Genomic DNA, 288,358 nt, shown 5'->3' with positions numbered 1-288,358 from the left:
ATGGAGAAGAGGACAGAGGAGAGCCATGGTTGTGTGGAGGGCACATTGGTAGAAATAGAACAGGAGAAAGGGGAAGGGAAAGGGTCACTGAAGGTATGCTTAGCTGACAAGAAAGGGGAGGAGCTGGATTTGATTGTGTGGAAGGAGGGTATAAAAGGGGAGGAAAGCGCGCGGAGTTTTAGAATTCTAACAGGCGAACCACCTCCCACGAGAGACCAGGCAGTACAAACAGAGTGGAGCGCTGGACAAGGATTTCCCATGCTTATGAAGGAGTTTCCAAACCTCCAACTGGGAGGAGGTCTGCTGCCTGACCCAAAGGACACGAGCACGAAATGAGAAGATTTAGAGCCACTAGAATGGACGGTGGTAGTATACCTTCGCAACCAGTGTGGGGGGACGAGGGTGATCCGTCCCAGTCCCTCTTTACTCCAGCCACAACGTGAGGGGGACTGGGTGAGACACCCTTGTTGTGGGACAGTCTGCGCTGTGAGGAGCACCCCACTGAGGCCCATGACCGATCGGGAGCGGTTTGGACCGGCCCCTCAGTGAGGAGGGATATTAAAACACCGGACGTTAGAGTACGAAGTTATCGCCTTTTGCCTGAGTTAAGTCTGATGAATCCTTTTGAACCTGTTGAATTGAGTTTGTTTAGTAATAAATTAAGTCGTGTTAAGAATATGGAGCAGCCCCCGTCTCTTCTTCCCGTGCCAACACAGGGGTCGCACACGGTTGACAACGAACCTAATTATACATGAGTACAGGAGATGCCTGTCCTACTTTTGCAAAAAAAGGTGGGGAAAGGAGAGTAAAAGGCCTGGTATTTTTGGGAAAAGGATACCAAGTGTGTTACATCCTAAGCATTTCTAGAGGCTCCACCCATCAAGGTTCCTGCCAAGTGATTTCCAAGTTTCCTGGTGAGGTTGCTGCTTAAGGCAAAAGCATTCTTCCTTCCTCAACAAGTGCTGATTGGTCTGACTTTTTACCTTGCTTGCCTTTGCCTCTTCTCCCCCCCCCCCCCTCCAGCTGGAAGTCTTCTCATGCATCTGTGACTGCAGGAGCTAGTGAATGGCCCTTTGGGTTGAGAGTGAAGGAGTACTCTCTCAGTAGGAAAGCTTGTGGGATTCCCCTTCCCACATCTGCTTCCAACCAAGTTCCCTTCTCCATGGCTGCCATTTTGCTTCTCATGATTGAGGCTTGGCTGCCAAGCCATGATGTATATGTGCATCTGTGAGAACCTGACACTGACAGAGAGTGAGCCGTCCGCTCACGAACATAAAATAGATCTAATGAGTGGAGCAACGAAAGCAGGAAGGGAAATAAAAGCAGAGCACGGGAGAGGAAAAGTGACAGAGGCATGTGAAGAAAGAAAAGGAATTGACAGCCACGTGGTGGAGCGAGCAGCGTCTGGAGGGGAAGGAGACCGCGAGAGAGGGGGACAGTTAAGTCCGTTAGAGGAAAGCAAGGGAGGAGATAGGAGGAATACCGGAGTTGTGTGAGAGAGAGTCGATGTATTCCTTACCACCGAGGAAGATACTGAATCTAAAGAGACAGAAAGAGTGATGGTGTTCAAAGAAGAGTTAATTGACAAGGTAGATAAGAGTGTGCAAGTTTTCTCCATCCCGAGGAAAAGAAGTGCCATCCATGCTGTGGGATGTCCGCAGCGGGTGTTTGAGGTCTCCAACAGACAAGGAGAAGGAGGCAAAAACCTATTATTAAAAGATCTTGATAAAGAAAAGTCATTGTTATGGTTTTGGGAGAGTTCCCCTCGCCAGTTATCTGTTTGTGGTTCTAATGAGTTGAATAAAGAAGAAACCACTGGTTATATAAATAAAAATTCGTTTATTAATACCTCAGACTCATATTTAGTGTTACCAGAAGAGGAACAGGTAAAGACAATCCCCAAACCTTCTCACAGCATCTTACATGTAAAATGAAGCCAATTTAATGGCATATCCACTGCTCCAGGTGGGAGGCTGCCCTTTCTACCTGCCCTTTTTTGGAGGGCTCCCAATATTTAAAGTATTAGCATGTGTAGATTTAAACCTCAAAGCAATATAGTTATTAAGAAATAAACTTAATAGTAGTTTTTATTTAATATTTAATATTTAGGATTGCAACTCTGCCATCTGGCTGGTCAGATTCATAATCCATTTTTTAAACATTCTTCCTAGACTGTGCACATGGCCCCAATATTCCTAAGAACTGTAAGGTCTTTTTTCTTCTTTGCCATAACCAAAATGAAAATCTTCAGCTAAAAGAAGCCCAAGTGGGGTGGATTTGATGGGAAGGGGAAGAGTTAGCCCCCTAAATCTAAACTTCTAATTATTTTATTCATTCAAGGATGATCTTGAAACTTCGCAACTGCTGCTCTGCTAACAATACTGTAAGATGTCTGCAAAAGAGTTGTTTCAAAGAAATGAAAAATTGCAGATGAGCACCAAGTCTTTAATGACAAATGAATTACTGAGTACTTCCATTTTAAACAAGGATAAAGCAGTTTGGCTGATTTGTCTTGAAACTGTCTCAGCGTTAAAGGAGCTAAATGTTAAAAGGTACTTAGAATCCTGTCACAAGAGTTATATTGAGCTATATCAAGGAAAGGTGAGAATGAATGGGATAAATTCTCTCTTTAAAAAAAATCAATGTTTTTGCAGTAAATTAGTTTTAGAAAGCACCTTGAGGAGAACATGTCAATTGTGAGGGACAGCTGTTAAATATACTTTTGAGAGCGATAGGCCATTCACTGATGTTCAATTTGTTAAAAGTGCATGGTTAAAGTAATGGAGAAAATGTGCCCTGTTAATATACTGTACACTGAAGAATTTGAAAGGCACTACAACTGCAGAAAACATATTGAATGTGTGTGAATCAGTAGAAAATCTTGGTCTGAGCTGGGATAAATTGAAAAGTATCCCAACTGAATTAGGGTGAGAAATAAAACTGGTGCAGTTACAAAAATCAATGAAGAGACATTGAAATTAAGCTGTACACTTCCCATACAAATTCACTGCCATCAACAAGACTTGTGTAGATTCTTCAGTGGGAAAGTGATGTGTATTGTTGTATCTAGCATCAATTACATTAAGCATCATAGCCTTACTCACTGTCCATTTCAAAGTTTTATCTGAGATAGATGCAGAATAGGGACATGTACTGGTGCTGCGGATTAAACCACAGAAGCCTCTGTGCTGCCAAGTCAGAAGACCTGCAGTCGTAAAATCGAATCCATGCGACAGAGCCCCCATTGCTTGTTCTAGCTTCCGCCAACCTAGCTGTTCAAAAGCATGCAAAATGCTTATTATGTTAAGTAGTTATGAATATTCATGCTGTAGGCTAATGTTGCTAGGAGTCGGAGCTGAAAGGTAATAAAGAGGCGGAGTCAGAGAATGAGTCCGTAAGAGTCAGAGAGTCAGTGAGAGAGAGAGTCAGAGAGTCAGTGAGAGAGAGAGATAGTGATATTTGGGAGATCTGAGGTGATTAGAGTGAAATGGCGTATTCACTGCTCCAGAGGAGGGAGCAGTGGATAAGCCATAAGAATTGTAAAAACAAATAGAAGGTTGTGATTGATGACAATAGAAGTTACCTATGATTAATAATAACATATGTAATCAATAAAAACATGTTATTTAAAAGACATAGAAGTTTGGACCTGCATCTTCATCCTTCCAGGAGCAATGTTGATTGAGTGATCAACTGGTTGCAGTGGGGTAAAAAAGGAGTAGTAGTTTACCTTCGTGTGCTCTGTGTTTGAACGGTCAGGCAAGGGGCACGAGGGCGAACACCATACCCCCATTACTTGTCCCAGCTCCCGCCAACCTAACAGTTCAAAAGTATGCAACGGCGTTTTGTGTCTAGTTGCGCTGGCCATGTGACCACAGAAGATTGTCTTCGGACAAATGCTAGCTCTATGGGTTGAAAATGGAGATGAGCACCACCCCCAAGAGTTGGACATGACTGGACAAAATTGTCAAGGGGAACCTTTACCTTACTGTACCATGCAGAAGTCTGGTGTCTTATCAAAGCCTACAAATGTTTTTCTGTCTTCATCATTATTTATTTAAAATATTTCATCCCACCTTTCTTCTTAAAAAGAACCCAAGGTAGCTTACATCATTAAAATGACAATATGTAGAAGCTAAAATAATAGGTATACAAATATTAAAAAAGAATTAAACAAGTATTACATGAGAACAGTAAATCAATACCAAAACACATTTAAAACAACAGGGCACAACCATTCATTTAAAAAGCCCTCTCAACCCATCAGTTATTAAGGGAAAGCTACGTAAACAGAAAGGCCTTGGGAGTTGATGACTTTCTGAAGAACTTTCTGATCCTGAATGGATTTTTGATTTGTCAAATTTCTTAACTCGTATCACAGAGCACTTGAACACAGGATCTGTTCCCAATCATTTGAGAATGCAGAACACGTAATAATGGACTCAAGTTACAGGAAGCCAGATTTTGTCTAAATATAAGCAAAAACATCTGCTGATACACCAGTATAATAGAACTACCGGTAATTACTTCAGGAGGTTGTGAGCTTTCTAACACTGGGGGCATTCCAGAGGAAGCCAGATAGCCATCTGTCATATATATTTTGATTTGGATTCTTGCATTGAGAAGGGGGTTGGACTCAATGGCCTTATAGGTCCATTTAACTCCATCATTCTATGATCCATATGGTACCACTTGATATCTGTAAACAGCTCTTCAGCTGAATTAAAAATTTGTGTGTTGCTGTTAGTATCTTTTGGTGAAGGATTTAATATTTCTGTTCATGAATGATTTCAGGCAAACTTCACAAAGCTGTGTACAATTATTTTAAAAACAGGTATGAATATAATTACTACACTAGAAAAGGACACATTTTAAATAAAAGCTTACTTTTTAAAAAGCTGCATTTTAAATATACTCTCTTCTTCTAGACCCATGATGTCAGTTTGGGTAAGGAGTTAACCATCTCATTTTGGACCCAAATGCTGGCAGCTCACCGGGTACAGTAGTTTCTTTTTCATTTTTGCTTAGGGACATATCCTGTATAGTTTTGCACTAGACTAGACCACTTCGGAACCCTCAACTTCTAGACGCGACTTGACTTGGTATTAACAAACAAGCTTCTGTTAAGACAGACTCTGCCCAGTTTTCACAGAAAGATTTCAGTGCGTCTGCCTGCAACTGCTTTAACTGAAACTAATAGTAGTTAAGAATGCAAGGCCATGGTTTAAGGCAGAAACCCCCAGTTCGCAGAAGCTTGCAACCCCGCAACTCTCGTACTCGAAGGCAGGTGTTCCCACGTTACAGCGGTGGCCGAGTCTGAGACTTCTCATCTTCCCGCCAAGAATCCCTTCCACTGGGTTCGTTCTGGGACAGGTAAGGAACCTCCATATTTGGATGTTTTATTTAAAAGGCTCCTCCCGCTCCTGGGGCAGCCGTTTGCGTCCCGCTGGTAAACGGCCGCGGAGACCGGCGCCAAGGCGGCGGCGGCGGCGGCGGCGGGGGGGGGGGGCTTCTCTCTCTCCTCAAGACAGGTCGCATAGGCAGCGCCCCGCCCGCCCTCCTTCCCAGATCGCACGGGAGGAAAGAAAGTGCGGCAGCGGCCCCTCATCCGGCGGCGAGCCCGAAAGGAGGGCGACAAGAGAAAGGCCCCCATTGCCCCAACCGCTGGCGAAAGGGCTCCCTCCCTCAGAAACCCCCCCGCCTCCGAGAAGCGTCGCGACCTCGGGAACCATGACGTGAGGAGAAAAGGGGCGGCGCGGAGGAGGAAGAAGAAGGAGGGAGGGGGGGCGGGGAACTCTCGCGAGAGGTGGGACCGCCGCCGCGGCGAACGCGAACGCGGAAGTAGCGTCGCCGCCGCCGCGGCTTCGGAAGACGGGCCGGTTGGAAGAAGGAGGAGGAGGAGGAGGAGGAAAGGCGGGGCGGCTGCTTCTTCCTCGCCCGGAGGTGTGTGTGTTTCGGCGCTTGGCTGAGTGTGATGATGGGGAGGTGACCTCGCTAACGCCCGCCGCCCGTGAAGGGGGCACCGCACCTGTTCCTAGAGCTGAGGCCGGCGGAGGGCACCGATTTCTGGGGAGGCTGCCTCCCCTCTCCTCTCCCCTCCCGATTCCTCCTCCTCGCGCCTTTCAGGCCGCCCTGAGCTCCCCTCAGGGACTCCTCAGCGGAGAAGGGAATCGTGGCCTCCCGAGGCACGGCCTACCCTATAGGGTTCCTGTCCACCAAGGCCAGAGACGGTTGCAAGCACCTCGGATTGACCCCCCCCTCCGCAAAGCCATGGCTGCGGCGCTTTGTCCTGGCGGTGAGGTGCCGGGCTCGACCCCGTCCTGTGTGGCTCAGGCCCGGCGACTTCAGGCCCCGCTGCGGAATTCGGGTGCTGCAGAGAGACCGATGCGCCTTTTTGTTTTTCTCCTCCAACTTGCTTCTCTTTCTCGTTCTCCCATCCTTTGTTCTCTGGCGCCTTTGCATACCGGTCTTACATAGAGGCAAAATTTGGTCTTTTCGCTTTCAATTTTGTTTTGCCTTATCCTCAAGTGTACTTTTTTTTTCTTTGTTTAACATTTCTGGTCTGCTAAACAGCTCTTGCCTGCAGGCTGCAGGCTGGTTTAGTCTACTAAATTCACTCTTCTGGCAAAAAAACGGTAGTTAAAATATACTTCAAGGATCGAGGTTGAAAATAAACCCAAGATTCTTATTTTACAAATACATTTCAAATTAGAGTGGCAGCATAAACTGGTTTTGGATTTTTTTTTCATATCTTCAAGTGGCATTACATTCATTTGCCTTTATATGACCGTATCATACATTTTTGTTTTCTTTTACAGATAGCAACATGCTGATATTCTCAAAAACACCTTATTTCCAATTTATTCCACAGACATGTTAACATCTTTGTAATTTCTGTCCTACCAGGTGCAGTGAGAAACTGAGGTGCCTCCTTTCCCAGCCTCCCCCATGGTGGGGTTTGGGGCCAATCGAAGGGGTGGCCGTCTCCCTTCATTTCTTTTTGTGGCATTGCTGCTAGTTATCGCCATTCTTGCCTTCAATTACTGGAGCACCTCAACTCGCCAGTCTGTGCTGCAGGAGGAGGTGGCTGAGTTGCAGGGCCAGGCCAAGCGCAGTGATGTTGCTCGTGGACGACTGGAGAAAAGAAATTCGGAGCTCTTGCTTCAGGTGGAGTCACACAAGAAATACTTGGAGCAGAAAGAAGCAGACCAAAGTCACTTGAATAGCCTGCTACAAGCCAAGGATGGTCAGATCAGAAAATGTGAGGATAGCAAGGTGAGGGATCCTGTAACATAGTTGATGTTTGTCTATGCTATCTGGTAAGTGATTCTGGTATGTGATCTGCATTCATGTATATGTTTATGAATATGTGACATGCCCCTGACATTTGAATCAATACTGAAAGTGAACTTATCCTGGTGAGATGAAAGGCTTTGGAATATGTGAAAGTAAAATGTCCTGACATTTTTGGTGGGATGACTAATTTTATGTGCTCTGTTTCAGTTGTATGGTATCCATTCAGATTTCCATCATTTGCATGGCAGAGGAACCTGCTGCAGTCTTTGGCCTCTTCTAGAAAGAGAAGGCCTATCAATCATAATTAAATGGCATTGTGCAAGTATCAAGTATTCCATTTTTAAAAAATCTAATTGTATTTAGCAAAAAAAAAGGAGGAAAATAAACGCAGCACAATAGGACTGTGAACTGAAATGTTTGTATTGCTGCAGAATTCCACAAATAAGGCAGTATGATAATTTAGTTAAAGTCTCATCTGGAAGTACAGCTTCTTTTGTATGTGATAGAAAGAAGTTCAGGCTAATAGATCTGTGTTCTCTGAGCGTAGGCAGCTGGAGTTTAAACTCTGTATGTCAGACAGTTCATCTTCTTGTTTGTTCATAATCTGGAAAAGAAGAACAAGCTTTCCTGATTTTTTGAGCCCCAAATGATTTCTCAATTTAGAATGAATGTGTCCAAAGGAAGATAATATTCTTTCTATGCCAGCAGAAGCTACTGCTGTTAAAACTGAAATTGTTACTTCAACAGTCTCTTAAGTGCTTAAGTAATTTTTACCAATTCACTGGTGTGACTTTCTTTAAAACACCATCAGAAAACATATTTCTTGAATAGTTTCCCTTTAGCTCTGAAGTTTATTATAGTTGGTATTGCAGATGGATGACTGCTGGATACACATGTCATAGCTAACTCCTCTTCCTTAACACTTAAGCTTTGACTTTAGTACGAGATATTGACATTTTTTTTTTGAGAAAATTAACTGGAGACAGTGTTTGTCTCATTTTTTCCAAATACTTGTCATTTAATTCTCTCAGTGTATAATTCTGTTTTCAAGTGCACACTCATTCCTTCCAAATTTCAACAGTATCAGCAATAAAACTGCTATTTTTCTATATTTTGTTTAAACCTCAAAAATAGGTTTCAAGATGCTCAGCATATGTCCAACTATTCTCTTAAGCGCAGTGTTGAGGACTTTAGCCATGACAGCACCATCTATTTTCTCTTGATTTTGTTCACAAACTATCAGAATAGAACAGTTGTCAATATACTCTAAACAGTCCACTGCAGAATTGCATCCAACATCTTGTGGTTCCACCCATTTTTTTCCAGAGCTGCTATATCAAAATGATTGTTATGGAAGTATTTAGCAATTTCAACAACATTAATCTTTATTTCTGGAACACTGAAGTCTTTGACTAGGAGATGCAGCACACGAGAACTGGAACCATATGTTATTAGCATTGTATTCCCTACCTGCTCTTCTAAATTTCTTCTCATCTTAGATACATTTGCAGCTTTGTCTCTGACCAACTACATACTAGACATCTGAATTTTTGTTCACATGTTATTGTAGCTTTTGTAAGTATGACACTTCTTGTAAGTATTCTGCTGTGTGTGCACTTCCTGACATATTAATAGTTTCTGCAAAAAAGTCATTCCTGTATTTTGTTGTTACATATACAAGAGGATCATTGTGGACATTATTCCATCCATCAAGACTTGGGTTAATAATTTTACTCTCTAGATCTGCTTCACATTGCTCCATTTCTGTCGTACATTTTGTCCAGTAGTTTCCCTGCAACATCTGCTGGACTGTATCCTGTATCCAGTGACTGAATCATATTAATGAAATGTGGGTTTTCAATCAGACAGAAGAGTTTGTTGCATAAACAAACTGGACAATTTTTTTTCATAAATTAACTGTTTTTCTAATTTAGTTTTTATCACAAACATACCTATGGTAGTTGTGGATGGTTGGCTTTTTTCTTTCTTTTACGTGATATACTGTGGATGTGTGTTGTGTATAATGTGACTAAAACACTATCCTGGACAGATAAATCTGGAACTTTAGAATAGGAGAATGGTGATCTTGAAGGTGGATCGTTTCCAGAAACCTTTATGTTGATATTTCTGATTATTTTGTGAAGTGAATACAACATACAAAATTATAAACAGGTGGCTATTAGCTCTAAATTGGGACGTGGTGGCGCTGCGGGTTAAACCGCAGAAGCCTCTGTGCTGTAAGATGTGTAGATCTTCAGCTGTAAGTTCGAATCCATGTGACGGAGTGAGCGCCCATTGCTTGTCCCAGCTCCTGCCAACCTAGCAGTTTGAAAGCATGCAAAGTAGATAAATAGGGACCACCTTGGTGGGAAGGTAACAGTGTTCGTGTCTAAGTCGCACTGGCCATGTGACCACAGAAGATTGTCTTCGGACAAATGCTGGCTCTATGGCTTGGAAACGGGGATGAGCACCGCCCCCTAGAGTCGAACACGACTGGACAAAAAATTGTCAAGGGGAACCTTTACCTTTTTATTAGCTCTAAATGAGCTAAACAGGTATGCTTTGACTCCTCACCTAGTTTGCTTTTGGGCATTCCTGAGGCCCCTTCAGAGTCCACTGAAACTAGTTGTAATTGCTTCTAGCTCTTCGAAGATGAGATAGATATATCGAGAGGATGTTACTTTCTGATTAGATGGTCCATTACGCCAATTAGAAGAAATACTTTAATGTCATGTATCAAGCTAACATAGTGCAGACCCCTTCATGAACACTAAAAAAACCTCTCAACAAATAGAAAAGATGGATTCTCAAAGGCTTTCACAGCCGGGATCTGATGGTTGTTTTAGGTTTTTCAGGCTGTTTGGCCGTGTTCTTAAGGTTTTTCTTCGTAATGTTTCGCCAGTCTCTGTGGCCGGCATCTTCAGAGAACAGGATTCAGAACTCCGTCTGTGCTCTGGTGCAGTTTCTGGGATAGTTGAGTATTTATAGGTGTTGTGGTGGTTTAGTCGTTTAGTTGTGTCTGACTCTTCGTGACCCCATGGACCAGAGCACACCAGACCATCCTGACATCCACGTTCTCCCGGAGTTGGGTAAAACTCATGTTGGTAGCTTCAATGACGCTGTCCAACCATCTTGTCCTCTGTCGTTCCCTTCTCTTGCCTTCACACTTTCCCAACATCAGGGCATTTTCCAGGGGGTCTTCTCTTCTCATGAGATGGCCAAAGTATTGGAGCCTCAGCTTCAGGATCTGTCCTTCCAGTGAGCACTCAGGGTTGATTTCCTGTAAGATGGATAGGTTTGTTCTCCTTGCAGTCCAATGGACTCTCAAGAGTCTCTTCCAGCACCACATTTCAAAAGCATCAATTCTTCGGCGGTCAGCCTTCTTGATGGTCCAGCTCTAACTTCCGTAAATCACTACTAGAAAAACCATAGCTTTGACTCTGCGGTCCTTTGTCGGCAAGGTGATACAGTGGTGCCTCTCTTAACAAGCGTCCCGTTTAATGACGAATCCGCATACCGTCTGTAAGTCAAGCCGTCTGTAAGTCGAGGGTCCACTGTAATGCGGGGCAATTGTAAAGCGAGGCACCACTGTAATTTAAAAACTAAACATACAAGTTTCAGAGCTCTAAATTCAGCAGCGTTTCTGTTTACAAGTAGTGCATTTTTCTCTTATTGACTAGTTCTTTTTTCTCATCTAATGATTCTTTAATATGAACACTTTCATATAGAATATTTAATATAGAATAGACAATTATCTTTTTATATTCCCAAGGCTTTGTGAACCTATCATCTCAAAGCGAAAAAACCCTATTTAGACCATCGTTTTGGGATCGCAAAAGATCATTGTACAGCGATTTCGTTGTAATGCGGGGCAATTGTTAAGCGAGGCACCACTGTACAAGTTTGCTCAAACATGACAATTCCTCAAGGCAGTTTTTAAGAAATATGAAATCAAAATGTTTACCAACCTGAAGTTGCTGCCTGTTCAAACATGTTCCTTTTACCGTTGTCATCACAGCACTTTTCATTACGTTGTTTCATTTGGGCCACTTGAATTTCGTTTGCATTTTGTACTCATGCCTTCCTTACATGTAGGTAGAGTAACTTCATAAAAATATTCCAAAGGTGGGTCTGTTTTACAGCCTCCTGCCATTATAGGTTTTCTCCTCCAGGGAAATAATATGATAAACAATGGGTGTTGTGGGTTTTTTTGGGGGGGGGCTGTTTGGCCATGATCTGGAGGTTTTTTTTTCTAATGTTTCACCAGTCTTTGTAACCGGCATCATCAGAGGACAGGAGCTAGAACTCTGTGTTTAAATCCACAAACACCAGCACAGCTTCAACAAAAAAGAAGGAAGTCTAAAAACCAGCAAAGCCTGGCTCCCAGCACTGAAAAACACAGCCTGCAAAAGCTCAACGAACTCTACCCAGCCACAAGGACTGGTGATCACTGCATACAAAAGACTAGCTGATGACACCCATGAGTCACAGTGACAGATCATCTCCCCCTTATCACAACAATACACCCCTAACAAAAAACACCCTGATCACAGGCATGACCCAATCTGAAAAGAACAAAACCTGATCCCACAGCTATAAATACTCAACAGTCCCACACACTACACCAAAACAAAGACAGAATTCTAGCTCCTGTCCTCTGAAGATGCTCGCCACAGAGACTGGCAAAACGTTAGGAAGAAAAACCACCTGCCTGAAAAAACCACAACAAGCATTGGATCCTGGCTGTGAGAACACAGTATGATAAACCTCAGGCGATACTCAAAAAGATCCAAGGACTTGTCAAATATTCTGCTGAAAAGGTTTCACTTCCATTTTTGCTGCTTGCCTTTGTTCTCATGTTTAGTTTCTTGTGTAGATCTATTCCACTCCTAAAAATTCATTCATTGAATTTTTTGAAACTAGCACTTAAAAAGGAGGTAGTACATTTATGTGTACATAAATTTGCAATTGGATTAAGGTATTTTTCTCAACTCTGTATCTTTCTTTTATAACATTTTTGCTGTGAAAAAGAGGCATGTGATCTCTGCAGACATAAATTCAGTTTTGAGAACTGTAGAACCAAGCATCTGTGATGAAATCCTCTAGATCGAAAAAAATGCCTAATAATCTTACATAAATCTCTGAAAGAGCATGACGTTGTGAATAGATTAATGGAATTCATTTACCAAAAATTTAAACGTTGGATGAATACACAGCCTCATGCTACATTAAAAACTAATCCATATTTCATGATGAATAACCATTGGAGTATAATGTTTCTTAAACAGAAAACTATCTTTAGATAATTTTTCCTCAAAAAGCATTTTATTTTTTAAAAAATCTTATTGAAATTAAAGAAGCAATTCAAATTTTTAAAATCTGATTTTTTGATTTAAAAAAATCATTGATTTTTATCTACCCTAATTTCAGTTCCAGATATAGAAAGCAGGCATTCCACAGGTTATGCTCCTTTTCTTGAGCAAGGAATGGAAGAGTAAATGGTGACGGGAGCTTAGAGTCAAATTGTTATGTAAACTTTAATTACATAATAGTGTGACCATTAACATATTTTTCAGGTCAAGCTTCAGAACAACATATCGTACCAAATGGCAGATATACACCGTTTAAAGGGTAAGAAGATCTGATAGGTCCAATAAACTAAGTGATATGCAGCAATTAGCTCTAGAAATCCTAGGGGTTGTTTAACGAACAAAGGAATCTTGGCAGGGGCTAGAATCTTTTTATATGTTTATCTGACTTGGAAAGTAACTACCTTATTATCCACTTATTGTTGCTTCAACTGCACACTGGTTTGTTACAGAATCTAGAAATATGTTTGTTTCACAAAGTAGTATTTTAATATCTTTTTAATAGCTTTATAAACCGGATAAATGTAACATTGTTTTCTTAAAACTATGTTAAGAGGGAAGGAAAGTTTTGAATTAAAGTCCTGTCAGTATGCTCGCCACCATTAAGAATTATACCAGCAATCACTGTAGCACTTGAATAATTAAAGCTCATAGAAACAGTGGTATGGAATTTTGAATCATGATCAGGAAAAGAGTGTGAAGCCATACGTCTTTGTAATAACTCTATTAGCTCTAATAATGAATAGTGTTAGCAAATAAATGTAGCAATTTACTTCCACTGGCATTCTTACTATATTATTTCAAGAAGTTATAGTACCCCACGTTTAAGCAAAAGAATATAAGCCATATGAAAGAAATAATAAAGTTGTATGACTTCTGTTAGTAGTTTTTTCTGGTACAAGGGGGTGCTGATAAGTATTGAGCCTTTCCCAGAAAAAATTGAGCTAGGAAGCTGTAACTGCCACACTATTCTACATATTCCCCCAGGAAGTCAATGCACCTGTGACATCTGTCCTGCAGCTTCTTAAGTCCCTGCAAATAAAATTCTTCCGGCTGCTGGTGTAACCACTCATTTGCAGCATTAGTTGCCTCCAGAACACTCCCAAATTGTTGTTCCTTTAGGTGTTTTTTTGAGTTTGGGAAACAGATAATAGTCAGAATAGGGTGGATGGGGCAACCCTTGAAAGCCGAAAGAGGTCAGTTTTGCCATTGTTTTACCTGCAGTGTGTGATGAGGCATTGTCATGCAACAGGATGACACCTTTGGAGAGCTGTCGTCTATGTTTTTCCTTGATGTTTTTCCTCAACTTTGTCAATAAAGCACAGTAATATTTTGCATTGATGGTTGAACCCTGTTGGAGGTAGTCCACCAGCAGAACTCCCTTCTTATCCCAAAAAACTGTTGCCATTTGCTTCTGCACCGACCTTTGCATCGGAACTTCTTTGGCCTGGGGGAACCACTGTGCCTCCATTCCTTAGACTGTTCCTTTGTCTCAGGATCATAACAGTAGATCCATGTCTCATCACCAGTTACCAGTGTGCCCAGGAAATCAGATGCATTTCTTGCAAAATGTTCCAAAACAGCCACCGATGACTCCACACATTTCCCCTCTTGTTCGGTTGTCAAAAGTTTGGGGATCCATTTTGCTGCTAGCTTTCTCATTTCCAAGTTGTTGTGGATAATGGCACATGATATTCTCTCACATGATATTCTCAGATATATAGCAATACTTTTGGCTGATATTCAGCGGTCCTCCATGATCATGTCATGGATGGCTTTCACATTTGCAGGCACAGAGACAGAAGCAGGCCTTCCACTGGGTTTCTCACTTTCAACACCAAAATGGCCAATTTTAAAATTGACAACCCAGTACTTAACTGTTGCATATGAAGGGCCGCTGTCACCCATAGTTTGTGGCATTTCATCATGGATCTGCTTTGCACCTTTCCCTTGGAGAAACAGGAACTTGCTTATGGTCCTGTGCTCTTCCACATTGGAACTTTTCTGGAGGTGCTACCATGTTCACTTTGGACCTGAACATGAAAGATAAGTTAAAATCATAGGTAATTGATTTTTGCACCATTGGATACAAACAAATTGGCCAATTTGGCCAATACACCCTGCAATTTATAGCTTCCTAGCTCAATTTTTTTCTGGCAAAGTGTCAATACTTATCAGCACCCCCTCGTATATAGAGGTATTAAAGGGGCTTCTTAGTGTGGAGTGATGGATTGTATTCTCACGAACAGGGTTCAAATCCCCACTCAATCACGGAAACCCATTGGGGGAGTGGAGCTGGTAAAAACCACTCCTTAAATATCTCACTTCTGGTCAATGACCGTAATAAACATTTATTATTATTATTATTATTATTATTATTATTATTATTATTATTATTATTATTATTATTATTATTATTATTATTAATAATAATAATAATAATAATAATAATAATAATAATAATAATAATAATAATAATAATAATAATAATAATAATAATAATAATAATATCTCACTTACTTTGAAAGCCATATTACGGTTATTATACGTTGGTTCTGATTTGATGGCATAGAACACACACACTTATACACACAAAGGTATTAGAAGATAAATGATACAGTTGCATAGAAGATTCCAGCGGTGAGACATCTAGGGGCAGCTCTCTGTGAGATTTATTTTTGATATCTATCTCACCGGTTTATAAATACAAATAAGGAGAGAGAAATCATATCAGGGCTGAACAGCACATAGTACTACTTCTTCACCCCACCTCCAACTATATCTTTGGTGTCTTGCCACTGCCACCAGATTTGTTACTAAAGAGGCAGTAGCAATGGAGGAAAGCAATTTTTCATTAAAAACAAGGTGTTCCCATTCATCCTGTTTACAAGTGGAGTTGTGTTCGTAAAGGCTTGATTCTACTTGTAAACCAGGCACACAGAGATCATTCACTATACAGTGGTGCCTCGCTTGACGAGGATAATTCGTTCTGTTCAAATCGCTGTTAAGTGAAATCCCCATCAAGCAAAATGAAAAAGCCCATTGAAATGCATTGAAAACCACTTCAATGCGTTCCAATAGGCGAAATACCTCAGCGTCCAGCGAAGATCCTCCATAGGGCGGCCATTTTCCGGTGCCTGTAATGCGAGGAATCCGTCCTAAAGCACAGCGGGGAGCCATTTTGCACAGCCTGTGGCCATTTTGAAATCTGATGATCAGCTTCTTTTGATCGTCATTAAGCGAAAAATTGGTTCCCGAAGCAGGGAATCGATCGTTGTCAAATGGAAAAACCCCATTGAAACATCATTTTGCGATCGCAATAGCGATCGCAAAAAAGAACATCGTAAAGCAGATTCGTCATTAAACGGGGTAATCGTCAAGCAGGGCGCCACTGTATTTTTTAAAGGAAAGCTGTCATTTACTATAAGAACCAAAGCAGATTCATTATCAAGAGGTTAGATGTAGTCCCCCAGTTCCTAGAACCTGTTTAACCTTTAGGTGTGCTACATTGAACTTACTGTGGGAAGAATGGATTATAAGTATAATTTATAAAATAAAAGTGGTACAGAGAAATATCTTTGAAAGAATTATCAAGTTTATTAAGGTATGAAATATTAAAATTGGACACACAACATCAGTTAGAGAAAATCGATTGATGTCCTATACAAATGTTCACTGATTGATGGAGAAGATGCATTTAAAGAAATATATGATCTCCTGTTATCACTTAACAAGGTAGAAATCGTTTCATAAAGCTACCCTGCCATCACTGTCAACACCATGAAGGAGTCCCGTTCGCCTGCCCCAACTACTTTAAATATTTTGCTTTTGCTTAGAACAACTCGCAGAGTTGCGGCAAGAGTTCATACGTCAAGAGGATCAGCTTCATGAATACAAGAAGAACAATACACAGCTTCTTAAAAGGTTAGAGTATGAAAGGTGAGTGTAGAAATGGCAATCTTAATTAATGCTATAGATTTACACTGAGTCTCTTACTGGTAAACTGTTCAGATGTGAGCTGAACTAAGATTTCAGATCAAATTTATGTCTTTAAAATCCATATAGTTTTGGGGCTTCATATAAAAAGAGTAAGAAGCTTGTTTAGCACAACTAAGAGAGTTTTGATAAGTTGACTTTCTTATCCTTAAAGAAGAAGGGATATGTATATTCTTAAACTCATTTGATAGCATCAGCAAGACAAATAGTGATTGACACATGATCTTAATGCAGATAACTGGAGGCTTACAATGTAAAGATGAGGTGGTTTAATTTATGATGTTTGACTGTGTAGTAGAGACTTGTGAAGCAGAGTGAATATAAAACATCTGTATAGCAAATTGCTTTTGTTTACCATTCCTCAAGATTTCCAAGGAGAGAAATTTCTGGGGAAAAACAGAATGGTACCAAAATATCTATTTTCTACTGCAGAACCATTGGTCAGTTAATATGTAGTTATTTGTGTTCTATAGAGGGAGAACTAAGTCCATCTTGGTTCCACTACCTGGGATAAACAACAAGTGGACTAGACAGAGAGAAGTGTATGTGACACCTATTTCTGAATTTTTCTTATTTCCACAAAAGAAAAGGACATGTTTAGAATGAATTGGATAGGTATGTTATTTTCTTTTTCTTTTTGTCCAATCATTATTATTATTTTTATTTAAAATATTTTGACTCTGCCTTTGTCCTTCAAAAGGTTCCAGGGCTACTTACATCATTGAAAGACAATATTTAAAGCTGAAAACAATGAGCGTACAAAGGTGGTTTACATCATTACAAGACAGTATTTGAAGACAACATGCTTTATGTTGGAAAGACAAGCCAAAGCTCCAGTCTATTCCCTTACTCTACTATGTTAGCTAACTAGCTTGTCTCGCTATTTCTTACCATTATTTCTCCATATTTGTATGTTTTCATCCTTGCTGCCCAAAACATTTTTTCACCAACACCCATGAGTATTGTCTTATGTTGTGCCACAGAGAAGAATGCAAATGCCATTATTCCCATTGAGAGGTGGCATTCCCTCATGCTGGCCTTTTTACCTTTTCTGAGCATTGAGGGTGAAATGGAAATGCATTGTCCGCTAGAAGAGAGTACAGGAAAGGTAAAACTCCCTCCTCCCATTGTAGACAGCCTTTCCCTTCAGACCCAGTTTTGTTCTTGATAAACCTGATTTAGGAGATGAAGACAACTCTTTCAGATGTCATGCCCTGTGAAAATGTTCAGGATTTGCAGAGGGATAGTGTAGGACATGGGAATGGAAAAGAGGCTCCCCTCTGGTTTTTTTGCATTATGCCAGTGTCAGTCAGGGTGGGGAAACTGCTAAAGAGTGACAACTCATACTTTCCCTCTTCTTTACCAAGCTTTGAGTCCCTCCTCAAAGGTCTGGGAGGGGACAGAGACAGAGCTGGGCACCAGCAGATGCTCTCTTGCTCAGGTGCCCAAGATCTCCATAGGAAAATCATTTTGAAAAAGAAGGGAACACCATATCTTCCCACCTCATCATCTTAAGGCCTCTGCTAAATTAAAGCACATAGAAACAGATTTCTGAGTAGATGCCTCCCTTAGAGGAGAGAGAAGACTTGGTTCTGATAATATTCTCTACCCTTTTGTAAAAGAAACGCATTACAGCAAATTCCAGCATACCTACCTATCAAAATGAATGGGAGAGACAACCAATTCCAAGGATGTCTCTTTACAACCATATGAAAGGAATATTTTACAGTAAGTTCCAGTGTTACTTAAGTCTTGGGAATAATAGATAAGAAGCTTCAAACTGTAAAAAGTGCCCATGTCTTTGCAGTGGAATACATCTTTTCCATGCAGAAGATCTCTGCTTCAGTCTCAGATTTTTTTTTAAAGGAGCAGAGCTGGGTAAAGAATCCTCTTTGCCTGAAACTCTGGAGAGATGTGACCAGTTAGCGTAGCTGGACTGGAAGCTGAATTCTGTATAAGACCACATCTTCTGTTTAGTGCCTTATGAGGTAAAAGAGAGCAACTCATAATTTATGAGTGCCGCCTAGAGTGGTCGCAACGACCAGATAGGCGGGGTATGTATTAAATAAATAAACAAATAAACAAATAAACAAATAAATAAATCTGAATGGTACTTAGGATGTGGGCCTAGTAAATATGTCATTCTTGAACTAGTTTTTCGATCTGTAATATGTGTTTATACTACCAGTTTTCAGTGTGGACAACAGATAAAAGAATTGAAAATGCAACATGAAGAAGATTTGAAAACGTTAGATGGCCAAATTAAACAAGAACAAAAGGTATGTCTTGTGTAAAATTTTAGTTGAAGTAAAAAAAAAAACATAGGCTACTTAGTAGTAGTTTGAAAAACATTTTCTTTTGTGAACACTTTTCACTTAACACATGGATTAGAGTATAGTAAGATTGAGGACCAAATTGTGTCTTTCCCATTTACTATATTATTCTGTAGTAAATATTTGAGAAATAAATTGGCATTGCCTTTTGTGATCAGAATACTGTATTTTTCTGTGTATAAGATGCTACTTTTTCCTAATATCATGACACTAAAAATTCAAGGGCATCTTATACACGAAAGTAAGCTGAGACCACAGAGAGAATAAAGCTGCCCATACCTTGCCTCTGTAAACAGGCTTCCTTCAATCATGAGGCTTAGCTTTCTTTAATCACGAGCCTTATGGAACTGATGTCAGCTGATGTTGAACAAACCAATTGGAACGCACCTCCTTGGAGGTGGAGCCTGTAGGTTCAGATGCGACAGGGACTCGTAATGTCCGATGTTCTGAGCCCAGAGGCTGAATACTCAAAGCTAGGTTTTCTTAATTTGGGGGCTAAAAAAAGGGGGGTGTCTTATAAATGGAAAAATATGGTAATTATTCTCACACCTTATAGGTAAGTTATTGGTGATTGGCAAGGATATCTCTAAGGTGTGCAGCTGTTGAGCGTGCATGACTCCGCCTCCCTCTACACAGGGCTGTTCCTCTCTGTGAGCCCACAGAGTGATCGTTTCCAGCCCCTTTGGTTCCAGTCACAATGGAATCCTGTTGGGGGGGAATTGTGTATATGGGGGGAGTAGAGTCCCACACTTGTGGGGCAGAGCCCCACTCAGCAGTGCTGAAAACGAGAGAGAGCATTGGTGACTGGTTTTAGTTTTGACCCCCATAGAAGTAAATGATGAAAACCATTCTTTGAACATTTTAGGCAACGTTTTTCAACTTTTGCTCACTGATTCTATCATTGTTTCTTAGGCCTGTCACATACTGAAAGCTGGTTACTCACTGGACAGTGTTGATTATGGGGTGAAAACTGGTTTGCTGGTTCCCCTCCCCCATGAGCCTGACTGAAATTTATCTCTTCCTGGAATGTGTTTCCTACTGGAAAAATTTGAGCAGCGCACTGATACAGTGTGGGGACTGATTTTGTGTGAAACACCTTGTGGAGAGTTTGTCTCTTCAAGAGACAATTAAATGCAGCCTCCTTTGAGATCCAGCTAGAGATCTAGGCTTAGAGATAATTGTTTTGTTTAATGAGCCTGACTTTTTAGGTTGCTCTGTTCATATACAGAATAGCTTTAAAAAAAGTCTTTTTGTCTTAAGTTGTTCAGCTGGCCCGTATTGATATCTGTGTATTCCTATGTTTCAAAGAGCAGGAAAATTTGCAAAAGAGGGGAAATGTTTTACTTAAATTTAAAGTAAATCCTTATAATAGAAGCTGTTCTTCCAAAAACAAAGAACTCGAGACCACAGATCAGTCCCCATTGCTCAAAATATAAACATATTGTTGAATCCTTTTTTGTACATTAAATTTTACCAAAAGAAAATGAAAGAACTGAATGTCAATCTTTGATTTTCTTTTGACAGATCCTAAATAGGGAGAAACTCTTTTTACCTAAAATTAAGTCCACTAAACACAGACAAGTTTCCTTCCTCCAAACACAGAATGATTGGACTGATTAGTAATGGTTAAGTAACTGTGGGTATGATTATGATGAAAATCAGTTCCTTGTAGATCTTAGCACTATCAAGGTTCAGTTATTTCATTTTAGCTCTTCCACACTGCTTGTAATGTACAATATAGGGAGTGAGAAGGCTAGTATAATATGTTGTAGAGTTTACTTGGAGTAGAAATTAAGATATCAGAAGATCACACTGATATGCTTGTGTTTTGAGTGAGCATGGTTGGGATTGATTTCAGTTCTGGATTTATTTATTTTTCTTTAACTTTTTACCTGTTGAAATATCAACAGTATTGTTGTTAAAAGTATATGGACTAAATACATATACCCTGTTTCCCCAAAAATAAGACCTAACCTGATAATAATCCCTGGTAGATTTTTCAGGATGCTTGTAATATAAGGCCTACCCCAAAAATAAGCTCCAGTTAAGTGAAACCCCGCCCTCCACCATTAAAACCCAAAACAATCTTGTTTTCCTGTAGTGGAGGAGGACATGCTAGGAAGATTTGCTCCTCATTCTGATAAGCAGGAATTATTAATCAATCAGGACATGCCATGATGCCTCCTGTCAAGGAAGAGTGTCATCTTTTGCCAAGCCCTAGAGGCTGGGTAATTTTGCTTCTACTGAAGCATCTTTTGGAAACAGGATGTGGAGCAAGTGGTGCAGTTGTGACTGTGAGTCATTATGAAGTGTTTTTTTTCTTTGAGTTAGGAACATTATATCCTATCTGAGGATCAGCTGAACCTTCGATATATTTCAAGGCAAGGATAGCCTCCACCATTGTAGGAGCAAGATATGGCAGTACTTACCAGCTCATTCCATATACAGTGGTGCATTGCATAGCGATCGCTACGTTTTACGACGAAATCGCTTTGCGATGCATTTTTTGCAATTGCAAAAGCGATCGCTTTGCGATGTTCCCTATGGGGGAATTTCACTTTGCGATGATCGGTTCCCTGCTTGGGGAACCGTGCATCGCAAAGCAACGATTTTAGAACAGCTGATCGGCGGTTTCAGAATGGCTGCCGGGTAAACAAAATGGCCACCCGCTGTTTTCTGGGATAGATTCCTCGCTTAAGAGGCACCAGAAATGGCCGCGCTATGGAGGCTCTTCACTGAACAGTGAGTTTTAAGCCCATAGGAACGCATTAATCGCGTTTTAATGCGTTTCTATGGGCTTTTTATTTTCGCATTGCGACGTTTTCATTCTGCAGCGATTTTTGCGGAACGAATTAACATCGCAATGCAAGGCACCACTGTAATGGTATGAGAACATCCTTTCCCTAATTTTTATTGCTTCTTTGAGTACAAAGAATCATGTTGGAACTGACCGGCTGGCGATCGGCCAGGAGGGCGGGGGAAGGCTCCCGCGCCCTCCTCCCGAGTGCACGCCGGCTTTTTCGGCCAGCTGACTGGCTGGCGATCGGGCAGGAGGGTGGGGGAAGGCTCCCCCGCCCTCCTTCCGAAGCGCCCACCGGCATTTTTCCCCAGGTCAGCTGGGGGAAAATGGGGCCTATGGGGAAAAATCGCAAAGCATCCGCATCACTATGCGGATTCGTCGTTAAACGGGGCGCCCGTTAAGCGAGGCACCACTGTATACATTTAGAGAGGGAGAAAGGGAGTCAGGAGTGGGGGAGACCCTATTGAAAATGGCCACTGTTCCCAGTGAAAGAAACACCAGAACTGATTATATGTGGGGAGATGGTGAGATCCGGAAGGAAGAGAAGGACTGAGTCCAGAGAGGTTTGGGCTTGACACCCCTATTGTGGCAGCCTATCCTCAGTCACATGTCAACCCTCTCACTTGGAATTAGAGGAAGAGAAGCATGGGAGCGAACATTACCCTTGGACGCCAAATTGTGAACTATTTAAGGGGCTAGACTGATGTTGAGCCATTTGAAGTAACTGAAGTTACTGGTTGTGTTAAATAAAACTTACATTTAAAGCAGAGAAGTCTGGTGGCTTTACCTACAGGTAAAGTGTTTCTAGAGGTTCAGAAGGTTAATGTCACAAGAGATGCCAGTTCCACAGGGCAGGGAAATCACTGTAAGTTCAAATCATATGGCTCAAGGCAGATTGTCCAGAAGAAGCTAGTCTCTTTCATTTGGCTCAGCCTTGTGCGGTTATTGTATGGGAGGGGAGTCCTGATTCAGGTGGACATTATACCGTATTTTTCCGTCTATAATACACCCCCACATATAAGATCCCCCCCCCTTTTCAAAACCAGAATTTCTTTCTTCGCAAGAAAGTGGAGGGGGAAGGCAAAGATCAAAGTGCTTTGATTCCTCCCCTTCCTTGCTTCCATGTATAAGACAACCTTAAATTTTTAATCTAAGTATTTTAGAGAAAAGTATCGCCTTACATATGGAAAATATGGTAGTTGCAAATGCTTGTGGCAGTTCTCAGGAGGGCACAAGGTCCCAGTTTTATGGCAGAAGAAGGACTTGGATAGAGTCCTACCATTTTCTAGAAGCTGACTCATAAGTGGAGTCTTGAATCCCAGGACTAAGTAGCTGAGTCAGATGGATTTAAGTCAAGAGGAAAAGAGTCTGTCTCCAGATATTTTGGAAGGGGGCAGTATATGGTACTTGATCTCCACCTTTGCTAGACTTCACAAACGAGAGAAGTCTGCCAGAGAGCCTTTTATATATAGGTGGCTCTGGAACATCACAGGATGTCCAGGCCACTCTCTTTCACTAGGGGCATTGTGGCATATCCTCAGTTGGTTAATAATTCCTTCTTATCAGAATGAGAAAGGAGGAGCATCCTAGGATATTATCCTACCATTATATAAAATTATTGTCTTGCGGTAAATGGCAAGCATTCCACTTCTTTATACAATGTATTTTGACAGAAGGCTAATTACCTTGACAATTAAGAGTGAAAAGAACAGTTGGTGACTGACTAAAAGATAAATGAATTTGTTCCTTTCTAAGATGGTTCTTCATGTTTTCACAGGAGACTGGACAGATAAGCCAGTCTAATAAAGATGTTGGTGCAGGTCTGAACAGTAATCCAGCAACAGTGAAGGCAACTCAGGAATTGGATGAAAGGAATGTAATTACAAATGAAGTACCTTCAGTCAACAATATCTCAGATGGCAAAGGTCTGTCTAGTACAACCGTGGTAAGGCACGGGTCTTTCAAGAGTATAGAATCGTTAGCTGGCTAAGAACTTCCTAGTTATGAAACATGGAGCTGTATACCTTGATCAAGAGATTTTGGAGAGTGACCTACTTTTGCAGCAGATCCATGTAGTGAGATGAAGAAATTTTGTATTGCCTTGATCCAGCACCACTAGCTCTTGCCATGTAACTATTCTGAATGCACTTTAAACTTGAATGTAAGGTGCAGTAAGGAGAAATATCATATTGTTTTGACAGAGAAAATTAAACCAGGAGATGATGCAGGAATGCCTGGGATAGAAGAGAATGATCCTGCTAAAGCTGAAGATATACTCACTGGTTAGCAATATTCATTATTTTCTATAGCTTCTAAAATCCTTCTGACTAATCTTCTAGTATTTATTATATATCAGGTCTGGGAAACCTTGTTCCCACCAGTGAAACTAGTTGTGAGGGATGAGAAGAGGAATGGTTCGTTCATATCGAAGGGCCACAGGTTCCCCAGTCCGGTATTATATCCCATGCCCCTTGGTGGTATGGGAGAAGTATTCCAAGATGGGTTACTTCTCTTATTTGTTCTGTGGACAAACTGTTAGTTGTAAGTTTGTTACGAACATAAACCTGGGCACGTAAAAGACAGTTTTCTGGGAAATTAATGACAGGTATGATTGGCTGAACTGATATGCAATGAAAAGATTTGTGCTGCCAGAATTTCTGGATTCCATGTCGCTTTGCTTGTCAGTATAAGCTTACTTAATTTAGTTGCCATTAGGCTTTTTTTCTTCTTCTTTATAGAAGTATAAAAGTGTGTGAAAGAGCTTCCCACCAGCCTTTAGAACTGTGTAATGCATCACACCATATGAACTAGTAGACTTTTCAAGACACCTGGGCTAGTTAGTAATTGGCATAATTAAAGCTGTTACGGCAAAGGTAGGAAAACTTTGACCTGCCAGATGTTTTAGATTGCAATTCCCACAGTTATTTACCCTTTTATCTTGTTAGTTTAAATCAAAAACTTTTATTGACATATACAAAACACCTAGTCAAAATCTACTTTCAGTAAAACTTGTTTGCAACTTTCTGGAACAATACCAAAGTTTGTTCAGATTCAATGTAGTTTTACTATTTATGCTGCAAGACACACACTCCATCCTATCCTATGTACCTTATAATAATAATAATTAATTTTTTTATTGTTGTAATTTGCCCAGTGATTATGTCAGAAGATCCTTAAACCTGGCTCAAGGATCTTCTGATGTAATCACTGGGCTAATTACGACAATAAAAATTTTGTTAGTTGAAGCTTCTGTTTACAGAGTTCAAAGCATCTGGAGGGCCAATGGTTCCTTATATGTATATTAAGAGCATACTGAAATCTCCCTTCAGTAGGGAAGTCTGTTTTCTATAGCCTTATGGTGTAAAGGCAGAGAATGTTTATCACAACCACCGTATTTTTATCAGTTTTGGTTCAGCTGAAAGAAATAATCTCTTAGTAGAGCTATTAGATCATTCCCTTTTCAAACTGGGTGTTAAATTGTCTTGCAAGATGTTTAATTAGTATTAGTCGTAATGTTAACATGTTTTGTTTAGCTTTGAAGAAGCCACTGGTTTCAGCTTTTCAAGATAACCATCACCTCAATGGAAACTTTCCCATAGAAAATGCACATGCTTCACATCTAGGTCAAGGTAAGCTGCTCAGAATTAGATATTCCTGTTCAGCTGAAAAAAACATCCTAAAGTAGATTTCTTCCTGTATTTGTTAATTTGGAAAATTTAAAAATCCTTTCCTTGGTCCTTCTGATAGAAGGAAGCTTCCCAGTTCCTCTTTTGCATGTTCAGAGTCAATAGGGTGAGATTGGACGTGACAAATGCCACAACTGTATCTTTCAGTGGTCACTTATATAAGATTAACATATCTGCGGAGAAAGGTTCAGAATCCTCCAGTTAAGTGAAATGTGTCAGGAGTAACCAGCTATATCAATTAGCATGATTTTCCCTGAGTGACTTTCTCTGTATACTGTTGTTGTTTTGTTTTGTTATTTGGTCAGTTAGCATAGCAACAGTACCAAGAGCCACATGAGTCTTTCTGACTTGTTTTCAAAATGTAACTATGCACTATTTTTCTCATAATTTTTACTTTTATTTGTCCTTTTATAATTATTTCCTTCTCCTTAATTTTATTTTTATCTGTATTTTATTTTTTCCCCTTTTATGGGATGTTTCCTTTTATGGGGCATTTCAGGACTAATAACCCCAAATTTCTTCTTCAAGAAATGTACTGTTTGTGGTAGTAAAATCCTGCTGAAAGATGTGCATACCCAGCCTGTCTGTCTGTCTATCTATCTATCTGATGTATATATCGACTATGTGTCTTACGCTTCTCTTCGTAACATATACTGCACATACCTCTTCCATAAGCTGCCTAAGGCCAGCTCCATCTATATTTATGTCGAATTCTCAGGTCTGCCCTGCCTTGGTTTCCTTATCAACTCTTTGGAATCCTCTACAGAAGTCTTGATTTCCTGATTTGATCTAGTTTCAGATTTAGTACCAGCCTTGGTGTACATAGTCCATGGCTGCATCTTTTATGGCTGCTCACCTCTTTGGAATAGTCTACCTCTAGAAGTGCCTGCAGAGGGGAGATTTAAATGATTGAGTTTGTCTGCCTTTGATTTACAGATGGATAAGAAAAAGCATGAAGCCTCCCAGAATCTTGCAGTTTAGGAAACTCGATCACAGTCTTTCAACACTACAAGCTTGATTTCAATCATTTTTGCCTTGTGGTCATTACCAGTTGTTCAGCTAACCATCTCCATTGTTAAAATCTCCTGTTCTTGCCTCAGAGAGGATACATACTGCACTGTAGCAGCATTTTTCTGATTAAGTACAGCACAGCGGTTCATTCTGTGATGAAAAGAACAGATGTGGGTAATTGGAGGACCTGTTTCTCACCCTCCTGATGGAGAAGTTTTCAATAGAAAACGGCCTGAGCTAGCCCGCACCCTGCCACTGCTGAAGAAAAAAATGAGCCAGCTGCCAGGACTACAACAAGTGATTGGAATGCCTGCCAGAGAGAGGACATCTCAGGGAGTGAGAGAAAATCTCAGGCTGGGTGTTCTCCTAAGGAGACCATGGGAGGCTCTGAGTTGTTCCCCCCCCCCACCTGACAGCACTGCCATCACCAGCACCTAGAAAATTGTGGAAACCGTGTGATATATCCCTAGTGGGCAGATTAACTTCTCAGGACCTGGCCAGTCTTCAAACAGCAAGTACATATAGGGCACTCTCAGCTAGTATCCTACTTGAATCTCCAACTCCAGTTTTGGACTAGGTTCCCACAACATTATGGTGATACTGTCATCACATGTAGAAAATGGCGCTGGCTCAGAAGACATCAGGTCGAAAGTCATAATGCTGATCTCATCTGTACATCAGAATACAATCTAGGGCATTTTACAAGCAATGGGACCTTAAAACCTAACAGGATGCCAAAGACTTTTCCATCAGGATTCATCATTTCATTAGTTATCACGGAGAGGGACTGAGAGTGATTATGGTTTTGATGGAGCTGAAATGTTGCCTGGAGGTGAAAGAGCAACTGTTTCAAGATGTCGAGGAATGAGGAATATGGAAGTCTCGATACTCTTGGTCATCCCTGCCCTACACTACCACCCGTGACATATCTGGAGCTTTAAACTGACCATCATATCACTAAAATTTCAATCTTGTTAGTGAATCTCCATTAATAGGGAAAGATATTGACAGAATCGTGGTACTTGAAGGGGGTGGTGGTGAAATTAATTAAGCGCCGGATCTTGTCGATCTTGGCATGACAGAAAACCACAGAAAACAACTAGCGCCTATACTGGGACTTGAGATGGACTGTTAATGACAGCTATAGAAAGTGTCGGATGGTGAGCGTAAGGTGTTGCAGAGGGGGGCACAGTTTGCCCACAAAATGGTTGAAATGGATAATTAAGTGTTAATTTAAGCTTTGACGAATTAGCCTCTCACTAATAAATTGTTAATTCATTTCTCACTTCAATACATCACCTTGCCGACAAAGGTCAGCATAGTCAAAGCTATGGTTTTTCCAGTAACGATGTATGGAAGTTAGAGCTTGGGTTGGACTCCACCGTTACTGCAAAATCGGAGGATGTGTCCAGTGTGCCATGCTTAGGTCAAATATTAATGGATGAGTTTCAGTTGTTGAGACCTGAGGATGTGGACAGGGTGCTTGGATCTGTCCGTTCTACTACCACTCCTCTCGACCCTTGCCCATCCTGGCTAATTGAAAGATCTGCCAGGGGGGTTCGCACCTGGGTCCAGGAGGCTGTGAACGGCTCTTTGAGAGACATAGTGGTCCCTACCACCTTGAAAGAGGCGCTAATTCGTTCACTCTTTAAAAGCCTAACCTGGACCCAAGGCTAGTGGTTAACTACCGACCAGTAGCGAACCTCCCTTATTTGGGCAAAGTGATGGAGCGGGTTGTGGCTGGGAAACTCCAGGCGCTGCAGGATGAAACGGATTTTCAATCGGGTTTCAGGCCTGGTTTTGGTACAGAGACTGCCTTGGTTGCCCTGTATGATGACCTTTGCCAGGAGAGAGACATGGGGAGTGTGATCCTGTTGATACTCCTGGACCTCTCAGCGGCTTTCGACACCATCGACCATGGTGTCCTTCTGGATAGGCTGGCTGGGTCGGGAGTTGGGGACACCACTTTATGGTGGTTCCGCTCCTTCCTAGCTGGCCGTGTCCAGAGGGTGGTGCTGGGGAAACAGTTGCTCTGTCCTATGTTTCCCTTAATATCTGTCTTTGTGCTTTCAGTTAGGAAATGGTAATGCAGGTGATAGAAGGGTATGATTACGAAGTACTGAGGTAACAGATTCCTAATAAAATCTTAATTACAAATATGCATTCAGATTCTCTGCATAGCTTGAGGACAGTGACCCTGTGTTTCAGAAGGAACTTCATACATGCCTTTTCCTTCTACATGAACAGTACAAACTGCTAGTATTGTATTGTTTTTGTATGCTGTAGGTGTCAACAGCGATGATGGAAATGCTGATTTGATGAAGCAGATACCTCCAAACACTCTTCAGCAGCTAATGCCTGTTCACATCCTTGATAATCATAAAGCTGAAAGGGAATTTGTAAAACAGACCTCAAAAGACAGAGTCAGCGACTTCCAGAGGATGAAACAAAGTAAGTTTACCAAGCTATCAATCATTAATAATTGCAATCTATGTGTGTGATGCTATCTAAGATGAAGAGTTGCTTTCAATGAAATACCAATAATATGAGAATAAAACTAGAACACAGAAATTCAGCCCCTCCAAAATCATACAGCTAAATTCATTATTACATCATACCATTGCAGTTCAGTTGCAACTGAAGAAAATCTCATGTAAAGCAAGAAGTTCATACTGTGGTCCTGGGAATGGGTTGGAAGCAAAGTGTGGAGTGTGAAATGAGGCTGGTGTTGAAAGCAGCCACATGCAAGTTTGCACTAGTTTAGCTCATTGGTTTTCTTCCTTATATGCAGGTATTTTTGAAAGTTAATTAATGCTACATTTCAGTAGATTTTTGGTAAGCAATTTTGAGTGGTTGAGAAATATGTTGTCAAGAAAGCTTTTTACACTTGAACTAAAATACACATTTTAACTGATTTACTGGCCAGAATTAGACCAGGAAGTTAAAGTGTTGTAAGCATAACTGTGTAAATCATGGTAGCGTATTGTCACTAACTGAATTGCTACTTTCATTCCTAGACATCAGCCAAGAGGCTGTTCACCAGGATTTACATAATTACACTTACACTGGTATAAGTTGCCAGTAGGTTTCTGGGCATTGTTTAGATCAAGATTTCAAGACATTTATTATGAAATATGATCTGTAAATACTGATTCATCTAAAACAATTGGGTAACATACAGCCTGAGGACACGACTTAACAACTAAACAACAACAATGGTATGACATCTCTGGGAAAAATAAGTTGTCTTTTCAGCATAATGTTCTGATGTCTAGCAGTGATTTAAATGTCCAGCAGATAACTTTTGTGATTTTAACAAATCTTAATAACTTCTATTAAGCTGTCTTAATCAGTCTGATTAGTCAGAAATCTTGGAAACCAGCAGTCTTGTAGAGCCTGAAAGAGTAATAAACATTATTCTGTGAAAGATTTTATGAAATAGTATACAAGTAAAGGTTATGTTTGGTCTTTAAGATTACCTAGTATCTTACCTGAGACGGACAGGTCATAGTGGAGAGTTCTGACTAAATGTGATCCACCTGGAGCAGGAACTGACAAGCCACTCCAGTATCTTTCCCAAGAAAATTCCATGAACAGAAACAGAGACAAGTAGCTCCAGAGTTAATGAAGTGGCTGGGCCAAAGCCGAAAGGATGCTTAGCTGCAGATGTGCCTGGAAGTGAAAGGAAAGTCTGATGCTGCAAAGAAAAATACTGCATAGGAACCTGGAATGTAAGATCTATGAACCTTGGTAAGCTGGATGTGGTCAAAGAGGAGATGGCAAGAATGAATATTGACATCCTGGGTGTCAGTGAACTAAAATAGGACGGGAATGGGCAAATTCAATTCAGACAATTATCATATTTACTATTGTGGGCAAGAATCCTGTAGAAGAAATGGAGTAGCCCTGATAGTCAACAAAAGAGTGAGAAAAGTTGTATTGGGATACAATCTCAAAAATGACAGAATGATTTCAATATGAATCCAAGGCAGACCTTTCAACATCACAGTCATCCAAGTTTATGTACCAATCACCGATGCTGAAGAGGCTGAAAATGACCAGTGCTATGAAGACTGAGAACACCTTCTAGAACTGACACCTAAGAAAGATGTTCTTGTCATCATAGGGAACTGGAATGCTAAAGTAGGAAGTCAAGAGATAAAAAGAACAACAGGTAAGTTTGGCCTTGGAGTTCAAAACGAAGCAGGGCAAAGCCTAGTAAGGTTTTGTCAAGAGAACAAGGTGGTCATCACAAACACTCTTTTCCAACATCACAAGAGGCGACTCTACACATGGACATCACCAGATGGGCAATACCGAAATCAGATTGATTTATCTTCTCTGCAGCTAAAGATGGAGAAGCTCTATACAGTCAGCAAAAACAAGACCTGGAGCTGATTGTGGCTCTGATCATCAGCTTCTTATAGCAAAACCAAGCTTAAACTGAAGAAAGTAGGAAAAACCACTCAGCTAGTCAGGTATAATCTAAACCAAATCCCTCATGAATACACAGTGGAAGTGAAGAACAGTTTTAAGGAACTCGATTTGGTGGACAGAGTGCCTGAAGAAATGGATGGAGGCTCGCAACATTGAACAGGAGGCAGCAACAAAAACCATCCCAAAGAAAAGGAAATGCAAGAAAGCAAAGTGGCTGTACAACGAGGCCTTACAAATAGCAGAGAAGAGAAGGGAAACAAAATGTAAGGGAGACAGGAAAAGTTACAGAAAATGGAATGCAGAATTCCAAAGAATAGCAAGGAGAGACAAGAGGGCCCTTTTAAATGAACACTGCAAAGAAATAGAGGAAAATAATAGAACAGGAAAAACCAGAGATCTGTTCAAGAAAATTGGATCTATTAAAGGAACCTTTTGTGCAAAGATGGACAGGATAAAGGACAAAAATGGTAGATGCCTAACAGAAGCAGAAGACATCAAGAAGTGGCAAGAATATAGAAAGGAATTATACCAGAAAGATCTGGATGTCCTGCACAACCTAGACAGTGTGGTTGCTGATCTTGAGCCAGACATCCTGGAGAGTGAAGTCAAGTGGGCCTTAGAAAGCATGGCTAATAACAAGGCCAGTGGAGGTGATGGCATTGCAGTTGAACTATTCAATATCCTGAAAGATGATGCTGTTAAGGTGCTACACTCAATACGTCAGCAAGTTTGGAAAACTCAGCCGAGGCCAGAGGATTGGAAAAGATCAGTCTACATCCCAATCCCAAAGAATGCTCCAACTACTGTACAATTGCACTCATTTGACACGCTAGCAAGGTTATGCTCAAAATCCTCCAAGGTAGGCTTCAGCAGTATGTGGACTGTGAACTCCCAGAAGTACAAGCTGGATTTCAAAGGGGCAGAGGAAGTAGAGACCAAATTGCTAATATGCGCTGGATTATGGTGAAAGCCAGAGAGTTCCAGAAAAATATCTACTTCTGCTTCATTGATTATGCAAAAGCCTTAGACTGTGTGGACCACAGCAAACTATGGTAAGTCCTTAAAGAAATGGGAGTGCCTGACCACCTTATCTATCTCCTGAGAAATCTATATGTGGGCCTGGAAGCAACAGTTAGAACTGGATGTGGAACAACTAATTGGTTCAAAATTAGGAAAGGAGTACGACAGGGCTGTATATTGTCTCCCTGCTTATTTAACTTATATGCAGAATACATTATGCAAAAGACTGGACTGGAGGAATCATAAGCCAGAAGTAAGATTGCGGGAAGAAATCTCAGCAACCTCCGATATGCAGATGATACCACTCTGATGGCAGAAAATGAGGAGGAATTAAAGAACCTCTTAATGAGGATGAAAGAGGAGAGTGCAAAAATGGTCTTAAGCTGAACATCAAAAAAACCAAGATCATGGCCAGTGGTCCCACCATCTCCTGGCAAATACAAAAAGCAGAGACATCACCTTGCCGACAAAGGTCCGCATAGTCATTGAAGCTACCAACATGAATTTGAGTAATCTCCGGGAGGCAGTGGAAGGCAGGAGGGCCTGGCATGCTCTGGTCCATGGGGTCACGAAGAGTCGGACATGACTTAACAACTAAACAACAGAAGTATTTTACTCTTAAATCCATCTTGAGTGATACTGTAATCCCTTTGCTTAAATAAGGAATACTTGAGCAAGTTGCTTGAATTATTAAGCAATTTACTGTACATTTGGGAAATAAAATTTAAATTACATAATGTAGGAAGACTAGTTTTCATGTTCCTAAAAGGTTTGGATTATCCAGATTTTGCTTTTCTGAAGAGTGGTGCTATTGGAACTTTTGAAAATATCTTCAGAGCTGATGAAAAGTACTTATTTTTTTAAACACATTATGATCTCTATGCATTTACATTAATGGGTTTGTGCCTGTGTAGAGCTATACCCTTTGGAACCTTGTTGACTAAGAACTTTTGACTGTGGCTCCTTCCTCACTTCAATATAACACATACTCCAGCATGACCTTTCCTCCCTACTGTTTCATCTGCCAAAGTAGTAGACTGAAATAGAATCCTTCTGAAAGCTTGAGAGAATCTTAAGCACTTTTTGTTTTTAATAGGTTCCTTTGCTTTCTCAGTGTTTAACCAAAAAACAAACAAACAAACAAAAAACCCAAGATAAGTTTATTTAGCCTTTATTTTTCTCTCAGGGCTTAGGTCCGATATTTTTCAAATATTGTTGCATAAATATATGCCCCTCCAAACTGTTGATGTAATCAGCCATGGGCTTTTATCTCATCTCCTAATGTCCATTTTTGCTGCCAGTTTGTACCTACATTTCTCAGGAAGCTGTTGGCCATACATTATCATGCCTCACTGTGACACCGAGCTTCTCAAGCGATTTCGAGGTGGGGTAGGATTGCTGCTTTTTGGCACATAATGGTAAACAACAGTTTCATCAATATATCGTGGCGCAATGGTTAAACCGCTGGACTGCAGCCAAAACTGTGTTCACGACCTGGGGTTCAATCCCAGCCTTCTATCCTTCCGAGGCTGGTAAAATGAGTACGTAGCTCGCTGGGGGTGGGGGGGCAATGTGTAGCCTGCATAATTAACTTGTAAACCGCCCAGAGAGTGCTTGAAGCATTATGGGGTGGTGTATAAGCAGCATGCTTTTTGCTTTTTAAATCCTTATTTTCACTGACAAAGGAAACTATGTAAGAGGTTTACAAAAACATGTAGGCCTGTTGAATCACGAAACTTCTGTAGGTGTTGACCCATTGAATCTGCAGTTAGTCAATGTTGCTTGTTCTGCTTGTAACTTACTACTGATTTTACCCTGCATTTAGAATTTATTTCCAAGATGAATTGCCTTTGGGATAATCAACTCTCATGTGTACGAGATATCCTTTTTTGGTCACAGGAACATCACAAAAAATATTTTTCAATAAATTTTGTTAATGCTATCAATGTTTAAGTGCATATTCACACATAGATGCAGAAGTGGATTGGTGTGGGGGTATTTTATGGGTTTTAGAATCTCCATGTTCATGTATGTTAATGTTAGTTATTGCTAGTTAGTGTTTTATCTGTCTGGGGAAGGCCAATAAGACCTCCATTTGTTAAATTTGTTTGCATTTTTTAATGTGTGCTCTAAACAGAAGGAATTTGGAACATGAAACTAAACTCTTTTCTGTTAAAAAGGTTCCTTTCAACAGCATTTGGTGCTGAGGTACTAATTATCAGTACCTAAGTATAAGGTGGGCAAAGCTAAAGGGACTCAGTCATCTTACCAACCTAAGGGGAAAAAAAGTTAAAAAGTTAAAATGTCAGTGGGCATCAGCTAGAGACCAAGGAGATGCAGATAAATTTTTAGAGCCACCAGAGGAAATCCTACAGCCACTAACACAGCAGCATCCTTTAGCCACTATCACTGCCTCTCTCAAAGCACTAGATCAGTATCGGGGGGGAAGATACAGGAGGAGTGTCCAGTTGCTGTAGTGACCCAGCAGTAACAACCTAACCATACTCACTTGGTCTCAGCAAGACCTTTGGTAAGATATTACATGTATCCCATTTAACTCAAACAAAGATGCAGAGGAGACCCTACAGGCGGACATGAGTAGGGCTGAAGTGCAGCAGAATACAGTCGCTGAACCCACACCCTACAAAAAGAACAAGAGGAGAGTAGTTGTAGTAGGGGACTCCCTACTACGTGGAATTGAGACCGAAATATGCTGGGAGTATCCATGGAGTCGGCAGGTATGCCATCTCCCTGGAGGACAGATAAGGGATGTGAGGGAAGGATTGCATCACTCATAGATCCTGCAGATACATATCCCTTTCTTCTTGTCCACGTGGGAGCAAATGACACAGCCAAGAGGAGCTAACAAGAAATCACATCTGACTTTGAAACTCTGGGAAGGAAACAAGGACTTTGGGGCCCAGATAGTTTTTTTCTTCCATCCTTGGAATTGAAAGAGAAAGGAAGATCCTCTGGGTGAATGACTGGCTACGAAAGTGGTGTCAACGAGAGGGATTTCGTTTTTGGGACCACGGGCTAAGCTTCCTGGAAGAAGGACTGCTAGCAAGAGACAGCTTGCATCTAACAAGGACTGGGAAGAAAGTGTTTGGCCACAGTATGAAGAACTTCATCAGTAGGGCTTTAAACTGAATTGGAAGCCCATTTTTGGGCTGTTTGGGCATGTTCCAAAGGTTTTTCTTCCTAACATTTCGCCAGTTTCTGGCTGGCGTCTTCAGAGGACAGGAGTTAGAACAGAACACAGAGTTCTAACTCCTGTTCTCTGAAGCTGCCAGCCACAGAGACTGGTGAAACGTTAGGAAGAATAACCTTTGGAACACGGCCAAACAGCCTGAAAAATCTACAATAACTAGTCAAGGAATACCTTACCACCTTGAACAAGTTCAAATCTCCAGGGCCAGATGAGCTGCATCCGAGTGTACTGAAACAACTGGCTGAAGAACTCTCAGAACCACTATCCATTATTTTCTTGAAATCATGGGAAACGGGTGAGGTGCCAGAGGATTGGTAGAGGGCTAATGTCGTCCCTGTCTTCAAAAAGGGCAAAAAAGGAGGAACCTGGGAACTACAGGCCAGTCAGCCTGACATTCTGCAAGCACCTAGAAAACAATGCAGTAATAACTAGAAGCCAACACGAATTTGTCAATAACAAATTCTGCCAAACTAATTGGATCTTGTTTTTTGATCAGGTCACCTCCCTGATAGTCAGAGGGAATGCTTTAGACGTAGTCGATATTGACTTCAGCAAAGCTTTTGACAAAGTGCCCCATGATATCCTGCTTAGCAAGCTAACTAGGTGTGGGCTGGATAGATCAAGTGTTGGGTAGATATACAATTGGCTACAGAATTGTACTCAAGGGTGATGATTAATGAGTCCTTAATGGGTCCTTCTCTAACTGGGAGGAGATAACAAGTGGGGTACCCAAGGCTCAGTCCTGACCCTGGTGCTGTTCAATATTTTTACTAAAGACTTGGATAAGGGAGTGCAGGGAATGCTTGTCGAATTTGCTGATGATACCAAATTGGGTGGAATAGCTAATACCCTAGAAGACAGAAACAAAATTCAAAATGACCTTGATAGGATGGAGCACTGGGCTGAAAAATGGAAATTCAGCAGAGATAAGTGCATAGTACTGCACCTCAGAAAAAAGCCAATTGCAGAGTTACAAGATGGGGGATATCTGGCTCAGCAAAACTACAAGCGAGAATGCTCTTGGAATTGTTGTAGATTTCAAGCTAAATATGAGCTGACAGTGTGATGTGGCTACAAAAAAGCTAATGCTATTTTAGGATGCATTAACAGAAGTATAGTTTCCAAATCCCGTGAGGTGCTAGTCCCCCTCTATTCAGCACTGATTAGGCCAGTTCTGGACACCACACTTCAAGAAGGATGCTAACAAATTGGAACAAGTTCAGAGGATGCCAACAAGCATGATCAAGGGGCTGGAAACCAAGCCTTATGAGGAAAGGCTGAAAGAATTGGGCATGTTTAGCCTTGAGAAAAGAAGACTGGGGGGTGGTGGTGGTGATACGATAGCACTTTTCAAATATTTGAAAAGCTGTCATACAGAGGAGGGGCAAGATCTGTTCTCAGTCATCCCAGAGTTCAGGACACTCAACCATGGGCTCAAGTTAAAGGAAGCCAGATTTCAATTGAATATCAGGAAAAACTTCCTAACTGTTAGAGCAGTACGACACTGGAACCAGTTACCTCGGGAGTTGGAGAGTGCTCCAACACTGGAGGCATTCAAGAAAAACTTAGATAATCACCTGGCAGATGTGCTTTGATTGTATTCCTGCATTGATCAGGGGGTTGAACTTGATGGCCTTGTAGGCCCCTTCCAACTTCACTTTTCTATGATACCAAGGATGCCATCTTCCTGCTGTTTCAAAGACTGATGGACAGAGAATACTACAATTGGCTACAGTACAGCATCTTTGGTACTGTTCAGTATCTTTCTAATAGCACCATGGCATCACCTTTCTATTCCTAAATTGTGTTGTTATTAGTTCCTGTGTCGTGAGCTTTACTGTCACTCACTGAGTTAATCTTTGCATATCCATTTTTCTGGGACAAGAGAGGTCTGCTTGCTATCCTGTGCTGGTACTGTCTTCAATCACCATCAAGTGTAGTTGCATTGGCCTTTTCTGTTTTTGTACTCCTAACAGACCACAGCAGAAAAATAAAGCTCAGACAGACCCAATGGAGGTGAGCCATCAGAGCGAATGAACAGGGAGAGATAACAGGCGTTTAATGGGAGAGAAGTAGTAAGGAAAGATTGTACTGGAGGAAGAGACAAATAAAAGGGGAGATCAAGAAGACAAAGAGAGTTACTTTCTGGGCTAGCCTTTAAGCCTGAATCACGAGATCCAAGCTGTTCTAATTTTGAAATAAATAATAAAATAGTTTATTTATAAAGCATAATGGTTACATGGCAGAATTCTTAGATTTGCAGTTTCATGTGTTTTAATTCAAACTATAACAAGCTGTAACTACAATAAACAACTCCCTTTCGAAACCCACACTGTTGTCTTAACATACAAAGTAACAACCTCCCTCTTTCCTTCTTGTCTGTTAACCCTCTCCCTTAACTCCCTCACTCTCCCTCAACCAGCTGTTGTTCTGTCATTTGGAAAGCAAGAGATTTTCTGACCAACCAACTTCTGGCTGATGATTGATAGGTTTGAGTGGGGCAGATATGCCACATCCCTCCGCCCATATTTTCCTTTGTTGGAGTAGAGAACTTAATACTGTTCTCTGTCTTCAGCAAAGGATAATACAATAATAGCACAAGGCACTCATATAGGTGTTATATACATCTTGCAAAGCTTTCACCAATACATTCTCAGCACATTATGCATACCTGACATCTTCTATACAGTGATGCCTTGCTTGACGATGTTAATTCGTTCCAGCGAAATCGCTGTAGAGAGAAAACATCGTCAACCGAAATAAAAAAGCCCACTGAAATGCATTAAAACCCGGTTAATGCGTTCCAATGGGCTGAAAACTCACCATCCAGCAAAGATCCTCCATAGGGGCGGCCATTTTCCATGCCTGTGCAGCAAGGAATCTGTCCCTAAGCACAGCAGGGGGCCATTTTGAAACCCGCCGATCAGCTGTTTTTGATCGTTGTAAAGCGAAAATCGGTTCCCAAAGCAGGGAACTGACGATTGCTAAGCAAAATTCCCCCATTTAGACCATCGTTTTGTGATCGCAATTAAAACCTCATCGTAAAGCAATTTCCTCATTAAGCGAGGCAATCATTAAGCGGGGCACAACTGTATTTGTTCCACTTTCCACTTATTTCATCAAACTTTATTAAATAAGCTTTAACATGTTAACTTGCTTATTCTTGCCCACATTTTACATTAAGGATTTATTTGCATGACATGTTACACATTTTTCTCATTTACAATATTATCTAACATTTATTTCATTTATTTACATTTCAGTCTCCTGTTCATCTTCCTGTTCCTCCTTGGGTTGTCTTGACAATGCATTTGTGACTACATTCTCTTTTCATTTGAGAGTCTTAATCTCAAAGTCAAAGTCCTGTAATAACATGTTTCCCCAAAAATAAGACAAGAGTCTTATATTAATTTTTGCTCCAAAAATACATTAGGGCTTATTTTCAGGGGATGTTTTATTTTTTCATGTACAATCTACATTTCTTCAAATGCAGTCATGTCATTATTTTCTGGTTGCACCACAATGTTGCACAATGGTGGAGGGCAAGGTTTTACTTAACTGGGGCTTATTTTTGGGGTAGGGCTTTTATTACGAGCATCCTGAAAAATCATAGTAGGGGTTATTTTCATGTTAGGTTTTCTTTTCAGGGAAACAGGGTAGCACACTCCATCTCAGCAATCTGCGACTGTCCGTTTCAGTGGTTTAACAAATGAATGGCATGGAACATTCACTACTAAGATGGTTAAATTCCAGCATCCATAAGTACTTGCTTAGAGCTGACACGATGACTAAGCACTCTTTCACAACAGTAGCTACAACCTGTGATTGTAGTTTTTTGCTGATGAGTGCAACTGGATGCAAAAAACTTGTCTGGTGCTGATTGACTCAGGACAGTTCCTAGACCCACATTCAATGTATCATGGGTTAGGGTGAACTCTTTATCAAAATCTGGAGATATTAAGATTGGTGCTGAAGTTATCACTCTTTTCCTGAAAAGCCTCTTGACATGCCAGGGTCCAATTTATTTTATCTGGGTATTTCTAGGTAAGTTCAGATATAGGTGCTTCCAACGAACTGAAATTTGGGATGAACCTATTATAATAGCCATTTAGTCTTAAGAAGGCTCTTATTTTCTTCTTGGAAGTAGGGACTGGCTGGTGAACTATAGCTTCTACTTTAGATTCTACCAGTTTAATGTGACCTCTTCCTACAATGTGGCCTAAAAGTTTAATTTCATTTTTCCCTGTATGACACTTCTGAGCTTTTATAATCATGCCAGCCTTGCTAATCCGTCCAACACTTACTCTAGATGTACTATGTGCTCTTCCCATGATTTGCTAAACACCCTGATAATGTCTATAGAAGCCACTGTAAATTCATTCAATCCCATTTTTCTATATGTAACATTAAACAGCCTAACATTACTACACCTAATAAAAAAGAAAAGAAAAACCTCACTTGCATCCCCCACCTACACTTAGTTGTCCTTGACTCCCCTCTATTGAATTAAATTCTACTAACCTCTTAGCCTCCAGCGGGGGGAAATGTGCTCTAGACCCTCAGTTCCCTCACCTAGCCCTGCCATATCTTGATTTGTTTAAAAGCCTAATCCCTTTCCTTTCATATCTATTCTACAACTAATATAATTCTGTCATTAATTCTAATAACACCCTTTCTCAGCCTAGTTCCCTTTTCCAAATAATATTAGTCAAGCTATATAAAATATTATCTGCCATATCCATTGAAAGCTCTAAATTATATTTTTAAAGCCTTAACAGAATATTACTCACCTTTTACACCAGAGTTTCTGTGTTTCGATACCCTCATTACCTTCATATTTTTTTCTTTTTCCCTTGCTAGTCCTTCTCTTTACTGTTTGGGTACCTCCCATCTACTCACGCCCCCCCTTTATCTAGATTCCCCCATATTAACCATTGTTATATCCTTTCCCAGACATTCCCATTTAATTAAAATTTTCCCCTTTCATCTGGATTTCCCCATATTAAACATTGTTATAACCATTCCCAGACCTCCCCCATTTAGTGATGTTGTTTATTTTGCTTTCTGTGTAGCTTTTCCTCCACTTCATGTTTTTACTCTGACCGCCTGCTCTTCCTTTGCAGTCTCCTCTTCTTCCTCCATCTGTTGTTCTTGCTCCTGCTCCTAGCCATCCAGCTTAGTTATTTGTGCACTCCATTCTTTAGTTATACATCGAGCATTTATCAGAAAATCTGAAGTTGGTCTCTCCAAAGTAACACTGTAATATTTCCCGTTTTGATAGATTTTCATTTGAACTGGACGACCACATATATGCTTGATACCCTTTGCAATTAAAATGGGTGTGATAACTCACATTTTTCTTCTATATGCCATCATTTTATTGCAATAATCATTGAAAACCATGATGTCATCTTTTTCAATTTTAAGATACTCTGGTTTTTCTCTTAACACTTCCATAAGTTCCTCTTTTTTCCTGTAGTTTGCAAATCTGACCAACAGATGACGTGGTTGACCTCTCAACTTTCCTTGATGTTCTCTGAGCCTTCTCCACATCAAACTTGGACCATTTCAATTAAGGAGATATTTCATTTAACCGTTCTAATATTAATTTTGGTAATTCTTTTACACTTTGAGCATTTTCTGATAATCCTTTAATTCTTATATTTGATCTTCGTGAAAAATCATGCCCCGTGATTAACTGGGGTTTTTTAATCTGCATTGTCTCATCCTTGGTCCATAAGTCTGGAGGTGTTCCGTTCCACCAATGCTTTTACTCCCACAAACTGTTCATCCATACGTTGCACATGAGTCTGGAGTTTTTCACCTAATTTTTATGATCTTGCATTTTGGCAACTTTCTTACCAAGGTTCTGTATTCTTTGATCTGAAGCTATGATACTTTCATTAACTTTTGTTATAGCTTCTATTTACACCTTTGTATTGATATGTTCTGGGTTGACCCTAGGACCTCCCTCTTGTGTTTTTTGCAAATTCTGTGCCATTTTTTTCTGTTAAAGCTTCTTCAGCAGAACCTCTCTAAGTTGTAGTCAGAGGGTTTAGAAACTTTGGAATCAGATCTGGAAACTGATCTTAATTAAGTTTTCTCTTTTCCAAACAACTCTACTTTCTCTTATATTTTTCACTATAACTTGCTTATTTAATTAGCCTCAATATTAGCACTTCATCACCAGGTGCATATTCTCTTTCCCTAGCTTTCCTGTCATGCAAAACCTTTTGCTTTTGCTGGGCTTGCTTTAAGTTCTCACCAGCAATTTTTAACACTGACTTCAACATGTTTATTAGGTTATCCATATAAAGTACAAGTGATTCTGGGTCATGCTCTGGATCTTACTCCTACTTTTGCCTTAACAAATCAAGAGGACCTTGCATCTTTCTCCCGTAAAGTAATTTGAAAGAGCTGAAACCTAGGCTCTCCTGTGGCACATCCCAGTAGGCTTATAGTAATGACTGTAACTTCGAATCCCAATCATTCACATTTTCTGTTACTTATGCCTTTATTATTCTGTCTAAAGTTCCATTGACTTTCCACCAACCCATTAACTTACAGATGATAAGGGGTTGATGTACTTGATTCCACATGCCTGGAATAATTTTTGCATTAGGTTGGCTGTGAAATGAATCCCTGAATCTGACACTATTTCAGACATGAATCTTGTCCTACACATAACATTTACCAGCACCTTTGCTACAGGGCCTGCCTCTATATTCCCCAATAGGACAGCTTCTGGATATCTTAAAGCATGATCAATGATGGTAAGGACGTATTTATTTCCTGTTTTAATTGCTCTGGGTAAGAGACCTATTATATCAGTGCCAGTTCGTTTAAGTGGTCTGTCAGTAATTGACATGGGAAATAATTAGCCTTTGTTTTGTCCCCTATTGTTCTCCATTCTTTGACATGTGTTGCATGTTTGGCAGAACTCTTTCACTTATTTTCCCATTCTGGGCCAAAATAAATTCTGTGTCACTCTCTGTGTAGTTCTAGCAATTCCCAGGTGTCCACCATATGCACTGTTATGGGCTAATTCTAATATCTTTCCTCTGTATATTATTGGGACAACTAATTGTTTGTGTTTCCCTCTTTGTCTATTCAGAGGTTGTCTTAATGTCTCTCTGTATAATCTGTCTTGCACTAAAATTCATCTCTCATGGTTATCTGGTGACAGTTCTTCTGGATGTGACTGCACTAACTTAGGGACCTAAGACTTTCATCTGATTTCTCTTCCTTTATAATTACCATTGGGTTTTGATTTTTAAAGGCATACAACGTGCTTTCTGTAACTTCTTGAACTGATAGTGACTCGGCATTCTCTAGAGGGATCTCCCCACACTGCTGTGTTTCAGTTTTCTCTTCTGAAAGTATTAAGTCTCACTTGAGTTCTGAGTTTGAGTAGTGACATAAATGTTTTTAACATGTCTAGCCAAGTCGTTTCCACAGAGATAGACTATCTGATACCATGGCTACTTTTCAAGACTCTTCTCAGTTCTTGTACTGAACGTGTACCTCAGCTAAAGGGACTTGAATTGGAGGTTCTCCCAGATCTTTTCCTTAGGCAATGTATTCTGTTGGGGAATTACATCAGGACGACATACACAGAGGTGTGAACATGTATCCCTTAAATCCCATACAACTTTGTCCCCAACATTAATCCTTTGACCACACTCCTGTGCTAATTCTGGATCCACAGTAATGAATAAGCAGTGTTTTGCCTCTGGTTCTGCCTGGCTTCAATCTTGTCCACCAGTCCTGTTTCTATGGCAACCAGCCTAACTGACTCACTACTTCATATTAAACGTCCTTCTGAGTTCAATAATTTTGACACACAACAGACAGCTTTTTCTGAGCAAGATTTCCATTTTTTCGTTCTCCTCTGGCCAAGGAAGTCACTGGAAGTGGAAGATGAGCAAAACAAAGCAGAGGAGGAGAAGACTGAAGAGAGAAGAAACATAGTGGAGGAAGCATTATGGGAAAAAGGCACAGTTAGGAGTAAAAGAAGAAGACATTCTTCACAAGTGGAACTATAAAACTGCTTTCAGATTCTTGAAGAGGACTCTGACAGACCGCACAGCAACCCTGTAGAAGGATACAAGAGAGTCTGAAGCTCAGCCAAACAGAATCCCTGAACCCACACCTTGAAAAATAAGAAGCAAAGAGTTCAGGATGTTTGGGAAACCCTGAGAGGTGAGATAATAAAGGCCCAACCAAAACAATACCACAGAGAAAGAAAAACAAGAGGCGTCTGACAAGACCAGTGTGGATGCACACAGTTCCTATACAAGTACCAATGTCTACGATTGCTCAATTATCTCTGAGGTCATTCATTGCACGTCGCTGCTAAGACCCTAGTTAGGCCCAAGCGCCTGGTTACCTTCACCAAAAATTCCATTTTGAAGGAATAGAACTTAGTTGACTAACTTATATCACTGTACAAATAATTCTACACTGAATCAGCAGACAGCTTGGCCCACTCTGTTTCAACTGAAATTCAGCAACTATCATTATCACGGGGTCCATTAGTCCCTGAGAATGATCTTTCTTCCCCATTGGATGACCTCTTGGTATAGTTGGAAGTGTTGAATAGGCTGGCAAAATGTTTGGCATACATTTTTGTTGCCAGAACCTCCTGCACAAAGCTTTTTTTAAAAAGAGCTGCTTGTCCAGAAGAAGTGCCATGCCTGTATCTTCTTTTCTAATAAAACCTGAAAAGGACATTTCTCAAAAGCCATCATCAGTATGGTGTCAAATCACTGCCTTGATAAGCCCATATAGAGTTACTGTATCAAGAAAGCTGTGAGCAGTTCTTGCAGTATGTAATAATACATTCAGTGATAGTGGCATCATCAGTGGGGAAGAAAACAGTTGTTTCCCTGTGATGAGGGAAAGTGATTCTATCTACTCTAAACACATTATCTACTCTGGGCCAATGGTTGCATTGAAAATCTCAAATCAGCAAGCTTATTTGGGGCAATATCAGATCTTCCTGTGGGACAAGGTCTTTACTCTCGTTCATAAACTGCCAGATGATGAAAGAGGTGGAAGCATTATTTATTATAGAAGCCACAAATGTATCTCAGCAGCAGATGAATGCTGTTTGATGTGCAGCTGACTGTTTATAGCTATAAATATCTGTCAGTGCCTGGCTCAAATCCACAATTTTATCACTGGGTGATAGAGACATGGCAGCAGACATGCCTTTTGATTGCCAGGATCTCTTCATCGAAAACGGATTATAAATTAGATGTAGACCATAGCCAGATAAATAGGAATCCTTCCATCCACCTCTCACCATAATTTAGAGTAAACACCACAATTACCATCACCGTTTTTATAGCAGTACCATCTCCTCCAGAGTCCAACAGCCATCAGCAGAATGTTCTCCTTCCACACATCATCCCAGTCTTCCTGTTCAGGCACCAGATATAGATGTGCAGAGGAAAATAGTATGTTTTGACCATCATGCCTATGTTAAAGTTTCATATTTTGTATGAATAAAATGTTAAAATGATTAAAGGAGTAATAGTAAGTCAATGAGGTTTGAACAGCAACATATTGAATGTCTGTCTGAGGTTACTGCAAGGCAAGCAGCCAGATTCACCAGTTAAGCAGTATTCAGTGTAAAAGCATTGGCTCTGCAAGAGCAGCAGCAGACTTTGTAATTCAATAGGATTATGAATGAGAGCAACTCTGGCGGAATTCGCTGTATATGGCCATCTGCTTGAAAAGAAAAACTATGTGTCATCAAGTTAATTCTGACTTATGGCAACCTTTTTCAGGGTTTTCTAGTTAGAGAGTACTGTACTCAGAAGCAGTTTGCTGTTCCCATCTTCTGGGGGCAACCTGGGACTGTGTAGCTTGGCCAAGGCAATACAAACTGGCTCTTCTCCCTGGAAGTACAGTGGGGAATTGTAGTCCCAACCTCTGGCTCTGCAGCCAGATGCCTGACTCCTTGAACTTTACAGCCAGCTCTAGAAGAGCCCATATTAAAATACCGTAGCTCCAGTTCAATAGCAAAACTAGCCTTGTATTCCCGAAGGGTTTCATGGCCAGGATCCAATGGTTGTTGTAGGTTTTTCAGGCTGTTTGGCCGTGTTCTGGAGGTTGTTCTTCCTAATGTTTCACCAGTCTTTGTGGCTGGCATCTTCAGAGGACAGGAGTCAGACAGAGTTCAACAACCAAAATTAGCCTTCTTTACAAAACAACCTTATCAACATTCTCTGCACTGCAACAGCATTCCATATTTTTAATTTTATTTTAACTGCTGTCAGCCGAGTGTGTACATGTAAATATTTACTTTAAGTGTACCAAAACAATCAGTTTAAATAACATAGCAGCAGTGGACCTCATTACCAGAAATAGATCACACACAGAGGCAAGATTGAACAACATCTAACATGGATTTCTCTCCATAGATTCAAATTGGAAAATAGCAATGGCTATTTTATATTTTATTATATTCCTTCTTCATTGTGGTGTCTAGGGGTTCTGTGCCTGTGCGGACCTTGCTTCAGAAAGTTCCAGAGCCTCAAAAATGAAAGTGCCTCTCTGTCTATACTGCACATGTGTGGCCCTGCTTTCCTCAGGTTTTTTATCTGCTGCTGCGACAGCACACAAAGGATTGCCTCCATCTCACTTACTGTTATTTCGATAAAAGTTCTGTCCTTCCTTCTTCTTCCTTCCTTTTACCAAAAAAAGGAAGGGGAGAGAGATAGTTATTTAGGTTGAGTTAGAGGGGATCCCACCACTGCAGCTCTCCCACTCCCTTTCCCCCAATGATTTATGGCCACTGCTTTGATGAAGAGTGTGCCACTTGTGACAAGAAGATCCCACAATCAAATGAACGATTCCTGGAAAAGGCAGAAGCATGTCTGCAAAGAGAACATAGCAAGGAAGAAACAACTGTTAGTTTGACTACTGGGGAAAATGGAGCCCATGAAGAGGAACAATGGCAGCATATCACTCTGAGGACAAAGAAAACAAGAAGACTATCCCTGCCATTAGAACTGAACAACCAGATTCATGCTCCCCCTGGAAGAAGATGTGCAGACATCCAAAGGTGAATCTTCATCAAGTGTTCCAGTGACAGGACAAAAAGCAGCTCAGATTGCTACAGGGAAGAGAAGCCTGCCGGGTATCCCAAAGAAGAAAAGATATGTGGTGGCAACTGGTGATTCACTTCTTAGAGGAACAGAATCAGCAATGTGCAGACCAGGCAAGCTTTCTAGGGAAGTATGTTCCAGCAGCAAAGATTAAAGATGTGACAGAGAGACTTACCCAAATTATCAAGCCTGCTGATTATTATCCCCTCCTGCTCTTTCATGTCGGGACCAATGATACAACAAAGAAGATCCTAAAAACATATCAAGGGACTATGAGCAACTGGGCAGGAAGGCAAAAGAACTGGGAGCTCAGATGGTATTTTCATCTATACTTCCGACAGAGGGTCAGAATTCCGATGAGGGAATGGAGGATTGCAGAGGTAAAACGCTGGCTCAAGGGATGGTTCCATCAAGAAAACTTTGGATTTCTGGACCATGGGCTACACTACCTACATGAAGGGCTCCTGGCAAGAGATGGACTACACCTCACAAGGACTGGGAAGAACATGTTTGGCAGACATATTGCTCAACTCATGCGAAGAGCTTTAAATTTAATCTGCAGAGGGAAGGAGGACAATCTCTAGGACCAAACCCAAAGCACAAACCCCTAGACACTGAACTTGACAATGAGGAAGGAAGTGGTGAGAAGGAAGGGACACTCAAGTATAAAACACGAGGCACAGCAAGAAAACAAAATGTCAGCCATAAAGGGCTCAGATGTGTATACACTAATGATCAGTATGGGTAACAAACAAGGAGAACTTGAAGTCCAGTACATAAGGACAGATATGACATTGTTGCTATTACCAAAACTTGGTGGGATGAAACCCATGATCGGAATATGCTGCTAGGATATACAGTGGTGCCTTGCTTGACGATGTTAATCTGTTCCAGCAAAATCGCTGTAGAGCAAAATCGTCATCAAGCGGGGAGGAAAAAACCATTGAAACGCATTGAAAACCGCTCAATGCATTCCAATGGGCTAAATACCTAATCATCCAGTGAAGATCCTCCACAGGGCGGCCATTTTCCGGTGCCTCTCTTGCGAAAAATCCATCCTAAAAACAGCGGGTGGCCATTTTGAGAGCCGCCAATCAGCTGTTTTCAGACCATCGTTAAGTGAAAAATCAGTTCCCGAAGCAGGGGCCCGATAATCGTTAAGCGAATTTTACCCATTAAAACATCATTTTGCGATCGCAAAAGCAATCGCAAAAACCTCATCGTCAAGTGGATTCATCGTTTAACGAGGTAATCGTTAAGCGAGGCACCACTGTAATTTGTTCAGAAGAAACAGACCCAACAAAAGAGAAGGAGTTGCACTGTATGTAAAGAATTACTACTCCTGTACTGTAATACAGGAGACCAAGAATGAAAGCCTTCTTGTAGCTCTTTGGGTGAATATTAGAGGGGAAATGAATGACATAGCTGTAGGTGTGTACTACGGGCCACCTAACTGAGTAGAGGAAATAGATGAACATTTTGCAAATCAATTAGCTGAGATGTGTAGGAAACACACCACTGTAGTAATGGAGGAATTTAACTACCCGGATATTAACTGGGAAACCAACTCTGCAGGAAGTGGGAGATCCAACAGGTTCCTGACATGGCTGGCTGACAACTTCATCATCTGAAAGGTGAAGGAGGGAAGTTAGAGGGTCAGCCATACTGGACTTAATACTTACTAATAGGGAGGAAATAGTTGAGGGAGTGGAAATCGTAGGAACTTTAGGAGAAAGCGACCATGTCATATTAGAATTCACTGTCATGCAAGCAAGGGTAACTGTACCAAGTCAGACTAATGTTCTAGATTTTAAGAGAGCTGACTTTAACAGACTAAGAGATGTAATAGGAAGGGTTTCATGGATGGAAATCCTAAAGTGAAAAACAGTTCAGGATGTTTGGGAAACCCTGAGAGGTGAGATAATAAAGGCCCAAACCAAAACAATACCAAAGAGAAAAACATGAGGCGTCTGATAAGATCGGTGTGGATGCACACAGAGCTCTCTGACAAGCTAAGGGGCAAAAAAGGAAAAGTATAAAAAACTGAAAAAGGGGCTTATAACTAGAACAAAATACCAGCAAATAGTTCGAATCTGCAAGGATGGAGTCAGGAAGGTTAAGGATCAGAATGAGCTATGACTTGCAACAAATGCCAAAAATAATAACAACCAAAGTTTCTTTCAACACATAAGAAGCAAGAAAGCCAAGGAAATGACTAATCCACCAGTGGGAGAAGATGACAAGAAGGTGACAGGCAACAGGGAGAAAGTGGAACTGCTTTTTTTTTTTTTTTTTTTTTTTTTTGCATCTGTATCTACGCAAAAGGAAAAAATTGGTCCACCCTGTCAAAAGCAGCACTGTGGGAGACAGGAGAGGGAAGTAGGTCAAAATCAGTAAGGAAGCGGTAAAAGAATACCCAGCTGCTTTGAATGAGTCCCAAGTCTCCTGGGCCAGATGGTTTATATCCCAGGGTACTTAAAGAACTAGGGATGTGGTGGTGCTGTGGGTTAAACTGCAGAGCCTCAGGGCTGCAAGGTCGAAAGATCAGCAGTTCAAATCCATGTGGTGGAGTGAGGTCCCGTCGCTTGTCCCAGCTCCTACCAACCTAGCAGTTCAAAGGTATGTAAAAGTGAGTAGATAAATAGGTACCACTACAGTGGGAAGGTAACGGCGTTCCGTGTCTAGTCACACAGGCCACGTGACCACGGAAATTGTCTACAGACAAATGCTTGCTCTATGGCTTGGAAACAGGGATGAGCACCGCCCCCTAGATTCAGACATGACTGGACAGATTGTCAAGGGGAACCTTTACCTTACTTAAAGAACTGGCAGATGTAATCTCGGAACCACTGAATGAAATCTTTGTGAGATCATGGAGCACAGTCAAACTGCCAGAGAACTGGAAAAGAGCTGATGTGGTTCCAGTCTTCAAAAAGGGGGGAAAAGTGGATCCAGGAAACTACAGACCAACCAGCTTGACATCAATACCTTGGGAAATATTGGAAAAAACAGTCAAGCAACAGATTTGTGAGCACCTTGAAAATAACAAGGTGATTACTAGAAGCCAGGATGGGCTTGTTAAGAACATGTTATGCCAAACAAATCTTATGGCCTACTTTGATAAAGTGACTAAATTAGTGGACCAAGGAAAAACAGTGGATATAGTATACTTAGACTTCAGTAAGGCTTTTGATAAGGTAGACCACAACCTACTTAGCGTAAGATAGAACAAAGTGGGATAGACAGTGCAACTATCAGATGGATTTGCAGCTGGCTGACCAGCCGCACTCAACGCGTGGTCCTCAGTGGAACCAAATCTATGTGGAGGGAATTTTGCAGTGGGGTCCCTCAGGGTTCTGTCTTGGGCCCAATGCTCTTCAGCATCTTCATAAATGACCTGGATGAGGGGACTGAAGGAGCACTCATGAGATTTGCTGATGACATAAAGCTGGTGGTAACTGCTAATACTTTGGAAGATAGATTCAACATTCAGAAGAATCTACAGACTTGAACATTGGGCCCTATCCAATAAGATGCAGTTCAATGGTGTGAAAAGTAAGGTCCTGCACTTAGGCAGGAAAAATCAGATGCATAGGTACAGGATAGGTGGTACCTGGCTTGACAGTAGTACCTGTGAGAGGGATTTAGGTGTCCTGGCGTGCTACTGCCTGAGAATGAGTCAGCAGTGTGCTGCAGCTGCCAAGAAGGCCAACACAGGCTGCATCAACAGGGGGATAGCATGAAGATCGTGGGAAGTGATAGTCTCTATACTGTACTGGTGAGGCCGCACTTGAAGTGCTGTGTCCAATTCTGGTCACCACAATACAAAAAAGATGCTGAGCCCCTGGAAGGGGTGCAGAGAAGAGCAACAAAGATGATAAGGGAACTGGAGGCTAAATTCTATGAAGAATGACTAAAAGAACTAGGTATGTTTATCTTAACAAAGAAAAGACTGAGAGGAGACATGAGAGCAGTCTTCCAATATCTGAAGGGTTGCCACAGGGAAGAGGTATTGATTCATTTTCCATTGCGCCTGAGTGTAGGACAAGAACCAATGGGTGGAAACTCGTCAGAGGGAGATCTAACCTGGAAATAAGGAGGAATTTCTGGATGGCAAGAATCATTAAAGAGTGGAACAGCTTGCCTCCTGATGTTGTGGGTGCCACATCACTGGAGGTTTTCAAGAAAAGATTGGACAGCCGTCTGTCTGAGATGGTATGAAGTCTGCCTTGGGCAGGGGGTTGGACTAGAAGACCTCCACGGTCCCTTCCAACCCTATGATGATTCTATGATTTTATGATACTCAAACTACAAATCTCCATTGGAGCATTCCAGGGCATCTAACCAATCCAACCAACAATGCTTTATTCCTGCCTCTTCTACTAAATGCAAGCAGACCACTCACCCCAAAAAGACAGACAGGAAACCCAGACAACGGTTTTGACGTGTCCCAGCCTGAGCTCAACACCCATGGTTTCCTTCATCATCAACAAAAAACATACTGTACAGTTGGCACCCTTTACCCATGCCTGGGATTCCCTGACCTCAGACATATAGGTTCTAAACATCATAGCCCATGGATATGCCATGGAATTTCATCCCTCACACCAACGAGTCATATCTGACATACCACCAGCTCCCTCATCCTTCAGGTGGAAATTCACACACTCTTGAGGAAAAAAGCTATCTCAATAGTGCCTCTCCATTACACACATACCACCTTCTGGTACTTTGCTGTGCTGAAAAAGGATGGAGGACTATTGCCCATATTGAACCTGCATGCCCTGATCAGATTCATCAATCCGAAATGTTTCTGGATGATATTGTTACAGTCCATTCTCCCTCTCTTCCAACAAGAAGACTAGTCCATGTTCATAGACCTTCACAACAGATACAATGGTGTCTTGACTTATGATCGCCCTGACCTACGAACGTTTTGAGTTACGAATAGCTCCGGATGCGGAATATTGCTTTGAGTTACGAGCCGTGCTTTGACTTACGAATGAAAAAAAAACACCTTTCCTGCCCTTTTTTTGACCTAAGTTCATCTTAGGTCAAAAGAAGAAAACAAAAAAATTTCTCCCCCTACTGGTAGAGTACAGATTAACTGGCTTTGCATTAGTTCCTATGGGAACTAATGCTTTGACTTACGAACAGTGCCTTGACATAAGGACAAAAAACAGCCAGAACAGATTAATCGGTTTTCAATGCATTCCTATGGGAAATGCTGCTTTGGCTTAAGAACGTTTTGAATTTACAGCCACCGTTCCAATACGGATTAAGTTCTTAAGTCAAGGCACCACTGTATTTCCATATCTCAATTCAGCCACAACATCATTGCTTCCTCAGATTCTTTATCAGCCAAGAAACCTCCCACTTCCATGAATTTCCTTCTGGACTCTCCATAACCCCAAGGGTATTCCCAAAGTGCATGGCACCAATTGCTGCCTTCCTCAGAACCTGTGGTATTGCCATATTTCTCTATATCGACAGTTGGCTTCTGATGGTGCATAACTGGGCTACGCTACATGCCAAGATTGCATTTACCCCACATCTCATCTTGTCCCATCCCAGACTAACCAATACATAGGAGCTCTCCTAGGTGCCAGAAGTGCCCGAGCTCTTCTACCTCAATCATCTGTGGACACCATTATCCACTGCACACAGAAACTAACTCAGATTCACCATACCTCAGTCCACTCCAAGAAGTGTTGGGGTTTATGCCATCCACCACGTCCGTCCTGCCCCACTCTCAGCTGAGGATGTGATTGCTACAATCCTTGTACTTTCTCGCCTACAACAACAAGAGAGACCCTCCAAACAAAAGACTATGTTTTTCACCATACCTCAAGAGACAACTTCTATGGTGGGCCATCATCTCCAATTCTGTGTCCTGTTCCAACAACTGCATCCCTTCCGTTTCATACTTACAGACATGGGCATGATGGGTTGGGGTGCCCACTGCAGTCACAGACAAGTCCAGGCAATGTGATCCAGACACAAGAAGATTCATTATATCAACTTAATCAAGCTTCTAACCATCTCCAAGGCCTTCCATGGTTTTAAAAATCCAGTTCAAGGTCACACGGTTCACATCGCCACCGACAATACAACAGTGATGTATTATTTCAACAAAGAAGGAGGAACCAAATCCCAGAGTCTCCTATACCTTTCAGGCCTCCTCTAGGAATGATGCATCTCCCACCAAATTGTCCCTGTAGCAACCCATGTCTCCAACATGGACAACACGACTGCAGACTAACTCAGCTGGTAAAATGACACACACACATGAACGGGTATTTTCTCACAAAATATACACCCAACTTACTTCTTGCTGGGGCAAGCCTGCTGTAGACATGTTTGCCGCCACCACCAACTCCAAATGTGCCTGCTCCTGTGTAGGCAATGGACCAGACTCCTTGGGCGACACCTTCATCATGACTTGGACCGGGGGGGGGGGGGAATCTCCTCTACATGTTCCATCCCTTTTCCACTAATTCAGCCCAAAATTGTGAAGATCATACACAGTCGTTCAGATGTATTTCTTCTCAACCTCATGGTGGCCATGAGAACAGCCATCTGCCAAGCATTGGACTTCTACCTAGACAGAACAAAAGACTTTAGACACTAAACTACCAAGCTTTTTGTCTCCTACCAAGGCCTTAAAAAGGGAATGTGACCCACAATACCTGGACTGTTTGTTGCCATCATACCTGAATTCACATTCTTCCAATATATTTGTTCAACATCTTCGTCTACAGTAACACTACCAATCAGTGGAACCCCACTAAAGTATGATGGGACTTTCAAATAGAGTTTAATCACCTATTACCAGCGGTCATGTTCAGTTTAATACAATCATCAGAAGCTCTGCTGAAGTTGTTACATTTAGCAAAGGAAATGTTGAGATTGCCCCTCAAAATCTCAGTCATATCAGTTATTACTCCCTAAGTAATTATACTGAAGATAAATGAAGCTCTCCAGACTATCAGTGATTCTCAGTTGGGGCCATATTTTTCCCTAGGTGCCCTGACACACTTTAAAGGGGCCAAAGACTGGAAACAATTTTTCACACATTACCTTATAAGGTTTGTTATGCAACTTATAACATCCTAATTCGGACTGTATTTCTTTTTTTCTTTTTTTCCCCTTTTTCTTTTTTTAATAAACATTTTTATTAATTTTATCAACTACAAACAAATATGCAATATAAAATAAAATAGAAAAAAGAAAAAGAAATGAGAACAAAAAGGGGAAAAAACCCAATCCCCCGCCCTTCGAGGACAGAGATTGAGACCTCATTGCATCTCAAATTTCCCGGGTTTCCAGAGAGCATTGAAAGTGAGAGAGGAAAAACAAAGCCCATCAATCATTTTGCCCTATCCTCAGATCAGTCCCTGGGCCCAAACATATATTAAATTACAACTTTGTTTTGCATAGTCTCTTGGTTGTTCTCGTAGTGCTTCTGAAAGTGTGTCTAATTCTGTAATGTCCAACAGCTTCTTCAGGAACTCCTCCATTGTAGGTATGTCTTTACTTTTCCATTTTTGGGCCCAGAGTAACCTAGCTGCTATGAATATATACATCAAACAATATTTAATTTTCTTGTCAGTAATTTCTGGCATAATATTTAATAGCGCTATTTCAGGTTTGAAATTTAATTTCTTTTGAGTGATTCCTTTTATTATTTCCCGTAACTGTAACCAATAACCCTGGCTTTTTCACATGTCCACCACATATGGTAATAAGTTCCTACTTTTTTTTTTTACATTTCCAACAGATATTGCTGCTACCTTCTAACATTTTTGCCAGATCTGCAGGAGTGTAGTGCCATCTGTAAAACATTTTGAGGATATTTTCTCTTAGATTTACTCGCTTAATCATTTTATAACAATCTTTCCACATCATTGTCCAGTAATCAATATCAATATTATAACTGAAATTACTTGCCCATTTTATCATTGTCTCCTTTACCCTCTCATCCTCCAGTTCGTATTCCAGTAAGTATGTATACATTTTCTTTATTATTTTCTCATCAGTGTGAATCCACAGTTTGTCTACCTGGACTTCACCCTCAAAAAAGCCCATATTTTTATCTTTTCTATATCTTGATTCTAGTTTATTCAATGCCCACCAATCTGTTGCCACCCCTAGTTCCTCTAATTCTTTATTTATTTATTATTTATTTATTCAATTTATATGCCGCCCACACTACCCAGAGGTCTCTGGGCGGCTTACAATAATTAAAATTCAATACAGTAAAAGATAAAATAATTAAAATACAATTAAAATACAATTAAAATTGCCATCAGACCCACAGCTAATATTATTTCAATTAAAAGCCTTCTTGCTTACTTTTTATATTTTGTTCTCTGTTAAGTAAGTCTTTACAAGTTAACAACATCCCTTTCTGATTCAGCACTTTCAACATAAAGGCTTCTATAGGAGCTACCCATAATGGAATTTTCTTGTAGGTTTGTGCTTGAAATTTATGCCATACTAGACCCAATGCTTTCCTTACAATCTGTTCTGTCAAATGTGATTGTTCCTTGTATTTCCCATACCAGCCCATACTTAAGTCATGCCCTTCTAGTTTTAGTAATCTTTAGTTTACCAGAGTTATCCATTCTTTTATCCATGTCATAGCACATGCCTTATAATAGTAGTCCTGCACACACACCCCTCTTTCAAATCCTGTAATAGCTTAAGTTTTATTCTTGGCTTCTTAGTCTTCCATACAAATTTTGTTGCCAGGCGATCCAATTCTTTGAAATATTTAAAATTTAATAATATTGGTAGATTTTGAAAGAGAAATAAAAGTTTAGGCAAGATCATCATTTTTATTGTTGCAATTCTTCCCATCAATGACAGTTGTAGCTTACTCCATTCTTCCAGGTTTTTCTGAGTTTCCTTCTGTATTCTAAGATAGTTCTCTTTCATTAAGTTGCTGGGGTTTTTTTTGGTGATGATGACTCCTAAATATTTGATTTTTTTGTACTACTTCAAAATTATTTTCCCTCACCAGTTTTCCAACTTCTTTCTTTATGTTTTTAAGCATAACTTTTGTTTTTTGATAATTAATTTTGAGACCTGCCACTTGTCCATAATCTTCTATGATTCTCAATGCTTCCTCTAGGTCTCCCTGAGGATTTTCAAGTGTTGTCACCAGATCGTCTGCATAAGCTTGTACCTTAAATTCTTTACCTCTAATTTTTAGTCCTTTAACTCTTTCATTAGCTCTTATCTGCCTATTTAGGATTTCCAAAGTTAGTATAAATAAAAGAGGGGATAACGGACAACCCTGTCTTGTGCCTTGTTCAATTGATATGCTCTCTCTTTTCGGTCCTCTCTTTATGTATTAATGAGATATGTGCCTCTTTCCATGTATTTGATATTACCCCCTTAGACTCAATATTTTCGGTTTTCTTAAATTGAGGACTTAAGATTTCTTCAAACACCTTGTAATATTCAGCTGGTAGTACATCTGGTCCAGGGGATTTCCCACTTTTCTGTTTTTTCCAGGTCTCTTGAATCTCCTCCATTGTAATTGATTTGTTTAATTTCTCAAGTTGTTGGGAGTCAAGCTTCCATTTTGGAGATTTGTTCAAATACTCCATTTGCTTCTCCTTCTCTCCTTCTCTTTTCTTATAGAGGCCAGCATAGAATTTTACTATTCCTTTTTCAATCTCCTTTTGTGTGTAGATTTCCTTCTCTTGCTTATCCAGTATTTCCGTAATTCTTGTTTTCTCTCTCTCTCTTTTTTATTCTATATGCTAACCATCTTCCCGGCTTGTTTGCATTCTCAAAGAAGTTCTGTCTCGCAAATTTTATTTTTTCTCCATCTCTTCTTGTTCTAACAGATTAATTTTATGCTGTAAAATAGTTATCTTGTTCAACAAACTCTTGTTAGTTGGGGACTTCTTTAGTTCCGTTTCCTCCCTTTTTAAGGACATTATCAAGGTATGATATTGTTTGTTCCCCTCCTTTTTCCTTTGTATATTATATTCTATTGCCCAACCACGAAAAAATGCTTTTGCAGCGTCCCATATCACTGTCATCTCTATGTCCTGGGGTTTATTCGTTTGGAAGAAGAAATTTAATTCCTTTCTAATTTTATTCAGGAATGGTTCTTCTCTCAATAGATAGCTGTTCAACTTCCATGAGCCTCTTCTTGGTGTTTGTCCTAAGCTCAGCCATATTGGATTGTGGTCTGCATATGTGTTTGGTAGTATATCGATTTCATTCACTTGATAAATGAATTCCGCTGAGATCCAGCAGTTATCTATTCTTGACCAAGAGTTGTGTCAATTTGAATAAAATGTGTAGTCTTTTCTTTTTGGATATCTGGTTCTCCATATATCAATTAGATTTAATTCTTCTGCCATTTGCAAAAATACTTTGGGTATCACATTCCTTGTTCTTTTCCTCCCATTTCCATTTCCCACAGATGTATCCTTTTCTTTATTCACTATTGCATTAAAGTCACCCATGATGCATATTTTCTGTTCTGCCTTTGGAATTAATTGATTCTTTAGTTAAAGATAAAATTTATGCTGAAATTCATTTGATGCATATATATTCACCAATAGTATCTTTTCTCCCTCATAAGAGATTTCCACCATCAATAGTCTCCCATCTTCTGAGGTGAAGACCAGTTTTGGATTTAGATCTTTTTAAATATACATTGCTATTCCTTTCTTCTTCTGTTGATTTGAAGCTATGAAAGTTTCCCCTAGTCTAGGCATTACTAACAATTTTTGTCCTTTTCTTTTATGTGAGTTTCTTGAATAAAAATGATGTCCGCCTTCGCTTTCACAAGTTTATTAAATATTTTCTTTCTCTTCTGGGGCGAATTTAGCCCTTTAACATTCATTGAGAGAGACTTAATTTGTTCCGCCATCTGCACGTTTCTTACTACAGTACCCATTTTATCTCTCTGTTCTTTACTTCTAGATCTCCTTGCTGGTGGAGACATATTTGGTCTTTCTTCCTCCTCTGCTTGTTTTCCCTCTTCTCCTTGTTCTTCTTCTGATTCTTCGCTCATCCACTGTAATTCTTCTTCAGTCAGCTTCAATTTTTGTTTCATTTCTATTAAGAGGTTTCTGGCTTTCATTTTACTATTCATGTTGTATCTTCTGGTCTCCCAGGTCAAGTATACTCCTTCTGGTACCTGCCATGAAAAGGGAATTTTCCTGTCGATTAATATTTTAGTGAGAAACTGGTGTTCTTGTCTTTTTTTCCGCATGCTCCAAGGCACCTGTTTCAAAACATTTATTTTTGTTCCTTTTATCATCAAGTATTTTTCTCTGTTAACGTTAAGAATCTTTTCTTTTACTGTTCTTCTCACAAATTTTATGTGGATTTCCTTTGGCAGTTTATTTTGCCTCGTATAAGTATTTCCTTGGCGAAAAAGTCTTTTGATCGAATCTTCTATCTCCTGTTTGGTCATTCCGATTTGTTCAGCCAGTTCTCCAGAAATTAATGTTATTAGTTCCTGCGGGATCTCTCCCAGCATCTGTTCCACATTCTGAATACTCAAAAAATAAGAGGCTTTCTCCATCTCTAATGTAAGAAGACGTGACTGCATCTCATCTTTTTCTGTTTTGATGTCCTGTAAGTCCTGTTCGGCCTTATCTAATCTGTGTTCGACTTTCCCTACTGTCTGGTTAAATTAGACTAACTTTTCATCAACGCTTTTGATCTTTTGATCAATGCTTTCAATTGCCGCTGTTACATCCTGGATTTGACCCGAAAATTGTTTGATGATATTAGTTTGCAACTCCTGCATTGCACGTTTTAAAAGATCTTGATTCATTAATTTAGCTGCCCCTGAAGTGGCATAGCCTGGCGAGTCTTCCTTTTTTCTTGACGCCATGTTGCTTTCTTTCAGCTTTAGTTCTCTTTTTTTCTGTATTTCTTTCATATTATGTTTATGGCTGTGCCCCCTCAAAAAGAGGTTGGGAATAGCTGATTTAGGTGTTTGAAGTGTCAACACCTCTACCAACACAGAACATTTTTGGATAGTGACCATGGCAAACCTTCCCATTCTCAGGGAACAATAGGCCTGAAGGATGTTCCTTTCTATATAGGCATTTGGACTGCACATAGAAAATATCTTTGATTTGTCCTAATTTCATATCTGTGGCTGTTGGATAGCCAGGGACTTCAAAGTCATATAATTTTTTTTTGGGGGGGGGGGGAGATATGCAAACCTGCCTTGAAGAGGCTGTCTTCCTTTTGGCCTTTCTTTAGCACTGAGAGTTTTCACCAAAACTACGTAAGTGGTGGAGAAGATAAAGATGAGAAGATAAATTATAGACCTCTTTCCCTAAACCAACAACTGACTAAGCATTGCTATCTCAACATTGTCTTGACCCCCTTTTGAGATTGAGGACTTTGTTTCAATGTGGACATACCACATCTAATAGCACCTCATCTTCATCAGAGCCATACTGGTCTTCACATAGACACAGTTCCTGAAAACAGAGTTCAGAGTATTATGACAGTGTGCCAAAATCTCATCAACAAGCCTACAGACACACTCCTGTGGATTCTAATATTATTTGGCCTTATGGTCTTTACTGTTTCCTGTATCCATTTTGGCAGATTACATATGAGACCTCTACAATCTTGGCTTCTGCTACACTTCAATTCCATTACCAATACCAAATGAATTTGACTTACGATACCATTAAAAGTCTTGCTCACACTATAATGGTGGACCAAGTCAATAAAACTTTGCCAGGCATTGCTTTTATTCCTCAGTTATCATAGTGACACCACTTCATGGATCACTGCCTTATCATGACAAAGGGGCTTGAGTAACTCAGAAAAGCTATGGGCTATGCTGTGCAGGGATACCCAAGACGGACAGGTCATAGTGGACTAAATGTGATCCACCTGGAGCAGGAACTGGCAATCCACTTCAGTATCTTTACAAAGAAAACTCCATGGACAGAAACAAAAGGCTAAAAGATATGACGCTGGAAGATGAGCCCCTCAGGCATGTCCAGCATGCTACTGAGGAAGAGCAGAGGACAAGTACAAGTAGATCCAGAGCTAATGAAGTGGTTGGGCCAAAGCCGAAAGGACGCTCAACTGTGGACATGCCTGGAAGTGAAAGGGAAGTCCGATGCTGCAAAGAAAAATACTGCATAGGAACCTCGAATGTAAGATCTATGAACCTTGATGATCTGGTCAAAGAGGAGATCGCAAGAATAAACTTTGACATCCTCGGCACCAGTGAACTAAAATGGATGCGAATGGGTGAATTCAGTTCAGACGATTATCATATCTACTATTGTGGGCAGGAATCCTGTATAAGAAGTGGAGTAGCCCTCATAGTCAACAAAGAGTGGGAAAAGTTGTATTGGGATACAATCTCAAAAATGATAGAATGATTTCAATATGAATCCAAGGCAGACCTTTCAACATCACAGTAACCCAAGTTTATACACCAATCACTGATGCTGAAGAGGCTGAAATTGACCAGTTCTATGAAGACTGAGAACACCTTCTAGAACTGACACCAAAGAAAGATGTTCTTGTCATCATAGGGAACTGGAACGATAAAGTAGGGAGTCAAGAGATAAAAAGAACAATAGGTAAGTTTGGCCTTGGAGCTCAAAACAAAGCAGGGCAAAGGCTAATAGAGTTTTGTCAAGAGAACAAGCTGGTCATCACAACACTCTTTTCCAACATCACAAGAGGCGACTCTACACATGGACATCACTAGATGGGCAATACCGAAATCAGATTGATTTATCTTCTCTCCAGCCAAGGATGGAGAAGCTCTATACAGTCAGCAAAAACAAGACCTGCAGCTGATTGTGGCTCTCATCATCAGCTTCTTATAGCAAAATTTAAGCTTAAAGTGAAGAAAGTAGGAAAAACCACTCGACCAGTCAGGTATAATCTAAACCAAATTCCTCATGAATACACAGTGGAAGTGAAGAACAGATTTAAGGAACTGGATTTGGTGGACAGAATGCCTGAAGAACTTTGGATAGAGGCTCGTAACATTGAACAGGAGGCAGCAACAAAAACCATCCCAAAGAAAAGGAAATGCAAGAAAGCAAAGTGACTGTCCAACAAGGCCTTGCAAATACCAGAGAGGAGAAGGGAAACGAAATGCAAGGAAGATAGAGAAAGTTACAGAAAATGGAATGCAGGCTTCCAAAGAATAGGAAGTAGAGACAAGAGGGCCTCTTTAAACGAACAGTGTAAAGAAATAGAGGAAAATAATAGAACAGGAAAAACCAGAGATGTGTTCAAGAAAATTAGAGGTATTAAAGGAAACTTTTGTGCAAAGATGGACATGATAAAGGACAAAAATGGTAGAGACTTAACAGAAGCAGAAAACATCAAGAAGAGATGGCAAGAATACACAGAGGAATTATACCAGAAAGATCTGGATGTCCCGGACAACCCAGATAGTGTGGTTGCTGACCTTGAGCCAGACATCCTGGAGAGCGAAGTCAAGTGGGTCTTAGAAAGCATGGCTAACAACAAGGCCAGTGGAGGTGATGGTATTCCAGTTGAACTATTATCCTTGACGCTGTTAAGGTGCTACATCCCAATCCCAAAGAAGGGCAGTGCCAAAGAATGCTCCAACTACTGTACAATTGCACTCATTTCACATGCTAGCAAGGTTATGCTCAAAATCCTCCAAGGCAGGCTTCAGCAGTATGTGGACCGAGAACTCCCAGAAGTACAAGCTGGATTTCGAAGGGGCAGAGGAAGTAGAGACCAAATTGCTAATATGCGCTGGATTATGAAGAAAGCCAGAGAGTTCCAGAAAAATATCTACTTCTGCTTCATTGACTATGCAAAAGCCTTTGACTGTGTGGACCACATCAAACTATGGCAAATTCTTAAAGAAATGGGATTGACTAACCACCCTATCTATCGCCTAAGAAATTTATATGTAGGACAGGAAGCAACTGATAGAACTGGATATGGAACAACTGGTTCAAAATTTGGACAGGAGTACGACAAGGCTGTAGATTGTCTCCCTGTTTATTTAACGTACAGTATATGCAGAACACATCATGCGAAAGTCTGGACTGGATGAATCCCAAGCCGGAATTAAGACTGCCGGAAGAAATATCAACAACCTCAGATATGCAGATGATACCACTCTGATGGCAGAAAGTGAGGAGAAATTAAAGAACCTCTTAATGAGGGTGAAAGAGGAAACTGCAAAAAATGTTCTTAAGCTGAAAATTAAAAAAACCAAGATCATAACTAGTCGTCCCACCACCTCCTGGCAAATAGAAAGGGAAGATATGGAGGCAGTGACAGATTTTACTTTCTTCAGCTCCATGATCAGTGCAGATGGTGACAGCAGACACAAAATTTAAAGACGCCTGCTTCTTGGGAGGAAAACGATGACAAACTTTGACAGTATCTTGAAAAGCAGAGACATCACCTTGCCGACAAAGGTTTGTATAGTCAAAGCTATGATTTTTCCAGTAGCGATGTATGGAAGTGAGAGCTGGACTATAAAGAAAGCTGACAGCCGAAGAATTGGTGCTTTTGAATTGTGGTGCTGGAGGAGCCCCCTGGACTGCAAGGAGGACAAACAGATCTATTCTGAAGGAAATCAACTCTGAGTGTTCACTGGAAGGACAGATCCTGAAGCTGAGGCTCCAGTACTTTGGGCATCTCATGAGAAGAGAAGACTCCTTGGAAAAGACCCTGATGTTGGGAAAGTGTGAAGGCAAGAGGAGAAGGGGACGACAGAGGACGAGATGGCTGGACAGTCTCATTGAAGCTACGAACATGAATTTGACCAAACTCCGGGAGGCAGTGGAAGACAGGAGGGCCTGGTGTGCTCTCGTCCATGGGGTCACAAAGAGTCGGACACGACTTTATGATGAAACAAGAAAAAAATCATGGTGACAGTCTGTGCCTCCTATGTGGGATGGGAATATTATTGCCTCCAGTATCACATGCATGGCTATGGGATGGCCAGGAGGCTCAATGTCGTATCAGTCTTTTCAGAACTTGCAAAGCTTTCTGTCAATTGTTTATTAACATCATTGTCCAGATCGTCACTGCTAGTTCCACCACAACATATTACAGAAATAAGCAGAGTGGCATAAACCCCAGGGAACTCGTGGATTTCTCACTGTTTTTCTGGAATTACTGCATTTACCACAACATCTTTCTCATAGTGGTGCACATTCCAGGGAAGATAAATCCCCTTGCAAACCTGCTGATTAGAATATACAGAGACATTCACAAGTTAAGGCTCCAACAAGTTGAGGCTTGAGACACTCTTTTGAATGTGTGGTCAACCACATATTAACATGTTCTCTTCCGGGCAGCTGTATTACAGCAAATTATGCTTGAGGCAGAACTGAGTGGAAGATAGCTTGGGGAAGAGACTATTGTTTTTCACATTTCTCATTACTTATAAGAGTAATTTACAAAGAATGGCAACATTAACATTGTGGTAATTTTGTGATGTCCATGTCAGTCTTAGTTCCCTGTTGCAGCACAGCCAGCAGGTCCTCTACTGTCTTCCCCTTTAGTTGAATGATGGCTCATCCTTCATCCTAATGTGGATACTGTTAAGCCTCAGGGTGTGGAAAATCCAACAAGATAACTGACATAACACAGAATGTAAGGAAGGCATTTGCTCTCAGTTGTTATGCCTGTACATGATTAGCTTTTTGCAATTTTGCAAGAAAATTTAATTTTGATCCCCAAAATGTTCTGTTCATCTGCTGGTTTATGTTGCTGGATATGGTTTTATTCTTATCATCCATAAAAGTGTATCAAATAATTTTATCACGCTGTTTGGTGCCAACTGATAAAATGTGCACATCCTTATTCATAATTTCAAAGATTAAAATGTTTTTAAGATAGGTAGAATATGTATTACTGCTCTGTCTCTACTACTATTATCCTCTTTGCCTTGGCTCAACTTATGAAACCTTTCTTTGTACATTGACCCATCTTTGGAGTTTTTTACTGGCAAAACCAGCCCTCCTGGTGGCTAATACATCAGCACATAGGGCAGGAGACATTTGTGCTATTAAGACTGGTGTACCTTTGCAGGTATCCAGACAAAGTTATATTTAGGCCAGATTATGATGATGATTCAAAAATGCCATGCACAGTCAATCAAAATTATAAAAACATTGACTGGTGTTTTAGAACAGATACAAGTTTTAACCAAAAACCTAAGTATTGGTTAAATATCAGTGCAGTATGTATGCTGTTCCTAATATTGCCATTTTTGTAGCTCGGATGGTGTTATTTATGAGATCTGCAACTGTTTATAATACTGTGTCAAGTTCCTTGATATTGTTCACAAAGCCCCAGTGACTACAGGGACCACTGAAGTAAATGTGTTTCGTCCACAAGCAAGATGTTTTGATTGCCAGGTCTCTGTATTTTATTAGTTTTTCCAAATCTTTATTTTCCACTTTGGCATCCCCTAGAATTGCAATATCAATGATCCTTCCTTCTATTACTACTATGTCTGGTGTGTTACGTTCAAGGTATCTATCCGTTTGGATCCGGAAATCCCACAAAATCTTGACTTCCTCATTTTCTGAGACTTTCTCTATCTGATGTTCCCATGGGTTTTTGGAGGCCGGCAAGTTATATTTTTTGCATAATGACCAGTGTACTAACTTTGCCACTCTATCATGTCTAACTTTGTAATCTGTTTGTGCAGTCTTTGGACATTCGCTTTTAATTTAAGTTGCTTAATCTGTAAAGAACTCTCAACATCATTTTAGCGCTGTAAAGATAAGCTCTGGATTAAGAAGCAAACTTGTGATTTTTCATTTTCTAGAGTTGCAGTATTGGGCAGGCACTGCAGAACAGTTGTAAATTATTTTCCTTTGAGGACAGCTAAAATTCTAAGTTGCATTTTACCTCAACTGTGACACAGTGCAAATGATTTGTCAAAGTATAGCCCATGAAGTACTCTTGGGAATAATAGTAGAAATCTTTTATTTACCACTTTCAGATTTGATCGATGACTGTACTTTGCTGTAAACTTTATTGTAAAATATCTGTTATAGCTCATGTTTTCTAGAGAGTATGTGTGTGTTTGTCTGAAAGGAAGAGATGGAGAGGAAATCCATTCTTTAGTTCATTCAGTTTTTAAAACTGTTTTTGGGAAACTTAAACTTTGCAAGCTCCCTTCTTCGGGAAATCTCACTAGCTTCCTTTTCAAACTATTTCCTAGATGATCTTTTGGCATGTTCCATTAAATTCCTACTCTGCATTGACTGTTCATTTGTTATTCTGTTGTGGTAGTGGATCCTATTGTTTTAATTATGTGTGACAGCATGTTACATACACACTTGCTATTCAGTTTAATTGAACTACACCTTTGCTATGTGGTACTACTTTTTTCAGATTTTTAATTTTCTAACATTTATGTATGTCACACAAGAGAAATGTATTTTAAAGAGAACAACAAAATTAAAATCTTCCCCATGCAACCAGAATCTTTGGGTAACAGTTGATAAACAGAAATACAGGTGTGCTTGAGAGAGCAGTTTTTAGGTGTTCGATCACTCCAAGATACTTTCAACATAAGTATTCAGGAACTTTAGATGAAATGCTAAATTCATAAAGTCAGGTTTACTAAATTAATAAAGTTTAAAAACTGTTAGGCTCACATGTGAAATTTCTTCAGTATCTCCTTTTAGGGAGCTAACGGGCGAAACCAAAGGCTGGAAAATTTAGATTTTTTATACAGTATATCTAACAGAGTGTAAGCAGTTCCATATATAGTAGTGAATATTCATTTTATACATACGTAAAACTGCAACAATTATTTGAAACCAAAAACTTCTCCATTTAGCTTTCTTCGCCATTTCCGTCCTGTCCACTGTCTTTTTCCCCTGCCCCTCCTTTCCTCCTTGCTTCTGACTCTACATCCTTTGCATACTTCACAGGCCGATTCTTTGATGAAAATGAATCCCCTGTTGATCCGCAGCATGGGTCTAAACTGGCAGATTATAATGGGGATGATGGTAACGTGGGTGAGTATGAGGCAGACAAGCAGGCTGAGCTGGCCTACAATGAGGAAGAGGATGGTGATGGTGGTGAAGAAGACGTCCAAGGTGAGCTTGGGCCTTGTCTCCATCCCATTTGAGCACCACGTTGAATCTATTTGTACAGTGCCACTCCTTAGCTGTTTGGAAATACTGTGCTGTGAAGGGACAGCTGAATTTTGACAAGACTGCTATTTTTGATGGCAGCTTGGGCTTGAAACAATCTGCCTGAAAATATTTTTTGTTTTTTCAGTAGTTTTGCATTCGTAATAGAAAAATGTTAAGAGTATGACAGCCTTGCATGTGATGTGGTAAAAAAGGTCTTTTCTTTCTTGCTGCAAACATGGTGAACTTTTCTGGGATTAATAACAGTGGGTGGTTACTAGTATCTACATTTTATTATGAATACAGGTGTTTTTGTTAAAAACATTGGATTGTAGAGATTGCAGAAACAGGAAATGCACCAGAGGTTGGGTGGTGGTCCCTGAGAAGTGGCCATGCAATATCTGCTTAAAATTCTCCAATGAAGGAGAATCCAGCATATCACAAGACAGTCATTTTCACTGTTGAACAGCTGTTAGTAGCAGGAAGTTCCTCCTAATGTTTGGTCAAAATCCCTTCTTTAGTCATTTGGATCCATTAGTTTTGAGTCCTATCCTTTGGAGTTGGAAAAAAAAAACAAGCTTGCTTCATCTTCCACATGATAGCTGTTAAATATTTGAACATGGCTATCATGTCACCTCTTAAGTATTTTCTTCTCTAGCATTAACATGCTCAGTTCCTTCAACTGTTCTTCATGGGCCATGGTTTCCAGACCTTTTATCATCCTGGTCACTCTCCTCTGGATACCTTCTAGCTTCTCAATATCCTTCTTTCACTGTGGTGCCTGGAACTGGGCACAGTATTCCAGGTGAGGTCTTATCAAAGGAGGGAAAAGTGGTACTAGTACTTTGTTTGATCTGGACCCTATACTTCTATTGATGCAGCCTAGTATAGCATCAGCTTTTTTTGCTGCCACATCATACTGGTGCCTCATGTTTAGCTTGTGGTCTACTAAGAAACCTAGTTCCTCTTCACAAATATTACTGCTGAGCCAGCTGTCCCCCATCCAATATTTGTATTTCTCATTTTTACAGTGTTTTTGTTTTACTTGCCTATGCACAGTGGTAATGTGAACAAGAAATAACTGAACAAGGGCTATATTGGTAACAGGGCTAAAACTGATGTTATGTCCATGTCGAATAAATCGCTTCTCTCTTTTCCCCACCCTTAAAAAAATGATTATTCTTGAAGGTCTTTTTGGATTCTGTTCTCAACTCTCATTTATCAGCAGATAATTTCCAGAAGTACTTCTGTGAAATGACACGCACACTTCTGTTATCTCTTTCCAATGTAGTATTTCATTGTTTTCTAAAGTCTCGTTCTTGACATTGGTGTTCTAACCTGTTAGGTTATGTGAAATTTTATCAATTAATTTCCTTGTTTGGGAGAAAGTAAAACATTTTGCAATGAACTGAAGAGTTTTTTGTTGGTTGTTTTTGAACAGAGTTCTGTCGATATTGTTCAGGGCCAGAGGGGAAAATAGTTTTTCCCCTAGACAGCAGTGACAGAACAGAAAATAAGTGTATGCTGAAGAGCGATTGAGAATGTGATCCTGACAGTAATTAATATATGTGTTCTTAATTTGAATTTGTCAATGTATTTCGAGTTTTGGGTGATACTGAGGTTTAAACTAAAGAGCTACTTTTCAGAACACAGGGTATTTCATATGTAACCCATGAGTATACAGTTTATTTTGTAGTTGTACAGTATGTAACCAGCATTCCTTCATTGAGGAGATTGTTTGTCATTATAATATCTAGCTGGACCTACTGCTTTTGTATGTGTGGGTGGGTGGGTATTACAACAGCATATTCAAAATGGATGTTAGTACGTAAATTCTTTAAGGCAAGATTACAACTAAATCTAGTTAATATTTTGTAAAATTCTAGGTGGGATACGGAGCCCACTGATACTGAACAAGCATAACTAAAGACATTTTACCTATTCTCATAATGTAAATGGGTGTATGTAGAAATAACTGATAGGTTCACAAAGCCTTGTGAATGTAAAAAGATAATTGTGTATTCTATATTAAATATTCTATATGAAAGTGTTCATATTAAAGAATAAGTAGACAAGAAAAAAAGAACTAGTCAATAAGAAAAAATGCATTACTTGTAAACAGAAACGTTGCTGAATTTAGAGCTCTGAAACTTATATGCTTAGCTTTTAAATTATTTTTACATTGAAATAGACAGTATCAGTTATAAAATTCTGGAAATGCATTCTTCGCTATTTTGTACCAGAAAGTGCAGAGTACAGCAGTGGTATGAGTGCCTGGACGATGCATTTCTGAGAACTTAATTTTGACATGCTTCTTTTGATTGCAGATGATGAAGAGAGGGAGCTTCAAATGGATCTTGCAGACTATGGAAAACCACACTTCAGTGATGTACTCTAAAACCTTGGCTCCCTTTATCCAAGAAATCATGCAATAGGAGGGAAACTAAACCAACTTTCAACAGTTACTGAAATGAAATATTGGGGAGGGAAAAGGACAACAAAACACATAAAATACAACTATTTAACACTGAACAGTGGAAGGAAAAGGTGAAATGGGGTACAGGTGTACAGCTGGTTCTTACTGTTTGTGAACAATGCATAGAGATGGCTTGTTCTTTTGCAGGATGATCAAACAACCTGAATTTTATAGAACTGGAAACAACTAACTCAGGCTGTGAGACTGTTTACTTGTAATCTCTGAATTAATAACAATGCAGAATAATTAAGGTTAGCATATTTCTAAAAATGAAGCCACTGTAAACCAGAGAATCTGTACAGTTTGAATCTTATATATATTAATTACTTCTTTGCAGAAATAAATGTACAGTTGGGACACGCTTTGATACATGAAGTTATTTATTCCATGCAAGCAAATCCTTTTCTTTTGCTATCGTGACTTGTATTTTACAGGTAATGTTACATTTTGAGAAAGCTGGCCAAACCAGTATCTAATGTAAATATATTATGAAACCTTTCTGAAGGTCTGTCTGGGTGACAGTGAAATATATTAATCCTGTATGAAACCATATGCTTAACCCTAGGAGACTGAAGAAAGTTGCCAGTAATGAAAATATGGTAACAGTAGGGTCTTGTTATGTAGGGTATCTACCAGAATTTGAACCAATAAAAATTTCAACTAGTATTTCCTGCAAGAACTATATTTTATTTGCTTATGTTTTTACAGCAATGGTTTTAATCATAAGAGATCAATCAAGTAGAAAGTGGTTGAAAGTACAGTCTTGAGAGATTCTAAATTCATTCCTATCGGAACCTATGATATATTTGAGATAATGCTGTTTCATTTCAAATTCAGTGCTGCAGTATTGATTGCTCAGAACAGTGGTTATGTCCTTGTGGTTTTATGTGTGTGTTTTAAGTGTAAAATGTCTTTGGTTTTTTTTCCAGTTTACAGAAATGGTTATCACATCTATTTCCTGAAATGACAAATGATTAACCCTAAATAATTATCAACAAGGGCTATTGTGAATAAAATGTATAGGTCCTATATGACAGGGTTGATTGTATTTCACAATTCTGTACTCAGGTTAAAGTTCATTCAAACTTATTTGTGGCAACCTAATGAATTATATGTATTGAATAAGAAGGAGAGATCTGTATCAGGCTTCCATTAGAAAAGTGTTGATTTATAGGGACAAAAATGTAGGTTTGTTCTTTGGAAACCTTTTGATGCCACTTTTCAAGCAGCCACTTGACAAAACTTGGGGCTCTTCAAAGGGAGACTGTTATTGTTAGTTTTATTTCCAAGTCATAAAACAACTGGTTTTGCATAAAATTAAAGACTGAGACTTTTTAGAATTAGTTCTCACCACTCTCCATCAGTCTTCAGTGTTGTGCTTCAGTGATTCAACCAAAATGTATTTGTGACCTAAATTAGGTGTAAAATTCTGCTGTTGACATCCTACATTTAGTAGGCTCTAATAAAGGCTAATAGTTTTAGTTTCTGCCTCTGTGTACTTTCTCAAACAACTAGTTGAATAAGTATAGTGTGGGTAATGCAGTGTTAGTCTTCTAGAGAAATCTCTGGCTCCCCTTGGAAGTTCTGCATACACTTCAGAATGCATGAAGCTTGTGTAGAACATTTCAACATTAAAATGGTATGGTAAGGTATAAGTATTCTGCTTCTTTAAACATGGGAACTAACTCTAGGAAATGGCCATTTAGCAGTGCTTGCAAATTATATTTGAATACAGATTGAAAAAAATGTTTCAAATAAATGAGATAATTGTTCCATTTATTATATGGCCTCATAGTTGAAGGGTGTTGTTCTTGTTCTGGTGCAGTACATCTCCATCAGTGCTGCTTAACCAATGTTCCCTATAATTGTCATTCCCACTGCACGGGAGCCTCGCCCATCTGCTCGCAGGGGGTGAGGTTTCATCTGAAACACGAAAGTAAACAGATACAATATTGACTTGGGCTGCTGCTGTGCGGCAATGATGGAACTCTGTGCACCCATACACCTTGGAGAAAACTTTGTGCTAACATAAAGAATTATTCAGTACAAATTACCTGAATACAAGAAAACTATTCACTAATAATTCTGTACTTATTTTGCTGTGCATAGCTACAGAAGAGGCTCTTCCTATGTATGGGGCAAAAATGCGGAAGACATGAGTTATCAACCGATTTTTTACAGTGAGTGGTGATACTTTCAAAGCAGTAAAATAATCTGCAAGAGTGGGGACAGCAGATTTTAAATTGTCAAGCTCATCTGACAACAAAGTAATATAGAAGGTTCTGCTTCTTTCTCTTTTCACAATATAAAAACTGTGTTCACATTGTGATCTAAAATGGGGGAGAGCTATATATCTGCCAAGTGTGGTGCTGTTACCACAGAAACAGACAAGTTCATGATGATCAATGAATGCTCCAGAGCCGAGACAGATCCATTGTACTAGTAGTTTTGCCTCTAGAGATGTGGATACAAAACTGAGAGCTATGAAATACTGGAATGAAAAATTAGTAGAGATGAGATTTCATTCAATCCCCAATGATGAAATTTGTTGGTATGGCACCACAGGTGCCGTGCATCCAGTCTCTCTCACACACAGACTGACTGGGATACTTACTTTGTGTTGTGTACCACCAGCATCCTTCTCTGGTGGTGCTCCAATCCAGGCAGGAACTCGGGCTGCCCATCCATGCCTCCTCTGACAGCTGATCATGCTGCCAAGGAGATGGGACGGGGACTCTCCACATGCAGCCAATGAGTGTTCAGCTGCTCGGGGAGGCAGAGACAGGCAGTCCAGATTGGAGCACTGCCAGAGAAAAGTCATGAGCAACCTATGGTGCTCCAGACTTCATGCTCTGATTTTGGCCTTTGGCCATATACTTCATGGAATAGTCTTGTCTTGTTTCTGTAGCATAGAATGCATTTGTTCCTCAGCTGACTAAAATTTGATTCTCAAGTGGTTATTTTTATGCTGATTGTATTTGGCAGGATAGCTTAGCTTTCTTATTTTAAACCTACGAGAAATAGCAATGCCTCCCTGTCTGCTGCACCAAAAGCAGTAAGGACTCTTGTGGCAATCTTAAAAACTAACAAATTTTATATGTCATAAGCTTTCATAGACTTTAGCCAAGTTCTTCAGATCTACAGAAGTGGACTACTTCTCAAAAGTCTATGCCAAATACACTTGTATTCAAGATGCCATAAAACTCACAGTTTTATGCCAGCAAACAAACTGCCAATTTGTTGTTCTTTTCATTCTGTACGTTTTAATGTTCTTTCCCCCCTGAAAATAAATTTACCTCATTGTATAATTGTGTGTGTTTCAGTCAGATATCCTCAATACTAAATTCAATACTTTCCTCTTGGCTACTTGCTACTGTTTAATGGTTTCTGGTCTAGGTCTCTTGGAACAGGAGCTGAGTTTGGCCATGTTGCCTTTGAGATAATACTCTGGAAGGTCTGGGATTCTTTTGTTCAAGACTTAGATTTAGACCAGGCAATGCCTCTTTGCCTAAGCATATTCTTCAGGGACCAAATCAGTTCTCATTATAACATCTGTATTATAAATAGCAATTTGATTCCACTATGTGAAGATTTAAATGGGGCACTTATAGAAAGCAACACATACAGCCAGCTTGCCATCTATTTTGGAACCTTTGTATAACTAAACAGTACTCGGCCATTTTATTCCATCCCAGAGAATTAAAGTTTTACCCCAGCACTTTTTATGTATTTGTCTTAGAAATGCAAATATGCACATCCCATGCTATAAAACCCTTTTCATCTAGCCGTTCCTCTTAGTGTGTCTTCCATGTTAATACTAAAAAAATTAGAATATACGAACTCATATTTTCTCCTTTGTCTAAAGAAGTGGATTACAACTCGCAGAAGCCTTTACCACCAGCTGTACTCGCCAGGATTTCTGGGACTTGTACAGTGGTGCCTCACAAGACGAGCGCTCCGTTTTACGACGAAATCGCATTACGACGAAGTTTTTGCGATCGCAAAAGCAATCGCAAAAGGATGTTTCCTATGGGGGAATTTCGCTTTGTGATGATCGGTTCCCTGCTTCGGGAACCAATTCTCGCAAAACAATGATTTTCCTACAGCCGATCAGCATTTTCAAAATGGCCACCGGGTAAAAAAAAATGGCTCCCTGCTCTTTTCTGGGACGGATTCCTCGCTGCACGGGCAGCGAAAATGGCTGCCCTATGGAGGATCTTCGCTGGACGGTGAGTTTCAAGCCCATAGGAACGCATTAATCAGGTTTTAATGCGTTTCTATGGGCTTTTTCGTTCTACAGCAATTTCGCTGGAACGAATTAACATCGTAATGCGAGGCACCACTGTACTCAAAGACCATCTGAGGACCCAAGGTTGGGAACCACTGGTATAGAAAGACCAAAAGGGAGTACCTTGAACTTATAGATATGGTCGCCCAATGCAAAACCCATGAAGTAGCAATGGTGCAAATAGACGGTAGTATGAAAATAAATGTCTTTCAGGTCAATCACAGGAAACCAATCTTCTTTTGTGAGGAATGGTAGAATTGTTTCCAGCATCACCATTCTTGGTGTCTTATGTAAGAATTTATAATTCTCAAGTACTGAACTGGCCTCAGATCACCATCCCTCTTTGGAACTGTAAAACAGTGGGAGTAGAACCCATTGGGAAGCACTTCCAGGTTGTATGGCATCCTTTTTTACTAACATAGTTACCTCCTCCTGAAGTACTTAAGATGGTGACGTAGGTCTGAAGAGACGTCTTAAGAGGAAAAATAAAAATTCAATAGCATAGCTATGTTTGATGAGGGTTGTGACCCATTTGTCATGGGTGACTGTGTGTTAGGTGGTGACATATGGTGCTAGTAGATTAATTGTGTCCTATGTGAACACCATTGGAACTCAATCTGTAAGTAGTAAAACACTGCTTGGTCTCTTTGTCTTGACATATGAAGCAGGTTGTATTTTTGGTGCTGGGCTTGCTGCCTGTAGTACTATGAGGTAAATGGTAGTGGAAATCTTTGATGGTCAGATTAGAATTTTGATAATTAGTAAACGGAAGGTAGTTTGCTGCATTGCTGGTATTGCTTCTGTTGGTATGGTGTATAGAAGCCCATTCTTTTGGCAGTATTCTCTTTTTGCATATGTTCTCCATTAAGTTGGGGTTTTTGTTGTTGCCACTGAATAGGCCTTCCCCATCAAAGGGAAGGTCCTCTATCTGAGTTCTTAAGTCACTGATAAGCCTGCTGACTGAAGCCAGGTAAATGGTAGTGAGCATAAGAGGGTACAGACTGGAAACAATTCTTCACACACTACCATATAAAGTTCATCATGCAAGTTATACAATCCTGATTTGACCTACTGTATATTTCTTTCATATCAATCTTGACTCCTGACTAGAGATGGGGGTATTCGTATATGAATACAAATATCCCCACGCAGCTGGACTTAACGAGGGGCCAGCCCCTGTGGCCAGTCATGTGTGCGGTGGTGGCGGTGGCAGCCTCGCTCATCCTTCCAATTGCTGCTGGAGCTCCGCTCTCTTTCTGCTCACCTGGACACAGGTAATGGGAGGATGTTTCTTCCTGCATGGCTGCTGAGTCGCTAGCCAAGCAGGAAGAGAGCGGAGTTCTGGGAACGATTGGAAGGATGAGCAAGGCTGCCGCCACCAAACATGTGAGTGAACGGGCCAGCCATGGGGGCTGGCTCCACCTGCGCAGGAATATTCGTATTATGAATACCCCATCTCAACCCCTGACATAGATGTTGTCATCATTCAGGCTGCGCTTTGCTATGTGCAAAGCTTGGCATTCTTTTTCTTGCTGGCAATATGGGCACTATATTATGTAGCAATATCAGGCATGTCCTGGCATTCTGAATCTGAATGTATTTCTAACTATCAGTATATGTGTTTGATACATACTATTTCCATCCTGGTATTTTAATAAAATTACTCAAAAAGACCAGTGTCCATGCTGGCTGGGGAATTCTGGGATTTGTAACACAAAAACAAAAACACAACTCTGCGCACCTCTGCTCCAGGTCTTAGATATGGTCACTTGAGAAAGACTTTGTGTGAATGCTTCACAAGCAGTACCATGGAGATGAAAATTTGTATTATATTTATATCTCAACTTTCCTCCAGTGAGCTCAAAGCAGGTCAGAGGGCTTTTTTTGCTGGAATATATCCTCAAAAGCTGGCTGGATAATTCAGTGAGTTAAATATGTAGCTATGGAACCAGAAGTTGAGAGTTCAAGTCCCCGCTGTGCATCCCAGAAGAACCAGCCTATTTGGCCTTGGGCAAACTGCACAGTCCCAGGACAAACCCCAGAAGGGTATGGTAAACTACTTTTAAGTACTCCGTACCTAGAAATCCTGAAAAGGCTTGCCACAGGTCAGAATTTGCTTGGATGAACGTGATTATTTTGTGCTCCCAACTCTGTGAGGTCACACTGAGCATGTGACTAGCCCAGTTGGTTTTATGGCTGAGGGAGCAATCAGGCAGATAAATAGCTCACATTTTGCACCATTTGTGACATGGTCCAGTGTAAGCTATTTCCTGGGATCACACAATGCACAGGAGATAGTGAATCAGTCTGACCCTGCTCCTTGTTCTAGCTGGACCTTTTTTGTCTAGTAGGGCAGTGGTCCCCAACCTTGGGCCTCCAGATGTTCTTCGACTACAATTCCCAGAAGCTTTCACCACCACCTTTGCTGGCCAGGATTTCTGGGAGTTGAAGTCCAAGAACATCTGGAGGCCCAAGGTTGGGGACCACTGTAGTAGGGTACTCTTTTTGGGGGGTTGGGCTGGAGCAATTTTTGCAGGGATGGAAGAGTAATTTTAAGATTGCTCCCAGCAAAACAACCCTTTCTGGTGTGATCAGACACAATCCTTTCTCACCGTCTGATTAGGGTACAATCAGTGACGAATTTCAAAACAGGTCTCGAGTTTTAACCCAAAGGTCTACCTACTGCAGTTGGCCTACATCAAGGCTAATAAGTGAGCTCTTTGGTTGCAAGACTTGGAGGATGTTTGGGCAGCAAATCAGAATCTTGACTGGCTTTCTTCAACCACATGTTTGTAAAAATCATAAGACATATTCCCACCTGGATGCTTTCCAATCCTGCTAGTAGCTTTTACCGGAACTATTGGAATACAGAGTAATGGCATCCAATCAACGCAAGCTCCATTCTGCTGTGTCAAGTCTACATTCACAAATTCCTCAAGTGTAATCATAAGGCCTCATCCTCAAAACTGCTGTTTCCGTGTGTGTCAACAACAAAGCTAATGGATTACAAACCGCTGTCTGAGGTTGTGAAAATACAGGGCACAGGGCGCACATTGCAGCAGTGCTGGCACTGGTAACACTACAAAAGAAAACAATCTATGTTGGTCTTCTCTGGATGCTACTGTTATATCACTGAACCACACTCTTCTTCTCAGTGTGCCTGCTGCCAATAGGTGTCTGTTTTAAGTAATTTGCACTATACCTTGGGAATGAAATCAGCCAAAACTATCACATAATTATTTTAAAAAATACTGGCTGAAAAGGATTTTAATGAATGAGTCCATCAAAGTGTCCAAACAGAAGGGGTCTTTCTCCTGTTCTCTTTGCTTCTGACCATCACAGTAATCCTCTGGGCAGTATTAACAAGAAATGGATATAGCCAGTAGGAACATCACGCTGCATGCATCCACTGAGATATATCATAGGAGTTAACTCAACCATAACTATTAACATACCTCTTTTCCACTTCACAGATTATGTACTCCCCATTAATATTATGTGCAATTTGCAACTGACTTATAGCAACTGTACTAGGCTTTTCAAGTACAGTAGTGTGACATATTTAAGGAGTTTACTGTTACCACTACCACTACCCTGACTCCACTTATTTTCTGTGACAGAGCAGGGATTTCAACCCAACCCACCCAAATCCTAGTCACTCACTTTATGCACTAGATACTAGCTATCTCCTATAGTTTCTCACTCTGTCCTTTTAGAAATACTTGTTGCTTAAACCATAAATAGGTAAGAATCCTCTGTTCTAGCTAATCCCATGTGAAAACACCAGGAAAGCTTTTGGGAACCCCAACGGTGGGAGTATTTCGGTTCAGAGCCGCCTGGAGTTCCACTAGGTGGCATAAAATCTCGTGAGCAGCCTTAACCCAAAATCCACTCCTAAATGTCTAGTCGCTTTCATCGTGCTTGAGACACCCCACGGCAGAACTCAAAAACGTCAGGTACGAAGATGCTCTTGGGTCGCCTGCAACACATTGCCGTACACCTGAAAAATTACTATGCTCGAATCGATAACCACAGGATCAGTGGCTATAGTCGGTCAGCAAAGCCTCGTGGCTGTCTGACTCCTAGGGTCAAGCCCAAACCTTGATTTGCCTTCAAGGCATAGGGGCCGGGAAGAAACGTGAGAGGGTTTTGGGTTTTTTTGGGTGCTTACTGTGACAATCCAAAGAATTTACTCCACGACCTAACATTTACCTGCAAGGCAACAAGGTTGCTCTTTCCCGTAGCGAAGCTGTTTGGGGCAGAGAGCCTTTGCTCTCTTGAAAGACGGCGCCCATGAGTGATTCCTGCCTCGGGCCCTGAAGATCGGCTTCCTGAATTTAGAATCGGTGTAAAGGCCTTCTTCCCCATCCTACGGGATAAAGCCAGTCCTGCGGGAAAACGAAAGTGGCCCCTGCCCGGCTGCGGAGCCCTTCCCGGTTCCCCACCAGAAAGTGATCGTGACCACGGGTGCGCTGCCTTGCGCCCCCCCCCCCCCACCGCCCCCACATCCGCTTTCCGAATGGTACGGGAGAAGGAAGAGCTCCCTCGACCACGCGCAGAGTGCCTTTCCGAAGTAAGCCACGATCTGATCCCGAGCGCGCCCGGCGGCTTTCCTTCCCGTGAAGTGAGGATCCAGAGCCATCCCTCCTCACTCGCCGCCGCCGCCGCCGCCGAGTCCGTTCCGAAAACCCCTCCCCTTTCTGGGGCGCGTGCGCAGTGCTCCGCTCGGCCCAGGCAGCTGGGCTCGCTCACTCCCTTCCTCTCTCCCGTCATCATCCGGGTCCTTCCGTGCGGTGCAGCAGGTCGGTAGGCGGGAAATGGCGCCTGGCCGCTGCCGGGGTTGCTGAGCGGCTACAGAGCCCCCGGCGGCGGCGCTCCGTTCGACCAACGCCAGGGGCCCCTCTTGGGTCCGGCCCGGCGCGGCCCTGTCGCCGGGGAGCAGGACACCGAGAGACGGACGGAAGGGGGGAGTGACGTCCTTCTGCGCCTCACCTCCGCCTTCGTCGCCGCGCCTCACAGGTAACCGACGCCCCGCGCCCCCCCCCCTCCCGCACTGTGAGGAAGAGAGGTGGCGGGGTCGCCCGCCCGCCCGCCTGCCTGCCTGCTCCTCCTCGGCTCAGCCGCGGCGGGGGTGGGGGGTGGGGCTCCCAACCCTCGGCTCCCCTTCGCGCGCGTCGTCCCCCCCCCGACCCCTCGTCGTCGGGCCTAGTCCTGGGGGAGGGGTCGTTTTGGCGTTAGAGGGGCTGCTGCTGCCGCCAGGCGCTGCCTTGACACCGAGGGAGGGGGGTGGGTGGGCTCTCCCTGCTGGGTTTGCTCGTGGCACACTTCGACACCTGACCCGCTCGTGAGATTGGGGCAAACGCGGGAGTGCAGCCTGCATCGAGGGCTCGTTGTAGGCCCGGGGAGAGTGCCTCTGAACGTGTGCAGAAGGCTTCTCGGAGTCCCAGCCAAAGAGGCTCGGCTCTCGATTCTCGAACCTCTCCGGTGTTTTGCCTCTCCGTGTATGTGGATGTTAGGGAAAGGACACGACTGTGTTACCGGATCTTTTCCATGGTGATATTACCTGAGGAGCTCTCCTGTTACAGTTGCCAGCATCTTCTCAGGTGCCAGGCAGGCAGCCCTGGCAGCTTGGAATTTGGCGCTGGAGGTTAGACATTCAACAGATCTGCAACGCTCTGTACACCATCTAGGAGCCTGTGGGTTTATTACTATACTGAAGTAAACAGAGAAATGAGGAGTTTAGTGTTGTGAACCATGGGGCTGTTTACCTCATTGTGAAGATGTCTTTATTTTTTGTACATGCATTTTTATTCATTCTTCCTTCTAGAAAACGTTGGGCAACATCCATGGCATGCTTGTCTTCTCAAAACTGCTTTTCAGAGGAAGCTCTGATCCCTGTGAGTTAGGCTAGGCTGAGACAGTATGATTGCCCCAAGGTCATCCAAGGAGCTAAAGAAGTTATACTCAAGTATTTCCAGTTGGGATGTATTAAATTGAGTCAACCAGAATTTGTTTGGACATGGAGGCTTATTACTTCTTCAGGAAGTATATTGTTGAGCTCCTTATCTGTGACTGCTACTCTTCTCCACTAACATATTAGAAATATCTGCTATTGATCTTCCGTTAATTTGCTTTATGTATTGGTTGAGACTGGGGAAGGATGTTTGGACTGGAAAGTCTTCAAATCCGTAGGTACAGACATCCCTTTCTAAGAGATTATTTCTGTGTTGTAGGTGCTGTATGGTACTGAATAAGGTTACCACATGGCTGTATTGTGTTTGTACAGGGACAGTTTTTGGATGTGTATTTGTTTACTAAAGGTTTAACAATGATAAATCAATGATTGATGTTTGTATTGGATGTACTTTGATAGGAATTTGGGGATGATTTTTCATTGGCTTCTGGCCAATTATTTTGGTTATGGAGAAAGTAACAAGCACTCACTATAATAATATAAACTTTGATGGGTCATGTATATACTACTCATTCATCGTTTTCCTCATATAGCAAATGTTACCAAGTGGCGTTAGTGATCAGCTTTACACGAAAATCCAATATTAGTCCACTGAGAATGCCTGTTGCTATGTCTTTATGGAATGTTATGAAGACCCAGAAATTTTAAATAAATGAATACTGTGCCTGGCTTAGCATGAGCAGTGTTTTGCCTAACATAGTGAAAATAGTACCGTGTTTCCCCGAAAATAAGACAGGGCCTAATATTAATTTTTGCTCCAAAAACTGCATTAGGGCTTATTTTCAGAGGATGTTTCATTTTTTTTTTCATGTACAACAATCTACATTTATTCAAATACAGTCATGCCATCTTCTGGTTGCTGCACAATGGTGGAGAGTGGACTTTCGCTTAACTGGGGCTTTTATTTTTGGGGTAGGGCTTATATTATGAATATCCTGAAAAATCATACTAGGGCTTACTTTCAAAATAGGGCTTATTTTCAGGGAAACAGGGTAATAAACTATACTGCTTTAAATATGTGTGCTGAATTGTAGGCCAACAATAAGTTTTATTTGGATATTGACATTTGCAGATTTTATTTATAGTGTCATTTCTTCATTTTGTTGTTTATATAGCATCATCAGTGCGCTTGCAGATTACTCCGTAAATGATACTAAAGAATACGTTTGATGGAACTTTGAGTTTAAAATTCCTCACAGGAGGAAGATATCATAAATCAGAGTTTCAAGAATCCCCCCCCCAAGTGACAATCTTGATGCCCTCTTTTGCAGGGTGCATTTGATTTTTTTTTTAAAAAAATATTTTTAATGATATGAAAAAATGTTTTTACTAATTAAAATCATGATTTAAATCAATTAGATTTTTATAGAAATCATTGATTTTTTTATCCACGTTGCTCTTTTGGGAGGAACACCAGGGATTCAGATGTAGAGCCCCTGGGTTTGCAGCCAGGTGTTTCAACCCACTGAGCTATATCACATCTTTAGTCAATAAAACAATTGCTATTTTTATTATTGTGTCTAAGCAGCCATTCTCAACCTTTTTTTTTGGCCACAGCTATAAATACAATATGAAAGAAATATAGTCTGATTCAGGATTGTATACGTCGCATAACAAACCTTATAAGGTATTATGTGAAGAAATGTTTCCTCAGGGTGGCCCCCTTCAACTGTGCCAGAACCCTCCAGGGGGGCCATAAGGGACATTTCACAAAAATTAGAGACATTTTCTCTGAGTGGAGCCTTTCCTTATGAAGGAGGGAAATGTTGGCTCTAAATATCAAACTGCATCTGCTTGATCCAGTCTAAGAGATTCCTAGTTCTGTGGCATGCATGGACCACTGATTACTGAAGATTGTGTCTGGCTATAAAACCAAGTTTAAATATTTAAACCCATTATTATAAGAATCTTTTCTTGAGGCCATCCTTCCCCTAAGATACTGCTTTGGTGTCTATCTTATTTTATAAATCACCCCTAATAGTGCAGGATTGCTTGACCCTCTGAATTTCATTTTCAGCAGGCTGAACAGACTGACACAGAAATGAAGGTGTGAGGAAATACACTTCTGTGCCATGTGTAGTACTGTGTTTAACCTCTGTTTTTGCTACACTTACCTAAATTTGGATCCACCATAAGTCTCTTGTACTTCTTCTGCCAGGCAGAATCAGAGCATGAGCTCCTAAGAATATTAGCCATTAATACTTACCTGAGTTTTCAGTAATTCCAGCACCTTAGACCAGAGAGAAAGACAGAAATACTCCCTTGAGAGAGAAGTTAGGTGGCTTCAGCAGTTTTGAGAGGACAGATCGAAGGGAAGAAAGAGTTTGTTGGTTGCCACTGGAGTTTGTTGGTTGCTCTACTGCAGTGTTTCCCACCCTGGAGTCAGGACCCCCAAGGTGTTGTAAAGTGTTTTCTGTGGGGTCACGAGTCACCTTATATGTGTTAAATAATTTATTCCTTAACCTTTCAGAGTTAGTGTGTATGTGTGTGTATGAGAAACAGACCCTTGGGGGAGAAAGAAGACCCTCAAGTTGGGAAACATAGTTCTGTTTGAATGGGAAAATAATAACAAGGTCCTTGTTGCAAATAATTAAAACAATTATTGTACAAGAGAATGGCAGAGCTAAGATGAAAAACTTTGTAACTGATAAGATTGTTGTGATGCCATGTCTTCAGTGTACCTTCTGTGTGCTTCTTTACCACGATTCCCTTATAGGTGCCTTGAGCCCCTTATCAGGAGAAGGGCAGCCTATAAATAAAACAAATTGAATGAATGAATGAATATATTTTCCAGTTTATAGGCTTTGGAGAAGTTGAAGAGATTTCTTTAGTTAACATCTTAATGTTTGACCACAAATATATCAATAGGTAGATATACAGTACAGTATAGATTTAAACTGAGTGAATGCTTTGGAGACCCTTTAGAATAGTGGGTTTCTGCCTTCATAGAAAATGCAATGGCTGAAATCCCCTTGTGCTGTTATGCACAAAGCATATTTTTGGAGATAAATTGCCTCAAGTTATTTATTCATTTATCTGTTTATTTTATCATCACCTTAGAACTGAAGAGGTGGAAGGGACCCTGTGGATCATCAAGTTCAGCCCTTGTCAAGACTTGCACAGTGGAACCTCTGGCTCCATTGATAGATAAATCTATCTATGGATGGATGGATAGATAGCTTTCCATAGCCACAGACCTAAACCACTGACCATTCCAGCAGTTCATTTACTTATTTTTTTCTTTATATCCTAGCTTTCTCCCGGTGAAAGCACTCAAAGGCAGTGTGCAATAGCTTAAGTGTATTTAAAATCATGATAAATTAGAATATTAGTATTAAATAAAAACAAAATATGTTGCATCCCCCAGTAAAAACTCCCATCCTGCCAGGGCATTCACAAATCAAAAGCCAGTTGAAATAGGAAATCTTTCACCTACTGGTAGAAAGACAGTGAGGAGCATAGTTTGTGCAGATTCAGGGATGAATCTGTGAGTACTCTCAAACTACAAACCTGGATTTGGGGGGAGTCTTAACACAGTTTGAATCTCTGATCTGCCTTATTACACATGTCTTACCAGGATTAAACTTTTGCTCATCCTCATCCAGTGCATTACACATATCTGACACTGATTTGGAGCCAAGACAATTCCTCTGAGTTAGACTGAAAAGAGAATAGAGATCAGCATACTAGTGGCACCAATCCCCAAAACTCTGGGCAATGTCTTCCAGCAATTTCCTAATAAATGTTTAATAATATGGAGGACAAAACAAAGCCCTGAGGGGTGCTAAAGGGCAGAGTAGACTCTGGGTACCATGTTCTGGGTTTGCACCTGCAAGAAGGAGCAAACCCACTGTAAACATTTCTTCCAAATCCTATCTCAGTGAGGCAACCAAGAAGGATACTAAAGATGCCGTGGTTGATGCTCCTGTTGGGTCCAGCAGAACCAGGAGGGGCATACAGTTCCCAGTATAGGTCATCCATTAAGGCAACCAGAGCTGTCTCAATCACATAACCTGGTCTGAAACCAGATTCAGATGGATCTGGTTCTATACCTTAGGTCTCCAGATGTTCTTGGACTAAAACTCCCAGAAGCTATTAACACTAGCTGTGCTGGCCAGGAGTTCTGGGAGCTATAGTCCAAGAACATCTGGGGACCCAGAGTTGGGAACCACTGATCTAGGTAATCAGTTTGATCCAAAAACTCAGGAGCTGAGAGCCCATTACATGTTCCAGCACCTTGCCCAGAAAAGGAGCATTGGAGATTGGCCAATAGTCCCCAGTCCCCTTACCTACTCAGCCAGTCCTTCCTTGCCTGCTTTTATAAGTCAGGAAAGGCAGGAATCAAGCACATATGTAGTGGTTCTCACCCCTTCAAGGACACTGTCTACAACCTTAGACTGCATGAATTCGAATCAATCCATTGAAACAGGGCAAGAAACTGCCAAAGTTACACCCACAGAATTGCGTGACTTGACATGCAACATATAATGTCTGCAGAGATTTCTTAACTTGAGGCAATTCACTTCCGAGAGTTATGCCTTTTGTATAGCAAGACAACAAGATTTCAACTAATAGGTGACTAGAACATACAGTATTCCTGCTTCAAAACTAAGATGTGCATACAGTATCAGTTAATGTTCAAGTTGCCGTTGGTTATTATTGCCATTTTTAGGAGCTTCGCATGGTCTATACCATAATTTGGGTTTTCTTTAGAGTTGAGCTGGAAAAAAATTGTCTCATTATTTCAGAATCCTAAATAAACATTTCAGAAAAAAGCATCAGAGTTTGACATATAACTTAAAATGCTTCAGTTTCTGAATGACCAGGGGCCGTAGACATTTCCAGCCCAGGAGCCTTGTGAGTTTCTAGCCATTATTCCACACTGGCTCTCCAGTTTAGATTCTGTGCAGTACACCAGTTTGTTTACAAGATTTACAAGAGAGAAAAATATAGGCATGTCTGTGAAGGAGATGAGACAGAAAGAGTGGTAGAATGAGAATTTGAATCCAGGTCTTCTGCTTCTAGTTTGATGCTATAACTACTATGTCATATATTTCAATTCAAATTATTTTGGGGGCATATTGTGGGGCAGTGGACAGAGTGACAGACTAAGACTTGGGAGACCTGGGATGCAGCTTCTGTGTAACCATGGAATCTTGCTGGAGAATGATGCTGGTAAAACCACTCCATTAGTATCTCACATACCTTGAAAACACTGTTACAGTGACCATAATGTGAACACAACTTTAAAGCACATGGAGTAGACAAATAGACATGTAGAATGTTTTGGACTTCAGCTCCCAGAAATCCTGGCCAGCACAGCTGGTGGTGAAGGCTTCTGGGAGTTTCAGTTCAATAACATCTGTGGGCCCCCAAGGCTGGGAACCAGTGGCTTAGTAAGTATGTGAAATAATTGTGTTAAAGAAAATCACATTATATTTAGGGCACTGAATTTTTTTGATGACTGTATTCCTCCTTGGTTATAATTCCTTTGGAATTTTGTGTCCAGTTCTGGGCACTATAATTTAAAGTAGGATGTTGACAAGCTGAAGTGTGTCTAGAGGAAGGTGGTCAAGGTGGTAGTAGACGTGAAAGCCAAGCCCCGTGAAAAATGATTGAGGGATCTAGGTATGCTTAGCCAAGAGCAGAGAAGATTGAGAAGCTATACTGTCTGTTTTCCAGTATTTGAAAAACTATTAAGTGGAAGGTGGAGTGGAGAGTAGGACCTGAAGTGATTGATTCAAATTACAAGTAAGGAGATTTTGACTAGATCTTAGCAAAACCTCCTTACAGTAAGAGCTGTTTATTTCATTCATTCATTCATTCATTCATTCATTCATTCATTCATTCATTCATTCATTCATTCATTCATTCATATTTCCCATCTGGCTACCAAGGCCATTCTGGGTGGTTTACATGGTTAAACATCATTGTTTGTTTGTTCAGTCGTTTAGTCGTGTCCGACTCTTCGTGACCCCATGGACCAGAGCACGCCAGGCCCTCCTATCTTCCACCGCCTCCCGGAGTTGTGTCAAATTCATGTTGGTTGCTTCGATGACACTGTCCAACCATCTCATCCTCGGTCGTCCCCTTCTCCTCTTGCCTTCACACTTTCCCAACATCAAAGTCTTTTCCAAGGAGTCTTCTCTTCTCATGAGATGGCCAAAGTACTGGAGCCTCAGCTTCAGGATCTGTCCTTCCAATGAGCACTCGGGGTTGATTTCCTTTAGAATTGATAGGTTTGTTCTCTTTGCAGTCCAGGGAACTATCAAGAGTCTCCTCCAGCACCACAATTCAAAAGCATCAATTCTTCGGCGGTCAGCTTTCTTTATGGTCCAGCTCTCACTTCCATACAACACTACAGGAAAAACCATAGCTTTGACTATTCGGACTTTTGTTGGCAAAGTGATGTCTCTGCTTTTTAAGATGCTGTCAAGGTTTGTCATTGCTTTCCTCCCAAGAAGCAGGCGTCTTTTAATTTCGTGGCTGCTGTCTCCATCTGCAGTGATCATGGAGCCCAAGAAAGTAAAATCTGTCACTGCCTCCATATCTTCCCCTTCTATTTCCCAGGAGGTGATGGGACCAGTGGCCATGATCTTAGTTTTTTTGATGTTGAGTTTCAGACCGTTTTTTGCACTCTCGTCTTTCACCCTCATTACAAGGTTCTTTAGTTCCTCCTCACTTTCCGCCATCAGAGTGGTATCATCTGCATATCGGAGGTTGTTGATATTTCTTCCTGCAATCTTAATTCCAGCTTGGGATTCCTCCAGTCCAGCCTTCCGCATGATGTATTCTGCATATAAGTTAAATAAGCAGGGTGACAATATACAGCCTTGTCGTACTCCTTTCCCAATTTTGAACCAATCTGTTGTTCCATATCCAGTTCTAACTGTTGCTTCCTGTCCCACATATAGGTTTCTCAGGAGATGGATAAGGTGGTCAGGCACTCCCATTTCTTTTAGGACTTGCCATAGTTTGCTGTGGTCCACACAGTCAAAGGCTTTTGCATAGTCAATGAAGCAGGAGTAGATGTTTTTCTGGAACTCTCTGGCTTTCTCCATAATCCAGCGCATGTTGGCAATTTGGTCTTGAGTTCCTCTGCCCCTTCGGAATCCCGCTTGTACTTCTGGGAGTTCTCGGTCCACATACTGCTGAAGCCTTGTATGATTTTGAGCATAACCTTGCTGGCGTGTGAGATGAGTGCAATTGTCCGGTAGTTGGAGCATTCTTTGGCACTGCCCTTCTTTGGTATTGGGATGTAGACTCATCTTTTCCAGTCCTCTGGCCACTGTTGAGTTTTCCAAACTTGCTGGCATATTGAATGTAGCACCTTAACAGCATCATCCTTTAAGATTTTAAATAGTTCAACTGGAATGCCATCACCACCACTGGCCTTGTTGTTAGCCAGGCTTTCTAAGGCCCACTTGACCTCACTCTCCAGGATGTCTGGCTCTAGGTCAGCAACTATATTGTCTGGGTTGTCCAGGATATCCAAAACTTTCTGATATAATTCCTCTGTGTATTCTTGCCACCTCTTCTTGATGTCTTCTGCTTCTGTGAGGTCCCTTCCATTTTTGTCTTTTATCATGTCCATCTTTGCACAAAATTTTCCTCTAATATCTCCAATTTTCCTGAACAGATCTCTGGTTTTTCCTTTTCTGCTATTTTCCTCTATTTCTTTGCATTGTTCATTTAAGAAGGCCCTCTTGTCTCTCCTTGCTATTCTTTGGAAGTCTGCATTCAATTTTCTGTAACTTTCCCTATCTCCCCTGCATTTTGTTTCCCTTCTCTTTTCTGCTATTTGTAAGGCCTGGTTGGACAGCCACTTTGCTTTCTTGCATTTCCTTTTCTTTGGGATGGTTTTTGTTGCTGCCTCCTGTACAATGTTACGAGCCTCTATCCAAAGTTCTTCAGGCACTCTGTCCACCAAATCTAGTTCCTTAAATCTGTTCTTCACTTCTACTGTGTATTCGTAAGGGATTTGGTTTAGATTATACCTGAGTGGCCCAGTGGTTTTTCCTACTCTCTTCAGTTTAATCTTGAATTTTGCTATGAGAAGCTGATGATCAGAGCCACAATCAGCTCCAGGTCTTGTTTTTGCTGACTGTATAGAGCAGTGGTGTCGAACTGTGGCCCTCCAGATGTTCTTGGCCTTCAACTCCCAGAAATCCTGGCCAGCAGAGGTGGTGGTGAAGGCTTCTGGGAGTTGAAGTCCAAGAACATCTGGAGGGCCACAGTTCAACACCACTGGTATAGAGCTTCTCCATCTTTGGCTGCAGAGAATATAGTCAGTCTGATTTCGATGTTGCCCATCTGGTGATTTCCATGTGTAGAGTCGCCTCTTGTGTTGTTGGAAAAGGGTGTTTGTGATGACCAGCTTGTTCTCTTGACAAAACTCATTAGCCTTTGCCCTGCTTCGTTTTGAACTCCAAGGCCAAACTTCCCTGTTGTTCCTTTTATCTCTTGACTCCCTACCTTAGCATTCCAGTCCCCCAGAATGAGAAGAACATCCTTCTTCGGTGTCAGTTCTAGAAGGTGTTGTAAATCTTCATAAAATTGTTCAATTTCAGTCTCCTCAGCAATGGAGGTTGGTGCATAAACTTGGATTATTGTGATGTTGAAAGGTGTGCCTTGGATACGTATTGACATCATTCTATCATTTTTGAGATTATATCCCATTACAGCTTTTCCCACTCTTTTGTTGACTATGAGGGCTACTCCATTCCTTCTACGGGATTCTTACCCACAATAGTAGACATGATAATCATCTGAGTTGAAATCACCCATTCCCATCCATTTTAGTTCACTGATGCCCAGAATGTCGATGTTTATTCTTGCCATCTCCTGTTTGACCACCTCCAGCTTCCCAAGGTTCATAGATCTTACATTCGAGGTTCCTATGCAGTATTTTTCTTTCCAGCATCGGACTTTCCTTTCACTTCCAGGCACGTCCACAGCTGAGCGTCCTTTCGGCTTTGGCCCATCCACTTCATCAGCTCTGGAGCTACTTGTACTTGTCCTCCGCTCTTCCTCAGTAGCATGTTGGACACCTTTTGACCTGAGGGTCCCATCTTCCAGCGTCATATCTTTTAGCCTTTTGTTTCTGATCATGGGGCATTCTTGGCAAAGATACTGGAGTGGCATTGCCAGTTCCTACCCCAGGTGGATTGCGTTTAGTCAGAACTCTCCACTATGACCTGTCCGTCTTGGGTGGCCCTGCACGGCATAGCCCATAACTTCTCTGAGTTACTCAAGCCCCCTCGCCACGACAAGGCAGCAATCCATGAAGGAGTAAACATCATTAAGAATAGTGAAAACAGAAGACAATACAGTAGTATCTCAGTTTGTGAACACCTCAGTTTACGTAATTTTTGGTTTCCAAACCAAAATCCATAAGAAATAAAGCCCTGGTTTACGTTGGGTTTTTTTTCACACTACAAAAGATTTTTCCCAGGGCACATTGCGCCTATAGTGCCGCCCCTTTCATAGTACAATTGGCATTTTAGTTTGTGAAAGTTCCGTATTGTGTAACATCACGTAGAACATTTTGCAGACCGAGGTACTACGGTAATATAAATCAAAATTAAGAATAAACATATCAGTAGAATTTAACTAATATCTAAAATAAAAAAGCAAGGTAGCAGGATAGTTAATTTAAGCGTCAAGTGTTAAAAGAGTTTGACAATGGAATTGACTACAATGGTACCTACAGTCGAGGTACCACTGTATATTTCCTAAATCCCACACTGAATGCTCTTATTCAAACCAGTATAAAACAAACTGACTTTGAAAGTCTGGTTCAGAGATTATCTCTAATCCTTTGATGATGGCTAATTTTAAAAAGTATTTGTAATTAACAAAAGGCCAATACAGTGGTGCCCCGCATAGCGACGATAATCCGTTCCGGAAAAATCATCGCTATCCGGATTTGTCGCTACGCGAAAAGAAAAAGCCCATAGGAATGCATGAAACCCCATTTAATGCGTTCCTATGGGCTTAAAACTCACCTTTAAGCGAAAATCCTCCATACGGCCGCCATTTTCACTGCCCGGTATGCGAGGAATCGGTGCGAAAACACAGCGGGTGGCCATTTTTCCCCCAGCAGCCATTTTGGAACCACCGATCAGCTGTTTTTAAAACATTGCTATGTGAAAATCGGTAAGCAAAACATCTTACCGATCATTGCAAAGCGATTTTTTACCATTAAAAACATCGCAATGCGATCACTTTTGCTATCGCAAAAATCCGTTGCTATGCGGATTCGTCGTTAACCGAGGCACTCGTTAAGCGAGGAACCACTGTAATATCTTCTCCATCCACTAAGTCATTCCCCCCAAACTCGAACACAGGGAATGAGCTTGTGAACGTCAGCAAAGGATTGGGCGTTCTTCTTTTAGAGAGTATCATTTAACAACTTTTTCAATTTGTTATGAGTGGGGACATCCCAACTGTCCCACGACCGGCAGTGAATGTTTTATTTGCATTTTTTGCTCACACAACTCATACCCTATCTGTCTCTATTTTTCATCATATACTGACATGGACAAATGAGGAAAAAAAACTGTTGAGACTGGAACTTTGTGGATTTACTGACACCAGTTGTTTATAATTAGCTATAAAGACATAAATGCACAATGACAACTTTGATACCTCCTATAGGGACAGTTAAGGTTAGGGCTGGGCTTGAATTATGCAACAATCACTGCATTTACTATTAGAAATACATCATAGATAATCATGAAATTATTTTGAGGTGAACTATCTCCAGTTTAATAAATTATCATTCCTATTTATACAGCTTTTCTGCTGTGCTTTATTGGAAGGAGAAAAATAATCATTACCTTAATAATGGGCTCAAGTTACAGGCAGCCAGATTTCGGTTGAATATCAGGAAGAACTTCCTAACTATTAGAGCAGTACGGCAATGGAACCAGTTACCTCAAGAGGAGGTGAATGCTCCAGCACTGGAGGTGTTCAAGAGAAATTTAGACAACCACATGGCAGATATCATTTGATTTGTATTCCTGCATTGAGCAAGGGGTTGGATTTGATGGCCTCATAGGCCCCTTCCAGCTTCATTATTCTATGATTCTAATAACAATTTACCATATTTTTCCGTGTATAAGACACTACTTTCCCCCCTAAAATCATTACACTAAAATTGAGGGTCTTCTTTTACATAGAAGTAAACTGAGATAGCTGAGGAGAGAACAAAATGACACATACCTTGCCTCTGTAAACAGGCTTCCTTCAGTCACAAGGCTTAGCTTCCTATGTCAGGAGCTTTATGGAACTGACATCAGCTTATGCTCAACAAACCAATTGGAACACACCTCATTGCAGGTGGAACCTATAGGCTCAGATTCAACAGGGACTCAAAATGTTCCACTGTTCTGAGCCCAGAGGCCTCAACGCTAAGTTTCCTTAATTTTGGGGTTAGGAAAGTGGGGGGGGGCATATTCTAAACGGGGGCATATTATAAATTGAAAAATATGGCAAACAGTTTTATTTAACTAAATACAATTGTAACATGACAATCTTTCTGCTTTCTTGGAGTATCAAAAAAAAAGTTGACCAATCCCAGTTAAATAGACTGGACTGGCTCAAAAAACTTCATAATTTTTGCTCCCAAGTAAAAATGTTTAATAAAACAATAAAAGATCAAACTTTCAACAGGAAAACATGCCCTGTTATCTTTGGGATTACACATGTTGTGAGAATAGCTGATGGTTGGATTCCAAAGGATCTCCTGTATGGCGAATTAGTGCAGGGAAATCACCCCAGAGGGAAACCACAGCTGCAATACATCTGCAAGCGGGATCTGAGGAATGGACCTCAACAGATGGGAAACCCTGACATTTGAGCATTCAGCCTGGAGGCAGGCGTTGCATCACAGCCTCTCCCAATTTGAAGAGACCCTTGTCCAGCAGGCTGAGGCAAAGAGGAAGTCAGAAAAGCAGCAAAATCAGGGAGCTGGATGGGACAGATTGGATTTGTCTTCAGTGTGGAAGGGATTGTCACTCTCGAATTGGCCTCCTTAGCCACACTAGACGCTGTTCCAAGTTGTGGTGATCCTCCTTATGGTCCCTTATTTCTCTGGGCTCCACCAAGGTAAATATGCCCTTTTCGCTGCCACCAGGTATTATCTTAATACCAATTCAAATCCCACACACATAGGAGCTGATCATATAACTTATTTTTATTAATGAACAGATCATCAGGAAAATCAAATATATAACTGAGTCAGGAGTGCATATATTGGATCATGTATTCAATCACTGGTATTTCTTATAATATGCTTATGTGGTCATTCCTGCTTGCTCAATATGTTTCAATCTTTCAATTTCCTTTCTTAACTCCTTTTTATCTATTCCTAAACCCTAGCACTTTCTCCACATCTTCTTGTCCCTACTTCTCTCTATCCCTATCTCCTTCCAACTGTCTCTCTGTCTCTTCCATCTGTCTTAACTGTCATTCTGACTCCACCCCTCCTGCTCTATCCTCTGATTGACATGCAGGAATGACATCATCTTTTGGGTTCCGCTACATACCTCCCCCCTTAGCAAGTTTGTTCCATGGAGTAAACTTATAGTGGTTTGTTCCATGAACAACATAGAAGCAGTTTAATATTTCCATCAGCTTATAATAACATTACACCTTTTAAATTCACATTAATACTTCCTTCACATATTTAACTTCTATCAATTGACATGTGCAATCAACACTTTCAATTCCTTTGTCAATACACTTTTCTATTGCTTACCAATTTTTTTCATTTACAGTACAATTACACTTGCAGTTACTTATTTTTAATTTTACATAACCAAAACAGTTTATTACATTCTACATTTCTTACCGTTCTTTCTTTTTAAAAGATAATTACTTTTGCAATTACTTATATTAATTTATACATAACTGGAAGTTTATTACATTTTACATTTCCTTTCAGTAGTCCATTTATTCTTCATTCGGTCTTCGTGCCCAGGCTTCAGTAACTATCTTTTGAGTCTTTCTTTTCTTGCAGAACTTAAAGTCCACACCTTGCAAGTTTCTCTTCCAGTTTGCAAGCTTGTCCTTGTAGGCTTTCCCAGTATGTAATTCAGTTAAAGGTAAAGAGTCTGTGCATAGTCCAAATTGTCCTTTTCTCTTGCACGGCTTAATCTCCTGTAACAACCACCCCCTTTTGTCCTACTTATGTTCCCTCGAAGCACAATGTCTCTTCCCCGGCTGCAGCTTTCCACTCAGGAACGTAGTTGGCTGATGATCTTCCTCGTCGTCTGCTCGGCTCAGCATGGCTGGGTTTGAATCTGGATACCTCAGCGTGGAACTCCTTCCGGGACTCTACGCCTCTCACGATCCGACTGGCCATCACCGCCTTCCCAACGACCTCCTCGCAGTTGCTCGCACTCTGGATATTTTCAGCTTTCTTTTTGTATCTTAGGTTAGCTGTAGGGCTAGCTATTTCTCTAATCTCTGGTGAACACTTTGGAGTTGCACCTGTAGTATCAATTAGGTGCACTATTCCCTGTGCTACCCCTGGTTGGTTTGAGAAGACTTATCAGCAAGGCTCTCACTTCTTTTTGTTTCTCTAGGGAAAGTAAGGGACCGATTTGGGCATCTTCTTTTCTAGCACCTAGGAGCTCTTCCTCCCTTCTATAATCTGGTACTGTCATGTTTGTTTCAACCACTTTCTGCCCTGGTTCTTTTGGGTTCTGCTACACAAGTCCTCCATACAGAGCACATTACCATAGTCTTTCGAGACTGAAGGATGCCTAATGAATGAATGAACAAGCGGCACACTAACTACATTGCATATGGTGATATACACTCAGTGTGATTACATCAAAACATTCCAGGTGTTGTTGTTGTTTAGTCGTTAAGTCGTGTCCGACTCTTCATGACCCCATGGACCAGAGCACGCCAGGCCCTCCTGTCTTCCACTGCCTCCCAGAGTTTGGTCAAATTCATGTTGGTCGCTTCGGTGACACTGTGCAGCCATCTCATCCTCTGTCGTCCCCTTCTCCTCTTTCCTTCACACTTTCCCAAGATCAGGGTCTTTTCCAGGGAGTCTTCTCTTCTCATAAGATGGCCAAAGTATTGGAGCCTCAGCTTCAGGATCTGTCCTTCCAGTGAGCACTCAGGGTTGATTTCCTTCAGAATGGATAGGTTTGTTCTCCTTGCAGTCCAGGGGACTCTCAAGACTCTCCTCCAGCACCCCAATTCAAAAGCATCAATTCTTCAGTGGTCAGCCTTCTTAATGGTCCAGCTTTCACTTCCATACATCACTACTGTACTCGAAAAATCATAGCTTTGACTATGCAGACCTTTGTTGGCAGGGTGATGTCTCTGCTTTTTTAGATGCTGTCAAGGTTTGTCATTGCTTTCTTCCCAAGAAGCAGGCGTCTCTTAATTTCGGGGCTGCTGTCACCATCTGCAGTATTCATGGGGCCGAAGAAAGTAAAATCTGTCACTGCCTCTATATCTTCCCCTTCTATTTGCCAGGAGGTGATGGGGCCATTTTTTTGATGTTGAGATTCAGACCATTTTTGCACTCTCCTCTTTCACCCTCATTACAAGGTTCTTTAGTTCCTCCTCACTTTAATGCCATCAGAGTGGTATCATCTGCATATCTGAGGCTGTTGATATTTCTTCCGGCAATCTTAATTCCGGTTTGGGATTCCTTCAGTCCAGCCTTTGGCATGATGTGTTCTGCATATACGTTAAATAAGCAGGGAGACAATATACAGCATTGTTGTACTCCTTTCCAAATTTTGAACCAATCAGTTGTTTCATATCCAGTTCTAACTGTTGCTTCCTGTCCTACGTATATAGATTTCTCAGGAGATAGATAAGGTGGTCAGGCACTCCCATTTCTTTAAGGACTTGCCATAGTTTGCTGTAGTCCACACAGTTAAAGGCTTTTGTGTAGTCAATGAAGCAGAAGTAGATGTTTTTCTGGAACTATCTGACTTTCTCCATAATCCAGTGCATGTTAGCAATTTGGTCTCTAGTTCCTCTGCCCCTTCGGAATCCAGCTTGTACTTCTGGGAGTTCTCGGTCCACATACAGTGGGGTCTTGACTTGAGAACTTAATTCGTATTGGAAGGCGGTTCTCAAGTCAAAAAGTCTGTAGGTCAAGTCTCCATTGACCTACAGTGCATTGAAAACTGATTAATCCCGTAACAGGCCGTTTTTGTTCCATTTTGGTTTTTTTCTGGTCTGTAAGTCAATTCTCAGGCTGCAAGTCGAACCTAAATTTTGTGGCCAGAGAAGTCTGTAACTCAAAAAGTCTGTAAGTCAAGCCGTCTGTAAGTCAAGTGTCCACTGTACTGCTGAAGCCTACCTTGTAGGATTTTGAGCATAACATTGATAGCGTGTTAAATGAGTGCAATTGTACGGTATTTGGAGCATTCTTTGGCACTGCCTTTCTTTGGGATTGGGATGTAGACTGGTCTTTTCCAATCCTCTGGCCACTACTGATTTTTCCAACTTGCTGGCATATTGAGTTCCAGGTGTACTAATTGCTTAATCAACTTTCTGCTTTCCTGATGAGATCAATTGTAGGAAGCCGCGAGTCACTAAGTGTTTGCCCATATCTTCCACATATCTCTAAAGACTCTTTTCAGTCTTAAATTCCAAGAGTATGACTGAAACAGCTTTTCTGTTTAATTAAAGCAGATACTATGCCCAGTTTCCCAGCTATGTTTGACTGATGCAGACTTTTCTTCCTGACCCAATCTAAGACAATGCTGACGTTCCTTGCATTGGTTTTCAGTAGTTCTCCCCTTCTGTCCAATAGATGTCATCCCACACAAACATGGAATCTCATAAACACCAGGGACCCCCAAATCCAAAAAATCCTTCATAGGTTGCATACTCTGACTGATCTTTTTAAAGAGTCTAAAAACAGTTTTGATCTTAACTTTCTCTAACAATCTTTCAAGGCGATTAGCTACCATACTGCAGTAGGGCAAAATTGCAAGACTTCTTATCAGGTCCTCATCTTTCAGTTTCTTCCCCCTCCCACCTTGGAGCATGTGGAAATATCTTTCTGATTGTACCCATTCAACTGAAATGTTTGCCTCAAAAATAAGACATTTTTTCTTGTATTTGTTTAAGCATCCATGCTTGTTAACTAGTATGGTTAAGCAAAATATATTTAAAAAAAAATCTTAGACAATCAATCCAGTCCACACAAGAAAAACTTACAATGTTGTCTTTTGTAGCTCACTCATCTTTATCTTTTATCTTTAGAACCATAAAATCATGAAATATCTGATTTTTACAATTACAGTGGTGCCTCGCATAGCGACATTAATCCGTGCAGCAAAAATTGCTGCTAAGCGATTTCGTCGCTATGCGATTTTAAAAAGCCCGTAGAAATGCATTAAGACCTGTTTAATACGTTCCTATGGGCTTAAAACTCACCTTAAAGCGAAGATCCTCCATACGGTGGCCATTTTTGCTGCCTCTTAAGTGAGGAATCTGTCCCTAGACACAGCGGGCAGCCATTTTTTTTACCCGGCGGCCGATCAGCTGTTAAAAAATCATCACTTTGTGATTATCAGTAAGCAGAACAGGGAACCAATCATCGCAAAGCGAAAAAAACCCATTAAAAACATCGCAATGCGATCACTTTTGTGATTGCAAAAACTTAATCGCTATGCGGTTTCATCGCTAAACGGAGTGCCCGTTAAGCGAGGCACCACTGTGCCTTACCAGGCAGCCTCCTCCGATCACACACACACTAACTGCTGGGGCAGAAGAGCTACAAAGTAGCAGCCTTGTCACCACCTACAGTTAGAAATTTGAATTTCCTGCCTTTTCCCCCTTGCCTTTTTCTGTTTGTAAGTGGAAGCTCCGACTGCACGTCGAAGGAAAATTTTGCAGCCAGAGCTAGTCGTAACTCGAAATGGTCGTAAGTAGGGATGGTCATAAGTTGAGGAACCACTGTATTCCATTCCATTAGTGCAAGCACCATTAGTGTTCGCTTCCAAGTAAATGTATTAGGTATGAATGCTGCATTCTTAGAGAAAAGGAAATCTTGCAATTTTGGTTTTGCTTGGTTTCTTACGAAAAAGGGTACTCAGAGACAAAATTGATGGAGACAAAACCAAGATGAACTTAGGACAATCTATGGTCATAAGATATAAGACAAATACTTACTGACATAGGGTTAGTAACTGGGCCTTAGGGCCTGTTCATATCTTATACTTACTGTACGTATAACAATGGAGTATGCTAACTGAAATGTTGACATCGACATTCTCTCTAATTTTCCAGAGTGCTGCATGGACGCTCCGCTCCTAGGTGCGGGATTCCAGCTACAACTGGAAGAAAATGGGTGAAGTACCAGCTTGGCTGTGTGCACCCAGTGCAGCACTATATGCTATGCACTGTAGAGGGAATGTTGATTGACATGTTAAGAAAATCAATGACTTTCTTTCTACAGCATGGTTAGAGCATCCATGTATACAGTGGGGTCTTGACTTGAGAACTTAATCCGTATTGGAAGGCAGTTCTCAAGTCAAAAAGTTCTCAGGTCAAATCTGCATTTCCCATAGGAATGCATTGAAAACCATTTGATCCGTATCTGCTCTTTTCCGTCCATGGAAACTAATGGGAAGCTGCTATTCTGGCTTCGACCACTAGAGGGGGATATTTTGTTTCTTTTTTTCTTAGGTCAAGAAAGGTTCACGGAAGGCAGGGAAAATACAGTCCAGGCAGTACCAGGCAGTCTGAAGACCCCCAATCCACTCTCTAAACGCTGGGAGGAGTGAGGAAGCAGACAGGCACCCTTTTCACTGGCCAACAGTTAACTAAAAGTTCAAATTTTGCACTTTCCCTGCCTCTCACGTGGTTTTTTTTCAGTTCTTAACTCAAATCTAAGTATGTAAGTCAAGTCAATATTTTCCTATGACAGTGGTTCTTAAGTCAAAATGTTCTTAACTCAAGCCGTTCTTAAGTCAAGACCCCACTGTATGGTTTAACTTTAACCACAGCCTTGATGAATGTAACCTTGGGAAGAAAAAAGAAAACTTACCTGTAACTTCTGAACTAGTATTTTTAGTCTACTTTTTTGTTCTTTCTTTGAGATTGAGGGGGAAAACAATGTAGTTGAAGAGTTGGTACAGTTGGTAGAAGATGAAAATTCTTGGACTATCACAATATCTGAAAGGATATTACCAAATTGACATTTCTTATTATAGCCTTTCATTTAAGAAAGCAGGGTCTTGCCTTATTTATCCATACATCATATGACAATTCTGCCCATTCTAGGCAGATGTTTCTCAGCTCCCAGGTTTCCTGGATGAGAGAGATTATTTAGATCCATTTCAATCTGGCTTCAGGCCTGGCTATGAGGCGGAAAGTGCTCTGGTCACCTTGTTGGATAACTTACGCTGAGAATTGGACAAGGGGAGTGTGACGGACAGCTCACATGTCACTCCTGTCCGTCATGTTAGAGGTCTGGTGTGGGAAGCTATGACAGGCCAGGAAGGGCGGAACCAACGGAACTAGGAGAGAAAAAAGTTTGGGCACAGTTATGGGAGTTAGAGAATTATAGTGAAGAAGAGGGAGAAATATATAGAGAGATTGAAAGAGTTAAAAGGGATAGTTAAGAAAAGATTGAAAACAAGAACTTGGAAAGTTGGTGTGGTTAAGATTGGAATGAGTTAAAAGTGCTAAGAAATAAATAAATAGCTAAATATAGTAATACCATGATTAAAGTGAATCTACATAAGCAAACATAAATGTAATCAAAGCAACGTTTATTGAATGAATAATAAAAGACCATCCATGATTTTCTTTATGTGATTTACCTACAAACCCATAAATAAACATTGTTATATTTGACAGCACTGGTCTAATAGTCATATTTGGTACAGTGAGGAACATATCCTCTGGTGGCAGCGAAAAAGGGTGAAAAGTACATGTCATGCCCGAAAGGGAACCTGAGTGTGTAGAAAAGCGAACGGGAACTGGGGGTGCGTGAGAGGGAGTTTGTCCCTATTTGTTCTGCTGGACCTCTTAGCAGCTTTTGATACCAGGAACTGTGGTAACCCCCTGGCCCGTCTCTCTGAATGGGACTTGGAGGCACTGTTTTACAGTGGCTCTGGTCCTTCCTGGAGGAGAGAACTCAGAAGGTGGTGCTAGGGGACTCCTGTTTGACATCCTGATCACTGCAGAATCCCTTCGAGTTCTGTTTTAACTCCTGTGTTATTTAACAGCTATATGAAACCACTGAGAGAGAGGTGCTTCTGGTCAGCTGAAAGGCAGAACAAGGAACAGGGATGCAGCCTGTGCTAGGTGGAATTACGCTCCCTCTGAAAACACAGGTTCATGTCTTGGAAGTACTCCTGGATTCATCTCTGATTCTGGATGCTTAAGATTTGACAGTGAACAGGAGTGTGTAGTGCTCCAGCTGCGCCTTTTCCTGGAGAGGTCTGATCTGGCCATAGTGACACATGCATTAGTTAAATCTTGTTTGGATTACTGTTATGTGCTCTACATGTGGCTGCCTTTGGAGAGTGCTTGGAAACCAGTGGATCAAAAGGCAGCAGCCAGATGAACTGGTTACAGGGATCACATAGCTCCCCTGTTACAACAGCTCCACTGGCTCCTGGTCCATTTCTAGACACAATTCATAGTGTTGATTTATAAAACACTATATGGCAGGGGTCCTCAATCCCCCGGTCTGGTATCAGGCCATGGCCTTGGCAGGACCGGGCCACAGAGACAGATCCGCCCCAGCATGCACAGACACATGCCCACCCATACACACATGCACACACAGACACACACATTCCCCCATGTACATGCATACACACTCCCCATGAACGCACGTTCCACACACATACATACTCCCACACATATACACGCACACACAGATATACCCTTCCACACTTCCCCCGCATGCAGGCTAAAGCGGTTCACAGTGTCAAAAAGGTTGGGGACCACTGCTATATGGTGTTGGTCCAAGTTATCTGAAAGACCGCATATCTATTTATAAGCCTGCCAAGGTTTTAAAATTATCAAGGGAGGCTTTTCTCTCTGGTGTGTTTGGTGATGATTCAGAAGAGGGCTGTCTCCATCACTGCTACCAAGCTATGGAACTCATGGAGGTCTGGCTGGCCCCCTCTTTGCTGTCCTTCTACAGGCAGTCAGAGGCTTTCCTCATTTTTTCCCCTCAGTGATTGGCTGCCTCAAAGTTTGGCTGCTGTTGTTTTGTTGTTTGTTTTTCCCCTCTCCTTCCTGCTTATATACTTTTTGTTTTAACATTGTAAGCTATCTTCGGTACTCTTGAGGAAGAAGGTGGGCTATCATGTTTTAAATAGATAAGTAAATGATATTGTGTTTCACTAAAGCAGGGGTCTCCAAACTTTTGAACATGAGGGCCACAGTGTATTTTTTCCACATTTTTGAGAGCAGAAGGATTGTGCACGTGTGGCGACATGCATGCAGCGCCCCCCCACGGGCGCCCCTGCACGCATGGAGGCTGAAGGGAATAGGCTGGATAAAACTAAGCAAGTGGGCTGTAGTTGGAGATCCCTGCACTAAAGGATGGAGGCAAATCTTTGGGCACAGGCAACTAATCATATAGTAATCTTTGCTGTTTGTAGTTGTGACTGATTAACGAGCAAGATTTTTATTTTTTTTTTGCAAAATAAAAAATAGCAGTACAAACGTTAGTCTGCTCTTTTTGTCTTGTTTGAACCCAACACCTTCCAGTTTCTTTCACAAGAAGCCGCTGTTGGTAGAATGCTTAGGATCACAATGGCAATTCTGGACAAAAATACAATATTTTTCAGTCATGTGAGAGGAGGCACACTGTGATGTTCTCCAATCAAAGTTTTTCCTTTACATGGTTGTTGACAACATCAATTGCAATAGCTACTTTATCAGTATGTGGAGCAGACACCCTGCCTTCCCATATATGTAATGTTATTAGCCTGCACCAATGGGAGTTGTTGGGAGGAGGTGCCAGCTATATAGAAGGGGGGCGGTAGCAGATAGGAGGGAGATAAGGAAGAGATAGAGGAGAAAGAGTTTTGAAGAGAAGGATTGGGTTTTGAGGCAGAGAGAAGGTTTAAAGAGTGAATAGTGAGAGGGTTATCAGTATTAGTTAAGATAGAAGAAGTTAAAGAACAATACTGAACGCTTTATGTAACTTTAAGAATTATTCCTGAAACAACTTGTAATCAATAAACCTCCCATGGGTCAGGCTAATACCATTACAGGGAAGGCAGGGTGTCCATTACAGTATGTAATAATAATCATGTGCCATCAAGTCAATTCTGACTTGTGGCAACACTTTTCAAGGTTTTCCAGGTAGAGAATACTCAAAAGTAGTTTATCATTACTTTCTTCTAGGGCCACCTGGGGCTGTGCAGCTTGCCCAAGGCCACACAGGCTGGCTCTACTCGTAGGAGGCACAGTGGAATATCGAACTCCCAACCAGATACCTAAACCACTGAGCTATACATACATCTTCATCAATACATAATTGTATCAGAAGCAAAGATAATTCTTCTTTTGTTAGATGTTTTGTGTTGAGTATCCAAAGGTTTGTTACAATTAAGTGCATGATAGACCCATTCAGTTCTAGTACCAAAATTTTATTTTGCTGCTCTTTTTTATATAGAGATGAAGAAAACAGAAGCTCAGTTATTTGCTTTCAGTTATTTCATATCTCAGGGATATTTAAAAGATTTTATATGTCTTCTTCAAGTTTCTAATTGACCATTGAAACTGGTGAAAGCAATTGTATGATTTGTCAAGAATCTGCTTCTGAATGTGTATTAAATTAACCTTGAATACTGTATCATTGATTGAAGAATACTGCTAGCAGTTATTTATGTACAACTGCACCAGATACTAACAGTAAAATGCAGTTGCCTTTCCCTGCTTTTCCTTGTATAATTTCTTCAGAACCTGGTTAGCAGCATGATAACTGTTGAATACCTTCACTGTTGCCTTGCAATTTGTCAATATTGTCTTCACATTTAATATATTCTCTGCCAGAAGATTCAGCTCACAAGCAAGATGGACACATTTTTTATTAAATGAAGATGTTTGCCTTTAATATATATATAAAATACAGTTTTTATATTACTCATATTACTCATTACAAAGACTTGTACTCTGGAAAGACCTACACTTTCTAATTCTTTATTCAATAAATTGGCTATATGTTCACATTTATAATGTGAACATACAGCCAATGGCCAAAAATATTGGCACCCTTGCAATTCTGCCAGAAAATGCAACCCTTCTCTCAGAAACATATTGCAGTTGCAAATGTTTTGATACTCACATGTTCATTTCTTCGGTTTGTGTTTGAACAATTAAAAAAAAAAACCAGAGAAGAAAAGTCAAATCTTATACAATCCCGCACTGAAGCCTTTTCCATATGTGGATATAGCCACAAGGCAGTGGAGGTTTGAAATCAGAGTTTTCCTTCTCCTAGATAGGCTGCCTTCCAAGGCTAAGGAGCCCCATCTAGAGAGATTTGCCAAAGGTTTGGGTATTTATCAGAGTAGGACACTTCTTTGTGTGCCCATTGTACTGTTGGTAGTTATTGGCTGAAATTCAGCTTGCCTGCACAATGAGAATGATGTCATTGGTGGCACCAGACTGCTGCTAATTAAAGGTTTCCTTTTCTGACTGGATAGCTCAGTGTATCTGGCTGTGGAGTCAGAGGTTGGGAGTTCAGTTCTCCACTGTACCTCCCAGAACAACCAACCTGTGTAGCCTTAGGCAAGCTGCACAGCCTCAATATTTCCCCAGAAGAAGGGAATGGTAAACCACTTCTGAGTACTGTTTAACTAGAAAAGCTTGGAAAAGGTCACAATAAGTCAGAATGGACTCACACTATTATTATTATTATTATTATTATTATTATTATTATTATTATTATTATTATTATTATTATTATTATTATTATTATTATTATTATTATTATTATCATCATCATCATCATCATCATCATCATCATCATCATCATCATCATCATCATCATCATCAATAATAATAATAATAATAATAATAATAATAATAATAATTGCTGCTGCTGCTGCTGCTATTATTATTATTATTATTATTATTATTATTATTAGTAGTAGTAGTAGTAGTAGTAGTAGTAGTAGTAGTAGTAGTAGTAGTAGTAGTAGTAGTAGTGATTTCAGGGTACGCATGACTCCTACACAATGAGACAAAGTCACATGTACCCTGAAATTCCAAAAGGAAGTCTGTAATAGATGACAAGCTGCTGCTGATGAGTCCTGTTGTGCAGGTAGACCCTGCTCATCAGAATTTTTGCCACTAAGTGTTATAATAAGGATATGTACTATAAATAGCATAGCATTTAAAAAACATAATTTGGATGATTAGAAACCATAAAAAATAAAGTCAGTGAAATATTTTTACTTATTTAAAGTTGTTTGCTATATTTAAAATTATAAATATGTCTGCGATGAGCATTTTAAAATGCTAGTAAAATTATTGTTTTGGTCATGATGTCCCCTAAAAAGTTTTTAAAGGGACAGACATTTAGGAAACTTTCAGCAATCTAAGGGCACTGCACAAGCTTTGTAAGAAGAGGAATACATATCTAAAAATGAGCTGCTGTATGTCCAGTGCCATGGATTATAAATCTAGAGGGGTTAGTTTTCTCAGAAACAGTTGTTCATAACCCAGCAAGAACTATTCAGGTTCTGCTGACATTTTTAAGGCACTAATAGTACAGAGCTTTCATTAAACCTTACTGAATTCATTGGGATATGTTCCTGGGTAAATGAATGTAGAATTGTGCTGCTTGTTTGCACAACTAATCCCAATAAAATTTTTACTTAATTTTAAAGCAAATTGTAATTTATTAACCTTTATTAAATAGCCCTTCAGCTGAGAAAAATGCAGGAATGGGAAAACAGGTAAAATGAAACAGATAGTCCATATCTAAATAATCATTCACAAAAATAAAGTTTACTCTTATGGAAAACATGGAGTCAGCCAAAAAGGAAGAAAATCCATCTGTCAAAAATCACTCCTTTAACATTTCATATACAGGTGGACCATGTGATAATCTTTGCAAACAGATGAATAGATACAACACAGCCGTGAATGTATTGCTTTTAAACTCCGTTTGCAGCCTTATTTTATATGTCAGTTTCTCTCATAGTATGATGGACCAAAGCCTATCAAGGTACCTGTGCATACTTAGACTTTGTAATGTTTTCTAGCATATGACAATTTCAAGGCATGTGGTGGTCTGAAGAATGGAAATAAAATTTTAATGTAGTTTCTGTTATTATCAGTGAAAATTAAAAATAGTAACAGTTCATTACAACATTTAATTGGCTCACCTTTCATTAGTGGGAGCATATTATGAACTTCTTTCTAGAAGCAAGATACTGCTGGACACATAAGCTATACAGTATATGTAAGAAGAATCATCACATCTTCTTTAAACACAGGGAAAGATGTGTTTATTATGCATTTTTAGCATAGTAGGGAAGACTTTTGGGAACACATTCCTTTAACTATGCAGAGAGGGATTTAAATGATGAAGTCCAAATACAGTTCTACTGGGAGTCTGAGGAGGAGAAGCTTAGGTCCGAATCCCAAGCTAACTTAAACCTAATGTTCTCGCTATATCTTTCCTCTATCAGCTGGTTATAAATATTGAAGACCTGGACTTCAGTAGCATTAATGGGTGTGACACAAAATGATTCAAATTTAGTGAGGGATCTCGGGAGTACATTTTCACACTGAGACATCTGTGCGAATGTATCCTGACCTATACCATTTGGAGACCTGGGATTTCATCTCTATTAGCTGTCTTCAGTTGTTCCTTCAAAACTGGCAACTCTTTGTGAAACACTCTCTTTTTCTTTCCATCCCATACATTGAGTTGCCTTATCACTGAAAGGGGATGGCCAAGAATTGGGCATAAAGATGATAGATAGTGCAAATATTTTATCCCATGCTAATGTTTGCAGTTTCTTCTAGGAAACAATTTTATGTCATGCTAATATTTTTTTAATTAAAAGGGATAAATGGCAAGGAGTTGTATCCTATATTTCTGTGCTTAGCTCTATTTTTCTCTGGAGAGAAGACATACTATCCCTCATTTAGCAGTATTAGTTTTATGTGTGATGTGTTGTAAAGTCAAGTCTAACTTATGACAACCCTGCCAATGTTTCTAACCTATGTGAGATACTTAAGAGGTGACATAACCAGTGCAACCTCCCATATGTTTCCATGGCAGAGAGGAAATTTGAATCCAGATCTGCTGAGTCCATGTTCAACACTGTCCACTGCACTAGCAAAGGACAAGATAGCTCTCCATTCCTTGAGCAGAAATTAATTGGATTAATGATTGAATCTTTAGTACTGCCAACAGGAGAATGTCCCCTGATGCACCTAAGGATAGCATTTTAGTTTAGGGAATAGAGAACATGAGGCATATACAACTTTCCTCTCCAGCAAGAGACAAATGCTGGAGAGTGACTGATGACTGCAAGTATCTGCCGCCTGATGTGGCGGCCTCATAGCCTAATAGCTACTGTACAACTAATAAGAAACTTCGAGAAACACATCCCAACCAACTCTAAAACAATCAAAAATTCTTTTTAAAAGATCCTCATTCTTTCTACTGGCAAAAAAAGTTTTAAAAATACTGAATTGCAGAGGAAGGATGTGACTGGGTACTGAGAGAGGCAAATCATTGCAGAATTGTTTCCTGCACCATGTTTAGGGCAAAGGGGGAGTTTTTAATTCAGTGTTTTAAAAATAAAAAATGAAGATCACACTGGTAAGAACGATATTTTTCAGCCCCTGGGGTCATACACAGCCTGCACACTGCACTTTTCAGTTGTATGTGCCTCATGTTCTAAGCCTTATAAATAGACATAGACCAGTGATGGCAAACCTATGGCACGCGTGCCACAGCTGGCACACAGAGCCCCCTCTGTGGGCACACGAGCCATAAGTTGCCATAGAGAATTACTTACCCGTCCTCTGATCCCAGATTTTGGCACTCTCTTCTGCTGGTGCAGCGGTCCAGCAGAGGGCTGCAATGGCAACCATTATTGGTGGATAAGCAATCTTAAAGATAGAATTAGGAATGCTTGTGATGAGTATTGGATAGATGATAATGCAGGTGAAAGGATTTATAAAATTATTACAAATTTAGAATGTTAGATATTAATTTAGATATTTTGAAATAGAGATACAGTAAGAAATATAATATGGGTATATAACATGAGGTAGTCTGGAAAATAGGGTATAAGATCTACTGTAGTCAAAAGTATATAATGGATAAGTCTGTATGGAAAATACCTCCCCACCTATATGTTGTGTCTGTCTTATATATTTCTTTGATTGACTTATAGGTTTTTGTTTGTTTTTATATAGGTATGTCTTAAAAATAATCAACAACTTTTTAAAAAATCACTTCCATTTCCTGGTTCCCCGCATTCCCCTTGCAAACCCTCTTTCAATTGTAGTAACTTGTGGGCCCCTACCCAATCTCGTCTTAATAACATCTCTCTTGACAATCCTGGCACTACTCCCACTTTCCATCTCCTACGTTCTTCTTTTATCTCAATGTCTGCCCATGCCATTTTATATGACTTTGAATTCCAATGGATACATTTCACATATAGGCTCTCTTCCAATACCGTACCCTTTAGACTGTGTATGAAAGTCTTACCACACCCCATATCCTCCAACGCCTTTTTCCTTTCCCCATTTACCCAAGCCACCACCTCCCAACTATTCCGTTCCGAGCCTTGGACCTGCATTGTCTTCTGGGTCTGTCCTACTCAGGAACAATATGTTCCTGGGCACTTGCGGCGCACATGGCCCTCCATGCCACACTCTAAACAAACGGGCCAGCCGTCTTGTCCTCTTCTCCAACTGCTGCCATTTTTGAACAGCCTATGGTTGAAGGTGATGGGTCTCACAGGCTTAGGTCCCATTGGTTCGAATCCACACCCTCTCCGTTTCACTATGTTGTTAGGGCTGAGGGCTCCTTTCGGTGTTGCACCTGGACTGCTGCTTGCCACCATCTTCTCTCGCTCTTTGTTTCTCTCTGTGAAGGGGATGGGGCTGTATTTTCCAAAATCTTCAGCACTGCAAAAATCTTCCACTAGGCGGATTGCCTCCTCTAACTTCTTAGGGTGGTTCTTTTCCACTCAGTTTTGCAGATTGCCTCCCAACGTCGTTATTAATTATTCCATTACCAGTATTTCTAGTATTTGCTCTTTAAACTTCTCTTCAGGCCTTAACCAACGTATCAAGTTAGCTTTAATTCTTTGCGTCAACAGACACGGATGTCCCAGCTTTCATTCTCATTTCTCTGAACCTTTTCCTCTAAGCCTCCTCAGTCAAGTTGAGAGTATGTAGTATAGCTGTCTTCACTGTTTTGTACTGAGTGGCCTCCACTGGAGACAAGGTGTCCACCACCTCCTGCAATATCCCTGTGAGACAAGGGAACAATGTCAAAGTCCATTGTTCCCTAGGTGAGCTTGCATCAATGGCTACGTGTTCGAAAGTATGTCTGTCCTTCACAGTTGTGATCCACCTTTCCTCCAATTTCATCCTGACAAGGTCATGCTTTATCCTGGCCTTATTTTCCTACCTAAGGTGGTTTCTCATTTTCACCTAAATGGACCAGTTATTCTACCTACGTTCTTCCCTTCACCTCTGTCTGAGTTAGAACGATCATTGCATTCTCTGGATGTCAGACATACACTGGCCTATTATGTTTCACATTCCACTTCCTTCTGCAAATCCAAAATATTCTTCATCACCTGTCACGGTCATTCCAGAGGCTCGTCAGTCACCTCTCAAACAGTCTCTAAGTGGATTGTATCAACGATTCATCTGGCTTATGACCATGTCCAGACACCCTTACCACTCATGGTGAGAACTCACTCTGCCAGAGCCATTGCAACTTCCACGGCCTTCCTCAGAGGGGTTGAGCTGACTGATATTTGCAAGGCAGCCATATGGGCCACGCCATTTACATTTGCAACACACTGTCGACTGGACATCCGTGCTAAGGCTGACACCTCTTTTATCGGTCCAGTACTGGCTTCCGCTTTGTCGTGACATCCCACCTCCTGGTAAGCCAGCTTGCTAGTTACCCATTAGTGTGCATTCACAGTGACCACGAAGAAGAAAGAGAGGTTACTTACCTGTAACTCTGGTTCTTCGAATGGTTATCTGTGAATTCACACTTCTCGCGTATCCTCCCCTCTGTCCAACATGTATGCCTTTTTATTGCATGCTGGGCAGTGACAGGCTGTTCTTTGGAAATGAGGCACTTGGTGCCGTGGGCGGAGCCAAGCGTGATGTGAGGGAGGTCTTAACATGTGTTTTGAGCTCTAGAATATTCCAAGGTTCTTTGCACAAGTGCACTAAAACCCATTAGTATGAATTCACAGATGACCACTCGAAGAACCAGAGTTACAGGTAAGTAATCTCTCTATCTACATTGTAAAATAGGAAAGACTTTTGTTTTCCACATTTCTCTGTTGCTGTGCACTTTATTTTATTTGTTAAAGTGATTATAGTGTGCTTTCATTAAAAGAACGTAGTATTGGTTACAGGCTGAAAACAATTTTAAACATTTTAAAACAATCTGCTAATACAATTCTGCATCCTAGACAGATGATGGTACCTGTTTTCCATGATTTTATGTGGTGCAGGAAACAGTGCCCTTTGTCAGTTCCTGATTTGGTGCTTAGAAGCTTAGCAGCCCAGCAAAGATCAATGTCTAGCTGAGGAAAATGCTTTTGATCTCACAATACCTAGAATTCACTGTACCACTTTGCAATGAAGAGGCAAACGTATAGGACAAACAGTCCAAAGGGAATCCTCTCGCCCCACTGTCTTTGCAGACGGGGGGGGGGGGATTACCTTTGGGCGGGCAGAAGTAGATATCTTTCTGGAACTCTCTGGCTTTCTCCATAATCCAGCGCAAGTTGGCAATTTGGTCTCTAGTTCCTCTGCCTCTTCGGAATCCAGCTTGTACTTCTGGGAGTTCTCGGTCCACATACTGCTGAAGCCTACCTTGTAGGATTTTGAGCATAACCTTGCTGGCGTGGGAAATGAGTGCAATTGTATGGTAGTTGGAGCATTCTTTGGCACTGCCTTTCTTTGGGATTGGGATGTAGACTGATCTTTTCCAATCCTCTGGCCACTGTTGGGTTTTCCAAACTTGCTGGCATATTGAATGTAGCACCTTAACAGCATCATCTTTCAAGATTTTAAATAGTTCAACTGGAATGCCATCACCTCCACTAGCCTTGTTGTTAGCCAGGCTTTCTAAGGCCCACTTGACTTCACTCTCCAGGATGTCTGGCTCAAGGTCAGCAACTACATTGTCTGGGTTGTCCAGGATATCCAAATCTTTCTGATATAATTCCTCTGTGTATTCTTGCCACCTCTTCTTGACGTCTTCTGCTTCTGTTAGGTCCCTCCCATTTTTGTCCTTTATCATGTTCATCTTTGCGCAAAATTTTCCTCTAATATCTCCAATTTTCCTGTACAGATTTCTGGTTTTTCCTTTTCTGTTGTTTTCCTCTATTTCTTTGCATTGTTCATTTAAGAAGGCCCTCTTGTCTCTCCTTGCTATTCTTTGGAAGTCTGCATTCAATTTTCTGTAACTTTCCCTATCTCACTTGCATTTAGCTTGCCTTCTCCTCTCTGCTATTTCTAAGGCCTCATTGGACAGCCACTTTGCTTTCTTGCATTTCCTTTTCTCTGGGATGGTTTTTGTTGCTGCCTCCTGGGCAATGTTACGTGCCTCTATCCAAAGTTCTTCAGGCACTCTGTCCACCAAATCTAGTTCCTTAAATCTGTTCTTTACTTCCACTGTGTATTCATAAGGGATTTGGTTTAGATTATACCTGAGTGGCCCAGTGGTTTTTCCTACTCTCTTCAGTCTAAGCTTGAATTTTGCTATGAGAAGCTGATGATCAGAGCCGCAGTCAGCTCCAGGTCTTGTTTTTGCTGACTGTAAAGAGCTTCTCCATCTTTGGCTGCAGAGAATATAATCAATCTGATTTCGATATTGCCCATCTGGTGATTTCCATGTATAGAGTCGCCTCTTGTGTTGTTGGAAAAGAGTGTTTGTGATGACCAGCTTATTCTCTTGACAAAACTCTATTAGCCTTTTTCCTGCTTCGTTCTGAACTCCAAGGCCAAACTTCCCTGTTGTTCCTTTTATCTCTTGGCTCCCTACTTTAGCATTCCAGTCCCCTAGAATGAGAAGAACATCTTTCTTGGTGTCAGTTCTAGAAGGTGTTGTAAATCTTCATAAAATTGTTCAATTTCAGTCTCCTCAGCAATGGTGGTTGGTGCATAAACTTGGATTATTGTGATGTTGAAAGGTCTGCCTTGGATTCGTATTGACATCATTCTATCATTTTTGAGATTGTATCCCATTACAGCTTTTTCCACTCTTTTGTTGACTATGAAGGCTACTCCATTTCTTATACGGGATTCTTGCCCACAGTAGTAGATATGATAATCATCTGAGCTGAATTCACCCATTCCTGTCCATTTTAGTTCACTGATGCCCAGGATGTCGATGTTTATTCTTGCCATCTCCTGTTTGACCACCTCCAGCTTCCCAAGGTTCATAGATCTTACATTCGAGGTTCCTATGCAGTATTTTTCTTTCCAGCATCGGACTTTCCTTTCACTTCCAGGCACGTCCACAGCTGAGCGTCCTTTCGGCTTTGGCCCATCCACTTCATCAGCTCTGGAGCTACTTGTACTTGTCCTCCGCTCTTCCTCAGTAGCATGTTGGACGCCTTTTGACCTGAGGGTCCCATCTTCCAGCGTCATATCTTTTAGCCTTTTGTTTCTGACCATGGGGCGTTCTCGGCAAAGATACTGGAGTGGCATTGCCAGTTCCTACTCCAGGTGGATTGCGTTTAGTCGGAACTCTCCACTATGTCCTGTCCGTCTTGGGTGTCCGTGCACGGTATAGCCCATAACTTCTCTGAGTTACTCAAGCCCCTTTGCCACGACAAGGCAGCAATCCATGAAGGGGCCAAAGTACAGTAGTTTGTACTTATCCTTGTTAAATTCAATTTTGTTGTTTTCAGCCCAGTGTTCCAGGCTATCAAGATTATTTGAATTTTGTTTCTGTCTTCCAGGATATGAGCTATTCCACCCAATTTTATGTCATCCGCAGATTTGGCAAGCATTCCTTGTACCCCTTGATCCCGATTAGGCAACCTTCAGTCTCAAGAGGCTATGGTAACATACTCTGTATGGAGGACTTGGAACAGCATCTAGTGTGGCTAAGAAGGCCAATTCGAGAGTGACAATCCCTTCCACTCTGAAGAGAAATACAATCTGTCCCCTGTAGAGCTCCCTGATTTTGCTGGTTTCAGAACTGCCTCTTGGCCTCGTCCTGCTGGACAAGTGTCTCTTCAAAATGGGAGAGGCCATGATGCACCGCCTGCTTCCAGGCTGAATGCTCAGATGTCAAGGTTTCCCATCTGTTGAGGTCCATTCCTAAGGCCTTCAGATCCCGCTTGCAGATACCCTTGCATCACAGCTGTGGTTTCCCTCTGGGACAATTTCCCTGCACTAATTCTCCATACAGGAGATCTTTTAGAATCCGACCATCAGCCACCCCTTGATCCAGTTCATTAATAAAAATGTTGAAAAGCCCAGGACTGAGCCTTGGGGTACCCCACTTGTTGTCTCCTCCCAGTTGGACAAGAAGCTATTAATCATCACCCTCAGAGTACGATTCTCTAGACAATTGTGTATCCACCTGACATTTGCTTTATCCAGCCCACACCTAGTTAGTTTGCTAATCAGGGTATCATGGGGCACTTTCTCAAAAGCTTTGCTGAAGTCACAGTATACTTTGTCTACAGCTTTCCCTCTATCAGGGAGGTTATCCAATTAAAAAAATAAGATCTGATTAGTCTGGCAGAATGTGTTGTTGACAAATCCATGTTGGCTTCTAGTTATTGTTGCGTTGTTTTCTTGGTGTTTGCACAGTGACTGTTTTATGGTCTGTTCCAGAATTTTCCCTGGGATTGATCTCAGGCTGACTAGACCAGGGACAACATTAGGCTTTCTCTAATTGTCTGGCACATCACCCATTTGCCATGATTTCAAGAAAATAATGGACAGTGGTTCTGAGATTTCAGCCAATTCCTTTGGTACTTTTCGATGCAGTTTCTGTAGCCCTGGAGATTTGAACTTGATCAAGGTGAAAAAAGCAGAGCCATTGTAAAACAGTGCCCCCAAGTCCCAGCCCAAAAGGATACAGTGGAGTCTTGACTTAAGAACGGCTTGAGTTAAGAACATTTTGACTTAAGAACCGCTCTCATAGGAAAATATTGACTTGACTTAAGTACTTAGATTTGAGTTAAGAACTAAAAAAACCACATGGGAGGCAGGGAAAGTGCAAAATGTGAACTTTCAGTTAACTGTTGGCCAGTGAAAAGGGTGCCTGTCTGCTTCCTCACTCCTCCCAGCGTTTGGAGAGTGGATTGGGAGACAGTCTTCGGACTGCCTGGTACTGTCCTGCCTGGACTGTATTTTCCCTGCCTTCCCTGAACCTTTCTTGACCTAAGAAAAAAAGAAACAAAATATCCCCCTCTAGTGGTCAAAGGCGGAATAGCAGCTTCCCATTAGTTTCCATGGACGGAAAAGAGCAGATACGGATCAAATGGTTTTCAATGCATTCCTATGGGAAATGCAGATTTGACCTGAGAACGTTTTGACTTGAGAACTGCCTTCCAATACGGATTAAGTTCTCAAGTCAAGACCCCACTGTACTATGGTTGATTGTATCAAAAGCTGCAGAGAAGTCCAATAGAACTCCTAGGGATACATTCCCCTGCAAGGTTCCCTCTAAGGTGCACACCTGTGCATGACCCTGCCCCCGTCTGTGCAGGGCTCCCCCTACTGTGAGCATCCACAGTGATTGTTTTCAGCCCCTTTCGTTCCAGTCGGGACAGAACCCCACATGGCAAGGCAGAGTCAGGATGTGCTGGAGTCATGCATGCAAGGGGCAGAAAATTATAGGGAATGTTGCTTCCTTGTATGTTTCTGGTGTATATCATCCACCAAGATACCCATTATGTCTCCTACTCCCAAGCCACTGGCTTGTTCCAAGAAGGTACTTTGCTCAGCAGTATGCAAAGTTACCAAAGTCAAGGATAGTCTACTAGTGGCAAACCTAGTCCAACTGTCAAAATTGTCCAAGAAAGATAATTATTTAAAGCAACCTGGCAGTTTCAAATGCTGCATCTAGGCCTAAAGCAGACCAAAATTAGTCTACATAATCAAATTCATCCAAGAATACCTTCTATTGGTAAAATACCACTCTCTTAGTCACCTTGCCCAGGAATGGGATATTTGCATCTGAGCTATAATGATCTAAAACTGCTGGGTGTGGGAGGATTTCTTCAGCAGAGCCCCTTTCAGGATGACAGGTTAAAGCTTTGCCTCCTCTGATAATAAGCATTTAGTATGAATCTCTCTAAATGTCTATAGAATCATTACGTACTGGTCTATGAACACGGTTGGGACGGGAGCCAAAATTGTCCTTTGCCACTCTAAACCAGTAGCCAGTGTGGTATAGAGCAGTGGTTCCCAACCTTTTTGACACCACAGAACAATTGGGGGAGATGCGGTCTATGTGCGGGTGGTGGGGGCGCTCATGTGGCATGCACACGCACACACATATGCACAAAGGCAGGGGGTGCTTGCAAGATGGGTGCATGCACATGCGCAAAGGGGCTGTGTGGGGGAGTGCGGGTGGGCAGTGCAGAAGATTTGTCTCAGTGGCCAAGGCCACGGACCACCACCGGGCCGCAGACCAGGGATTGGGGACCCCTGGTATAGGCAAAGTGCCAGGCAAAACTCAGAACAATTGTGTTCAAATTCCTACTCAGCCAGTGCAACTCACTTGGTAAACCAGTCCTTGAACATCTTACATACAACGTAAAATCTGTTAGGTTATTATGGGTATCTAGGGTAGGTCAGGTCTCACTTTCACCAATTATAAGATGTGAGCTTGATTGTACAATTCCTCATGTTCTGCTAGATTGGATAACACAAAAAGTCGCATGAATGTCCTTTAACTAATTAATTATAATATTACTTTCTCATGTTCCTAGATGCCAGCTGTGGCTTTTGTGGGAATGAAGCAATGTATTTTAAAACAAAGTGCTTTAAAGCAGTTTTCTCTTGAATTAAGTACTACATACTGTTACATACAGCACTGATGTTACCTGTCTGTCATGGGTTTGGAGGGAAAGTTCCATCCTATGGGGAGTGGAAGGCGGGACATCAGGAGGAGGGGCTGTACTGTATATATATGTGATGCGTGTGTGGAGAAGTTGAGACGCTGGGATGTGAAGAAGCAGCAGCTGGGAAGAAGAAGCTGGTGTGGGAGTCTGTGTGTCAGACAGGGTACTACTGTGTGTCAGTCAGTACCAACCTGATAGGTTCAGGTGTCTGTATGGTTAGCCAGAACTGATAGGTTCAGGGTCTGTGCTTCAAGTTAAGGGTTCTGTGTGAACCAAACTGTATGCATGTATGAATGAGACTAAGCCACGTTACTATATCTTATTCACCTGATCATTTTATTTTCCCTGTGTGTTGTTTTAAATAAACCTTATTCTTTTATTTGTTAAAAATCCATCCCTGGTCTGTGTGACTTCTTATAGGGAATGGTTGGTGGCAGCTTAGTTAACGTGTGGCAGATCCCAGTAGGTCTGGGTTTGTCACACATACTACACTAAAATTAGTAGTATTTTGGCTTAATGTTTTTTCTGATATTTTTCTCTTACAGTTTTATATGTAATACAAATAAAAATGAGGCTGAGAACACGGAAAACTTCTCAGCAGTCAAATCAAAATCACACACAGCGTGCTTTGAGGGTAAAGAGGAAATATTCAGAGGTGGAAGAGAGCTTACCTGTTGGCGGAGGAAAGCCTCAGAAGAATGAAACTGGCTTGTTGTCTTCAATAAAAAAGTTCATTAAAGGTAGTACCGCAAAGGTGAGTGGTCAGCAACTGCTGCTGGTGTTATAACAGGACTGTGTTAATTTTTATAATTTTTGTATCCCCTTTAGGTCAAACCTTCCTTTTGTTGTTTATAAAAATATATGTTAATCCAGAATACATCATAATAAAGATGTTTAAAAATATATAAATATATCAGTGCAGAATATAAGCTGAGGGGCCTCTTTATGGACGTCTTCTAAGTATCTGGCCGGCCTCTGTGTAGTTTGAAAGCTGACTAAGCAGGTTTGATGCAACAGAGCTGTTATGTTGTTATAGTCTGTATCAGCAAGCATAAAATAATTCATGAAAGGCATTACAAAATAAGTCTTAAAAGTTAGTCAGAAGGACATAAGAGATGAGGCTTGGAAAAATTCCCTAGGAAGCAGTTGCTAAGATATATAAAGGTTCCCCTTGACAGTTTTTGTCCAGTCGTGTTCGACTCTAGGGGGTGGTGCTCATCCCTGTTTCCAAGCCATGGAGCCAGCGTTTTGTCCGAAGACAATCTTCCATAGTCACATGGCCAGTGCGACTTAGACACGGAACACTGTTACCTTCCCACCGAGGTGGTCCCTATTTATCTACTTGCATTTGCATGCTTTCGAACCGCTAGGTTGGCGGGAGCTGGGACAAGCGACGGGCGCTCACTTCGTCGCGTGGATTCGATCTTATGACTGCTTGGTCTTCTGACTCTGCAGCACAGGCTTCTGCGGTTTAGCCCGCAGCGCCACCACGTCCCTGCTAAGATATATGGACCAGACCAAAAACGCTGTGTTGGTCAGATTTCCACTAACAAAATCAGAAATCAAAGTTTCTGAAGCTTAGGTGCTATGAGTGCAGGCTGTCTTTAAAATAATGAATTCAGAGTCACTCAGGGCCTTAATGTCAATAAATTGAGACTGGAAATAAATCAGAAGCTATAATATAGCTGGTATATAATTAACATAAAGTGTACTGAATGTGAAAGCTTTACTAATAATATGATACCTATATTTTATACCAGTTGTAGTTTTTGAATTGTTTTTAAAGGCAGCTCATTGTAAAACAGCATTAATCCTGTCTGGATGTAACCATTATATTGAAGTTAGGTCTCTTTTTTCTAGGTAGAAGGCACATGGAAAATAATAAATACTATGCCCAAAAAAGGCATTCTTGGCCACTAGCACCAGCTGTGCCTCCACACTGTTGAGTTCATGATTCTTTGGGGGCATGCAGTGCCATCCAAAAGAGTTGCACATCACTCTTCAGATAGGCACACTTCTGTATGCCTCTGGATTACATTTCAGCTTGATTTTTTCCCATCCGCATGAGATTTACTTCCAGGCACAAATTCAGTTGTTCTACCACCTCCCTTGGATTGTTGAATAGAAACAGAAGTGGGCTCCACTTCACCCATGTGATGTCTCAGCCCAAAGGCTGCAATAATTCGTCAGATCAATTTAGATGTTTAGGGAAACAAATTATAGAATACTGGCTAGATTCAAGAATAAAAATAGCTTTCACAGAAAATTTAGTGGATTTGATCCTGATTTGCAAGAATAAACCAATAAGCTCTTGTTTGCTGCAGACTAGGTCAAATGTTACTCATTTCTGTTGGAAAGGCAAGAGGAGAGCAGAAGAGTGTGCAAACCCACATTTGTTCTTGTAAATGACAAATACTAACATTTGAAGTATGCCTGAATGCTGCCACTAGAAAGGAACATGCTATTTAGGAGGCATTTGTTTGCAGAGATTGGCTCTTTTTCCCATTGTGATAAGAGGCAAGTTGAAGGTTTCCTCTTAATATCTCACCTTGAAGAAATGAAAAGTAGTGACATATTTAATTACCTGTGTGTGGTTTTTTAGATGAATTGTTATGCATTACTGCTTTGACTAGATTTTTAGTACTACTAGTGTTTTCCATTTTTGTGTTTTTCATTTCTCAGAGTGGTATTTTTTTGTTTTTAAATTGTATATTTACTGTTCTTAGCTTTAATATTGCTTGTCAGTGATGTACAATGCCTCTTTACTCATTGTTTGTAACTTTAAATATTGTTTTTAATTATGTTAATCACTGTTGTATACTCATTTTCTACTTTAAATACTGTCTTTCACTGTTGTAAGCTGCCTTAGGTCCTTTTCAAGGAGAAAGGTGGGGTAAAAAAATTAATTAAAATACCTAAAAACAGTTTATCATTTAACCCAATAGTCTTTGCTCCTGCTTATGTTCTAGAATGGGGGTAGGAAATCTTTGGATGTCCAAATATAGTTGGACTGAAACTGTCCCCAGCTTCAACCAACATGGGCAGTGATTGAGAATTAGCATCAGCAGCAAAGAAGCTCTTGGGTTTCCCACTCCTCTTCAGAGACATGAGACTGTCTGGTTATCCCATTGGATTGACAGAAATGGTTTTCTCTTTTAAGTTGCAAGGAAGGCACTTCAGTAATTTACCCATGTGTGCCTTTTGTCAAATACACTGCAATTCTAATTTGATAATTAACTAGTGCAAAGCTAAAGATGTGAATTTCATTTGTACAAATTTCCACTTCTAGCAGTGTTCCATATAATCTTTTCTATGGGGAAAATTGGTCCCTTTCTAGGACGGCACAAGTAATTATATCCAGTGTATATGCAAGCTGGAATGTACAAGCTGGAATGTTGGATTAATTCTGTCAATTCAGATCCCTGCTCAGTCACAAATTCACAAGTAATCATGTTGTGCCAGGTCCTATATCAGTCTAAAAGGTCTTACACTACAGGATCATATGGAGATAAAAATGGGTAGGGGAGACCCATGTATCTTGAACTCCTTGCTTGAAAGGAGAAGCACAAATGAAGTAAATAATAAAATTAACTCAATGGCAGTCCTATATGTCTCAAGTACAGTCAACCCTCGACTCATGAACGGCCCTAGTTACGAACATTTTGACTTATGAACTGCTCTGATAGGGAAAATATGGACTCGACTTGCAAACTTGGATTCGAGTTATGAACGGAAAAAAGTGCGGGAAAGCAAGAAATTTGAACTTTCAGTTAACGAAGAGGCTTGCCCGCCACCATGGGAGACCTCTCTGGGGGTCCTCGTCACTGCGATAGGCACCTTCAGAGCTCTCAAAGGACTTTCCCCCCGACATCGGAGGAAGCCCTTTGAGAACTCCGAAGAAAAAAAGGCAGGGAGAAAGGGCTGGAAATTTGAATTTCCCACCCTTTCTCCCTGCCTTTTTTCCTTTGGAGCTCTCAAAGGGCTTCTTATGATGTCGGGGGGAAAGTCCTTTGAGAGCTCCGAAGGCAAAAAAGCAGGGAGAAAGGGTGAGAAATTTGAATTTCCCACCCTTTCTCTCTCCTTTTTGCCTTCGGAGCTCTCAAAAGGTTTTCCGCCTGGCATTGGAGGAAGCCCTTTGAGAGCTCTTGAAGGCACCGATCGTGGTGGCAGGGACCCCCAGGGAGGTCTCCCATGGTGGCGGGCAAGCCCTGGGAGACCTCCCTGGGGGTCCCCGCTGCTGTGATCGGCACCTTTGGAGCTACCAAAAGGCTTTCCCCCCGACATCGGAGGAAGCCCTTTGAGAGCTCCGAGGGCAAAAAGACAAGGAGAAAGGATGGGAAATTCAGATTTCCAACCATTTCTCCCTGCCTTTTTGCAGGGAGCCATTTACGAATGGCTCCATTCACAAAAAATGGCATTGACTTGCGAACGGAGCCTCAACCTCGTTCGTAGGTCGAGCTCCGTTCGCAAGTCGATGCCAGTTTTTGCCAACGGAGCTGTTCATAAATCGAAAATTCATATCTAGGGATGTTCATAAGTCAAGGGTTGACAGTAATGGGTGGTTTGAAGTTTGGGTCTTTCTGGTTAGTACTCTAGTCCAGCAGTCCCCAACCTTTTTGGGACCACGGACTGGTTGGGGTTGTGTACAGGGGTGTGTGTCGCGGTTGCGCTGTTGCACTTGCAAGCATGACACGCCCACCTGCGAGTGCAAGGGGGGGGCTGAAGATCTGTCTCCACATCCCAGTTCCAGGAAGTCCACAGACCAATATCGGGCCATGGACTGGAGGTTGCGGACCTCTGCTCTAGTCTATTGAAAGCTATAGTTGTGAGCATGGGCAGTCAGTGGACCTGCTTAGGACTGGAAAGTAAAAGAATCAAGGGCAAAAACATCACAGATCAGCCAATCACATAAATCACATTTGAACAAATTAATTTTGTAAGTTTATATTTATTTGTGGCTGTTCATTGTATTTGTGGAAATGAGTTTCATTTCTTAGTTTCTGACAGGAATACTGCTGGTGATTAGGTGAAGTGAAACCACTGTAATACTGACAAGGTCATAAACTCATCCTGTATGTTCAAATAAGATCCGGCAAAGTGAGTTAGGCAGTCACTGATCCAAATATAAACTTATTGAGAAATTTCCACAATTCAGTTAGATGATGATGAAGCAATATGTATTTTAACTGAAATGCACAGAGTCCCTTAAAGAGAGGACAAGTTTCTTATGTTCCCTATTTTGGGTATGCAGTGAGAGATTGAAGTGGAGACTCATTAATTAGTAGCAGTTTGCCACTGTGAATTTAGGCATTTTCATCAATTTAACTGCATCAGGATTTGGGTCATCATAGTCTGAAGCAACATTCCCTCAAAGCTGTGTGGTCATGTGGCCACACAGCTGAGCCAGTGTTGCTACCTATTTACTTCCAGTTGTGTCCAGAAGCCTCCAGAAAATTAGAGGAAACGATGGTCTTAAGCATGCAGATGAAATGAATTTGCATTTTTTTTGTCTTCTCTCTTAACAATTTCCTTCATTTCCCTATATATCCATATTTTTCTTTTAATACAATGGCAGACTTTCAGGATCCCAACTTTAACTTGAAGTTATACGGAAACCAAAACCAGCCTGCCCTACTCTTCCTGGGAACTGAGTGCCCTTTAGGGACTGCTTTCAGACCTTATGATAAAATTTTTCTCTTAAATACAAAACTAAGCCTTACAAAAAGAAATAGGAAAATTAAAATGAAGTGGATACTTGCAGTTTTACAATTTGTAAAGAATGGTAATAATAGCCATGAACAATTTGTTGGTATCTTACATAAGTATCTGATTGTAATTTGGTTATTCTCTCCTTTTTAAGGATGAAAAAGAACATCCTGCAAAGAGAAGTAGAATTGAACATGATATAGATGACAACTTGATTACATCTACTCCTCGAACTGGAGAAAAGCCTAACAAACCACTCTCTCGAATTAGGAGAAAAAGTCAAGTGAATGGAGGTTTGTAAATATTCCATCCCAGTTATTGAGACAAGGCCTTTGGTCTTTCTGCATCACTGAAGTAATTAAGACTTGGCACTGGATTCATGGAAGAGAAGGACTGAGCCTGCATTGCCTGGAGTACACTTTGGTTTTTGTACATAATGCCTTTATTGTGTAAATGCTTTGCTGTGTTTTGCTTTTTCTTGAATCTTAACAGTATGCATCTGAGGTAGTTTTTACAGTATGCATCTGAAGTAGTTTACTATGTTTTGGAGACAGAAACCTGGAACTAGAGAAAAAGTCTTGCTAAAGACTACAGAGTGAGCTTATGAGTAGGCTAGGTTTTTAGAGCTGCTGTCTCAGGGCTATTCCAACACTTCATTTTTTAGATTGTGCCAACTGATCATGTGTTGGAAATGGAGCTAAGTGTTGCAGTATGGCGCATTGTTGCATAACCACATTCTCTCTTGAATTAATAAACTGTTCTTTATGAAAATGTGTACATTGTGTTAAGAAACAGCCATACATACATACTTGCACTTTTATTTCCACAAATTAAATTTCTTATTTTTGTCAACTGTCTTTTATTTCAGATTTTATTGTAGTTTTTATTGATTATGATATAATTAGGCTGCTACTGTATACATAAAATATTTAAAAAAATAGAACATAGAATTGTGCAGTCATCTGGTCCAGTGGTTCTCAAACAGTCATACATATATCACTGGCGGGACACGGAGATAGCTGAGATGATATAGTCATTGAAAATTCACTCTCCCTTAGTCTCTGTGTCCTTTTGCAACATAACATTTCGTACCAAGTCTACCTACAATGCTTGTGAGAGACCACATCTGACCCTTTAGCATGCCTGTAGTAATTCAGGACACTCACTGTTTCTCTTAATCATTCATTTCCCTTGTCCCGCCAACTTACCCTAAATGATAAATATAGTAACAATATGCCTGTAAATATATAAATGTCCTTCTTGGAAAAGCTGGGCTTTTGTTTCTTTCATAGTGGAATAGAGTGATTGGTGGAACATAAGATGAGTAAAAGTTTGAGAACCACTGTTCTAGTCCATCCCCTACCATTACAGGAATCCACTAAAGTATCTCTACAGATGGCCATCCAGCCCCTATTTAAAGGACTCCAATACAGGAGAGTCCACCATTTACCAAGGTAACCTGTTCTACTGTTGAACAGCTCTTACCAGTTCTTTCTGAAGGGGCCAACTGCTTCTGTCCTTAATTTGACAAAGTTAGAGGTTGCTAAGTATGATGTGTCTTGCATTGGAAGCTATAGGCCATCACATCAGTCCTAGTGAACTTGCCAGATCGTTTTTTTTTTCATATTTATCTCCTGCCACTTACTGTGAAATAAGCACATTGGATTTATTTTTCTAGTCAGAAGAGTTCTGAACTACTGAGATGTTTTTATTGAACCAAGTGTGTATTTGTGTGGATTCAGAATATTGTCTAGTGACATCTTTGTAATGGACAAAATATTCCTGCTATCACACACTGGATGCTTTTGCATGTAGTGCTGAAATATGGATGATCGCTCTTTGAATAGGCTTGTTAGCTTCTTCTGCCCCTCTTATCTGGCATAGCTACAAGGAGGTGATCATTTGAATGGGCTACAGTTTCATGATGTGTCTGAGCTTGAACAGGTTATGATTAGTCTGATTGTCTACAGTTTACAGAACTGTAACTGTTTACAGAATAAGATTAGTCTGAACTATGGTCAGCAAACTATGGTAGGTTGAAATAAGGCATATTCATGGCACGATGTATGAAGGTGGCTTGTTTGAATACACTGTAGTTTAAATTAACTACAGTTTAGTATTTGGAGAAAACTCCACACAAAGTAGCTCAAAGTTGTAGGAAAGGTTCCAGACTCTCAAGGATGCGCCAGAAAAGGGCAGGAGGTGTGCATGCTTATGCATGTGACAATTCAACTGAAATTATACATTAGAATTGAACCAGACACGTGTATTTTGGCTTGTAGGCATTGCCCTTTAATATTTGGGAGTGATGTTTAGTTTTATCTTTGTGTATCTCTCAAATGTGTGTAGTAAAAATGAGACTGTGGAAAATTGCAAGTGGTTTTTTGTTTGTTTGTGATTATATGTGTGCATCCTAGAAGCTGGAAATTATGAAGTGACGAACCAGCATGTTCGGCAAAATGGAAAATTGGATGATAATCCTAATACTGGTAGCCCTCCACGGACTACGTTACTGGGGACTATATTTTCTCCGGTCTTCAATTTTTTCTCACCAGCAAATAAAAATGGTAAGTATAATATTAAGTGTTATTTTTCTGTTATGTATATGAAATATAGAAATGGTTACTATGAACGAATTGTCTTCTATCGGGATCACAAAATAATGGAGTTGGAAAGGGCCTATAAGGCCATTGAATTCAACCTCCTGCTCAATATAGGGATCCAAGTTAATACTGGGGGAAATATGTCAGATAGGATATGTTTTGGTAATTTATTCTTCTAACATCTTAGATCTGAAAATCAGAGTGCATGTTAATTCTCTCTTCAATCTAAGTACTATAGCAGCTTATAAACTGAAAAAAATTATTTCAGGCACAGCTGGCTCAGACTCTCCAGGGCAAGCTCTTGAAGCTGAAGAAATAGTGAAACAGCTTGATATGGAACAGGTGGATGAAATCATCACCAGCACTGCAGCATCAGCCAATGGAGCTTCTTACACTACCCAAGCAGTACAAGTCAAATCAACAATCAACAATGGGTTGGAAGAAGTAGATGTTACTGATCGTGATCTGCCACCTCTCACTGGTGAGGGCCAGTTGTTGTTGTTGTTTTTTGTTTGTTTGTAGTACATATAATCATAGAATTGGTGAATTGTAAGGGGCCTATAAGGCCAACGAGCTCAAGCTCCTTTTCAGTGCAAGACTCCAAATCAAAGCAGATCTGACAGTTGTCCAGTTTCCTCCTGAATGCCTCTAGCATTGGAGCACTCATCACCTCCTGGGATAATTGGTTCCATTGTCATACTGCTCTAACAGTTAAGACATTGTATTCGCGAAGGCTTTCATGGCCGGCCACAGAGACTGGCGAAACGTTAGGAAGAACCACTTTCAGAACACGGCCAAGAAGCCCGAAAAACCCACAACAGTTAAGACATTTTTGCTGATATGCAGACTGAATCTGGCTTCTTGTAGCTTGAGCCCATTATTACATTACTGCACTCTGGTATGATCAAGAACAGATTCTGCCTTTCCTCTGTATGACTACCTTTCAAGCAATTGAAAAGTGCTACCATATCTCCCCATAGTTTTCTTTTCTTAAGACTAAACATGTCCAGTTCTTTTATCCTTCCTCATAGGGTTTGGTTTCCAGTTCCCTGATCATCCTTGTTGCCCTTCTCTGAACTTGCTTCAGTTTGTTGGCATCCTTCTTAAAGTGTTGTGTCCAGAACTGGACACAGTACTCAAGATGAGGCCTAACCAGTGCTGAATAGAAGGGAACTAGTGCCTTATGGGATTTGGAGAATATACTTCCATTAATTCATCCTAAAATAGCTTTTGCCTTTTTTGCAGCGACATTTAATTAATTAATTAATTAATTAATTAATTAATTATGATTTCTGTACCATCCATCTGGCAGCCAAGGCCACTCTGGGCAGTTTACAACAACTAAACAGTGACAACAATAGAATCACAAAACATAACACATCACACCGTTGGCTCATATTCAGTTTTTTGCATTTTGTTCCAGTCTTCCAAGGTATTATCTGTTTCGCCCAGTTTTGTCATCTGCATATTTGATTAGTATTCACTGAACTCTCTCATCCAAGTCATTATTTAAAATGTGGGTGAGCCTAGAATTGAGCCATCTGGTACCCCACTTGTTGCCTCTTCCCATTTTGAAAAGGAGCCACTGATAAGTACTCTCTGAATAAGTTTCTGTAACCCACTGTATATCCACCTGGCACCGTTCTATCCAACCCACACCTAGTTATCTTGCTAATCAGAATATCATGGAGCACTTTGTTAAAGACTTTGCTGAGCTCAAAATATATTGCGTCTAAAGCATTCCCACTATCCACCAGGGAGGTTACCTGATCAAAGAATGAGATAAGATTAGTCTGGCAGAATTTGTTCTTGACAAATCCATGTTGGCTTCTCGTTATTACTGCATTGTTTTCAGTGTGCTTGCAAAGTGACTGCTTTATAATCTGCTCCAGAATTCTCTCTGGGATTGATGTCAGGCTGAGTGATCTGTTGTTCCCAGGATCCTCCTCTTTGCCACCTTTGAAAATAGGGACAACATTAGCCTTCCTCCAGTCATCTGGCACTTCAGTATGATTTCAAGCAAATAATAAGACAGTGGTTCTGCAGTCTCTTCAACTATTTATTTATTTATTTATTTATTGGACTTATATTGCCGCCCCATAGCACTACAAGCACTCTCCGGGCGGTTTACAATTTTTAATTATACAGGCTACACATTGCAAGCTGGGTACTCATTTTACCGACCTCGGAAGGATGGAAGGCTGAGTCAACCTTGAGCCGGCTACCTGGGATTTGAACCCCAGGTCGTGAGCACAGTTTTAGCTGCAGTACAGCGTTTTAACCACTGCGCCTCCTTCAGTATCCTTGGATGCAGTTCATCTGGCCCTGGGAATTGGAACTCATGCACATAGCTTTAACGTTGGAGGAAGCCTTTACGTTCCTTTGCTACTCTGAATTCTGAAGGATGCTTCAGTTTTCATTGATCCTCTACTAGTCTGCACAGTTGAGATGCACTAGTGTGACTGCAGCGTTTAGGTGGCACACCACATTACTGTGATGATGGGGTGACCTAAACTTTTTTCCTTAGGACCCTCTGCATACTTATTCGGTAATCCTTAACCATGGGAGCAACCCCCCCCCCCAAACTTCCATTTGGCCATGTTGCAGGCAAAGTTGTACTTCTGTTGAGTAGAAAGATACAGTGAATAATATATAGCCACTAACTGAGCAGGAACTGCCCTGCACAAATAGTTGTTTAGGTGTGGTGTGTCCTGCCTCTCCAGCTCCCAACATGTAGGCTAAGGGAAGTACTTCTCTTTGGCTGTTCAGAATATTGTTTAAAGAATTAATTGTATTTTTTGTCAGTTGTTTTTTAGATGTAGCATAGACTTGCATAGAAGTTGACTATAATTTTTCTTTATTTTACAATGATAGTAGCTTTTATTCATGCACTTTACTCTATGCATAGAAGTTTGGACATGGTACATAACTTAACTTTATTAACTTTTCTTTACTATATGGAATTGTACCTGACTCTTGAAAATGTGTACTTTTAAACATCAAGAACTTTTCTTACTTATTACTGGAACATCTATTTCAGGAGACAAACTACAATATTTAGAACACTACTCAGAACCATTTTACAAGGCTAAAATTCCTTTATGCTGAATAAGGACCATTAGGTGTTGCTGTAGAATTTTTTAAAGTTCAGATGCATTAAATAATAATCTGCCCTCCCTTTAAACGAACTAATGGGTAGCATTTATGTTTTATTAGCACCAGTATCTCCAGACAGTGGTTACTCATCAGCTCATGCAGAAGCCACTTATGAAGAAGACTGGGAAGTCTTTGATCCGTATGTATTCTTATTTGAATTCTTTTTCTCTTTTTTCTGGTTTTAAAGAAGTTACCTCTGAATTAGCTATGTAACGATAAGCTAGCATTGAACTTGCTGCACTTAGCATTCATTTTATGCTTATTGCTGCATAGTTCTGCAAGATGCCATTAAGAGATCACACTAGTAGGTTCAAGTTTATTTTATTTAATAGTATGGTACTGCCCTTCAAAATAAGTTCAGCGTGGCTTATTATATTTAAAAACAATACAAATAGATATACACTATTTCTTGTAAATAGCAAACCATAATCACCAATACATCAGTCTACATAGGAAATACTTTATTAGCTTGAGTAAATAAAAAGGTTTTTATTTTAAAATCTACTTACTCAATCCCAAAAGATTCAAAATTGGTTCACAACTCCCCAAGGGAAAAAAATTAGAGCTAGGAGACACTACCCATTTTTGGTATATTCACCATCCAGTTATGACATGGATTTATGATAGCTGCTTTCAAATCTGGTACATTTTGTTAATACGCTCATGCCTACCAAGACCATTAATGTACATCTGTCATTGTTCCATTTGCAGTGTAAAACAGTAATTGGAATGAATTGTCAAACATAGTGTTGACTTGTCTATCTTCTAGGTATTACTTCATCAAACATGTTCCACCACTAACAGAAGAACAACTTAACCGGAAGCCTGCTCTTCCACTCAAAACAAGAAGCACACCAGAATTTTCTTTAGTTCTAGATTTGGTAAGAACATACAGCAAAGTGCCTATTCAATTAATATAGCATTTCTGTGCTGTGCAAGTTGCAAGTGGGAAGACTTGTAGTGCATTTTTCTCTGCTAAGTCTTCTCTTTTTAAAATTCTTTTTAGGATGAAACTTTGGTCCACTGTAGTCTAAATGAACTGGAAGATGCTGCACTCACATTTCCAGTCCTTTTCCAAGATGTCATTTACCAGGTAATCAAACCCATGTATAAACCTGCTCTTGTGTGTTAAATGGGCAAACACTTACCATGCTCTTGATGTCTTCCTCCTCTCCCCAAATGTGGCAAACAAGTGGTATTGGTTGCTTTACATGAAATGTTGTCAGACAAATCATGAAGTATTTATAAGGTATATTTGGCACATTGCTTATTTGTTAGTTGTAAAACCATTCCTTTGTAAAAAAAAAAAAAGAACTCGACTATTAGGAAGCTACAAGAGTTTCTCTTAACTTGCATTACTACCAAGTAGTTTTCCTCTTCTCCAGCAAATAGAGGAAGGATCACTGGAGGGTTACATGATTGTTTTACAAATGCAGAGTTGCTGCAGTGTTGGTTATTCTGTGCATGACAAACCCAAATTATCATAAACACTCAGTTCTGATGAGAATAATACATTTAGAGCTAGAGAAAAATTGCTCAGAGAAGCAAATCCATTTCTTCATTCCTATTTAGTTGCTATTTTTGTAGGAACAGTTACCTTTTAAATGGAGACTGCTAGAGTGCTTCACAAAGTATTCTTAGCTTCCATCACTGTGCATTCAACAATTCTGTCACTGAAGATGAGGGGAAGGTGGAGTAGAAGGAGGTGTGTTCCAGCAACTGTCAAAGATGCTGCACTGACCCCAGCTGTTGTTCTCAGGTCCCTATTGTGTGATGTACCTGGGAGTAGCAACAGCTTTCCTCCATGTAGTTCGCATGATATTGGACCCCTCTGTAATATCTTTGGAGAATGACATCAGACACCTTAAACGGACACTTGTCCAGGTATTTCACCCTAATTTTAAAACTTGTCTTTTGTCTTTTTGTCTTATTTAAAATCCTTCAAAATTCTAAAGCTTAAAATGAAAAATTCCAAAAATAAACATGGTTTCCTTTCTCCGATTTGGTGTTAGGTTCCTCTCAGATCTTATTAGTCAGGACAATGCAGTTAGATGTTTTGGGTAGCAACAACTTAAGAAAATGTTCCCCCAGTGGTCTTTGGGGTATATGTGATGTTACTGCGATGCTTTGACTCTGCTGCCAGTGATACAGCTTACTGATTAGCTAAATATTAAATTCTGTTAAATTAAATTTTGTCTAAAATAATATTTTGTATATGTCTGAGATTAATGCCCAGGTCAGCAATAAAGGACACATGTACAGAGCAAGGATAGGAAAAGAGAGGCGTATTGGCCGGTCTGTGACCTCAAGGGCCCCAAATGAAGTCCCCAGCAGAGGACATGAGGAGGATTTTTCATTTTTTTATTAAAGCCAGTGTAAAATAGAAATATTTTATGGGTGGCCTGGGTATGGGAGCTGGTATAGCCATCCAAGGTACAGAAGCAGGCATGTGTAGACTCAAACTTTTGAAAGTTGCCTACCCCTGGGTGAGAGCATTTAAGTGTTTAGTTTGTATTTTCAAGTTTCCAAATCTTGGCTGAAAAATATTCTTGATTTTTTGCTAATCTCTCCTAGTGTTTAGTAAAGTTTGCACCTTGTAACTTTTTCGGGTATTATAGGGACGTTTAAGAGGGAACATGGTGATTTCCTACTCTCATGAGTATTTCCACTAGTGGAAACAGGTTAAACAGCTGAAGTTAATCACACTAAGAAATGCACTTCACTATTTTCAGAGAAATCTGTTTCTAAGTAGCTGGGATTCAGAGGCCATAGGTAGAAACAGGTTGCCACTCAAAAAGCTCACTTCAACACTGGAGCAGTGCTGTATGTCTTTGGACAATGGCACACCTGAATTTCAAATCTTCAATACACACATCCAGTATTCTTCAAAATATCATTTAGTTTCCTTCTTGTTTTCTCCTGGCTGACAGGGAGGAAAAGGTCAAGGATGTACAAATACATTGATACACGATGAGTCAAATTTTTGCAAATCTCAACAAACCAACCAACCCATTTTTGTTAAATTCCAGGAGAACTGTAGTAGCCCTTGCAGGATAAACAACCTAGAGCCCTGTGACACCTTGAAAATAATACATTTATGGTGGCAGGGGGTTTTGTGTACTTGAGGCCACTTTGTTAGCTACATTATATATTTAGAACTAATATGATATTGAATAGTAAAGGTAATAATAAAATGTGGTGCTGAATTGTTCCTACTACAGCAAGCATAACCAGCAAGAGTAGAATCAGATGGTTACTAAACTCTGGTAAGCATGCTAGGGCAGTGTGCTCCACCTCCCAATTTCTTTTTCTGTAATGTTGGCTTTACTGAGGATCAGATTCAGTACAGAGCATGTCAGTCTTAAATGCTTGTCCTTGAAGCTCATTCAGTAGCTTTTTGCCAATTTCAGTTTATTGTTTTACTTCTCACGTTGATGTATGAAGCCAGGTGAGAAGTAAACGGATAAATAAGAAGCTCTATAAATATCCTTGTTTTAGCAGAAGCTAGGACACTGGCATTCTATTTGTTGCTTTACTGTTGTTTTACCGGAAGCTGTAGAACAATTTTTACTATAAAACATTTTCTTTTTTATTGCATGTACAAAAGTGCAATGGGACATTAGTTTTTACCTAAAAGCATTGCAAGTTTTAGCACCCTAATACAGTGGATATAAAAAGTTTACACACCCCTGTGAAAATGTCAAGTGTCTGTGATATAAAAAAATGAGACGAAGATAAATCATTTCAGAACTTTTTCCACCTTTAATGAGACCTATGAACTGTACAACTCAGTTGAACAACAAACTGAAATATTTTAGGTGGAGGGAAGTAAAAATAAAAAACTGAAATAATATGGTTGCATCTGTAGCTGTGTTCAGCAGTAAACAATCACATTCAAACTCATATTAAGTAGGAGAAACCTGTTTCTAAGTAGCTGGGATTCAGAGGCCATAGGTAGAAACAGGTTGCCTCTCAAAAAGCTTACCTTCAACACTGGCATCATACACCCCTGCCATCATTTAAAGTGTTAACATTTAAAATGTTAAAGACAATTGTATGTTCCATGAGATGTATACTATTGTTTGCCTTAGCTGTTAGACTGTGGTATCAGCTGTAACCAAGGTCCCCTCTAAGCCGGGCACACGCATGACTCCACCTCCGCACACGTGTGAGGGGGCAGAGGCGTGCGCACACAGAGCTCACGTTGCGCATAAGAGGTGGAGCTCAGCCCAGCAGGGCTGGCAGTTAGAGGGTACGTTGCCTGTAACATAACAATATGTTCTTCGTGGCCTCTGTGAATCCACACAAATGGGTTTAGACTGCGCCTCCACAGGACTCCTCAGAATATTATAAAACTTAAAACTATTGATTAATAGTACGTTGCCCCGTATTGCGCATGCTCTGGCCGCCCATTACCTCAGTTCGTTTTTGCCACTGCCGCAATCGGACTTATCGTGCTAGAGCTATCTTCTCAATAATCTGGTTGATTCTGAACTGTTTTTTCGATCATACGATATATTTCTGGAAATTTTTGACCTTGGATTGTCTACCGGTTGCTCTTTTGAATTTCAATTTGTACGTTGTCTCCTCATTTTTTGTTTAACGATTCCCGCTTTTGGATCACATACTGTTTTGAACTAGATCGTCTTATTCGGCTTGGACTATGGACTGTTACAACCTTCTCTTTAATCAAACAAACTGTCTTTGATTTTCTTGTGATTTCAATCGTTATTATTCGGCTACTGATTTTCGCCTGGACATTGGACAATTCTTTCAGTTCCATGGGTTTCCCCGTTCCCTTCTCCCTCTCCTCCCATGGTGAAATAGTTTCTGGCCTCCTCAGGCCCTTTCAAGTGGTGTGCCAGTAAAAAATCCATTCACAGATGGCCATGACCGCTGTTTATTTTGTTTAGGTGAGGGACATCAAATACACTCCTGTTGAGTGTAAGAAACTCACCAAGCCAGCCCTCAAGTTATGTTTACAAAGGCTTAGATCTTACCTTTGGCAAACAGCTATGGTGGCGGCTCCAGCATCTTGCCCTGAGCCCAGGGCAACTTCCATGTCATCTTCTAAGTCTTCCAAGTCCACCAAACAAAAATCTTCGGTATTGGCACCGAAGAGAATTTCCACTTCTACCTCGAGCTCGATGTCGAAACCTCCAGCTGTAGAAAGCCGAAAGAAAAAGAAGGCTTTTCAAGCAAGCAAAAAGACAAGCATTCATCTAAAACGGCTTGAACCTGAGAAATTCCTCCTGTTTCATCCTCCCTGCCTTCACCAATATTGGAAGAGTCCTCTCGGGATCTACCGGACCCAGACTCTCTTTCGGAAGGCGCCGGGTCCATGCCACCTACATGGGCTCAGGCTTTGGTATCTATACCGAGCCAATCACCAAGCCCAGGCCATGTTCAGGTTGATATTTCAGCCAGGTCTCTGCCCATTCGAGCCCCATGTCCATCGGGCGGGCAATGGTGGTACATCTTTCCAACTCGGAGGCATCTCCGCACCAATCTCCGCCAAGGAAACACCTAGTCAAACGGCATCACATCTCTCTGGCTCAACAACTCTCCTCACATTGATTGTCCTTCCTTCAGCGTCAAGTTCAAGTGGAGTATGAAGAGCCAATATACATGGAGGTCGATCGCTGTAACAGTCGGCATCGATATCGAGAAGACGAGTTCAATGTCGACTCATATTATGAGACGGAGGGGTACAAAAGACGCAGAAGAGTCAGATATATCTATGCTTCCTCCTCTTCTCTGTCACCGTCTCCCCCTCGATGTCGAAATCGAGCGGCTTATGAGATTGAGCCTCCAGTATCGAAAACTGCCAAACGCCATGTTTCACGTCAGGAGGTCCCTTTACAGGTGTCTCATGCTTTAAAAAGACCTCACACCTCCTCGACGGTGACCCTGCCTGCCTCTCATCATCACGTAGCATCTTCACTAGTTCATCAAACATTCGAAGACCTCAGCTCATGGTCTTCGAGCTCCATCTCAAGTATTGAGAAGACATCACATTTCACCTTCTCTCTCTCCTTCCCTTCAGAGGGGCTACTCAGTTTCGTCTGCCTCAGAACAAGATGTTCTTTCCAAAGCTTTGGAAGAAGAATCTCCATCTAATCTACCTACCCCTGACTCAGACGCTGCAGACCTACATCTACCCTCTCCCTCAGAAGATTTCACATCATATTCTCAGATGATATCACGAATGGTTAAGTCGCTTGAGTCGGACATCAAACAACCTCCACCACACAAACAAGATTTAGTGTTCGATGATATTAATCTGGACAAGTTCCCCCCCATTAAGTCTTACCTTTATTCTAGCTATGATAGATTTAATCAAAGAGTCATGGAGCTTACTGTCTACGTCCATGCAGGTTCCTAGGAGAAAACGACTACAGGATACCGCCTTCCTTACAAAACACCCTGCACCTAATTCAATAATCGTGCAGTCCAATCAATCCAGAGCCTGGAACAGATCAAAGGTTACTCCTACCAACTGGAAAAGAAGAAAACTGGATGTCTTGGGATGTAAGATGTATTCCCTCGCCTCATTCATAATGAGGGTGTCTAATTATCAGGCGGCGATGGGGGCATACCAGAGGCAATTATGGGCCAAGGTTTTGCCTGTTCTTCAGGCTGCCCCTGAGGAAAGTAGGGCTACTGTCCTCAATGTACACGCTGAAGCGACAACATTTACAAAGCACCGCCGAGACCTCTCTCCTCTTTTGAAAACAGTGAGTTGAGCTGAGATGTCCAGCGCTCTGTCTTGCCCGGTAACTTTTGACTCCTTTCAACCTGTCATGCCTGACTCCGTGGCCAGGGCGCTTGATCGCTGCCGTGCCACCACCTCCTCCCTTGATACTTGGCCGGTCTGGCTAATCAAAGCAGCCAGGCCTATAATAACGGAATGGGCCACTGCAATAATCAATGGGTCTTTCCTTGAGGGCAGGTTTCCAACTGCCCTCAAGGAGATACTCATTAGGCCCATTAGGAAGAAACCAAGTTTGGCAGCGGACGAAATTGGCAATTACAGGCCCGTTGCCAATGCTTCTTTCTTAAGCAAGGTGGTCAAGAGGGTGGTGGCCGTCCAGCTTCAGGCGCACTTGGATGAAACGGATGCCCTGGATCCATTTCAGTCGGGCTTCAGGCCGCGCCATGGTACAGAAATGGCATTGGTCGCCCTGTGCGATGACCTACTGAGGGAGGCCGACAGGGGCAAAGTGTCTCTGCTGGTCCTCCTCGACATCTCAGCGGCCTTCGATACCATTGACCACGGTATCCTCCTGGGGAGTCTCTCCGAGTTGGGAATAGGTGGTCTGGCACTGGCCTGGCTCCGTTCCTTCTTGGGGGACCGCCCCAAGAGTACAGCTTGGGGAGCGTCTTTTGGCCCCGTGGAGTCTCAATTGCGGGGTTCCATAGGGGTCGATTATCTCCCCAATGCTGTTTAACATCTATATGAGGCCGTTGGGTGGGGTCATCAGGGGATGTGGGGCCTTGTGTCATCAGTATGCTGATGACACTCAGCTCTACATCTCCTTTTCACCAACTGCAGGAGATGCCATTCTGTCCCTTCAGCGCTGCCTGGGGACTGTACTGCAATGGATGTAGGAGAAAGGGCTGAGGCTGAACCCGGACAAGACGGAAGTACTGAGGGTGGGCGCCCCCACAGCTGGGGGATTGGGAAACTCCCTCTCTTTTGGGGGGGGTGACTCTTCCAGCCAAGGATGGGGTCCACAGCTTGGGGATCCATCTGGACCCGGCGCTCACTATGATCCAGTATCAGACAGACCTACCAAGTGCCTGTGTGTAACGCCGGAGCTCGCAAGTCAGCTCGCGTGGTAGACATTTCTTCCACATCTGCTCATGGCTGCCCTTTCTGACCCATTCAACTGATGATTCAAGTAACAATAGACACCAGTCCTACAGGATGGGGTACACACTGTGGTCCTCACAGGATTCACGCTCTGTGGTCCAAGCCAGAGAAGTTTCTTCATATAAATCACTTAGAAATGCTGACAGTCATCAAGGCATTTCGGGCTTTTCATCCATTAATAACAGGTCAAGGTGTTCAAGTGGCCACGGGCAATACCAAAACCATGTACTACATAAACAAGCATGGAGGCACCCACTAGATGTCGCTTTTGTATCTATCAATACATCTGTGAGAATGGTGCTACGAACATCACATTTTTCCAATCGCCATTCATGTGTCAACAGACAACAATGAAGTAGCCAACCAGTTGAGTCGAATGACCATCCAGACTCACGAATGGGAGCTTGACCACTCCATATTTTCCATGATTTGTGGTCGATGGGGAAGCCCGTCCATAGACATGTTTGCAACTCCGGACAACACCAAATGCAACATGTTCTGCTCTCAAGCGGTGAAGGGCAGAGCATCTTTGGGGGATGCATTTATGATGGACTGGAAGGACTGCATCCTCTACCTATTTCCACCCATCCCATTAATTCAGAAAACATTAGTCAGGATTCACCAGCTGAGAGCCAACGCCATCCTAGTGGCACCTTGGTGGCCTCGACAACCGTGGTTTACGACACTCAAAACCATGGCAGCCAAGTTCCTCAGACTCCCCTATCATCCACATCTTCTCACACAGGATGCAGAAAACATCTTATTTTATTTATTTATTTATTGGACTTATATACCGCCCCATAGCGCTACAAGCACATCTGTCATCCAGACCTGGAATCATTGCACTTGACAGCTTGGAGGATTTTTTCAAGCTAAAAGAGATTTTGGATAAGGCTAGAGAGCCTTCCGCTAAACTTTTATACTCATATAAATGGCATAATTTTCTCTAACTTGCTGTGTCTAAGAATTTGACACCTGTTGTGGTGTCCCTTAATACCCTTCTTAGCTTTCCACGCCATCTATATCAGTGGTTCTTAACCTTTTTGAAAGAAACGCCCCCTTGAGCCATTGAGGAAGTTATCATCGCCCCCCTCCCCACGGTGATGATATCTATCTATCTATCTATCTATCTATCTATCTATCTATCTATCTATCTATCTATCTATCTATCTATCTATCTATCTATCTATCTATCTATCTATCTATCTATCTATCTATCTATCTATCTATCTATCTATCTATCTATCTATCTATCTATCTATCTATCTATCTATCTATCTATCTATCTATCTATCTATCTATCTATCTATCTATCTATCTATCAATTACACTTAAATCCAATGACCCCTGAAAACAAAATTCAATTCCAAGAAAATGAAATGCCCCCAAAAAGTAACATTTAATGATTTAGTTGCAAGCGAATTTTAAGATGCAAAAAGAAATATAAAAAGGGGCATAAAAACAAACTGCAATGCAGGAATTAAAACTTTCAAGACAAAAACTCTGAAACTAAATTAAGATTGGAGGAAAATATATATTCATGCACACTGTAAAAAGGCTGTAGCCATCTTCACAGGTTTGACTTGCTCCAGTGCCCCCTACCGCCCCCCTTCTGCTCCAGCGCCCCCACACCGCCCTTTTTCGTTCTACTGCCCCCCTGAAAAATGAAATCGCCCCCTGGGGGGCATTATCGCCCACGTTAAGAACCACTGATCTATATGACCAAGGCCATTGTTTCCTATCAACCTCTGAGATCAGAGACATCGCATTTGTTTTCGCATCCAACCCTCAAATGTTCCTAAGAGGCTTACGCAACACCCGTTCACCCACTCGACTCCCATTGCCGCAGTGGTCGTTACAGGTCGTTTTGCGAGCCCTGACCCCATTCGAGCCAATGGCTTCATCGGACTTTCTACTCCTCTCCTTCAAAACTTTGTTCTTGGTTGCAATAACTTCTGCAAGGAGAATTAGTGAATTGGCTGCCCTTTGAGCTGATGTCCATATCTACAGTTTTTCCCAGACAAGATAATTTTGTATCCTGATATCTTCTTCCTTCCCAAAGTTGTGTCAAGTTTCCACGTTGAACAACCTTTGATTCTCCCATTATTTCCTAATCCTTCCGCAGAAGCTGAGCGCATGCTCCATTCACTTGATGTTCAGCGGGCGTTAGCGTTTTATACCTCCAGGACTAAGGACTTTCACACCTCTTCCAGACTGTTTATATGCTTCCATGGCCCACATAAAGGATCTCCTGCATCCTCGCAGACAGTTTCGAGATAGATTGTGTCTGCTATAACATTGGCCTATCAACTGGCTGGCAAAATTCCACTAGAGGCTTTGAAGGGACACTCTTCAAGATCCATGGCTACTTCAACTGCCTTATTGTGTGGCGTTGATGTTTCGGACATTTGCCGATCAGCCACCTGGTCCACATCATCCACCTTTTTAACACACTATCGGCTGGACCTCAGGGCCAAGAAGGAAGCAAGTTTTGGAAGAGCTGTATGAACTTCATTGTTGGCGTGACGGCCCTCCCTCCGGTAAGTGAGTCTGCTAGTCACCCATTTGTGTGGATTCACAGAGGCCATGAAGAAGAAAGAGAGGTAACCATGGTTCTTCGAGTGGTCCTCTGTGAATCCATACATCCCACCCAGCCTCCCCAGTGTCTGTCACATGTTGTCTTGAGCTTTATTTGGGGTCAGAGCGGTGGACATTTGGAACTGACATTTGACAGTGGCGGGCATTTGGAACTGAGGTAATGGGCGGGCAGAGCATGCGCGATATGGGGCAAAGTACTATTAAGTAATTGTTTTAAGATGTAGAATCTTCCGAGGAGTCCTGTGCAGGCACGGTCTAAACCAATTTGTGTGGATTCACAGAGGACCACTCGAAGAACCATGGTTACAGGTAAGTAACCTCTCTTTTTCTTATGTAAAGAAAATTATTGTGAATTGACATTGGTTGTGTTTTGCAGCCAGATAATGCATTATTATTCCTTTGTGTGGACACCAAGTGTTACTGAATAATAATGAAACAGCATTTGGAAGGAGTGCTAGTAGTATGTCTAATCGTGGGTTGGATCTTCATCCCTCCTGCTTTAGAACCCTGCAGCCAAGAGACATGGCTTCTGTGCCATGCTTAAAGAATGGCTTTGGGAACAGGCCATGAAGATTGGGTTTGAGAAAGAGGGTACAGTCTGAACTCTGAGGTTCTCTTAACATTCTATGCTTTATTATGCATGCTAACCTCTGACAGCTATTTCAGAGGCTTGCTACATTCCCTGCCAAAAATCTTATTCTTGGAGAGAGAAGTAATAATTCTCATTAATTGAATTATTTCCTTTCTCATTACTTTCTTATGGAAGAGGGAAAGCACAATTAAGGGTGCATGTGGACTACCTGAATGAATAGTGTTTTTTTAGATGTAAAGCTTTATGTGTGAAGAGCCACATTTGGATTGATGGGATACAAACAAACAAACAAAAATTCCCAGGCATTCTAAAGGCACAAGGATTAGGAATATTGGTTTCTTATAAAGAAAGCAGTAATAGTACTAAATTTGTAAATAAATAGTTGTGAAGGAATTATTTGAAAGATTCTAAGTGGAAAAAAATCTACTTCTGAAGCTCTAAGACTTGTGTTATGCAAATTTACCAGATCCTCCATAATATCTTTGATCAAACTATAACAGATTAGACAGCTGTAGGGAAAAAAAATACTGCATTGTATAATTTATTAACTGTAATAAATTATGCTGCAAATTTATACAAATACAGTGGTGCCTCGCTTAGTGACATTAATCCGTTCCGGAATAAACGTTGCTAAGGGAAAACATCGCTAAGCGAAATTAAAAAGCCCATAGAAACTCATTAAAACACGATTAATGTGTTCCTATGGGCTTAAAACTCACCTTTAAGTGAAAATCCTCCATAGCACCGCCATTTTTGCTGCCTCTTAAGCAAGGAAAAACAGTGGGCAGCCATTTTCAAACCACCAATCAGCTGTTAAAAAAGGGTCACTTTGCCATGATCGCTTCCCCACGATCATCGCAAAGCGAAAAAACCTCATAGAGACCATCGCAAAGCGATCGCTTTTGCGACTGCAAAAACTCCATCGCTAAGCGATTTCATCGCTCAACGGAGCGATCGCTATGCGAGGCACCACTGTAGTCAGAAATTTACAGAGCCTGCATTGCAGTTTCTTGTATATACAGTACTGCATATGCATATTAGTTTAATTTATTTGTTAATAACTGACTATATATGAATCCCTCCCATTTGAAACAAATATTCTTTGTATACAGTTTATTTAAATCACTTCTTTCTTTCATTCTAGGTCTATGTGCGATTAAGACCATTCTTCAGAGAATTTTTGGAACGTATGTCACAAATCTATGAGGTAATATATCTTGCCTAGGTTATGCATCTTTAAGAAATTCACTATAGGGCAGATAATAATAATATCCTCTCTTCATTTTAGATCATTCTTTTTACTGCTTCTAAGAAGGTGTATGCAGATAAGTTGCTGAACATACTAGATCCAAAAAAGCAACTGGTCAGGTAAGCTGACCACAGAACATTGCATGTTATTTCCTTTAATAAGAATTCACAATTTGTAAATTGGTGAAAATGTCAAAAATCATAGCCCTCTGAAAAGACAAATATGCCTTTTCAGACATATAAAAGGCACAATGTTAGATGTAAAAGGAAGACAGAAAATGTTGGTATGGCAGAGTCTGCTTGAGCCCCTAACAGCCTGTAAGATTTTAATGGAGAACAGGAGTGGCTGGCACCAGGACTAAGAGCACTTTTACATTATTAGGATGCAGTGCAGAAGACTTAATTAGGTTTGGGTAATCTCCACATTGCTTTAATTTGATATTTTAAAAATATTCTGCTCTTTATTATTTTCTTCCAGAAGAATACAATACACTTCCTGGTGGACTTCATTGTTAAAAGAGAGAGAGAGAGAGAGAGACTTTATTAGTCAAATGTTAACATTTATTTCAGAGTACTTAAATATGGTTTTGAAGAAACGTAACAAAATTATCTGTGTTAAGTTTTAGATATTTGACTGGGTTGCAAGACAAGGCAAAACAAAACACAAGACTTTATTTAAAGTTTATTCTTAAAATTCAGCCTATCAAAAAAGAGAGAAAAAATATTTAGGAAAAAGCATCGTTACACACATTTTTCTACATGTAATATGAATATGTTTTTAACTAACTGCAGGCATCGACTTTTCCGTGAGCATTGTGTTTGTGTACAAGGGAACTACATAAAGGATTTAAATATCCTTGGTAGAGATCTCTCAAAAACAATCATTATTGACAACTCACCACAAGCCTTTGCCTATCAGGTGAGTGTTTTTTCTGTAGTTCATTTTTAAATTTTACAAAAATTACAAAGGAAAATAAAATCAGAGTGTATGTTGACATTGCTTCATGTGGTGCTAAACAAATAAAAAAGTAGTTTATCAGATAAGTGGAAACAGTACTAAAACCATTATCAATTTCATGTTTAAAACCAGGGTGGATTTGATTAAAATCAATTGATTTAAGTCACAATTTAAATTTAAAAAATTAAAAAATGTAAATCATTATTTAAATCATGAATTAAATCACTTTGATTTTTTTAAAAAAATTATGATCTTTATCCATCCTTTTTAGAACTGTCCATTGCAAAGGAAATTTTATTACTTAGATATTTCAAGTGCTAATGAAATTTATTCAGAGATATGCCACTTGTGGTTATGTGCTTAGATTTTTATTTTATTTATATCCCGCCTATCTGGTCGGTTAAGACCACTCTAGGCGGCTAGATTTACAGATTTGTCCCTACATGTGTGTCTGAATTAAATATCACTATGTTTTGGAATTTAAAAAAAGCAAGTACAGTGGTGCCTCGCTTAACGAGCGCACCGTATAACGACAAATTCGCATAGCGATCCGTTTTTTTGGGATCGCTAATGCGAAGGCATACCGACGGTTCCAGTGAGCAAAAATCGCTTAGCAACGATCGGTAAGCGTTTCGCTTACCGATCTTCGCATAGCAGTTTTTTAAAATCAGCTGATCGGCGGTTCCAAAATGGCCGCTGGAAGACCCAAAATGGCCACGTGCAGCGTTTTCGCACCCTGCCTTGTGTTTCTTGCTCTGGAGGGAGCCTTGTGTTTCTTGCTCTGGAGGGAGCCTTGTGTTTCTTGCTCTGGAGGGAGCCTTGTGTTTCCGAGGCCGCGAAAATGGCTGCCGCTATGGGGAAACATTGCAGAATGGTGAGTTTTGGGCCCATTTGGAATGCATTAAATGAAGTTTAATGCGTTCCAATGGGCTTTTCCATTCCGTATAGGGATGTTTCCCCATAGCGAAGGTTAATCTGGAACGGATTAACCTCACTATGCGGGGCACCACTGTACCAGTAATGCATCTTTTTTGCACTGTTGTTCTTGTGGGGAGGTACATAATACTTCTTGGAAACAAAAGTCCTCCTTCTTCATTGTCTCTGTGAACTCGCACAATGGGCTATTCTGTGTCCTTGGCATGAGTTCACAGATGACCCTCAAAGAACCACAGTTACAAGTAAGCAACCTATTCTTATGTGACACAAATACGAGGGGGTGCTCCTAAGTATTGGGCCTTTCCCAGAAATAATTGAGCTAGGAAGCTATAACTGCCACACTATTCTACATATTCCCCCAGGAAGTCAATGCACCTGTGACATCTGTCCTGCAGCTTCTTAAGTTCCTGCAAATACAATTCTTCCGACTGCAAACCACTCATTTGCAGCATTAGTTGCCTCCAGAACACTCCCAACTTGTCCCTTTAGGTGTTTTTTGAGTTTGGGGAACAGATAATAGTCAGAATAGGGTGGATGGGGCATCCCTTGAAAGCCTAAGGAGGTCGGTTTTGTCATTGTTTCACCTGCAGTGTGTGACGAGGTGTTTTCATGCAACAGGATGACATCTTTGGAGAGCTTTCCTCTATGTTTTTCCTCAACTTTGTCAATAAAGCACAGTAATATTTTGCATTGATGGCTGAACCCTGTTGGAGGTAGTCCACCAGCAGAACTTCCTCCTTATCCCAAAAAAACTGTTGCCATTTGCTTCTGCACCGACCTTTACACTCGGAACTTCTTTGGCCTGGGGGAACCACTGTGCCTCCATTAGACTGTTCCTTTGTCTCAGAGTCATAACAGTAGACCCATGTCTCATCATCAGTTACCAGTTTGCCCAGGAAATCTGACTCATTTCTTGCAAAATGTTTCAAAACAGCCACCAATGACTCCACACGTTTCCTCTTTTGTTCGGTTGTCAAAAGTTTGGGGATCCACTTTGCTGCCAGCTTTCTCATTTCCAAGTCGTTGTGGATAATGGCACCAACTCTTTCACATGATATTCTCAGATATACTGTGTATAGCAATACTTTTGGCTGATATTCAGCGGTCCTCCATGATCATGTCATGGATGGCTTTCACATTTGCAGGCACAGAGACAGAAACAGGCCTTCCACTGGATTTCTCACTTTCAGCACCGAAATGACCAGTTTTAAAATCGACAGCCCAATGTTTAACTGTTGCATATGAAGGGCCACTGTCACCCATAGTTTGTGACATTTCATCATGGATCTACTTTACACCTTTCCCTTGGAGAAACAGGAACTTGATTATGGTCCTGTGCTCTTCTACATTGAACTTTTCTGGTGGTGCTGCCATGTCACTTTGGACCTGAGCATGAAAGATAGGTTAAAATCATAGGTAGATTATTTTTGCACCGTTGAATATAGACAAATTGGCCAATATACCCTGCAATTTATAGCTTCCTTTGCTGAATTTTTTCTGGGAAAGGCTCAATACTTACCAGCACCCCCTCGTAGGCCTTCACTGTGGCAGCCAGCAATCCGCTTAAGCAACAAAGACATTTGAACTAAAATTTCCAGTTTATCTCTCCTCTCTAATTGAGCAGCAGTTGGGCTTCAGTGGGAATTGCTTTAAAAAAACACATAGACTTGAAGATATCACTACCTTGCTGATCTTTTGTGAAACAGTCTAACAATTTAACTTCCTTCTTTCCCTCCCCATCCACTTTTTAAAATTATAGCTTTCAAATGGAATTCCCATAGAGAGCTGGTTCATGGATAAAAATGACAATGAACTCTTAAAATTGATTCCTTTTCTGGAGAAACTTGTGGAGCTGGTATGTATTTTCATGAGTGAATTTTGGATGTATACTTTTCTCCTGAATTCTGTTTATGTATTTATTGAACATATTTCCTCACTGCCTGTAAGATTGTCAGGTCAAAGCTGTCTGATGCCTTGAACATCTTCCTAAGAGTCCCACTGAACTTTATAAACCTCTAAGGAAAAATCAGAAGTCTATGTTTGGCACAGTGGGATTTATCTCAGTTAAGGATTAATTCCAGAATGAAACCAGACAATCATTTCCAATTATATCAAAATTCATCTGGATATCAAAGTTAAGTTTTTTCATTGGTGCAATCAGCTTGTCTAATTCTACAAGCTTTATTTCTACAGTGTTTCTATGTTCTATAAGCACAAAATTACTTCAAATATTGCTTCAAATACTTTGGTTGGCTGGAGCGCTGGCTAATTGTTTCCAATGATTTTAGTAAATTGTTGAAGAAAGCTCATTTTTTTAAAGCACTTTCATTTTCAAGACTGCTTTTTCTACACCCCCTTTAATTGGTTTAACACTCCTACATCCAGAAATTTTCATAAATTGACAAGATCACAAGAACAAACATGCTGGATCAGATAGTGGCCAGGATCCTGCTGGTGTTTCCATAGGATTTGTATAATTTGCCATGTCTAATGGATTAGTTGCCAGGATAGCTCTCAGATGATAAATGTATGACCAGGGACTCAATTGAAACATGTCCTGGCACTTCATTAGTTAGCAACAATTAGCCATGGCAAATTGCTGTAGGATTCTGACCACTATCTCCGAAAATGGAGGCAGCAAATACTTACCATAATACTTACTGTTTATATCCTTATGCTCAGTGGTCACATCTGTATGTTGTAGGGCTAATCTTGTCACTGGACAGATGCATTGGGTAACAGGCCCCCTAGAATTACACATTTGGGGCTATCCCCATGCCCCACCCCAGGAAGGATCCCATCAATGCTGCTGATTCACCCTTCCATAATCACCTCCCCCTTGCTGCTCTGCCTCCCCAGACTACATATTTGTTTGCATGGCAGCTCCATCACTGCTGTCTGCCCTCCCAATATGTTTGTACATAAGGCCAAGACAAGAAATGGATTTTTCAATAAAGATTTGCCATGACAAGGTGTAGTACAGGGAGGAAAGGGGATGCACACTTAGCACAGAACAGGTGCTCTTCTCCTGGCACAGGCAGTGGGAGAGCTTTTGCCTCTGGTGACATCTTGTAGCACAAATTTATTTATTTATTTATTTAAGCATCTCTAGCCTGCCACAAGTAGATTTCATGGCACATTACGAAACTGTATAAAACAATTTTACAACTTAAAATTTTTTAAACAATTTAAAATCAAACAACACAAAATTAAAACACTCAAACATTAAAAACAGCACTAAAATCTGCACACATCACAATCCTCAAGCCCCAATACATCTTGCCTTCCCATCAAAATGATGCTAATGTTAGTGCCAATCAGCCTTACAAGCAGAGGAGATTCCACAGTTTAAATGTTGTGACAGAAAAAGTCCTCCCTCATGATTCTATATAATGAAGTGTTTTCACTCTTGGGACACAGAGGAAGACCTCACCAGCAAATCCTAATGATCAGGCAGATTTATATAACGGAAGGTGCTCCTTCAACTATCTAGACCCCAATCCCTCTATTGTTTGAATAGGAGATGTGTGAATATACACTTCCTTCTGAATACCTAGAAATTTCCTATTATTCTGTTTTAGTGAATAATGGGTTCTAGTATTTTCAAAGAGGCAGGACAACTTTTCCCTGCTTACCTTATCCACATCATGTTTTCTTTTATGCATGTTTGGTATGTCCCCTACAATATAAATAGTAACATGTCATCAAGAAGATAGTCGTGTCAGTCTGTTGCAGCAAAACCTAAAGTCATTTAAGAGTAACAATAAAGCCCATGCCTTAAAATATGTGTAGTACTGTGGGCCACACTTCATATATCTGAAAAAGGAGACAAGCATCCACAAAAATCCCAAATAAAATTTGTCCGAAACATTTCAATATCAACATCCTGTAACATCACTTTTAATCTGAACAATTTAACTGTAAGCCAGAAAAAATACAATAAAACAAAACAGATTGTATGTTTTTAAAGCCTTACAAGCTGTAACAGAAGGAGGGAATTCCTCTAAGAAGCTCCCTTTCTACTGCCTACCAGTTTTTATTATCTTAAGGATGGGCCAGTGAACACAGTCTCTGAAGATGATCTTAAAGTTACACATATGTTTATACAGGTATAGGCTATCACTCGGATAATCTGTTGGGCTTTCAGAGCCACCATAAGCACTTTTGGTTGGGCCTAGAAACACACTGGCAACAAGTGTAGTTGGTACAAAATTAACGTAATGCAGTAATGACTGCCTAACCTTAACATGAAGAGATGCTTTCTGTAGCATATAGGATTTCTAATACATCTCAAAAGGAAGTTCCTTATAAACTGTATAGTGTATTCTGTGAAGCTTCTCATGGTCTCTTAAATGTTATTTTGCTAAGTTGAACGCATTAAGGAAACAAAGAAAGATGGCAGTTTGCAGAGGTTTCATAGCACAATGGCTTGTATTGAATGTACGTATTCAGGGTGTGAATAACTGAATATACTGATCCTGTGGAGATAAAATCTGAACAGTTTTCTAAATGGTATAGGAAAGAAAAGAGTCCTGCATAGAAATTGCTAAGCATAGAACAAAATATGCCAGAATTCTGCAAAATCTGGGTTTTTCATTCACTAGAAGAAAGGGTTTTGGTGTGCAATACTTGACTGCTTCACCTTATCTCTTTTCACCAATAGGAGCATATAGAACATAATTCATGGCTCATTGCTCACAATTTTTTAAAGATTGCACACCAACTTTAGATCTTAGAATCAAATTCCAGTCTGTTAGTACAGGGGTCTCCAAACGTTTGAGTGTGAGGGCCACACTGTATATTTTCAACATCTTTGAGGGCCGAAGGAACATGAGCATGCATGTGGCCACACACATGCATCCACCTGCACAGATGCCTGTCTGTAACATTAGCCACATGCACGCACACATGCACCCCCCCCCCATGCACAGGCTGAAGGGAACAGGCCAGATAAAATGGCAAGGCAGACTGGATGTTGCCCATGGGCCATAGTTTGGAGACCCCTGTGTTAGGAGAATGACAAGCCAGAAATTGTGATATGGACATGTTAAATTTTTCCTCCAGCAATTCAAAACTCTCTTATTGGTAAGAACAGCCGAACAGGAATAATTGGTCAATGTGTGCTGGCATGCTTGCTTGAGAATTTGCCAGAATTTTGTCTATTCGTTTTATACAAACATCACCAATGATCAAAATCTTACTGGCTACTGACGCAATTTAAGTGCAGTAGCATAAATTGCAGCGGTGAATTGCCACTAGTTCATAGGTCACCACTAGTATTTTTCATCATACATCGATCTAGGCCGCAGACAAGTCAGGTTTGAAGTACAGAATTTAACATTTTGATTCCAGGCCTGTCCTATACAATGACTGTAACTCCTTGGTTTCTTCATCTTTAACAGAGTAAACTTTATAGATATAGGTGTCAGAACCAGTTGCAGGTGTCCATTATAAATTCTGTTACAAGTACAATTTGTTATAACTAGTGAAATTTATTATTTCCCCCCACTTCTAGAATGAAGATGTTCGACCTCACATCAGAGACAGATTTCGCTTGCACGACTTGCTACCCCCAGATTAAACACAAAATCTATGTCAGATAGCTCAAGAGGAAGAAAATGCAGGACCTTTTTGTTTGTTTGTTTTGGACTAAAACAAAAACATTGCCATTACTGTTGAAATTTTGCATTTTTGTACGTTGTCTCGCTTTTCTTATATCTGGTACCCAACAATAATAAAGGGTTACAGAAGAACTTTGTATATCGCCAAATGGAATACATACAATACAGTAGGTAGGCTAGAACAGAAGCGTCTTTAGAACTAGTGCAACTCCCTTTTTTTTAATGTACAGGACATATGCCTGTTTTTAAAGAATTCTGTTTCTGCCACCAGCAGTTTGACCTATAAAACACAGGATTTATGAAATAACAGAGATTGAAAATGGACTCTTGTTTTCTCTCTGTTTGGTGCTCTTTAAGTGGGCTTTTAGCCACTTTGTGTTACTTTCAAGAGTCTCATTTCAACAGGAATGGCCAGTAAATGTTTTTTTTCCTGTTAAGGTTTATAACCTTTTTACATTTTTGAACTGTATTAGATTTTAGAATTTCATTATGCATTCCTTTTAGTTGAGGCGGCTTCATAGTTTTCTGGGAATAGCCAAATGTTATTAGTTTTTTTTTAATTATATGATTGAATGGCCATTTTCCCGCTTTGTCTGCCTGCATACTGTATATTTGTTTAAAAATATTACCTAGTTTTATTCCATGTAAGTTTCAGTTAGATATCTTTGTTTATAAATATATATATTTTTTGTTTCTGTAATATTCTACTGTAGTGGATTTTTTTTTCCAAAAATATCAAGAGACTGGCTAGATGAGAAGAAATTTAAGAATTACTAATATACAGAATATTTAAACCATTGTGATGGCATGATCCCCTATGGTGGTACACATCCATGGCTCATGGACAAGGATCAGTACCTTGGAATCTTCTGTGCATACAGGTCCTTGAGGAAAGTTTGCTTGGTCTAATGCAATGCAGTTACTTCTACCTTCAGTGTCCTCCAAGAATGAAGTATTGTGGAGAACAGCTCAGTATTTGAAACTATTTTCTACAGGTTGGTTTATCTGCTACACAGTCTACTGCAATCACTTCTAAAGTTTTATGTGTAGCAGTGAGAGTACCACCCCAGTAACTATGCATAACCCAATGGTCCAGTACACTCCTTTGCCGCCAGTGCAGCTGATATGCTATCATAGTGGTTTTCTATGCTATATGGAAATGGTTTTCAAGCCTTGGTTATCTAATGCAGCATGTACAAGAGGCTGATATTTTTTTAATGGAGTGTAATCTCCTTTTTAGGAGGCTTTTTATGGAAGGGAAAAATTTGTAAAAGTTAGTAAGCTTTGCCTCTAAACTGCATTAATATGCCACAGGCTCGGGCTGTTTTTGTGTAAAGGATGTTGCAGAATGGCACTTTTTCTAAAGAGAAGTTTGATATTTTGTATGCTTGTTAAAGAAAGTACAGTATTGGAAATTAAAGGTGGACAACTGATAATTGAGAAGTATGTCAATTAATTTTTTATGTATATTACCTGTTTACTTGTACAATTTTATTGTACAAATTACACACAGCTTCATTTTCAAATGAGTCCTTAAAATAAGGAAAATCTTTTTAGGAAAACATTTAATTTTTGTATTTTTTGATTTTAAAAGGCATGAGTTATGTCAATTTTTTCCAATGTATTAATGAAGATTTTAACTTTTCATCAGGTTGAGTGTTTTCTTACTATATTCTCTGTTGTATATGTAGCTAGCACATTGTGTCACAGAATTGTTTAAAAAGGTTAGCATGTAGAGCAAGCCTGCTTCTTTGTGGAGAATCATTCATTTGAAACAAAATTATGGTGAATTTCTGCACCTACAAATAAGGAAAGCAATTGCTATTCAGAATGTTGACTTCTTTGTATTTAAAAAAAGGTGTTTGTTTGCAGGAAAACGCTTACAGGTTCATTTCAATGAAAACTCTTTGAATGTGTTTATCTTTTAAGGCATCTTGGCATCTTTATACCAGTCATCTTTGACGTCTTTATTAAAATAAAATGTACATAATGTGACAGTTTGTGTGTGTGTGTGTGTATACATACATATATATGTGCATGTATGTGTGTATATACATACATAAGTGTGTGTGAGTGAGTGAGTGAGAGAGATTGCATAGAAGTGATCCCTGTAACTCCCTTCCTATTTTGCTAATAACTGGTATATAGATACAATTGATTTTGAAATTCTGAGTTTGAAATTATGCCTTTGAAAAAAGAGCTCCAAATTACCATTATTGAGAGCAATAGGTCCCTGTTCTTGACTACCTGTTGTTAAATGGCACAAGTTTTGAAACACATTGCATGCAAGAGACATGTTCCACCCAAGCATCTCCAAGTCTGCAATAGACAGTTAGCAAGATTGTTTACATTACTTGTGTGATTTCTGGTTTACACTGTGTAATGCCAGCAAGATTCTGACCAAGTGTCATTTATTTTTTCTTTCAAAAAGATAAATAGTCAAGAATACTTCTTTATTCCTAATTAAATCATCATCTTAGACCTGCAGAGCTGGAAGGGACCCTATGGATCACCAAGACCAGCCCTTATCAAGGAGGCACAATGGGGAGTCAAGCTCCCAACCTCTGGCTCCACAGCCAGATACCTAAACCACTGAGTAATCCAGCATAATAACTCACAGCATACATTGTGAGTAGAAAAGCTAATATTATAGGCTATGTAGATCCACCACCTTGCGCTGAGTTTCTTCAGCTTGGAAATAATTATGTAGAACTAGCAAATAACAGATGGGATCCATGATACATAGTCCTTTCAAAGAAGAAAATATGCCTCACCCAATGAACGTGAGATGGTAATTTGTTATGCTGTTTTAAGAGATCATTTTGTGACCCCTCAAAAAATAAACCCAATTTAGTATACCCTAAATAAAATTGATGAACATTTTTCTGTGACTTGAAGAAAAACTGTACAGCATCTTTTTAGAGTACCTTTTAAAACCATTCATGTATTTTCATAGAAAATCATTACAAAGTTGATACAATGCATATTACAAATGTATTTGTTTGAAGGAAAAACAAGAATGTGACCTTTTATGTTCTTGGATTCTGGATTACTCCTGGATTATTAGAAATGTGTGGAAAGTTACAGAAATACCTAGGACAACCAAATCAACCCTTGCAGGCTGCTCTGTAAATACATATTAAAGTATCATTTTGTAATTTGGTGCAAGTCTGATTTTTAATTCTGATTACAATCTTTGCATGGAAATGTAAAAATGCATGTTTGAGGGCTGCAAATGTTCTATGGTACTATCAGGGTTGGGGGGATTGCATGGAAAGAAAGTAAGTGAATGAGGGGTCTTCTTAGCCTTAGAGCAAATCAGCCATTGTGAAGAATCACTTTTTTTACACATACACACACACACACACACAGAGAGAGAGAGTGAGTGACTTTCTGTAATAAAATACCTCCAGCTGTCCAGGGTTTCTATAACTTGTTTGAGTGAAAAATCATGCCACTTTCTTCCCTTCATCAAGTGCAGTTGCCTGACACACAACATTATATCTAAAGGAAAAAAAAGCTTCTCAAAGAAGTTGGGATTCAGGATTCACACAGAAGGGTTCCTTCCATGGGAGGTATTGCATCTAGTAGAGCATCTACCCTGGCAAAATGGAGCAAGAAGCCATTTTTGTTTTTTCACGAGGAGAAACTTTGCCACCCCCTTATAATAACTTGAAAAGTTACTGAGGGGGGCTTGGTGAAATAGTGGAGAAAATAGTGCTCAGTGCTGCTCAGAAGGATGCTATCAGTGATGGAATAAATACATGAGTCAAATCTGGTCGAACAGCCAAAGAGGAGGAGGAGAGGAATGTGCTCCGACCAGTGAGTGGGTCATTGCCCATCTTTAATGCCAACTAATGGTTTGACCTTCCAAATACAGGCAAACTATAGCTAAAAGTGGCCTGTCTGCTTTTGCTTTCTATTTGCTTCATCCATGTTTTTTTTCTCATGCATCAATCTTCACAGGCCAGAACTACAGCTATAATCACAGAGCTTTGGTGTACCATGTTTACCATCAACAATGGGAATCTGATTTTCTGGCTAACCAGAAAGCATACATCAAATTGACAACCCCAACAAATTACGCTTTCTCAGTGATATAGCTTTCCATGTCTTTAAATTTTGTGTATTGTATTAGCCTCTAATTTCCTTAGTTTTTAATCTAATCTTTTTGATAGTACAGTGGTGCCTCGCAAGACCTCCGTTTAACGATGAATCCGCATTTCGACAAGGTTTTTGAGATTGCAAAAGCAATCACAAAATGACATTTTGAATGGGGGAATTTCGCTGCGTGATGATCGGTTCTGTTTCGGGAACGGATTTTCGCTTCTCAATGATCAAAACAGCTGATGGTTGGGTTTTCAAAATGGCCACCGGGTGCTCAAAATGGCTCCCCGATGTGTTTAGGAGCCATTTTTCACTGCACAGGCACCCGAAAATGGACGCCCCTATGGAGGATCTTCGCTGGACGGTGAGTTCTTAGCCGATTGGAACACATTAACCAGGTTTTAATGCGTTTCAATTGCTTTATTTTCGCTTTACGACGTTTTCGTTCTACAGCAATTTCGCTGGAACAAATTAACGTAATGCGAGGCACCACTGTACTTTTTAATTTGCAGAATAAGCTGTGTGTAATCCTCAGGAGTCTGAGGGATCAGCTGCTGCTAGTCATAGTACAGGTGTCTTTAAACCCAGCTAGATCAAACCTATTCTCCAGGGAGCTTGTATTAGCTTTTCTGCATTTATTTTCTACATACTTTCTATACTACTACTAATAATAATGTGTCATCAGGTCGGTCCTGACATAAGGTAACCCTTTCTGGGGTTTTCTAGGTAGAACATACTCAAATAGTTTATCATTCACTTCTTCTGGGGATGTTGTGGGACTGCACAGTTTGCTTAAGGCTACACAGGATGGCTCTTCTCCCAGGAGGCACAGTGGAGAATTGAACTCCCAATTCACTGAACTATCTAGTGAGTTTCATACTCTCTAGCATGAAAAATTAGCATGCTTATAAACATCAATTAAATACAGTGGGTGGGTAGAGTAATTGTGAGATTATGGCTCTCTCTATAATTGCCAGTAACCCAGCTAACACAACCAAAGGGAAGGGATAATGGGAGTGGTTATTCATCAATATCTTGGAGCAGCCACAAGTTCCCCATCTCTGGTGTAATTAGTATATCATTTTCTTTTACTTTTGTTTCAGTGTATAGTGTGGTTGGCATTTTCACTTAAGGAAGGAATCTGTCCTATTAAAAATATTGCTCCTGGCCTGCCTGTGTAAATTACATGAGATGAGAAAAAAAGCTGATGCTATGAAGGTCTAACACTCAGCTTGGAAGACGTGACATGAGTGTTGACCCTAACTGAAAAAAAAATCAATGAAGAGGCAGTGGTTGATGTGCACTCAAGGAAGCTTGCAATCATGCACCATATATCACAGCCACAGAAACTAAAATTAGCCAAGGAAGAGAGCACAACATAGCAGCAAATATATTCAAGAACTCTACCTTTTAGTTAGCCACAACCCTATGCCCTAAATGGCCACTACATCATTCCAGAACTCCAGAAAATACAATGTAAACATTGACAAGAAAAGTTTAATATACTACGCACGGGTATATGAAATCTCGGGCTTTGGCAATTCAAAGACTAAGCATATTTTGCTAGAGAGAGAAAAATGTGTTGCTTTTATAGCCTGCCTCCAGGCTTCTCAAAGACAGCTGACTGGCAGCTGCTGAAACCTAAGATACTGCCCGGCTTGCATAGCCTTCGCCTAACTGAGCTGCAAGTTTTGCCTTCTGTCGTGCAGTGTTGCTTGTGCAACTGGTGGCTCTAATGAGATTTCTTGAAAGTTTACACTGTTGAGGACCTTATAAAGAAAGAGCACATGCACTGAAACAAGAATACATTTTTATGATAAAACACAATACATCAAGTTCAGAAGAGAATGGGCAAAATGAGGATGTAACTGCTCTGTAATAAGAGACCCCTGGTCTCTCGAAGGTGTCCTTATTACTTGGTGATCTGCCATCCAAAGCCCCAGTATAGCTTCAGAAATCAGATGAAAATAGGGTATGTTCAAGGTGGTAGAGAGATACATACATGTGTACCACAAAAGATGCATTAGTTGTGAGAACCATGAAAAAAGCATAATGTAATGATCCTATTTTTAATTTCTGTAGGTGTGACATGGTGCATGATTGCAAGCCGCCTTGGGTCCCTTCAAGGACAAAGGCAGGGTAATCATATTTTAAATAAATAAATAGAGATCAAAAAAGGGCCCAAAAGAGCACTATCAAAATGGAAAAGACCCTGATGTTGGGAAAGTGTGAAGGCAAGAGGAGAAGGGGACGACAGAGGATGAGATGGTTGGACAGTGTCACCGAAGCAACCAACATGAATCTGACACAACTCCAGGAGGCAGTGGAAGATAGGAGGGCCTGGCGTGCTCTGGTCCATGGGGTCACGAAGAGTCGGACACGACTAAACGAACGAAAATGGAAGGGAAAAGAGCAAGTCCTTTAGGAAAGGTTACAGTTGGGGTGGGGGAGAACTATTTAGTTTAGGAAAAAACAGATTAAGGGGAGACACAATGGAGATGTATACACTTATGCACGTTCAGAGAATGTTTGGAATGTTTTCTCTTACTCCTAATACTAGAACTCTAGGTCATGCACTGAAGTTGATTCAGAGCAACTGTGAAATTAATTTCCACATGACGTAGCAGTGGCTGCCAATGTGGACTGCTGAGCAATCCTATGCACCAGTAAACAGCCGACAAAGACCTCCTGCTGCTTTGCCACAGGACAGCCGTTAAATCCCATATATGTTTGATCCAGCACAAGATGTGGGAATAGGTACACATTTAGTAAGAAGATCTGCCAATTTACACCAGTATCCCCATAATTATGTCCTTGCTAGTGACAGCTATGATAAGAGGAGGTTGCCACAGAAAACAGCTGCCTCCAGATGGGAAAACTCTAGATTTTGTAAACTGACTCATCATCCAAGAGATTTCTTACATTTTACAATTAGCAACAACTGCTTCATTGGGGTGGAAGATGGTTTAAAGTCTAGAACAGATTAGATTCACATGGAATCCCTTCATACCTCAAACATTGATTTGTCACTGACACTTGAAAAGAAGATTTTACAATTATACAAGTACCATTAGGACTTCTGTTAACCGTGCACAATGGCATGAAATTGCCAATAATGCCTTTTGTGCAAGCTAAACCCACTAATAACCCATGAGTAGGTGGTAATAATGCAATAAGCTGTGAAATCTCCCCTGAATCCATGTTCCCGTAACTGTTCTAAAACGGCATTGGCCACAGCTACCAATGTGAAATTCAGGAAAGAATAGGTCTTGCCCCGTCTGCGTCCCTCCCGTCGGAGAGAGCACAGAAGGGAACCGGGCCGGAGAGGCAGGCAGGCAGCCCTCCTGGGAAGCGCTGAGGGGAGGCTCGGCCGACAGAGAGCCCAAGAGAAGAGCCCCGGCTCTTCTCGCCTTCCCTCCCTACAAGCCCAGCGACAAGAAGCCGGGCAAGGGCGAACTGGCATCATCATCATCATCCCCTCGCCCGCTTAGAAAGGGCGGGTTCCGCCCGGCCCCAAGAGGCTTCTGCTGGCGGGGCGGAGGGCGTCCTTCCAGGCTCAGGCGGCAGCAGGCGTCGGCGTCGGCCCCGGGCCGGGAAAGGCCTTCTTACCCGGCTTTGCCACTCCTGCTGTCCTCTTGGCATCCCGCGGGGAGCATCGGAGCAGGGGAGGGAGGGAAGGGCGGGCGGGCTCCGGGCAGCGCCGAGAGGCAGGCCGCCGTGATTCGTGGCCGCAGGCCGGACGACGGGGGCTGCTTTCGGGTCACCGCCGTCCTTGGGAGGCTCACGGGCGCTCGGGGCTCCTTCGAAGCCACCGCCCGCTTCTCTTTTCGCCGAGGGGCCGCCGGACCTGCTCCCGACCCGGCTCCGATCCCACCGAGGCGCGGCTGAAAGGCCGCCGCCAGATAAAACCACCGGCGGACTCACACAGGGCGCTCCAGAGCTCCTTGCCCAGTTCCCACGTTCAGCGGCGCGAATGCACAGCTTCGCCCTTTCCGCCTGCTTCTTATGGGTAACGACGGCCGCCCACCCTCCCATTCCCCGCGCGCAATAAGGCGGCTTGTGGGTGGGTGGGTGGTCGGTCGGGTGTCTGGCACAGGCAAGGCGCGGGAGAGCCGGCGGGTCCCCGAAGAAGCCGCCGGAAGGAAGGGAGAGCCCCGGCGCCTCCTCCTCCTCCTCCTCCTCCTCCTCCTCGACGCGCTGACGGGGAGGAAAGGGAACGCCCGCCCCCGACGCCCGGCTCGCACGTTCTCGGGCCCGCCCCGGCAGGGCCCACGCGCTTCCTTCCCTTCCCTTCCTTCCCTCCCTCCGCCTGGTCGACGACGGGCCTGAGTGGACGGCGAGCAAGATGGCGACCGAGGCGGACTCTTGGGGTAGGCCTGGCCCGGCGCGTCTCCCTTCGGCCCCGTCCTCTCTCTCTCTCTCTCTTTCTCTCCCTCTCCCGCCTGACCCCCTTTTCTCTGTCCCCGCAGACGTGGACACCTTCGAGGCGGCGGATCCTTTGGCCGGGCGCCTCGCTCCCACGCCGGCCGTGGTGGCTGCGGACCGCTGGGCCGGCGAGGACGAGGAGGAGGACGTCAAGGTGGGCAGCCCCGTTCCCTCACTCTCGCGGCCTGAGGCGGCTTCGCCTCGGAGACCCCCACCCCACCCCCACCCCTCCGGAGAGCGGGTCTTTCGTGGGCGTCGGCGGTTCTCCGGAGAGGCCGCGCTCCCGAGGGGGGGGCGTCCCTTCTCTTAGCCCGGGGGTGTCATTTGGGGCTGTGGGCGCGGCCTGCCGCCGTCTCCCCGGCCGAGCCGCGGGGTGCGTTGCCGCGCGGCCTGCTCTCCTCAAAGCAAGGCCACGCCGGCTGAGGCGGCGCACGGTGGGGGTGCGGGCTCCCCTTTGCGCGCTCTGCCCGCCACGCAGGCCCCGGGTGGGGGGGGGAGGCTTCCCAGTCGCCAGCGGCCGAGGACGGCGGGTGCTGAGGGAGACTGGCGTCTAGCCCGGGGAAGGCGTCCCGGAGGCTCCTTTCCCACGTCACAAACTCGGGCTGGAGAGCATTTGGCTGGGTCGAGGCCCCGTCCGTGCGCCAGCCGCTCCTTTCCCCCAGGAGCAGGCCAGAGAGCATGTGGTGGAGTCAGAGCAGAGTGGGGACCCCCCCCCCCGCCCCACGTGTGAATGGCGCCTGGCCAGGGAGGGAGGTTTCCAGGGAAACCTGAATTCCACCTCCACTGCCTCTTTTGATGTGGGTGGCTGTTACCTCTTCTGTCATCAGCCTTTGATGTCCAGCTCCACTTTTGTGGGTAAAGGATGGAGCTGTTAAGAATTGGTGTAAAGGGAGATGGGTCAGATTGCTGAGAAGTTGCTGCCCACTAACAAGTCTGTATCCGGTTTTGGAAAGACTATGCAACCCAAGTTTTTGGGATGGGGAGACAGCCATGCCAAGTATCACCACCCTGATACTGCAGTAAGTGAAGTACTTCAGACATACGTTTGGGCATGCAAATTGATTCTGGCATTTGAAAACTTAAAATACATTTCAAGTTGACCATAATTTAGGATTATTTCAGAAAAAGGAAGAGAATGAAAGGCCACACTAACTAACCCAATGTGGGTTTCTCCTTTAGGTATCTTTTTTTAGATATAAGAGAAGCAAAGTAAATACTTAAGACATAGTTACTTTGGCTATGTCACGCAATCAACATCATTGGAGAAAGACATTATTCTCAGAATGGTCAGTGGTAAAAGACCATGAGGACGCATGAGGACGTCTGTTCAATGTAAACAAAGCAGACGCTGGACAAAATATAAAACAGCTGAAAGAAGTTGTACAAGATCAGAAATAATGGAGAGAGCTGGCTCATCAAATTGCCAAGGGTCAGATATGACTGAGTGGATAATTCTATTCGAAATACTTTTTATGGTACTCTTTGTGATCAGGACTTGGCAAGGAGGACTTATAGAAAATGTGTAGTGGCCGAGAGCAAAGGCAAAGAATATACTTCAGGTTCAAAGACCTGAATAGAGAATGTTAATTAGGTCCTACCTGAAATCCTAGAGAAGGCATTTGTTATTCTATTACTGTTTTAATGCAGTCTGGAACTGTTTTATGTGGAGTAGTAGAATTGTCCATCTCTGTCACTGGAGCACTTATTTTTGGAACTGCTATTTGTGATGACAGATGAGTATAATAATCCTGTTGGTTCTGATTAAACTTAATTTCAGGTCTTGCATATTTGCTGTTGCTTCTTGCTTGCTTGTTTAAGAATGAGAGCATAATTACTTTGAGATCTGTCAGCTGTAGAATTGTGCACTTTTCTGTGAATATCAAGAATACAAATGGACTTGAGTTTGGGCATGGGTTCTGCGATGTCCTTATCAATTCTGGACACTGATGTTTGTCAGACAGGGTTTGGCTTAGGATTCCTGCTGAACCAAGAGAGGGAAAAGGTGGTATCTTATCAACAGAGCCTCATGGCAGTTTATTTTAGATCAAACTTGGGCAAGACCTCCACATATCATTGGCTCCAGTTCTTGTCAGCCCTGGCTGGCATGACCATGGTGATGGGGTTGTAGTCTTATAGGCTGCCTGCCTTTCACTTCTGCTGATGTGTCCTAGTTCAATTTTTGTGCTTTATGCTTGAAATATTCTTTGCCTATAATATCTTTTAAGATATATTTTTGCCAAGTATAAAGAGATTTCTACTCATAGGTAGGAGAAAAGCACCTGCTCGTAATGGTGCTTTTGATAATTGAAGATAGGTTGCTGGACAGGTTCTGTGATGGTTTCTGAGCCTCCAGGATTCCTAGCCATCTAAGAAAGTACAGCTGTGATTTTATAAAAGCTGCCTTAAAATTGCTATAGGATTCTTTGTTGTTTTAAAAACCAGGTTTGTAATAGCAATTTTAAAATTTCCAGTAGATAAAAACTTCTTGGGGAAAGTGTATAAAAACCAATTTGTTCTTTCTGGCCACAAGTGGCTAACTGGTGTATGAGGGCAGGCTGTGAGAGAGGGTAGGAGACGGTAGCTGTAGTATACTGGAAGTGTGTCTACAAGCAGTCTCCCTGTGTGTTCAAAGTGTTCTTCCACTTTGAACACACAGTGATTTTCCTGGTGCTTTTGTTTATTCTGTAAGTTGTTTGAAGCTAACCATGAAGCCTCATGTTTAACTGCAGTATTTCAGGGCAGAAAAGGCTTATAATCTGGAGAGTATTTGCATCAGTTGTAGTCATTCAAGGATTGTTGTTTAGTGGTTAAGTCATGTCCAACTCTGACCCCATGGACCAGAGCATGCTAAGCCCTCCTGTCTTCCAGAGTTTGGTCAAATTCTTGTTGGTTGCTTCAGTGACACTGTCCAACCATCTCATCCTCTGTCGTCCCTTTTTCCTCTTGCCTTCACTCTTTCCCAACATCAGGTTCTTTTCCAGGGAGATTCCTCTTCTCCTGAGATGGCAAAAGTATTAAAGCCTCAGCTTCAGGATCTGTCCTTTCGATACCACACCTTTCGTAACAGTGATCTTTGATCACCTTAATTGGCTTGATTGTTCAGATTGACAGCTCATTGTCCCAGAAGGGTGTGAATGTTGTATGGCAGGACTCTTTCCAACTTTGTTTTACTTTTGTTGCCTTGAGAAATGCTCTCTTCATCTTGATCCTCATCAACTCTGTCAACAGTTGAACTGATTCAGTCAGATTGCTGGATATGGTCGTAGCTGAGAGTCCCCTTTCAGGGAGAGAAGTCACGTCATCAGAACTGATCACCTTGGGCTTTCTTGCAAAAGCTTCTACAGTGATCTGAAGTAGATGAAATGTGAATGTCTCCATTTAAGTGTTATGAGTGGCCCTGCCAGCCTCATGGGCCGTATATAAATCAAATAAAGAATAGTAAATAATAATTATAAGTTTAGTACTGCACTAATCCACTTCATAGCCAAAGATCAGACATGAGGCCAGGCCATGGCTTTGCCACTGAACTGATGACCAGGTATGTGTTACATGTTTTTTCTTACACTGTCTGTGCTACTTGCTTTTGTGTGCTAGGATAACTGGGATGATGAAGAGGAAGAAGAGGAAAAGGAAACTGAGGTAAAGCCAGGTGAGAAGTATGGGAAACCCACACCTATTTTTATGTAACTGCTGGATTTTGGTTGTGTTTTGGGCAACCTAATGCTACTTGCAGAGGAGGACCCAAGGGCTTCAAGTCTGGGTTGCATTGGAAGAAACAGGCTACAATCCCAGAAAGCTTATGGCAAATAATAGTACATGTTTGTTTTAAAGTTGATACACAACTCTTGTATTAGCAGTAGTTCTTGTTCTCAAGTCCGCCGAAAAATTACTTAAAAAATAACATTATGCACTGTTCACAGAACCCAAAGTTTCAGAAAAGAAGAAAATAGCAGAAAAAATAAAAGAGAGGGAAAAAGTGCAGAAGAAAAAACAAGAAGAGATTAAAAAAAGGGTAAGGCTTTTTTGAGTAGAGATGGGAGAACTACTTCTGTTTCATGTGCTAAGAAACGCTAGGCATCTTATAAAATCAGGCATTTAGTTTTCCAGATCATGTCCTGCTAAGGAATGAGCTCTGACAGCTGGTTCCAGGTGTCACATTTGGAGCAGCAGGTGGGGATGCTTTTTCTAGTACAGTATTCAAGGTTAGCGTCCTTTCAGCATGCTGTCTGGATGATTTGGAACTGTAACATGCTGTCATGCTAGTTTTTCCAGTTGTTGCATAATGGATTGCCACATGGCATAGCTGCCACTGGTCAGTTTTCTGGTCATGTAGAGATATTTATGTAAATTTAGATAGGAATCATTTACCACCTTCTCTAAGAAAGGCTGTCAGTATTTTGGTTCCACAGTTATGTTGTACGTGATTTCAGTATGTGCAGTGAAAAAAAGCAAGTTGTGGAACTTGTGCAACAACTTCAATTGTGGAACTTGTGCATGGATATCTCATTGGGTGGCTCATGTGTGTAAATTTGAATTTTCTGATAGTTATTCATGACTTCCATTTTAGTTTAGCATTGAGCTAAGAGTGATAGTTGGTTCTTGTCATTGAACCTGATTTTTATTTCCCTTTAAGCTAGAGGTATCAGAAGAATCTAAAGAACTTACACAAGAAGAACAGTTAGCAGATAAACTACGACTTCAGAAATTGCAAGAAGAAGCAGACCTTGAATTAGCCAAAGAAACCTTTGGTAAGTATGAAGGCCCTTGAATTTAAGCATACGCATGCTGCAGTGGCATAGTTCAGCTTTTCACATTCTACAGGATCAGGGTGCATAATTCATAAAAGCAGAAGTGAAAATGAGTGGACCACTTTCCTCAAATAAAGCCTGATCATTGCAAATGTATACTAATTCTCAACTCCAGCCATTGAATTATTTCCACCATTTGTTCTCCCTTTTACAGGTGTAAATAACACATGTGGAATAGATGCCCTGAATCCATCTTCAAAAGAAGACTTTACGGAATTCGGCAAATTATTAAAAGAAAAAATAACACAGTATGAGAAATCTTTATATTATGCTGGATTTTTGGAAACGTTAGTTCGAGATGTATGTATTTCATGTAAGTATATTATAGAAAAAAACAATGAGCATTTTGTTTCCATTGTAGAATGCATGGACAGTAATGCTGATTTGATCTTTAATATTTATGACTTACTTATCCAAGTCTAACATATTTTTAATTTATATGAAATATTTTATCCTTTATTCTCCTTGAAAGGGACCCAGAGAGGCTGACATAAGTAAAAATACAGCATTAAAAAGCTAAAAACAGCTAAGTATGCAAATATTTTAAAATAATTAAATGATTGTTATAGTAAAAATGGTAAATGAAATAAATACTAAAAACACATTTAAAAGCAATAAGTTACAAGAATCTTTTTAAAAAGTGGTCTCAGAGATAGCCAGGTCATTAAGGCAAAGCTTTTTTGAAGATGAAGAAAAGCAAATGGAAGAACAGTAAAGATGGGGCCACCCTGGCCTCTGGGGGGGAAGTTTCAGAGTTTGGGAGCAGCAGATAGAGAAGGTGCTGTCTTATGTCCCTACCAGATGCACTTCTGAGGGTGGTGGGAATGAGAGAAAGGCCTCTCCTGAGAATCTTAACACCTGTGCACTTACAAAGGGACATGAGGTCCTTGAGATAGTTTGGACTAAGCCATTTATGGCTTTATAGGTTAAAACCAGCACTTTGAATTGTGCTCTGAAGTGTGTAATTTTAAGTGATGAATTTTCAGACCTAAGAGTTCAAGCTCTTGTGTGGGTGTTATAAACTTTAACAGTTATTTATACAAAATTATCCTCAGATTGGTTAAACGTTCAGCTAGTATCCTGGTGAAGGGGAATCGTATAATCATCCCACTACTTCAGCAGGCTTTCCGTTATACAGCTAATCTCTCAATGCGGTAGAAGAAAGGTGAGGACTAGGAGACATTAAAGGAACTGTCCATCTGCTCCAGATTCAGGCAGTTCAGGTGTGTGATCACGAGTTAGATGCACAGTTTGGGGGCTTGTACTATCTGTATCAAGATTTCAGTATCTATTCTGGGAACTTAGGAGTTTCCCAAAGAATGTGAGAACTCTAACCATATTCAAGCATCTGGGCAAGGGCACGTTGGCTGATCCTTCCAGTTCAGAAGCATAATTGGATTAGTACTTGCACAAACAAAGAAGAATGTCTCTTCTGGAATTAATTGTAATCCACAGCTATTTTGCAACTGACGTGCTTCAGTAATTTACAATTTATTGGGTAGGGATAGGAAAGTGAAAGTTTGAGACCTGCAAAAAACAAAGAAAACAAAAAGGCTCAGCCAACTTTAAGTTAGTTACCCTTAAATTCTCATGATATTTGACTTTGGCCTTTCTAAGGTAGTGGGTTCTTCTGGCAACATGGCAGTATGAACTGGTAGTTAGAGGTGAGAGGCCAAATAAGCCTCCTTTTATCTGTTAATACAAGCTGCTGCTAATGTAAATTAATATATTTTCTACTACAAAATGGCAGTCAGGGTAGCTAACAGTAATAAAATTCAAATAGAAAAAATATACAAATAAGATTAAAAGTCCACCAGTAAAGAGAAACAAGAATACTTCATGCTCAAATGAAATGTCACCATGGCACAGAGAGTAAACTCATTTTAACTTTGCAGATGCTGTTAACAAGGTGGATTTGATTTTTCTCAAACTGATTTAAATCACAATCAAAAATCAGTTTTTTTTGACAATTTACATTTTTTTAAAATTGATTTTTTAATTCACCCTGCCTATTAAATACTTGGCATCCTATTTCAGGTCTAAAAGCCATCTAGTAGTTTCTGGATTATTTCAAAATGTCAACTATGACTATTCCATTATCATCAATATTTGTTTTTATGGGTCATGCTGCTATGAGCATCTTGAAGAGAATCTCTGTTCACAGCAGCTATCCAGTTTCCCCAAAGGACATGTGGTAGGTTTGTGTCAGCAGTCACAATTATGCAAGTACATCTTTCAGATGCCTTCTGTCTTCCATGTCAGATTTGATATAATCTTAGAGAGAGAGCTAAAAGAAAACTGCAGAGCTGGAAGGGACCCTATAGGTCATTGTGTCCAGCCCCTGTCAAGGAGGCGTAGTGGAGAATCGAACTCCCAACATCCAGGTTCCACAGCCAGATACCTAAACCATCAGGTTATTCAGCAATCTTTGAGGGAGTCGGTGGAAAATGTGTAACTGAACAGTAACTGAAAAGGCATAATGTGGCTCCAGGCCATTTTTACTGAACCCTATAAATATTAATTTTTAAGAAAGCCACCCAAATCCGTACACAGGCTACTATGAAAATTAGCAGTAAGTGTAAATTTTTAGTAAGTGTTGTGGTTTTGTAGCAGACAGTAATGAAACATTTTTACCACTTTTCTAGTTGTTTAAAATTGCAGTTCTGGGCCTTAATTAACTTAACTGAATAGAGAAGAATTTAGTTAGAATAATAATTTTGTGGTATATGACTTCTTTCTCTGTTAATTGGCGATGGTTGTTTCCTATTATATGTCTCAATTGTTAGGGACTGTTTAGATGTCAGAGAATCACAGAGCAGTAATTGGCTGATACCTAAACAAGTCCCTAATCATTGAGACATGTAATAGAAATACAGTAACAGACTCTAGTTATCATGGAAAGAAGCTAATTTCATACTATTAAAGCTATTAAGGTGCTGCAGTTTCATACCAAAAGAAAGTTATAGTAAGCCACAGTAGAATTGGAAAGTGGCTGCAAGGCCACATTGCTGATTTTCAGTGGTGATTGTGCCACTGATACTCAGTGGCTTTTGGGAGGGGTTGGGGCCACCAAACTAAATTTTGGCCCATACTCCTGCCAAGGTAGCTCACCTGCCTGATGGAGACACATAGTTTCTGAGATAGAGAGGCATTTGAGAAGCTTGTTACATGGAAATACCAGTGGCTCGTCATGACAAAAGTCATACATTTTTATTTCTGAGTTGTGATCCTTCTCTAACTTCCCTGTGAAGTTCTAAAACGGTGTCCAGGTGCCCAAACAGGACATTCAAATTGGGGTTCATTAATTTATTCCTTTGAGCATTCTAAGAGCTGTTGAAAAAAAAAGATTTTCTGTCAATCATGTTGCTGTGCTTTTATTTCCAATTTAGTGGAAATTGATGATTTGAAAAAGATCACAAATTCCTTGACAGTGCTATGCAGTGAGAAGCAAAAACAAGAGAAGGTGAGTCTTGGGTATTTTTTTCTATAAGTTGCTGATTGGTGATTTTCTGATTGATTTGAATTATCACCTGGGTCTGATTTAAAAGAGCTTGGTGGTGAGTTCCATGCTGGCTGTAGATATGGGGTACATTTGGCAATACCAAAGCTAACTAATAAAACTTGAGGTATGTGATTGCTGTATCGTACTCCTTGAAGACAAGATGAAGTCTCCTTAAGTTTCATCAGTGGTAGGCTTTTATTCCAATAATTCTGATTGTATTAACAGGGTAACCTTGCATATAAAGCATGATAGTTGTCAGTTGATAGTAGAAAATACTGTTTCATTATATAATGAATGCTAATTGTACTTCCTTGGAGGAAACTTCAGATGATGGTGTTGTTAGCTTTGCTTTGTTTGTAAATTTATGCTTATTTTTTGTTTGGTAATTAAAATTTGGGAAAAAGAATTTGTCTTAGGGATCAGTCTTCAAACCTGATCCAAGTTACTTCTGTCTTTCCTTCAGCAAAATAAAGCCAAGAAGAAGAAAAAAGGCGTGGTGCCTGGTGGGGGTTTAAAAGCGACCATGAAAGATGACCTGGCAGATTATGGTGGTTATGATGGTGGCTATGTACAAGACTTCGAAGATTTCATGTGACATTTCTCCTTTCTGTTGTCTTTCTGTTGCCCATAATCCCTTCATGTGTAGCACAATTACTTTCCTTTAAATTCTGCCAAATGCTACAGTCAAAAACTGCAGTATATTTGTGCTGTTCATTACCTTCACATTTAGCTGCTGAAGCATTGGGATGCCTTTCTTGATGCCAAGAGAATAAAATTATGTTGCTCAATTGTTCATTCAATCATAGGAAATATTGAAATTTCTATAATGTGACTTCATAACAGAAGAAGCAGCACTTAATTGGAAATAACTTTCAGCAAGGCCAAAAATGTAGTATTATCAGTGTGATTTAATAGCAGCAGTCTTAACTGTATCTCTTCCACTGATTCTACCCAGACAAAAGAAGTTATTTGCAGCAAGGGCATGGTGTGCATACAGTATTAAAGGCAGCTTTATCTATTATACTAGGGTTTGAGGTTTTTCAATAGATTGGCAAATAGCCTAGGGAGAGGATTCTGCACTTAGGATCCAACTATGAAATTTCAGTGCTTTCTAAGTTAAGAGCACAGATAAAATTCTCAGTTGGTTTATAAAAGAGGCTAGGTTAATTGTATTTGGGGGAAAAACTTATAACTGATGTCTAAGCAGTTTAATTCACACTTTTCTGATTTCTTGGGGAATTCTTTGTCACCAGGTTTCTGTGACTGTAGTCAAGCTCTCACAAGATTTGCTGATTTTCGTTTACAGGAATCCTGCTTACCAAACTGCAACAGTTACAACAGTTGGACAAATTGTTACGTTAACAATTATGACATCTACAAATGTTTTATAAAAACTAATTTAATAAAATCACTGTTGTGAAGACCAAGACTCTTGATCTAATTTTTGTGTAAAACACATTTTTAAACAGAAGATAGTTCATGCTGTTCAACACATCACCAGTTTCCTGCCCTTTAAGGGAGGTGGAAGTTACTGTCTTTGACCCCTCTGTGTCAATCTCAATCTCAGGAGATTGGTGTGCAGAAGCTCTTCAGCTGCCCGTGTCTCAATAGTTCTTCTACTTAAAAGAGGAGAAAATGTCTTAATGACAACACACCTCAAAGGACTACACCCACCTAGAGTAGGCCTGTTGAATCAGTGGGGATTTGGTGGGCCAACTCCTCCATAAGTTCCATTGATTTGAATGGGACTACCTTTAGTGTAGCAAGTTGCAACTAGAGAATGTCTCTGAATCAATGGAACGTATGGAGGAGTTGACTCACAATTAAGTGATCCTACTTTGGTGCAATTTACTGTGCAACAGGATTTCAGTCAATGCTTCAAGTCCACTGAAGTCTAGAGGCAGTAAATAATATGGTTACTCTTTTTTCATTATTGGTTTGCAGAAGATTCTTCAGGTACACATTCAGACATTGAGTTTGGCTGGGACTGAAGGAATCCTCAGTGGTAAAAGCTGGGAAGGAAATCCTAGGAGTTTATTATATCTACCCCTGTTGACTGCTTTCTTTTAAGTGGGACCAGAGCCTGAGATAAATCTCCAGAAAAGATACTGGGCATTTTGCATGTGTCCTTTTATGCATGGTACACAACTTTTCCTGCAACAACATCACCATGACTTCCCCTCTTTGGGAAAGTCCACAAGATTAGAGGTATTCTCACCCAATGTCGACTGTATTGTGGGCAACACCCAGGAGTTGTATGTGATCTGTTGCGGCATCTCAATAATTTATTTTATTTTTTATTTTTAAACTTAGAACCGTTCTAGCTTCCAAGACCTTTGTTAAATTAAGGAATGATATTACTAGAAGAAAGTTGCCTTTAGTTTTGCTATATTTTATCCTGTATTTTGTGAACTGAATTCCCTTGCATTGAGGGCTATAGCTCCAATTCTAACTTCTTTCTTTAAACAGAAGGAGGGCTTTTTCCTCTTCTTTGGGCAGTTTCATTCAGTTTTGAAATGCAGAGAAATGTAAATATAAATGATGAGGAAAGAAAGTATTGAACAACATATGGTGAGGACATTTCTCTCCATCACCTCTTCTACATAGGGTTCCAGTGTCTTGTGTGTTTCAAGCTCCTGGCATGTATGCTTGCTTTCAGTGGCTGCTACTGTTCTACCTCAGTTAAAATGATTGTCAGCCCTCCAGAAAGAACAGGGTGTCAGAGGGATTCACTTGTAAATGTATTTCTCCAAAGATGATGATATGCAGTTCAAAGCCCCTCTCCCACACTTCTGTAACAGGAAACATGCTGAAAGATCAGATACGACCTAACAAATGTTCATCCTGCCTGAGGATGAAAGAGCATACAAAGTCAGTTTAAAAAAACAATTGTAGATCACAGCAATAGAACTCAATATTATAATACAATAAAAACCATAGTGCTGAAAATGGAAGCTAGGGAGTATTGCACAAATTGAAAGGAAACAATAACAAAAAAATCAATGGAAGCTGATGACTTCCAACTCCAAAGCTCTAAACTGGGTTTTAGTTTTTCTGTTAAGTGTAATCTGCATACTTTTGCTACTATATACTATTTTGCTATTTGGCTACCGGCAGGTATTCCAAATTGTCAATTGGTGGAACAGACTTAAAGTCTCTTTCCATTACAGAATCATAGAATCATAGAATAATGAATGGCCTATAAGGCTATTGAGCCCAACCCCTTGCTCAATGCAGGAATCCCAACCTCTGGTTCCAACATGCTATCTAGCAGTTCATATACCTGACAGATGGTTCTCTAATTTTCTTTTGAATAGCTTTAGTATTGGAGTGTTCACTGTCTCCTGAAGTGATTGGTTCTATTGTCATACTGCTCTAACAGGAAGGTTTCCCTGATATTCAACTAAAATCTGGTTTCCTGTAAGGTGAGCCCATTATTACATGACCTGCCTCAGGAACAGTCTAGAATAGATCTGACAATTTTTCAAACATTTGAAAGTGCTATATCTCCTCTCAGTGTTGTTTTCTCAAGGCTAAACATGCTCAGTTCTTTCATCCTTTTGTCAAAGGGCTTGGTTTCCAGTCCCCTGATCCAGAGGTCATCAACCCCCGGTTTGCGGCCCAGTGCCGGTCCGTGGCCTGAGCCAGACCGGGCCACGAAGACAGACCTCCCGCCCCCGCACGCACGCACTCCCCTCCCACAGCTGTTTTGTGCACATGCGCGCGTGCCAGCGCCGACATGAACGCTCCCCCACTGCTTTGCACATGCTCCCAAGAGCACGCACGCACTCGAGGGCCCCCCACCTTCCTCGGACACATCCCACAAGAAATGCTGGTAGGTCCCCATCGCTGCATAGTAATTGGCTACCCAATTAAAGGCTGGTGATGAGTAAAGCCACCAGCCCATTGCATCCATGCACTGACTATCCCTATTAGTCAGGATCGCGCTCTGCCTCTGTCAGGGTTGTGATTGAGAAGCCTCCACAAAGAGGTGTGGTAGAGACTGGATTGTACAGATGATCCTCCGGCTCCGTACAGGGCCTATGGGTGTTGATATCCAAAAACTTTGCCATTCATATCAGCAGCTGAGCATGTTTGAAAATCCTCCACTGGAGAGGGAGAATCTTGGTTTACCAGGTCCAACTCTGGTGAGGTAAGAAGAACGGACAGAGTCTCCGGTGGAGATCCTTGGTCAAAAGGTTTGAGAGAGGAACCCTCCGAGTGCCTGCCTCTTTCAGACTTGTAGCCTGACCCCAAATGGTACTGCAGAGGCCAAGGGGAGTAATGGTATTGAGAGGTTGATACTGAAGTCGCCACATTGGGGCCCAGAGCCTGGCGTTGGTGCTGAGCAATGTTGACAGACGTTGGCCTACAATGGTGGCATGAGGTTGAGTCAACAATATTCAGGCTCTTCTGAAGGACATCTATGTCAAGGTACTTCTCAGTGTTGACAGGCTGCTGTCAAGTCCCATGGAAGTTCTCTGGCTTGCATCCGAAGAGGCGAGGGTGACCTCAAGGAATGGTCCACCTGTCTCAGAAAGTAACATGTGGCTGGTGCCGCAAAGGCTGTCAAACTATTACCATTCAAACTATTTGCACTACATAGGGAAAAAGGTTGCTAAAGAGAAAGCACGTTTTGCAATAGAGTTCAGTTGTGGAGCTTCAAGATTAAATGGATTTGTTGGTCACAGAAATAATTAATAACTAATTATTTATTAATTAATTAATAATCCATTATTTGCTATTCAGTGCAGCTGATGCAATTAGCAACCATGTTGAAATATGGCTGATATATTTCAGGTACTGCTTCTCCAAACGTGGCTTTCTAGCCTGATTCAAACTTGCCACAGATGCTCCAGCATTTCTCCTAGACAGTCTAATTCACCAGCAGGTCATTCAAACAACAACCTGTTTGGGGATCCTTTAGAAGCATGTTCACTACATCATAAAAGTGGTTGTCATACGCCAGCTTGTAATACACATAGATATCATCACAATAGGTCAACAGCTTCTTCAGGTTTTTCAGAGCAGGATCATTGCCTTTATGCTGTGTGCATCTGAAACAAAAGGTCTCAGTGTTAACAGAGGATTGGCCCAACTCAACCCAGCCTGCCTCTTACAGCGTTTTGCTTCTACCATTCAGCCCTCCATGTTCATTTAATCCAGTGCTCAAATTGCAATAGGAAAGAAATATGTGGGACAAATCCAGTACGTCGTCACCGGAATAAGAACTACCTCCTTTCAGTGCTAGGCACATCTCCCATACTGAAGAATGTGAGGACACAGAGTAGGCATCCCAACTCTATTTAGAGAATGCCTCCACATTAGAGAACAGGGGTGAAAACAGTCATATGGCTGCCAAGAAAACTCACTTCTGAGCAATTTCCTCAATGGTGCTGGCCTTGAGCAGACCACGCTGCTTATACTCCTCCAGGTAGCTGAAGTCACCATTCACAATCACTTGCCGATACAGGACTTCAGCCCAATCTGGAATAAAGGCGTAGGCTTCAGCCACAATTGCAGCCTGAAGAGAGGGAGAACAAGAGGGAAAGCAAAAAAGATTCCAGCAGACATTAGGATACTGAAAAATGTACATTGCTTCTCTTCCCTAGCAGGACAATGATCGTAAGTCAATTCTCCAAAGATCCTGAAAAAACAATAATCTAAAGATAAATCAAAACCATCATAGTGGACAACATTATAGATAATTCTTCACTGGAGGTTTTCTGAATATCTTATGAGATATAGTGAAAGCCAGAACCTTGGGGAGGGGGAGGGATGTATTAAGGAGACATGTTATGTAAAAAAAAAAAATCAATATGGTAAGAAGCCAAATTTTTGATGCAATCAGTATCTTTAGTTTAGAAATGATACGTACACTAAACGTACACTAAACGCAGAAACTAAACACTGTTTCATTAAGGTTTCTTAATAAGAAAGGAGCAGAACGTCGGACTCTAGGAATTAATCAAAATTTAAAGTACAATTTTTGTAACCAAATATTTTACAAGTTTAGCAATAAAAAATCTAAACTATTAGCTTACTATATAAAAAGGTAAATATGACAAATGTTCACCTATTAGAATAGAATTTGAAGATTTCACTCATGAAAAATTAACAACACGTCTGGCAATTTTTTGTCAAATTTTATTCTTTTAACAATTCCAGTAGTATTTTAATTGAATTGTTGCAGAAGGCCAATATCAATAAATTGCCTGATAATTATAGAATAGTTCAATTACAATGGATGAATTACAGGAAAGCTCTCAAGAAATTAAATCCTTGTAAACCTCCTAGGATTGATGGACTCGGTGCACATTTTTACAAAGCTACCATGGATCAATGGGAAATGCCATTATTCTCACCTACATATTAAATGGAGGAATTTTTTGCCACAATCATGGGCTAGGTCTAATATTAATCTCTTTTTAATTTCAGATAAATATATAGAAAAGGTTGACTCCTACCATTATATTACTCCAGTAAATCAAGTCCGCAAAAGGCTTACAAGCATTTTAACAAACAAGATGGGTAAAATAATTTTACCTAACAGGATGATTAAAACAATGAACTAGTTTTAGATTTATAAATATCAAATTTCAAGTCCCATACAGAGGTTTTTTATCTGATGCATGATAGTAGCCATAATGCTATAGCATCTTTTGACATTACAAAAGCATTTGATAAGGAGGAATAGGTTACTTTTGAAAGTAATGGATCTAAGTTCATCTTTTCTGGTATTACCAGGGGTAATTAGGGACTAACATACCTGTTTCCATTTTAATTAAGTGTGGAACAAAACAGACTTGTTCATTTATCACCATGATTGAGAAATGAACCATGGTGATAAAGCCGCCTAGAGTGGTCCTTCAACTAGATAGGTAGGGTATAAATACAATAAATAAATAAATAAATAAATAAATAAATAAATAAATAAATAAATAAATAAATAAATAAATAAATAAATAAATAAATAAACAAACAAACAAACAAACAAACAAACAAACAAACAAACGGTCATTGCTCTGACCCTAGGCCATCAAGCAATTTATTAATTCAAGATCCCCTTTTATCCAGAGTACAGAATAATAGACATAGATATCTTTTGATTTTTGTTGTTGTTGCAGATGATATAGTAGCATCAGTTTCACATTCTTTTTACAGTGATTTCAAGAATACTGGATATTTCAGAATTTTATTCAGTATCTAGTTTAAGGATCAACATTAAAAATCCCAAGCATTAAGTCTTAGTATATTATACCAAGGAAGGACATCTCTTCAGAAACTAACATATACAGTGGTGCCTCTCATAATGAGCGTCCCGTTTAATGACGAATCCGCATAGTGATGCGGATTTTGCGATCACTTTTGTGATCGCATTGCGATGTTTTGAATGGGGGGAAATCGCATTGCGATGATCAGTAAGCGTTTCGCTTACCAATCTTCGCATTGCAATGTTTCCCCAACAGCTGATCGACGGTTCCAAAATGGCCATCCGCAGCGTTTTCATGTGGATTCCTCGCTTACCGAGGTGGCGAAAATGGTGGCCGGATTGAGGATTTCCGCTTAGCAGTGATTTCCCCCCATAGGAATGCATTAAACAGGGTTTAATGCGTTCCTATAGGGTTTTTAGCCCCGTATAGCGACGTTTCCGGATAGCGACGATTTATCTGGAACAGATTATCGTCGCTATGCGGGGCACCACTGTATCCCCATTATAAAAACCTCTGTAATATATTTAGAGGTAATAATACCAGTTAATTGACTGGATAGCTCAGTGAGCTAGGTTTCCTGTTGCGGAGCAAGAGACTGGGAGTCGAATCCCCCCTTGTGCATCTCAGAGGAGCCAGCCTGTGTGGCCCTGGGCAAGTTGTACTGTACTAGGGCAACCCTAAAAGAAGGGAATGATGGAGCTGGGAGTCAGAATGAAATCATCCTCTGACTCATGAAAACTCATGAAAAAGAGAACAAGTCTGAAATCTCCCTGTTGGATCTGGATAGGGCATCAATATGAAGATGTACCGTAGATGATGAGACTGAGTTTGCATTGTCACCCTAGGAGAAGGAACATGGAAAACTACTGGAAGAGTTGCATCGAGATCAAAGAGAAGCAAGGACTTTTAAAATTAATTTTGAAACACGTAGAAGTACAAAAGGAAAACTACAGAAAAAGAAAAAATGCCATACATTTTATATATATCAAGGACAACTGACAGTCTGTTTACATCGTTTAGATAGCCTCCTTATTTTGACATCTATACTATCTATACTATATCTATACTATACTATACATCTATATGTAATTTTATGATTTTATATATTTTTATACTGTTTTATTTTATTTTGTAAGCCGCCCCGAGTAGACATGGTCTAGAGGGGCGGGGTAAAAATCAAATAAATAAATAAATAATAAATAAATACTATACATATTATTCTAAACAGTGTGATATTTTAGTTTTTGTTAACATTTTAGAATGTGAACTCTACTTGTTATACATAATACTTTTTGCAAAGTTGGTTCTGTACCCTTTCTAATGATTTATAATAGTCAAAATAGTCCCCACACTTTTTTTCAAATTCTCTAACTGATCTTCTGTTGACGTAATTTCTGGGTTTTGCCACTGTGGCATATTCAAGCATTTTTACCTCTCCAACCTTATTTTGTCAGTCATGTCTCCATTTTCAACTTGTTGCTATTACTACCCTAGCTGCTGTCAACATGTATTTGAAAAGTTCTTGCAAAGTGTTTCCCAAATTGTATTCGCGAAGGCTTCCCAAATTATCTGGAGTTATTGCCAAGAGCATGATCTCTTGTTTCATTTCAAATTCAATTTTCAGAATCTTTTGCATTTCAGAATGTCTTTTTGCAAGTCCACCACATGTGGTAGTATGATCCTTCAGCATGTTGGCACTTCCAAAAGAGTGGCATTTGTATATAGACAACAGGGATTGTGTGACTTGTGGCCTGCTTTCTTTGTACATTTTTATAAATACTATTATTAATGTTAATGTTAGAATTGTTTTGTCTGTTCCTATTACTGTATGTAAGGCTTTATCTATCATTATCTCTGGAGCTTCTCTCTCCCTCCCCCTTCCAATTCAGTTTAAAGCCCTCATGATGAAGTTTTTCTTATGCTCTGGCCAAACAGATTCTTCCCAGTCCTTGTGAAGTGCAAGCCATCTCTTGCTAGGACTCTTATCTGTGCGAAGTTTTTAGTGGGAAGTTTTTGGTCTAGAGTTCCATCTTGTGGCTATTAAGGGATACAACAGTGGTGCTTAACATAATCAAGCATTGTTCTATGATTTTCTCTCTGCGCATGTGTGGAATGTGTAGACAAGATAAGTTTCTCGACGCCTCTTTGGCTAAAATCTTATATTTATGCTAAAAATGCTAATGATGGTACTTAATAAAAAGACATGTCTGGGGGAAGAGGAAGGCAGACATCTTCTTCACCGGTGATATGCTTCATAACTAAAGACTGCAGTCTGTTTTTCTTTATCAGAGATCTTTCCTTGGTTTTAATGCAACTGCTGCTGGGCTGGCCCCAGTGGCGGTTCCCTGGGGATTTCCCCACACTTATCATCTAGGAAGCTTAGCCTGAGATCCCAAAAATCAAATTCCTCGCTTTGGCACCACCTTCATGGCCAGTCATTCGCCAAGAGTATTTTCCTTTCCCTCTTCCAAGTACTGGTAGGACGGATGAGGAAAATATCTGGGCTCCAAAGTCCTTACGTTTCCTTCCCAGAGCTTCAAAGTCTGATGCAATCTCTTCAAAGTTGCTCTTGACTGTGTTGTTGTTCCCACATGGATGAGAAGGATTTGTATTTGTGCGTTTTATGAGTGATGACAATTCTTCTGTCATATCCCTAGTCTGTGCTCCAGGGAGACAGCATACCTGGAAGGTCCATGGATCTTCTCAGCATACTTCACTTTCCATCCCATGCAGTAGGAAGTCTCCTATTACAACTACTCTTCTCTTCCTCGTTTTGTAGAGTGTGGGTTCAGTGCCTGTGCTTAGTTGAGTTTCAGTCCCTATCATTTACTCCTGTGAGGCCTCTTCTTTGATTCTGTCTCCTTGCTGCCTCCATTTTCAGGCTCCTCATCAAGAACCTGAAAGTAGTTTTGCAGTTCCAACAATGAAGATAGTCTTCTCTTTTTTTTGCTCCTAACTGTGAAGTCAGGAGAAGACAAGCAAGAAACTTATCAAGAGAAAGGCAGGAAGAAGACTGGAGACTTGAGTTATTACTCTCCACTAGGGTGGAACTAAATTCCAAAGGACAGGCAATAATGTCCTCTCCCCTACAGGAAAACAGGTACCCTTCATCCAGCAAATGTAAAATGTAATTAGTGTGGCGTTCAGCTCTGCTCTCACCTGTCCGTCACAGCTGGGCAGGGGAACCTCAGCCAATAAGAGGACGGAGGGTGGTGCAGAAGTGGGAGGAGCTGAGTTATATAAGGTGTGTGTGAGGAGTTTTGAGAGATCAGTTTGAGAGATGAGTGATTAAAGAGATTGATAGAAAGTGAGAAAGAGCCTGTCAGTGAGGGAAAAGTCTGTGTGAGCTAGTGTCTTATAAACAGTGATTGACTAATTGATTTTACACCTGTGATTTACTCCTTTTATTTCTTGTAATCAATAAATACTTTATTTGTTTTGAAAAGAAACCCTTGTCCTTTTGATTTAAAGGATAGGTTGGTGGCAGCAAGTTTTTGAAGAGAAGTAGTGGGCACTCTTATAGGCCTGGATGGGTAGAGGCTTGAGAGTGGCCCGCTACAATTAGGTACTCAGAAAAAGATAGGAAGTGTCTCTCAATCAACATGTCAAGGATAATTTCAAAGATAAGTGCTGAACATCAATAATGGCCACAAACCATTACACATAAACTAAGACAGTGTAAGTCGTACTCACCTGGTAGAATCTGGGTAAGGACATGATACAGTCCAGCAAGCTTTTCCTGCTTAGGTTGATCAATTTAGTGCTGGTGTTGGTGTTTAGGAAGTGGATTTGCAAGGTAATCAGCTTTGTCAGCCTCTTGCAGCGTAAAGACTGGTGCACACAGAAGTCCTAAAGGAAGGATATAGTGAAAGTACAGTCGATAGATACATAAAAAGAAATTGGTTCAGCACCTTCACCTTCTGTCTCTTTCTACGCAGAAGTCAGTCTGAAGACATCAGAGTTGTAATGGTCCCTGAGTCTTGGTAATATTAGTGTGATTTCTCTGCAAAGTCCAAACAGCAACAAACCAGAGGCATGTTGCCTGCTCAAACACTACTCCAAGCTGTCCTCACTATGGAAGGGAACTAAAGGCTTGCTCATCATACAGCCAGAGAGAGAACAGAATGAGAATGAGAGCAAAGATAAAATGTTAACACATATCCTTATATACTGTATATGTATATACTGTGTGTATAAATATATTGGGCACAGGCATCCAATTAACACTTCTTAAAGAATGTTTCATTCAGCATCCAGATGGGCATTTAATAAGAGCTATGGAATAAGAAGTCATCGTTTATTTTTAAAAAGAAACATAAGAATGCAACAATGGAATATGTACATAAATAATATTTAAGTAGGGCAGGACATAAAAGAAGGCAGGCAGTGTAAAAGAAAATGGGGATGGGGTGAGGCTGGAAAAGTTGGTGTCTACTCTGGAAGCTTAATTCCAACAGGGCAAATCAATACATTTGGCACAGAATTTGAGCTGCCACGGAGAGAAGTTTGATTTGGAGATTTAAGACAGGAATGGAAAGGTGGGAGAAAATTAAAACAGAGCACTAGACTATCTCTCTATACACTACATCACATTGATACACTTGTTAGTGACATACAGTGGTGCTTCGCGCAACGGTCGCTCCGTAGAGCAACAAATCCGCACAACAATGTGTTTAATGTGTTCCAATGGCTTTTTACTTTCCGTTGAGCGATGTTTCACACAGCGAGGGTTAATCCGGAACGGATTAACCTCGCTGTGCGAGGCACCACTGTATTTTATGTAGCAGTGAAGTGCAGCATATATAAATCATATGGCGCAACTATGAAGGCAAAGAACATAGTTACATATGCAACCCATGAAACAACATTTTTGGTCTCTAGAGTTCACCTTTTAATCTACACTCAGCCCCATCCTCAGTCCAATTTTACCTTGGAATAACTTTCTGCAGCATCAATAAAAAGAGTCAGGGCTTTCATCAGAAGCTTTTTCAGGCTTGGAACATTCTGAAGGTATTCTTCTGGAAATATATCAGAGACAGAGAGGGAGGGAGGGAGGGAGAGAGGGATGGAGGGAGGCTTGTTATAGTCTATGGAGCATAGGGATGCTGCTAGCTTTGTGCCAAAGAATCCAATCCAAAAAAAAGACAGGTTACTTACCTGTAACCATGGTTCTTCAAGTGGACGTCTGTGAATTCACACAAAAGGGTAAAATCAGTGCCTGTGCTGGACCTCTCAGAATCTTCTCAAGTTTTTAATAGAAAAGTAACAAAGTTTTAGGTTGCCTGTACTGCGCATGCTCTGCCCGCCAAAGCCTCAGTTCCATTTATCCGCCACAATAGCCTGAGTATGTAGGAGACCTAACCAGTGATGGATAGTGGGGAGGCTGGGTGGGATTGTGTGAATTCACAGAGGTCCACTTGAAGAACCATAATTACAGGTAAGTAACCTGTCTTTCTTCAGTGTGGCCTCTGTGAATGTACACATATGGGTGACTAGCAAGCTCACTTATCGGAAGGAGAGTTGTCACTGGACGACGGACGTCAAGACTGCTTTCCCGAAACTTGTCTCTCTCTTAGCCCTCAGGTCTAGTCTGTAGTGAGTGATGAAAAATGAGACATTAGACCAAGTGGCTGTCCTACAGATGTCAGGCACATCAATACTACGTAGTAGGGCTGTAGATGAAGCCATGGCTCTGGTGGAGTGAGCCTGAAGGCTTTCAGGTGGAGTTTTATGCTGAAGGTCGTAGGCCAACGAAATGGTGGAGGCAAGAGAGTTCCAGCTTGACGTCGCGATGAGACAGCAGCAGGAGGACAGAGCTCTGTCCCCAGGGCTGAATTCTGACCTTGTTTGGGACACCATAGGGTGTCGGAACCACCCTGGAGGGGTGGTGAACTGGGGGGGGGGGAAGCCTGTTGATCACGGGGGGGGGGACTCCCTAATCAGCCAACGGGCAGAAACAAGCAGCCTCGGCTCGCTTGCAAGTCGTCGGCAGCCGGCTAAAAGAAGCAAGAATATCAGCTTTCTGCCATTGCTCTTTACTGGGTGAGATTTTTACAACTAATTGCTTATACCCCTGGAGGAAATAATTCCTATATACGGGAAAAAAGAATTGCTATCTCATCTCAGAAACTATAAAGCGGCAAAAAATCTGGTGAGAGGGATAGCTGATGGAAAGGAAATAACTTTTAAAAATACACTTTAAGAATATTACAGTTTGGCGTTGTGAAGCTTGAGAAACTTTCCTGTGAGATATACTTGATAAATCTGGACTCTGTTTTGACTACCTGAAATCTTTTGGCATGGAGCCTAGGAGCAGTGACCTTGAGCACTCTGCTGTTATTTCCTTTTGACTTTCTTTGAGCCTGGCTAGAAAATTAACCCTAAAGTGCACGGATCAGGCCACGGATACAAATATTGCACCTACCCTGGTATTTTGAGGGTTCAAATTTGGTTCAGGCCTATTTAGCCAAAGCGAACTTTTTGAAATGACTCTGGAAACTTTGAATATCTTTTTACAACCATTTGGGCAGCTGAAACAGAATGGCACAACAAGGACAATTTTGGAATGAAATAAAATCTACCCTTTAAACAATATTAGAAACAGTGAGATCTCATTATCAAGAGGCAAAATGATCTAATCAACATCAGAAGAACTATAGTCAGCAAGCAACAGGGAACAACAAAGAAGGAAATGGGAATATCTCAGATGATGTATGCCAATCAAACCAGCAGCTGGAGGAAGTTAATCTAAGAGAAACATCAGTCTTGGACCAGAGGAGAGTACCAGGGGAAGACAAAGGGAAAAAACCAGCAAAATTAACCAAAAAAAGCCTGGAAGACTCATTGAAGATAGACCAAGTACATAAAGAGTTAGTGGGCATAAATCAGATCTACAAAATGGTTTCAGAGGACATGAAAGATGACAGAATGCTTAGAGACATGTTAAATGAGAAAAGGGAAATTAGAGAGGGAATTACCTAGAAAGATGAAAAAAGGGAAAACAAGGAAGGGCCCCTTAATATTGAAAACATGTTTATATTTATCATCTGGAACTGTAAAAGGGTATATTCTGTATATTAAAAAGGAAAACTAAATTGAAATAAGGGAGCCCTAATCAGAGTAAAGATGTAATATGGTGGTTTTTTATTTTAGGTAAACTAAACTAGATATAAAGCTGGGTCATGGATCTGGAACCACTTTCAATAAGAATGTTATTAGAAGACCTTGAGAATTTTATATAATATGAGAGTAATATTATGATAGTAGTCATATTATATACTAAAAATTGTATATGAATGGTTTGAATGTTTGAAAGATGTTTGGAATTTGGGGGGATAACCGGGAAGACACTGAGATGTTAAAAACAAATAACTGTAAGCAAAACATGTAACACGATGTTTGAGAAGCACAAAACAATGTAGATAGATTGAAAAACTAATACAATGTTTATTAAAAAAAGAAATGGTGGAGACAAGCCATCTGGAGAGCATTGAAGATGATGCAGGAGAGCCCTTCTTCTGTCCATAGAAGCATAAGAACTGTCTATTAGACGATCAGAATTCCGTAGACCGAGAGACATAAAATGCTAGTGCCCTTCTATTGTCAAGGGTATGGAGCATGCGCTCAGTGTCAGTTACAGGATCAGGAAAAAGGGTTGGTAGTATCAACAGCTGGTTGAGATGAAAGTCTGTGACTACCTTAGGTAGAAATGAAATGTCTGGGTGCAAGACTACCTTGTCTTTAAAAAACTGCAAGAACAGTCGGTCAGATTTAAGAGCAGCGAGTTCACTTGCTCTTCGATTCGATGTGATGGCCACCAAAAACAGTGACTTAAAGGACAATAAACAAAGATCGCATGTGGTCATAGGTTCAAAGGGTGGACGCATGAGAGCATGTAGTACCAGTTGGAAGGACCACTGAGGAAGCGTGATTTAAGTTAGTAAGACCTTGTAAGAAAAGATTTCAGAGTAGGGTGAGAAAACAGTCGGGATGAACTTGACTCTCGAGGTTGAAATGATACAATTGCTACAATGTAAACCTTTATGGTAGAAATGGTCAAATTGTGATCAAACAAGTATCACAGGTATTGTAGTAGAGTAGACAATGAAACAGGGGTGGGTATGAGGTGCCTAGTTTCAGCAAATTTCAAAAAGTTCTTCCATTTGTAGGTATACAGGAGGGAGGTGGAGGGCTTCCTAGCCTTATCTCAAACCTCCTTGATCTCAGGGAGATCCTCCATGCTGTCAGGTGCATGGTCTCTGTGTCTGGATGTTACACCTTGCCTGCATCCTGTGTCAGGAGGTTCGGCAGGAGAGGTAACTTTATGAAGTCTGAAGCCATTGTCAAAAGCGTAGCAAACCAGGGTTGGTGAGGCCAGAAAGGTGCAATGAGTATCGTCTCCATCCTCATCTGGCGGATCCTTATCAGAGTCCTTTGTATTAGTGGAAATGGTGGGAACAGGTAAAGTAGGCCGAAGGTCCAAGGTATCATGAATGCATCCCTGAGAGTTCTTCCATGCCCCGCTCTCGAGGCATACCGACTGCATTTTTTGTTGTGATGAGTAGCAAACATGTCCATTATGGGAGTTCCTCATCGATGACATAGTGAGCTGAAAACTCTGTTGTTTAATTCCCATTCGTGGGTTTGGCTTGTCATCCGGCTCAGCTCGTCTGCCAACACATTGTCTGTTGTGGAGACATGTATCGCCACTGGAAAGATGTGGTGCTGGTAGCACATTCCCAAAGGTGCACAGCCAGGAACAGGAGCGATCCGGAGCGAATTCCTCCCTGTTTGTTGATATAATACATGGTCATGGTGTTGTCTGTGACCACTTGAACACCACGACCTTGTATCAGTGGGAAAAAAGCCTTGAATGCTTTCAGGACTGCTATGATCTCCAGATGGTTGATGTGGAGATTTCGCTCCTGAGCGGACCATACGGCATGTACTTGGTGTTGGCTGCAATGCGCTCCCCATCCTGTTGAGCTCACATCTGTTGTCACCTGTATTGTGAGCTGAAGAGGTTGGAAGGGGCGCCCTATCAACAGATGAGGGGAGAAGTTCCACCACTGGAGCTGTTGACCCAGTTCTGGTGATACATGAAGACGCCTTCCTTGGTGATCTTTCATAGGATTGAAGAGAGTCAAGAACCCAAATTGGAGGGATCTCATCTTCAAGTGGGCATGCGCTAGAGCTGGAGTCGTGGATGCCATGAGGCCTAACAGATGTTGTGTATGTTTCGCAGAGACAAGTGCCCTTGGTCAAAATTGCCGGACAGCCTTCTGTATTTTCATTATTCTTTCTGTGGGCAGAAAAATCCGACCCTTGGTGGTGTCTAACCTGCAACCAATGTAGTCTACTACTTGAGATGGCGTGAGATGTGACTTTTTGACATTGATTGACAAACCTAGGTTCCACAGAACACAAAGTATGAATTTTGTGTCTTTTGGAGCCTGGTGCCTCGATGGGGAGACAACCAGCCAATCGTCTATGTAAGGATAGACTTGGATTTTGTGTAGACGCAGGTAAGCAGCCACCGGTGCCATGCATTTTGTAAACGTTCTTGGAGCTGTTGAGAGCCCGAATGGGAGGGCTAGAAACTGGTAAATGGTGTTCTGAAATATGAACTGGAGGTATTTTCTGTGGTTGGGATGGATGGTAACATGAAAATAAGCATCCTTTAGGTCTATCACTACAAATCAATTGTTCTTCTTCAACAGGTGAATTATGGTGTCCAGTGTCACCATTCGGAAGCATTTCAGATGAAGGTAAGTGTTTAGTGTCCTTAAATCCAGAATGGGCCTGATTCCCCCGTCCTTTCTCGGGACGGCGAAGTAACGGGAGTAAAACCCGTTTTTTAAGTCTCTTGTGGGGACTCTTTGAATGGCGTGCTTCTTTAGAAGAGACAGAACTTCTTCTTCTAGAGCAGGATCAAAGGATGTATGCTTGATCTGCTCTAGCGGAGGATATTCTATAAATTCCAGCTGGTAACCGAATTGTATAATTTTTAAGACCCAAGAATCTTTTGTGATGACCATCCAATTTTGTAGAAAGCATTGTAGTCTTGTTGTGAGATGCTGTCCAAATGGTGTGATGAGGGAGTCAAAGGTACTGTTTGGACTTTTTGGTAGGTGGCTTGTAAGACTGTCTATGCTGAGTCGACTAAGGACGGTAGTTGGAAGTTGAAGAAAAGGCTTGTGAAGATCTGCGTTGAGGTAAGTTCTTGAAGGACTTGTACTGTTGTGCAGATTGAGAATATTGAGAGTACAGTTTGCGCCACTGGTATTGTACTTAGCTGAGGTTGAATGGAGTAAGACTTGGCTGTTTTCTTCATTTTATGCAGCTCTTCCAGATTTCCATCGGTTTTTTCATTGAAGAGGCCCTTGGCGTCAAAAGGCACGTTTTCTACCCGTGTCTTAACATCTTCCATTATGTTAGCTGCCCTGAGCCATGCGTGTCTACGTAGGTTGACAGCTGACATAAGGACTTTGGATGCAGCTTCAGTCGCATGCCTGGTAGAGAACCTCTGGTGTTTTGATACGGTTTGGGCTTCTTCATATGTATTTAGGAAACCTTGTCTTATGTCCTCAGGAACCAATTTAAGTGCTGGTAAAATCTGAAGCCAAAGCTGTTTTTGGTAAGCCTCCAAGGCTGTTTGGTAATATGTGACACGGAGGAGGAATGAGATAAGTGAATAAATTTTCCTTCCGAGTACCTCTAATTTTCTGCCCTCCTTGTTTATTCAAGTTACATGGGATTTTCCAGTTGGTCTTGAGCAGCTAGTTTCAACTATCAGAGAGTTGGAGATAGGGTGTTTGAGAAGAAAATTGGTGTCATCCCCATGGACGCGGTACAAATTCTCTGTGCCTCTAGACATAGGGGCTGAAGTGGATGGCTGGTTCCAAGTGTCCTTAATGATGTCCATTAAGGCTGGTAAAAATGTTGGGCTAAGTGGTGGAGATCTTTCTTGGTTTATGTCCCCAAATATGAGGTCCTCTGTAGGTGGAACAGGTTGGTCAGTGTCTATTTTGAGGGGTTTTGCCAGTCTTGAAAGCATCTGGGCATATGATGAAAAGTCCTCAGAGGGAGAGGAAGCATGGTTGTCAGCAGCATCAGTTTCAACTACCTCTCCCTCTGGTAATTCTTCCACCAATGGCTCTTGAGGGACATCGTTCTCAGGAGCAGAGGAGTCAGCTGAAAACATGTTATCTTGATCTGAGGTCAAAGTATGATGGAGCCTCCTGTGTGAATATTTCTCAGCGTCGTGGGAAGAAGAAGCAGTCTGCTGAGAAGATCGCCCAACAGTCGACACCGAAAACAGAGGAGCTGACTCAGCTGGATGCTTTCTTGTATCCCTAGTGATGCCCTTTCTCTTGTCGACGTAGAGCTGCTTTCGACGTCGATGTCTGCATGGGGACGTTGATGGAGAAGAAGAGGTGGAAAAAGCGTATACATATTTCAACCTCTTCCTTCTTCTATGCCTCTCGCTCGACGTCAAGGAGGTGTCAGAAGAAGGGTAGTCTCCTCTGTGTCGACGGCGATGTTTCTTACACCTCGGCTCGTAATGGTCGGATCTCTATGTTGGCGTCAAGATGACCGAGGGAGTACCACCACCTCACGTTGAGGAGATCAATGCCAATCCGGAGAAATATGTTTGGTCTTGACTGGTCACTTTCGAGGTGGAGAGTTTGGTCTCGAAGCAACGGAATATACTGATGGAGCCAAAGATGCCTGCCCCGTTGACACAGGGCTGTGAGGGGCAGAAGCCAAACCTGCAGTAGCACATGCAAGCTGGCTCAGCGTCAGAGAGGAGATGCCTTCAGGTGGTAATGGCTCAGCCTGTCTAGGAGCGAGCGAAGGGGCTGCCTCCAAGAAGGACTCTCGGTCTATTGAGGAGTCTTCAAGAATAGGAGAAGGAAGCAACTCAGAGACCAGAGGCAACTGCTTATGATTGTCCTTGGCTTTAACTGCAGCCTTCATTTTTGTTTGTTTAACAGGCTTGGAAGAGGAAGCCATGGTCGCCTTCGATGCCAATTTCTTCACAGCAATGGACTTTTTCGTTGGTTTATCAGAGGCTTTACTGAGGGAAGATTGAGGTGAGCCATTTCAGGTCTCAGATCGAGGGGTTGCAGCAATTTCCATTTCTGATGGCTTAGATGAAGAGAGAGTGGTATCCCAAAGGTGATACTTAAGTCTCTGCTGTCTAGCTTTTAATGCAGCTTTAGTAAAACCTTTACAATGTATATAGGATTGGGTTTGGTAGGACTCCCCTAAGCAAAAAAGACAGCGATCATGCCCGTCATGAAAAGGAAGCTTCCTAGAACAAACAATGCACCGGCTAAAGGGTCTGGAGCGTGACATAAGCTGGTATAGAAAGGAATCTTCCTACCTTAAATGTTGCACAATGAGGTGAAGAGGAGGGAAAATCCGAAGCAACCAAGTTAGTGGAGAAAACGCAATAGGAGAGACCAGGCAAACAGTCCAAGGTCGGGGCAACTGAAGACAGAGTAGTCAGAGGAAATTCCAAGTTCGAGAGCCATAAAAATCAGTCGAAAAAACAGTAAAATAACAAGCTCGAAGTGAGAGGTTCCAAACCGCTCGGCGGAAAAATGGAACTGAGGCTTCAGCGGGTGGAGCATGCACAATACAGGCAACCTAAAACTTTGTTACTTTTCTATTAAAAGCTCAAGAAGATTCCGAGAGGTCCAGCGCAGGTGCTGATTTAACCCTTTTGTGTGCATTGACAGAGGCCACACTGAAGAATAACAGATTCCCTCTGAGTTAAGGAAAACTTCAGTACATTTTTCCTAGTTGTTTCAAGCTATCAAAACCCTGCCCTTTTCACCCAATTGTAATCCAAGTTAGCTAGCATCTAAAAACCAAACCCAAATTCTTCAAACTGATTCATAAATTGGTAGATGAAAAAACTGGGGAAAAGAAAGAGAGGAAGATGTAGAAGTTCAGTTTTGCTTTATTTGACTTGTTCGCTTCCTTGGTAGAAGCTGAGAAGGCAATGCTCCACAGTGAAAGTGTGAAGATTCTACAGGTACTGCCCTATTGGCAAATGTGCCGCTCCTTGGATATCTTCCTCCATCTGAGGCAAAACTCTTCAAACCTTCCACAAATTCTTGCTCCGGGTCACTGCTGCTCTGCCTAGGCAGATGATAGCTTACCCCATGGCTGAGAATCAATGAGCTTCAGTTGAATATTGGCTGCTGCTTCATGATTCTCCCCTATCTCGCGGCACATGCTGAAGCATAGTGCAATCATGTTGTGCTTCTCACTATCCCCTGGACGGCAACGTTTGATGTAGTCAAGCAGGGCTGTCTTGAGTGTCCCACTCTGCCAAACAAGAAAAGATGCATTCATTAGGGAATTTAGAACAAGGCCTGCCAACTACAACTCTCAGGCCAGTAGCTAAGAGAATTAAATAAATCTGATATTGTGCAAGTGAAATATAATTTATTAGGAGCAAGATTCAGAAACACTGAGGAGTGTGAAAGGTTTGAACAGGTTAGCAGGTCAGCACTGCTATTAAACAATTGAGTTAAAAAGGGTTTGAGATTTAAGATGTTGGGGTAGCATGGGCATTCCGGGGTGTAAATGCAAGGAGACTGGGATGGTTATTTTCTAACAGGGCAAGAGCAATTATGAGGAGGCTACAAATTAAGACTGAGACTTCATGGGAAGGATTTTCTGTTCTGTAAAACAACATCTTGCTGACACGGACAGTTTCAGAATCATCCTTCTAAAAATCCAGTTTGTTTTCCAACAATAATATCTGAATCCCAACTGCTGTCCTTTTCATCCCCAGAACTCTTGCTCTGGGGAAAAGTACACTGCACTCACCGTATCAAGCTTCTTTCTCATTAGCACCTCGAAGTAATGCTTCTCATGCAGCAAGTCAAAGATATATGTCATCTCATTATATCTGCCAATACCAGTGAGGAGTCGGACCTGTGGAAAGAACAGTCTCTGCATCAGGGCAGGCTTCAAACTTTGGGGTGGGGGTAGCAGTATCGTTGCAACAGACCTCTTTCACATGAGAGTGAATTGGGTTCTGTGGAGTGCTGCTGGTCAGTATTGCCTTGAATTCCAGCTGGGGTTCAAACAGACACTGATAGATCTCTCATTTGAGAGCAAGAGCACCACACAATAAGCAGAAACAAGTCTGCTTTGAAGAAGGGCCAAATGAAGAGGAGGTGTATGTGCGTGAGTATGGCCTGTGCCCCTTTGTCTGAAGAGCTGAGTGTGAACTTCAACCCACAGCTGCATCAGCTGTAATGTTAAAACAACAACCTTACTGCTTCCTGTCTCACCTAGGACAAATGTGTCCTATGAAATTCATCTTGCCAAGAATTTTACATCGAAGAGTAACCTCCTGGCAAACCCCATCTTGCCACGAATGTTTGGACTCTCGGTACTTGCTTTGAAGAAGTAGGATTTACTCACGAAAACTCACATATTGTATGATTTTATATTTTTTATCAGTGGCCTATAAAAAGGTATCACTTATTCTTGCATGACTGTTTAGTGTCACAGCCACCATGAAATCATGTGGACTTACAGAAATATCTACTGAACTAATACAATGCTCATAATTATAGCATGTAGAGGTGTTGGTTTTCCTGCTTGTTGAGTTTATAAATATTCTATATATTCTTTATAAACATTCTTATGTTGTGACATTGTTAGTTTGTTATATATTGTATATATCTTTTAAAATGAAATTGTATATATTTTTTAAATGAAATAAATAAAGATCTAAAAATGGAGGGAAAGAGTTGCATGAACTTGGAAACCAAGAAATGGAAAACATTAATCAATGGCCAGGAGAAAACAAAAGCAGGTGCCCTCTCAAGTACAGGGAAAGGTGCTCACGGCCACTTTTTTGCCAAATTAACCTGCATTTTGTGTGGCTGCTTCTTGTAGTAACAAAAGCTGCATGTAACATAATACTAAGAATAAGCAAACACCGTATCAGAGTAATATTTATGTCATGGAATACCTGCCTAGATCCCTTCAGCGTTGTGAGTAAGGTAGCGTTTTGGAATTAGTAGAACCCAGGCAGAAGGAGGGTGAAATTTGGGGCAACTACTTACCACAAGACCATATTCTCCACTGGGTGCCAAGTGTTCATCTGTGAGCAGCCGAGCAGCTTGGAGGACACGAGTAATCCCTTCCATGTGACAAGTCAAACTAAAACAGTTATGGGCTAATATCAGAAGCTCTGTAGCTAAGGATGGAGAAGAGACTACTATCAAAACACTTTGCTTATAGATCCTATAAAATGAAGCTAATAGTATGATGCAACATCCAGAGAGCTGGATTTTATATCTAGGATATCCAGGTTCTGTTCTTTCCTTTGCCATGGATGGTGTGGCAGTCAGTAAATGGGAACAGCAACAAGCAGTCTCACAGAAGCTGTGAGGGCAAATGCCTTGGGAGGAAAGAAAGTCCACACTTTCTCAGGGAGAAGCCTAATTGCCAGCATTGACCCACTTATGTAGAAAATACCTCTTTTCCTCCTGGAAATATTTACACATTATTAAAGTACTTTAGTGATAAACTCAAGCTGTTCCAAAGATGAATTTCCATAGAGAACTGCAAGTCCCCATGAACACACTTCCAGGTTCCTGGTCATGGTGACACAATTTCCACATAGGGACCACAAAAAGAAAACAAGCAGAAAGGCAGTAAGACATTCCTGCGGTCCAATCGTGTCCATATTTACTTGGGAAGGAAAGCGCCACAGATTCAGATGAGAATTGTGCTCTAGTGAATATAGTTTGGATGACAGCTTCCATCACTAAATCAAGGACTCATTGCTGACATTAATGAGTCGACGGTAATGGGTTCAATGAAAAACAATGACCTATAACAACCATTCACTTACTGCATGCAAGTTCCCCGTGTGGTATAGTTGAAATTTTATCCAATAACTTCATGCCAACCAGAGTGTGATCATGGCAGAGTTTGGCCAGCTGCAGAAACACATTTCTTTCTTCTGCTGGATTCAGGATATGCTTGTGCCCTGCACATACAAATAAACATAAACAAGTAAATGACATCCTACTCAAAGAATTGCTCCAAGCTAATTACAGAGGAAGGCAATGCAACATTTCCTCACATGTATCTCACCTATTCTAGGACCTTTCCCCGCATATTATCTGACGTCTGTTGCTTCCTTTCACAAGTTCTGTCAGTGAAAGGAAGCAATTTAAATTGCACACTCATTATACAGTAGTAGTAGTATTCAAAAGAACTTGGGCTGGCTGTCATAGTGGATTGAAGACTAAATATTAACTTTTTAAAAAGTGCTGCTTATACCACTCCACAGCACTTACAGTAAAGCACTCCTGGGTGGTTTACATTTTAATTATGCAGGCTACTTATTCCCCCCCCCTCCAGTGAGCTGGGTACTCAATTTACCAACTCAATTTACCAACCTCAGAAGGGTGGAAAGCTGAGTCAACCTGGAGCTGGCAACCTGAGCCCCTTGAGTTCAAACTCAAGTGATAAGCAGAGTCTTGACTGCAGAGTCAAATTACAAAGTCTAATACAGAGTCAAAAGAAGTATTTCTAGGCTGCATCAAAAACACAATGCAAGCAAACAAATATCTCTAAGTAATAAACTGTGTGGAGCTGAACAGACTCATAAAATGAAAGCAAGATTCCAAGATTCTTTCCTTGTAAAGGTGTCAACAGCTCTTGTGTGATTTCATCTGCCACAAGTTCTGCCACTATCTCTGGATCCAGTCCTTGAGTGTTGATGAAGGCCTGGGCCTTTTTGCACCTGTCTGGCTGCTGAGATGACAGGATCATCCGGAGCAACTGTTCAGAATCATGTGCAGAGATCTCACTGAAGGAACAGCCTATCTCCTGCAGAACATCACAAAAAAGGAGGATGCTTTCCATTGGTTACACAGGAAAGAAAGAAGCCTGTCACCTGTCAGAGCCTCCCCAGGCAGGGAAGATCCTTGATGAAGCTCCTCTGCCTTCATTATTCCGCCCTCATCCAGTATCAAACACATACATACCTTAGACAATTCATACAAGCACAGCATCTGTCGGCAATAGTTCCTCCCATGGACACATTCTGCTATCAGCGTCTGCAAGCTGCCCACAACTTCACTGTCACTGCAAAGATCCCCCACAGAGGAAAAATACTCCATACCAGAGCCTAAAAACAAAACCAGGACAGCAAGAAACAAAGATCCTGAGCAAACTAATCTATAAAAACCAGGCTGGAGAAGAGCCTGCCATTACAACAGCCATCCAGGAATTACACATTACCTACATAGAAAAGCAATGATAAACAGGATCAATGACATGGGTTTTCTTGAAGAGCGGGGGAATTGGTAGCTTTTCTGGATTTTTTTTCCCATGAAAGTGTTTCCAAAAAAGTCCAGAAATTTAGTGTGATATGATTCGACATATTTGATTTATATATACGAGTTTAAAAGTACTTGAACGGAAATATTTGACAAGAAAAAATAATTAAGGGTATTTAATGTAGTTTACATTATTTTCAAACATATTCCAAGTAGAGATGTGCATGAAGTACCTAAGTTGTTGGTGCCACAGGTGCCTCACCTTTCCTCCTCCCCCCCCCCCCCCGCTGAAAGAGGCAGAGAAGGGAGTCCATGCTCCTGCCAGGGCTGGAAGATGGCATGACAGGGAGAGAATGAGCAATGTCTGTCAGCTGGTAATTGAGGGGCTGGGGCTTCATGCCCATCCTAATTCTAAGTTTTATCTGGAAATTATTTTTACTAAGATATTTTGTCCTTAAATTTATATAACACATACTTGCTTTAAACCGTTCAGATTTAAAGAAATCACAAAAAACTAAAGACAAACATATATTAAGCAACCTCAGTGATGATTTGTGTTTTATGAGATGCTACAATGGGTTTTGTAGTCATAATATTGTCTTAACAGCATCCATCTTGATTTAAAGTCTGCTCTGTAGTAGGAAAGTTTTTCATGCTGTTTCAGAGAAGCTTCGGTCTCTGGTTATCTCGTTGCTAAGATGAGTAGAGAGCAGAGACTTTCGTAGTCAAAATAAACCTACCACAAAGTATGATAACAACTGAAGCTCTCATGAGAAAGTTAGGCGGGACAACAAGACCCAGGAGGGGGGTGTTCCTTATGAGGAATTCTGGGAAGAAGAAGTTGGAAAAAGATGGAGTTTGACTGAGAAAGGACAGACACGTGCTTTTTCCCAAAATAGATTATAACTTTTGGATTACGACTGGAATCTAACTTTTCCTGGTGGATCATGGACTATGGAATCACAGGAACGTAAGAATGACTATGCTTATGCATTATTCTAGTTTAGAATGCTTTCAATTATTTTATTTTTCCAGCTGGAGTGGTGGGGGTGATCTGTCTGCCTTGTTATGAAAATGTTCCTAACTGAATTACTTTGCAATAATCTGAATTCTTTTCTGAACCATCCTTTTTTAAATAAAACAGTAATGATTTAGAATCGCTTGCACTGGTTTCTTGAACAGACTAGTCTTTCTGATTTGGCCATGTGTATTTGCTACCTGATATAGAGCCCAGATTAGCCTGAGTCTAAACTCATGGATTTGTCTGTGTGTGTTGCTTTTCTTAATAAAGGAGGTGGATTTGAGGAAGAAGTGTTAGTCAGGGCCTAGCTGAGAGTCTTGGGCTCATCTTAGCTCCTAAAGGACTGACTAACCTTTGGAATCTCTCCATTCTGCGGCATCCCCGGTATCTCCTTGGAGATGGGGGATTGCTGACAGTGTCCACTTCGTGAATGAATACCTTAACGTGACGAGGGTTTTGAGCATCTCAAAGAAGCCAAGAGCAATGCCTTCAGGAGGCTAGATCCCCACTGCAAGTCTGGAGTCCTAGTAGGATCACCCAAGTTGGCTGCTGAGGCACCAGACAAAGATGGATTCACTCTCTTCACTCTCTTTCATATTAGCAGAAAAGAGCAGACAGTTCTGATGATGATGAATGCAGAGAAACTCCTGAAGAGCAGCTACAGGGAAGCAACAGTAGTTGAAGTTGACACTGGCAGAGAATCCTTCGTAGGCAATGGCAGTGATGCTCAAGCTAACTTTTGTCAGTACTGAGCAGAAGAAGACAATGGTAAGCCACTACTGAATATTTCTTACCCTGAAGGCCCTGTGATGAGACAGGCCAAAAATGAAAATAGATGCTGCTAGAATATGAGGCTCCCTGGTCAGAAGGCACTAAATCAGGTACTAGGGAAGGACAACTACGAACAGCACTCTTACTAATGACGCAACTTGATTACAGTCGAAAGGACATCTAGAGGCTGATGCGCACAGAGATGAAAGGAAAGTCTGATGTTGCACAATACATACAATTGGAACATGGAACATGAGAAGAATAAATCAAGGTAAATTGGAAACTGTAAAGCAAGTAATGGAACTTTTAAACACTGCAGTACTTGGTGTCATTAAAGTGGACTGAAATCTGACATTTTCAGTGAGACAACTATGAAGTATTTTACTCTGGAAATGATGAATTCAGAAGAAACAAAATGGCTTTAATGCCGAGGCAAGATGTAGAACAGGCAGTTAGGGGCTATAATACGAAGTTTGACCAAATAAGATCAGTTGGGTTTCTTGGAAAGTCTATTAACATACCTCGACTTAAGAACTTAATCCGTATTGGGACTGTGTTCTTAAGTTGAAACGTTCTTAAGTTGAAGCACCATTTCCCATAGGAATGCACTGAAAACCAAACAATGCTTTCCAAGGGAAGAAAAAAAGCAAAAAGGCAGGGGGAAAAAGCTGGAAATTCGAATTTCCAGCCCTTTCCCCCTGCCTTTTTGCCTTCGGAGGTCTCAAAGGGCTTCCTCCAATGTCAGGGAGACCTCCAAAGGTGCCAATTGCTCCATTCAGGAAAAATGGCATCGACTTACGAACGGAGCGTCGACCCCCGAAGGCAAAAAGGCAGGGGAAACACCCTTTTCCCATGCTGTTTTTGTTCGTAGGTTGAGGCTCTGTTCGCAAGTCAATGCCAATTTTTGCAAATGGAGCCTTTCGTAAGTTGATATGTTCGTAGTTAGGGATGTTTGTAAGTCGAGGTCCCACTGTAACTATAATTCAAGTCTATGCTCTAACTTTGCTGAAGAAATAATAAAAATGCAAGCATCCAGAAGGAAACTGAAGACGCACAGAAACAAAATATGTTAATCATAGGTGACTGAAATGCAAAAGCAGGAAACAAAGAACAAAATGTTGTTACTTTGACCTTACGGATCAGAAACAAAGCAGGAGAATAACTCATAGAATTCTGTGAATCCAACCAAACAGATGACTGTACATGTGACAGCTTCAGATGGTCAATAGACTATATAATTGTCTATATAATTAATTATATAATCAAATAGACTATATAATAGAGAATAGGAGATGGAGAAGTTGTATTCTCTCTGTCAAAACGCAAGGAACAAATTGTGGTACTGATAACGAACTGTAAATATCAAACTTAAGAGTAATTCCAAAAGAAGAATACAAAAAGAATCCTAGTGCCAAAATATAGTTCAAACAACATTTCTGAGGAATTTAAAGTGCACATGAAGAACAGATTTGCATTACTGAACTCAGATGAATATGAACTAAAAGAACCATGGATTGAAACCAGAGATATTATCAGAAAAGGATGCAAAAAGAATATTTGTGCACGAAAAAGAAAAGTCTACTAGGATGACTGAAAAAGCACTTGAACTTGTTAAGGACAGGTGAGAAGCAAAAGTAAAAGGTGACAAAAGTAGGGTCAGAATCCTGAATGCAACATTTTAGCAACTATTATGTAGACTCAAAAGAAAACTAATTCAACAGCCAATGCAAAGCAATAGAACAGAACAACAAAGGGGGGGGGGAGAGATCACTTCCAGAAGATTCAGAAAATTCCAAGGGAAATTTAAACCTAGATAAAGAACATTGAAAGACTAATAGAAAAAACAATATCTGACCAGGATTTAAAAAATGAGTGGAAGCAATATATTGAAGACCTACCCAAAAGAGATAAATGAACAACAGACTATTTTGATGATGAAGAACCTGTGATTTAAGAAGCAAAGTAAAAGCTATTTTGAAATGACCTGGAAGAAAGAAGTGTAGTTAGGATATCAATAGAACTATTTCAAGCTGCAGGGACTAAATCCATCATAACTCCACCCTGTTTCCCCGAAAATAAGACCTAACCTGAAAATAAGCCCTAGTATGATTTTTCAGGATCCTCTTATTCATTCATTCATTCATTCATTCATTCATTCATTCATTCATTCATTCATTCATTCATTCATTCATTCATTTACAGACTATCTGGCAGCGAAGGCCACTCTGGGCAGTTTACAACAAGTAACATAAAACAACAAATTAACAAAATAGCAACAACAACATCAATACTGTACATAGGGGCAAAAATCAAAAGTCATAAAGTGTGGTAAAGATAAAATTACAATACAATAAATACAATAAATCGTAAAAAAAATTAAGAACGTGGAGCATGGCAGTATGATAGAGTTATATTATTGTATGAGAGTGTAGTTTGTTCAGGGAAGGCCTGTTTAAACAGCCAGCTTTTTAGTAGCTTTTTGAATGTGCCCAGGGGAGGGGCCAGGTGGACTTCAGGTGGAAGAGAGTTCCATAATTATGGATCTACCGCTGAAAAGGCCCAATTTCTAGTCGTTGTTTTCCGGGTCTCTCTCGGGGTCAGAACTCTCAGCCATCCTGCCTGCAATGATCTTATAGGATGGGCAGACTTAACTGGAAGGAGGCGCTTGGCCAGATAGCGAGGTCCCAAACCATTTAGGGCCTTATAGGTTAATACCATCACCTTGAAACTGGTATGGAAGTGTCAGTGTAAGGAGGCCAGGGTGGGGGAAATGTGTTGGTATTTTCTAACCCCACTCAGCAATCTAGCCGCCGTGTTCTGAACCCGATGCAGTCTCTGTAGGAGTCCCAAGAGCAGCCCCACATAGAGGGCATTACACTAGTCTAATCTTGAGACTACCAGCGCATGGACCAGCGTGGTGAGGGACCATGTGTCAAGATAGGGACGTAGCTGGGCGATCCACTTTAGGTGGAAAGAAGTGGATGGGACTACAGACACTATTTGAGATGTCCCATAATTAGGGCTTGTAATATAAACCCTACCCCCAAAAAAGCCTGAGTTAAGTGAAATCCCCTCCTCCACCATTGTGCAGCATTGTGTAGCAACCAGAAGAAAATAATATGACTGCATGTGAATAAATGTAGATAGTTGTACATGGAAAAAAATAAAACTTCCCCTGAAAATAAGCCCTAATGCGTTTTTCAAAGCAAAATCCTGTCTTATTTTCGGGGAAACATGGTAGTAATTTAGAAAAGATGGAAGGGGCCTGTAAAGCCACTGAGCACAAATCTCTGCTCAGTGCAGGAATCCAATTAAAGTACAGTGGTGCCTCGCTTAGCGATGTTAATTGGTTAAAAAAAATCGCTATGGGAAAACATCGCTAAGCGAAACACTATTTCCCATAGGAATGCATTGAAAACTGGATAATCCGTTCCAATGGGAACGGATTACCGTCCTTAAGTGAAAACCGCCATAGGAAACATCGCTAAGCGAAATGCGGTTCCCCAATGGTTTTGACAGGTCCGTTTTCGCTATTTTTAAAGTGTCTTAAAATGTTCAAAAACTGTTTAAAATGCTTGGAATCGTTAGTGCACCCTGTAAAACCTTTGCAAACTTAATTTGGCTTTGTTCTGAGTCTTCGTTAATTTTTGGTGAATTCCCCCCCCCCATTGAAATGCATTGAACTGTAGGTTTGACAGCTGTTGTTTGTTCAAACAGCATCCCTATTTCTTCTCATTTCTGAAAAAAATGATGCCAACTTTGAAAGGTATGATTGTAAATATGGCGTATCAGACTTATTGTGAGAAAATAGATGTTTCTAAGAATTACTAACATCAAAAACAAGCTGTTCTTTCCAATCTCATCTACTCAGTAATATTGCCAGGGTTGATGGGCCCTGGACACACCATGCCCCGCCTCATACCTACTGAGCACTCCCCCTGCCTAATCCAACATGGGCTCCCCTTCTTTCTCTCCTCTAGCCTCAATGCTCATTCTGCTGCCCCCTTATCATGATCCAGGAGTCTAACTGTGCCTTTGGAACTGGAGGAACCTGTGGGTCTCTGGAGAAATGGATATTTCAGGTTTGATTTCAGCCGCTTCCACAAAGAGTGCAACCTCTTGTAGAAGTAATGGGAGTAAGTAAAATAAAAGCGCTGCTGCCTGGCTGAAAAGGGTGAACATGAGAACAATGACAGGGGAATTATTCTGAAAGTTCCTTGTATTTACACCTGCATGGGAACTGCATTTGATGAGGTGCTGAACCTTCCTGGACCTCTGGCCACAGTGGCACATTTCCACATATCTGTTCCAGAACAGCAGTGTTCTTTCTTAACAAAACGGCAGACAAAAAGGTACTCATTGCAAAGAAAGAATGCATGGATCTCTTAGATGCTGTCGTCAAAATCATGTGGTCCACAGTTTCAGATACTTACTGCTATGCGGTCGTTTCTTAGGTGCCTCTTCCCCATTCTTCTCTTTGTTTTCTTCTCTTTTTTGTGCTGCAATGAGAACTTGAATCTCTGGGTGAAACAAGCTTAGAGGGGTTTCCCCAGCAGCAAGTGCTCTGCAGTGCAAGACCAATGAGACATCTCTGCTGTAAAATTTAAAATATTGGCAAACACGGCTGGCCTCATGCACATTTCCTTCATCTAGAAGGCGTCCAATAAGAAAACTCAATGATTCTGTTTCAGCATCAGAAAGTGTGGTTTGCACTGCACCTTGGGAAGGCAAGCTCTCAAGCTCCAAGTACTTGTGCATGTTTAATGCAGCTATCTTGGAAAAGGAGAACTCCTTTACTAAGGAATCAAAGGATAGCTCGCCACTCACAGCAGTATGGTTGGCCTGCCCTGTGCTGTGGCTCAAAGTCTGTTGTATGATGCGGCAAAGCCAGATCTCTTTCTCTATTTGTTCAAGATCATTTAGTGGGACAGGGTGAGCTCTGGCTAGCCAGTGACCAGCCAAGGTAAGGAGAAGCTGTCTCTCCAGAATGCTTGATGTTCTGTTGTCATCCAATGACTCAGATACAAAGTCTGCCTGAGCTGAAAAAAAATTGGAGGCAGCTTGGTTTGAGATTCCATTTCTCACATAGTTCTCATGGCACTTTTTCCAGAACTCAATCCTTGTCCGCTTTTGAGACCAGTGGTCAATCTGCTTCAACAGGTGTATATTTTGAAGTACCTGCAAAATGTACAGAAATTTATTTATTTATTTGTTTATTTATTAAATTTATACCCCGCCCCTCTAGACCACATCTACTCAGGGCGGCTTACAGCATAAAATAGATCAATATAAAAAATGTAAAAATACAATTACAATATTAATTAAGGCAATTAGTTTAAGAAAGGAGTACCAAGATGGGATAGAATAAGAAAAGAGGAGGAGAAAAAAAGAAAGACTTAGCTGACTGGAGTGAAGGCCTGCTTAAATAGCCAAGTTTTTAACTGGCTTTTAAAAACACCCAGCGAGGGTGCCAGCCGAATTTTTGTTGGGAGGGCATTCCACAGCTGAGGGGCCACCGCCGAGAAGGCCCGGTTTCTAGTTTTTTCCTTCCGAGCCTCTCTCGGCGTCAGACCCCTCAGCCGTCCCTGCTGGCAATGACGGGTGATTCGGGTAGATCTGGGTGGAAGAAGACGATCTGCCAAATATTGAGGTCCCAAACCGTTTAGGGCTTTATAATTGATCATTAGCACTTTGAAGTCAACGCGGAAATGGATGGGCAACCAGTGCAGAGCAGCCAGAGTGGGGGAGATATGTTGGTGTTTTCTCACCCCACTAAGGAGCCTGGCTGCCGCATTCTGGACCATCTGAGGTTTCCGCGTCAGCCTCGAAGGCAGCCCCACGTAGAGTGCATTACAATGGTCTAATCTCGAGATTATGAGCACATGTACTAGAGTAGTGAGGGCCCTCCGATCAAGATATGGCCGCAGCTGGGCAATCCGCCATAGATGAAAATAGGCGGAGCGGACCAAGGATGCCACCTGGGTTTCCATGGTTAGCGCCGGGTCCAGATGTACCCCCAAGCTGCGGACCTCACTCTTTGCGGCAAGGGTCGTCCCCCCGAAAGAAAGGGAGTTACCTATACCGCTGACGGAAGAACCACCCACCCTCAAGACCTCCATCTTGTCCGGGTTCAGCCTCAACCCATTTGACTGCATCCATTTCAGTACAGTCTCCAGGCAGGGCTGAAGGGACAGAACGGCATCCACTGAGGTAGATGAGGAGATGTAGAGCTGTGTGTCATCCATATACTGGTGACACGAGGCTCCACACCCCCTGATGACCCCCCCAGTGGCCTCATGTAGATGTTAAACAGCATTGGAGAGATGATCGACCCCCGTGGGACCCCACAATTGAGGCTCCACAGGGCCGAGACCCTCTCTCCAAGCTGTACTCTCTGGGGCCGGTCCTCCAAGAAGGAACGGAGCCAAGCAAGCGCTGTCACCTATTCCTAACTCAGAGAGCCTCCCCAGGAGGATACCGTGGTCAAAGGTATCAAATGCCACTGAGATGTCAAGGAGGACCAACAAGGACATATTGCCCCCATCGGCCTCCCTCAACAGGTCATCCATCAGTGCGACCAGTGCCGTTTCAGTACCATAGCGCGGCCTGAAACCCGACTGGAATGGGTCCAGAGCGTTGGTTTCGTCCAAAAGCGCCTGGAGCTGATCTGCCACCACTTTCTCAATCACCTTGCTGAGGAAAGAAACATTGGTGACGGGCCTATAATTTCCAATGTTGTCCGTCGCCAAATTTGGTTTCTTCTTAATGGGCCTAATGAGTGTCTCCTTGAGGGCAAGGGGAACCTTGCCCTCCTGGAGATACCCATTAATTATTGCAGTGGCCCATTCTGTTGTTACAGGCCTGGCTGCTTTGATTAGCCAGGCCGGGCAAGGGTCGAGAGAAGAGGTGGAGGACCGACAGCGATCAAGCGCCTTGTCCACCAAATCTGGCGTCACAGGCTGAAAGGAATCGAGAACAACCGGGCAAGGCGGAGCGCTGGACATCTCGGCTCGATCCATTGTATTTAAAAAAGGAGAAAGGTCACGGCGGATGGCCTCCACTTTAGATTTAAAAAACGCTGCTAATTGGTCAGGTGAGATGCTAGCAGGAGGCCCTTCACCCAGACCAATTCCGGATAGATCACGAACTATACGGAAGAGTTCCGCCTGCTGATTAGAAGCATCGCTTATCCGGTCAGCGATGTAAGATCTTCTAGCAGCCTTTACCTTGGCCAGATAACGGTTAGTTGCGATCCTGACAGCTATCTTATTATAATCTGTCGGTTTCCTTCTCCAAATGCACTCTAGCTGTCTCCTTATTCACTTCATTGCTCGTAGATCCTGGGTATACCAGGGTCCTGGCCAAGCTCTGCTCCTGAGAGGACGTTTGGGTGCGATCGTGTCAACAGCCCTAGTAGCGGCGGAGAACCAGCCATCCACCAGAGCTTCGACAGGAACGCCAGACAGTGCTGCTGGAATCCCTCTCATGGTATTCTGGAATCTCATGGGATCCAGTAACCTTCGAGGGCGAACCATTAAAATAGGTCCCTGCTCCCTGCAGGGAGGGAGCTCCATTGTGAGGTTACATTTTATCAGGTGATGGTCTGACCATGACAAGGGGACTGACACGAGGTCAGTCACCATCAGACCACGCTCACTACACTCAGTAGAGAATACCAGGTCAAGCATATGGCCGCCCATGTTTGTGGGACCGTTAACATGTTGGGACAAGTTCAAGAAAGCCATGGTTTCCGAGAACTCAAGAGCTGGACCAGATACCTCCGCCTCCGCATGGATGTTGAAGTCTCCCAGGACCAAAAGTCTTGGGGACTCCAACAGTGCCGCGGAGACGAAGTCCGCCAGCTCCGGTAGGGAGGTGGCTGGATTGCGGGGAGCGCGGTAACCCAGCAAGATCCCAATACCGTCCCTGGCCCCAATTCGTACATGAAGGGCCTCCAAACCTGGCTTCACAACCGAGGAGTGCCTTGTAACCTCTAAAGATTTTCTATAAACAATGGCGAGTCCCCCCCCCCCGCCCCTCCAGTCTGCCCTGGATTTGCAGTTTCTTCTCAATGACAATTAGAACTGAAAGATAAGATATCTACTCATGAATGGATGACAGTGTTTGCATATAGAAAGGAGGAAATATCTTTAGCTTATACCTCAAGAGGAGGTTTGCAAATTTATATGGGACCTCTGACCTTACTAGTCCCTTTCTTTTTCCACTCCTCACTGCCCCCACAAGATGGCTGCCGCCACTCACTTTCTGGTCACCAGTTTCCCTTACAATATGCATACATTCATTTGTGTACATAAATTTTAGCTGAAGACTGGAACTGATCTAGGACTGTGGTAGTTGGTGGACATGCCACTATTCACAGACTACCACAATGAGGAGATGGAACACAACAAAAATGTAAGTTAAAAAACTAAAGACATCCAAATGGCTACATCGCACCTCTTGGATAACAACATTGTCCACAGGTAGCTCTGCCAGCTCTGCCACAGCCCTGGCCATGGAAAAAGAGCATCTTTCCTGTAGTTGCTTCAGAATTCTCCTGCACTCTGTCTGGAAATTCTCATGAGTATAATTTCTTAGAAGAGCAGGATCAATTGAAATAGAGGAGTCCTTCAAGATGCAACTGAGGGCACTCATCTTCTTCATATTTGGTCCTACATGCAAAAGCAGTACAATTAAAAAGCAACGATCACCTCTTAAAATTGTAAATAGTACTATAAAGATGAGAATTTTTTTAAGAGGCAGATACATAGATACATGTTATTAACCTGTCTTGCTCTGCTGAGGCCCTTTCAAAACACCAAGATTGCCCACAGTTAAATTGGTGGAATCAAGGGAGAGAGCATTTTTCAGCTGTGGCACCTTGATAAGGTGAGGTTTACCTTATGACATGGACAGGTTACTGATCGGTAACTGTCATTCCTTTAGTGGCCATCTGTGAATCTCATATATTAGTGTTTCTGCACCTGAGCAAAACTCATCTGACCATTCTATGGTTTAAATACAGAACTATCAAGAATACAGTTTTATAACTAAGTAGCTTAAGGTGTGTTGCAGCCAATGGTTTGAAGGGTGGCTTCATCGGCTGGTAGAGACTTCTTTAAATATTGGGATGCGCTAGAACTAGGGGGTTGTCTGACCACTTAAGGTGTAGTAGGAAGCTCAGCACCGTATGATCTTCAGGTTTTCCTATTGAAGAGGTGAAGGGAAAGAATCTTCACCATTTGTATTCTTAAGTCAGTCTAGTAGAAGGTTTCCTGGATTCATTCATTATCCTCAAAAACACTGGAGAATTCTCCATGCCGTCAACCTCAGTGTGACTAAATCTGGATGACAAACAGAACCCTTGTTCTGCAAAAGCAAGTGGGGGATCAAGTGCAGGACATGCAACAATGGGCTCGAGGTAAAGGAAGCCAGATTTCAGTTGAATATCAGGAAAAACTTCCTGTTAGAGGAGTATGACAGTGGAACCAGTTACCTCAGGAGCTGGTGAGTGCTCCAACCCTGGAGCCATTCAAGAAAAACTTGGATAATCACCTGGCAGACATGCTTTGATTGTATTTCTGCATTAAGCAGGGGGTTGGACTTGATGGCCTTGTAGGCTTCTTCCAACTTCAGTTTTCATAGAATCATTGGCAGCTGGAGAATGTCTCGTGCCATTAGTTTTAATGTTGCAAACCAGACTTGACATGGGCACCACAGAGCTATTAGAATGGGGTTTGACCTCTCTTGTCAAAGACTTACTGCTATCTTGTATAGCAAGGGTACTGGTGGAAAGAGGTAGGAAAAATCTTTTAGCCTTCAAGACATTAACTCAGCTCCTAGTGAAGCAAGACTTCGACTAGTTTGAGAACAATATCTCTGGCACTTCTTGTTGTTCTTCATAGGAAAGAGGTTGATAACTGGATGACCCCATCAGCTGCACATTTTGTTGAAAATGTCTGGGGCTAGTTCCCATTCATGATCTTGAACTACCTGTTTGTTTAGATTGCATGCTAGTTGATTGTGTTCTCCCACCACATGGATAGCTATTGGAAAGATGTGGTGCACCAGACACCATTCCCAGAGGTGGACTATGAGAAGCAGGCAAGACATAGAGTCTGTTCTGCTCTGCTTGTTTATATAATATATGGTGGTAAGGTGCTGGTGGCCACTTGTACTACTTTGCCAGAAATCAATATCTTTTAAGCCTTGAAAGCTTTTAGAACTGCTGGGAGCTTTAATTTGCTTATGTGCATTTTGCCTCTCTTTCCTGGATCAAAGAGTATGGACCTGGAGATTCATGCCGTGAACGAACCAGCTTCCAAGGCTTGCACTGGTTGTTACATGTTAAAAGTCTGAAAGGCCTTAAGTTGGGAATTGTAGCCCACCATTGGTGCTGTGGTCCTAACTCAGGAGTCACAGTCAAGATCTTTGAGGAGCTCTCTATTAGTATATCGAAGGATGCCAAATACCAAGCCTGAAGGGATCTCATCTTCAACTACACGTGTGGGAGAATATATGTTGTTGATGCCAATACTCTCAGGAGCCTCTGGACCATATATACTGTTATCTTTGCATGTGCCTTACATTTTTAATTAAAGCCATTTGTTTCTCTTTCTTTTCCTGAGGCAAGTAAGCCTCTGCAATTCTGAAACTGATAAAAGTACTGATGTAATTGATTTTGGTGGTTTTAAAATTGATTTTTCTAGGTTAACTCTCATACCAAGATCCTCTAGAACAGTGGTTCTTAACCTTTTTGAAAGCAACGCCCCCTTGAGCCATTGAGGAAGTTATCATTGCCCCCCTCCCCGCAGTGATATCTTATTTATTTATTTATTTATTTATTTATTTATTTATTTATTTATTTATTTATTTATTTATTTATTTATTTATTTATTTATTTATTTATTTATAGACACTTAAATCCAATGACCCCTGAAAACAAAATTGAATTCCAAGAAAATGAAATGCCCCCCAAAAGTAACATTTAATGATTTAGTTGCAAGCGAATTTTAAGACACAAAAAGAAATATAAAAAGGGCATAAAAACAAACCGCAATGCAGGAACTAAAAATTTTAAAATGAAAACTCTGAAACTAAATTAAGATTGGAGGAAAATATATATTCATGCACATTGTAAAAAGGCTGCAGCCATCTTCACAGGTTTGGCTTGCTCCAGCGCCCCCCTACCGCCCCCCTTCTACTCCAGCGCCCCCACACCGCCCCTTTTCGTTCTACCGCCCCCCTGAAAAATGAAATTGCCCCCTGGGGGGCATTATCGCCCACGTTAAGAACCACTGCTCTAGAAGACACAAAATGAACAAGACATCTTGTTCTGCCTTGACTCTGGAACTGGCTACAATCAACTAATCATCTATATATAGGAACACCATTATACTGCGAGGTCTCAGGTAAGCAGCGAAAACAGGGTGCAAAAATAAATAAATAAATAAATAAATAAATAAATAAATAAATAAATAAATAAATAAATACATACATACATACATACATACATACATACATACATACATACATACATACATACATACATACATACATACATAAAAAGGAACAGCACAATTTTCCTTACCATGTGGAAGAACAATGTCTGTATCAGCAAAAAGCCGAAGGAGTTTTCCCAGTTCATATTGTGTTCTGCATTGCTGTAACATCTGTTCAATAAGAAATGAAGCCTGCAACTCCAGCCAGGGCACAGATAAGATGGATTGTGGCACTTCATGTGAGGCTTCAAGCTGTGGAGAGACCATCTACAATAAGCCACACTCCAGAGTGCCCACCTTCACCACTTCCTCCTTCGCTTGTCCAAATTAAGACAACTATGGTAGTAGCAGCAGAAATTTGAGAAACTGAAAACTTTATACACAAAAAAAGGAGTACTACGTCACCTGGTAGCATGAAATTTTAGATTTCCAAAGACAAAGGGAACACAACTATAGCAGAAGTCTATAACAATGTCTTCTATCGTTATATGTCTTTCTAGCAGACACCTTGAACAAGAACTCCACTCAGAGCTTTCTGTCAAAATATTTATCAAGTGTCATCCTAAATACATAGGATGAAATTTCCTCATATCTTGAGTCTGTCTGTCAGGAACAGAGGTCCAATTTATTTATTTACAATATATTTTAGCAGCACCATTACCAATGGTCTCTGAGCGGTGTATAACAATATTAAAACAATTTACCTACCCATCTAGACTGTTGACAAGGGTTAATATTTCCTATAGGCCAGAGGAAATGTTATTTGGTTACTCCAAAGCAACAAACATTTCCTATGATTGGTTGATTCTCTCTTAAGTTATTCCATGCAGGCTGACTTAAGGCTATTAGGAAGGACCTACCTATAGGAGGATGGGGATACTCTGTTTGTGGGGAAAACTAATAGCTTCACATCAGTAATTGCATTCAGAGTCCATAGGAACTTACAGTATAACCAAGACCTCACAACTAGGGTGAATACATAGGGATGTTATGCATGGGGAAATTTGAGGATGAAGTTTACATTGGATGAGAGACTTGGAAACTGAAGCAGCTGGAGTGACCTGCTATACCTGTGCCATGTTTGTCTTCCTGCCTGAAGCAGCTCTTCTTGCAGCAAGTGCAAGTGAAACTATAGCAGCTTAAAGCCAATCTTCTCCAGGTCAGTGAATGACAAACAACCAGCATCCAGGACTTGATCCTGGACCTGGCCTATATTACAAGGGACCTCACTGGATAATCTCTTCAGCTCTGCCAACCTGGATTCTCTCCGCAGCAGTAGGCAAAACCTGGAAAGTAGGCAGTACTGTACAGGGATTCTGTTGTATACCGTCCACCCTGCTGCACAATAGTTTCCATGCCTAAGCTAATGAAGCTAATCTTGGGGGTGATACTGTTGTGTTGGGGCACTTCAATGTCTATTCTGAGACAGTCTTATCAGGAGAGCTCAGGATTTCATGTCCTCATGACAGCCATGGGTTTGTACTAAGGTTCCCTCTAAGTCAGGCACACGCCACTCCGCCTCACTCCACATAGCTCTCTTCCTTCTCTGTGCAGCAATCATGTTCAACCCCTTTGGTTCCAGTTGTGACAGAACCCTGCATGGGGAGCGGAGTCATGCATGCACACAGGGGTGAAGTTATGAGCAAGAGAGGCAAAGCCCCACTCAGCGGGGCTGAAAATCTGGGGGCATGTTGGTCTGTACCAAATGAAATACTGACTCATTCATGCAGCAGGTCACACCCTGTGAAAAATTCTCTCAACCCTTTGCAAATAAAATCAATCATATCTTCTTTGACTTGGTTGCTGTAGTTGACAAACATCCTGCAAATGTAAATTCAGCCTCTGCTTCTCCTATGATAATATATACGTTACCGTTTGAGCAGTGCAAGGATGTGGGGCAGGGTTTTTGCACTGGTGACAGCCACCCCATGCATACTGGGTCCTTGCCTTTCCTGGAACTGGCATAATGGATGAGGGGAGTAGTGACTGCCTCACTAGGAGAAGACAATGGTCTAGCCTGCTTAAAAGAGGCAGCTTAATAAGCACTATTGGGGGGAAAAGCCAATCCTGTACTAGATAACTATCAGTTAGTCTTAAATAGTCTTTGGCAAAATTCTAGAGCATGTGGTGAGTTTATGGCTGTAGGGTTTTTTTTATAATATGGATTATCTTGATCTCTTTCAACCAGGCTTCAGGCCTGTTTATGGAACAGACACTGCTTTGGTAATCTTGGTGGATCTACAGAATGTCAGGATCTAGACAAGGGAAGTATGTCCCTGTTGGTTCTGCTGGACCTTTTAGTGGCTTTTGATACCATTAACTATGGAATCTTTTTGGAATCTTTCTCTGGGATGGGACTTGTTATTCCTAACTGCTGTGGTCAATGTGCCTTGGTGTACTTTATGCAACCCCCCACCTTTTGCTCCAGAGAATGAATATGCATTTTGAAGGGGAAGGGTTCATGATGATGGAGATCTGTGATATTGTGTATCACAGATCATATTTTGCAGTGTAAGGTCCACTGAGACATCATCAATTACCTGCAGCCCATCCCTCTCCCAGGTTTTGGGGGACTGGCCTGTTCTTACCTACAGACAACCCCCAATATTAAACTACTACTGACACACAACAAGGCAACACAATATGGAGACAGAGAAAGGAACAAGACCCTGCCACAAATAGAGAGGTTACTTACCTGTAATTCTGGTTCTTCGAGTGGTCATCTCTGAATTCACACTAATGGGTTAATGTGCGCCTGCGCAGAGATCTCCGGAATATTCTAGAGCTCAAACACACGTTCACCAGGACAGCCCCCCCTAACACACGTGGTCCGCCCATCCTGGTGATTGCCTCAGTTGCCGAACAGCCCTCTGCTGTATAAAATAAACAGATGTGACAGACAGAGGGGAGGACGGGCGGGAAGTGTGAATTCATAGATGACCACTCAAAGAACCAGAGTTACAGTTAAGTAACCTCTCTTTCCTCTTCATGGTCTCTGTGAATGCACACTAATGGGTGACTAGCAAGCTTACCTGACAGGAGGAGGGATGTCATAGAAGAACAGAAACCAATACTGCTCATCTGAAGGCAGCATCCAACTGGGCCCATACATCCAATCAATAGTGGGATGCAAATGTTGACGGAATAGACCAAGCAGTGGCCTTGCATATGTCAGGAACAGGTATGCCTTTCAGAAAGCCAGTAGAACAGACCTGGGCAAAATGTGGCCCCTGGGCCACACATGGCCTGCGAGCCGCTCCTGTCCGGTCTGCCGGTTGTCGCTCCAGTCTGGCCCGCTGGTCACCACTCCTGTCCGGCCTGCCTGTCGCCACTGAGCGAGCCGGAGCTTCAGCCACCCAGCACAGCAGTAAGCAAAACTCGTGAGATCCAACGCTGGGATCTTGCGTGCTTTGACTGTTACTCTTGAGCCGCAAGCTGCGGAGCCTACAGCTCAAGAGGCCAGAAGCAATCCTTGCGCAAGTGATATGATGACGCATCACGTTGCCTGCGCGGGATAGAAGACAGTCAGAAAGGAAAGCCGCAGGGGAACGGAGGACAGGTGAGTTAGCTCAGTGTCAGGGTTTTTCTTCTCCTCCCCCTGCGGTGAACAAATTACAACACTCACATAATTAACTCCCTAAAAAGTTTACCGAGTTAACTATGTCAGCCTCCTAGTTTGTTCACTGCAGGGCCTCACCCAATGGGGGCCTATTACTACCCACAAATTGGGGGCCTGTTACCACCCACCTAATGGGGGCCTATTGTTAAGTAAAGTTGGTTCAGCCCCCGAACACAGTTCAGATTTTTCATGTGGCCCCCTATAGAAATTAATTGCCCACCCCTGCAGTAGAAGTAGCCACTTCTCTGGTGGAGTGTGCCTTAATGTCAGGAGGTAGCGGTTTCTTTGCAAGTTCATAAGCAAGACATATGGTGTGGACAATCCAATGTGAGATAGTTTCGGGGGAAATCTGAGTTCCTCTATGTGGCAGATGCATGGAAACAAACAGTCTCTTAGACTTGCGGAAAGGCACCTTTCTTTTCACATAAAATGCTAGGGCTCTCCTGACATCCAAGAGATGGAAGGATCGCTGTGGGAAGAAGGTAGGTAAGATGATAGACTGGTGGACATGGAAATCAGAAACAACTTTAGACAGGAAGGAAATATCAGGGTAGAGCGTGACTGGGTGAAATTACAAGAATGGGAGATCCACTCACAGAGCTGCGAGTTCGGATGCTGTACGTGCCGATGTGATAGCTACCAAGAATAAAACTTTAAAACTAGAGAAGCCGTTTAGATGAGGTTGCGAGAGGTTTGAAGGGTGGTAGCGTTAAGCACTGGAGAATGGTATGCAAAGACCATTGTGGTGGTGAAACATACCTGGTTGGTCGCAAGTTAGCCACACCTCGTAGAAATTGTTTTAAGGTTGGATGTTTGAATAACGAGGCAGCATCAGAGTCCCTGGGCTGCTGTGCTACAATTGCTGATAGGTAAACCTTCAGCACAGATAATGAAAGGTGACATTCAAAAAGATGAGAAAGGAAAGCCAGTACTGTTGAAAGAGTAGTTGGGTTTGTAGGAAGGTTCTTCTGATGTGCAAATTTAACAAATGCAGACTATTTATACTCATAAAGCTGTTGAGCAGAAGGTTTCCTCCCATGAGCCAGAATAGTGTTTAGGGAGGGTAAGGCTCCAGGCTGTCAGGTGGAGTGATTGGAGGTCAGGATAGTAAGTCTGTCCCTGGTGTTGAGTGAGAAGGCAGGGTATGAGCAGGAGACAGTGTTGGATGCCATCGAACCACGGCTGTCTTGGCTACCACGGGCTATGAGCATGGCATTGGTGCAATCCTGCTGCAGCTTGATGATGGTTCGTAAGAGAAGAGGAACTGGAGGTAAAGGAGGTGCGAGGTCTACCTTGCCATGAGAGCATCGCCAAGAGAGTCCAGTCCTATGCCTGCCCAAGAGAAATATTGGACACATTTGGTGTTGTGTGCCGTGGTGAAGACATCTATTTCGGGAAGACGCCATCTGTCGCAGAGCTAGAGGAATATGGAATCGTTGAGAGACCATTTGTGCATCTGCGAATGAAGTCTGCTGAGAGTATCTGTGAGTTGGTTGTGTTGGGAAGGAATGTGGATCGCTATGGGAAAAACATGGCGGGCTAGGCATCATTCCCAAAACTGAACGGCAAGGTACAGGAGCTGTAGTGAGTGTGTTCCTCCCTGCTTGTTGATATAGTAAAGTGCTGTGGTATTGTCTGTAGTCACCTGTACGGCGTTGCCAGTAATGAGAGGCTCGAAGGTGCAGAACGCTTTGTAGATTGCCAGTAATCCCAGATTGTAGATATGAAGAGTTTTCTCATAAGTGGCATGAATGTGTAGGCTTAGTTGTCAATTGGAGGGGTGCAAAGGGTCTGCTGAGAAAGAGGTTGGTTGGAGTAATCAACTATATCGAGTTGCGAGTTCGGGAGTGACCTGTAGGATCTTGGTAGGCGCGTCGGAGAGAGGGTTGAAAAGGGAAAGATACCACACCTGTAAGGAGTGCATCTTTAATCGGGTGTGCTGTATGACTGACGTGGTGGAGGCAATGAGGCCTAGAAGGCGTTGAGCCTGAGGAGCAGTTAGGAATGTGTAAAGCTGAAAATATTGGACAAGAGAGTGCATCTTCAGTGTTCTTTCTTGAGGGAAGAACACCCATGCGACCCGAGAATCTAGGATGGTGCCTACATAGGTGACTCTCTGTGAGGGAGTTAGGACAGATTTGTCCATGTTGACACTGAGGACCAGATCTGCTAAGAGAGAAAGAGTGAGAGTGATGTCGCGTTGAGCTTTAGAGCGTGATGGGGATACTAACAACCAATCATCGATGTATGGGAACATTGAGATTCCCAGAGTGCAGAAATGGGCTGCCACAGGGGCCATGCACTTTGTAAATACCAGGTTGCTGCCTAGCTTCCTTCCCCAATCATCCGATGGAGATCAAGGGCTGGTATCGGCCACATCCGAATCAGGTGTTGGGAGATTGGGAGGTGATTCTTGCGGTACCATTGAATCTGAAGGTGCTGGGGGTGGTTGTGAGGCTTGTACATCATCCATAGTAGCTGGTGGACGTAGGGATTGCTCCCACAAAAAAGACTTAAGTTGCTGCTGATGAAGTTTGATGGCTTGTTTAGTGAATTTTTTTTACAAAAAGAGCAAGTAATCAGTTGGTGAGATTCCCTCAAGCAAAACAAACAAGAATTGTGACCGTCTGTGAGAGGCAGTTTGTTGGGGCAAGAAATGCATCTCTTAAACAGTTCTGCGAGGGCCACAAAGGGTGGGAAGGGGGGGAAGGGTTGGGGGGCGGTAGGAAAAATGGGATCAAGTCTTTTAGAAATGAAAATGGGATCAAGTCTCTTACAAATCTGACAGATTAAAAGTCTATTTTTCTATAGAATCAATTTGTTTGTCGTTTATTTCTCTAGAGAAAAGAACCAAGAAGTATGAACGGAGAGCTTGTGAAGAGATGAGACCTCAGCAGTGGCAAAAAGGAACTGAGGCAATTGCCAGGATGGGCAGACCTCGTGTGTTAGGGGGGTGATCCTGACGAACACATGTTTGAGCTCTAGAATATTCCGGAGATCTCTGTGCAGGTGCAGATTAACCCATTAGTGTGCATTCACAGAGACCACGAAGAAGAACTAGATATCAGCTGTGCCCCCATATCTATTGCTGCAGAAGAAGAAGAGGAGGAAGAGGAAGAGGAGGAAAGAAGAAAGAAGAAGAGGAGGAGGAGGAGGAGGAAGAAAACTCTATTATAGTTCCTGAAGGAGAAAAACAGGATTACAAAGGGAGACTTCCACAGGAGGTCAGCAGAAAATAACTATATAAAGCACATCCAGTGCATCACAAAGGACCTAAACAGATATCAGGGTTTCTCAGCACATTACATGTATCAGCAACAAGCGTTCTACTATCTACAAGATATACAATATTTGTCTTCTTTGACAGTCTCCGCCTTCTGTCCCAGAAACCATCCCTAGAATTTCTCTGACAGTCAGGTCTATCTGGCCAGGGCTTGTGACTTCCATCAACTAATAGTTGACAGCCCCATTCCTGTATTAACGAACCTCTGTTACTTTCTCTGTTACCTCTATCCTTACTTGGACAATGACACCTACCACCATGGGAACATTTACGAATTTAGGAGGATATAGTATTTGCACCCCCTGCATCTGAAAAAGTGGATTTTGACACAGGAAAAGCTCATATGGAAATAAATCTGTTAGTCTTTAAAGTGCTACAATATTTCTCCCCTCTTTCCCCCTCAAATCCTGCCATTACACAAGTCAGAGATAACAGAATCTGCCTCAGGAACGAAAGATCTGTGGATTTCCCCATCCCACCCCACCAAACACAATTTCATAAAATACATCAAGTTTTTGCTCACTCTTGAAAGACTGGCTTGGAAGGCGAGGAGCTTGGTCTGGGCTTCACTGTAATTTTTGTAGGTCATGCATAACTCATACACTTCCAACATCATCTTCAATGGTGAATCCTTAACAGAGTGACACAAAGAAAAAAACACACATTTTCATGTCAGATGTTTTACCCAAAATAAGCTGCATGATTCTTTAAAGAGATACATTACTATTGAAAATCCCACCCCATCTCATTCCAGTATTAACTCTAAAAGCATAATCACAACACACAATGGGCTGGGGGTACTGTCTCTTTGTTGGCAGGTAGATCATTTTGGAAGGTCTGAGTTCAGCCTCCATTTCCGCTGGAGTTTTTGAACTGAAGACATCTTCCTTATACCTCTTGGGAGCATTGGTTATTTACTGCAATTGGCTCTTTGAGTGCTTATTCACATATAGGTGGGTGACCGAACAAAAATGTCACTGGAGAACCCTGCAAAGCTTATCAAGCACACAGAAAACTCTCCTCTCTCTGTGTGTGTGTGCATATCTCTACAATACATTACTGAATGGAAAATATGACTGCATAACCAAAGGAAGCATCCTTTCTGGACCAATACAGTGGGGTCTCGACTTACGAACGGTTCTACATATGAACTTTTCGACTTATGAACCCGCCTGATAGGAAATTACATACTCAACATACGAACTTCCCTCGAGTTACGAACAGGAAAAAGTGCCCCCTCCCTCCCCTTAGAGGCTTCTGGAGGGGGAAAAAAGGTCAGAAACTTAAAACTAAATAAAAGAAAGTCACGTACCAGGCCTTGGTAGCCCCTGAACTGCAGGAAAAAGAGCAGCAAAGAGATAAAAACCGACACCCAGAAGGGAGCCTGGCAGCTATTTTGTGCTTTTCTCTGCTCCTGCCCCCTCCTCTCCCCACCTAACAGCTGATCAGCTGGCTCTGAAGAGGCTTGGGGAGGCTTGCTCAGCATCTAAAAAGCCTGCCTGTGTGTCTTTGTGCTGAAAAAATCAGCACAACATGCTTTAAAACATGCTTCAAAATTGGCTTCGTTGGAAAAAAAAGATTTCAAAAGTGCTTTTAAAACTGTGCCCTGCCTCCTCCCCTCCTTTCCTGAACTTTTCTTGACCTAAGAAAAAAAGAAAAAATCTCCCTCTAGTGGCAGAAGGTGGAATAGCAGCTTCCCATTAGTTTCCCATTACAGTGGTGCCTCGCTTAACGAGCGCACCGTTTAACGATGAATCCGCATAGCGACGCATTTTTGCGATCGCTAATGCGATCGCATTGCGATGTTTTAGGTGGCAAAACATCGCATTGCATTGTTTAGAAAACAGCTGATTGGCGATACCAAAATGGCCACCGGGTGCAGAAAATGGCCGCCCGCAGCGTTTTCGCACCCTGCCCTCACTTACCGAGGCGGCAAAAATGGCGGCCGGATGGGGAATCTTTGCTTACCGGTGAGTTTTCCCCCCATAGGAACGCATTAAACAGAGTTTAATGCGTTCCTATGGGGTTTTACGTTCCGTATAGCAATGTTTCCGGATAGCGACGATAATCCTGGAACGGATTAACGTCGCTATGTGGGGCACCACTGTAGTTTCTATGGACGGAAAAGAGCAGATACGGATTAAATGGTTTTCAATGCATTCCTATGGGAAATGCAGATTCGACCTACGAACCGCCTTCCAATACAGATTAAGTTCGTAAGTCGAGACCCCACTGTATCTCCTTGTGATGAGTGATGAAACTGGTGAGATGAATTGGTGGGACACATTTCAATCAGAAACTAAAACAGACATGACAAAGTAACTGATGTGAAAAGTGTGAGAGTGAAATAGACTTGGGCAATACCTAGGGTTTGATACTTTCAATCTTACAACAAATTTCTGTAAGTTGCCACTATATGCTGTGTCAGTAAATTCCACAATGTTACAGTGTGCCCTTTGACTATCTTACCACCCAGCTTCAGTTGATAAACCTTGGATCTATGGAGATGAACAAGAAAGTGGTCATGGCTATCCATCAGCTGTGATTATCATATTCAGGTCATTTGTTCACACCACAACTTGATATATCTTAATAGCAAATACAGTTGTGCCCTGCTTTACGATTGCTCCGCATTACGACAAAACCGCATTACGATGATGTTTCTGCGATCGCTTTTGCGATTGCAAAACGATCATCTCAATAGGGTTTTTTCGCTTTGCAATGATCGGTTCCCTGCTTCAGGAACCGATTCTTCACAAAACGACGATTTTTGGACAGCTGATCGGTGGTTTCAAAATGGCCACCGGGTAAATAAAATGGCTCCCTGCTGTTTTCTGGCACGGATTCCTCGCTGCACAGGCACCGAAAATGGCCGCCCTATGGAGGATCTTTGCTGGACGGTGAGTTTCCAGCCCATTGGAACACATTGAAGGGGTTTCAATGTGTTTCAATGGGCTTTTTATTTTTGCATTACGAAGTTTTTGTTCTACAGTGATTTCGCTGGAACAAATTAATGGTGTAATGCGAGGCACCACCGTATCACATACAATGAAAATAAACTGCTGGTTTTGGGAAGAGACATAAAGACATATTTCCATCCAAGGGAACTAACAATTGGTTTGACAGAAGACAAATAAGTAGCTGTAGATGTGGTTCTTTGAGTGGTCATTCACAAACTCATATCAACTGGCTATTTTGCGCATGCCCAGATAATCTCAAAACCTTCTACAGATGAGATGAAGTGTTTTGGTTGGGGCCCTGCTCATATAGAAAGTACACCCATTCTATCCCATTATCCTCAATTTCAGTCTACCCTTTGAGAAGGAAGCCAAGCAGGATGTATGAGTTCACAGATGACCACTCAAAGAACCACAGTTACAGGTAAGCAACCTCCTCTTCATCATCATATCTGTGAATGCACACAAATGGGTTATTACAGAGCTTATTTCTTAAAGGATGGCAGATGTCACTCGCCAAGATTTCATATCCAGGGAATACTGCCAAGTGTTTGTCTGGGTCCATGTGGCCTTGCAGATGACAGGGAGCAGCACTATCCTCAGGAACACTATCCATGTGGCAGTGGACCACTGTGCATCCTAACGGTTTTTGTCAGAGGAGTACAGGCCAGCTGGTAGCAAAGTATGATTGTGTCCACAGCCCATTTGGTAAAATGTTGCAGTGCAACAGCTGGGAGCACTGTAGAAAGAATAGCTCTCCCAAATCTGATGTTCTTTCTTTTGCAAAGATCACGACCATAATTCTTGATAAAGATGGATGATTGTGCCCACATTGCCAATATCCTCCAGCAGGACACATTAAAGAGCCACTGCCAAATAAGTGACAGGTCTGGTAGAATCACATAGAGGCACTTGTGTAAGTTCATACACCAGTAAAATAAACCCAGTGACCCCGTGGGGAGAGGGAAGTATTGCAATGAGATAGGCAAATCCTTCCTCAAACCACCAAAATAGACAAAGTGCAGAAAAGTGCAATTCTTGATGTACAGAAAGCAAGAACCACCTCACATCCAGAGTGAAGAACACGCGTCGCACAACTTCCTGATTATGGTGGAAAGAGGAAACCACCTTTGGTAAAAGGGAAATATTTGACAAAGAACTACCTTGTCTGCATGGAAGGTTAAGTACAGCAAGTCAGATCTGAAACAGCAGGTTCTTCAAGCAGTCATCCATGAATTCACACATAAAGGTTGCTTTTGTGCCTGCATGAAGTTGCTCTCGGAACATTCTAGTACTTAGTAAAGTAGGCCATTAGAAACCCCCCCTCATGGTGCACATGGAAGGTGAGTATGATTGAAGGGAGGAGGGTGGGTTGTGTGAATTCATGGATAACAACTCAAAGAACCAGTTACTGGTAAGCAACATGTTCTTCTTCTTTGCAGTCTCCATGATTCACACATACAAGTGAGTAGCAAGCTCACTGACCAGATGGTGGGAAATCACAGAAGAACTGAAGAGAGCACAGTTCTGCCCAAAGAAGGACACATCTTGTCTCTCATGTATAGCCGATAATGCCTGATGAATGTCAAAAGCTGAGCCCAGGTAGCAGCATTGCAAATGTCTTGAAGGCTGATGTCCTTAAAAACATAGCTGAGGACACAGCTCTTGCTGAGTGAACTTTGACATATTTAGGAAAGGGCATCTTAGTGAGCTGATAACAATGTGTAATGGTATTGACCAGGCATTTAACTAACAATAGGAAGTGCCCTGAACTGGAAAACTGAATGCCTTAGAGCAAAATGGAGGTCCAGTCAGACTGAGATATGAAAAATAGGAATCCTTTAGGTCTATCATGGCAAGCCAGACCCCTCTTTGTAAAAGGAGGTATAGGGTCACCATCCAAAACTTTTTAGTGTGAATGAAGTGATTGACTGCTCTGAGATCCAAAATGGGGCAAAGGCCTCCACATTTCTTGGGCACTGTGAAATCGTGGGAAAAGAATCCATCATGACTGAGCTGAGGGTGAGCACATTTGACAGCGTTATTTTCCAGGAGAGCCAGGTTCTCCTCTTTTAGGAACTGAGAAGGGGCATAGATGCCCATCAGTGGCAGACAGAGGAACTCAATCACATGCCCATTTTTAATGATAGCTAGCACCCATTTGTTGGTGGAGATCTGGTGGTGCCAGAGATGGACATAAGGTGTCAAAAATGATATTGCTGCTTCTATAGCATGGGTGCAGAATGTTCTGCTGAGGTGTATCTGCACAATGCTGAGGGAAAGATAGTGTACCAATGACACCAAAACCAAAAGCAGAGTCAGGTAGAGCAGAACAGATGACGTGTGCTACCCTGTATATAATGAATGGCAGTCATGTTGTGTGCTGCTGCTTGGACCCTTCTTCCTCTTAGAATTAAGTGCAGGAGTTCTTAAAGCACTGAAGTGATACCTGCATTCCCAGGGGGACCAGCAAACTTGAATCCCCACAATAAGTGTCTGATGCATTTATGGTGACAATAGATGTGGGCAATGAAAAGACAGGCCCTGTCTAACATTGGGAGTAGACCTCCACCAAAGTAGACTGTATCAAAATTCTGACAGCAAGATCAGGAGGTGAATGTTGTGATGTAATGGAGGACTGAGTCTTCAGAGGAACCTCCTCAGAGGTATGCATGTGCAATCATCCAGAAGGGGGTCACTGCAGCAATATAGGCCATAAAGCCTCGGTGTCTTTGAATTATGAGTACTGAAGACATTGTGTGTTGTGCCACCTTGGCTGCTAGATGTGTGGCTTTGTTGGTGGGAAGGATGGCTTTTTTGAAGCAAGCATCCAATATGACACCAATATACAGAATAAGCTGGGATGGAGATAGACATGGTTTTCTCTCATTGACCCACAGCCCAAGACTGCAAAGAAGCAATAGAGTAAACTAGATATGAGGAAGAAAATGTGGAATTTACAAACAAAAATTAAGAACTCCAGCTTTACTATCTGGAAGAACTGAATCGTTGAACACCAAGAGTCACAGAAAGCCTAGAATTAACACATGGAATTAGCTGACAATTGAGCTAGAGATCTAAGCCATCTAACCACGGGCTCCAGACCTCTCATTTCACTTTCTGATGTAGATAACATATCCGAACCTTTTCTATGCCAGCATGTCCACAGCATAACAAATCATTACTCAAATGAGGAAAGGGCTGCTGTCATGAAGGTATTAAGATGTAGTGGTGGAGCTATTGGAGGTTCTTCTTCTTTGGTTCCAACATAGGTGTCTTTGATATCTTCGTAGATTTCAGATCAATCAAGCATCCTGATATAGGATTTAGAAATAAGCCTAGAAAACAGTACTGAAGATGTCTATACCGAAGATACGATGGATGTCAAGACTAACTGAAGCAGGGGTGGGTGGGTGCAAAAAGACAGCAGGGACAGTTAGCCCCCAATGTAAGGAAGCTGATGGAGCATCACTGGATTGTCCACCAGTTAGATGGGCCGTGGAGGATGGGAGACATGTATCTGATGGCAGTGGAACATATGGAAAAAAAAAAGAGTCATTCACTGATGAATTTGATGCCTTACATGTCTACAGATGAAAGGTTTAATTGTGCCCAACCTCCTTTGTAGAAGCCTTTTACAAATTTGTAGGTTTTACAAATTTAAGTGTACAGTACCTTGCCCTAGATGCAAAGGGGATGGTTGTCCAGAGGAAACAGCTTACAACCAAATCCAAATCAAATAAACAAGAAGGAAAAATGAAAGCAGATTAATTCTGCACAGATTAATTCTGTGCAGATTAATTCTGCACAGAAAAACAGATAGCATCCATGGTGATATCATCATGACAGTCAAAAACGAAGTGAGTGGAAATATGTCTTAGGAATATGCACAGTTGGGGAGAGGAGGGATTTACACCTGATTTAGTGCCAGAAAGGACCCAGACAAGATGTTTGTGCAGGCACAAAATCCATGTGCTTGATACACAGAAACTACATTGGATAATACTCAGTTTCACTTCAAAGGAATTTTAGAATAATACAAAGAAACACAAAAAAAGGCCTACTGAAATATATAGGATCTACATTCAGGAAAAGTTTCCAATGCACCATCAACAGCCAGCTAACTGAGTTTAAATTCAAATAGGATACAATTACCTTCAGAAACAACTGAAAGCCGTAAAGAAGTGTTCTGTTTTTCTGCCTCCTTAGAAGCATCTGCCAGAAGGTCGCCAAATCCTGAAGATTCCACTCGTGGGTTTCAAGTGAGTCTTCAATGTGGTTTGTCACTTCAGCAGTGGTGAAGCTATCCAAGGAAGTTATTATCCAAACACAGAGACAATGGATAATGTGTGCATCCTGCCAAATGCATGAGTATAGACACAGAGGAAGGATGACAGAAAAAAATGAGGATTTTTTTTTTCAAATAAAGCTTGTGACAGCTCAATCATATGATAAAGGTATAGCTCACCCTTATCTTCAGACAGTGACTGCACAGCCTTTTTAATGTTATAGAATGTGTACCTGAAAGCATGCAGCCAGAATACTCAGAACTGGAGCATGGTGCTTGACTGTTTCACCCAGAAGGTAACGCCAAGGATGTGGGTGATGCTGACACTGAAGCAGAATATGGAACAAATTATTCATGCTCTGCCTATGCTCACATCCCAGCAGGTGAGGGCTGCTACACTGGTCTTCCAAACGAGTGTCTGGAGCCTGGAAAATTTGAAAAGCCAGCCTCAAGTGATCCTGCAAAGGATGAGGGAAGTCTTGGAAGATGAGGTTGATCTGAAATAAGTGAAAAAAACCGCAAAGTAAGTATTCTCATACACACATACTCAACAGTTCCACAGAACTCTTCACCCACAAATCGTCAATGATCCTGGTGAGGTTGAGGGAGAAAGTATAACATGCCAAACAAAAAAAAGAAACACAACTGACAAAACCAAGCAACCTAATAATTAAAAAAACAATAACAGAGCTTATATCTATGTGTGTATAACTAGACTACCTCAAAGAGACCTCCCTATTCCTTCATGTCCAAAGAAGTTCTTCCAGCCTTTTGAAAATCCAACACATGGCACAAAGAACTCACCAGAAAAGGTTGAGCTATAGCAGAGAGAGAAGGGCAGAGGAACTTTCTACAAAACAAGCCCTTTCTGTAGAAGGAAAATGTGGACCCAGCCCATGACTTTTACTTTAAGGAATGACAGCATGAGCAACCTGGTGCTGCTCCTCTTTACCAAATTAATCCATATAGATTTGTTTCAATCTTTTTGCAGCATGAGTGAATATACTTATATTCATTACTATTGATCTCTCCCCCCCCCAAAAAAAATATTAAGGAACTATTGTTCAAATACATACTATTTTCTGTGAAAAGGAATACCTTCTACAGACAGCAGAAAATAAATAAAAATGAAAACCTATATTTATCACCTCTGCCATCTTACCTCAGCTGGCTGGTAGCTGTACATTTCAGCTACAGTGATAAATTGCAGCCATTCATTGGCTCTAGCACACATTTTCAGATATGACATGCTCAGCTTTATGTTGTGAAGCCTGCAAAAGTGAACTACCAAAGACCACTGCTTTCTTGCATCACTTGATGACCTATGAAGAAAGGTCATTCATATAAACATTTCATACACAACTAGCAAACTTTTCCAGCAGAAGCAACAATACACATACAAAAAATTGCCATACCCCCCCCTTTCTGCCTTGGGGAGCATCTTTATCCTCTCTTCTGACATAACTGAATGTAGGGGAAAAGAAGCCAGACAAGTGATGCTGAAAAAACATTTGCCTGAAGAGGTACCCAAACATAAAATCTTTGCAAAAAGAAGATGGCAGGGATTTTTTAGACTAAAAACAAAAGAGACCACGCTTTGGGAAGCCTTGAGAAATAACTTCAATTCTAATGTCTTAAACAATCAACCTGAACTGAAGGTGAAGAAGAAAAATGGAATTAATCCCTTTCAGCTGTAACAGTATATTGAGAGAGAGAGAGAGAGAGAGAGAGAGAGAGAATTGGGATCCAGGAAGTTGAAGGTCTTTGAAGAGCCAAGATGCAGAAATCACAGAAGCTAGCAAAAACTGCTTGATTAAGAATGGTCTTTACCTTTTTCTATAAACAAGCTACATGTGCATACAGAGATGAATAGTTATAAAAAAATTTACAATCCGTGATGCTTTGAAAAACTTACACACTGTTCTTTTTCATTCTGCATATGCCTGTAGTAATTATTTTAAATAAAAAACCTGATCTAAAACTTTATCTGGAGATACGTATCTTCCACAATTTGATGTCACAAACAGTTTCAAGAACACAGTTCTGTACAGCAGCTCACTCTCCAGTGGAATATTCCTTCAGTGCAATCTGAGAGAGCTTTAACATTAACATCTGCCTTCCCTCAAGAGTGACTTTCTACCATGGAACTACAAATTCCCAAATCATGGATCAATCTTTCAGTTTGCTATAGCAGGTAGTTCCTGTATTTGGTAGGTGTGTCCCTGTGTGTCTGTAGGCCTGTCTTTGAGGTACTGTATCACTAGCTATGCCAAAGGACCTTTGAGTCCATTCACAAAAAGCACATGTAGTCCCATTTAAACCAAGACAAAAAAACCAAGGTTGTTCTGTGTTCTGAAAACTGTCTTTTAGGAGAAAACTGCTATGAGCAGGCAGAATCTGAATGCAAAGGCTTGGTGGATGAAGTGTTGTTTATCTGATCTGCAGTATTTGTTAAAAAATTAATTCAGTGTTGAGGACCCTACTCTTTGGTGCCTTCCTCTGTATTTCCCTAGACCTCACAGGGACATGTGCAGAGAATCATTGAAATTTACCTGTGTTTCTGAATGAAAGATGTACAAACTGACTCAGGTGGACATGCTCACATTGTAATATTAATCATATAAGTACCAGTGCCAAGCCTTCTATTTGGTTCTTAAAGCACTTAAAGCACTGAAGTGCTTTTCTGTTTGGTAAAGCGATGCAACAGATACTGGGGGCAGGGAGCAAGAGAACGATGACCCTAAGTATGTGTACAATGTGACCTGCCTTATACTCCAAGGCAGCCTGTCGCCCTCAATGTATGATGGAAGATACGGTCTCAACACCAGGACTGAAAAAGATTTAACTGCTAGTCTGGTCACCATCTATATGTAAAAAAGGAAAAGAACACCATCTTTTCCTGTGTCTCAGATACCAAAATATGTTGGTAAGTACCATTTCCCATGATGGCTGAAATCTAAGTAGATATATTTCATTACTAACTTCATGCAGAAAGCTCTTTTTTGTGAGATGCACAAATTCAGGGACAATATACTGGACAACATATTTACTGAGACAACAGCTCCTTTATGATTCAAGGAAGGCAAAGAGATATTCAACCACAACACAAGGTCTAAGCCATGTTTTTATAGCCATCATGTCAGAAAAATGTGAAACAACTTCACCTTTCCAGAAGAAGACGAATACGAAAGAAGCTGCATCTTGCCAAATGACACCAGTGAAATAAAGGATAATGCCTTGCACAATTAAGAAATTACTTTAGTACCAAACATATCCTTATAACATCTTAAATAGTATGTTCTCGGCTTAAAAGGACTGGCCATGCTCCTGATACCTTAACATTACTTTATCATAAAAATAGTTCATCTACTTAGAGAAAAGAGATTTCAAGAAGGGGCACTAGATTTTATTAGCATGAATCTCAATAAGCCAGCTTCGGCATTCTAATAAATTTAACTGAGCATATTGCTGTTCAGTTAGAGCTCTATTACTATGCCACACTGTGTAAGCAATTGTTACGGCTGAATGTACTAAGTTAACTGACTAAACCCAGGAAAAAGAGGAAATATTCAATCTACAGCAGGGGTGGGCAATTAATTTCTATGGGGGGGGCCACATGAAAAATCTGAACTATGTTCGGGGAGCCGAACCAACTTTACTTAAAATAAATTGAAACAGTGATGTTATCTTTTTATTTTAAACTTGTTAATCTTCACAAATACTAAAGAGGTTTTTTGCAGTATGTTAAAGATAACCAACTGACCAACTTTAGACAAAAAGCTATAAATGTTTTTGATGTTCAAAACTGTCCGCGGGCCGTATGTGGCCCTCAGGCTGCACTTTGCCCAGGTCTGATCTACAGGATATGACTTCGATCACCCCAGAGTGAAGGACATGTAATAATGGGCTCAAGCCAGATTTAGGCTAAATATCAGGAAAAAATTTCTTAACTATTAGAGCAGTATGGCTATTATCTCAGGAGGTGGTGAGCGCTCCAATGCTGGAGGCATTCAAGATAAAATTGGACAACCATCTGTCAGATCTGTTTTGATTTGGATTCCTGCATGAAGAAAGAGGTTGGAGTTGATGGCCTTATAGGCCCCTTTCAATTCAATTATTCTATGATTCTGTAATTTAAGACTTTACCTTTCTGGTGATCAGACAGAGCAAACTCAAATTGTTAACTTACTTCTTTATCCCTTGATGCTCAATTTTCTCCCAAACTGCTTCCTCCAAGCACACAAGAAGCTCTGCTGCCGCTGTCTTTTCTCCATTAGCTAGTTCTGTTAACTTATCAACTGAAAAGAAAACAGACAAGGGGGCATTGTTCTATTGCAATAGCTTCACGTTGATAAGCAACACTGTTAAAAGTTTGACACAGAAAGATGATTACACATAGCTTTATGACATCACTGTGGATCTTCTGCAAAGGTTTCATATAACAATAAGAACAGAATTTCTTATGCACCAACCCTTCCAATAATAGGTGAAACCCTCCCAATATAAAAACAAGATACACAACTATAAAAAACAAGTAGAAAGAATAACTACCCAACGACTGCCTGATGGAGTTATGCTGAGGCTCATCTCTTCTAGACATGAAGCTCAAAATTATATTTGCTGCTTTGATATCCACCCGGAGCTTCAGACTATCAAAGCCCAGCAATTCCAAAAAGCAGACACAGGCTGCCGCAATAGAAGGCACGTAAAAGAAAGAGAGAGCCAAAAAATAGGCTCCATTGCCTGCTTGCTGAATCCTAAAATAGAAAGAAGCAGCAATTAGCCTAAAGCATTTCACATAATAGAGATTGGGGTTTAAGAATTCAGTAAGTATCTGATATCAAAATCAATGTAATCACATGGATACAAAGAAAAAATCTGGGCCCAAATCATTCTTCTCTCAGTCTTCGCTTATGGTACTTCATTTTTTTCTTTTCTTTTTAAAAATATTGATATCAGCCATTTAGGATAACTCCTTAAAAACCACCTAACAAATTGTTCAAACAATGAACAGTATCTTACTATAACACAAGAAATATTTGTCTGAAAAAAACAGTCATGTTTATTTTGTGACTTCACAACAATTATGCTTGTGTCATTGGAATCATTGGTAAGTTCCCCAAATCTCTGCTTGTTTTAAATACTCACAACTGCTTTGGATTTTTGCTCTTTGCTAGCTGGTGGACTAAAAAAGTCCCAAAGGCAAATGAGGGTCGCTGGTGATGCAAGTAGTAGTAGAAGTCAAGATGCTGTATTTCTGCATATTTGTTGACAACACTGGAGTGTGAAAAGTGAGGAAGATCACTGAAAACATCTAGACAGAAAAGAGAAGAGCAACATTGTGATTAAACTGAAAAGCAGCAGGCTCAATAGGCTTCCAGGGGACAGTTCTCTGTCTTGTTCTTTCATTTTCACATTTGGCCACTGATACTTTTTCTGAATCAGCTCCATGGAAAGAACAACATGACAACTTTGAGCTTTTGTGTAAGCTCCATCCAATTTCAGTGTATCTATTCATTTGACTCTTTTAGCACTGTATATTCATTGTTAGTTTAAATACTGTCTTTTAATTCTTGTAAGCCGCCTTGGGTCCTTTTTAAGGAGAAAGGTGGGATACAAATATTTTAAATATAAGTAGTAAATTTCATTCTGTTGCTTTCAGCCCAATGCTCAAGCCTACCAAGATCATCTTGAATTTTATTTTTGTCTTCCAAGGTATTAGCTAGTCCACCTAATTTTGACTCATCTGTAAATTAGATAAGCATTCCCTGCACCTCATTCAAATAACTAATAGAAACACTGAAGAGCATCAGGCCCAGGACTTAATGTTGTGGTACCCTGTTTGTTACCTTCTTCCAGTGTGAGAAGAAACAAGTGATAAACACTTTCTAAGTATAATTCTGTAACCAACTACTGACCATCCTGACATTTCTGCTATCCAGCCCACACCTAGTTAGCTTGCTAATCAGAATATCATGGTGCACCCTATCAAAAGCTTTGCTAAAGTTACAATATATCACATCTACACCACTCCCACCACCTACCAGGAAGGTTACCCAGTCATAAAATGGAACAAGATTAGCTTAGTAGGATTTGTTCCTGATAAATCCATGTTGGCTTATCATTGTGTTACATACTGGCCCCTTTATAATTTTCTCCAGAATTTTGTCTCAGATAGATGTCAGACTAATTGGTCTCTAGTCTCCCACGTTCCTCCTTTTTGCCCTTTCTGAAGATAGGGACAATATCAGCTATTCTCTAATCCTCTGGCATTTCATCCATCTTCCATGATTTTAAGAAATTAATAATGGAAGTTCTGAAGAATGCTTTTCTATTGTTTTTAGCATCTCTTGATAACCTCAATGCATTCTCAGCATCTACTTTTCTAATGCCATCCCTGCAATGCTCTGCAGTCTGTACCCATCCTTTTTGTTTTTAGGTTCTCTCTGAGCTTTTTGTGAAGACACACTGGTCTATTTTTCTTGTTAGAACTGTTTGTAATTGCACCTTTGGAATTTTGATTTTAAAAAATTCCCATCCTTCTTGGACTCTTTTTCTTGTTATGATCTGCCATGCAACTTTGTTATTTATTGTTCTGAGCTTATTAAAACTGGCTTTCTTAAAATCCAATGTGCAATGCTTTTGCTGCCTTTGAAACATGGTCAATATCTCTCAGTTCCCCTTATTTATGAGCCTTGCATGAATGTTTTACCATGTAGTTTCTGTATTCTTTTATCTGTGCCCAAGTGCACATATTCCACAAAAGCTTATATTAAAACACAGCAATTATCAATGTTCCCTCTAAACTGTGCAGTGCTGTATTGGTGCCATGTATTCTCAATTAGTTGCCACTCATTTGGTTCTGCTTGCAGCCAGAACTTTGTGCATGTAAGGTATGGCTTTTGCTTAGTGCTGGTGGAAAATTAGAAGAAACATTGGCAGTCTTTAAGGTGCAACAATGTCCTTTTTTGCTTTTGTTTTCTTTTGCATTTCTTGTTGAAATTCATCCACTAAGTAATTCCTATTGGTTAGAACTCAGGAACAGAAGAACCAAGTGCTTCATCCTCCCCTTTTGAAGAGCATAGGGTATAAGGAAGTGTTCTGATAGCAGTCAGTCAGATAGAACCTTTATTCTCTCTCTCTCTCTCTCTCTCTCTCTCTCTCTCTCTCTCTCTCTCTCTCTCTCTCTCACACACACACACACACACACACACACACACACACACACACACACACACACACACACACACACACACACACACACACACACACACACACACACACACACACACAAAAGATAACAAACTATTAACTGGATCTGCAATTGGACAGTGCTCTGTGAAGATTGTTTATATTACAAAACCAAAATATGGCCAGTTATTTTGGAACACTGATAAGAGAAGGCAGAAGTAACTCATTCATTTTTGTGCCAGCTTTCATGAAGAAAAAAGTAAACAATATAATGCTTACTTTATGTGAACAAAGACAGAGAAAAAATTAGAATGCTGCACTTTATTTTGCTGCTTGAGTTATGTCTACCTAAAATACTAATTAACAAAGTAATACCACAAAACAGATGTCAGAACCTGTATTAAACAAATGAGAATAGTCCTATATTGTACAGAAAAACATTTTATAAACAGTGTAAAAGGAGAAAAAGATGAATGCTCCTTGATAAGCAAGTAGAAAAGAAATAGTGCTGTTTGTTTTATATGGCTTTAGCCTCATAATATATAATATATAATTAATAATGCCCTAATTCAGTGTGGTAATAATGAGGAGTATGCATCATAGTATTCTGTAGTATTTATGAATGAAACATGTAAATTGTACTATACAGTGGTGCCTCGCACAACAAGTGACTCACACAATGATAAATTCACACAACAATGGCTTTTCCTGAAAAATTTGCCGCCTCACACAACAATGTTTCCTATGGGGAATTTTTGCACAACGATGTCCCTTTTTGCTCCTGTAAAAGTGCCTTAAACTGTTTGAAAAGTGTTTTAAATGCTTGCAATCGTTAGCCCACCTCCTGAAACCTATGCAAACTTAATTTGCTGTTGTTCTGAGTCTTTGTTAATTTTTGGTGATTTTTTCTTTTCTCCATTGAAAGCCACTGTCCGTCCAATGCATTTCAATGAGAGAAAAAACAAAAAAATCACCAAAAATTAACAAAAACTCAGAACAACACCAAATGAAGTCTGCATAGGTTTCAGGAGGTGGGCTAACAATGCCAAGCATTTAAAACACTTTTCAAACAGTTTAAGGCACTTTTACAGGAGCGAAAATGGACTTTGCAAACCCATTCAAATGCATTGAGTCGGCTTCAATGCATTTCAATTGGGGAACCGCGTTTCCCTCAACGATGTTTCCTATGGGGATTTTTGCTTAAGGACGGCAATCAGTTCCAATTGGAACGGATTAACCGGTTTTCAATGCATTCCTATGGGAAATGGTGTTTCACAGAACGGTGTTTTTTTGGAACCAATTAACATCGTTGTGCGAGGCACCACTGTATTTAAAACCCAACTAAAAACATGGTTATTTATCCAGGCCTTCCCTCCAGCCAATTCTTGATTTCTCTCTTACTTTTCCTTCCTTATTATACTGCTGTTGCTGTTTGATTATTATGTATTTGTCTATGTTTTTATTATCTGATTTTAAATTGGAAGCCGCCTAGAGTGGTCTGGTGGGCCAGATAGGCGGGGTATGAATCAAATAAATAAATAAATAAATAAATAAATAAATAAATAAATAAATAAATAAATAAATAAATAAATTGTACCATCCAAATATGGTATCAGGAGATGATATCTGGCCAATTGTACTCCAATGCAGGGGGCTACCACAGCGCCCAGCTAATTTAGCTGATTGTTACCCCAGTTCATCATTTACATAGTAGATCATTACATCAGGGCATCGCTTACCCATAGGAAAGCTAAAGTCCCATGTCATAATGTTTTTACTAAATAAAATTAAAACTAAATAAATTAAAAGGTATATAAACAAGAGATTTCTTTTTACAGAAGTAAAATCTCAAAGGATACAGAAAGGAATGAGATGGAGAATGGGACTCATGACTGGCATATGGACTAAACATGGCAAAGAGGTTACGCTGCATCAGATTATGAAGTTACCTCCTTAGACTTTGGCTGGGAAGGCTGGTGAATTTTTCTATTTTAGAGAAAATATTTTTATGTGTGTCAATAACATTCTTAGAGCTATGTAATGCTTTTAATTTTGTATATGTTTACTTTTAAAAATTTAAATACTTTTTCGTGCCTGTCACTGAAAACTATAAGGCTTTTTGCTTTTTATAATTTTATTCTTAAGAACTTCGAAGTATTCTAGAGATTTATTTTCTGCTTTTATACGCAATTAGCTCCTGTGTTTTAATGTTTTGGTATTTTTGATTCAAGCATGACAAAAATTATTGTCTGGATTTTGCACAGATACAAATTTACAACTGAGATGTATTTTCTGACTTTAGTATTTGTTCAAAACTTAAGTTCAGTTTTTATGCATTTTGAAGTATTTTATGCCTATTATTTTTGCACATCTGCATGACTCTTGGATTTAAGCATATGTGCCTACAGATTTTTCTTCATAGCTCTATGACTGTCTTTGATAATTTTAGGATTTGCTACTTTTAACTATGGAACATAGAAATGATGTAAATAAATGGAATTTGTATAGAATTAACAAGTTATGGAGTGGCCTGAAATTACTGCAACAATGAAAATACTTATAAAGAGATACCTAGAGGAGTTTTACAAACAGCTTGTCACTGATTATTTGGTTTCATTCTGGTATTAACCCTTTACTGTGATAATGTCAGCTATGATGAACCATAGAATCTGTCCTCTCTACTTGGAAGGTCTGTAAATTTGTGTGGGTCTCCTGGGATGATCAGTTATCCAAATCAGGGTATGACAGTTGAAAAACTAGTGGAGGCAAGAACCATCTTGTATGCCTCTCTTAATTGCTGTTAATATAACTTCTACTGTCAGCTCTCTCTATGCCAAGATCCCCTGGATGACAGCAAGGCTATGGACACACCTAAGCCATCCTCATCTGGCTCTGCTATTTCATCCAGTTGGTTGCAGGGGGAAGGATGAAGGAGTGAAGGAAAAGAGGTTTTTTTTGTCTTGTTTTAAAGACAGAGAACTGCAACAAGCAAAGCTACCAGATGAGCATGACCTATGGAAAGTGGAGAGCTTTGCCTTCCTACATGAGTGAGTAGTAGGGAACAACCACACATATCTTTCTCTAAAGTATGAAAAGCTTACATTTTCTCAGTACCTTATTTCTTTTTTTCTAATAAAATTACTTGACTTTTTAAACACTAGGAAAAAATTCCATTGTTTTTAGTAAGAGAGGAATTTCACTAGTTTTTTAGAAGGCAATTCAACTTATACATATTAACTAGTATTACTATGTTCCTTAGGAATGGAATATCTTGTCTTACATTGAGCACAACCTTACAGTGTGAAATCTCATGAGAGAACATTCCAAAAATGAGCAAACTGAAACTAGAACTGGCCTAGCTAAATGTACCTTCCTTTTCTCTGGTGCCCCACAATAAATACAATGTTATTTCCCAGTACCAAATGCCATAACAGATTACAGGGTCAAGGAACAGAGGCTGTGGGAACAAATACTGCTTTAAAAGACTAACCTATTAGACCCATTAAACACAAAAAATGGACTGCTCATCCAAAATTGTCAACAACTTAAATTCTGACCAGAGTATAGGTTGCTGTCCTCTGAAGATGCCGGCTACAGAGACTGGCGAAACATCAGGAAGAACAACCTTCAGAACACGGCCAAAGAGCCCAAAAAACCCAGAACAACCAACTTAAATTCACTTCCACAGAAAATATAATGATACTGTATAACATACACAGAAATTCTAGCATTATTCAGACTGTACTTACCAGGAAAAGCAAGTGTATTTGTTGAATGCCAGCCAAACAATTTAGTGGGATCAAATGGAGCTAATGACTGAAAAATTAGAAAGCAATTAGAATTTGTTTAAAACACAACAAAATATTAAACAGAATCAAGATGTCATAGGGCTTCCTAGACAGGTACAGTTGTAAATATAGGTAAAGGTAAAGGTTCCCCTTCACATTTAGTCCAGTCGTGTCTAACTCTAGGACACAGTGCTTTTCCCCGTCTCCAAGCCGTAGAGCCAGCGTTTGTCCGTAGACAGTTTCCGTGGTCACGTGGCCAGTGCGACTAGACTGTAAATATACAATGTGTGGCTGTAAACATACATTGGCCCAAATATTCTGGGATCAAGCATCCTTCCCACAAAATTCTAATCTAAATTCATATGCATCAAATCCACAGAGCAGTCAGAGAAACATAAGAAGGGGAAATAGTATGTGCTTTCAAAACTGGCCAGAATGGCCAATTGCTGCCCCACCCTTCTGTTTCTGGAGACAAAACTTATAATTTTCATACAATCATAGAATCTCGACGTTGGAAGGGGCCTATAAGGTCATCGAATCCAACCCCCTGCTCAGTGAAGGAACAGAAAACAAAAGATATCTGCTAGGTGGTTGTCTAAACTTCTCTAGAATGTCTCATGTGTTGGAGCACTCACCACCTCTTGAGGTAATTGATTCCATTGCTGCTGCTGTAACAGGAAGTGTTTCCAGATATTCAGCTGATTCTAGTAACTTGAGCCCATTGTTGCATTTACTGCACTCTGGGATTATTGAGGTCTTGCCTCTCCCCTGTATGACAGCTTTTCATGTATTTGAAAAGTGCTCACTTATCTCCCCTCAGTCTTCTTTTCTCAAGGCTAAACATGCCCAGTCCTTTCAGTCTTTCCTCATAAGGCTTGTTTTCCAGCCCCCTGATCATCCTTGTTGCCCTCCTCTGAACTTGTTCCAATTTGTTGGCATCCCTCCTGAAGGGCAGTGTCCAGAACTGGGCACAGTACTCAATATAAAGCCTAATGTAGTGCTGAATAGAGGGGGACTAGCACCTCACAGAATTTGGAGACCATACTTAAGTTGATGCAGCCTAAAATAGCATTTGCCTTTTTTGTAGCCACATCATGCTGTTGGCTCATATTCAGCTTGTGATCTACAATGATTCCAAGATTCTGCTCACCTGTAGTACTGCTGACGCAGGTATCTCCTATCTTGTAACAGTGTTTTTAGTTTCTTTTTCATAGGTGCAGTAGTGTGCATTTATCCCTGTTAAATTTCATTCTGTTGTTTTCAGCCTAGGGCTCAAGCCTATCTAGATCATTTTGAATTTTGTTTCTGTTAGCTATACCACCCAATGTTGGGTAATCCGCAAATTTGATTAGCATTCCCTATATCCCCTGGTCCAGGTCATTAAAAATATATTGGAGAGCACTGGGCTCAGGACTGAGCCCTGCGATGCCCCACTCGTTACCTCCTCCCAGTTAGAGAAGGACTCATTAACAATCACTCTCTGAGCACAATTCTGTAGCAAACTGTGTATCCACCTGACAGTTGTTCTATTCAGCCTACACTTGCTAATCAGAATATCATGGGGCACTTTATCAAAAGCTTTGCTAAAGTCAAGATATACAATGTCTTTAGCATTCCTTCTGTCTATGAGGGAGGTTAACCATTAATTAAAAAAAGATCAGATTAATTTGGCAGTTATTTGCTCTGGACAAATATATGTTGGCTTCTAGTTATTACTGATTTGTTTTCTAGGTGTTTGCATACTGACTGCTTTATATTCTGTTCCAGAATTTTCCCTGCAATATTTTTATTTTCAAGTTTTTAATTAATTTTCCCTAATGATAGGGGTTGAGGTACAAATAGGGGGGCAATGTAAAAGAGTGTGAAAGGGTAAAATTCCAGAGAGTGAAGGAGTATTCTCACATCCACTTCTATAGTTACATTAAAAAGGGAAATCATACAAAGAGGAAAACAATACAGTGATTTTCCAGAATATCTATAGTTACTAATCTTCCATTTCCTTGGACCATCTCTTTATTTTTATCTTAAAGCTTACTAATTTTGTAAGTTTGATATTTATTTATTTATTTTATTTATATCCGCCTATCTGGTCGTGTGAGGACCACTCTGTTATTCTGCCACTGCTCTAAATCAATGTAATAACCGATATTTTGTACCCATATTCTCATATAATCTTTCCCCACAAGCAGTTACTGTCTTTTTACAGGTATTATCTGGGTCTCTTTCCAGCAAGTGGTAAACACAAGGGCAGTTTGTGTCTTGAGGCGAATAACATTTACAATTCACTTTCTCTCCAGCAATGGGGTGATTAGCAATAAGTTAGCATGGGAAAGGGTTTTTCCTCCTTTTCAAATATTTTCCCAAGACTGTTTCTGGCTGCTTCACAGATTTAAATCCATCAAATTTATAATTCAGTAGTTTATGGTTATATTGTCCTGCCAAAGCAAGAGTTATTACAGCAATACAAATCAAGTCATTTCTCCCCCACTTTCTTTTCTTTTTTCCTTCTTTCCCTTTTCTCCCTCAAATGGAGGGGGGGGGGGAGTGCTCACCTGTCTCATCAAATATAGACCTAGTCACTTTCTGTGACAGATTACATCCACTCTCTTCATTATTTAGGTCCTTAACAGTTCTATATGTAAAACAAACATCTTAACTTACTTCAAGTTCTGGTCAAAAATATTTTCCAAAATCCATCTGTACTTCTCCACACCCTGCAAGGGATCTTCATACCTTTGTGCCAAAATGGCTCCCTTTCAGTCTCTGCACTCAGATGAGACTTCAAAGAGAAGAAAAACCAGGCTTCCACCAGTACTTCTCCCTTCTCAGTCGATTCTGCTGCTCCAGGCTTTTCCTTTTCCTAGTGAAAGTCCTTGCCCCCCCCCCCCGGTTTTGGGGGGTTGAAACCAAGTGGTCTCGGTCAGTTTCAGGAGCCCTCCTGAAACCTGACCAGTCTCACTGGAACCTAATTTTCCCTAGAATTGATGTCAGGCTGACTGGTCTATAGTTCCCAGGTTCATCTTTTTTTGCCCTTTTTGTAGTCAAGGACAACATTAGCCCTTCTCTAGTCATCATTCTTCATTAGCCAACATGCTAATGAAGAAGGCACAGAAGAGGCTGTATTTCCTGAGAATGCTCGGCAAGTTAAATTTATCTCAGCATTCACTTCTGTCATATTATCGTAGCACCATTGAGAGTGTCCTAACCTATGGCATTCTGGCATGGTTTGGGAGTAGCTCTGTAGCAGACAAAAAAGCTCTACAGAGAACCATTAAAATTGCCCAGAATATCATCGAGCTCCAGCTACCAACCCTGGATGACATCTTCACATCCCGCTGTCTAAGGAAGTCACACAGCCTCCTGAGAGACTCTTCCCATCCTGCTTATAAGTTTTTTGAACTGTTGCCGTCTGGCAGAAGATATAGAACAATTAAGACTCGGACCACACGTTTTCTCAATAGTTTTTATCCCAGAGCTATAATTGCAATTAATAATGAGCTTAAAGACCACCAGTAGTGAATAATTAGTTGGACTGTGTTACTTGGCCTGCGGTGTAGATGTTTGTATTTTTAGTGGGGGATTTTTAGTGGGTGGGGAGTGTTTGGGGAATTTTGTGTGTGTGCATGTGTCTGTTCTCTGGGTGTCTGAATTTCGTTGTATGTGTATATACTTACAATGACAATAAATTATTATTATTATTATTATTATTATTATTATTATTATTATTATTATTATTATTATTATTATTATTATTATTATTATTATCTGGCACCTCACCCCCTTCCCATGATTTCAAGAAAATAATGGACAGTGGTTTTGAGAGTTCTTCAGTCAGTTCTTTCAATACTCTTGGATGCAGGTCATCCAGTCCTGAAGATCTGAACTCATTAAAAGTAATAAGGTATTCCTTGATTATGTTTATCAATTTTGTCCCTTCCACCTGCTAATCACATTTGTTTGGAGGTTCACAGCCTGGCCTTTGGGAAAACACTGAGCTAAAATAGGAATTGAGCACTTCTGCCTTTTCTTTGTCTTCTCTTATCATTTTTCCATTTCCATTGGGTAGGCAAGACACTGTTTCTTTTCTTTGTTTATTGCTTCATGCTTTTTTTGTTGCTTTTAATGTCTCTAGCTAGCCTCAGATGGCAGAAAGTGAAGAGGAATTAAAGAACCTTTTAGTGAAGGTGAAAAAGGAGAGTGCAAAAAATGGTCTGAAGCTCAACATAAAAAAAATAAGATCATGGCCACTGGTCCCATCACCTCCTGGCAAATATAAGGGGAAGATATGGAGCCAGTGACAGATTTTACTTTCTTGGTGTCATTGATCACTGCAGATGGCGACAGCAGATGCAAAATTAAAAGATGCCCGCTTCTTGGGAGGAAAGCGAAGACAAACCTAGACAGCATCTTAAAAAACAGAGACATCACCCTGCCGACAAATGTCCGCATAGCTATGGTTTTTCCAGTAGTTTTGTATGAAAGTGAGAGCTGGACCATAAAGAAGGCTGACCACCAAAAAATTGATGCTTTTGAATTGTGGTGCCGGAGGAGGCTCTTGAGAGTCCCCTGGACTGCAAGGAGAACAAACCAGTCCGCTCTGAAGGAAATCACTGGAAGGACAGATCCTGAAGCTGAGGCTTCAATACTTTGGCCATCTCATGAGAAGTGAAATCTCCCTGGAAAAGACCCTGATATTGGGAAAGTGTGAATGCAAGAGGAGAGGGGGACGACAGAGGATGAGATGGTTGGACAGTGTCATCGAAGCTACTAATATGAATTTGACCAAACTCCAGGTGGCAGTGGAAGACAGGAGGGCCTGGTGTGCTCAGGTCCATGGGGTCACGAAGAGCTGGACATGACTAAACAACTAAACAACAAGCTAGCCTCAGTTCATTCTCAGCTTTTGCCCTCCTAATGCCATCCCTGGAATTCCTTGCTACTTGCCTGTACTCTTCCTTCGTACTGACTTTCCTTCCTATGTGTCCTTTTTCGTTTTTAGCTCCTCTTGCGATTTTTGTGAGGCCACACTGGCCTTTTTTTGCTGTCTCCCACCTTTTTTTTCTTGTTGGAATTATTTGTAATTGTGCCTTTAGAATTTCCTTTGTTAGAAGCTCCCATTCTTCTTGGACCCCTTTTCTTGTTAGGATCTCTTTTCATGGGACCTTACTTATCCTTGTTCTGAGTTCATTAAAATTGGCTTTTTAAAAATCCAGCATATATGTGTTGCTACACTCTGCAAGAATTCTAGTAGAACATGGTCACTCAAACCCAGAGATCCCCTTAATGCCACTTCCTCCACCATCTCTATTGGTTAGAATCAAGTCAAGAATGACAAGTCTTCAAGTTTCTTTCTCTACTTTTTAAGGAGAAAATTATCAGCCACACAAGCCAGAAATTTATTGAAAGGGCCATACTAGGCAGAATTTGCCTGCCAACATATATCTAGATAACTGAAATCTCCCATGACTACACTGTGTCTCTTTGAAATCTAGGGAGTCCAGCCATGGCTGAGGTAGCCGCCATGGGTCAGATCCAAGCCGCGGGGGGGAGGGAAAAAACCGGATAATCCGTTCCAGTTGGAACGGATTAACCGGTTTTCAGTGCATTCCTATGGGAAATGGTGCTTCCCATAACGATGTTTTCACATGACGTTTTTTTTTCTGGAACCAATTAACATCGTTATGCGAGGCACCACTGTACACTGATGAGTTAAAGAAAACTATGCTCTACTACGAACGAATCAGCTTCCTTTGTTTATATGGCCTCTACCTACTAACTTCTCACTCAGATGTCTTTACTAAAGGGCTTCCAATCAGAAGTGAGGCAGTGGGCTCTTTGGTCACAACACTCCTTGAGGGCTGAGCATTTGTATCTCACCTACAACCTTGCTACTAGACTGACAGATCAGTTAGAATGGCACAGTACCAAGATCAAGCTATATTTGCTGTGATAAATCAAGCATTCATGGTAATCAAACCCATGTCTTCCATTCTGCTACGACCTTCCTTCCTATTACACTGATGTAAGTTGCAGCATGATAGCAGCAGTCTTGACTAGATAATAGATATTGCAACAGATCCTTTTCACCTACTTCAGTGGATGCTGTTCCGTCCCTTCAGTGCTGCCTGGAGACGGTACTAAAATGGATGCAGTTGAATGGGTTGAGGCTGAACCCGGGCAAGACGGAGGACTTGAGGGTGGGTGGCCCCTCCATTAGCAGTTTGGGTGACTCCCTTTTTTGGGGGGGAACGACCCTCACCGCAAAGAGCGAGGTTCACAGCTTGAGGATACATCTGGACCCGGCGCTTACCATGGAAACCCAGGTGGTGTCCATGGGCCGTTCCGCCTATTTTCATCTATGGCGGATTGCCCAGCTGCAACCATATCTTGATGGGGGGGGCTCATTACTCTTGTCCACATGCTCGTAATCTCAAGGTTAGATCACTGTAGCCCTCTACATGGGGCTGCGTTTGAGATTGATGCAGAAACTTCAAATGGTGCAAAGTGCGGCAGCCAGGCTTCTTAGTGGGGTGAGAAAATATCAGCGTATCTCCCCCACCCTGGCTGCTCTGCATTGGTTTCCGCATTGATTTCAAAGTATTAATGATAACGTATAAAGCCCTAAACGGTTTGGGACCTCGATACCTGGCAGATCCCCCTCTCCCACCCAGGTCTACCCGAATCACTCGACAAAGCCAGCAGGGATGGCTGAGGGGCCTAACGCTGAGAGAGGCCCGGAAGGAAAGAACAAGAAAACGGGCCTTCTTGGCAGTGGCCCCTCGGCTTAGGAATAGCCCCCCAATGGAAATCCATCTGGCTCCCTCACTGGGCGGTTTCAAAAGCCATTTAAAAACCTGGCTCTTTAGGCAGGCCTTCCCTCCAGTCAATTAACTGATTTTCTGTTTCTTTAATTATTCCATCTCGACAATGTATATAGAAATAAGTTTTTGGGTTTTTATTATGTATGTTATAACATTGTGTTTTAATATTCATGTAAGCTGACCCAAATAAACTTTGTCTAAGGGGGCGGGGTATAAGTCCAATAAAAGTAAAGTAAAATAGTTATTCCAGTGACTACCGTACCTGAACAAGATGGTAGAGAGAGACGTCAAAAGGTAAGATGCCATAAGAAGCATATTGGGGAAAGAGGGCTGCTTTGAGCTTGGGGTAAGGAACAAGAGCCATTCTGTAGAGCTGGGCATCCACTTTCTTTCCTCCATTTCCATTATTAACAACCTGCAATGAATAAGTAATTAGGCATACTAGCAAGGAGATGGGAACAGAACAGGTCACAAGTACATATCACTGCACCTAGGACAAGGCTTTATTTGCACCTAAAGAAAAGAGAACATTTTCTGAAACCAATCTCTTGAATATCTCACAAAAGGTCTTTGCTCTAATCAGTTATGTTTTCAAAATCATTTAAATATTTTTGCTAGTTTAAAAATGAAAAAATACACTCTTCAACAGCTTCCAAATATTTTTCAGCATACCTGGTCAATACCTCCAGGGGTAAACATAGTCGTGGCAAGAGCAAGAAGTGTTCGTCCCTCCAAGAGCATCGTACTCACGCTTGCCTGGTTGCTAGGAATTAATACTTGGGCATTTGCTAGGCTAGCCTGAAAAATCCTCTTTATGTCTGAAATGGAAAGGGGAGGAGAGAAAACAAGCATAATGTAAACAAGAGAAACTGTCAGTCAACAAACTTAATTCAGAAAAATCTATAAAGGCGTACCACAAGATGATTAAAATATTTATCAAAGTACTATGCAGAATCCAATTTTCAATGGGTGCGTCTGCAGTTGTCTCTGCTTATTAACAAGATGCTGGATGCATTCCTGGACACACACCTGCTCACAAAATCAGATGTGTGCCCAGGAACATAAACAGCTCCAAATGGGTAGCCATTTGCTACCAAAACTCGCACAGTTTATCCTGCAAGTATAAACTACCCTGTTTCCCCTAAAATAAGCCCTAACCTCAGAATAAGCCCCAATATGATTTTTCAGGATGCTCATAATATAAGCCCTACCCCAAAAATAAGCCCTAGTTAAGTGAAACCCCACCCTCCACCACTGTGTAACAACCAGAATAAGATGGCATGACTGTATTTGAATAAATATAGATTGTTGTACAGGAAAAAAAAACATCCCAGGAAAATAAGCCGTAATGCGTTTTTGGAGCAAAAATTAATATAAGACCCTGTCTTATATTTGGGGAAACAGGGTAGCAACAGTGCCAGCATGCCTCAAAAGAAAATTCAACCTATAAGCACATTCTCTTCACACAAATGATTCTCTTTATTTGTCTGTGGAAGGAGAGGAGAAAGATGTCTTACAAGCCTGCCTGTGAAGAGAGGTGCCACTGATGACAAGACCCTGTGACTGCTATTCACCTCACTCCTAAGGTGAGTACAGCCAGAATGGGACTTTTGGGAATAACCTGTATAGTAAAGACACACACAAATGTGTGTCTTTACACATCCCAATTCCCAACCAATTCAGGCTTCAAGGGATCCTGTTGTGGAAAACTATGTTCATAAAGTCAATTACACACAGAGTTTTCATTTTTTTACTGCGAGCTCTACACTGCATGACCAAATGTCCATAGTATCATCATTTGCACAATTGCCCTTATGGGATACTTGCTGCCTCAAACCTCCTAGTCTCTGCCAGACACCCCCTGCCACATTTGTTTAATTTTGGGGGGTATTTTATTTATTTTGCTCAGTAAGTCCCCCCTTGTGCCTTTTACAGGGCATCAGGAAATATTTTGACATGTTTTGAGGGGCTGCCAGGGACCCAGGACTCTCAATATCACTTTCAAAGATTTAATTTAAAAAATGGGCCACTAGAGGATATCATGGGGCTTTTCCAGTTAAAAGAATGTTTAGAACAGGGGTGTCAAACTCAAATTCATCGGGGGCCGCATCAGCAGTTTGGTCCCCATCAAAGGGCCGGTTGTATCTGTACTGATGGCCTTGCAAGGACCCCATCCGGCTTGGTGGGAAAAGGAAGGAAGAGAAAGAGTGTGTGTGTGTGTGTGTGTGTGTGTGTGTGTGTGTGTGTGTGTGTGTGTGTGTGTGTGCGCGCGCGCACGCGCGTGTGTGTGCGTGTGCGCGCGCGTGCGTGTGCGTGTGTGTGCGCGTGTGCGCGTGTGTGTGAAAAGGAAGAGAAAGTGCCGGGGTCTCTGTGTGTGTGTGTGTGTTTCTGTGTGTGAGAGAGATACAGGAAGGAAGAGAATGTGTGTGTGTGTGTGTGTGTGTGTGTGTGTATGTGTGTGTGTGTGTGTGTGTGTGTGTGTGTGTGTAGGAAGAGAAAGTGCCGGGTTCTGTGTGTGTGTGAGTGTGTGTGTGAAAGAGAGAGAGAGAGACAGAGAGAGTTTCAGGAAGGAAGAGAACGCGTATGTGTGTGTGAAGGAAGGGAAAGTGCCGGGCTCTCTCTCTCTCTCTCTCTCTCTGTGTGTGTGTGTGTGTGTGTGTGTGAGAGAGAGAGAGAGAGAGAGACATTCCCACCCCACTCCCCTTCAACCTCCCTGCGGGGGCGGAAAAGCTGCTGCCAAGGAATGTCGCCCGCTGGCCCCTCACAGAAATCAGGCCTTTTTCGAGCAACAGAGAGAACGGAACAGCCGGGAAGGGAAGGGAAGAGAAGCTGGGTCCCAGGCGGCGGCCCTTACCTACCTAAGCCCTGGTTGGGCAATGTCGGAGGCGGCCGTTCATCGAACGGCCGCATCCGATGTTGCCCAACTGGGCCATTGTGCTGCAGGGCCGGCGCATTGCTCCGCGTTCCCTCTTCTCTCCCTCTCCTCAGGGCCGCGCTGGCCGCTGCCTCCCGCATCCCCCCAGCATCGCCTCCCTCCGCCTCGGAGCCCGGCCAGGAACTCCCACCGCTCCCCTTCCCTTCCCTTCCCCTCGGGGGCGACAGAGGCGGCGCGGAGCCCCCTCCTCGCGCGGCCTTGGGAACGGCTCTCGCCTCAGGCCGAGAGCGAGCGAGGAACAGGCACGGGAGGGAGGGGGAGCGGGGGGCGGAGGGAGAGGAAAGGAGTGACAGCGCCACAGCCAATCGGAAGGAGGATGTAGCCTTGTTAACTTGAGCCATTTTTTCAATGAATTTACTTCGTGCAGGCACGGAGTAAATTCATTGGAAAAAAAAAAGGGGGGAGGCTGCAAGGCTGGCGGTGGCTCCGCGGGCCATCAGACGAGGTCTGGCGGGCCGGATTTGGCCCGCGAGCCTTGTGTTTGACACCTGTGGTTTAGAAGTTAAACCTGCTCTTCACGTAATAGAAATCTACTGTATCAAACTCTCAGGCTTTGCCTCTCCCTCTTTAGCACCGCCAGGAAATCTGAAAAATGGCCATCAGCTCTGCTGACATTGTTTTCTTCTGATGTAACTCAACAGGATTTTGGATGTTATGTTCAGCTCAAAACTCAACATTTAAGCACAAGGAAGAGTTATTCTCTGTGATGACAGCATGCTACATTCTAGACTGGTTGTAATATTCAAACACATTTCAGAGACAGACCAATGACAGTGTGGTACAAATTCTGCTGTTGCTGGGCACTGGCCAAATGAGGTGGCTGTCCAGCCTGGTGCTGCACAGGGCTGGGGGCAGCATGTTGCGCTTGCTGTTGGTTGCCCGTGGGTGTGGTAGCTGGCTGAGGCTGATGTGGATGCAGCTGTGTGGCATGGTGAGGATACGTCTGATGCACTGTGGCATAAAGAGGCTGGGGTGCAGGTTGCTCTGCTGGCGGATACTGGGGAGTAGAGGAGGAGACAATGGCCTGGGGATGGCTGCCAGACGCCATCATACGTGGATTGCTCTGCAACATGGGGGCAAAGACGGGCTGCGAGGGATAGTGTGCCATGGGCTGCATCATGGTGGGCTGCCCTGTAAACTGCTGAGGGTTGTAGGAGATGTATGAGGAGTATGGAGTGGCAGCCACCAAAGGGGGGCCAGCAGCTGCCGCCGCCTGCATAATAGGAGGGGCTGAGGTTGGCTGGTGCTGGTCTGAACGCTGCGGTGGCAGGGTCCCTTTAGCTCCTCGATATTTGCCCTGCTGTCCAGGCACAGAATTAGAAACAGGATAGGGGTACATCTGGGGAGCCTGCACAGCTGGGCTCATGTGTATCTGTGGGATATAAGAGATGTACTGTGCACTGTACATGCCACTCTGCCCTGGGGTAATAACAGGGATGGAGGGCGTTGAATGGGTACGTGGTCCTGGTGATGTGGGCGTACTTGTTGACTTATTCACAGACAGGAGAGTCTTTGAAGGGTTGAACTCCTTTGCGTTAGGGTTCAGTGTTGACTTCTTCACCTGCTCAGAGACAGGGCCATCCTCCTTGTCATCTGTGTCACTTTTGCCCAGAGGGCTTGCTGTCTGGGTCTGGCGCTCCATTCCTTCACAGGGCCCTTTCTCTTCCTTGCCGCTAACTTCAGACAGCTCCATGCTAGGTTTAGAAGACTCATCAGGCACCTCACATACACTTCCTGACCCAACTAATGTCTCTGGAGGCTTGTCCTTCACTTTTCCTTCAAGGGGCTCCTTGGGCCTGAAAGGGTTGCGCTCCATCCCAATCCAACAACCTCCTTGACCCACTTACTGAATCTGATTGACTGGTCAACCCCCTTTCATACTCCTCCTCCACTTCACCTATCAAGCTAATCTCTTGGAACCTCTCAGGATGGAGGAGCAAGTCCAAGGACAAAGACTTCCTGAATTACCTTCGATCCTTCGATGTCGTGCTCCTCCAAGAAACCTGGGCTTTAACGCAAATTAACGTCGAAGGCTTCAACTCTTATTGTTCTCCAGCCCTAAAAACTAACAACAGAGGCCGTCCTCAAGCCGGTCTAGCAAGCCTGGTGGTCTCGCATCTAACCTCTGAAGCTGTCAATTTATTGTCGGACTTTCCTCGTTCAATTCAAGCCATAAAACTTACCTTTGCTAAAATAACTCTAATCATACTTAATATATATATTCCTCCATTCCCCAATTCTGCCTCTCTACATTACTATTGGTCTCACTTAACCTCTCTTATGGAGGACCTGGAAAGAAAATTTCCCTCCTCAGAAATTATTCTGGCAGGAGATTTTAATGCAAGGGTTGGTAACGATGCCTTGTTGTTTCACAAGGCTCTTGATATTGACCACGACACCTTTTTACCACCTCCTTACTCTCAAAGCCGACATTCAAAAGACAAACTACTAAACCGTGCTGGTATTTGTTTAACAAAATTCTGTTTCCAGTTTAACAGAATATGGCTTAATGGGTCAACGAACTTTGCCAACTCCGGTGATTTTACTTTCCTGTCACCCAGAGGCTGCAGCGTAATTGACTATATAGTGATCTCTTCTTCTTTTCTGCCATACGTTTCTGATTTTGCAGTGGGCGACCACACAGATAGTGACCACGTTCCTCTAACATTGATAATTAAGCTTCACTACCAGCCAAGCTCTCTTTTAGTCAAACAATTCCCTGCTGAATCTACTGAGGCCCTATGCAAAATCCATTGGAACGAGGCCTCAATTCAAATATTTTCTAACTTAATCAAATCCCACACCATGTTAGAACTCCGACTACACTGTACTTCATTTGACGACGCCCCCGAATTTATTAAAAGATACGAGGCTATACTTTCCCACATAGTTGATTCCTTGATCCAGAGCCCAAGATCTCAAAGGAACTTAAGAACGCCTTATAGTCTTCTCTGGGCAGACAAGGGGTGCTGTGAACTGAAACGTCTCATTCGTGATACTTACCGCCAATTCCGGGACTCTAATGACCGATCTCTACTTCTAAGATACTTTGACCTTAAAAAACAACTCCAACAACTTATCCAGAAAAAGAATGAAGACCTTTCATTTTCCCAGTGGGAACAGCTATATCAAGCCACAATCCATAATAAATCTAAACTCTTCTGGTCTATAGTATCGGGGTCCTCTCACAAAGCTGATCCAGAGGCTTCCACAGTTTCATCACTGGAGTGGCTTCGACACTTCTCAGCTCTGTTCTATGAAAGTCAAACTGATGTTCCAAACTTTTTAGATCCCCCATTGACCGCCTTACCCAATTGGCCCTTGACCACACCCGACGAAGTCCGTGAGTTAATTTCTCAACTCAAAAATGGAAAAGCCCCTGGCCCCGATGTCATCTCAGCTGAAATGCTAAAGCATGACTCGGACTTTTGGGCCCCCCTTCTTGCTTCCACCTTTTCAATGGCTGACCAAACTGGCTTAATGCCGGAAGCATGGACGAATGCCATTATAACTCCCATCTTCAAGAAGGGAGACCGTTCACTTCCCTCCAACTATAGGCCAATCAGTCTCTTGTCCATCATCGGGAAACTCTATGCAAAGCATCTAATGGCCAAACTTGCCTCCTGGATGGCACAGTCCAAAATCCCCGGGCCTGAACAAATCGGGTTCACCAAAGGGAAGTCAACTACAGACCACTGTCTGGTTCTCTATCATTTGGCCAACAAATATTCACAGAAGCCCAACTGCAAACTCTACACTGCTTTCCTGGATCTGAAGGGAGCTTTTGATTCTATTGACAGAGATCTTCTCTGGACTAAACTAAACAAACTGAACATTGATCCAAGGCTGCTCTTCCTCATCAAAAGACTGCATACTTCTACAACATGCCAAGTCAAGTGCTCCCCCACTGGAACACTAACATTAAAGATCCCGGTCAATAAAGGCGTCAAACAGGGCTGCATCCTAGCGCCCGCTTTATTTAATCTGTTCCTCAATGATATGGCTCCTTTCTTGGCTGAAATAGATGCTCACTCTCCTAAAATCGGCTCCCTACAAGTCCCTCTGCTCCTTTACGCGGATGATGCCGTTCTAATTTCCCGCACCCGTGTGGGTTTGAAATGCCTACTTTCCAGGTGCCTCGAATATCTCAACCAAAACAAGCTACTACTAAACTGCGAAAAATCAAAAATTCTTGTTTTCTCCAAATCCTGGCGACCCTTAAAATGGGTAATCAATGGAAACATAATAGAACAGGTTAAGCATTACAAATACCTTGGTATCAACTTTCAATATAACCTATTTTGGACACAACACCGTAATTCTGTTACAAATCTAGCCTCTTCCAGCGCCTTTGCAGTCTCCCGGTTTTTCTACAATACTGGCAACCAATTCATCCCTGCAGCCATAAAGGTCTTTAACGCTAAAGTTCAGGCCCAAATTTTATATGGTTGCCCTATATGGATTAGCTCATTCGACCATTCTATTGAGTGTATCCAGTCAAAATTTCTTCGCAAAATATTAGGGCTGCCAAATTGCGTTCCTTACGCTGCTCTTTGCCTGGAAACTGGACAGACTTCAATTGAATCTAGAGCCTGGCTGATTACCTTCAAATACTGGCTGAGACTTCATAACGACCCTGATCCAAATAGTCTCATTTTCCAATTACTTCAAGATTTGTCCCCTTCCAACTGGCTTGCCATCATCGAGAAAAAAATTAGTGCTTTGGGTCTATGCTTGGACTCTTTTTATATTCTGTCTGCCTCTGAAACGTTTCAAATAATTAAACGAAGAGTCCTGGATATTGAGCAACAAAATCTCTATAATGCAGCTAACAAGACTTGTTCACCAACGAAATTGTCTCTTCCTTGCAAATTTGGACATTTAGCTTCATATCTTTCTGCACTAAGCAATCCCCAGCACCGGAGGGCGTTTTAATTGGCCCGGTTTAATGTGATGCCATCTGCAGTCCTGACTGGCAGATTTTTAAGGACCCCCTACGCTGATAGGCTCTGCTCATGCAAACAAAACTGTATCGATTCAATTTCCCATATCCTACTAGGGTGTCCCAAGTATACTGCCCCTCGTACCCAACTTTTAGAACCAATTTTAAAAAACAAATCAGGCCTCTCCGAAGCTGATAAAGTTTATTTTATGTTGAGTGACTCTCTACAGGATGTATCTGCGAACGTAGCATCCTTTTTACACTATGTTACAATCCTGTGTAACAAAGACCAGCAAACTGCACTCTTCTTTTAATCTTCCTTTTATACGTTGTCTTGTCTATGCCAATAAAGTTCTGATTGATTGACAGACCAATGAAAAGCACACTGCACAAATCCATTTAGGAGATTAATAATACAATTAATAGTGGCTGTCTCCCTACTTCCCTGAAAGAGATGCCAGAATGCCAGGTATCATATACAGTGGTGCCCCGTATAGCGACGATAATCCGTTCCGAAAAAATTGTCGCTATACGGATTCATCGCTATGCGGAACAAAAAAAGCCCATAGGAACGCATTAAAACACGTTTAATGTGTTCCTATGGGCAAAAAACTCACCGTTCTGCGAAAATCCTCCATGCAGCCGCCATTTTCGCTGCCCGGTAAGCAAGGAAAGGGCACGAAAACACAGCGGGCGGCCATTTTCTTTACCCGGCAGCCATTTTGGAACCGCCGATCAGCTGTTGGAAAAACATCGTTATGCGATAATCAGTAAGCGAAACTCTTACCAATCATCGCAAAGCGATGTTTTACCATTTAAAAAAAACACATCACTATGCGGATTCGTCGTTAAAGAATCGCTTGTTATGTGGGGCACCACGGTACACTGCTTCCCACAAGTAATATCTGAGCATCCAGAAGCAAGATCATGTCCTGAAAGCATGACCCTTAAGAGAGAATCCAAATTTGTTTGGAATTGTTACAGCTTACTATCTTTTCTTTCAGGCACATGAATTTTTTTTCTAGAAGAGAGGAATGAGCAGAGTCTCCTACCTCCAGGATACCCAGCAATGTTTCGACATTGCACTAAAAATTCAAACCAAGGATGAGCTTCATGCAAAGCTTTGTTGTTCAAAACGGGGCTATCTGAAGAATACAAACTGAAAAAGGAAGAGCAAAATATCAATTTCCTGAAATATATTTTAAAAAGCAATACTCTCACACTCCAGTCAACAAATTATGGGCTGTTGCTTGGGGACAGTGTTAGATCTAGCAGTCAGTTGTATTATGACAGATACATATGCTTTTCCCCCAAGTTTGGTATGACAGAAGTAAGAGACTAGAGGTGGTGGTATGCTCCTAACTGGGGACTACTTTCTCCATGGAGCTTACTCTCTCATTTTTACTCCTTTATGCTAGAGAGTTAGACAGCTACAGAATCCAGACCTAAATGATCTTCTGTCTTGAAGGGAAAGTCTAGGATAAAATGCTGCTGGGGGAAGGTGAGAGTCAGAGGAAAAGCCAAAAATACATGAATGTGCAGAATCCAAAGAAACCTTAGAGCTAGAGTATTTTTTAAATCCATCAGCAATGTCAAAATTAGTTTTGAGTTCAATATGCAAGTTCCCGGATGTAAAAAGACACTCTTTGGGATATACTTCACAAATCTTGCTTTCCTGGTTTGCTACAATTTTTATTTTCTATACACTTCCACAAAAACAAATCTTAGATACATATCCTACCTATAGTAGTCTAAATACATGTAGAGAAGATAGTCTAGGCCATGTTCTACACAGTAAAGGATAAAGCAGTGGTGCATATCTAAGTCCCCAATGGACTGTGGTTTTGGAAGAGGCTGTGGATTCTGCATTACTCCTCCAATGAAAGTCAATCTCTGGAGAAGACATTCAATTTGTTCCAGTTCTGCTGGCATGAAAATTCCTTTCCTATCAAGAAAAACACAACAAAAATTGGACACAGAACAGTCTTTTCAAGGTTACTAAGGAGATGAATGCTAGGAAAGTTTCACAGAAGTTGATAATCAATATTGAGAAGGCACACACCTAGCCAAGTTATCCAGTATTTCATTCTGCATATAACGGCTACACAATATAGTTTCATAAATGGCTTCTAAAGTCAGTTGTGGCCAATTTGTGCTTCTTCCCTGAGGCTGACATTCCGCAATCCATGAACTAATATTTCCCCAGTCGTGCCAAGATGACAGATACATCCAAACAACCAATGGATTATGTGACTTGAATTCTGTATTTTAAAAAAAAACATATAGTTAGTATGGATGCTCAGAGCTATTCAGATATGTACAGCATCACTTTGTTAATCCTTGCTATCTGCATAAAATCAATATTTCATATTCGGAATCAAGTATGAAGAGTATAAGAGAGAACTGAAAAGGTATACAGGCACATTTCAGAGTTCCTGTGGCTATTTTTTAAAACCCTAATGGCCTGTATCCAGGACCATATTCATTTCATCCATATTAGTCTGTTCACACCTTAAATATCTGTTATAAAGGCTGCTCTTCATGGTGGCCACAATTAATTAGGATGAAGAAAAACAACTCTGCAGTGTCTAGTCTCATTTTCTTCACTATTTTATCCTGTCAAATTTGTTTGGCTCTGACTCTTATTTATTTATGTATGCATTTAACTTATATGCTGCCCACACTACCCAAAGGTCTCTGGGCGGCTTGCAACATTTAAAATACAATAAAAAGGCAAAATAATTAAAATGCAATTAAATTTTAGTGATTAGATACTCTTTTATTGAAGAACGATGGAACATAAAGCCCCAAATATATGGAAATAGAAAAGATTACACTGGTGTTAGACAATTCCTAGCTTGCTTTTCAACAGAGGATCTCTCTCATTGTTGGCTACTTTTTTCTCCTAAGTAATTATAATTTCCCTCCTCTGGCTGATATTTGTTCTTCCAGGCAAGTGACGTTTTATTTAGGGACTCTCATTTTTAGAATAGATTTTTTTGCTAAACCTGTTCAGTTTTTATTTTTCTTACGGGCCTGTTTTATTTCATTTGATTCCAACATTTTAATTGTTACAGGGTAATCTGAGCAGTGCAAATGCCCTGGAAGAGGAGGGAGTACTTTTTAACATACATAGATCTCTACAACAGAACTACAAGTTCCCTAGAAAACAGTAAGCAAGAGTGCTTCTCTGAAGCATCTCAAAATCTTTTTCCTAGTCCAAAACTTATCAGTCTTTATCTTGTAAAACACAATGAAATACAGTGGACCCTCGACTTACAGACGGCTCGACTTACAGACTTTTCGAGTTACAGACTTCTCTGGCTGCAAAATTTAGATTCGACTTGCAGCCGGAGAATCGACCTACAGACCAGAAAAAAACCCAAAATGGAACAAAAATAGAATAAAAACTGCCAGTTATGGGATTAATCAGTTTTCAATGCATTGTAGGTCAATGGAGATTCGACCTACAGACTTTTCGACTTGCAGCCACCGTTCCAATACGGATTAATTCTGTAAATAGAGGGTCCACTGTATTGAAAACTCTTTCCTGAAATTCCTTCCTCAGCACATGGTTCATTGTCTATTATTATTCAGAATCTTAAGACATAAACCACATGGCATCAACACATTCGTACAAGAATATATTTGCCACCTTGAGGGTGTTGTCTCGGGAGGAGAATCATCTCTCGGGTAACTTGGTCCCATTGATGAGCCCAGTTTAACATAATTCTATGTTTCCTTTCATGAATCCTGTCTTCCTCACAATTAAAAAGGGTATCCAAAGCAGCATTGTGGATAGAAGTATCTTGTTCTCTTTGCCAGGACCTGCCAATGAGAGTAGAACTTCTCTATGAAGCATATTTAATTTACTCTTTCCAAATGAATCTTAATTTGTAAGTCAATTTGTAGGAAAATCATTTCTAAGTTTAAAAACACCTCTCTCTCTTGCATGCATGTGTGCACACACACACACACACACACATGCGTGCACACGAAAGGGAGAGAAAAGAACACAGAGCAGATCCTCTGCAGCTTACAATTGAGATGGGTTTGACAGTTACATAGAAATGAATTAATCAATTAACCAGAATTAGTTATCAATAACGAATAGCCAGACAACTTGTTTAATCTCTTCTACAGCATTAAACCTTGCATCTGTAGAAAATAAGGAATTTTTATTGTAAGGCTGAGAATTCATCGTCCCAAAACACTGTTCCCAGAAATTGACATTATCAAATACGAATGCAAATACTTTATTGTTTCATAGCCAATGAGGCTGCCTACATGAGCAGAGATTAAAGCAGACTTTAAAAATAGTATTTGCCATCTAACGTTAAGTACATATAAACAATTTGAAAGGCATTAAAATAAAATCAGCATTTTCAAATGAGGATAAAGTAATGAAATTATCTTGAAGAGCTTGTGAAGCAGGCAATGAGTTCGGTCTTTCCACAGCTTGTTTAATGAATTCAGTGGTCCTGTACGATATAGAGTAGGCTGTGTGGTCATCATCAATATTATCAGTTTTAAAACATGGCTAAACATACATTACCTGGATTGAGCTGTACTCTTTTCCTCCTCCTGAAATGTTTGTGAATAAACATTTTCCACCTGGTGCACAAAGTCTATCATTTCCTTCTCCATTTCAGAAAAGTAGTTTTTCTCTTGAAGCATGTTCACCTTCACAATCAAACAAACAAACAAACAAACTGTCTCATCAAGCCATGGAACTGCAAGTTTTCAAGAGCAGCTTATTAAGAAATCACAAATGTGACTATAAATAAAGGTAAAGGACCAGAAGCAATCTAGAATAACATATTAAATGCCAACTCTTCTCCACATAGCACTATAGCTGACAAGGATATCATCAAAACAGGATTTTCACTTCAGCTAGTAATACTACAGAGAAAACACAAAAATATCTGGCAATTAGGTGAATACTGGCACAATTTGTAGATGGCAGTTGCTGACAGTGGAAAGCAGCAAGAGAGGAATCCTGCATCCAAAGGTAGGGCATATAAAACCAGTGGCAACAAGAATCAATATACACACAGAGACAGGTTATTGCCATACTCACCAAAATATCACAGAGGTGTTTGTCAGTTACATAAAAACATATTCGGTGCAGTTGCTCCATCACACTGAAACCCTAAACAAAAATTAAACAATTGTCTACTATAAAAATGGTTTTTAATGTTTGCACACATACAAAAAAGCAGGGGTTAGCAACTTCTAAGGCCACATTGGCACCTACCTGAACCCCACAAGAGGAAGCACACCCCTCCACGCTACTATTGCTACTGCATTTGCTAAGTGACTGGGATTTACCTCTCCTCACCCATTTACACAACAGACCAGGTCAATAACAGGATCATCACTACCTCCCCTCATTTTCACAGCTATGGTTGTGTCCTAGAAAACCATAAAAGGGTCACAGAGGTGGGATCAGAGGAAGAAACTATGGGCAGAGGCAGGACCAGAGGAAGGAAGGAAAGGGGTGTGTGGGTTGGAAGGCTACTCACATTACAAGAAGTATGAACAGTGATCTCACTAAGTCTGCAGCCCCTATGTGAGAACTGATTGCAATTTCAGACATGATACAGGCTGCAATCAAATTGCAGCAAAGCCGAATTGTTCAGCTCTCCAATGTAGTCACACCCTCTGTCTCTTGTTAAACCTGTCATCACTGCAGATCACTGTGTAGCTTGCACTGAGAAAAATAAGGGTTTTTGAACAACTGAGAGGCCTTGGAACCAGGATGCTGCCTTGCCACTATAGCTGATAGACAGACCTTTAGGGAGGAGAGTGACAAACCATTCTTTTTCAGGTGCAAGAGAAAATGGAGTATCATGTGTAGTGAGGGTGGAAAGCTAGATTCTCCTATTGACTGTACAAGAGTTGAACCTCTATCATTTGTATCTGTACCTACATCTGGTGGATGGCTTTTTAGATGCATGGATAAATCCTCTTCTGTATTAGAGAATTCTCCATGCTGTTTGTCTCAGCCTGGTTATGTCTGGGTGGCAAACTGCCCCTCTCTTATGGGATTGTAAGTGTGGGATCACTGGAAGCTGGCAAGTGTCTGCTGCCAATTTTAATATTACAGACCACTTATGGTGTGGTCACCATAGAGCTATCAAAATTGTGCTGGATTTTTCTTTACAAAGTTTCAGTATTACTTTCTGAAATAGGCAAACTGGTGGGAAGAGATAGAGGAGTTTCCTCGACCTGCAGGTCATGAAAGCCTCTCTTAGAGGCCTGCCCAGAAGCAGTACTTTTGACACATCCCATTTTCCACGGTGCTGAACTGATCTCTCTCTGGCTACCCCAGCAGGCACAAACCTCAAACACACTTGTGGCTAGTTCCCACTTGTCGTTGTGAGCCATTTGCCTGCTTAGGCTGTCAACTATTTGGCCGTCTTCTCCTGCCACATGGATGGCCACTGGGAAGATGTGATGAAAGATACACTGTTCCCAGAACTGAATAGTCAGGTACAATAGAGATATGGACTGCATTCTGCCCCATTTATTTAGGTAGTAGAATGTAGGTGGCCACTTGCACTACTTGTCCAATATCACCGTCTCAGATGCTTTCTTTTAAGGCCTTTGTTACTATTAGCAACTCTGTCCATCCACCCATCCATGCAATTTCTGTACTGTCCCTCTGAGGACCACTACTTTGGGCAGTTTACAGATTAAAACTTAAAAATTGCATATGACCCTATATGACAATACATTCAACAACATAGTGATTCAAAGAAAATTCATACAAAAAGAAAAAAAAGGAAAGGAAAGAAAAAAATTAAAAATTAATACTATCAGCATCTGGTTATCCATTATTGAAGGCAGATTTGTATAATTTTCAGGAGGGCAGGGGTCTGATGTATCTCAGTAGGTAGCTTGTTCTAACTCTAGCCCATTTATATGGAGATCTCTTTCTTTCTCGGCTCAGAGGGCATGGATCTGATTCTGGCAGTGTGCCCCCCAACCTATCAAACTTGTACCAGTTGTTACTTGAATTCTGGGCCTGGGGTGTTTGAACTGCCTTCTCATGGTTAGACTGCTAGTGTGCTGCAGTAGGTGCAAGTGCTACTTCACAGGCCATGGTTTATTTTCTGGAAATGCTCTTTGTTAATTTATCAAAATAAGCTAGTTACCAAGCTTGAAGGGATCTCATTTTCAAGTGGGCAAGTGAAATTACAGCTGTTGTTTATGCCATAAGGCCTAGTAGTATTTGGGCCATATAGCCACTCAGACTAATTTGAATTTTTTTCTCAAGCTTGGAAGCTTGTCTAGTCTGTCTTGAGGTAAATAGTCTCTTAAAATTCTGGCATCTACTGCTGATCTGAGGTATTGAATCTTCTTGTACAGTGTCAAATTTGACCTTTCGAGATCTGTCAGCAGATGTGAGATGAAGGAGACATCTTTTTCTGCCTTGCCTTTGGAGCTGGAGACAATCAACCAGTCATCTATGTATGGAAACACCGTTACACCACAGACTCTGGTGCCCTATACTTTCTGAAGAATCTGGGTGCTATAAAAGACCACAAGGGAGTACCTTTAACTGTTAGATATTGTTGCCCGATACAAAATGTAGGAAACACTACAGATTTTTGCAAATAGTAATACAGAAATAGGTGCCCTGGAAGTCTATCACAGCAAACCATTCTCCCTTCTTGAGAAGTAGTAATACAGTTCCTCGCATCACCATTCTAAACTTTTTTGTCTATATATAGAATTTGCATATCTCAGGTACAAAATTGGTCTCACGCTTTTATCTTTTCTTGGGAACCATGGAATAACAGGAGCAGAAAAAGTGGGAAGCATTTCTGGATGAACAGGTTGTATGGCATATTTCTTTAAGAGCATAGCTGTTTCTTCCTCCAAAATGTATGATGGTGTTATAGGTCTGAAGAGTGCTATTGTAGGGAGAGATATAAATTATATGGTACAGTTATATCTGATAATTTTGACCAAACTCCAGGAGGCAGTGGAAGACAGGAGGGCTGGCATGTCTGGTCCATGGGGTCACGAAGAGTCGGACACAACTTAACAACTAAACAACAACAACATATCTGATAATTATTCATCATTGGTGACTGTGCTTAAGGTGCTAAAAATGGAATGGTGTCTTCTATATATCATGTTTTCCCGAAAATAAGACAGGTTCTTATATTAATTTTTGCTCCAAAAATGCATTAGGGCTTATTTTCAGGGGATGCTTTGTTTTACAGTCATGTCATCTTCTTCTGGTTGTGGCACAATGGTGGAGGGTGGGGTTTCACTTAACTGGGGCTTATTTTTGGGGTAGGGCTTATATTACAAGCTTCCTGAAAAATCACGTTAGGGCTCATTTTCAGGTTAGGTCTTATTTTCAGTGAGACAGGGTAAGAGGTAAGGAGCTGAAGATCTCAGTGTAGATGCAGTCAAAGATGCTGCATATACTTCTTCTCCTACTTTTTTGATGTGCTTGGTTGTTTGAAACATTGCCATTGAGACTGCTGCCTTGTAGTAGTGCAAGGATGAGGAAGGTGGAGGCTTTTATCATTCTGAAGAAAATTTGGTTGATGAATACGAGTATGGACATATCCAGTATGGTCAGCATTGCCTTTGTTGACATAGTGAATGAAACCCCATCCTCTTAGCAAGAAGGATCTTGGAATTGTTGTAAATCACAAGCCAAATTGGAGTCAACATGTGAAGAACTATCCAGCTCTTGAAATGGATGAAATCCTACAAAAGCCTAGCACTCTGGTCCCATGGAGAACTGGGTTACTTGGAAGTCAATTAATAGGCTACAGACTAGAGTTTGGGGAACCAAAGTGAATCTAAGAAAATGCAATTTCACACCAATGTCAGTGTACTCTATAGCCTTCAACATGTACCATGGAAGTCTTGATGTTAGCTCCCCCAAAATGCTCTTGAATTGCCCATTACTGGATGAAAATTATCTGATAAATTTATTAACTGCATTCTGGTGCTTTTAACACAAGGAATGAGAGATGAGAAAAGTAAAACCAATCTCTTATTATGCGTATACACAAGCAATGGTTTCAGATTGAACCTAATTTAGTATACATATTACTCACCAAGTTTCTTAAGAGTTTGGAGGCTTTTTCAATGTCATCTTTCAAAAGACTTTTGTAAACCAGGTCCAGTCCTATTTGGGTAAGTTCTTCAAGATTTGCACCAGGTTTGCAAGCTAGCCGGCAAAAGGTCTGAGCCTCTGGCAACTGGTTTTTTAAAATAGCTTCAGAAATAATTTGCTACAAGGGGAAAATATATTTACAATTCTGTTAGCTACTTCTGGAGAACACATGCAATTCAGTTGCCTTTTCTACAGGATCAGCAAAACTGGGGAGAATACTGAGGAAAGAGGGTGGCACAAGTTAAATGAATAAGGGCACAATACAATATACAGCACTTTTTAGTAATAAGAATATATGAGAAAGTGCTTATCTTCATCTAGTTCAACACTGTAGATAACCAACTGTCTCTGGAATTCTCCAGTAAGGCGTGTTTTTTTATTGCAAAATTTATTTTATTTATTTATTATAACATTTGCTTGCATGTTATGATATCTCCTCCAGCAGCAAATATTCAATGTCTTACCAACTCTAAACACATATTGTGGCCATCTATTATACTGGAGCAAATTGCAAAAAAAAAAAAAAAAAAGGATTATGTATTCTGTGGAAAAGCCCTTGTTTGTCTGAATTTCTGCCCACTGGTTTCAGTGGATGACTCCAAAGTTCTGATAATTATGAGAGACAAAATTTCTCTCTCCACTTTCTCTCCATATTCGAATGGTTTTCTTCTGAAACTTTTCAGTTCCAATAATATCCCTTAATGAAGTAAGGTAACCACAAGTGTGAAGAAAATTACAAATATGACCACATCATAGACATACAATACTACCAGTTTTATTTGAAATCCTTTCTTAATAATCCCTGACATAGAATTTGACATTTTCATGGTTCTTACACACCAATTTCACTGTACTATCCAGTTATTTTCAACCAAAGAGTAAGACAAGTGCTTAGTTCTTTTCCACTGCTGTTAAAAGTGCTTAGCTCTGGTTAGATTGTGCCGCAAATGTGGCTACAAAGTATCATTTCCATTTGTAATAATGCAATTTAGAAAGCTGACATGAGTAGTTGCACAGCTACATCTCAGAAAACTAATGTTCTTGTTTACCTCTACTTCAGACTTCTCCCACATCTGGCTTTGTTCTATTTGAGGCACATCTTCTTCAAGAACACAACATGAGCTTGTAACACTGGATGGCTTGAGAGGAAATTTTATCATAAACATCCTAAGTTTAGAGGTATAGCAGGTTAAAATATCAACACATCTGTCCAGATTTTCATCCAGCTCTGTGAAAAATAAAAGTAAAAAACAGTTGTCTGAAAGGATGACTAAAAGAGCTTCTAGGCAGACTAGCAAAACAAAGAAAAATCTGCAACTTCTTAATGCAGACAAGACAAAATACACTCCTTTGGTCTGCTTGCACTGAAACAACATTCCAACATTCACACTCTCTGTGTCAAAAGCACCAGAGTGCAGTTAATAAATTTATCAGATAATCAGATGGCAACAAAGGAAGTACAGGATAGGCAGTTAACCTTTGGGCCATAGAGACTTGGATTCTGATCCCTGCATAATCATATACAAGTCATGATCTACCAATTTACAGTGGTGCCTCGCATAACGATTTTAATTGGTTCCAAAAAAAACGTTATGTGAAACATCGTTATGTGAAACACCATTTCTCATAGGAATGCATTGGAAACCGGTTAATCCGTTCCAATAGGCACGGATTACCGTCCTTAAGTGAAAAAACTCATAGGAAACATCGTTAAACGATACAATGTTTCCTCCACTGGAATGTATTGAAGTTGACTCAATGCATTTCAATGGCTTTGCAAAGTCAATTTTTGCAAATTTAAGTGTGTCATAAAAGGGTCAAAAATGGTTTTAAATGCTTGGATTAGCTTCTGCAGCCTCTAAAACAGATGCAAAAGTTAATTTGGCTTTGATCTGACTTTTCGTTAATTTATGGTGAGTTTTTTCCCCCCAACTTTTGACAGCTGTCAAAATCTGACAGCTCCATTGGTTCCTATGGGGGAAGAAAAAATTCACAAAATATTAACGAAGACTCAGCAACGGTTCTAAATGCTTGGATTCGTTAGAGGACCCCCTAAGTCGTGTGCAAACCTGATTTGGCTTTGATCTGACTTTTCGTTAATTTATGGTGAATTTGTTTTCGGCCCATAGGAACCAATGGAGCTGTCAGATTTTGACAGCTCCATTGGTTCCTATGGGCCGAAAAAAAAATTCACCATAAATTAACGAAAAGTCAGATCAAAGCCAAATCAGGTATGCACACGACTTAGGGGGTCCTCTAACGAATCCACGCATTTAGAACCGTTTTTGACCCTTCTAAGACACTTTTTAAATTGAAAAAAGAAACATCGTTAAGTGAAGCAGGGGACCTAAAATCGCATTCGTTATGCGAAGCATGGTCCCAAACTTCGCTAAGCGAAAATCGCCCATAGGAAGCATCGTTATACGGTGCATATTATTTTCTAAAAAAACACATCGTTATGCGAATTCATCGCTAAACGAGGCACTCGTTAAGCGAGGCACCACTGTATCTCCCTTCTCAATACTGAAACAAAAAAGAGTGAGCAGGGAATAATGTACGTTTGTCCACACTTCCTCAAAGAAGGAGACCAATAAAAAAATCACAGAAGATGAATATTGCTAAAGAAAACATAAAGCACAAAGACTGAACAGACTACAAGGCATTGATTATTTTGCCTTAGTATGAATAGTAGTCCAGCCAGTTTGGAATAGTACCACTAAACATTATGAACTGACAAAATCATGGCTTTTAATACTAAAAAGTGAACATCTTAAATTCACTGAATAAACAGCATTAATTCAGAAGTTAAATTCTTTGTTCTGAAATAAACAGTGGGATTTACAAGGTTCCTCCACTGTTGCTCGTAATGGCACATTAGCTCCTTTGAAAGTGCTCTGTTTGTTCTTTAAAAATTGCCCAGCCTAATCAAGCAGGCTCTTTTACAAACACAAATCCCAAAATAGGGACGTGGTGGCGCTGCGGGCTAAACCGCAGAAGCCTATGCTGCAGGGTCAGAAGACCAAGCAGTCGTAAGATAGAATCCACGCAACGGAGTGAGCTCCCGTCGCTTGTCCCAGCTCCCGCCAACCTAGCGGTTCGATAGCATGCAAATGCAAGTAAATAGGGACCACTTCGGTGGGAAGGTAACAGTGTTCCGTGTCTAAGTCGCACTGGCCATGTGACCACGGAAGATTGTCTTCGGACAAACGCTGGCTCTATGGCTTGGAAACGGGGATGAGCACCGCCCCCTTGAGTCGAACACGACTGGACAAAAATTGTCAAGGGGAACCTTTACCTTTACCTAAATCCCAAAATACAAGTATTAAGCTGGGAATAAGTAATAGGATATAAAATGTGTGGAAACTAGGAATGGAAGAGGTTATAACACAGAACCCTATCTACAAAATCAGACAGAAAAAATAGGAACATACCGCCACAAATAGGGCTAACTATACACAAAATTAACAACCAACAAATCTTTACCTACTTTCACATAGACTTTCATAGTGTACTACCATAGAAACCAATACAGGAAATAGAGCGAACTAGCACTGCAATAAAAGTTCAGCTCTCTGTCTGCATGGCTGTTTCAGTTACAGCAAATAGCTTCCTAGTACATGTACTTTCTCTACGGGACAATAATCAAAGCTGACAACTATTTCTTCCAGTCTCCCTCAGATAACTGACATTCAAAATTCTGTTTGAAACTTGAAAAAATATTTTTGGAATTTGAAGCAATCTGAAAAAAAGTAGCCTCTGATCAAAAGTGGAAAAGGGTGCTTGGAGAATCTTCATGGCCCTTTTCACAAGCAGTTTTCTTGGAAGCACAGATGTGAATGGCTCCAGTTAGGAGAGGGGCCATGCATATCACCCCAGGTCCTTTTTCTTCTTTAAGTCTTTGCTTCTAATTGAATAACTCTGAGAGTCAATTAAGTAAAATTTCTGGAGGAATAGCAGTATCATTGTGTTACATTAAAACCAAGAAAGAATATTGTGGCATCTAAGTATTAATTAGTTCCATTTATCATATGGTTTGTACATTGCAGTCCTCTTTCTAGAGTGCATGGAGCACAGCATAAGCAAACAAACATCTACTCAGTTGGGATATGAAGTGTAATAGAAGTGCAATAAAAACAGTTATGAAATTGGCTTAATTCATGAACTGGTTTGCTGCTATGTGTTGTCAAGGCACTTCTGATTTATGACAATCCTAGAAGGATTTTTGAAGCAGGCATACATAGTTTTTCACCACTTATGCTTCCAATGAATTTTTGTGGCCAAGTGGGGATTTGAGCCTGCAGAGTTTCCTAATCCACTACATGACACAAGTATATGAATACTCACTTAACTCAACTGTGAATCGCAGCTTTACAATATATACAGCAAATGCATGTTTACTTAAGAGGCCCCGGTGGGCTTACTCCCAAGAAAATACACACATGATCCTAGCATTAGATATCAGAGATATGATTGGATGGATTGAGACTTGCATGCAGATCTCTCTTGTCTTTGCTCATCAAATATTATTATAGATGACTCTTAGGACCACATAGTTTATAAATGAATATTAATTTAAAATAATTTAAAAAACAAGAAAAGATTCATTGTTTGTTATGCGTGCAAAACTTAATACTAACTAACACTGCCTTACCTTCAATGTGGATAAAAAGTTCACAAAGCTGTTTATTGAGAAAAGACAGAGTGAGATTCAGCAGTTGTTCAGAGAAGTGTTTGGTCTGCACTTCCAAATCATTTTCTTGGATTGCCATGTACAGTAAGTCCAAGGCTGGCCTCAATTCTTCAACACCTGTGAGACAACATTTAAAAGAAGAAAATATTGTGTTAAAAGTATGGATTTGCAACAGTGCAAATTTCCTACATATTTAATATGGAGCCATACTTAAACTATTCCCATTATGAGTTCTGATAAGAAAGGACACAATCCTGGTAGACTCTTCTCAACAAGTTTCACTGATCTATACCTTCAGAAATCTTATGTACTTTTCAATGTGGCATTTATAGCATTAACTTTAAGCTTGTTCTTTCCCAATCATAGAATGACAGAATAACTGAACTGGAAGGGGCCTCTATGGCCACTGAGTCCAACTCACTGATCAATAAAGGAATCCAAGTCAAAGCACATCTGACAGATGGTTGTCCAATTTTCTCTTGAATAATTCCAGCATTGGAGCACTCACGCTTGTACCAAGCCCATACCTAGTTAATTTGCTAATCAGAATATCATGGGGTGCTTTGTCAAAGGCTTTCCTGCAGTCAAGATATATTATGTCGACAGCATTCACACCATCTACTAACCTGATCCCAAGGTAATTGGTTTCATTGTCATACTACTCTCTGACAGTTATACAGTTTTTCCTGATATTCAGCCTAATCTAGCTTCCAGTAGCTTGAGCTCATTGTTACATGTCCTGCAATCTGGGATTACCAAGAACAGATCCTGCCTTTCCTCTGTATGACTATTTGAAAAGTGCTATCAGATCTCCCGTCAGTCTTCTCTTCTCAAGGCTAAACATGCCCAGTTCTTTCAGTTTTTCCTCACAGGGCTCGGTTTCCAGTTCTGATCATCCTTGTTGCCCTCATGTGAACTTGCTCCAGTTTGTTGGCATCCTTCTTAATGTGTTGCCACATTAACACATGTACTGTGTTCAGTTCCAGAACTGAACACAGTACTCTAGATGAGGCCTAACTAATGCTAAATAGAGGAGTAACTTGCAGTATTTAGAGATTATAGTTCTGTTAAAGCATCCTAAATTATCATTTGCCTTTTTTGCAGCCACATCACACTGCAGGCTCATATTCAGCTTGTGATCTACAACAATTCCAAGATCCTGCTCATGTATAGTATTTTTGAACCAAGTATCTCCCTTCTTGTAATTGTGCATTTGTTTTTTTTCCCCCCCTAGGTGAAGAACTTCACACTTCTCCCTGCTGAATTTCATTCAGTTGTTTTTAGCCCAGTGCTCCAGCCTATCAAGATCATTTTGAATTTTATTAACTATTCCATCCAATTTTGTGTCATCTGCAAATTTGATATGCATTCTCTGTACTCCCTCATCCAAGCCATTGATAAACATGTTGAAGAACACTAGGCCTAGGACTGAATCTTATGGTATACTACCTGTTGTCCCTTCCTCCCAGTTTGCAAAGGAGCCATTGATAAGCAGTTTCTGAGTACGATTCTGTAACCAACTGTGTATTCACCTGATACTTGTATCCAGCTTGCTAATCTGAATATCATGGGGCACTTTATCAAGGGCTTTCCTGCAGTCAAGATATATTATGTCTACAGAATTCACACCATCTACCAAGGAGATTACCTGATCAAAGAATGACATAAGATTAGTCTGGCAGGATTTGTTCTTGACAAATCCATGTTGGCTTCTAGTTATTACTGCATTGTTTTCAATGTGCTTGCAGAGGGACTGCTTTATAATCTGCTCCAGAATTCTCCCTGGGATTGATGTCAGGCTGACTGGTTTGCAATTCCCTGGTTCCTCCTTGTTGCCTTTTTTGAAGACTGGGACAACATCAATCTTCCAGTCATTAGGTATTTCACCCATCCTCCATGATTTCAAGAAAATAATAGACAGCAATCCTGCAATCTTTTCAGCCAGTTCCTTCATTCACTGTTTTCAAAAAGGTTTGTATTATAGACATGCCCATTTGAGCATTCAAATAGATTTACTTACTCTTCAAATAAAAATTGGATACAATGCTTGCAGGTTGCTCTTGTAACGTGCAAACCGAGAGGCTAAAAAGATTTTCTTTGTTCTTTAAAAAGAAATCCACAGTGTCCAACTGATGATTTTCTAAACCAGCCTAAAGAAAAATGAAATTATTGCTAAAGGAGTCACTTTGAAACAGATATTTTTAGCTAAATAACTTTTTTCTTTCTCTCTCTCTCTCTCTCTCTCTCTCTCGCACACACACACACACACACACAGACACACACACAAATTTTGTGTTGGACTAGATCCTTTTTTTCAGGACTAGTATCTCTAAAACATTCTTTTTAAAAAAGTTTAAAAACATTTTGGCTTAATAAGTCTTTTTGTGCCTCCAGGCAGGGATCAGGGCAATTTTGCTTTTAAAAAGTTGGCCAACAGGGGGCTGAGTAAAACAACTCATTTCTATGAGGAAAAAAAAATATTTGGGAGTAAAGCTCATGGGAACAGGTAGGCTTTTATAAAGCCCAAGAAAATACCTATGTACCCCTAGGTGTCTGAAGATGGCCCACCCTGTATTAGTGGAAGAAAAATATTAATACATAGATATAGCAACAATATGGTACATATAAGAGCAAAATATTTATTTATTAGATTTATATCCTATCCCTGGGACGTAAATGAATCCAAAGATTCTTAGATAAAATATTTCAATTGTATAAACTTAAGGCATAAAAACACAATTTCAATTCACACAATTATCATATCTACTACTGTGGACAAGAATCCCATAGAAGAAATGGAGTAGCCCTCATAGTCAACAAAAGAGTGGGAAAAGCTGTACAGTACTGGGATACAATCTCAGAAATGACAGAATGATTTCAATACGAATCCAAGGCAGACCTTTAAACATCACAGTAATCCAAGTTTATGCACCAACCACTGATGCAGAAGAGGCTGAAATTGACCAATTCTATGAAGACTTACAACACCTTCTAGAACTGACACCAAAGAAAGACGTTCTTCTCATTATAGGGGACTGGAATGCTAAAGTAGGGAGTCAAGAGATAAAAGAAACAACAGATGTTTGGCCTTGGAGTTCAAAACGAAGCAGTGCAAAGGCATTAGCCTTTTGTCAAAAGAACAACCTGGTCATCACAAACACTCTTTTCCAACAACACAAGAGGTGCCTCTATACATGGACATCACCAGATGGGCAATATCGAAATCAGATTGATTATGTTCTCTGCAGCCAAAGATGGAGAAGCTCTATACAGTCAGCAAAAACAAGACCTGGAGCTGATTGTGGCTCTGATCATCAGCTTCCGATAGCAAAATTCAAGCTTAAACTGAAGAAAGTAAGAAAAACCACTGGGCTAGTCAGGTATACAGTAATCTAAATCAAATCCCTTATGAATACACAGTGGAGGTGAAGAACAGATTTAAGGAACTAGATTTGGTGGACAGAGTGCCTGAAGAACTATGGGTGGAGGCTCGTAACATTGTACAGGAGGCAGGAACAAAAACCATCCCAAAGAAAAGGAAATGCAAGAAAGCAAAGTAGCTGTTCAACGTGGCCTTACAAATAGCAGAGAAGAGAAGGGAAACAAAATGCAAGGGAGATAGGGAAATTTACAGGAAATTGAATGCAGACTTCCAAAGAATAGCAAGGAGAGACAAGAGGGCCTTCTTAAATGAACAGTGCAAAGAAATAAAGGAAAATAATAGAAAGGGAAAAACCAGAGATCTGTTCAAGAAAACTAGAGATATTAAAGAAACATTTTGCACAAAGATGGACATGATAAAGGAAAAAAATGGTAGGGACCTAACAGAAGCAGAAGACATCAAGAAGAGGTGGCAAGAATACACAGAGGAATTATACCAGAAAGATCTCGATGTCCTAGACAACCCAGATAGTGTGGCTGCTGACCTAGAGCCAGATATCCTGGAGAGTGAAGTCAAGTGGGCCTTAGAAAGCATGGCTAACAGCAAGGCCAGTGGAGGTGATGGCATTCCAATTGAACTATTTAAAATCTTAAAAAATGACACTGTTAAGGTGCTACATTCAATATGCCAGCATGTTTAGAAAACTCAGCAGTGGCCAGAGGATTGGAAAAGATCAGTCTACATCCCAATCCCAAAGAAGGGCAGTGCCAAAGAATGCTCCAACTACTATACAATTGCACTCATTTCACACACTAGCAAGGTTATGGTCAAAATCCTACAAGGTAGGCTTCAGCAGTATGTGGACTGAGAACTCCCAGAAGTACAATCTGGATTTCGAAGGGGCAGAGGAACTAGAGACCAAATAAAGAGCCTCGTGGCGCAGTGGTTAAAACGCTGTACTGCAGCTAAAACTGTGCTCACGACCTGGGGTTCAAATCCCAGGTAGCCGGCTCAAGGTTGACTCAGCCTTCCATCCTTCCGAGGTTGGTAAAATGAGTACCCAGCTTGCTGGGGGGGCAATGTGTAGCCTGTATAATTAAAAAAAATTGTAAAGCGCCCGGAGAGTGCTTGTAGCACTATGGGGCGGTATATAAGTCCAATAAATAAATAAATAAATAAATAAATTGCTAATATACGCAGGATCATGGAGAAAGCGAGAGAGTTCCAGAGAAACATCTGCTTCATTGAGTACACAAAAGCCTTTGACTGTGTGGACCTCAACAAACCATGGCAAGTCCTTAAAGAAATGGGAATGTCTGACCACCTTATATATCTCCTGAGAAATCTATATATGGGACAGGAAGAAACAGTTAGAACTGGATATGGAACAACTGATTGGTTCAAAATTGGGAAAGGAGTATGACAAGGCTGTATATTGTCTCCCTGCTTATTTAACTTATATGCAGAATTCATCATGCGAAAGGCAGGACTTGATGAATCCCAAGCCGGAATTAAGATTGCCGGAGGAAATATCAACAACCTCCGATATGCAGATGACACCACTCTGATGGCAGAAAGTGAGGAGGAATTAAAGAACCTCTTAATGGTCTGAAGCTCAACAAAAAAACTAAGATCATGGCCACTGGTCTCATCACCTCCTGGCAAATAGAAGGGGAAGATATGGAGGCAATGAGAGATTTTACTTTCTTGGTCTCCATGATCACTGCAGATGGTTACAGCAGCCATGAAATTAAAAGACACCCACTTCTTGTGTGGAAAGCGAAGACAAACCTAGAGAGCATCTTAAAAAACAGAAACATCACCCTGCCAACAAATGTCCGCATAATGAAAGTTATGGTTTTCCCAGCAGTGTTGTATGAAAGTGAGAGCTGGACCATAAAGAAGGCTGACTGCCGAAGAATCGATGCTTTTGAATTGTCATGCTGGAGGAGGCTCTTGAGAGTCCCTTGGACTCCAAAGAGAACAAACGTATCCATTCTGAAGGAAATCAACCCCGAGTGCTCACTGGAAGGACAGATCCTGAAGCTGAGGCTCCAATACTTTGGCCATCTCATGAGAAGAGAAGACTCCCTGGAAAAGACCCTGATGTTAGGAAACTGTGAAGGCAAGAGGAGAAGGGGACGACAGAGGACGAGACGGTAGGTTAGTGTCATCGAAGCTACCAACATGAATTTGACCAAACTCCAGGAGGCAGTGGAAGACAGGAGGGCCTGGCGTGCTCTGATCCATGAAGAGTCGGACATGACTTAACAACAACAAGATCTATATCTGCCTTGTTTGGATTAAGCTCCAGTTTGTACGCCCTCATTCAAGTCTATTACTGACATAATAATCTGATTTAAAACTAAAACAACTTCCTTAGATTTACTATGAAAGAAAAGAAAGATCTGATGTTATCAGCATACTAGCGATACTGTTCAAGAGCTTAAAAGATGTGGAATACAGAATTTAAAGGCAATAGGCAACCTAAACAATAAAAAATTGCGTTAGAATCTATATAGGATTTCTCCTTAGATTTTAAATTGAGATTGACCCAACAAAAATAGTATTTAGAATATATCAGACTCTACAATGGTTGTTTAGGAAGGGACAGTCAGACTCTTGACAGGCGAGATGTAACACAGGGAATATATCCTTAAGACATACAATGTGGGCTTGTCTTGCAATTTATTTATTTTGGAATGAAGTAATTGTTTGCATTAATGCTATACTGGAGAAATTTCTGATATTTGCAGATGTTCATATTCTTTAGAAGAATAAACATTTACCATCCACTACACAATGGTCAGAAGATCTACTAAAATTAGCTACATTTTAACATATATTATATAGGCACCAATTCCATGCACCTGGAAGGCCTACACTAATTTATGTGCTTAAATTGTGATATACACAGTGATGGTTACAACCCTATTCATATAGCAAAAATTACAATGGTGGTTTATAATCAGCACTAATATTACTGTATTTATTCTTAATGTTTTTTCCATTCTGTTTCACATTTTATTTCTTTTTTAGTTCAAATTATTTTTGTTATCTTTTTAAAAAACAAAATCTGCAAAAATTAAAAAGTACCAAAAAAAGCAAAAACATACATGTAAACTTTATATGGCACAGGGAACTGAAAAGCAGAGACAAGAGAAAATGCTGAGGTACATGAAAGACCAATGATCACAGATAAATTCCATTCTCTTCTCATGGACCAGAGTATAAGAGGTTTTTGATCTCTGGATAATTCTGTGCAGATGCAACGAGAGTAGAGAGGAATATATTTTTTACTACAAGGAAGGCTCTTCAAAAGAGCTCTAGTTGGTGTTCAGCTCATTCATTCCGTGTTCTATCAATTCTGCTAAAAGGCTATGTGATGATTTAGTGCAGTGGCTCTTAACGTGGGCGATAATGCCCCCCAGGGGGCGATTTCATTTTTCAGGGGGGTGGTAGAACGAAAAGGGGCGGTGTGGGGGCGCTGGAGCAGAAGGGGGGTGGTAGGGGGGCGCTGGAGCAAGCCAAATCTGTTAAGATGGCTGCAGCCTTTTTACAGTGTGCATGAATATATATTTTCCTCCAATCTTAATTTAGTTTCAGAGTTTTCATCTTGAAATTTTTAGTTCCTGCATTGTGGTTTGTTTTTATGCCCTTTTTATATTTCTTTTTGCATCTTAAAATTCGCTTGCAACTAAATCATTAAATGTTACTTTTTTGGGGCATTTCATTTTCTTGGAATTGAATTTTGTTTTCAGGGGTCATTGGATTTAAGTGTCATAAATAAATAAATAAACAAACAAACAAACAAACAAACAATAATAAATAAATAAATAAATAAATAAATAAATAAATAAATAAATAAATAAATAAATAAATAAGAAAGATATCATCACCGTGGGGAGGGGGGGCGATGATAACTTCCTCAATGGCTCAAGGGGGCGTTTCTTTCAAAAGGGTTAAGAACCACTGATTTAGTGCTTCCTGCTAGAACCAAGGAGAACTGATTAAGAGACAGTTGCAATATGGATAAAACAAACTAAAGATAAGCCACCATGATTTTCTGAAAATCCTGGAGGCCAAGGGGAGGGCAAAAAGATGGGCTTTGAACTGAAATTTCCTACAGCATACTGGAAATGGTAATGAGAAGTACAAGTTGGAAGTTTAATATATGCTTCTGTGATACCCGTGGAAGAAAAAAAATCATCTCTGTTCAGGCTTGTAAGACTATGAAGGTGGGTTCTAAGCAATCAACACACAGTGGGCTCCAATGGGCTTTGTCCAGAGGCAGGGAAGACACCTTTTATTTCCAAGGTTAACTAATCCATGATAAATGAAAGGACCAAAGCAAAGAGAAAAGAGAAAAACAGAAGGAAGAAACTGTTTTCAAACAGAAGAATTCCCGGATGTGCCCATGAACAGGGATAGATTCCTCTTTGCATCCAGGTTTCCAGTTATGTCTGGTGCTTGGATGAATCCACAGAGTGAAAATTTGCAGTGCCATTCCCAAAGACAGATAGACCAGGGATGCACTAAGAAGACAAGAGGGCACCATGTCACCCCTTCCACTAAAAACAGCCCAGCTCCTTTGTATTCATCTGTTTTACTGTCTATTTAATTTGTTCACAGAAGCCACTTTACAACTCTCACAAAGGAGTTTACAACTCTCACAAAGCAAGCTTCATTGACAAAAGAGCAAAATTGTCCTAATTCATTCTATGATCAGAACAATCAGAGGCTATTTCTTTTCCTTTGCAGCCTGTTCCAGTTCCTCTACCATCAGTTCCCATAGCAGAAGGTAAAATGAAAAGATGATTGATCCACGCAGAATAAAACTCACCAGTTACTCCAAAAGATATATTGTTTTGTTAAACAAAGGATAGAAAGGAAAACAACAACCTATAATCAAATAAAATAAAAAACAAAGACTATAGCTGTACATCAAAGACTAAATGCTATATTCCATTGTGACCTTTTTTGCAGACAAATCCAGTTCATCAAACATACGCGAATGATGAGAAGCTACAGGTGTATATTGGATAGGCACAGAAAGGTGACAATGGCATTTCTGACAATACAGTTATTGCTACATTTTTTATTATTGTCACCTTCTTGTGTCCATCTGGTATATATCTTTGGCTTCTCTTCATTCGAACACATCTGATGACGTTGATTTGTCCACAAAAGCTCACACTGGAATACATCAGTTAGTGTTTAAGGTGCCACTATTTTTAAAATAGTGCAAGGAGATCAAATCTATCTGTTCTGAAGGAAATCAACCCTGAGTTCTCACTGGAAGGACAGATCCTGAAGCTGAGGCTCTCCAATACTTTGGCAATCTCGTGAGAAGAGAAGACTCCCTGGAAAAGACCCTGATGTTGGGAAACTGTGAAGGCAAGAGGAGAAGTGGACGACCGAGGACGAGATGGTTGGACAGCGTCACCGAAGCTACCAACATACTTTGACCCAACTCCGGGAGGCAGTGGAAGACAGGAGGGCCTGGCATGCTCTGGTTTACGGGGTCATGAAGAGTCGGACACAACTTAACGACTAAACAAGACCAATTATCAAAAGCTTATTTATTCTGTTTTTATCTGGCTATACTTGTACAAACTAACACAGCTACTTCTCTTTTCAAATTTGTTACAGGCCCCATCTGTAATTAAATATTATGACTTTTGCACTTTACTAGAAAATAGGAACTGTTGTGGGGCAGTAAACTGGGGGACAGTAAACATTCGTTTACTGTCTCCTTAAGCTGTCCAGCTCTATTTTCCAAAATAGGACAAAAGTAAATCCTCTTGTTATTGGATTAGAAAGGATACCACCCGATTTGGAGACAAAAGTGGCATAGAAGGGCTGGTCAGGTCCCCATAGGATCCAGGGAAACATCTGGGACAGTAACAAAATGTAGGCAGGTACAAAATGTCAAGACCCATTGTTTTCTTTACCTCCAAAGCATGTACTGGAATAGAGCACCTTCCCCATCCATTGAGCCGACAAAGAGAATCAACTGTTCCAGCACTTCCATGGATTATTAATCTATTCAAGAATTCTTCTTGGGTCAAGCGAAACAGAAGCAAGGAAATACCACGTTCTAAGGGTTATCATAAGAAAGAGAAATTACAGACATAGGATATCAAGAATTGTCAGCCTGCACAACTTCCTTGAATTACTTCTAAAGCTGTTTTCAATTATAATTAATGATGCTCACCTGAAAATATGCCACATAATTGCTCCTCCCTACTGCATTCCAAAAAAGAGGAGTTTTTGCCTACACAAGAACATATTATATCTTGAGTCTCCAAGTCCCACAGAACAATAACCAGTCCTTTGCTCTCACTTAATATAGTGAATAAAGCACTAAAACCTGTCACAGATTTACACTCAAATTCCACACAGTCTTTTAGGAACTCTAAATGTATGGTTTTCCACTGTCTGTCTCCTTTGATTTTATTTCCTTTCTCTCTTGAGCTTGAAAGACCATAAGCAGAATCTTGAAGAAAGAAGCTATTAAAAGCTTCACGAGTCTTGCAATCATGATGCTCTAGATGTAGAACATATTGATACCAAGGGAAGTAAACATCAGGTATCAAATTTGAAGAATAACATCCCTTTGTTGTATTATGCAAAGCAGACAAATATTTCTTCCAGGACCTGGGGAAAAGAAGAAAATCATGTCAATGTTTTGATCACGTAACCTATAGCTATCCATGAAAAACAACGGCTACAATTACATCACAGAGTTCATAAGACAATCATGACATAATCTAAATATTCTACAAACTAGCAGTATTGCCACTGAAAGTTGCTGGACATAAGCCCTATTATGGTGTGCCTTCCTGTCTTGAGAAAACATACAAGGAGCTAGATCAGCTAGTCCTGTCTCCTGTATCATCATTTCCATCGCTCTTTTGTTTAACACAAAGACTCCACTTCCATAGTTATATACGTGAGAGCAAGGAGTTAAGACAGTGCTAACAAAAATTTTGAACCAGTGAGATCCCCTTCTAGTTAACACTATGGATGGCATAGTCAATCTTGGAATAAACCCCTCTATGCTACAGACGTCAAAGACAAATGCACAATTAAATGAATTAATGCCAAACAAACCTTACATACATTTTAATTAATTTAAAATTATCAATTAAAATTAATCAAGACAGGTAATAAAACAAAATAATGACTAGATGAATGCCCCTTAAATTCCCTTTACAAAGGTACTATTAGGTTTCTGGTGTTTTTGCTTCATAGTCTGGAAGGAACTGCTCACATGTATTTTTATTATTATTAGAGAAAGAAGGTAAGATCTAAGTCTACATTTTTATCTCAAATACTGTATCAACATTATCTTACAAATTATGACAGAAGTTGGCTCAGGCCATATAAAGTGAACCCACTGACAAGCATTTCTGAATAAACCTACTTACCTCCTCTACTATCACTTACAAAACACAATAGTTATTTTGAAAAAAAAAACTTACCTGTCTGCCCAAAATCCATATTGCAGAAGTTCCATGTCACAATCTGAACTTCTTAGATCATCCTCCTCTGTCCCCTCCCACTGTTCTATGGGATAGCTGTTAAAGTTTGTCTTGCAAAATAAGTGGTCAGGATATTGTCTGTTAATGAACAAGTATTTATTTACTTTCACGTTTCTCATAATTGCTTACTTCTCTCATTGCTGGTATCACCATTAGTCACAACAGCATTAAGAAACACAATCAGATTCTGCCAAAAAACAAGAGTTGCCTTTCACATAATAAATCAAAATTTAAATGTGCATGCTGCATTTCCAAAGAGTCCACAGAAAAAACAATTTCCTTTAAAATTGTACTGGTAGTATTCTAACTCCAGAAGGGAAAAGAGGATATGAAACAAACACAGTTTTAAAATAACACAGTTTTAAATACCATAGTAAAAAACAATTAAACCTATATTAAAATTAAAAACTAAAATGTTTAAAATTTTGAAACATTTAAAAATCTGTAACATAGGCTTAATTTTTAATATGATATTTATACAGTATTTTAAACACAGTATTTTAAAACTGTGTTTTATAATAACTACCTTGGGTCCCCTATGGGGAGAAAAGCAGCATAAATAAATAAAGAAAGAAACAACCCAAAATTTGGCAGAAATTTATGTTTTCTTATAACTGAAGAAAAAAGTGTAAATATGTGACTTTTTAGCACTGCTACCCTTATAAGGACTTCTGGAATAATCAAAACTTTGCAAATTTTGTGAAAGACTTGTTAATCCTGATAAAGGTATTGCCCGCCTCTGGATTTTAGGTTTAATTTTAAACAAATAATATGAGTTCTGGACATAAGTAACTTTACATTTCAGGGTGCTAATGCAGTTTTTCACAAAGGCATCATGAAACAGTTAACAGTGACTACACAGAGAGAAAAAAACGCGTACAGTGGCATCCTGACCATTATGCTGCGCTGGCTGATTCAGATAATCAGTCTATATACTTCTGACAGTTATGTTATTCTCTTACTTACTTGGAGGATTCCTTACTTACTCATGGACCCTCTCTTAGCAGCATTGAGCCAAATTATTATTATTTAATTATTATTTTGCTTCTGATAAAAGGTTAAAACTGAACATTTTCTTGCTCGGTATCACCTTCCGCACAGGGCTAGGGAACCTTCATTCTACGACTGACTTATGCATCAGATTGCAACCAGTTTTATACAGAACCAAACATCAGTAGACAGATTTTAGTATCTGCACAGCTGTTTGTCTTTCTGCTACTGCCTTCATTCTACAGATGAGGCTGCAGGCTGCATGAAGTCAGGATGAATGTTGCACAAGCCTTTCAGTGTTAATCCTGCTTTTCAATACCTACCTGAAGTATAAATGGAGATCAATAGCTGCAACACAATTGGAACTGTTGGCAATCACAGCAACACTGAGATCATGTGATACATTTAATAAAGTAAGGGGAGATGGGATGTCTACGTCATTTTTTTCTTGCTCCTGAGTTAGATAAAGGGATACATCAACACATGCCAAATATGCACCATCCATAGCACTGAAGACATCTTTGGTGAAGTGTCAAAGAAAGTCACGGTCAGTTATGTAACAGGCGCACAGACTAAACAAAAACATGCTATCCTGAAAATGCAATCCTATATATGTTTACCTACAGTAGCTTTATTCTTCAGTAAATGTGCCTTGTTTGCAGCCTAGACATATTTGCTTGGAAATAATCCCAGCATTCTCGCTTTCCCCCTGGTTTTCCACACCATGAAAGCATGGATGGAAAATCTTTTACAACTAGCTTCCACATTCGTCCGAAATAAAGTTGGCTAGGAAACTTTGTCATCCCCATTCTGCTGTGAAAAGGATCACAGGCAAAAGGTAGGTATCACATCCATTTGTTCTCACCTCACACACCTCTGTGCCTGGGTTCTAGCCTGCAAGTCCTTAAACAGCTTAGTTTCAAGCTATCTCAAGGACCACAACTCCTTTTAGGAGCCTGCTTGAGTCTTAAGATCATCAGGAGAGGCTTTTCTCTCACCACTTTGGTGGGGACACGGGACAGGACCTTCTCTGTTGCTGCTCCCAACCTTTGGAGGCTACGCTGGCCCCATCTTTGCCATCCTTCCACAAGCAAGTGAAGACTTTTCTTTTCAGGCAAACTTGCCCTGAGTGACTGGCTGCCCAAGAGGGTTTTCACATAGATTGTTGTACCTTACTGCTTTGGATGTGTTTTGGTGTTGCTTATTTATTTTGTACATATCAAAGGCCTTCTCTGCATCAAGAGAAGGGAAAGGAAAAAGACAGGGAAATATCTTAAATAAGATAATAAATACAAATAAATAAATATTGCTAGTGCTCTTCAAGGACAAGACACTGATAAAGAACTGTAGCTTATCTTTTGTATATCAAAGGAGCCTTCAGAGGGAACCAGTCTTAAAACCCAAGGGGAAGTTACAGCTTGATAAATCTTCAAGAGTTAGGTGAACACCACCATGAGGAGGGAAAGATTACAGCTAGCTCTTGCTTACTGTCAAAGTTCTCCTTTCTGCTTTTAACACTATCTCTTTCCATTGTTCCTATTAGACATAAAACTGCATAACAGATTCATTAACCCTTTAAGAACACTGGAAAATACAGGCTCTTTTCTGTAAGGAGGAGGAGCAGTATTGCACAGAAATGCCTTAATAAACTGGGGATGACAGAAGAGATTAGTCAATGAGTTTTCAAGCTATCTTCTCCCCACCTGTGACTTAAAAGGATACATATCCATCCAGATTTATCTAACAAGAAGAGGACACCTCTGCAAAAGGTGGCATCTACCACTCTTTCCAAAGTTTGTTGTGAGAGATTAAGAAGAAAGCAGAGCTCCAGTTTTTCTGTCTCTAGTTCTCTTCCCCCAAAAGCAAGATGTACAATAATAAAGTTGTTGAGCAACAAAAAAACTTTGCCATTTTTAAAGGACAGCACTCTCATAGAGGAGATTGAAGATAAACCTGCATAAGATGGAGAGAGAAAAAGATTCACATGGCATATTTAAGAAAAGTTGAGTTTTGATATTCTCAGATATACAACAACAAAAACAACAGAAAACAGGAGTCCGAGCATGTCTGGGATCGCCAGGCGCGGCTCAGTTCCCAGCAGCAGCGGCGGTGGCGGGGAACCTCTGGATGCCTTCCAAGGCTTCTCTGGAAGGCATCCGGAGGTTCCCCCCTCCCCGACACTGATAGTGGCTCCGAAGCACTATCGGCGGTGGGGGGGGGCCTCTGAGATGCTTTCCATGGCGGCGGAGCAGCCCTGGAAGGCATCCCGAGGCACGACCTACGGCCTACAGACTGGAAGAGGGAGGCATGGAAAGGGAAAGCCTTTCCCTGCCTCCCTCTTCTGGTCCGTAGGTCAATTCTCCGGCCGCAAGTCGAAGTAAAACTTTGCGGCCGGAGAATTCCGTAGGTCGAAAAGTATGTAAGTGGAGCCGACCGTAAGTCGAGACTCCACTGTAGTTCGTTCACAGCAGGGGGGGTGAACCCCAACACTGAGCTAACTCACCTGTCCTCCATTCCCCCGCAGCCTTCCTCTCCGACTGTCTTCTATCACGTCACCTGCGCAAGGATCGCTTCCGGCCTCTTGTGCCGTAACAGTCAAAACTTGAGAGATCCCAGTGTCGGATCTCTCGAGTTTTGCTTACTGCCGTGCTGGGTGACCGGAGCTGGAGCTCCGGCTCATTCAGCGGCGACAGGCGGGCCAGACAGGAGTAGCAACCAGCAGTTTGGACAGGAGCAGCTCTTGGGCCGTATGTGACCCACGGGCCGCACTTTGCCCAGGTCTGGTCTACAGTAAGTCATAACTTACTGTATCTTCATGAGAAAGACTGCTACAAAGTTATTACTGAAAGACAGAACTAAGTACATTTGTTCTAACAATTACTGTAGAAAGCTACTCACTAGTATTTTTGGACATGATCAGCCTCTTCAGTCTGTCTTCACTGCAGCTTTGCAAGAGTGTCACATCACAATTTCCTACATCCAAAATAACTTCATACATGAAAAGTTCACGGGTTTTGCTGACAGCAAGCAGTTTAAGATTGTCCACTACAGGATCGTCAAACTCCACATTCTCCCATGTGAAACTAAAATAAGAAATTTTCAAAATATGTTTGGTGTGAATATGTATACATATAAATATTTCTTACAACTAGAATGTTTAACCATAGCATAGCAACAAAAATGATACTGAAATATTATGCAATGTTACTGTTCAATTATAAGAATGCCACAAACAAGAACTGAACAAGGCAACCAATACACAACCAGTGAGCCAAGTATTTTACAGAGTGAAATGAACACAATATCCTTTGACATATGAGTATTACTGTAACAATAAAAAGGTAGTACTTGCCTCTCTGTTTCCAAAGAAGTAAACAAAAACAAGTACAGCTGCTTCAGAAGGGCTTGGAAAGCAATCCATTGCCACATTCTTTAGACATGGGAGACGATTCATCCAACATTATCTCACTATGGATGAACCTCACTCAGTGCTTGGCTACACAATTGGGCTGGAACAGGTTCCTTGATTCCAAATGGCATACACACACAACTCAAGCAACTTTATTTGGTCCACTTTTTTAAAGTATGTATTAGTTATTTATATTGTATATTAAAGTTAGGTGTGTATTATGTATGTACATACATAATACATTACTCTGAAGGGTCCAGCTGAGAGCCTACTCACAGTCTTATATACATTGATCAGCCACAACATTAAAACCATTGACTGACGAAGTGAATAGCACTAATTATACTGCTACAATGGCACCTGTCAAGGGCTGGAATATATTAGGCAGCAAGTGAGCAGTCAGTTCTTGAATTTTATGTATTGGAAACAAGAAATATGAGTAAGTGAAAAGATCTGAGTGACTTTGACAAGGGCCAAATAATGATCAGAGCATCACTAAAACATCATATCCTGTGGCGTGTTCCCTGTATGCAGTAGTTAATACCTACCAAAAGTGGTGTAAGGGTAAACCAGTATCAGGGTCATGGGTGTCCAGGGCTCATTGATGCATAGCAGGAGGGAGGTCTAGCCTGTCTAGTCTGAACTACTGTAGCTCAACCTGCTGAAAAACTTCATGCTGGCCATAACAGAAAAGTGTCAGAATGCACAGTGCATCACAATCTGCTTCATATGGGTCTGATTGTCCCTGTTCATGACCAAAAACACTTACAATGGGGATGTGAGCATCAGAACTAGACTATGGAGCAATGGAAAAAAAGTTGTTGGTCTGATGAATGACATTTTCAGGTGGATGGCTGGGTACATGTGCATCATTTACCTGGGGAAGAGATGGCAGCAGGATCCATTATGGGAAGAAGGCAGGCTGGCAGAGGCAGTGCTATGCTCTTGACAATGTTCTCCTGGGAAATCTTGGGTCCTGTCATTCATGTGGATATTACTTTGGCACATACCACCTGGCAATGGTGTTCACTGATGGCAGTGGCCTCTTTCAGTAGGATAATACACCCTGCCACGCTGCAAAAATTGTTCAGGAGTGGTTTGAGGAACATGTTTTGCCTTGGCCTCCAAATTCCTTAGATCTCAGTACGACTGGACATCTATGGGATGGGATGGAACACCAAATTTGACCCATGAAAGCCCCACCTCACAACTTGCAGGACTTAAAAGGGATCTACTGCCAGATACCACAAGACACGTTCAACGGTATTGTGGAGTGCATGCAATGCATCAGAGCTGTTCTGGCACCATGAGAAGGACCTACGCAATATTAGTTGGTTTTAATGTTGTGGCTTATCAGTGTCCATGCCTATAATACTTGTCTTGATACATTTCTTTCCCTTGTCTTTAAGGGGGCAGATTTGGATGTGAGCAGTTTCTTGACAAGCCCTTTAAGACAAGGAAAAGAAAAGTGACACACCATATTTTTGCTGCCCCAATCCAGTCTATTTTTCTCCTCACCAAGGAACAGAGGAAGTGTTTAGCCAACATCCTGAAGTGCCTCTCTTACTAGGCCACTTCACCATACTGGCAAATAAAAAGAGGAAGGGCTTTGGTTCCTTGCTAGAGATCATACACGCAAGGAATGGACCTCCATATACACACACAAAGACATCCTTGACAGAGGCCAGAAAAGTGTGAACAGGATTGCTGTGGAGATGGGTTGGTTCTTTCCAACAAAGATGTATCATCTGATCATAGTTTCTAGGATCAAATTAGCCTGTCCCTGCAAGGGACCAAATACTAGAATAAATACCGGTACTGTATAGTCAGACCCTCAATCTCACACGCCCCTGCATGCAAGTAAATAGAAAAATCACACTGAGAATGCAATGGTTTTAAAACTCGGCCAGCCACGCTTTCAAACAGACAACACCCTTTCCTTTTTAAAGTCCCTGATGGTATTAGCTAGCTAGAGGAACCGAGGAGGAGTGGGCGAGTTGGTTTCCGAAGCCATTCGGGCCATGGAAACGATTCGTCTCTGCTGCTCGCAAGGAGACCACACGGCCCCAGATCGAGCCTCGTCGCCACCGGCGTCCTGCCTCTCGCGTTCCGCGCCGCTTGAGCTCCCTTTGCCGGCGTTTGTACAACTGAAAAGAGGTGAACGGAGGAGGGCAGCCCGGCTCCTCGCTTAACGGAGCACTTACTCTTCCCAGGCGCCGGGCAGCGAGAAGCCACGGAGGGGGTCCTGCTGGGCCGAAGTCAGGCCGGTCAGGAATAACTCCGTCTCCAGGGCGACTGCCAGCGCTCGTTGGCCGCTGCTGAGCTTGGCCCCAACGATCCTTCCCGGGGGGCTCCGAAGCGGGAGCAGAAACACCTGCAGCGCCTCCGCCATGGCCCTCCGCTCCCGAGAAGAAAAACCGCCGCCGCTTCTTCTCGGTCGCCTCACGCACTCCCATGACCCGCCAGCGCCATCTTAGGCCGCAGCCCGAACACGGAAGCGAAGGAGCGCCTCTGCCCACTACTAGCGGGCTGCCGGCAGAAGGCCCTCGTTCTCAGAAGGAGGGCGCAGACTCGGGAAGGCCCGCTGGGCGCCGGGAACTGTGCGGCCTCTCCGAGCGGCGCGGCCCTGGCAGAAGGCGGGCCCGAGCCGCCACCGCCTCTTCCCTGCCCGTAGGTCCCGCCTTGAGGCGGAAGCTGCCGCTGAGGCCGATGGAGGGCTCGTGGTTGTCTTGCCCGGGAGGGGTTGCGAGGCTCGGCGCGGGAAAGAAGAATGCTCTCTCTGGGGCTGCTGTGGCGGGCGCTCACTAGCGGGGGCCATGAGGGGACGGAGGCCGGGCTGGAACCCCCACGCGGAATCCGGAGCGCCGCCGGCAAAGCCATGGATCAGGGCCGGGCCCTCGAAGTGTACGGTCAGTGGCACCGCGTAGTGTACGTGTCTCTCGGCCTTCTGCGGTGTCGGGGAGTGGAGGAGGCGGCGGCTCAGCGGCCTCTCCGAAGGAACCCTGCGCGTCCGGCGATGGTTTGCTCTGTTTTGGGGGCCGGCCTGGCCTTTCGGCCTCGGCCAGAAGGGGAATGGGCGCCGAACTCCCGGGTTGAGGGCGCTGGTCATCATGGCCGCCCTCGAAAGGGCTGCTGGCCGCTCGCGTCAGATTGGGGCCAGACCCGGGGGTTCGTGGAGCGAGGCAGCCGGCGGTCTCCGGTCATGGGGCGTTTTCATTAGGGACATTTGCTGACCCTTAAACGTAATTTAGGGTCCTTCTCCATTTATACTTTTACGTTGGACGCAACAGTTAAATTGGAGATAATTCGTCTCCACAGCCAGCCGTAAGGGTTACAAATAAGCAGTCATTCCCTTCTATAAATAAAAGCAAAAGGCAGAGACAGATAATGTATTTATTAGGACCATCTAAAATGCTACGAAAGTGTTCAAGATTTCTGGTGTTCTCATGACACAAAAAGGTGGAGAATCAGGAAAGAAAAAAAGGCCAAACATTTGGCCCGATGTGTTGCCATTGTCTTCAGTTAGACAGTTTCAAGATGGAGATGTATAATGCCTGGAGAAGTCACATAAGAAAGTATTAATTTAACTGTAGTGTTATTGGTTCTATTCCATTATTAATTGTTTATGTGTACCTCTGAAGAAAGAAAAAGTAAAGGATCTTATGCTTAACTTTACCATTGCAGCACAAGCAGGGATCTAAGGCACAGGTACACTGGAGTTTTCATTTCTTCTGGATCTGGAAGCTGCACCTGGTGCAGGATGACCTACAGTAGTCATGTATTGGCTCTGCTAAAGGTGGTGTGTTTATTAGTGGACCAAGTTTAAAGTGTGTTGTTGGTTTATAAAACCTTGAATAATTTGGAGAGACTTCCTTCTTCCCCATAATTCAGTTGGTAATGCCAAATACTCATGCTCTCTGGGGCCATTCTGAACAAAATGTTTGGCATGGTGGAATACCCTTCTCTTGAAAACCTACATGGCACAATTGTTTGTAGTTATAAACACAAACATTTGAATATGTGTCTATTTTTGCAAGCTTTCTCTGTGAAAAAAGAGGAACTTACTATTTATGTAATATTGTATTTTTCCATCCTTTTACACTACTTGACATTTCTGGACTTAACGGGGCCTAGAAATAAATTTATTAAAACTTGCTTATTTATCGATATTCATTTGTGAGTATTCTACTCAAATTATAGAACACATTGGTGCCCACTGACTGAACTTTAACAATCACAGATCTTTTGCTTACTGCTCTACAGTAATGCACTAATATATACCGTATTTTTTGCACCATAAGACGCACTTTTTTTCCACAAAACAGAGGGGTGGAAAGTCTGTGCGTCTTATGGAGCGAAGAAAACAGATTATATTTTCCTGTTTTCTTCTTCTAAAAAATTGGTGCATCTTATGGAAAGGTGCGTCTTATAGAGCGAAAAATACGGTATTTAGAGGGCAGGTTATCATCCAGACTCTCCTAGATGTTTACAGTAGATATGATGGGTTGTATCAAATAAACTACAATTTTGTGATTCCCTGTGCAGAAGCATGAATCCAAAACATAACTGATTTTCAGCTGATGTAAATTTTATTCACATATTATTCTGACCTTTGTTGAATATGATTGGGCTCATTCACTTTGCAGCATGCTAATAGAAACATGGCTTCAGAGCACAAAACCCTGAAAATAGGCATGATTATTACAGAGGTCTCCCCAGCACCACCATGCTATAAATTCACAGTCCAAACCCACATAGTTAACTGGAAAAAACAGGTGTGGTGTTTTTACAGTAATTATGTAGTGATATTGATTCTCTGTTGGATTTTACATGCACTTTTCCTTAACATCATCATCAAATCAAAAGTACACATCCTACCCCAAGATCTTGGAATTATTGTAGATCACAAACTGAGTACAACCCAACAGGTTATACTCAGGAAAACTTCCTGTTAGAACAGTACGACAGTGGAACCAATTGCCTGAGTAAGTAGTGAGCACTCCAACACCAGAGGCATTCAATAGAAAGTTAGACAGCTATCTGTCAATATACTTTAACTTGGATTCATGCATTGAGCTAGGGATTTGACTTGATAGCTTAACTTAATTCTTCAGTGATTCCACTGTAAATTTCACAAGAGTGATCATTCTAGGCCCTGCCATGATGCAGCAATATGTATTTAAAATATTACTTTGATTTTCTTATGCTGTATCCCCCAAACCATGGTCAAACTGTAGATCAAAACTGTATTCTCACATTTCAATTTTAAAATTAGGTACTGTATCCAATTCTTGTATTGTACTGCCCTAGGAGAAAATATGGATCCATGTAAAAATTGACAGGATTTGCATTTCTGTGCCATGGCAACACTGTGAAATGTAGGAGTTTATGTTCCATAGCAATGCAGTGAACAATTGAATTGATTTTCCAGATATAGTCTATTGGGTTAGATCTGTAATTTGATATCATTCTTATGAGATACCATGAGAATTCTGAACATTAATGCCAAATCCATATTTTTCCATCATGTAGTGCCAGGAAGTGAGGAATCCTTGATTGCTGTGATTTGGGCTGTGTGTGCATATGATCTGTGAACTGTTCGTTTTGTGGGGGGGTACTCTAAAAATCATCTGATGTGAATATTAATTCCTGAGGAGGATGGGTACATCCTAGTTGACTATTCCAGTTATGACTATTCTTTGCATTACTGCTAGGAGTCCAGAATCATAGCAGAGTTTAGTCTCTTGATAACACTGTTGTCAGTTTCTCTGATACACTCAAACCCTCTTACCATGTTGGTGTGCATCTGTCAAAAAAACCCCAACCCTCTTTAGGAATACAGTGGTGCCCCGTATAGCGAGGTTAATCCGTTCCGGATTAACCTTTGCTATACGAAAACATCGCTGTGCGGGGCAGGAAAACCTATTGGAACGCATTAAACTTAGTTTAATGCATTCCAATAAGTGTGTAAACTTACCCCCTCCAGCGATGTTTTCGCTCCGGCGGCCATTTTGGAGCCGCCGATCAGCTGATCGGCGGCTCCAAAATGGCCGCGGATGGCCCGAAATGCCCCCCCGCAGCGTTTTCGCGACCTCCGTAAGCAAGGGGAGGGTGCGAAAACGCTGATAGGGGCCATTTCGGGTCATCCGGCGGCCATTTTGGAGCCGCCGATCAGCTGTTCGGCGGCTCCAAAATGGCCCCCGGAGCCCCAATCGTCGCAAAGCGAGTGCGGCGATTGGGGCTGATCCGTATAGCGATCCCCAAAAAGGGATCGCTATACGGATTTTTCGTTAAACGGTGCACTCGTTAAGCGAGGCACCACTCTAAATACCAATAGTGAAGCATTGAAAGATGGGCAGCAGATTTTTCAAGGACAACTCTAGTGATACTGGAACTGATTCTTATTAGTACTGTGCAAAAAAAATCAACTGCTGAATATCTTATACCTTGAAACCCTTATGATAATGAGACAGTCCAAAATAAAATCAGAGATAGTGTGGGAAGTTGAGACTTCCAGGTTGCAAAGAGTTCAGTCAGCTACTGGGTAGGAGCAAAGGACAAGTGTGAATAATGAGGAAAACAGATTAAGATTGGAAGTTACTGTTGTGTACAGAAATAAAAGGAAGGTCCTGTGCTCCAAAGTTTTAAACCAGAGTCTAGCACTAGTAGTGGATTAGATGAAAGCAAACAAATTGGATCTTAATACAGACAAGACAGAGGTGCTCCTAATCAGATCAAGAAATTGACCTTCATCCTGTGATGGCATGAATCTGAATGCTCAGGTTTCTGCAGTAGCCATAAGTGTTCACATAATTAAATGTGCTGATTGCACCCATCCCTCAATATATGTGACTTGGCCTTAGTAACCCATACCTTAGTTATGTCACATTTTGACTGCTATTATACAATTTAAGGTAGGATAAATAGGAGGGTGTTTAGTGGATCCAAATAATACAGCTAGACTATTGATCCATTTGGATCACTTTGACACCCTCTGTGTGCAATAGGCTTTGAAAAGTGCCTGTAAACTTCAGAGTAGCCAAAGTGCTGTGCCTGGGGCCCACAGAGAGAAGACACATTTCTTGTTATGATAGCTGGACTGGATACTGATCCATTTCCAGGCACAGGTCAAAATTCTGATTATGATCTATAAAGCTGTATAAAAGTGGAGTCCAGCCTTTCTAGTATTCCCTCATATGAGCAAGCTGATATGCTCACACACCATAGAAATTGCCAGCGAAAGGCAGGTTTTTCACAATTGACAACTAGTTGAGAAAGAGGATTTTTATGGAAGGGTGGGGTGGAGTTGTACAGTGGTGCCTCGCTTAACGAGCGCACCATACAACGACGAATCCGCATAGCGATCCCCTTTTTGGGATCGCTAATGCGGAGGCATACCGATCATTCCAATGGGCAAAACTCGCATAGCAACGATTGGTAAGCGTTTCGCTTACTGATCTTTGCTTTGCGATGCCCACGGATCAGCTGTTCGGCGGTTCTAAAATGGCCACCGGACCCCCGAAATGGCCGCGCGCAGTGTTTTCACGCCCTCCCCTCGCTTACCGAGGGCGTGAAAATGGCTGCTGCTATGGAGGATACTTCGCTGAACGGTAAGTTTAGGGCCCATTGGAACGCATTAAACGATGTTTAATGCGTTCCAATGGGTTTTTATGTTCCATTTAGCGATGTTTTCACATAGCGAACGGATTAACCTCGCTATGCGAGGCACCACTGTATTGTAGTTTTAAAAACACTTTGAAACAGGAACTGAGAATATATCACAATAGAGAGACATTTTTGGATTTAGACATTGGTTAAAAGGTAGGATTTTTCTTCACTGTACTTAACATGCTTGATTTTGAGGGCCTCGTGGCGCAGTGGTTAAACCGCTGTACTGCAGCTACAACTGTGCTCACGACCTGGGGTTCAAATCCCAGGTAGCTGGCTCAAGGTTGACTCAGCCTTCTATCCTTCCGAGGTCAGAAAAATGAGTACCCAGCTTGCTGGGGGGGCAATGTGTAGCCTGTATAATTAAATTGTAAACCACCCGGAGAGTGCTTGTAGCGCTATGGGGCGGTATATAAGTCCAATAAATAAATAAATAAATAAATAAATAAATAAATAAATAAATAAATAAATAAATAAATAAATAAATAAAATCGTATATTAATCTTATATGTCTGTGAATTTTGTTGTATGTGTATATACTTACAATGACAATAAATTATTATTATTATTATTATTATTATTATTATTATTATTATTATTATTATTATTAGTGTTTTAACATTATGATGTACTGTGATTTTGCTTGTATTTATTTTTTTAAAATTATGATGTAAGCTGGCTTGACTTCCAGACACTGAGACAAGGTAAATTTATGAACAAAATCAGTAGAGTTAGGCTCAACCTCTTAGACATGTACAATGTGTTTGTTTCTGCTTAGATATAATTCGAACTATCCGAGATCCAGAAAAGCCCAATACTTTAGAGGAATTAGATGTGATAACAGAAAATTGTGTTGAAGTACATGAAACAAGTGAAGATGAATATTTGGTTACAATCAAGTTTACACCAACTGTACCTCATTGCTCTTTGGCTACTCTAATTGGTAAGATGTCTTTTTTCTTCTTCTTTAAGTTGCAAGTGTTTGTGTCTAGTTAAATACAGTGGTGCCTCGCACAACGAGTGCCTCACACAACGATGAATTCACACAACAATGCCTTTTTCTGTCAAATTTGCTGCCTCACACAGCGATGTTTCCTATGGGGGATTTTCACACAACGATCTCCCTTTTCGCTCCTGTAAAAGTGTCTTACAATGTTTGGAAGCTGTTTTAAATGATTGCAATGGTTAGTCCACCTCCTGAAACCTATGCAAACTGATTTTGGTGTTGTTCTGACACTTCGTTAATTTATGATGATTTTTTGAATTTTCTCCATTGGAAACCATTGGATGGTCTGTCTAATGGTATAATGGAAGATTTCTGAGTACATATGTATGTATGTCAGCTTTGAAGTATGCCTTGACTTGTCCTTGTGAAAATCATTATCCAGATTATGACAAAATTCCCTGCTTCAGTGGTCAGGCCATTCTAAAGGGACAAAGCACTAAAAGACAGCTTCTTGTCCATTTGTATTTGAATGCTGTTACATTTGAATGTCAAAGTGATTCCTGCTTGCTTCTTTTCTAATACTTTTCCATAGTTCAAAAATGGTAAAATGTGCCTTCTTTAAATTAAGAAAATTAAACCTTGGAAGAGAAGCCATTAATAAAATAAGTTCACTATCAAAGCTTGTTCTCCCTAGCATGTTTGTAAAACGGAGGTGCAAGTGGCTGAGCAGGATATTGTACTACATAGCCACCTGCCAATAGCTAGTTTGGTAAAAAGGTAACTTGAGGGGCAATTTATAATCGGTTTTATGAGGAGAAAGACAATTAATGCATTTCTTATTAAAATTTAGGGCTGTGTTTGAGGATCAAACTTCAGAGATGTTTACCTTTTAAGCACAAGGTATGTCATTTGTGCATTCACAAGAGTGTCATTTATGCACTCGTAGAAGAGGTAGCCATGTTAGTTATGCACTCTGTTTTAAATGTTAAAAGTCACTGTATATTAAACTGCAGAAACTGTGCAGAAGAGTGGTTTCACAATTCATGGGAGTACATTTGTGCCTGTGTAGCTGAAAATGTCGGAATTCAGTGGGCTCTTATTGTGTTCTGTGTTTCGCATTTTGCTTTTGCAAGATCAGGTATTTTAAGAGGGAACAAAAGGTGGAGACAAGATTGGTGCTATTAGGAAAAATAATTCTATTTGTATTCATTGGAAGGACATGAATTACAATTACAAGATTACAAGATGCAACGTCCATAGACACTTTTATCAAAATGAAATGGTTTCATTCTAGAGAAGGATAAAATAGAGATTGTTCACGTTGTGAATATATTTGAGACCTAGTTCTAGTTAACCTGTAAGTAGTGGTATGAATTTTGTGCAGATGCAGTGCTATAGAAGTTTTAAAAAATAAATACATCTAAGACAACATTTTCTGTCTCCATCTAGCTGGAAATCTATATATCTGAGGGAACACATTTCACTGAAGAGGACAGTAAGTATGTCTTCAGTTTGTGTTCTAGAATATAGTTGTATGTTGTGTAATGAATGCAGCAGGTTGCATCCCATAGGCTGGATTGTGTGTTTCATTCTTCTGGAGAGTACCTGCCTCCACACTTCTGTGCATGTTGATTTATGGTATGTTGAAAGTGCAATAAACAGAGGTCAGCTAAAAGATTTCTCAAATTTTTTAAGAAAAACAATCTGGACAAAGTTTCTCTAATATGTGTCTTGCTTAATTATTTTGTAAATGCACAGGGAGTAGTCTAACACTTTGGGGCAATATGTAAGTGGGGGGAGAAGACGTTTGCTCTGAAAGTATAGATTCTTCTTTGTGGCCTCTGTGAATGCACACAATTGGGTTGTTCTGTACTTGTGCAGGACCTCTCGGACGTTTCTAGAGCTTAAAGATGTGATTAGTGGGACATTCCCCCTTGGAGCACATGCTCTGCCCGCCAGAAGTCCCCTCAGTTCCTTTTAGCCTCTGCTTAGGTTAGACCTATTTCCCTATTTCAGGGAGAGCTAGAGCGATTGAGTGTTTACTGCGATCGGTAGTTGCTTCTGTTATTTCAATCACTTTTTTGTTGGACGTTTCCCCTCTAAATTGATTTGTTCTACTTTCAGTTTGATTCAGTTTTTTTCTCTTTCCCCTGTTTTGGCCAATTCCCCCCCTTTCCCCCCATTTTCTCTCCAATTTTCCCTTGTCTTTATGCCCCCCCCGGGCCTTTCAAGCACCTGCATACTTTGTAATAACAAGATCCCACTCACTGATGGCCACAACCTTTTCTGTCTTGGGGAACAGCACCAAATACACACTTGTCCTGAGTGTAAAAGGTTCACAAAGCCTGCGCTTAAGCTGTGACTTCAGAGGCTGCCATCTTACCTTTGGGAGAAATCCCTCAATCCACCTTCGGTCACCATAGACTGCACTGTCCCTAGATCTTCGACCTGATCACCAAGAGCCTCTTAAACCAGTCTCTAGTCCAATGACTCCTTCTCCTCACCAAGCGGAGAAGTCAAAGTCTACTTCGAGACCAAAGTCGATATCGACATCGAGGACCTCAGTTCCATCAACTCAATCATTTAAAAAGAAAAAAGATAAGACTACTTGAAAATAGCCTAAGAAATTGTTGAAATCTACTCAGATTCAACCACCCCAATCGACACTTCCATCCCCAATTTTGGAGGAAAGATCTAGACACGCCTAGGGATTGATGTCAGATGGAGATGAACCACCTCTGCCCCCGGCCCAGGCACCAGCTTCCACTAGTAGCTTGTTGCCAAGTACAGTGGTGCCTTGCAAGACAATGTTAATTCGTTCAGCGAAAATCGCTGTCTTGCTAAAACATCATCTTGCGAAACGCGGTTCCCCATTGGAATGCATTGAAATCTATTTAATGTGTTCCAATGGGGGGAAAAGTCTTGTGAAGCATCGGTCTAAAAAACCCTGTCTTGAAAAACGCGGTTCCCCACTGGAATGCATTGAAATCTATTTAATGTGTTCCAGTGGGGGGGAAAAACGTTTTATGAAGCATCGGTTTAAAAAAAAGTTTTGCGAAGCATAAACCCAAACATCGTCTTGTGAAAATCGTCCATAGAAAAAACCATCTTGCAAAGTGCAACAGCGATCGCAAAAGCCCATTGTCTTGTGGATTAATTGTCCTGTGAGGCAATCGTCTTGCGAGGCACCACTGTATTGGCCTCTCTCCAGCTGACGTTCACTCCAGCCAGGCCTCAGCTCATTCAAGCCCTGCGTCATCAGGGCGGGTAATTCCGATTCAAATCTCTTGTTCAGACTCGTCTCATCACTCTGCTCGAAAACATCAGGCAAAGAGACGACACTTCACCAGTGCAGTATGACCCTACACGCCGAGATTACTATTACTACCCAGAATCTTCTTGGTATCAAGCACAAGAATATCTCAGAGATCGATACAACAATATGATCCGTATTTCCCCGAAGATTTACCAGAACAAATTTACTGCACCGAACCCAAGAGAATCCGATATGCTTTGCCGTATCCACCTCGATACTCACCTGAGTCTCCATCACCACCTTGATACCAACACCATTCCGACTCATTGCACTCGACATCGACTCACCAGATCCCAATTGCTACCACGCCGGCCCTAAAGTGCACTACTTCGTCATTGGAACAACCACAGTCAAAGTGTTCCAAGGATTCTTCTAATCATCCTCCCCCTCAAACCACATCTCTACACATTATGACCACCTATAAGGGTCCTCCTCCTCCTGATACGGAAAGGTACTCTACAACCCAAGAACCCCCTACTTCTCAACAGCCCTCTTTGACACAATTCTTCACATCAAAATCTCGACATCAATCTCCATGCTCTGAATCGTCCATATCGACCTATGATTCAGCCTCTGATATTTCTCCAGAATCACCCTCCAATTTACCCACTCCAACATCTGATGTAGTGGAAAATCATGCACCCTCGCCTTTGGAAGATTTTACTTCGTACTCCTAGCTAGTGATGAGGATGGCTAAGTCCCTACAATTAGAAATGGAGGAACCACCACCTCCTAAACAAGACTTGGTTTTTGATGATATTAATCAGGAGAAGACACCTCCGCTTAGCCATACCTTCATACCTGCTATGCTATATTTGATTAAATACTCACAGGACAAACCCCCTTCATCAGTGAAATACAGGATAGACCTTATTCCGGCCATCAACGTCTACCACACCATCCTTTCGACCCGAGCAACAGCAACCACATCGACAACCCTTTCAACACCAACAGATGAAGGGTAAAGCAATATCAATAAACCCCTTCCATCTTCCACCACTGTTTCCACTCCGTTATACCCTTTCCTCAGTGCATGGCGTCGAATCACCAAGAACCAATGGGTCCTTTCGATTATCAAAAAGGCCTATTTCATCAAATTTCAGCATACTCCATCTTTCAGTGTCACTCTCATTAGCACTTCAAGAAGTTCCCCTTCTACTCCGAAAACAAGCCATACTCTGTTTCCCTTCCTCTACCCTGCATGATGGTTTCTACTCTAGATACTTCACTGTGTCATGAATTTGATTATGAAAATAGAATAGAGTTGTATTTCATAGGATTTAGTTCAGAGCTGCAACGAAAAAGCTAGAAATCTGCTTATGCCCAGGTGCTAATTAGAGAGAAAATGTACAAGGTCAGTTCTTCTCCAGCTAAAGAAAAAAAAGTTAAGAAGAGCAAGCTGACCCTTATCTTATCTCAGCTCCGATGGACAAGGACATAACTTCTTAATTTAAGGAAGATGGGCGAAGAGGAGGAGAAGGACGGAGAAGAGATGGAAGGGAGAGAGACGACACCGAGAGAAATGCAGCCGACAGAACTTTAATCAAAAGGATTGCGTAAGAATGCTTATTTAAGTTATAGTTAGTCATTTTATTGTTTTCACTTTATAGAGGAAATGACTGGTGGCTAAGGCTGGGGGTTATTTTGGAAATACTAAATGACGTTAAACTAAGCTTGTTGAAATGGTATCTTATGTAATAAAATATAAAAAGACAAATTGTCTGTAAGCTGTCTCCTTGTTTAGACCAAGCTACTATAGTAAATTGGATATTTTAGAACTAGGATTGTGTGTTACGCTACCAAATGAGGGTCCTAAAGTAATAAAAGATAAAGAGCAGACCTTCCAGATTGTTTATTTAAAATCGAGACAGACTTGGGTGAAGGAGTGAGAAGTCGCCTAGAGCAAAATTTACAGGACCCGATTTTGCTGGCATTAGGGACTAATCATTCTGAATCCCTCTCTGTCTCGTGTAAAGGCAGTTCTAAGGAACGCTTTTACCACACACTGTACCGAAAAGGATGGAGGACTCCGTCCCATCCTCGACCTTAGAAACCTCAATAAATTCATTTGGCCTAGACGTTTCAGAATGCTGACACTCGACACTATCATTCCTCTCCTTTCATAAGGAAACTGGTTTGTTGTCATCGATCTCCAAGTATTTCCATGTATTTTCACATCTCTATCCATCCGAGTCACCACAAATTTCTTCAATTCTGATTCGATGGCATCTCGTACCAGTTATGTTCTCTTCTGTTTGGACTCTCCACGGCGCCAAGGACCTTAACCAAGTGTATGGCACCAGTCTCTGCCTACCTCCGCCTTCAGGGAATCACTATATTTCCTTATATAGACAACTGGCTGATAGTCTCTGCTTCCTACCACAATGCTGTCTGAGCTACCTACCCAAATTACTCTCGACACTCTTCAAGACCTCGGTCTCAAGGTGAACCATGCTAGATCCCATATCGAGCCATCACAGACAGCCACCTATATAGGGGCATACATTGGTGCCCCGCATAGTGACATTAATCCGTTCCAGGAAAAACGTTGCTATCCGGAATCATCGCTATACGGAACGGAAAACCCCATAGGAATGCATTAAATCCTGTTTAATGCGTTCCTATGGGGGAAAACTCACCGCTATGTGGAAATCCTCCATATGGCCACCATTTTCGCTGCCCGGTAAGCGAGGAAACCGCTGCGGGCGGCCATTTTGTTTACCTGGTGGCCATTTTGGAACCGCCAATCAGCTGTTTAAAAAACATCGCAATGCAAAGATCGGTAAGCGAAATGCTTACCGATCATCGCAATGCGATTTTCAGCCACTTAAAACATCGCAATGCGATCGCTTTTGCGATAGCAAAATCCGCATCGCTATGCAGATTCGTCATTAAATGGCGCGCTTGCTATGCAGGTCACCACTGTACTTCGATTCCCTACAAGCCAGAACCTTTCTCCCTTACGAGAGGATAATCAAACTCAAACGGGCTATGCAACCATTCCAACTTCATTCTTCAGTATCAGCTCATCAAGGCCAACACTTCCTTGGGCTCATGGCTTCCACTACCACTGTTATCCAGCATGCCAGGTTAAAGATGAGGTCTCCAGTCATGGTACCTCTCCCTATTTGACCCCATGACACATCACCCATCCAGACACATCAGGATCACAAGCGGACTAGCCCAGCAACTTACATGGTGGACATTTCTCCCACATCTTCTTGTTGGTAGACTCATCTCCCCTCTCCAGCTCACGATACAGGTTACCATGGATGCCAGCCTGTTGGGATGGGGCGCCCACAGGATCCATGGACTATGTAAAAAACAAGAGCAGTCATTACACATCAACCACCTAGAGCTCTTAGTTATTATCAAAGCTTTCCATGCCTTCCTACCCATCATTGCAGGACGCGCAGTCCAACTTGCTATGGACAATACGACCATTCCTTGTTATGTCAACAAGCAGGGCGGTGCACATTCCCTTTCCTTACTGTACCTAGCTGTCAAGCTCTGGGAATGGTGCTACCTTCACCACATCTTCCCAATAGCAGTCCATATTGTTCTGGATGACAATCTGCTTGCAGAGCATCTCAGTCGCTTTACCACAAGGATGCACGAGTGGTCTCTAGATGATGAAGTCTTCGCCCTTCTTTGCCATCAATGGGGGACTCCTTCTGTCGATGATTTTGCTACCAAGAACAATTCCAAAGTGCCAACTATATTGTTCCCGCACCGGTATTGGCAGAGGCTCTCTCAGAGATGCCTTCATGATAAGATGGGACAGCGGACTCCTCTACTTATTCCCGCCAATCCCACTGATATAACAAACCATCATTTGGCTGCAACAGTTTCAATCGGATGTGTTCCTTCTTGCCCCATGGTGGCCACAACAGCCGTGGTTCACCCACTTGAGGTCGATGTCGAGTGACCTCCTCCATCTTTCATCCAACCCCAACCTCCTCACTCGGGACAGCGGGCTTGCTTACCATCCCGATCTTGAATCTCTGAAACTGATAGCGTGGAGGATTCCCCCGCAAAAAGGGATATACTTGACAGGGCTCGAAAACCATCAACAAAGATCCTTTACCAACATAAATGTAGAGCATTCCTCTACTTTGTCAATTCTAAAAACTTACCTGTGGTACCAGTTTCAATGAAGACTTTACTTACCTTTATTACTCCCTCTTTTTCATCTTGAAATGGACCGTTCTACTTTGAAAGTTTATATTGCTGCAGTGGTCGCGCACCAACCATCTCATTCAGAAGCAGCTAAACTTTTTTCCCATCTAACTTTGAAAAAATTCCTTAAGGGACTTCGCAATATCCATCCTCCATGTTAACCTCCTCTTCCCCAATGGGCGTTATAACTTATCCTTAACGCATTAAGCCAGCCTCCCTTTGAACCGATGGTTACTACTAACCTCAAACTGCTTTCCTTGAAAACATCATTCTTAGTCATAACGTCGGCTAAACGTGCTAGCGAACTGGCAGCTCTTAGATCAGATCCACCTTTTCTGCAGTTCCATCTGGACAAGGTCACTCTATACCCATATGTTTCATTCTTACCTAAGGTCATATCTGATTTTCATCTTAATCAACCTATAATACAGTGGGGTCTTGACTTGAGAACTTAATCCGTATTGGAAGGCGGTTCTCAAGTCAAAAAGTTCTCAGGTCAAATCTGCATTTCCCATAGGAATGCATTGAGAACCATTTGATCCGTATCTGCTCTTTTCCATCCATAGAAACTAATGGGAAGCTGCTATTCCGCCTTCGACCACTAGAGGGGGATATTTTGTTTCTTTTTTTCTTAGGTCAAGAAAGGTTCAGGGAAGGCAGGGAAAATACAGTCCAGGCAGTACAGTACCAGGCAGTCCGAAGACTGTCTCCCAATCCACTCTCTAAACGCTGGGAGGAGTGAGGAAGCAGACAGGCACCCTTTTCACTGCCCAACAGTTAACTGAAAGTTCAAATTTTGCACTTTCCCTGCCTCCCACGTGGTTTTTTTTCAGTTCTTAACTCAAATCTAAGTATGTAAGTCAAGTCAATATTTTCCTATGAGAGTGGTTCTTAAGTCAAAATGTTCTTAACTCGAGCCGTTCTTAAGTCAAGACCCCACTGTACTGCCTACCCTATTTTCATCTCCCTCTACAACTCTCGAGTGTATGCTCCACATGATGTTAGACATTCCTTGGCCTTTTACATTGACAGAACCAAATTGTTTAGGAAAGCATCAAGGCTCTTCCTATGTTTTCATGGCCCTAATAAAGGTTCACCAGCTTCGCCTCAAACGTCAGCTAAGTGGATTGTTTAAACAATTTCACTGGCATATGAACTGGCAGGCAAAATACCACCTGAACCCTTGAAGGCTCACTCGACTAAACCACCATCTACCTCCACTGCCTTCCAACGAGGAATAGAAATCCCTCACATCTGCCATGCAGCTACATGGTCCCATCCATCAACGTTTGTCACACATTACCGTTTGAATGTCCTGGCAATAAAGATGCTGCTTTCGGCAGAGCTATATCGACTTCCTTTCTACCATGATGTCCCACCATCCAGTAAGTGAGCTTGCCAGTCACCCAATTGTGTGCATTCACAAAGGCCACAAAGAAGAGAGGTTACTTACCTGTAACCATGGTTCTTCTAGTGGTCCTCTGTGAATTCATACATCCCGCTGTGTCTCCCCTCTGTCCGTCACATTGTCCTCTTATATAGCTCTTTGACAGCGGCAGACTCTTTTGGGGAACTGAGGGGACTTCTGGTGAGCAGGGCATGTGCTCCATGGGGAAATGTCCCACTAATCACATGTCTTTAAGCTCTAGAAAATTCTGAGAGTTCCTGCGCAGGTGCAGAACAACCCAATTGTGTAAATTCACAGAGGACCACTAGAAGAACCATGGTTACAGGTAAGTAACCTCTCTTCACATCATGTTTTAAAATATATAGTGGGGAATAATATTTGGGGATCTTGTTTTTTTATGAATTTGAGGAGTCTAAAATAATAGATAAAAGATTATAATTTTAAAAACAATTATTAAGGGGCTAGACTTTGACTTCTGGGAAATAACCGGCCAGTCAAGGACTCCAACGTTGTTACCTGGATAGGACTGGATTAAATCTTTTGTATGGAAAGTAGGCTATGTGACATGGCTTCTAACATCAAGTACAAAGTTGTATACATATGCTATTCCACATTCTCACATGTTGTAATATCTCTTGCAATCTCCGCATTGTATTATATCATTAGTTCAATGGTTAGGAAGTTCCATTGCCTCCCTTTGAGAAGATATGGAAATGATGGATACTAGATTGACAGCAAAAAAAACCCACCTGTGGCACTATCAAGATTTACAGAAATACAACACAGACACACACACACACCTTCATATCTACAGATATGCATACATATATGTCTATGCATGTAAACAAATACAGTGGTGCCTTGCATAGCGATGTTAATCGGTGCAGCAAAAATCGCTGCAAAGCGATTTTGTCGCTATGCGTTTTTAAAAAGCTCATAGGAATGCACTGAAACCCCTTCAATGCGTTCCTATGGGCTTAAAACTGACCTTTAAGCGAAGATCCTCCATACGGTGGCCATTTTCACTGCCCGGTAAGCGAGGAATCCATCCCTAAACACAGTGGGCAGCCATTTTTTTTACCTGGTGGCCAGTTTGGAACCGCCGATCAGCTGGGGGAAAATCATCGCTTTGCGATAATCGGTAAGCGAAACAGGGTACCGGTCATCGCAAAGCGATTTTTCCCCATTTAAAACATCGCAATGCGATCGCAAAAGCGATCGCAAAAAGTTCATCGGTATGCAATTTCGTCGTTAAACGGGGCACCTGTTAAGTGAGGCACCACTATAATGGGAACTAAACAACTCCCAATCAAGTTTTTCTGGAATCATTTGAGAGAGGCAGTTAATCATTAAAATGTATACTTATCAGAGCAACTTTTAAAAAGGTGGAAACTGAAACATTTTACTTAGAAGTTTCTGCTTGTTTTTCTTTCTAGTGTGTATATATATCAAGGCATTCACTGGGCTCTGATTCTGAATACATTGATTTTAGTCTCAATATGATTTGTACTACCTACAATTTTGTTTAAGTCTCGTACAGATAAGACATTTATGTCCATCATTAGTAAAAGCCTTCTTGGTAATTTTTCTACTGTGTTGCAGTCAACAAGCAAATCAATGATAAAGAGAGAGTGGCTGCTGCAATGGAGAATCCCAACTTGCGAGAGATTGTGGAACAGTGTGTTCTGGAACCTGACTAGCTACTGGGAGGATAATTGACCTGACATTTTTCTTATCCAAAGTCTCAATATATTTGTAAAAATGTGAAGGCCTTGAATTTAGTACTGGAGAGTTCTTTATATTGCAATTTTTTAAAGAATCGTTTTATAAAAATATATGTAATTATAAAGAAAACCATGAATAGGTCAATAAGTATTGTAAAGGGTTGTGATCCTGTTGAAAATTCATTTTTATGAAAAGATTATGAACCAATTCTGTTGATGTCTCATTTGCATGTGATTTTAAAAATCTGATTATGAGTTAATTTTTACATTTTATTGTAAAAGAGCATGTTGTAGCCACACTATGGAAGTTGAATAAAATACATAGTTCTTGAAATTTAGAGTCGTGTTTTCCTTGCTGATTCTGGGTTAGCAGTGCAACTCAAATTCAAAGATAAGTGGCTGTAGTGGGTTTGGAATTGGTAGGAATCTCTTGTGCCTGTGCAGGTGCCCTTGAGCTGCCAATTACTATGCTGGTTGAGATCTGATGGCAGAAGAGCCATAAAAGTGGCAAAGAAGAGGAGGAGCTGAATTATACCAGATCCAAATACAGTGGTGCCTCGCTTAGCGATCGCTCCATTGAGCGACAAAATCACTTAGCGATGCTGTTTTTGCTATCGCAAAAGCGATCACTTTGCGATGTTTCCTATGGGGAAAATTCGCTTTGTGATGATCGCGGGGAAGCGATCATCGCAAAGCCCCCATTTTTGACCAACTGATTGGCAGTTCCAAAATGGCCGCCAGGGGAAAAAATGGCCACCCGCTGTTTTGCCTCGCTTTAGAGGCACCGAAAATGGCCGCTGCAATGGAGGATTTTCGCATAAGGTTTTTAAGTCCATAGGAACACATAAAACGTGTTTTAATGCGTTTCTATGGGCTTTTTAAAATTGCTTAGTGATGTTATCGCTTTGCAGCGATTTTTGCTGCACGGATTAACATCGCTAAGTGAGGCACCACTGTACCTCTTAGTACAGATTCACAGCTTCTGTGTCAGCACAAAGTGAGGTTTGGGATAGCAAAGTCAGCATAGTTGTAGTTTGCAACATCGCTCAGCTGGGAGGTTTGTATTCAGCAGTGCTTTAGCTGGCTTAGTGTCCACTTACCAAACCCTCAGTCATTTTGGCTAGTTATGATTGTGCCATTAATCACGCGTAACACTTGCCCACATCATGGAATATCCCACCTTTATTCTCCTTTCAGCAGCCCTACAAACTACTCAAAAGGTGTTACAAAGAGCTTTTGTGAAGCAGCTTTTTGGTTGTTCATGCAGCTTTAATCACTCTGCAGTTAATTGAAATTCCCCCACCTATTATCAACAGAAGCCCAATATGCAACTACCTGTTTGCATTAAATTAAACTTCATCAGGCCATAATTGTAGAGAGCTTGCGATTCTTCTTCGTGGCCTCTGTCAATGCACATGATAAGGTTAAGTCCACGCCTGCGTCGGACTCCTCGGAACGTTCTAGAGCTTAGGAAAAAAATTGAATAATTAAGTGTTGCCCCTATAGCGCATGCTCCGCCCGCCCATAGCCTCAGTTCCATTTTACCGCCTTCATGTACGGAACCTCTCCTGCTAGAGCTCTCATTGCCTGCCTTTTTTCTCCTTTTTTCGGCTTGACTTTTGCATTCCAAACAACTACTCCTGCCTATCTGTTGCCCCTTTCAAACCGGACCGTATTTGGACAACTTTTTTTGGTATTTT

The 288,358-nt window shown here is 41.2% G+C and overlaps 5 protein-coding genes, 1 long non-coding RNA gene and 1 pseudogene across 19 annotated transcripts; 4 read left to right on the top strand and 3 right to left on the bottom strand.

Moving 5' to 3' along the window:
• Nucleotides 1-5,250: 5,250 nt before the first annotated feature.
• Nucleotides 5,251-69,366, top strand: GOLM2 (golgi membrane protein 2). 7 transcript variants are annotated; one of them, XM_072981621.2, is made up of 11 exons: nt 5,251-5,373; nt 6,907-7,275; nt 12,873-12,927; nt 16,502-16,604; nt 18,850-18,940; nt 23,572-23,719; nt 23,996-24,076; nt 25,328-25,423; nt 28,778-28,942; nt 65,206-65,373; nt 67,737-69,366. In XM_072981621.2, the coding sequence occupies exons 2-11, from the start codon at nt 6,949-6,951 to the stop codon at nt 67,805-67,807; spliced, it is 1,305 nt and encodes a 434-aa protein (XP_072837722.2). In that variant the 5' UTR covers nt 5,251-5,373; nt 6,907-6,948; the 3' UTR covers nt 67,808-69,366. The 7 variants fall into 7 exon arrangements, with proteins under 7 accessions (XP_072837722.2, XP_020667847.3, XP_072837723.2 ...); XM_020812188.3 differs by lacking the exon at nt 5,251-5,373 and adding an exon at nt 5,811-5,943; XM_072981622.2 differs by lacking the exons at nt 5,251-5,373; nt 23,996-24,076 and adding an exon at nt 5,811-5,943.
• A 278-nt stretch (nt 69,367-69,644) lies between these two features.
• On the bottom strand, nt 69,645-76,523 carry LOC140702369 (uncharacterized). Its single transcript, XR_012081499.2, has 2 exons — nt 76,386-76,523; nt 69,645-69,808 (listed from the first exon to the last, which is right to left on the bottom strand). It is a non-coding gene; the product is annotated as an uncharacterized LOC140702369 (long non-coding RNA).
• A 498-nt stretch (nt 76,524-77,021) lies between these two features.
• CTDSPL2 (CTD small phosphatase like 2) lies at nt 77,022-146,900 on the top strand. The gene is made up of 13 exons (XM_020812190.3): nt 77,022-77,192; nt 112,994-113,202; nt 118,309-118,447; nt 120,572-120,721; nt 121,026-121,238; nt 123,974-124,052; nt 124,683-124,794; nt 124,920-125,006; nt 136,124-136,186; nt 136,268-136,347; nt 137,020-137,146; nt 139,881-139,976; nt 143,637-146,900. The coding sequence occupies exons 2-13, from the start codon at nt 113,017-113,019 to the stop codon at nt 143,700-143,702; spliced, it is 1,398 nt and encodes a 465-aa protein (XP_020667849.1). The 5' UTR covers nt 77,022-77,192; nt 112,994-113,016; the 3' UTR covers nt 143,703-146,900.
• A 4,446-nt stretch (nt 146,901-151,346) lies between these two features.
• Nucleotides 151,347-162,005, top strand: EIF3J (eukaryotic translation initiation factor 3 subunit J). Its single transcript, XM_020812199.3, has 8 exons — nt 151,347-152,219; nt 152,319-152,428; nt 155,869-155,923; nt 156,195-156,286; nt 156,908-157,022; nt 157,237-157,395; nt 160,472-160,545; nt 161,048-162,005. Exons 1-8 carry the CDS (start codon nt 152,195-152,197, stop codon nt 161,177-161,179), a joined length of 762 nt encoding a protein of 253 aa, XP_020667858.1. The 5' UTR covers nt 151,347-152,194; the 3' UTR covers nt 161,180-162,005.
• Nucleotides 162,006-165,278: 3,273 nt separating this feature from the next.
• Nucleotides 165,279-269,957, bottom strand: SPG11 (SPG11 vesicle trafficking associated, spatacsin). 6 transcript variants are annotated; one of them, XM_072981618.2, is made up of 40 exons: nt 269,622-269,954; nt 266,907-267,091; nt 265,731-265,961; nt 264,332-264,527; nt 262,959-263,096; nt 261,689-262,131; nt 261,426-261,571; nt 254,110-254,239; nt 252,051-252,206; nt 248,449-248,627; nt 247,341-247,517; nt 243,329-243,400; nt 242,804-242,931; nt 241,904-242,076; nt 240,311-240,509; nt 239,990-240,193; nt 239,301-239,407; nt 231,044-231,189; nt 230,634-230,786; nt 223,512-223,578; nt 217,720-217,885; nt 217,123-217,328; nt 216,761-216,869; nt 213,734-213,893; nt 212,805-213,068; nt 212,439-212,639; nt 205,850-205,957; nt 198,514-198,676; nt 195,381-195,595; nt 191,357-192,101; nt 184,838-184,980; nt 184,489-184,679; nt 183,694-183,833; nt 182,900-183,033; nt 181,647-181,754; nt 180,971-181,139; nt 172,728-172,813; nt 171,492-171,647; nt 165,957-166,108; nt 165,279-165,641 (listed from the first exon to the last, which is right to left on the bottom strand). In XM_072981618.2, exons 1-40 carry the CDS (start codon nt 269,807-269,809, stop codon nt 165,461-165,463), a joined length of 7,215 nt encoding a protein of 2,404 aa, XP_072837719.2. In that variant the 5' UTR covers nt 269,810-269,954; the 3' UTR covers nt 165,279-165,460. The 6 variants fall into 6 exon arrangements, 3 of the variants coding, with proteins under 3 accessions (XP_072837719.2, XP_072837718.2, XP_078236967.1); XM_072981617.2 differs by having other exon boundaries at nt 172,728-172,816; nt 269,622-269,953; XR_013538846.1 differs by lacking the exon at nt 180,971-181,139 and having other exon boundaries at nt 172,728-172,816; nt 269,622-269,957.
• Nucleotides 234,049-235,125, bottom strand: LOC144584522 (ataxin-2-like protein pseudogene; annotated as a pseudogene). Its single transcript, XR_013538819.1, has one exon. The product of XR_013538819.1 is annotated as an ataxin-2-like protein pseudogene (transcript).
• A 136-nt stretch (nt 269,958-270,093) lies between the features above and the next one.
• Nucleotides 270,094-286,992, top strand: CIAO2A (cytosolic iron-sulfur assembly component 2A). 2 transcript variants are annotated; one of them, XM_020812189.3, is made up of 5 exons: nt 270,094-270,326; nt 275,864-276,028; nt 276,882-276,931; nt 277,481-277,526; nt 286,537-286,992. In XM_020812189.3, exons 1-5 carry the CDS (start codon nt 270,188-270,190, stop codon nt 286,632-286,634), a joined length of 498 nt encoding a protein of 165 aa, XP_020667848.2. In that variant the 5' UTR covers nt 270,094-270,187; the 3' UTR covers nt 286,635-286,992. The 2 variants fall into 2 exon arrangements, with proteins under 2 accessions (XP_020667848.2, XP_072837728.2); XM_072981627.2 differs by lacking the exon at nt 286,537-286,992 and adding an exon at nt 282,803-284,428.
• Nucleotides 286,993-288,358: the final 1,366 nt, after the last annotated feature.

This window comes from Pogona vitticeps, chromosome 12 (genome assembly GCF_051106095.1).
Source record: "Pogona vitticeps strain Pit_001003342236 chromosome 12, PviZW2.1, whole genome shotgun sequence".
Lineage (NCBI taxonomy): Eukaryota > Metazoa > Chordata > Lepidosauria > Squamata > Agamidae > Pogona > Pogona vitticeps.
The sequence above is the reverse complement of the archived record's forward strand: the minus strand, read 5'-3'. Positions and strand labels throughout refer to the sequence as shown.

Bases quoted from the DNA above. Each gene is read 5' to 3' on its own strand.
- GOLM2 (XM_072981621.2), top strand. From the start codon at position 6,949: ATGGTGGGGTTTGGGGCCAATCGAAGGGGTGGCCGTCTCCCTTCATTT. The intron at 18,941-23,571 runs GTATGTCTTGTG...ATGTTTTCACAG, and splicing joins AAATTAAACAAGAACAAAAG to GAGACTGGACAGATAAGCCA. The intron at 25,424-28,777 runs GTAAGCTGCTCA...TGTATGCTGTAG, and splicing joins TGCTTCACATCTAGGTCAAG to GTGTCAACAGCGATGATGGA.
- SPG11 (XM_072981617.2), bottom strand. From the start codon at position 269,809: ATGGCGGAGGCGCTGCAGGTGTTTCTGCTCCCGCTTCGGAGCCCCCCG. The intron at 184,981-191,356 runs GTAAGTATCTGA...TTTTGTTTTTAG, and splicing joins TAAGAAACGACCGCATAGCA to GCTCTGGTATGGAGTATTTT. The intron at 183,834-184,488 runs AGGAAAGAATCT...ATTTGTATGTGC, and splicing joins GAGCTGTTGACACCTTTACA to AGGGCACAAGCATATCCTGA.
- EIF3J (XM_020812199.3), top strand. From the start codon at position 152,195: ATGGCGACCGAGGCGGACTCTTGGG. The intron at 152,429-155,868 runs GTGGGCAGCCCC...TTTGTGTGCTAG, and splicing joins ACGAGGAGGAGGACGTCAAG to GATAACTGGGATGATGAAGA. The intron at 156,287-156,907 runs GTAAGGCTTTTT...TTTCCCTTTAAG, and splicing joins AAGAAGAGATTAAAAAAAGG to CTAGAGGTATCAGAAGAATC.
- CTDSPL2 (XM_020812190.3), top strand. From the start codon at position 113,017: ATGAGGCTGAGAACACGGAAAACTTCTCAGCAGTCAAATCAAAATCAC. The intron at 113,203-118,308 runs GTGAGTGGTCAG...CTCCTTTTTAAG, and splicing joins TTAAAGGTAGTACCGCAAAG to GATGAAAAAGAACATCCTGC. The intron at 137,147-139,880 runs GTGAGTGTTTTT...TTAAAATTATAG, and splicing joins CACAAGCCTTTGCCTATCAG to CTTTCAAATGGAATTCCCAT.
- CIAO2A (XM_072981627.2), top strand. From the start codon at position 270,188: ATGCTCTCTCTGGGGCTGCTGTGGCGGGCGCTCACTAGCGGGGGCCAT. The intron at 270,327-275,863 runs GTCAGTGGCACC...GTTTCTGCTTAG, and splicing joins CCGGGCCCTCGAAGTGTACG to ATATAATTCGAACTATCCGA. The intron at 277,527-282,802 runs GTAAGTATGTCT...TTCCTTGTTATG, and splicing joins ACATTTCACTGAAGAGGACA to TCAACAAGCAGGGCGGTGCA.